The 248,109-nt window shown below is 52.8% G+C and overlaps 13 protein-coding genes and 1 long non-coding RNA gene across 74 annotated transcripts; 8 read left to right on the top strand and 6 right to left on the bottom strand.

Annotated features, from left to right (window-relative positions):
• Positions 1–12,361: 12,361 nt before the first annotated feature.
• ARAP1 (ArfGAP with RhoGAP domain, ankyrin repeat and PH domain 1) lies at positions 12,362–48,786 on the bottom strand. 17 transcript variants are annotated; one of them, XR_014957079.1, is made up of 35 exons: positions 44,598–44,732; positions 40,759–41,504; positions 34,138–34,283; positions 32,611–32,756; positions 31,643–31,746; positions 30,571–30,741; positions 29,007–29,076; positions 28,608–28,728; positions 28,287–28,492; positions 27,807–27,913; positions 27,525–27,724; positions 27,354–27,439; positions 26,084–26,266; positions 24,929–25,103; positions 23,396–23,530; positions 23,034–23,169; positions 22,447–22,549; positions 22,164–22,359; positions 21,792–21,837; positions 21,421–21,584; positions 20,910–21,122; positions 19,899–20,004; positions 19,528–19,675; positions 19,233–19,316; positions 19,006–19,074; positions 18,730–18,847; positions 17,768–17,881; positions 17,234–17,376; positions 16,323–16,355; positions 15,397–15,479; positions 14,889–14,939; positions 14,441–14,504; positions 14,109–14,264; positions 13,188–13,292; positions 12,362–13,006 (listed from the first exon to the last, which is right to left on the bottom strand). XR_014957079.1 is itself a non-coding variant. In XM_085586437.1 (35 exons), exons 2-34 carry the CDS (start codon positions 41,424–41,426, stop codon positions 13,208–13,210), a joined length of 4,563 nt encoding a protein of 1,520 aa, XP_085442563.1. In that variant the 5' UTR covers positions 41,427–41,504; positions 44,598–44,732; the 3' UTR covers positions 12,362–13,006; positions 13,188–13,207. The 17 variants fall into 17 exon arrangements, 16 of the variants coding, with proteins under 16 accessions (XP_085442563.1, XP_085442656.1, XP_085442820.1 ...); XM_085586437.1 differs by having other exon boundaries at positions 13,188–13,225; XM_085586530.1 differs by having other exon boundaries at positions 14,197–14,264.
• A 1,815-nt stretch (positions 48,787–50,601) lies between these two features.
• Positions 50,602–57,743, bottom strand: STARD10 (StAR related lipid transfer domain containing 10). 8 transcript variants are annotated; one of them, XM_085587486.1, is made up of 6 exons: positions 57,412–57,743; positions 53,431–53,578; positions 53,111–53,214; positions 52,813–52,930; positions 52,048–52,100; positions 50,602–51,973 (listed from the first exon to the last, which is right to left on the bottom strand). In XM_085587486.1, the coding sequence occupies exons 2-6, from the start codon at positions 53,570–53,572 to the stop codon at positions 51,746–51,748; spliced, it is 645 nt and encodes a 214-aa protein (XP_085443612.1). In that variant the 5' UTR covers positions 53,573–53,578; positions 57,412–57,743; the 3' UTR covers positions 50,602–51,745. The 8 variants fall into 8 exon arrangements, with proteins under 8 accessions (XP_085443612.1, XP_021388139.1, XP_021388141.1 ...); XM_021532464.4 differs by having other exon boundaries at positions 53,431–53,573; XM_021532466.4 differs by having other exon boundaries at positions 57,486–57,743.
• Positions 57,744–61,390: 3,647 nt separating this feature from the next.
• On the top strand, positions 61,391–132,705 carry CLPB (ClpB family mitochondrial disaggregase). Of its 7 annotated transcripts, XM_085584412.1 has the most exons (17): positions 61,391–62,075; positions 62,935–62,986; positions 76,628–76,714; positions 88,654–88,757; positions 92,898–93,026; positions 104,384–104,481; positions 110,265–110,379; positions 111,288–111,353; positions 117,153–117,230; positions 119,498–119,553; positions 122,719–122,763; positions 124,700–124,861; positions 126,528–126,684; positions 130,054–130,127; positions 130,611–130,730; positions 131,160–131,264; positions 132,040–132,705. In XM_085584412.1, exons 1-17 carry the CDS (start codon positions 61,424–61,426, stop codon positions 132,289–132,291), a joined length of 2,352 nt encoding a protein of 783 aa, XP_085440538.1. In that variant the 5' UTR covers positions 61,391–61,423; the 3' UTR covers positions 132,292–132,705. The 7 variants fall into 7 exon arrangements, with proteins under 7 accessions (XP_085440538.1, XP_021391028.4, XP_085440734.1 ...); XM_021535353.4 differs by lacking the exon at positions 111,288–111,353; XM_085584608.1 differs by lacking the exon at positions 124,700–124,861.
• A 3,274-nt stretch (positions 132,706–135,979) lies between these two features.
• Positions 135,980–139,843, top strand: PHOX2A (paired like homeobox 2A). Its single transcript, XM_021535396.2, has 3 exons — positions 135,980–136,258; positions 137,943–138,130; positions 139,111–139,843. Exons 1-3 carry the CDS (start codon positions 136,051–136,053, stop codon positions 139,537–139,539), a joined length of 825 nt encoding a protein of 274 aa, XP_021391071.1. The 5' UTR covers positions 135,980–136,050; the 3' UTR covers positions 139,540–139,843.
• Positions 139,844–140,565: 722 nt separating this feature from the next.
• On the bottom strand, positions 140,566–156,083 carry INPPL1 (inositol polyphosphate phosphatase like 1). Of its 2 annotated transcripts, XM_077790939.2 has the most exons (28): positions 155,858–156,082; positions 151,731–151,794; positions 150,914–151,064; positions 150,704–150,824; positions 150,479–150,616; positions 150,306–150,396; positions 149,995–150,084; positions 149,566–149,664; positions 149,229–149,379; positions 148,909–149,015; positions 148,556–148,658; positions 148,282–148,478; positions 147,781–147,898; positions 147,160–147,256; positions 146,930–147,068; positions 146,741–146,840; positions 146,570–146,658; positions 146,409–146,490; positions 146,224–146,313; positions 145,999–146,112; positions 145,798–145,886; positions 145,614–145,701; positions 145,376–145,531; positions 145,221–145,305; positions 144,678–144,827; positions 143,845–144,604; positions 143,636–143,754; positions 140,566–143,143 (listed from the first exon to the last, which is right to left on the bottom strand). In XM_077790939.2, exons 1-28 carry the CDS (start codon positions 156,028–156,030, stop codon positions 143,053–143,055), a joined length of 3,852 nt encoding a protein of 1,283 aa, XP_077647065.2. In that variant the 5' UTR covers positions 156,031–156,082; the 3' UTR covers positions 140,566–143,052. The 2 variants fall into 2 exon arrangements, with proteins under 2 accessions (XP_077647065.2, XP_077647064.2); XM_077790938.2 differs by having other exon boundaries at positions 143,636–144,604; positions 155,858–156,083.
• A 4,513-nt stretch (positions 156,084–160,596) lies between these two features.
• Positions 160,597–162,413, bottom strand: LOC110473113 (folate receptor gamma). Its single transcript, XM_021535397.4, has 5 exons — positions 162,299–162,413; positions 161,980–162,127; positions 161,574–161,762; positions 161,364–161,499; positions 160,597–161,008 (listed from the first exon to the last, which is right to left on the bottom strand). Exons 1-5 carry the CDS (start codon positions 162,343–162,345, stop codon positions 160,734–160,736), a joined length of 795 nt encoding a protein of 264 aa, XP_021391072.2. The 5' UTR covers positions 162,346–162,413; the 3' UTR covers positions 160,597–160,733.
• Positions 162,414–164,032: 1,619 nt separating this feature from the next.
• On the top strand, positions 164,033–165,776 carry ANAPC15 (anaphase promoting complex subunit 15). Its single transcript, XM_021535398.4, has 4 exons — positions 164,033–164,210; positions 165,090–165,149; positions 165,232–165,369; positions 165,509–165,776. Exons 1-4 carry the CDS (start codon positions 164,091–164,093, stop codon positions 165,554–165,556), a joined length of 366 nt encoding a protein of 121 aa, XP_021391073.1. The 5' UTR covers positions 164,033–164,090; the 3' UTR covers positions 165,557–165,776.
• LOC110473115 (transmembrane O-methyltransferase homolog) lies at positions 165,639–168,898 on the bottom strand. Its single transcript, XM_021535400.3, has 3 exons — positions 167,160–168,898; positions 166,583–166,795; positions 165,639–166,357 (listed from the first exon to the last, which is right to left on the bottom strand). Exons 1-3 carry the CDS (start codon positions 167,403–167,405, stop codon positions 166,037–166,039), a joined length of 780 nt encoding a protein of 259 aa, XP_021391075.2. The 5' UTR covers positions 167,406–168,898; the 3' UTR covers positions 165,639–166,036.
• Positions 168,899–172,789: 3,891 nt separating this feature from the next.
• LAMTOR1 (late endosomal/lysosomal adaptor, MAPK and MTOR activator 1) lies at positions 172,790–177,156 on the top strand. The gene is made up of 5 exons (XM_077790937.2): positions 172,790–172,936; positions 174,503–174,648; positions 175,601–175,678; positions 176,135–176,261; positions 176,551–177,156. The coding sequence occupies exons 1-5, from the start codon at positions 172,895–172,897 to the stop codon at positions 176,641–176,643; spliced, it is 486 nt and encodes a 161-aa protein (XP_077647063.1). The 5' UTR covers positions 172,790–172,894; the 3' UTR covers positions 176,644–177,156.
• A 217-nt stretch (positions 177,157–177,373) lies between these two features.
• LOC110473097 (uncharacterized) lies at positions 177,374–199,959 on the bottom strand. Its single transcript, XR_014956988.1, has 2 exons — positions 199,682–199,959; positions 177,374–198,980 (listed from the first exon to the last, which is right to left on the bottom strand). It is a non-coding gene; the product is annotated as an uncharacterized LOC110473097 (long non-coding RNA).
• Positions 178,888–197,964, top strand: NUMA1 (nuclear mitotic apparatus protein 1). 17 transcript variants are annotated; one of them, XM_085583597.1, is made up of 26 exons: positions 178,888–179,105; positions 181,674–181,746; positions 182,653–182,741; positions 184,411–184,490; positions 185,199–185,281; positions 185,370–185,450; positions 185,693–185,777; positions 186,181–186,310; positions 186,843–186,997; positions 187,340–187,457; positions 188,862–188,979; positions 189,319–189,459; positions 189,781–189,903; positions 190,206–192,302; positions 192,964–193,005; positions 193,915–193,983; positions 194,086–194,196; positions 194,277–194,495; positions 194,597–194,733; positions 194,829–195,045; positions 195,760–196,027; positions 196,135–196,271; positions 196,384–196,572; positions 196,906–196,977; positions 197,104–197,265; positions 197,472–197,964. In XM_085583597.1, exons 2-26 carry the CDS (start codon positions 181,705–181,707, stop codon positions 197,505–197,507), a joined length of 5,001 nt encoding a protein of 1,666 aa, XP_085439723.1. In that variant the 5' UTR covers positions 178,888–179,105; positions 181,674–181,704; the 3' UTR covers positions 197,508–197,964. The 17 variants fall into 17 exon arrangements, with proteins under 17 accessions (XP_085439723.1, XP_085439509.1, XP_085439573.1 ...); XM_085583383.1 differs by having other exon boundaries at positions 196,906–197,016; XM_085583447.1 differs by having other exon boundaries at positions 195,760–196,042.
• On the top strand, positions 199,495–214,776 carry RNF121 (ring finger protein 121). 9 transcript variants are annotated; one of them, XM_077790936.2, is made up of 9 exons: positions 199,495–199,781; positions 204,680–204,717; positions 206,514–206,655; positions 208,007–208,161; positions 208,682–208,789; positions 209,228–209,348; positions 211,323–211,456; positions 213,031–213,132; positions 213,448–214,776. In XM_077790936.2, exons 1-9 carry the CDS (start codon positions 199,689–199,691, stop codon positions 213,566–213,568), a joined length of 1,014 nt encoding a protein of 337 aa, XP_077647062.1. In that variant the 5' UTR covers positions 199,495–199,688; the 3' UTR covers positions 213,569–214,776. The 9 variants fall into 9 exon arrangements, with proteins under 9 accessions (XP_077647062.1, XP_085441291.1, XP_085441386.1 ...); XM_085585165.1 differs by having other exon boundaries at positions 199,709–199,781; positions 208,007–208,199; XM_085585260.1 differs by lacking the exon at positions 199,495–199,781 and adding an exon at positions 199,828–199,907 and having other exon boundaries at positions 213,031–213,129; positions 213,434–214,776.
• A 150-nt stretch (positions 214,777–214,926) lies between these two features.
• Positions 214,927–221,934, top strand: IL18BP (interleukin 18 binding protein). Of its 6 annotated transcripts, none has more exons than XR_014956867.1 (6): positions 214,927–215,800; positions 216,248–216,310; positions 216,508–216,573; positions 216,809–216,938; positions 220,143–221,230; positions 221,524–221,934. XR_014956867.1 is itself a non-coding variant. In XM_085585767.1 (6 exons), exons 1-5 carry the CDS (start codon positions 215,647–215,649, stop codon positions 220,156–220,158), a joined length of 429 nt encoding a protein of 142 aa, XP_085441893.1. In that variant the 5' UTR covers positions 214,927–215,646; the 3' UTR covers positions 220,159–220,207; positions 221,524–221,934. The 6 variants fall into 6 exon arrangements, 5 of the variants coding, with proteins under 5 accessions (XP_085441893.1, XP_085441765.1, XP_085441807.1 ...); XM_085585767.1 differs by having other exon boundaries at positions 220,143–220,207; XM_085585639.1 differs by lacking the exon at positions 220,143–221,230.
• Positions 221,935–224,954: 3,020 nt separating this feature from the next.
• On the top strand, positions 224,955–247,561 carry PAXBP1 (PAX3 and PAX7 binding protein 1). 2 transcript variants are annotated; one of them, XM_085582516.1, is made up of 18 exons: positions 224,955–225,472; positions 226,169–226,297; positions 227,864–228,040; positions 229,140–229,235; positions 229,923–230,026; positions 230,382–230,602; positions 231,533–231,722; positions 235,663–235,786; positions 237,791–237,890; positions 238,334–238,449; positions 240,807–241,006; positions 242,489–242,633; positions 242,829–242,950; positions 243,520–243,596; positions 243,861–243,927; positions 245,399–245,545; positions 245,923–246,077; positions 247,277–247,561. In XM_085582516.1, exons 1-18 carry the CDS (start codon positions 225,040–225,042, stop codon positions 247,392–247,394), a joined length of 2,721 nt encoding a protein of 906 aa, XP_085438642.1. In that variant the 5' UTR covers positions 224,955–225,039; the 3' UTR covers positions 247,395–247,561. The 2 variants fall into 2 exon arrangements, with proteins under 2 accessions (XP_085438642.1, XP_021391038.1); XM_021535363.4 differs by having other exon boundaries at positions 224,957–225,472; positions 229,140–229,361.
• Positions 247,562–248,109: the final 548 nt, after the last annotated feature.

The following is a 248,109-nucleotide window of genomic DNA, read 5'->3' as shown; positions in this document are numbered from 1 at the left end:
AACCTTGGAATGGTTTAGGTTGGAAGGGACATTTGAAGATCCTCCAGTTCCACTCCACTGCCATGGGCAGGGACATTTTTCACTAGACCAGGTTTCTGCAAGCCCCATCCAGTCTGGCTTTGCATGCTTCCAGGGATAGGGCAGACACTGCTTTTCTGGGCAGCCTGTGCCAGGGTCTCACCACCTCACAGCCAAGAATTTTTTCCCAGTATCCTATCTGTCCCTGCTGTCTGTCAGACTAAAGGCATTCCCCATTGTTCTGTCATGCCAGACCATTGTCCAATGTCCCTCTTCAGCCCTCTTGGAGCTCCTTTAGGCAGTGGAAGGGGCTCTAATATTTCCTCAGAGCCTTTTCTTCAGGCTTAGAACTGCCAACTCTCTCAGCCATAGGAGGGATGCCCACAGCAGATGTTTTTCAGTCCTCAGAGCATCTCCACAGCATCCTCTGGACTCACTCCATCAGCTTCATGTCCTTCTGATGCTGGGGCCCCAGAGCTGGAAGCAGCACTGCAGGAGAGCTCTTACCAGAGCAGAGCAGAACAGAACAGAACAGAACAGAAGAATCCCTTCCTTACCTGATGCCCACACTCCTGGGGACCATCTCAGGACACAGGGGATATCTGGGCTGTCAGTGAACATGGCCAGGGCATCCTGATCTTTTCATCTGTCAAGTGTTTCTCCCCAGGGCTGCTCTCAATCCATTCTCCACCCATTCTGTGTTTGTGCTTGGGAATACTCCAACCCATGTGCAAGGCCTTGCACTTAACCTTGTTGAATTTCATGAGGCTGGCACAGTACCCCTTCTTCAGCCTGTCCCGGTCCCCCTCAATTCCATCCCTTCCCTACAGCATGGTGATGACACCACAGAGCTTGGTGTTGCCATAAACATGCCAGTGGTACCCTGAACCCCACTGCCTGTGGCACTACCAAAGATGTGTGTCTTTGCTCTGCTCTTTCCCTCGCCCTCAGCATCTCAGGGCCACTGGCAACACGGAGCCATGGACCTTTGTTCTCACACAGGTGAATCCAGGAGTGTGTCTGGGGTCTGCAGGATCCATTGCATCCCTCTGCAGGTACTTGCATCCTCTGCACTCTCTCCCTATGCTGTGTGCTGCACCACAGGCCCAACTCACACTCTCAAACTGGGAATTTGGCTTAGTGTATTGAGATTTTGCACCGAAAAGAGCCTATTTAGGTTGTTCTTCACTAGCCTTGCAGACCTTCATCTCTCCAGAGTCATTTACTTGTGGGGGGAAGGGAGGAATGTGCTTTAAAGTCTTTGTGGATGGGCTGCTGCTTCCCTACTCCATTGTGAATCCACCAGCTGGGACGTTAGAGCAGCCATAGATATTAAGGGATTAGCACTCAAATCACATCAGTTCCTGTCAAATTCACCAGGATTAATATCCCCATGGTCTACAGATATAGGCAGTGGATTGTATCAGTTACACAAGATCCTCTGACTTTGTTATCCGCAAGGGGAAACTGAGGCCCAGACCTGCAATTACTTGCCCAAATTTTTCCCTAAGAGCTGAGAGTAGAGTCAGGACTAATTTGAGATTATTTTAAGGACCATCACTTTAATCTAACCCCTATTTCCACCCTGAGTCTCAGACATAATGACTTAGGTTTTCATCATCTGGCTGAGCTCATATCCTGCACTCCTTTGTGGGGGGAACCCGCTGTGGGGCACCATGGGATGCCCTGAGGACTCGGAGCCATTCCAGCACTCATTCATCTTCTTCCACCAACGTGGCTGGTGGCCAAGTTGGTCCCAACACTCTGCAGTGGCAGTGATGGATGGTGAGAGTATGGTGGCTGCCATGGATGGGCCATCCCACACCCTGCCAACCCCCATCATCTTGCAATCTACAAGGAGTCCCCTCCTTTCCTGAAAAGCTGGTTCCCATGCTTGTTTATCCCAGCCTCTCTTATTCCCCAAGAGGTTTTTTTTGTCTTGCAGTGGTCCCCAGACAGAAGCAGCTGAGAAGATCGGAGCAGATTTGGGTGCCAAGACCACCAGAAGGAACCATCCATCTCCAGATGCCAGGCAAGGACCATCATGTCTGCATATTACCATGGAATCATGGAATTTGTGTAGGATAAGCCCTTTGAGACCATCAAGTCCAACCATTCCCCCACCACTGACAAGTGCTCCACTTCACTTTGGACCCAAGTGCCACATCCCCACCATCCCAATGCTCCAAATCCCCTGGGACTCCTTCCAAGTGGCCAGTGCGATGGCCTAGTCTCTCCCTTCTTATTCCCCTCTCCAAATGTCATTCCTGGTATTTAAGAGACATGTTTTTCTTGCCTCCACATCTATCTGTACTATTTTCTACTCAAGAGAAAACTCCACCCCATATCCAAGAAGCTTAAGAGTCCTTCTGCAAGTGGCAGCACAGTGTGTGAAGTCCCAAGAGTGTCACAGAAGCTAAGAATAGGAAAAACCCTCCTGGAATGTTTTGGTGTGTTTAATTAAAAATGCTCAGTTTGAGGTTGATTTTGGTGGTGGGTTTTATATATATATATATAAAAATGCCTGCTAATTCTTGCTTGGAAGCAAATGAGGCATTTCGGGGTGGGCATTGCTGGGTGGACATTGCTGGGTGGGCATTGCTATAGAGCACGGACATGCCTGGTCCAATGTCCTGCTACAAAGCTGATCAAAACATTGATCAATCTCATAGGAGTAAAGCCCCAGTGATGGCCAGTGAGATCCACTAAGAAACTTCCTCCAGGTGCACCTGAGAGGGGCACTTAGCCTCACCTCCTGGCCGGAGGGAGAGGATCCTGGGAGACATGGCAACAGTCCGAAGTCCTGACACAATGTCTCCTACAAATCTCTCTTTTCTCTTTGCTGGAGCTGCTGGGGATCCTGCACTGGGCACCAGCAGGGGCTGTGTGTCTTTATTTACTGCTGGGAAAGCAAAGTGATGCCAGCGTTCCGTAGGCAGCGTTCCATCTCCATGGCCTCATGCCGGTATCTGCGGCGTGAATACGAAACGAGCCTTGCTTTGCTTGCTGCTGATACTCCTCAGCAACAGGATTGAATTCTCTGAATAGGCAGGCTTTGTCCTCGAGCACGTATTGTGCAGGATACCAATTCCAGCGCTAATGGAGATGTATTTGCTGATACAAAGCAATTTCCTCCTTGAATACTTTCCCTACAAATGGGCTCTGCATCACACGCAGAGCTGTGAGCTCTCTCGCTGTGCATGCAAGAGAGGCACAAGTCTTCCTCTGGAGAGACCCAGTCAAGCTTCCTGGGATGCTCTGAGCCATGGGACACTTTCCTGCTTTGAATCATGGGATCACAGAATCATTAAGGTTTGAAAAGCCCTCAAAGACCACCAAGTCCAACAGTTCTACGCCACCACCAAGCCCACTGTTTGAACTCAAAATGTCTCTCAGACATTCTTAGAGGTTCCAGGCCTTGGTCAGAAGCATTTTAGACCCTGGCAGGCAGCTGGAAACAGCTGTGATTTTGAGTTTGAGCCATGGAATGAGTTACCAACTTTGAAGGTGGAACAAGCAGTCACAAAGGGTTAGATAGTATAGTAAAAGTAGTTACAAAACAGAGGGGAATTTTTTTTAGTATTGTACAGGGGGGTTTTAGCACCTGTACAGGGGGGTTTTTACTTTGTCCATGGGGGTCAGAAGTTCTAAGATGGAGGAAAATGGGCTGATCCTGTTCTTCCTCCTTCTTCTTCCTTGCCTCCATGTTCTTGGTGATGTTGGCACTCACAGATTGGTTTAGAGTAGAAAAACACCTTGTAATATAGGTGGTAGGTGTTGGGGAAAACTGTAAACATGTAACACGTAATGTACCATATAAAAGATAGAAAAGCACCATTTAATATAGGTAATAGGAATTGGGGAAAACTGTAACCATGTAACACGTAATGTACCATATAAAAGACAGCAGCAGCCCTGGGCGGGGAGAGAAGAAGCAGTCGGGGTCAGAGAGGATGTCAGGGTGTGTGTGTGCCTCTGCCTGAGCTCTGAGCAAACCACAGCAGCCCCAGAAGAAAATCTTTTAGATAACTTGCAATAAACTGCCTTGAGACCGAACAGCAAGAGGCTGTGGAGTTTTTCTTTGGAAGCACGGGTTGGAGGAGAAATTTCACCACCACATGGGACCCCAGACCAAACCCGGGGGTCTCACAGCCCACCACTAAAATTCATCCACAAGTGCCACATCTACGTCGCTGTTTAATTCCTCCTGGTCCTGCCACGTACAAAGACATATCCATGACGAGGTTCCATTTCAGCAAGTTTTGGGGATTTTTCTTCCCTTTCTGATTTTTTCCACCATTTTCCCTCATAAACCTGAAGAGTCTTTCAGGGAGGGAAGAAAATAGCAAAACAGAGAAAAGCTTTTCTATTTCCATTGACATTTATCCTGGGAACAGATAAAGAACAGGAAAAAACACACAGAGGAACCTCAAGCCTTGTTTTTATTGCAACGTTGGTACAAGATGTTCTCAATGAAACAAAAATAAATAAATAAATAAATAAATAAAAAAAAAGGGATAAATTCACAGTGAACCAGAAAATTATTGCCTGTGTCCACAGGTCCAACAGCTCACCTGTGACTGGGGCAGAACAGGGAGAAACACCTCACATGGATTTTGGGGTGGGGGTGGGTGTTCCAGGGAGCTGTTTGGGGCCTGCTGGGGTGCAACATATCCAATACATCCCATAGTGGGACAATGCTGTCACCAGGGCCAGCCCAGGCCATGCTGGAGCCACCCAGGTTTGGTGCTACTGGCTAGGAAGGTGCTGGAGCTGGGATGGAGCTTCTGAACGTCACAGGAAGGAGCTACTCCTAGCCTGAGGAGGCAAGGGCTTTCTTTGGCTTTGGAAATGGGATTTGGAGAGGAAAAGGGAAAGAAGAGGAAAAGGAAGGATGATGAAGGGAAAAGAAGGGAAAGGGGAAGGAAAAAGTGGAAAGGGGGAGAAAGAAGGGGGAAAAGGGGCAAAGAAGGGGAAAGAAGGTGACAGGGAGAGGGGGAAGGGAAAAGGAAAGAGGAAGAGGAAATAAAAGAGGAAGGGGAAGGGAAAAGGGAAGGGAAAAGGGAAGGGAAAAGGGAGGAGGAAGAGGAAGAGAGCTGAGTCTTCTCCAGGGTTGTTTCACACCATCATAAGCTGCTCTCAGCAGCCCCCCCACAGCTCCCTCAGCCTGCAGGTCCCTGGGATCGACAGGGCAGCAGGAGAGTGGCTGGTGCCAGCTCCTGCAGCCCTGTCCAGCACTTGCCACTGAAGCTGTCCCCCAGCCTCTGCCAGTGTCTCCTGCCTGGTCACATCTGCCAGCGGGGTGCAGGAAGGGACAGGGACCCGCTGGCTCTGTCGCACTCAGGACATCATGCAGGTGACCTTCCCCAGTGCTGAGCCAGGAGAATGAGGTGCTCATGGACACTCAGGGGCATGAGGGGACACTCTGCCCCCACTTTCCAATCTCTCTTTTCGTTGCACCTCACATTTTTCTGTCCTCACATAGTATGATGTGTCCCTGAGCCCAAAGTATGGGAAAATATCCCTGTGGTGCCATTCTCCAGGTGCCAGGCGGGACACTCAGCACACAGGCAGTGGGAAACAAGGATTTAAGCAGGGTGGCAGGATCAGACCCTGCTCCTGAGAACTGACAGGAGTCATAAGGATGCTCCCAGGGCTCTACCAGGTACCACAGCCCAAACACCATCCCTGTAGTCCTTCCCCATACCATGGACCCAGACCTGACCCCCTCCACTGATTCCTCATTCCAAATATGCTCAAGGTTTTGGAGATCCTTGTTGCCTCCCCTGAACCCTTCCCAGCCCTCACATTGCTGCCTGTGGAAGAGGGCATGGGGGCACCAAGGCATCCAGTCCCAGGGTGGCACTGGGGTGCAGACTGAGCCCAGAAGTCCCAAATCTCCTCTTCCCCCCTCCAGTCACCTAGAGGCAGGAGTCCATCCCTGCTTTGGAGATGACAGAAGAAGCGGAGGGGCTTTTCCTTTGCACCCAACACTGCCATGCCCCCAGGGTGGGTGGCAGATGAGGTGGGAGACAGGGGACAGGACAGGAACCAGGCAGCCTGGGTGACACAGGAAGAGCAGGATTGAGCTCCTTGTTCCTGAGGTGTCCCAGTGTTCTCCCTTCCAGCAGTGCTGGGGCAGATGAGAAGTTTCCCTGCACCTTCAGTAGGGGTCATGGCCAATCAGAGTCTCCTTGTCATGGCCCAGGGGTGCACCCAGAAGGGGAAGTGGGGGACCCATGGAGAGAGGCTGCCTTGGAGATGGTCCTTCAGGGTCATGGAAGGGATCCATGCGAGCACTCACCATCATGGGAACTCTCTAGCTCCTGCACATTAGCCTTCCAAATCCAGCAGCATCATCCCCAAGGGACAGCACGAGGCTTCAAAAGACTCTTCCCAAAGGTTTCCCAGCCACCTGCCTCAAACCATGGCTGGTGAGCAGGAAGGAGAGAGCTCAGCTCCTCCAGGTGGTGACTTTGTGTCCTCTGGATGACAGCCTCACTCCCCACCATGCTCCAGGGCTTCTTGGGGTGGGGAGAAGCAGTGATGAGGTTCCAAGCATAAAGGGGGAACTCAGTGCTCTTCTGGGGAGCAGAAATGCCTTGAGGCATCCCTCCCTCCCTCCCAGATGGGGGTTCAGCTCTGCTCCCAGCCTGCACCGGTGGTTCTGCAAGGATTGTTCCCACCATGCCTCCAGTGCCAGCCTCTGGTCCCTGGAGCATCCCACCAGGTGGGTGCCAATCCTCAGGTCTGGCCTTCTCGGGCAGCACCTGGTTGTTGCTATCATGCTGGCATGGTAGTGTGGAGGAAGGCTTTTAGAAAGGCCTTGGGAATGGGAAACTGAGGAAAAGATACATTTCTGTATGCCCCATTGCTTCGGGAAAGTTTCACTTCAGCATTTCTCTGTGAACCCCCTTCTCCCCACCCCTGAGCAGTTCCATTGGACCTGACCCCTGGGGTGGTTCTGAAGTGCCCGGGCTGGACACTGTCTCTATTGTTTAGACCTTATCTCTTAATTTTGCTGTATAAAACTGTATCTGGGCAGTATCCCAGGCTCTTTGGTCCCCACAACCGTTCAGGCAATACAATCTCTCTGGACAGCATACCACTGACCTCTCTTCATCTCTTTATCCCGAATCCTTGCGTGCCAACCCAGCCCTGCCTGCTGAGCCCAGAGCAGCAGGACCACGGCAAACCCCGGTCCCAGAGGGGACAGCCAGCCAGAGGGGTCCCGGGGGGCCGGGGAGGGACGGGGGACAGCAGCAAGGGACCCCCAAAAGCCGCACCTGGTGGCGGGGCTGGGGCGATGGTGCTCGCTGCACGCCCGCAGCAGCATCGCCACCAGCGCAGCACAAGGGTTGGTGGCCAGGGGACCGCGGGGACACGCTGGGAGGCACACGGGGCTGGCACGCTGCCGCCCCGGCTGCTGGCTGCCAGGTAGCCATGGAAACCTCCCAGCGGGATGCTGCACGGATAAATAGCCAATTTGAAGTGATTCTCCTCAAAGAGATTTTTTTTCCCCTGTATTTTTTTTTTAATATATAAAGTCTCAGGGATTTTTATAGGTTTACCTTTGCTTATTTTATTGTTTCCATTTATTCTACTATTTTTCTTTATTTTGTCATTTGTTTTGGTTTTGGGGTTTTTTTTGTTGTTGTTGTTACTTTTTCTTTATTATTTTTTTCCTTTGATTCAAGACCTGGTCTCCACAAACACTCAAGACAGAGGTTTGCCATCTCCCTTGTCTTCAATAAGCCAAAGCTCATTGTGATTTCAGTGGCAGCCCACTGGAAAGTTGAAGTGGGGTGACATCATTCAGGGCCACATGTCCATGGAGTTGCTGCTCACCTGGGTACATATTTATGTGGGATATATACGTGGGATAAATACACATGTGCACCTGAGCATATATGCATATGTTTGGATGAATGGTCATGCATAGAATTGCAGATCCAGGCTCGCCATGTCAGTAAAAGCACATGGCATGCTCATACACACATCTGGAGTCACAGCCCAAAAGGCTCCTTGGGAATCTCCCACCAGGTGGAACAAGGGCAATGTGAGATTTTGGAGTCCTGGTGAACCAGACAGGTGTCATGCATGAGTGCATGACACGCATGAGTGCAGAGCTGTGCCCACTCCTCTGCAGCCGCACCCATGTCTGCTGCATCCGGGTGCAGGGCTGGGTAGGGGATGGGTGCCCAGCCTGCAGGACATGTGGCACATCCATGTCACTGCTTGGAGCACTGTGGTCATTAGCCATGGGGCTCCAAAAGATTGATTCCATGGGGATTTCCCTGCCTTAACCTGCAGAACCTGCTGGGGTGTTGTCTGTAGCTCAGGGAGCAGCTCTGAGCCTCCACCTGGGGAAGGATGCCCCAGGAAGGCTCCAGGAATGCTTCAGGTCCCTTCTGTGACCCTTCTACGGTCCACAGGGACACTGAGTCCCCCCAACATCCCTGAAAAACTCATCCCTGTTTCTCCCCACCCCTAGAGGTCTTGGAGCATAGAGGGGAGCAGGGTTGTCACCCAGGGGACACGCAGCAGTGAGGATGCTGAACACTCAGCAATTATATGTATTTGCCTGTCCCACGTTGCACACATTCCCCTGGGGATCCTGGCTCCAGGGGATGGATCCTAGCTGGGCTCTGTGCCCAGCCCTGGACAGGAACACATCAGGAATATCTCTGGGCTGACAACCCAGAAGCATTGCTGCACCGATGTTAATAAAGAGATTGAAAGCTCTGTTATTTTTAAATAAATGCAAATTAACATCTACTTAATGGAGAAAGACAAACCCAGATCCTCATCAGAGCCAATGCTGTGACAGTGATGGATAAACAGCCATCAACAAGACTGTCCTTGTTCAGGTGCCAGCCCCACATGCTCCAATGGCACCACTGGCCTCTGCTGGGAGGAAGGTTGCCAGCTGGTTGTGATCACTGGTCCCTGTGCCCACTGGGAAGTTCCCCCTGACAGGGAAAATCCCAGTCTGGCTCTCATCTCTGCCACCCATCACCATCTTGCTTTAGTCATGTCTCCTTGACCAGCTCTGGCCATGCAAAGCCAAGGGCAAACATCCCTTCCTAAACACCTTCTCCATTCTCTCAAGACATCGAGCTCCCAAAATCTTTCACCAGCAATGTGGCACTGAGTCCCTGGCACTGCCAGCACTCCACTGGAGTTGGGAGAGGCAGATCCCCCATCCCATGGGACCCTCCTAGGCACAACCCACCTCTGCAGCCTTTCCTCCCCCCATACCAGTCCAACATTTATCTAGCTATTTACATTTCCTTCATTTTTCTTATTAAGCTACTGGCGAGTAGAAGGTGGCCAGGGAGGAAGTTGGGAGTGGACAGAGCAGGGGGAGGGAGGAGAGCTCTGTGAAGGATAAAAAGCTTCAGCAGCTGGGCCTTTCCTCTGCCCCGTCACCTTCTGCTTTTAAAACCCTCTCATGGGCTCTTCTCTCCCTTCCCCAACACCCAGAGACCATTTCCATCGCTGGGCCAGCTGAAAGTGGAATGGAGCAGGGGAGGGGGGTTCCTCTGTCAGTTTGGGGAGTGGTAGATTTCTTCAAGTCCTTCCCTAGCCTGATCCCATTTTCTGGGTGGGTAAACTTGATAGCTGAGGGATGAGGTGAGCCCCTTGGGAGCATCCTGAATGTGCTGGCAGCCACATGCTCTGATAAAAAAAGCATAGATGGAGAAAAGGCAGGAGGCAAGGAAAAGGGAAAAATTATGGGGGGGAAAGGCTGGAAAAAGCCAGTGACAGTTTAATGGAGCTGTTGATGAAATAATGACTAGTTTAACGTCTGTTGGAGTGTGGCTGCTCTCTAATAACCCAGGACCTGATAATCTGCTGAGTTCATTATTGAGGAGGGAGGGGGAGTGCAGGGGTAGAAGCCATTCAGTGGGACACAGCTGCTGTGGATGTGGGATGCAGGGGAGAACCCCTGGAGACAATCTGTACTGGTGCCACGGGGTGATTGTGGCATCATGCTGGGCTGTCCAGTCACCACCTGGCTCCTCCTCAGGACACCTGAGATGAGGAAGGCGAATGTGGGGTGTCCCCACCACAAGACACAACACACAGGAATGGCAGCACGCAGGGCAGGCAGCACCTCAGGAATGGCAGCATCGTCCTTGGTGGCACCACGACCATGACTCAAGCCTGGCATTCAGCTAATCTTTGTGTGTGGCACACAAGGTCACTGGTGCTACCACCACCACCAGACCACGGGCAAGGACAGGGACAGTGCCGAGGGCTCCGGCACTCCAGGAAGAAGCTGTGGGTCTCAGCCAGGTCCCAGCTGAGTCCCAGCTGTGCTTATGGAGAAGCCAGAAGACACCCTCACATGCCCAACCCCCACCGATGTCAGTTTATTAAGTTGTTTGTAAATGTCTCTGCAATTAATCACTTTGCCGACGTGCGGTGTCACATGGCGCTCGCCTCCGCAGCTCTATGAATAGCGGGAGCTGGAGAGAGGCCTGATCCATCCCGCTCTGCGGTGACGGGCTTCTGGATGGATCCATCTCTCCACAGGCCAACGCTGCGCCAGCTCAGCGCAGCAGCGCTGCTGCAGCGTCCTGGCCCCTCCTGCCTTCGCCGCGCTCGAGGACATCAGGGCAGGAGGTCCCCGTTTATCATCACTGCGTGCTGGCTGCCTTCAGATGGGCTGCCCATCTCTTCCTCCAGAAAACAGCATGAAGGTGAGGAGAACCCCAAACCTCATGCTTATGGGATCCACCACTGCATAATACCTCCTGCCCACTCCCAGTTTCCCTCAAGCGGGCCACCAGCAGCTCCCTATTGATCCCTTCCCCAAAAAAGTGTTGTTAGAGATGAAGGGAACCCCAAATCTCATGTTCATGGGATCCAGAAGGGTCCCCAGCAAGCCCCTGCTGCCCCCACACTCTGTCCGTGGTCCATTGAGGGTGCAGACCCAAGCTTGGCTGGAGGCTTGGCTGGTTGGGAGCAGCAAAGAGTTTGTTCAGCTCCTGGAGCAGGGCAAGGTGAAGGGGTTGGATGTCCTAGTGGTGAAAGAGTGGGAATGAGGGTAAGAGGGACAAGTTGCATGGGCAGTGAGGCTGCTGAAGGAGGGAGCGGATTGAGGGATTGAGGGAATGCTGGTGGTGCAGGGGAGAGATAGAGGTGTGGAAGGAGGTAGGGAGAAAAGGATGGAAGAAGGGAGGGAGGGATGGATGGATGGATGGATGGGAAGCCCCATGGGGCAACCTGGCACAGCAGAATGAGAGAGAGGCCATTAACCCAGGAGTGATGAAGGCTCTCCTGCTCTTCCCAACACCCGGGTCCTCACTCTGCCACAACAATGAGGGGCCTGAGTACACACTGGTATAACTGAGGCTTGCGGCGTGCTGTTTTCGGGGGGAGGTGGGGACACGGGTGCCTTCCCTCTGTCTCCCTCTTAGCGGCCCCTCCACCCCTTGCAGCACTGCAGGTGACACTGCCAGCACCGCTGCCACCCTCCTGCACGCCGGCAGTGCCTGCAGGTGACTGACAGCCCTCCTGCTCCCACGGGTGACTCACCCACAGCCCCTGTGGTGGCTCAGCGTGAGGAGGGGGCGGCGGGACACCCCCACTCAGGGCTGCCACAGACAACTCAGCAGGCAGCCATGCTCCCAGCCCTGCACTTACACCCAGCTCCCTGCATCCCTCCATCCCTGGGGACCAGCATCCCTGCCTCCCATCAGCCCTGCACCCCAACATCTGTGGGGACTGGTATCCCCACATCCCTGGAAACCAGGAAAAGCAGAGTTCCAGCTACCTTCTGCCACTCAGGCTGAGCTCCAGTGATGCTCCCCACCACCATGGCTGTGAGATGAAGCTCAAAAGGTTTCTATGACAAGTTCCAAGGTCACAAACACTGGCAGGCTGAAGCAGCACACACGATCAGCCATGGGCTGTCGGGAGGAGTTCCTATGGCTGCCATGATCCAAAGAGACAGCTCTCAACCTCTGGCTTTGAAATGCCCATTGTGCGTCACACTGCAAGGGCCAAGGCCCTGAAGCACACCTGCACACGAGTTTCTTGGTAGCTCCCACCCACTCCTGGTGACCTACAGTGGCAGTCCAGCACAGACACCAACTCTGGCACTGGCACAGAATTCTGGCTGCACTGGCAAGGCTCAGCAATCACATCAGAGGATTGTTGGACTGGGGTGCCACTGCTGTCCCCAGAAGGGCAGCTCACTGCCTTCTCCATGGCACCCATTCTCTGGCAACCACCCAGAAGGTGCATCCAGGACCATCCCTCTGCACTTCCAGGTTGCCAGCTCTTGGTGACCCCTGCCCTTTGTTGCTGGCAGAGACCTGAACACTCCCGCTTCATTTCTTAAGACCTTTAATATCGTCAAGAGGTGGCAGTGGGACACAGAGGCTGCTCCTGCCATCTCCACCCTGATGGATGGAGGACAGAGACCAGGGCACCCCCTACCCAGTGCTGGGTGAGTACTGAGGCTCTTGTCATCCTGGCCTACCCAGCATAGAGGGGACCCTCCCCCAGGAGTGATGGGAGTATGACGATGGCAGTGCCTGGGGCCAGGCGTGCATCCCATGAGAAGGGCTAGTGTGGCACCCCACAGGAAGGGCAGCTCCCACCTGCCTTATCATTTTAGAGGAGGAAGACTTAAAAATAGGGGATGGAAGAGGAAACGTAAATGCCCTCAACTGCAGCTCCCAGCTAGGCTCTGCTTCTCCTCCAGGAGCTGGGAAAAGAAGCGGTGGCCAAAGGCAGCTGGGGCACAGAGTCAGGGCTGACATCCTGTGGGCTGTCTGGCAATGGCTCCCAAGCCCAGCTCTGCAGGGGTGGGGAGGTGGCCTCGCTGCCATCTCCCCTCCTGGCTGCCTGTGGTCCCCACAGTGGAAGGTGAGAGGGCCCAGTGGAGGCTCTGGAGGCAACAGGACCCTGGCAGGTGCCGGAGTGTGGGGCTGGCACAAGACCCCGAGGGCTGCCCCACTCGGAGATGAACCTGTGGCACAAGTGGAGAGCAAAGTGTCAGCAAATGGGACAGAGCAGGCACTTCCAACCCCTTTTCACCTCAGCGGACATGTGCCATGTCCTCAAGTCCGAATGGCAACAGGACAGACAGAGCCATTGGCTCCCACTGTCATCAGATCAGGACAGGGTGTGCAAGCAGGGGGGAAACTCACTGGCATGTCAGTTTTCCAGCTCAGACGTTCCGCAGAAGCTGGGGACAAAGGGCAGACAGATCACCTTTCATCCTCAGCCTCCTCCTCCTCCGTGTCTGCGCATCACTGGCAGCATGGCACCCAGGGGGACACAGGGAAAATGCCCAGCAAGAGAAACCATAGTCGCCCCAGGGTCACTGCAGTCCCAGAACCTCTTCCCACGCTGGCCCCGTGGCGGGGGACACTCACCCACTGTCCCCTGGGAGCCCTGGTGTGCTGGTCCCCTGTACCAGACCACACCACCACAAGCACACTGTGAAGCACAGCCCACAGCAAAGCCCCTGGAGGCTTCCCCACTGCCCTGTGTCATAAACCTGAGCCTGTGCAGGCATTCCAGGGCAGCAAAGATGCTGCTCTATGCACTTGGGGCATCCCTGAGCACTCACTGGGTGATGCCCAATTGATGCTGGAGGGGATTCCCCTGGCACAGGCCTGTCCCCTGGTTTATAAGAGCAATGAGGGCCCAAGTGATTGGTGGTGGGAGGCGGTGGGATCATCTCTGTCCCACCACCAGCCCTGTGGTGAGGGACACTTGATGGGTGACAGCCCCCAGGCAGGACAGCTGTTGCAGACAGACAAGACAGCTGGATGGGGAGGTGATCTGTGACCAGGACAGAAAACCCAACCCTGTTAGAGGAAAAATCAGGAGCATGGCAGCATCCCTTCTTTTTGCATCACATGATTTGGGACCCCCTGGATGCAGAAGACTCCACCAGCCCCCAGAGGATCATCTAGCTCCCTCAGATCCATCACTGGAGATGATGCAGTACGTAAGTAATGGGAGCCATGATATCTCCCACCCGAGTTTGGAGCCCAGGACCCACCCATCATGTGATGCAGGGGGGATGCAGCCCTGCCATCCAGTGCCCCCAGATGACTCACAGTTAGGGGGTCAGTAGCAAAAGCAGCCACACTGTTCCGCATCTCGCTCTCATTGCCCCGCAGCGGGATGAGGGAGATGTTACCCAACCTGGCATCCTGCTGCGGCCGTGCCACCCGCATCTTGGGACGCTCCGAGGGCCACAGGGCACCCCCGTTCTGCAGACAGAGGGGACAGTGATGGAGACCGGAGACTCAGCCACCCCAGGACCTCTCTTTTGCCCTGGTGCTGGTGTTTAGGGATGCCTGGATGCCCCAAAGGGTTTCTGCTGGCCAAGCATCCCTCTGGGACTGTCCCCCACGGGGGTGCCCCACTTTTACAGGGAGTGATCTACCTGCACCTGAAGGAAGGTGGCAAACCACTCCCGCAGATCGGCCTGGGTGTCACAGCACAGGTACCTGTGGGAACAGTGTCAGCAGCCAGAGGAGGTGGTGGAAGCAAGTGGAGTGTCCCCTCTGCCCACTCCAGGGACACCTGCCTGCTCCAGAGACCTCAGCTGCTGCTCTGCATGAGACCCCAGGGGACTGAAGGGGACAGCCACAGGCCTCAGGGGGACCTGCGTGGGGCCATGAGTGCTCAGCCAGGCTGTCTCCACACATACAATGCCCCTGCCAATGTCAGGAGGGTGCAACTGGATGATTTTCAAGGTCATTTCCCATCCAAATAGTTTAATGATGTCTACGATTCCCCATCTCCCCCTGCCATGGCAAAGGCTCCAGAGAACTGCCATATGTCTGTCTGTCCCAGAGAGAAGTTTAGTATCCCATGTCACCTTCCCTCACCATTGCTGCTTCTCGTGCTTCTCGTTTTCGTAGAATACTGTAAAACCCCAGCTGGAAGAGAGGAGAAAGCATGAATCCCAACAGCCCACGAAGCTGTCCCTCTGCTGGCCAAGTACCTCAGCAAACCCCCTCTCATCCCTGCCACCGCCCATCCCTGCAAACCCCCCGTCCCTGCAACTGCCCCACAAACCCTCCCCCAGTTCTGCAAATCCCCTCAGCCCCACAAACACCCCCGGGGACAGTGCCAGGAACAGGGCTCGGGAGAAAGACAGGGCAGGGACAGCGCCAAATACAGGGCTGGGGACAGGGCTGGGGACAGGGCTGGGGACAGGGCTGGGGACAGCCCAATCCCTGTGGTTCACTCGGGCTGCAGAAGCGTGCTACAGGGCTGCTCTGACACCTGGTGGCAGGAGGCCTGGCCAGCAGTGGATGGGTCTAGCAGTCAAAACTGTCCCTGTCCTTTTCCCTGTCCCCAGCTCCACTCCAGTCCTCATCCTTTGCTGCTCACCACGTCGGCGGTCGAAGCTTCTTTTTAACACCCAGATAGACCTTCAGGTTTCGGACAGGCCACTCCTTCTCTGGCTTGTGACTCTGGGGGAACAGGGAACCGACACTGGGTTGGTGGCTGCCAGACCTATCCCCACTCACCACTGTCCCCACCGTTGCTGGGATGGGGTCTGCCCCCCAGCAGGGAGGAAAGGCTGCAGTGATGTGGTGACAGGGAGGAGGGTGAAGCCCAGCATAGAGTAGAGCATGTGTATGTCACCCATGGCAAGGGCCACAGGCTGCAGGAAAGGGACATAGGTGGCCTGTCCCCCCTAGACAGTGCCAGTTGCCTTCTGAGCTGGGACCAGCATTTGCACATCGTGACAGGGTCTCCAGAGCCTGGCACTAGACATTCCCCATGGGATCCCACCTCGTACCCCTCCTCAGCATCATGGCCACAGCCATGGCAGTGGTGGACCCAGAGCCACTCTGCCCAGAGCACATTCCTAAACTTCCCACTGCCATGGTGGCACAGCATGAGGACCCTTCCAGTGCTGGCTGTGCCTTGCCATGACCCAGAAACAGGTGCCACACTGGGGACCCTCCATCCACGTTCACATGCAAGCAGTATTGACTTACAAGAGCCCGATCCAATGCCTGCGGGATGGGGAAACAGCTCAGCCCATCCCTATCCTCTCTGCTCCCTTCCCCAGATCCAGCTCTGGCTGCCTGGAGTGAAGGACAGCAGGAGCCACAAGCCAGAGGGACCAAATGGGGAGAGCTGGTAGCACCAGGGACAGTTGCAGTGATTGGCACATGTGTGCTGCAGGATTGGATTTGAGACTGACCCTGGATTGGATCTGAGGTCAACCCTGGGCACACTTGTAAGGGCAGAGGGCATGGGAGCCCCTGCACCCCAGCTAAGCCCCCATTCCCCTCCCTACTCACGCTCTCCAAGGGGGGGCTCCGCTGCCTCAGGCTCTGTTCAACAGAGGAGAAGGGTTAACACAGAGGTGGGGGACCCCTCCTGCACCCCCCTGTGCCCACGGGCAGGGCACAGGGATGGAGTGGTTATGTGCCAGTGTGCAGTGTCACATCAGGGCAAACAGGAACTGGGCATGGAGTGGCTGTCACTGCACAGCCAGTATGCCAGCATGTCCTCCCCTCAGCCCTGGCACTGACCAGGAGCTCTGGGATCTGCTCCAGTCTGGGTGACAGCACTTCAGGGGCCAGCTCTGGCACTGCTCACGGCTGCCTGCACTGCCTGTGCCATGGCAACCCCACTGCTGCCTGCACTGCCTGAGCAATGTCAGCACACACGGGTCCCGTGTCCTCAGGGAATCCCAACAGAGTCACAGTGGGCCAGGGCAGGGTGGGGAAAGGCCAGGGAAGGAAAGGCAGGGGAAGGGGAAGGAGGAGAAGGAGAAGGAGAAGGAGAAGGAGAAGGAGAAGGAGAAGGAGAAGGAGAAGGAGAAGGAGAAGGAGAAGGAGAAGGAGAAGGAGAAGGAGAAGGAGAAGGAGAAGGAGAAGGAGAAGGAGAAGGAGAAGGAGAAGGAGAAGGAGAAGGAGAAGGAGAAGGAGAAGGAGAAGGAGAAGGAGAAGGAGAAGGAGAAGGAGAAGGAGAAGGAGAAGGAGAAGGAGAAGGAGAAGGAGAAGGAGAAGGAGAAGGAGAAGGAGAAGGAGAAGGAGAAGGAGAAGGAGAAGGAGAAGGAGAAGGAGAAGGAGAAGGAGAAGGAGAAGGAGAAGGAGAAGGAGAAGGAGAAGGAGAAGGAGAAGGAGAAGGAGAAGGAGAAGGAGAAGAAGGAGAAGGAGAAGGAGAAGGAGAAGGAGAAGGAGAAGGAGAAGGAGGAAGGGCTCACCCGCACTTCTTTGTAGAGGCGCAGCCAGGAGTGGTTGAGGATAAAGTAGCGATCATGGAAGCCAGTGCTCAGCCCAAGCCCCAGTAGGTTCCTCTCCTCCCGGAATTTCATCAGGCCATGCTTGCAGTCACCCACTCTGCTAGCTGGAGGCACATGCCTGAGTGGCTCTGGCCCCCCAGGGCCATCAGGCCCCCCAAGAAGGGCACAGCCAGACCCTCACCCCCTGTAACAGCAGCTCTCCAGCTGCTGCAGAGTCCTGGCATTGCCCCTCAACTCCCAGACCAGGCAGGGCAGGCAGGACCAGCTTCCCTGTTGCTATGGGCACAGCATTTGGCCATGACACAATATCAGGGAACTCCAAGCCACATGCTAACTGAGCTGGTGCCTACCTGGATCCCATACCACCCTCTTTCCCATTCCCAACCCCTTCTCCATCCCCTCCCCTCCACTCTGCATCCCCATCAGTGTTCAATGCTCACCCCATCCCATCCCCTTCCTTCTCTCCCTGCCCAGACTATGGTCCCTGCCTCTCACCAAGGTAGATGAGCATGTTCTCCATGGACATCTGCTTCTTCACCACCAGGTAACTCTCTGTCCCCAGGCAGTGCAGGATGGGCAGAACTTTCTCCGAGTAATGCAAGGGCCGCTCTGTAAGTCAGGGGACAGGCAGGTCTCAGAAAGTGCACCCAGGGCCAGCTCCCATCCAGAGAGCGTCACACTTGTGTCCTGAGGGTCCGACATGGTCGTGTCACTAAACTATGTCCCCAGGTGCCACCGCTACAGGTCTTGGCTATTTCTCCAGGGACATTCCACCATTGCCCGGGGCAGCCTGTGCCAGGGCTGGCTGACAGCTCTTTAGTTGAAGGCATTTTCTCACATATCCAGCCTAAACCTCCCCTGGCATAAGTTGAGGCCATTTCCTCTTGTCTTGTCCCTTGCTACCTAGAAAAGACTGACCTCTACCCACTGGCAGCAGGAGCTTAAGGCACCAGAAGGTAGGAACAGGCTCTCATCCTGTTTCTGTTGATCTCTCCCTTGCTGCTGCCTATGGCCAACATGGCTGCTCATTTTGGTGGCCAGAGAACCTGGACACCTCTCCCCATCAAAGCTTCAAAGACACTTGAACTCCTAAGGATACAGACAGATGCCCTGGCCCAAAGTTCAGCCCATCTGCAGTACCTGGCCATGTGTAAGCTGGATAAGGTATGCAACTGTCCTCCTCTGAGCACCTGGAGCCCATTCCAGATTGCTCCATGGTGCAATCACAAGGGGAGATTTTTCATACCCATCCCTACATCCATTCCCATCTCCATCTGCATCTCTATCCCCATGCCAATCCTTACTCCATCTGCATCACCATGTCCATCATCTTTTCTATCCTCATCCCCATTTCATTTCCATCTCTAACTTCATCCCCATCTCCACCTCTAACATCATCCCCACCTCCATCTCCATCTCTCTACTCCTCATCACCACCCTCATGCTCCTGCACCAACCTGCCTCTTCCTTCTCATTCACTTCGAAGCAGCTCCAGTAGTCCTTCTCCTTCATGACAATTTTCCGCCGGTCCAGGATCTCAAAGGTGAGCTCCTCAGCCGTCATCGTGGCTGGGATCTGAGAGGGAGGGGGCAAGTGTCCATCAGTCAGTGTCCAGGCCCCTTCCATCCTCACTCCACAGATGTACAGCCCAGTGTGAGTCCCCATGCCACCACAGAGGCTTGGGCATACAAGGGGACCCCTGTCCGCTCTTCACCCTCTGCCCAACTACTCACCTTGACATGCTGCTCTGTCTCTGTCTTCTTCTCCTCCAGGTAGACAGTACAGATGAAGTCCCCAGCTTGCTGGAGGGCAACAGTAAAGTGCTTCAATCTGCAGCTTCCCAAGTGTGGGTGAAATCCTCACCACCAGTGTGGACATCCCTTGCCCACGGCATGACCAAGAGATGCCACAGTAGACACTGAGGGCCCCAGGAGAAAATGTCCCCATGTCCAGGACCCACCTGTGTTCCACTGGATGATGCCTCCCGCATCTTCATGATGGCTGTGATTTCATCCTGCTGCTTCTTCATCTCTTGGTCATTGACCTACCAGAGAAGAGAAGCCATCAGGGCCGACCAGACCATTCTGGCTCCAGGCTTCTGGTTTCCAAGGTTTGAAAATACATAGTCCTCTCTCCCCTTCTCTCCAAAGCAAGATGTCTACAGACATCTAAGACAGAGCAGACCTGACTTCTCTTCCTTCCACCTCTCCATTCCCTATGAATGTCCTCACACTGGGACCCAGGGGTGAACCTACGTTAAAGATCTCCACATAGTGACTGATGAGGTCCTCCACCACACGTCCTGCCTTGTAGTCCTTCCCATCCGTCTGGAAAAGTGTGGGCCCGAAGACAATGGCCAGGTTGTGCGTGTTCATCTGATTCTCCGCAGAGAAGCACTGGACCCTGTGGGAAACTCTGTCAAGATTCCTGCCCCAGAGCCCTCCCCAGACCCCTCCCTTCAACCCCCATGCAGGACATGATGCTTGGCATCAGGCACAGCTTGACCCCAAACTCATCTCCTTTCCTTGCTGGGAACATGAGCAAAAGGAAAAGGGATTTCCCACACCCCAGAGCCAACAAGGACCCCACAGTGGAGAGGTTCATGCCCAAGGGGTCGATGCCATACCGGAAGAGGTGATTGATGAGCGCCTTCAGTGTGGCCCGGTTCACTGGAGGGAGGGCAGCCAAGAGCTGCCGGTACTCGCCAACCTTTGCCTCCTCATCCTCCAGCGCTGCCAGAAGGAGAGAATGAACATGGAGGAGCACATTAAGATTCAGGGCCACACATCCCCTCTACATGCTCCACTTCCCCTCTCCCGTTCCAACGCGGGGATGGAGCATCCTAAATCCATGAGGCCAGAGAACATCCCAGGTCTGCAGAGCCAGAGCATGCCAAAGCTGAAGCATCCCTGAATCAGGGGACCAGAGTAACCCAGCATCATGGGGCTGGAGCACTCCAGTTCCATGTGGCCAGACTGTCCCAGTTCCATGGGGGTGGAGCACCCTAGCTGAATGAGGAAGGAGCATTTCAGCTCCATGGGGCTGGAACCTGCCAGTTCCAAGGTGCCAGAGCATCCCAGGCTTGGAGAATCCCAGGTCCACGGGGTGATAGCACACCTGCTTTATGGGGCTGAATCCTCCCAGACCTGTGAGGCCAGGGCACCCCAGCTCCATGGAGCCACAGCATCCCAGCTCTGCAGGGCTAGATCACTCCAGATTCATGGGAACAGAGTATCTCAGCACAATGGGGCCGGAGCATCCCAGCATCATGGGGCCAGAGCATCCCAGCTGGAGCATAACAAAGCTGGAGCATCTCAGCTCTTTGAAGCCAGAGCATCCCAGCCCCATGGGGCCATAGCTTGTGTCTGTCTACTAGGGGCATCTATCCCAAGTGTTTAGTGAGCAAGGGGGTCCTGGATGTCTCCCCTGGTCAGCCCCACCCTTTCCAGAGCATGAGTTTGTACAGGGGCAGCACGAACACACTCCACTCCCCACCCACCACTTGAGACCCCAGCACAGGGGAACATGTTGAGCCCAGACATGTTTCTCCAACCCATGAAGGGGACAAATTGGCTGCACAGAACCAGGTAGCCCAAGCCCCTCCTCCTGCAACCCCCAAGCAGCCCCCAGGGCTCACCCGTTGCCCACAGCCAGTCCGGGGCCCACCGCCGAGTGAAGAGCCCATCCCCAAGGTCACGGAAGAAGCGTTTGAGGGTGTTGGCAACATCATCCACCTGGTGCTCGCCCTCTTTCAGGCAGACGCAGCGTGCATCCCGCTGCAGCACCTCTAGAAGGCTGGTGGTCTTGGAGTTCTGCCCGCTCTTGCGGTAGATTCCCTCAGACGTCAGCCCTGTGATGGAGCCAGTGGGAATGAGAGCCCCTCTGCAGGAGACAGACCTGGCCCACCAGCTCCCCATCAAACACTGCCAGGTGCCACACAGTATCCCATCCCACAGGTGTTCCTGTGACTGGAAACAAAGCCCTGCCAGAGATGGAGCCCTCCCACATCTGCGTTGAAGCAGATGTTCAGGGAGAGAGGGGACCATGTATCACAAGCATACGGGACTCTCAGCTGCCCCACCACACCAGTGGATTGACCTGAAGGCCAAGCTCTGGTCCCTGCCAGCATCCCAGGACTTGGCCCATACCACACTGAGTGATGTAGTCAATGCAGCGGTCCACCAGCAGTGGGACATCCGAGTCCGTCAGCTGCTGCTCCGACAAGGTGTCTCCCGAGCTGCTCGCAGCCTTCTGGATGGCATGGACCCAGCCCAGGAAATCCAGCTTCCGCTCCCCTTGGATGTACAGCGTCCTGCCAGCATGCCTAGGCTCAGTTCTCTTGTTCCCCCTAGACCCCACTGCGTGTCTGCAACCCCCAGGAAGGCTCGTCCTGGGGTCCTGCAGGCGATCCCAACTCAATTTTAGGGGTCTATAGTCATGGCAGGGAGGGTAAAGACACTCCAGAACTAGGAGGGGTATTTGGCTGGGGAGGGGGGGGCCTTCTCCCCCACCTTCTTACCTCCGCCTCTCCACCAACACCAGAACCTCATGGTCCCCCTGGATGGCTGGAAAGGAAGGCAGGGAGCCCATCACCTACGGGAACATAGGGTGCCACAGCTCCCCTAGACCCACGTGCTGTGGGAGCCTCTGCCAACAGGTCCAGCTCCAGTCCAGATGGGACAAGCAGAGATAGGGAAGAGGATGGAGAGGGGGAAGAGGATGGAGAAGAAAAAGAGCAGCCGCATTCCCTCTTTCAAGGGATACCTGAGCTCCACAGGAGTGATATCTACCAGACTCCCACCAAAAGCTAGGTGTACCCTGGAGCAGGATTTGGGGGACACATCCTCCCACCCCGGCCAGGGGGTGCTGCCAGCAGGACAGAGGTACTCACAGAGCTCCTGCAGTTTGCGCAGCTGGAGAGGCTCCTGCTGACGACCATCCTCAGAGCAGATATGGAGCGTGGAGCCGACCAGGGCAAACCAGCCCTCCTGGGCACGCTCCAGGGTGAGACCCCCTTTGTAATGCAGTCGCCCAAGCCGCTCAAAGTCTAGTGCCAGCAGCTCCTCGGCACAGGGGTGGACAAAGGACTGAGCCAGGGAGGAGAGGAATCCATCAGCACCACTGCATCCAATTGCAACCAGCACCCAGGGCTGCCCCAGGCCCCTGCATCCCACCTTGGCAATAGACTTGAGCCATTCTCGAGCAGAGTCAGGGCTCTCCAGCCCGAAGAGGTAGAGTCGATCTGCCTCGGTGTACACCTCAAACGTGCTCTCAATCCTTCAGGAGGGAGGAAAAGGGGAGCCTGGGTACCCACAGGGGTGAGATAGAGCTCGGTGGGCGATAGGGGTGTTCCAGGGGTGGGAGCATCCTGCTGCTGATGATGGCTCTGACAATGGCTGATCTAATGTGGGATCCCTCCCCATGGCCCCAGGCACTACAGCATCTCTGTGCTGCCAGACTGTTCGAACAGGAGACATAGGGACTGCACAGGGGCCACAAAATGGTTTCAAAGGAGTTGGATCGGGGTTCCAGAGGGATTACAAAGAGGTCACAAAGGTGTTATAAAAGTATTGGAAAGATGCTCCAAAGGGGCTGCAAACTATTTACACAGAATCCTCGCAAAGCCATCCGATCAGGAGCCATTGGTGGGGTTGGGGACTGCAGTCCCCTCGTGCCACCCCTCCTGGGGGCCACTGCAGCTGTGCCAGGCCCTGCAGGAATGGAGGGGCTGTTGGGGTGCTTCAGGGGAGTGCAGCCTTACCCATGGGCATGGAGTGGGTTGTTCACCAGGCAGACAATTTCTTCCACCCTGATCTCACCGTTGGGCACAGTGTTACGGTCGTTCTCATAGTAGCTGAGCACCCCATCCTGCAGGGTGCACCACCGCCGGCTGAACTCTGTACAGCACAGGACAGCACTGAGCAGCCTCCCTGAGCTCTGGCCCACCCCATGGCACCCTCCAAACCAGCCTGAGCACTCCAGCAGCGCCCATCTGATGTGACCACCCATCAAACCAAGTTACCAAGTAATGCTGCACTTCCCCACCACCTTTTCAAAGGCTGAGAGAGCAGAGGAAATTGCTATCAATCTCCCAGCTCCCTTTTCCCTGTCTCACAAATGTACCTTCTGGGCCCTTCCGCTCACTGATGGGCTTGACCATGGAGGGGGTCTTGTAGAGGAAGCCATTGTGGGTAATAGAGGGCAGGTGTACAGAGTAGGGCTTCTCCTCACTGCACATCACCTCCAGGCGTGGCGGCTCTGCAAGCAGGGAGATCAGACTGTCATGGGGAGCTGGCCTCCTCCCCCAGCCCCACAAGGCAGCTAGGTTTCCCCCATCCCAGCACAAGAAGCATCTCACAGGCTGCACCCCAAGCTCCCACCACAGCACAGCTGGGGTGCAAGGAACAGTGCTGGTATCCAGGGCTGCCTGGGGGTCACTCCACATCCTGAGTCCTCCCCAAAGCCCCTCCCTAAGCATTGAGCTGGGACTGGATGTGGGAAGGTGGGGTGCAGGCTCCCCCACCACTGAGTCCCTCCCAGGCTGTTCCAGGACCCTGCTGCTCTGCAGGAGGTGCAGGGCAGAGCATCACAGTCCTGCAGCTGAAATAACAGCCCAGGGCTCTGTCACTCCCTTCTCATCTGATCACAGTCATGTCTCCTGCCTCGATTTCCCTACCTTGCCAGCAAGATGCAACCCCCACTTCCTCCAGGATGAAGAAGAGATAGGATGCAGGTACACCCCTAAATCACACCCAGGTCTGGGTGTAGGGTACCTGGAGCTCTAGAAGTGGGGAATCCAGGATGAGGCTCTCCCTGCTCTCCCAGTCCAGCCCTGCTTCACACAGTGCTGGGCTCACCCACCCCAGCAATCCCAGCAATATGAGCCCAAGCTTTGGATTTCTCTGGCTCACTGGGGTGGCCTGGGAGGCCTCACAGCTCTCCCAGATGCCTTTAGTGCTGACACGTCAGGAAAAGCTGGGCCAGCCCCTGACCTGGGCAAATTCCAACTTCCGCAAGACAGACTTGGCTGCCAAGGCAAGGAGGGAGGTGACAGCTCTGGCAGGTGCTGGCCAGCCCCCCACACCTCTGTTCCACCTGCCCAAGCGTTCCTGCCCACTTGCCCAACACCTATATTAGGGTGCAGATCCCATGGGAGCCATCAGCCCTCCTGGAGCCAAGTTCAGGGGCCAGGGTGCACATCCAGCAGAATGGGACTGGTCATTAGGGGGTCAGCCCTCCTCCCTCAGGGACATGGTGGAGGTGGGGCCTGCCCATCTGACAGAGGAATGTCCCTTGAAGCTGCTCGGAATGCCCACAGCATGCCAGGATGGTGTGGGAATACTCTCTCCTATCCCTTCCAGTACCTGCAACACTCGCCTGCATCCCCAGCTGGGCTTCAGACCTGTGTTCCCAGCTGGGATTGAGCCCCCAGGGCTGCAGGGGTTCCCCAGAGCCTCTCTTCCCTCTTGTGGGGTACACAGACCCTCGACAGTGCCAGCAGATGGAGAGCCTCCTGCCAGGGAGCTGCCGGCAGGACACAGAGCTGGGACCAGCTCAAAATATACCTGTGTCCCCCAGAACACCCCAGGAGCAACTCCGGGAATGTTGCCAGTGGGTGTGAGCTCAGGGTGGAGCTTCAAGGGGATCAGCCCTTACCTGAGGTTTTGTTGTGGAGCAGGAACTCCATCTGCAGCCGCTGCCCACTCCTCTCAGCCAGGGCCAGGGGCGTTGGGCACTGGGGGTCCCCGGTGTCACAGGTCACTGACGCCCCACAGAAGAGCAGAGCCTGCGTCTCTGCCAGGTCACTGGTGGTGACGGCCGCACACAGAGCCTGCAGCAGAAGCAGTGGTGAAGCTGATGGCTCTCACCGAGGAGGAGGAGGACGAGGAGGAGGAGGAGGAAACCCAAGCAAAAAGAGCCGGGGCCAGTGACCTGGAGCCAGCGAGCTGCCGGACCCCCGGCCGCCTCCCAGCCGCCTCCCAGCCACCTGGTCAGAACAAAGGAGGCTCAAACTGGGAGAAAAAGTTTGGAGCCGGCAGTGAATCCCTCCCTTAAGGAGCCGGGGTGAAGTCATACGGCAGCGGGGCGGGCCGGCCAAGCCAGAGTAGGAAAACAAACAAGCCCACATGCGAATTCCCTTGGCTGACTGGGCCCCCCATGTACTCCCACCGCTTGTAAAAACACTGCAGAAGCCACGGCAGGGGCAAAGCCATGGCAGAGGAGGAGGCGAGCAGCCAGAGTGACAGGATGGCATTCCCTGTGGGATATTCCTTGTGTGACCATTCTAGTCTGGCACCCTGCAAACAGCCAGCACCGGGAATGGGTGCCATGGGTGGTGATTAGGAGTGCTGGCCAGGTACTTCTAATTGGTACAAGCTGCCAAGCTGCCTCAACTGGGGTGTACGTCCAGCACCAGCTCACGTAAGCCCCATCCAGACCAGAGCTTGAACCCAAAACAATTTCCAAGCCAAGGAGACATAAACCCTAGGGCTGCCTGGCTGTGGTAGGGAGAGCCCATCTCGGACAAGGCTCCCCAGCCTGGACATGAAGCTGGTTACACCCCACAGCAGAGATGTTACCCTGTCCCCACAGCTGGTCATCCTTCCTGGAGTCCCCAGACTTTGGTTTTGGGTGCACAGTGAGGATACAGGGTGTGTAATGGGGGCTGGGGAGATACAGGCAGGGAGGGATGGTGGGCGGTCTGCTTAGACACAGATTTCATTCCCAAATGAGCCTCAGGACCCCAGCTCAGCACCACTTTGCACCCAGGCAGAACCCCCACGCGGGTGCCCATCCCTGCAGGCTACTGACCCTGTCAAGCTCCTCCTGGTTGCCGAAGAGTGGGTGGTAGTGGCGGTACTTTCCCTCTCGGTATTTGGCGATGAGGAAGCGCCTCCTCTCCTGGCTGCCGCTGGTGGGGCTGATGGCCTCACTGGGAGGCACATTTGCAGCCCAAAACTGGTTGGCCATTACGTTGCCAAACTGCTGGAAGAGCTGTGAAAACAGTGACAAGGAGATGCCAACGTGACCATACTGCTGGGGCATGTGGGGGGGCTTTGCTGGGGGCAGGGGGCTGCCCCGGAAGAAAAGTGAGATGCAGCAAGAGCATGGGTGGTGTAGGGGAGTGGGGATGGGAGTGGGCAGGGTGCAGGTGCACCCACCCACCCACCCACTGCAGGCATGCAGCATCTGACAGCCCCCACAGCCGCCAGCTCCCCTTCCTGCCCCAGAAAACCACATCTGGAAAGCAGAACGCAGCTGTGGGAGGTGGGGTGGTGCTCGGTAGCCATGGGGACAGATTCAAAGTGCTTTTGGTGGCTCCTCGCCATCCCGCTACCCACAGCTGAGCAATGCCATTACGAGATTTATCAGGAAGACCCACATCACCTCAATACCCGCGGGACACTGCCAGCACCCCGTAGTTGTTAGGGATGGAATGGGTGCATCCGAGAGCCGAGAAGGAGCGGTGCGATGGGGGCCCTGGGGATGCTGGGGTGGTTTCAGGCAGGGTTCCAGGGAGGGGAGGGGGAAGGCAGCAGCCGCAGGCAGCAGCTGGAAGCGGTGGGGAGCTCGGGGAGCAGGCAGGGCTGGAGGCGGGGGCTGCGCGGGTGGGACGCCTAGCAGGAATGCAGGATCCGAGCAGGATGGATGGGAAGAACGGAGCCAGCCGAGCCCTGCCGGCGGGAAATGGCTGCCAGGCTCGGTCTTGAAACGAATCCCAGCTGCCGCCGCCCACCCATCCCCGGCCCTGCCTGCGCCGACACATTCCTCCGCTCCGGCGGCCGGACCGCTCCGGGAATTGCTCTGCCCTCGGCCCTGCTCCAGCCCCACGGCCACGCACCCACGCACGGAGACACCGTCCGGCTGTGGCACATCAAGCCGCGTGTCCTTACCATGCTGAACTGGCTGCCAGGGGTGCACAGGGACAGGATAAAAGGCTGCTGGGCGTCCTCTCCCCAGCCAAGCCACACCACGGTGTCCCCCCCAAAGGACCAGCAGCCCACAGCGAGCAGCTCCATAATGCAGAAAGAACAGGGTGTCACCCCCAAAAGGACTTTTTGGGACTGGTCTGTGCCACTACCTCAATCAGCTCCTCAGTCCACACCTTCCTGTCCATCTTCAAGCTCCGGACTTTGGTGATGCCAGGGCCCAATCCCCGGTGTTCCCCTGCCAGCGAGATGAGCCGTAAGGGACCCATTTTGGGGTGGGAAGGGGCCGGGATCCCCATTAGTGCCCCTCTGGTTATGGGTACCTGCACATCTCTTGCAGATGACAACACAGAGGTTGATGGAGGCCCAGTCAGGTTTGGGGGAGCCGCAGTCGGCACAGAAGCGGTTGGACTCCACCGCCCAGATCCTCTCGGCCACCTCCGAGTTGGAGAGTGCCTCAGTGATGGACTGCTGCATGGCCTCCACCCATTCCTCCTTCTCCTGCTCGGAGTCAGCAGAGAAGCTGCCAGGAGGAATGGGGGTGAGCTATACCATGGCTCAGGGTGGGCAGCACCCTCAGCACCCCCTCCCCACCCTGGGCTCACCTGAAGATCCTGTATGGTGTGGTGAGGTCAAAGCCTCGGCGATCCACCTCCTTGACGTTCCCCACATTCATCTCAATGTAGGTGATGCCAATCCCCAGCCGATAGTCCTGGTGGGGGAGGGTGGGCAAGGGATGAGGGGGGGATGGATGATGGGATCCAAGTGCCTGGGAGCTGGGGTAACTGTCCCTTCACTGCCCAGCTGTCATCCTGGGTATACCTGGGGCACCACAGACTGTGAAAGCAGCTACAGTGGGTGTCATGCTCCTGGGATATCCCAAGGCTCAGAGCCAGCAGAGAGGGAGGGCTCACGGGGCAGCACCCTGTGGCTTCTGTGCTGTCCCCATTTGAGTGGTGGTGGCAGGCCTGAGTGCCCTGGCTCACTCCTGCTCTGCTCAGGCTGGGAGTGCAAAGGGAAGGGGTCCCCCCTTGAAATGGCATCAGGGTCCCCCATAGTGCCACACACCCCCCCAAGCAACCCACCTCCGCATTCTTGTAAAGGAATACTTTGTCCCCAGCCACCACCACAAAGAGCTTGTGCTTAAAGCCCCGCAGCTCCAGGAAGCCACTCTTATCAGCTAGCTCAGTGGCACTATCAGAGGCTAAGGACATCGATGTCCTCGCTGCAGCTTTGCTCTTCTGCTCCTCTGCAATCTGCTGCAGGGTCCATATCCACTCATTGCGGTCTGCTGCGGGGCCAAAGGCAAGGCAGGTCAGGAACAGCCTGAGCCCAGGAGCCAATGGGACTCATCCCTTGGGCTGGGAAGGGAGAGGAGCTGGGGAACAGGGACCCCTGTCACTCACCATCATTCTCAGCCCGGAACACGAAGTTGCGGTTGTTGGTGACAACCTCAAATTTCTGGTCCCCAACACTGGAGACGCGGGAGATGGAGGAGACGGGAATGAGCCGCTTGGAGTAGGTATCCTGGGTCAGGGAGGGGGAGACACGCTGCTCATGTCTGTGGCCTCAGGGAAATGGGGCAGTTAGTGCCCCAGGTTCCCAGTGCTCCAGCTCCAATGCCCAGGAGGCTCTGAGCCTCCTACATCTCATCCCCAGCACCCAGCCGTGGCTGCTCCCTGGGATACTGGCCCTTGGTACAGCCACGTCTCCGAGTTGGGACGCCCAGAGGGAGGTGGCCCTGCTGGGGAAGCTCCTCTGCCACCTTCTCATCCCAAACCCCCAGATCCATCTTCTCCACCCACCTTTTCACTGTCAAAATAGCGGAGGTAGTCAGTGTCAAGCTTCACCCAGCGCTTCTGGTAGATGTAGGACCTGGGAGGGGACCGGAGGGACTCATTGGAGAGGATGCCCTTGAACTCAGGATGCTTCTGCTTGTGTATTCACGCCCCAGTTGCCAAAAGCCTGGGGCCACCTCATCATTGATCCTGCCCTGTGTCCCCAGCCCTCAATGTCCCCACCCTTCCATCATGTGCCATGTCCCCAGCCCTCCATTCTGCCCTGTGTCTCCAACCCTTAATCTAGTGCTCTATCCCCAGTCCTCCATCCATGGGGACTTCATGCTTTCCTCCAGCACCAATTCAAACACGGAGCTCAGAACAAGGGCTGCCCCTAAAAGCCAAGCTGGATTCAAGCCAGGAGACACATTCCAGGAGGGGTCAGTAGCACCAGAGCAGAGGAAGAAGCTGTGCATCTCTATCAGGATGGGCATACAGATGAGGCAGGATCCTCTGGGGGCTGGAAGACCCCACCAGAGACCCCTTTGCCCTCCCCAGCTGGGAGTGCAAACCAGCCACTGGAAAAGGCAGAAGACTCTTCTGCCCATACCTTTAGCATAGGGCTGCAGGAGGAGCCAAGCCCTTTCCAGCACAGCTCCAAGAAGCCCTGCAGTGCAGCCCCCTACCAGCACTGAACACCCAGGTCCCTCCTGCTGGTGGGGTTGGGGGCTAGTGTGGCAGCAGGGACACGGTTGCTTAAGGGTTTGTTTACTCAGGAAAGGTTTGCTGGAGCAGTTTCCCAGGGACCTTCCAGCTGCTCTCACTTCCCCAGCAGCACGGCTGCTCTGCTGCAAACAGCTAAGTTTCCTCCTCCTCAGTGCAACTGCTGCCTTGGGGCTTAATTAGAGCCCAGATTAAGAAGCTCCCAAGTATCCCTCACACTCCTGTTTGATTGTTGCCTCCCAGCTAGCGCGGGGGCTCTTTGAGTGGGCTCCCTGTGCACACTGTGCTGGTTGTGCTCACTGGGTTCACTGAACTCTCTAGGGGATCACTGGCTCCTCACGCACCCTGGAGCACACAGACACAAGCCCAGCACTTCCCCTCTTTTACTGTTGTACCACTCTGACTACCCACCATGAGTCTAGGATTTGGGGCTACTATCCCATGGGATAGGGGCTATCACCACCTCCTCCTGCAGCAAAGCCAGCAATGCCAAATGCACAGCTCAGCCCAAACACTCCACATCCTCCCTGACAGCTTCTGTTGTGGTCACTGCTATTCCAGGGCTCCCCCAGAGGAAAAGCAGCTCTTTTCCCAGTGATGCAGGGTCTGAGAGGAAGGTCGAGTTCCAGCCTCCCTTTCTCAGCAAAGTCAGTACAACAACTGGTGGCATCTGCTCTGAGAAAGGTTCTTTCACAAAAAAATGGGTGTTTCTAGCCTAAATCACAGGTTAGAAGGGAACAGAAGGAGCCCCAAGAAATGGATTTTCACCAAAGCAAAAGTACACCCCCATGAGCAGGAATGACAGATGAGAAAAGGAGGGGACAAGTAACCTTCTATGTCACACAGGGACCCCCAGATCATCACTCACCCCTGTGGCGGGTTCTTGTCCAGCCACCCTGCTTTGATGGTGGGTGACAGCAGGCTGGTGGCACTGGTGCCCTCCATGCTGTCACTCAGCGTGCCGGGGCTGCTGCCAGCAAAGGCGTCGGGCGCAGGCGGGTGCAGGCTGGGGTCCCTGTCACTCCAACTGCTGCCACCACTGGGGATGAGGAGCCGAGGGAGGGGGTTAAGAGCTGGCAGGTCTCGGGAGGGGCTGAGGCTCCCCGGCATGCTTCAGCCTCCCTGTGACCTTCCCTGAGGCGCAGGCAATGCAGGCCAGCTGTATGCAAGCAGGGACACTGGGGACAGTCCCCTCGGTGGGGTCCTGGCATGTCCCCCTGTTACAGTGAGCTCATGGGCACTCTGTTTCCCCTTCCCTGGGATCCTGTGACTCTGATCAGATAACCCTGGACCCTCCTTCCTGCCCCAACGGGGTTGGGGGAGAGCCAGGGAAGCCCACCCTGTCCAAAGTCTATATAGACCCCTGACATTTCCTGTTCGTCCTCTTTTGCCCCGCTCTCCACATGGACAGCACAGAATAAAGAGAGCTGAACCAACATATATTGGGGTAAGAGCCTCTTTTGGAAATATTTGCCATCTCCTGATATTCCTCCCCTCACAGCCTGCTTACCTCTGAGCTAGCCCAGGATATTTAGGGGGCTGTGCAAGGGGGGAAATGTCATCCCCCCATCCCAGCGACAGCCCAGGCCTGAGTCCCAGCTCTGGGAGGGGGGACAGGGGCACCCCCAAGACTGCAGCCCCAACGCAGCGATATGCAGAACTGCTCTCTGCTCACACACACTCACACGTGCTCCCACGCACAGGTGCTGCACGTGTCCACGCGTGTGCACACTGTGCATCCACAAGAAGCCCTGAGCTGTGCACTCACCTGCCCTGCCATGCACAAGAGCTCTCTGCCCGTGCTCACACCCCCCCACAGAAACAAAAACACCCCCTGGTTGGTACATGCACACATACCCCTTGCCTGTACACACACACAGCACGTCGCCAGCATCACATGCACATGTGCCCTGCATGCAGCACGGCAGCCACGCTCATACCTGGCAGGGGATGCACTGGGCTGGTCCTCACCAAACTCATCTTCACTGAAGAGGCTGTTGAAACGCATGGACCGTGGTCGCCCCATCCCAGGCTCAGCATCCTCCTGCAGAGACACACACTGGTGACACCTGGGGTCTCTTTGGTGCTGCCGCTGCACCACGAGGGCGCAGGGTGGATGGAAGTGGAAGGGACACTATGCCATGTCACCAGCCCATCCCCAGCTCAACGGGTGCCCACGGTGTCAAGGTGCCCAGGAAGAGGCATGCTGAGGCTCACAGAGAGAGGAAAGTGTAGCCAAGGGAGGAGCTGAACACCAGGATTGTTATTTATAGCAGCTAAAAATGTCTGAGCTTCATGAGAAATCTCACATTGCCTCCTTGGCCTGGTGTTCCCAAGCCAAGCCAGATGGGGGCTTCAAGTGTTCAGGGAGCTCTGCAACTTCTGGGACTCCTCAAATCCATCTGTTCCCACCCCAGAGAGCGAGGGAGGCAGATAGAAATTCTCAATCCAGGGGTTACATTCAAGATGCAGTGCTGGAGATGTCTACTAGCACACACCCTGGGCATGTGAGTGTGGTGGGGTGCTGCACAGCTGTGGGTGCTCCCCGGAGACCCCAGAGGACCCAGTGAGTGCTTCTGGGGACACTTGGTGAGACCTGGTGGGTGCTCCCCAGGGACCCTCAAGTCCCAGCACCACTGAAAGACCTGACAGATACTTCCCAAGGACATTGAAGAACCAAGTTCCATCTCTGGGGTTTCAACCCCAATGGGAGACCCAGGGGGTACTCCCTAGGAACCTACGGGAGACCCAGTGGGTGCTCAGTGAGGCAGAACCCCTCTCTAGCCACTGCCAACATGCTCCTCCAGCCCTAACCAGTATCTCTGGAGCATCCCAAGGCTGGTACCTGTCCTTAGGGCCAGCCACCCTGCAAGCTCCTGCCCACCTCCAGCCCCACGGTGGGACCAACCTTGGCCATCTCTCCCGTTGGTCTGGCTATTTCCGACTCCCACGCCGAGTCCTCGTAGTCTGAGTCATCTGACAAAGGAGAGGGAAGATGCTGGGAATCAGCTGGGGTGGAGCAAGGGGTCCCAGTTCCCTCTGCTACCCTGGAGCCTGTGGGGACGATGATGCAGGCATGGCTGGCTTCCCCGTGTTTACCCTTGGCAAATAACCATCCCATTCTTGTGACAACAAGGGTTTTATCAAGGAGTTTGGGGAAGAGCTGGGAAAGGGCAAAGTCCCACTAGTGGCACCTCCCAGCAGTGTCACAACACTCCTGGCCTCACCAGAAGGGGACTTGGTGACAGCAGCCCCAGAACTATGGCTCCATGCAGGCTCTTGTGTTTCTGCCTGGGAGCTCCTGCTGCTGGGGGCTCCCAGGGGCTTTTTCCACAGCTTGTTTTCCAGGGTAGATTCCCCTCCCTCCTCTCCTATTCCTTATCAGCTCCCGAGCTTGTGCACCGTGGAAATGAGATCCCAGATCAGCAGGAATCCTGGTCAGGATTGGAACCCCACAGGGAATAAGTGGCCCCAGACAGCCTGGCCCTGGCAGACACCCAGTCCCAAATCCCACTGAGAATCTGGACCAGATTCCTCCCAAAACCCCAACCCAGATGATGGTGTTTGGGCCCTGGCAGCAGGCAAGGATGCTGTCAGGCTGCAGGGGGTTGAGAGGTGCAGGTAAATGCTCACCTTGGCACCACAGAAACCCCCTGAAAACTCTGCATCCCACACCCATCAGGGTGGGAGCAGCTTTCCTCCCTGCACCCCCCAACAGATAAGCTCTGTCCTGATAACCTGTCCACAGCTTCTCCCAGCTTCTGAAACACACCCCAGCTCCCAGCTAAACCAGTGCTGCTGCCTGCAGGGCTGCTGGCTTTGAGAAGCACCCAGCACCCCATACAACTCAGCCCTTTCTCCTCCTTCCAGCAGAGCTATTCCAGCTGAAGTATAGTCCAACCAGGGCCGCACCCTGAGACCAAACCTTCACCTCTCCATGGGGATCCCCAGCTCAGCATTGCTCCCTGCAGTTGGCTGAGCCCCAGGGACACCCTGAGGATGAGGCTGGGGGATGCAAAGGCACAGTCCTGGGACCCCAGAACCAGGGATATCTGCATTTCAGCCTCCTGATAGGTTCACTTTTCCTCTGTGAGTGAGTGAAAGCTTTGCTCTGCCCCAGGAGAGGCTGTACCCAAACTCCCAGTTCACATCTCACATCCCCTGAAACTCCCAACCCAGGTCTTACACCCCTTCCCTGAAGCCCCCAGCTCACACCTCACACACCCTAAATCCCCCAGCCCAGGTCTTGCACCCCTGACCCCCCCAGCTCAGAAGCCAAGAAAGGGGATACAGAAGAAAGGGACCACAGCAGGGGCAGAGGAACAAACTGACAAGAAGGAAGGCACAGCGCCCATGGGATGGATGCTGATGGATTGGCAGCCAGATATCCCAAGGCTTGTGATGGGAAGACTGGAGAGGCCCCCCTTGTACTCACCAAACTCTGGCACGAAGGGAAGGGTGGCCTTGGAGGGCAGCGCTGGTGGGGTTGGTGGCACCTGGGTGCGAGGCAGGGGAAGCAGGGAGGACACGGTGACACCAGGTGCTCTTTCAGTGATGGGGACCTCCTCTTTGGCAGGGATGCTGTGGGAGAGAGGAGCAAGCACTGCCTTATGCCAGCCCCTGCCTCACTTCCCAACCCTGATACACCTGCAGGGGTGGGGTCACAGAGGACCCCCAAAAGGGACCAAACTCCAGCAGAACCAGACCCACAAACCAATTCCTACGACCCCACGGTAATGCCTTTCCTGTGTTTGGGTTATACGACTACTTTTCTAGCCTGGAAATGTTTTCCTGGCATCCAACCTCACTCCCCTGTGTGTCCTTCACAGCTCAGGATCCTTATCTGACTCTGGGAAACCTAAGCCACCCACAGCCTTGAAGCGACATCCCAGAGGAGGTTGTTTTCTTTCCTCCAGTCTAAACAATGGCAGAGTTGCTTCCTTAGCTCGTTTGCAAGTGGCCACAGGGTTCCTTGAGCAGGATGGGGGTCCTAGGGATGCTCTGTGCCACCAGCTTCCTTATGGTGGAGTGGACACTGGAGATCTAGGGTGGCTGCTATGGCAGCAAGAAATCCTGGAAATGGAGCTTCTCCCAGCTCGGTGACCAATGCTCCCAGCCCCAAAACCTTGACCAGCGGGGAGAGGGACCATGAGACCTCCTCTCCACAGAGCCCAAGCAGCTGGGCTCAGCTACTCCTACCTCCTGTTCCTTGCTTCCTGCCTTCCTGAGACTGAAAGGTGACAGACAATCAGTAGAAACCTCTGGGGTAATAGTGTTTTCAAGGGCAGGAAATTAAGAAGTTTCTCCAGGGTATAAAAATACAAAGTACCTTTGAAGCATCCCTGAATCCAGGGAGAGGGAAGAGGCAGTGGGCAGAATTTCTACCCCAAGCCCCAGGCTGGTGAGACCCATGGGACCTGCATGCTAGCACCATCCCCATCCTTGCCCAGCTACCTCCCACTGCAGCCATAAAAAGGAACAGCTGGTTCTGGATATTGGGAAGAAGTTCTTCCCACTGGGGGTGGTGAGGCCCTGGCACAGGTTGCCCAGAGATGCTGTGACTGCCCCATGCCTGCAAATGTTCAAGTCCAGGTGGGACAGGGCTTGGAGCAACCTGGTCTAGTGGGAAATGTCCCTGCCCTTGGCAAGGGCTTTAAGGTCCCATCCAATCCAAACCATTCTGTGATCCCACGATTCCGTGGCCAAGGATGCCATCAGCACGCCATGGTTTCTGGGATGTGCCTCCCAGCACATGGCTTGTGCTCAACAGCTTTCCCTTAGCTTGGGGTGAGCTGGAGAAGAAACTTCTCCCTGACTGGAGCAGTAAGCAGGCAAGGCAAGGACGGGAGTGCTGGCTCACCCTGGGTCAGCCTGACCTCATTTCTCAGCAGCTATTTCCATGGGAACCAGCCACAACCATCCATACATTAGGGAATGCTGGCAGGGAAGGAGGGGAGCATGGGCAGGGGAGTGTGGGCAGTGGAACAGCACTGCTCCCAACACCACCAGGCAGGAGCTGCTGGAGCACCCAGCTGTGCAGGGACCCAGAGACATGGAGGTGGCAGTGCACAAGCCACAGAGCCTCCAGCAAGAGCCTGGCTGGGGTCTGCACCTGTGCAGCCACCCAGGATGGTGTTTGTCCCCTGGGGTGTGGTTTGAGGGGCTGCAACACAAGCCCCAGGGCCAGCAGTGAGATGACAAGCCTCAGGCCAGGACAACCCCAATTTCCTGGATGAGGACTTCTCAGGAGGGTTTCTGGCTCAGCCCCAGTCCTGTCCAGCCTCTAGCCCCACCAACCCAGGGACTAGCAGGATGGGCACCCGCAGAGCTCAGGCACAAATAATACCCCAGTTTCCCAAAACACCCTCTGTCTGCCTGCTCCACCTGTCATCATCTGCTGCTGTAGCATCCCTGGGCTTCATGTCCCCCCCATGGCTCCATGGAGTAGCGTGGGTGCCCTGCACTTCCTGGACCCCCATGCAGCCATGCCCAAAGGATGCCAGTCCTGCTCCAGGCAGGGTCTGGCTGATGCCACCTCTGCCATTAGAGAAGTGGCAAACCAGTGCCTTATGTGCCACCCCTTATCAGAGCAGCACCTTAAATGCTATCCTTTATCTAAGCCTCTCTTCTAAGGGGGCAGAGAGGGCTGCTCTCCCACAGCCACCACCCCAAAGCCAAACCTCTGCCCAGGCCATCCCCCCTGCCCTGCTCACCCAGCCCTCTGAAAATGAGTCTTCTGTCATCACGTCCTTAGACATCACTTTCAACAACCCCCTCACCTCACCAGCTGCTCAGTGGTCTGCTCTAACCCTAGACCATCTCCTGGACATGGAGAGGGGGTGCCCCCCCTCACTGACAGCCTCATCCCACAGTCAGGATGCAGACATTCTCATGGGGTCCTCTGTGGGGTGTCCAGATCTGAGCCATCAGTGGCCAAAACTGGGGCTCACAGCCCCGCTGCTGGCATTGGGAGGGTGGCTTCAAATCCAGAACTGGTGAGAGAGCTCCCAGTGTTGAACACAGTTGCTGCCATCAACCCGTGGGAGGTAGCATCTCAGACATCCCACACGCAGCAGGGCTGGGGTGATCCTGTCACCTCCTGGCACAGAAATGGTCGGGGTAGCCCAGGGTTTGGGGGGATGGTGAGAACTCGGAGGTGAACACGGCCTGGAGGAAACCACAGTGTGGCTCTGCAAGCAGCTAGGAGGAAGCCAGGGACCACAGCAGCACAGCCGGAAGTGAGGGGAGATGGTTGGGTGGCGTCACCCCAGAAATGCCCAGGTCACTTGCTCTGCTCCCAGGCTGTTTGCACATGCAGGGCTGCTCCAGCTCTTCCTCAGCCCTCATGCTCAGAGCTCCCTCCCCTGTGGGCACTTCCACCTCCACAAGGGATTGATGGTGGGCTCTCATTCCCACCCAGACACAGGACCAGGCCAATGCAGCTGCCTCACAGCTGCTGTCAGAGCCCTGGTCCCAGCCTGGATGCAGTGAGCATCACCCTGACGTGGGCAAGTACCATCCAGACCTGGGCAAACATTACCCTGATGTGGGCATCAGCTCAGCACGAGCAAGGATCACCCAGACATGAGCAACCATCAGCCCCAACACGGGCAAGCATCCCCCACTGTTGTTGGTCCCTGAGAAGCCCAGCATTATCCCCAGGCCTTTCATGTTCACTGGCTGCAGGTGCCCAGGTCAGGTCCCCCCAGGGGGCAGGAGATGGGTTTGGGGCCAACAGCAGCACCCTAGGGCTGTGGAGCTCCCTTGGACCCAGCACAGGGCACTTTGGCCAGTCACCCATCACTGCAGGGAGATCCAGTGTGGACAGCTTCCCAAGCTCCCAGCAGATGCTGCCCCACACGTAGAGCCAGGTCCCAGCACCCACCACAGGATGCCTCGCTGTCCTCACCACAGCACCTCCTCCACCCACAGGCATGGCCAAGCACCAGCACTGGCCAAAGTCATAGAATTATGGAATGGTTTGGTTGGGAAAAGACTTCAAAGCTTATCTCATGCCATAGGCAGGGACGCCTACAACCCCAGGTTACTCCAAGCTCCACCCACCCCAGCTTTGAACACCTCCAGGGATAGGGAAGCCACAACTTCTCAGGGCAGCCTATGCCAGGGCCTCACCACCCTCAGAGGGAAGAATTTCTTAGGAAACGATAGCTCCTTATTTTTAAAATGTTCTCAAAACAAGAACCCACCTATAGCCAATATATTCCTGGTCATACAATTAAAGTGACTTTTAAAATCAAGAGTTTTGGGGTTCAGCTGGTTAGTTCTGAACTCCCCAATATATCCATAATGCATAAATTTGGATGCACAAATATACTCCTGTATATATTCACTACAGAAATATACATACATACATCTCTACAGACATACACCCATACAAGCACAACACATGTAATTTATATGTTATGAGTGCATAATAGCACACCAAGTGGCTCTGCCACGGTGACCCCAGAGTCCCCCACGTCACTGGAGTACCCATGTGTCCAGGGGTGCTGTTCAGCCACCCCATCCTGAGTCTCATGGTCCTGCATGCAGCTCCCTTATGCACCCCCAGCTCCCGCGGGGCAGCTCCAGCGGGGAATCCCAGCCCCGAGTGGCACAGCCAGGATGGGCAGCGCCCGTCCCCGGGGCACCGTGCCCATCCCGGGGCACCGTGCCCGTCCCCGGGGCACCGACAGTGCTCGTCCCCGGGGCACCGACAGTGCCCGTCCCCGGGGCACCGTGCCCGTCCCGGGGCACCGACAGTGCCCGTCCCCGGGGCACCGACAGTGCCCGTCCCCGGGGCACCGTGCCCGTCCCGGGGCACCGACAGTGCTCGTCCCCGGGGCACCGTGCCCGTCCCCGGGGCACCGACAGTGTCCGTCCCCGGGGCACCGACAGTGCCCGTGAGCAAACGGGGCAGGAAACACCCGCTGGAGCCGGCAGGGCGAAAGGCGCATCCGGTAGCGTCGGCAGCGTTCGATCCCATCCCCAAAAATCCCTCCGCCCCGGGCCCCGCCGGCTGCTCCTGGCACGGTACAGCCGTGCCCCCCTACCTGGGCAGTGAGAGGAACCGCGGTGGGAGCGAGCGGCACCGCGGGGAGGGACGGGGGGAGCCCGGCAGGGAGCGGAGCTTCTCGCCCCGGCACTTCCTGCACTGCCCGAACTGCAAAACTTCCTGAGCTGGCCGGAGCAGCGGCATGTCCTGCATAGCAAATCCTCACCATGGCCACTGAGAACCACGGCATGGCCACTGCCAGAGCGCTGGCACAGCTGGCACAAAACACCCAGCACGGATGGCACTAAACCCAGGCACAGCTGGCACCAAGCACCCAGCACGGACAGCACTAAACACTGGCACAGCTGGCACCAAACACCCAGCACGGATGGCACTAAACACTGGCACAGCTGGCACCAAACACCCACCACAGACAGCACTAAACGCTGGCACAGCTGGCACCAAACACCCAGCACGGACGGCACTAAACACTGGCACAGCTGGCATCAAACACACAGCATGGACAGCACTAAACCCAGGCACAGCTGGCATCAAACACCCAGCACGGATGGCACTAAACCCAGGCACAGCTGGCACCAAACACCCAGCACAGACGGCACTAAACCCAGGCACAGCTGGCACCAAACACCCAGCATGGACGGCACTAAACACTGGCACAGCTGGCACCAAACCAGCATGGCAAGTACCAAACTGATGGCACGTCCAGCACCAAACCAGCACAGCTTGCACCAAAGTGGCAGCTATAGGCCTTATGGTGCCCGGGCAGCTTTCTGGCCAGGGCAGGATGGAGAGTGGCTTCAGGAGGATTTGGGTGACTATCTTGGTGCAGAAATGCAGTGATGGGAACAGTTCCCAACAGGGGTGCCAGGATGGACACTGTTGATCCAGAGCCCAAGGAGCACCAGGGACAGCTGCTGCCCACCCCATGGCATGCCAGCACCCCACAGCAGCTGCCTGAGCCCCCTCCCCAGCTCAGCATTCCAGCCCACTTTCTGCAGATTAGGGTCAGAGCATGGGCAGAGGGATCACTTCCACCCACCCTACCACAAAAAGCCATTGGGACACAGGGATGGGAAGCTAGAGGGGGAACCCAGCCACCAGCCCTCCCATTCTCACCCTGACTGCACACATCCAGCACCATCCGTCCAGCTGGATGGTCCCATCCAGCACCATCAGTCAGGACAAACCCAGCCTCACTCCCAGGACCCCCCTCAGGGGACCAGCTAGACACCCCAGCTCCAGGAACATATCCCTTAGAGTCTGTGGGTCCTGGGGAGGTTGTGGGGAAGGACTCCCAAGGTGGAGGGGGCACACAAGCTTGGTGACATTCCCTCACCTGACCCTGGGAGGGTGCTGGCATCCAGGAGCTTGTCTACCCCCTCCAAACTGCACTCCCAGTCCTCATTCCACATCTGCTTGTGCTCTGCAGGATTTGGGAGTGCAGTGGGTGACTGGGACACCGAAGGGCTGGCTGCAAGCACTGCTGTCCTGAAATTCCAGCCTGCTCCCATGTCATCTGGCCACTGCAGCTGGCAGTAGCTTTGTTCCATGTTCCCTGTGCGCAGCGGTTCACTGCTTGCACCCACTGGTGTCAAGAGTTCCTTAGGCTTCAGCACTGCCCACATTGCAGGTGGGGGGAAGGCAGGGCTCTACACTGTTGTGGGGATTGCACCCCAGCCCATGCCAGGCTGGAGTGACCTGGGTGACTGGGATGATCAGGGTGGATACATCCAGCTAAGCCAAAATAAATATTTCAGCATCCCCTGCCCTGGTGCTGGTACCCTGGAGAAATGTGCTGTGGCCTGGGGCAGGGATACTCCCCGGGGTGATGCTGGGGCTGGGGGAAGGGTTAGTACCCCCACGGGACATGCTGGTGCTGGGGGTACCCTCAGGAGATGTGCTAAGGTCTGGGGTGGGCATAGGTACCCCAGGCAACCCGTGTCATGACCCTGAGGGTCCCACCCACATCACAGTAGCCCCCCACACAGACCCTGCTGCCTTGGGGCATCCCCAAGCCCATGCCCCTGCCTCCCCCCTTACCTCCTCTGTGCCCTGGGCGGCAGCACAGGGGGACGGTCAGGCAGTGGAGGGCCCTTCAGGTTCTGGCACTTGGTTTCCAGTTGGTGTCGCTTGGCTGGCAGTGGTGGCAATGGGGGTCTCGCCCTGCTGTCAGCAAGGGGCTTCTCCCCAAGGGCTGGCGGAGAGGGGTCCTCCAGGACTGGGAGATGGCTGCAGGACGCAGGGTGGGGCTCGGGGCTGTCCCCCAGTAGAGACAGTGAGAATTTGAGGGGGGGCCGGCAGCCCACCCTGGGTGGGATGGGTGGGGGCAGCTGGGTGAAGCTTGCCCCCCTCTCTGGCTCCAGCAGTGGGGTCCCACCTGGCCCTGGCAGGCCCCGGGGCTCCGGCTGCTCGGGCCCTGCCGCAGCGCTCGGGCGGAAGATGTGGCGTTTCATGGGGACAGGTTTGGTGGCAGGGGGCTGCTGAGCCCCAGCGGGGAGCGGGGCCTCAGCGAAGGCTTTCTGCAAGCCCAGCAGGATGCGGCGGCGGTGGCCGGGCAGCAGCACCCCAAGGCGGGTGAGCCCCTCGTCTGTCAGAGCCCGGCAGTCCCACACTGACCACAGCTCACTTTGCTGGAAGCTTTCCACATACTGGTCGAGGTGGAGGGCAGACAGCCAGGCAGCCACTGGCAGAGATCCCTCCTCCTCCATGGCAGGGGGCTGGCCACAAAAACCTGCACTGCTCAGTGCATCTTCTGTTGCCAGCGAGGCTCAGGATGACATCAGGACCTGGGAATGGAGACAACAGGATCAGGATCAGTCCCAAAACACACACCAGGTGAAGCCTAGGGTCCCAAAACCAGTGAAGCAACCTGGTTTTACTATGGCCTCCGACCATGCTGTGTCCCCTGGATCACCCAGTCCTGAACTGGTGTGGAAATACTAGAGGGTCCCAGTTTAGGCATTGAAACATAGAGGCAATCCCTTTAGAAGTGAAGGCACCATGGAGCCCCAGCTTGGGCCCAGGGGTGACATTTGGGCTGTGGGACAGAGCAGTAGTAGGGGATTATCCACATTGTGAATAATCAGGGAATATGTCCTAATATGCCCGATTCTAGGGCAAGGCAGCTGTTGGCTGCACCTCAGGGCAGTCACCCTCCAGGATGCAGCTCCCCTGGTTTACAGCAGCAAGCCAGAATGGAGTTGCATGGACAGTTGGATCCAGAAGGCTGTCCCCTCTCCTGGGCTGTCCCTGTCACAGCCAGTGGCAGGGTGCTGTCACTGGAGCCCCCAACCCAAACCACATCAAACCCCTCCTCACAGACCATATGCCCACCATGGCATTACTCCCAGCTCCAGAGTCCTGTCTGTCCCTGGCATTGCTCTAGCATGGCACCACACCCTGCAGTGCTGGCAGAGCACCTGTGCAGCACCCCTGGTGCACACACCTAGCAGAGCGCCTTGTGGCATGCAGAGCTTGGGACATGGGGCTCACTTGGTGTCTCAGCTCCTGCAGCAGAACATCCATCCCACACCATAGCTGTTGGCAGGGCAAATCCCTGTTATCCCAACAAGCAGCAGATGGGATTCCCTGCCCTTCCCACCCACCAGCATCACGGTCTCGGCAGGCTCCAGGCAGGAGGCAGATCCCATCACGCCGGCACACACACAGCACTGCTAGCGAGCCCAGCACCACCTTATTTTGTGTTTGCTGGAGGTTTTTCTAGACCTGCTAAAGAAGGAGCCAGAGGATTTCCTGGGGCTGTAAATAGGCCGGTCTGATCTGCCGTCAGAGTCACATTTGCTGTGACTCAGGCAGGTCCCTCAGCAGCACTTGCGGTTTCGGTGCAAAGTGCACAGCCGAGCAAGGCTCGTCCTCAACCCGGCACTGACCGGACACTGCCGAGCCCGAGGCATCACGGGGTTCCCACTGCACCTCGAGACAGCAGCATCTCAGTGCTGCTGCTGGGATGTGGCCACAGTGCCACTTCCCTGGCACTTCCTGGTACAGTTTGGCTTTGCTTCAGGCTCCAAGGACCAAGTGCTTGGAGCCTGAAGCCTTTGCTTCCTTCTCCAAGGAAGAAGCAAGAGGGACACAGAGCTGGCTGACCCCTGTGGCTCCTTGCTGGCAGCACCAGACAAATCAGCAGCACCCAGGACCTTCCCGCTGGTCCCAGCAATCCCAATCAGCACCCCAAAAATCCCTGAATCAGAATAAAATTATCTCTCTCCCACCTCCACACCTAGAAAGCCCTCATCTATTACTGCAAATGGATAAGTAATGGTGCCGGGTGACGTTGCTGTCACCACATCCCAGTGAACACCAGCACAGGCAGGCTCAACCCCAACTGGGCACTGGCTCTGGAGGAGCAGGGGGAAATACAGTGACAACAGTATGGGGCTCCCACAAATCTCCCCCTGTCCTGGCTAGAGCCAGGAGTCACCACCACTGTCACCCACTGACACCAGTGCCAACATCCCCGGTGCTGTGCCAGGACATCGCTGCAGCGGTGGGACAGACCTATCAAGAAGGGACAGCTGCACCAGCACTCACCACTGGCACTGCCCCAGCATTATCTGGGCTGGCTGAGGGCCCTCCTTGCTGCTGACCGGGGACAGGGATGAGGACAAAACTCCAACGAGGGAAGTGTGGGGTCCCCGGTGTGCCAGGCTGGCAGGTCCCCGTTGCTGTCGAGCCCTTTGCCCTCAGCAAGTAAATCATTCATCAGGCCTTTTCTAGGTTCCCTCCTTCTGTCATTAATCATTTAACCTCTGTGCTAAACAAGATGAGGATATTCCAGAAGTAAAACCAAGACAGGGAGACGCTGTAACCCAGCTAGCTGCTGGGAATTGGGGGGTAACCCTGGCTGTGGCCCCTGCCAAACACAAATCCTCCCAGTGCTGACCCACTGCATTCCTCCCTGGGATTAGGCAACACCACAGGGGCTGTTTTGTAAGAGACTTAAAGCTGGACAAATGGTGTGAGGAGGGAGTGGCAAGGGCTGCCAGCACTCTGGCACCGTGGCTGGTGCTCAGGGGGGATAAATCAGGATGCCAAAATACATGAGGACTGCACCCCCCAGCCCCATCCCAAACCCACACAGCCCTGACTCTCCCAGTGCTGGGGATGAAGGATCTGGGGGTGCTTGGTGCTGGTCCCCTTTATCTGGACCAAGAGGCTCAGCAAACCACTCTATACCCAAATTTGGGTGTTAGCTGCTTTCCTGGGAGCTCCTGCAGCTACCCCAGCCCACCTCAGATGCCCTCAACTCAACAGAGTATTTGGAATGTGCCTCATTCCCCAGCAGAGCTGAGCATCCTAACTCAGGGAGGAGCCCCCCATGATGCACAAGTGTGCCCACCCTTCTCCCACTGCATCCCACCACTCTCTCAGGGCCATGGGATTCCCAGCCCTCAGGTAGGGGACTAATGAGGGCTGGGCTTGTTTAATTAAGGAGCTGTGTATGCCATGGAAATGAAGGGCTCTGACTGGAAGTGACAGGCAAGCATTCTCCTTTCAGAGGCTCCAGCTTCCCCTGGGTAATCAATGTTACCCCTAACGACATGCCAGGGATCGAGTAATGTGACCAGGGTCATCAGTGTGTCACTGACAGAGCTGCACTCGGCACCCAAGCATATAAATATATGGTAATAAAGTGGTGGCCATCCCACAGCTCTCCCCTGCGTGTCCCTTCGATGGCACCCAGAATAGCGGCCACGAGCCAGGAAAATCCAGCCCAGGAGCACTGCTGGGTGTCTGGTACCCACTCGATTGATCTCGTTCCCATTGCAATTCCTCCTCCAATGTAGGCAAACCCTACCTGCACCCCACGTTCCCCTTCCCCAGGTCTGTGGGCTCATTAATCAAGGAAAGCCAATTACCAGCACACGGTCCCTCGGCTCAGCAGAAGGAGGTGGCCAGCCTCAGGCTGCCGTGGTTCAGCTGGCGCAGCGCAGGTTTGCCAAGGGGTCTCTGCCTGCCCCAGCACTTCCTCAAACGCCACCTCAGCAAGGGGAACTTTCCGGAGAGCCGAGCAGAGCTCGGAGCGAGGATGTGCAATCGCCACCCCAGGCCCCGCCAGAACCGGGAGGCCTCAGCGTGGTTGAGCGCTGACCACAGCCACCATGAGGGACGGGGAGGCCGGCTCCGGAGGCGGTGTGAGAGCCCTGGGTGACAGGAGGACGGGGCAGGGCTTTCAGCAGGAGAGGAAGGAAGAGCCAGGCAGGGCGAGCTCTGGGAAGCGAGAGCTCAGCAGTCCTGCTGCAGGAACCAGGTACCAAGGACAGGGCACAGCGGGGCAGCAGGACAAGCCGAGCTCTGGTCACTGGACAGAAGAGGACAAGCAGGCAGGTGGCTGCCATGCCCCACCAGCCCAGGACCTCTGTGGATTCCCAGAGAGGGCAGTAAGCTGTTACCCACCAGGATTCCTGTGGGCACAGGGGACAAAGCCGAGTGTGGAAGGACCTGTGGGAACACGGGGTTCTTCAGCCACCAAGCTCCAGCAGCATTGAGCAACCAGTTTCACATCACAGCAATTTTTACCCTTTCCTGCCTAAATTAAGGAGAGATCTTCAGACAAGGTGACACGGCCAACCAGAATGAGGCCAATGTCACCAGTGTCCCTGCTGGATCCAGAGGGTCAGTGTGATGTCTCCAACAGACCTCCTTGAGCTAGCACAGATTCTCCATCCAGCTGGGAATTGGAAGCACTACATCCTCACCCCAAAACTGCCCAAACAGGATCCTCAGCAAGCAGTGATCACCCCAAAGCAAACAAAAGGTTCCGGGACAGCACCCAGAACTCCACAGACCCCTTCCCACCCAAACCTTCCATGCTCCACCTCAGTGAGTGCCCATCTGCTCAGCAGCACCCAAGGTCTTTCCTGGGAGGGTGAAGCTTTTTCATTTTCAAGATCTTCTCAGCCAAATAAATTGCAAATGATATTCAAACCCCTCAGGTGCGGTTCAGGGATCAAGTTCAAGCTTGCGGAATCACAATCCAGAGGTGGAATTGCTTCTCTGGAGCCTCCTCCCTCTGCCATGAGTTGCCATTTCCAGGTGGTTCATGTGAAGAAGCCAGAGGGTGCCCAGCCCCCTGCTTGGGGGCCTGAGGGCTCACACACACACACCAGGGTGTGTTCCTACATGAGAACTGCTCCAAGCCAGCTCTGTGTGCAGATGGAGGGTGTGCACAGAGGTGGGAGGTGGGCAGTGGTGAGGTGGGTGAGAAGTTAGGGACAAAGGGGCAGGAAAACTGAGAGTTCATCACTTCCCCAAGGTACCACCTGCATTCCCTTTCCCCCATGGGGAAGGTAAAACATGTCCCAGGCTGTGGCACCAACAAACAGATGAGTTTTATCAACAAACAGCATTCCCTTCCAGAGTGTTGCTGCCTGCTTCACAAATCTAGACAGAAAAGGGGCAAATACAGCCAGAAACGAGCAAATCCAGTAAAAAAAAAAAAGGTAAATCCAACCAGAAGTGGGGAAATCCAGACAGAAAAGGGGTAAATACATCTGGCAATGCTGTCGCTACCCACTGAGTTCCACTGGAATGCTCTCAGCTCCTGACACACTTTATGGAAGCTGCCAGCAAACTAGGTCAGGAAGCCAAACCCCACGTGCACAGCCACCCCAGAGGAGGCCCAGTGTCCCAGGGTCTGGTGATGCTGGGGGGTGAGGGGCAGGGGGGGCACTGTGCCAACAGCCTGGCTGCAGAGGATGAGTCCCTGATGGGTCCCCTGGAAAGAATGGCACCTCTTTCCCCCGTGAGAAATCAGCCCCATCACCCAACATCCAGCACTAAAACCATGCAGGGCCCTGTTTCACTTTCTCGTAAGTGGGAAGTGAGAGCGTCATGAGGAAGGGGTGACCCCTCCAGCTGTGGATGGGGTGTACCCTTTTCCAGCCCTGCTGCCCTCCCACCTCCTCTTCATGCTCACTGGGGTGCAACTCCAGCCCATGCACAGGCCCTGTCCCCAGCAGCAGGGTCACACCATAGCAGGGCCACCCCGTGGATCCCCCTGGCCACCACAGCCCTGCAGATAAGCCAAGCCAGGGGATGCTGCATCAGGGACAGAAGTACAGGGACCACCAACCATGTGCACCCACCCCCACTTTGCTAAAGACTTTCTACACAGCCAGGCTCTCCCTCACCTGCAGATTTGAGGGAATCATCTGCAAAGCATCCTCAAGCATCAAACCCCCCACGGCCACAGAGTCCTGCCACAGGAGCTGCATCATTCTCTGCATGGGGGAGCATAACTCCCTGCTTCCCACAAGATACCTGCAAAATCTCAAGGGCTCACCTTGCTCTGAGGCTAAGTTCTGGCAGAAAACACATCCTCAGTATTACTCTAAATATCCCTATCCCTGATGCCCTGGCTGTGGTCCATAATAAAGCATCCCCAGTAGCTGCTGGAGCACCCCCAGAAAACCACCATAAGCTCTTGGAGGAGTTTTCCTTACTGCCTTTCTCCCAGCACCCCAGAATAGCCACCAACCCCTAGCACTCAGCTCTTGTGACAAAAAATTGGCTTTTGGGGCTGAACCCACAAATTAAAATTGCTTTCCCTGCGATGGTGCTAGACTTAGGAACCCCCCCGTGCAGCTGCAGCCCATGGGCACCCCAAACACCAACCCAATAGCCCCAGCAGTGTGAAGGTGTCCCATGGAACCAGGTTGCCATTACTGGAGGACAAAGCAACGACCATCCCAGTTCCAGCTGCACAGCCCTGGGAAATCTCTAGGCTTCACCAGGCAGACTGGGAAGCAGTGAGGAAGGAGACAGCAAGGGAAGCCCACTACCAGCATCACCTGGCATCTGGGTGCTGTTGGTGGTGGTTAGTGTGACACAGGCACTGCTGGCAGGGGGCCTGGCACGGCCGCAGCTGACGCTATTTTTTGGCCACAAACAGGGACGTGCCAGATCCCCAGCAGAAAACAAATCTGCCAGCTGGGCCCTCAGGGTCCCTTTACCCAGCTTCACCCCTGGCATCAGCAGCACAACCATGCAGTATCCCCCAGCATGTCACTCACCCCAGCCAGGCAATAGGACCCCTGCAGTGGCACAGGATTGAGGGCTATCAGCAGCTCCAGGGCTCCCTGGAGACTGGGACTGAGCTTGGTCATACCAGGGTTGAGCTGGGCTCTGCTTAGGGGAGCTGTGATATACTGGAAGTAAACTGGGAAGGCTGGGATTAAACTGGGGTTAAGCTGAAATGTGCTGGTATTGAGCTGGGAAGTGTTGGGGTGAATTGGAATATGCTGGGGAATACTGGGATTGAACTGGGATGAACTGGGTTTGAGCTGGGGTGCGCCGAGGTAAACTGGGGTACACTGAGATTCAGTGGGGTGCGCTGGGAATGAGTTGGGGTCTGTTTGGGACAGCTGGGGGGCACCCGGGGAGTACCAGGGTTCAACTGGAGTGTGCTGGGGTTGAGCTGGGATTGAACTCCAGTGTGCTGGAGGTAAACTGGAGCCTGCCGGGAGTGAACTGGGGTCTACTGGAAAGAAGCTGGAGTGTACTGGAATTGAGCCAGGCTTGAGCTGGGATATACTGGGATTGCAGTGGGGTGAACTGGAGCGTATTGCAGTCGAGCTAAGGTGTGCTGAGAGCGAGCTGGGGCGTACTAGCTCGGGAGTACCGGGGCAGAGCTGGGGTATACCGGGGTTCATCTGCGGCATGAGTACTCCAATCGGGGTGGGGGGAGCACACCACTGTGGCAGCAGAACAATCCATAATCCCCCCCCACCGCCCCAGCAAATCCCAGTATCCTCAGTGCCCCCCCACACCACTGTGTGCCCAGGGACCCACAGAAACACGTGGAAAGAAACACGACCTCCCCCAGGAGAGACTAGCCGCCCTGGGGAGGCAGAGTGGCCCCGTTCCCCGAGCTGGGGTGCCCCTCCAGCCCCCCGGAGCACCCGGTACCTCTGTCTGCGGCGGCGGCGGCTCCCGGAGGATGCCGGAGCGCTTCCCGGGGCGGGGGCACTCAGCGCCCCCCTCGCCAGGCCCGGGCTTGTTCCCGGCACGGAGCTTTGGCTGCCTCATGGAAACGGGATTCAAGGGGAAGACTGCCAGGACTTCCCCCCCACCCCCCCAAAAAAAAAAAAAAATAAATTGGTTGCGTGGGAGGGGGGTTCTTGCCTCCCCACGCAATTCCCAAGGTCTTAGCTGGGGGTCAGAAGGAGAGTGGGAGGGCTTGGGGACGCAGAGGGGATGTGGGGTGCCCATGGCCAGCCCTCACGGCTGCCCAGCCTGGGACAATGGTCCTTTCATGCCGGCGCTCAGGGACCGGGACACGCTGGCTGCCTGCTCCGGGGGTGGGAAGGCTCCCCCTGCTCGGCCCCTCGCCCACGCGAGGCCAGGGCAGGAGGGGCCACGGCTCAGCCCCACAGTCAGGGTATGGTGCTCAGTGGGGCTCAGCCAGGGGACCAGCGTGAAATATCCTAAAAAAGCTTCTTTGCTGCTTGCATCCCCCCTACTCCTGGAATTCCCACTCCCACATCCCTCCGCTCCTTACCCCGCTCCCCAGAGCCATCACATCCCCCACGTTATCCCATTCTGCTCCCCAGAATCATCACATGCCCCTGCTGTCCTATCCTGGATGCTCAGATCAATCTGGGGGTGGGGGGGAATACCCTCCCAGAGAGCCTTTGGCAGAGGATGAGGGTGCCATGGCCTTACCCACTTTGGGGGTGTCACAAAACAAAGTGCTGTCTGAGACCCCAAGGGTCAGCAGCAATGCCCAAGCCCGATCCCTGAAGAGCTGAAGCCTTGTAGTCCTTCCCAGCACATTTCAGGGATGACCCATGTCAGTACCTGAGAACGTCCCCAGCACAGCCCTTAGATCACTACTCCCCTCCATGTATCGTACCTGCACCCCAATTCTTCTCAACCCCTCCAGCAGCAGGCATGTGCCAGAGCATATTCCACTTGCCTTTGGAGCCATCTTCTCTCTCTGGAGCTTCAACTCTGGGTCTCCAGCTGTACCTCCCCAGAGCTGAAAAACCTAAACCCTCCCCACAAGGGGCTTTACCCCGTCACCTGCCCTGCTCCGTGTCCCCCTGGCTCCAGAGCCGCTGCAGGGTGTCCCGTATCCAGTTCAGCTCCATTTCCAACCTGCCAGGCAGGTGGTGGCCAAGTTCCTTTTTAATTGAGTTCTATTTTTAGTTGGGATCAGTGTAGGAGGGTGGGAAGGGGTGGAGGGTGTGGGGGGGTGGAAATTAAGAGGAGAAATGGGAAGCAAGTCCCTAGTGCCCGCCCCGGTCCCACAGGTGACAGAGATACAGGCACAGAGAATGGCACATGCTGGACAATGCCACCCACCAAGACCCTGCTAGGGCACAGAGAAAGGCTGGGGCCTGCTGAGGTTTTGGGGTGCCACAGCAGTAGGAGAAGTGGGGTGCACAAGCAGCCTTGCCCCTGGGTGCACCCCAGGAGGAGACAAGAGTCCCAGGGCTCCACAAAAGGACCACAACCCCTGGGAGTGTCAGCTCTGTTCCCCAGTATTCTCCTCCTAGAGAAGCCAGGATGTATCCCCCCAGAGTGCCCAAAAATTCAGTCTCCTCTCCCAGAGGTTTTGGGGAAAATGTACTGGTGATACTGGCTTGGCTGGGGCTGTGGGAAAAACAACTACAGGGGCATGTATGTAGCCTCATGCCTAATTAGTTAGTGCCCACTGCAAATTCATTTTAGGGCTTTCTCTGTCACCCTCTGGTGGCATCACCACCACCCAGAGCACCCCTGGAGATGACAGTCCCACAACCCCTGAGGGTCCCACCAGCACCCACCATGAGCAGGGACCCCCTGCCTGAGTGCACTATGGGGACAGGGATGGCTCTCAAAAGACCAAGGTGGGACAGAGGTTGAGTCCCTCCCATGCCAGATTTAATTATTTTATTCCTAAATAATCAGCTCTGGTACAAGGTACAAAATCTCCCATGCCCCTGTGCACCCCCAGAAAAGAAGGGGGCAGGAGCACGGCCAAAAACCAGCTCCCAAACCCCCAGTCAAGGCCTCAAATTCCAGTGGAGGAAGGGTTCAGGCACCCAGCTTGGAAAGGGTCCCCATCCTAGAAAGGCAGGGGAGGGGACAGGAGCCTTCAGAGACCCACAGAACACCTGGAGGTGCCAGGAGCCCCCCCCCCCCCCCCCTCCACCCCAAGTCCTCTCAACGTGCCTGAAGATGCTGGGAGCCCCCAGAGACACTGGGCACACCTGGAGGTGTGAGCTTATCCCAAAGCCTCCCCCAAACAAACCTGAAGATGCTGAGAGCCCGTAAGACCCCCCCCAACATGAATGGAGATCCCAGGAGCCCCCAAAACATCCACCACAGCACATCTGGAGGTGCCATGAGCCCCTCAACAAATCCCACATGCCTGAAGGTAAGACCCCAGCATTCCCTCCAACATGCTGGAGGTGCCAGGAGCCTAGAAGCTTCCCCTCTACATGCTTGGAGATGCCAAAAATCCCCAAAGGCCCTCCTTCCCAGCATGCCAGGAGGTGCCAGAAGCCCCCCAAGAATCCCTCTGTATGCCCAGAGGTGCAGGCAGGTGCCCAAGCACCCCCTGCTGGGGGTGGGGATCCCATGGGATGAAGGCAGTTCTGTTGGACCATAACAGAGATGGGGAGCAAGGATGGGGGGCAGAGGGGGAGCTCAGTGGAAGGGTCTCCAGGGCTGAGGAGCAGACACAGGGCCCCCCCTTTTCCTCTGCCCCCGCAAAAGCTGAAGGTCACTTTGGGTTTGCCACCTATAGGGAAAGCACTGGTGTCCCACAAGGGCTGAGTGACCAGACAACCCCAAACTTCTCACCCTGGGGGACCCACTATGTCCCTGCTGTCCCCAGACAGGGGTACAACAATGGGAGGGTCCCCCTGAACCCAAAGTGGGGGTGCATGTGTACAGGTGTGTGAGATAGAGACACAAACCATGTTGGAAGTGGGGGGATAGGGAGAGGAGCCCCCAGTGGGGGTGTCGTGTCAGGCTGTCCCAGCCAGGGGAACAAGGAGAGGAGCTCCCAGGGGAATCAGGTCAGGCTGTCCTCATCACTGCCCTCGCCACGGTCCTCCTTGCTCTCAGCCAGGGAGCTCTCATCAATGTTTTCCAGGGAATCCGCATGCTGGAGGGAGAGCTCAGAGAGTGCCAGGGCTGGGAGTCGGCTCTGCTCCGGGAACAGCCAGGGCTTGAAGTGAGGGTCATGCTTCTGCTTCCACTCAGGGTACTTGAGGCATGCCTTGTACATCTTCTTCATCGCCTGGGAGGAAGAGTGAGATGGGCACAGAGACCCCTTACCCCCACACCAGCCCCACCCCCGTGCTGCAAACTCACCTTGGGGGCCAGGAACTGGGAGGATTTGTTCACCACCCACTTCGGTAAAGAACCTGGAGAGAAGGGAGGGGTGGCTGGGAGTGGGACCCCCAGCATCCCCCCAGGTGCCTAAAAGCCAGGACCCCCACAGCACTCTCAGTGGGCACATGTGGCTAGAGAGAGGGAACAGGGTTCAATCCACACTGCTCTCTGCTCTTGCAGAGGTCAAAAATAGTGACTTGAGCATTTTGGGTCCCTCTTCAAGCCCCAAAAATGAAAGATTTCAAGAGAACACATCTGTTTCCTCCTGACATTGCTCCATGCTCCAGGTCTGGCTCTGGCTACATCCCAAGATGTTCCTGCTGATGAGCTCTTCCAAGCCCAACCTTGAGCATATCCACAGGTCCTCCTGAACCCATCCTGAGTCCCCCTGAGCTCAACCTGAGACTTCTTGAAGCCCTACTGACCCTGCCCTGAAATCCCAGAGCCCAAAAAGAATCCCCACTGAGCCACCTCCAGCTCAACCTGAGCTCTCATTAAGTGAGTGCCTATTCAGCCTTCCCCTAGCCCACCCTGAGACCACAAGCTACTCTTGAGTCCTCACTGAGCCCAAAGCCCCCATTAAGCCCAGAGGCCACCCTGAACTCCCAGTGAGCCTACACTGAGAACCCATGAGACCCCCACTAAGCCCCCCTGAGTTCCAAAAGGACCCCACTGGGCCCCCCAAGCACACACTGACATGAGGGAAGGACTTGAGGGTGCTGAGCTGGGGGGTCCCTCTCTCACCTTTGGGGTCCACCTGTGCCAGGTAGGTGATGGTGCAGCTCTTGGCTCCTGTCCCCTCGATCAGGTAGCCTGTCTGAATGGAGACAGCCCGCACCATGTCCTTGCGGGGGGGGTACTTCTGTGGTGGGGAACAAGGAGGGAACGCGAGTCAGTGGCAGGGCAGGTGGGGTACAGCAGGTACCAGCCACAAGCAGGGCTGTCATGACCCCCTCAACTCTCCAGCCTATCTCCCCAAGCTCTGAGTGAGCCCCAGCCCCAGCCCAGCACCACAGGACCCCTGGTGCCCCACTAAACTCACAGGATGCTTGACAGAGTAGTTCATGATGATGTAGTCAGAGCCCATGGGCAGCCAGGAGCGGAGTGTGACCACGTCCCGGTTCTTCAGGGGCTTGGGACACCTCCCTAGGGACAGCACCAGGTGGGATGTTCCAGAGTGAGACACCCACCTTCAAGAATGGGGTCCCCTTCTCCAAATCCCCCCAAACTGGTATACAGGCTCCTCCCTTCAGAGCCAGACACCATAGATCCCCCGGACGCCAAACCCAGGGGCGGAGTGGTAGCAGCCCTGGGATTCAGCCCTCCCCCAGGACCGCCCAGATCCCCTCGGCCCCTCCTCACAGGCGTAGTAGCCCACATCGGAGTTGGCCGTCAGCCTCCCGATGTCAAAGGTCTCGATGACGTTGGTGTCCCACTTCTTGCGGTACTCGATGTCGTGGAGCACGTCGTACAGCGTCTCCGCCGGCACGTCCCTGCACTCCATCCTGCACTGCAAGGCAGGGGGCATGAGAGACCTGCCAGGGGCCCCCAGCGTGGGAGAGTGCCCTTGGGGACCCTGCACAGGAGGTCAGCTGTGGGGATCCCCAATAGGATGGCAGCAGGGACCTCGTGGTGGGAGGATGACCATTGGGACCCCCAGGTGGGAAGGTGGCTGTGGAACTCATAAGAAGACAGCACTGGGGATGTCAGGCAGAAGGGGGGCAGTGGGGATCCCAAAGTGTGAGAGTGGCTGTGAGGACCCCTGGGAGAGAAGGAAGCCATGGGGACCCCCAAGTGGGAAGGCAGCTGTGGGAAGCCCCAGCAAGTGGGGTGGAGCTGTCTCCTCTCAGATGTTTATAAAAGAACAATCAATGCATCCTCCTCCAAGAAGGCCTGGATCCCAAAGAGCAGCTCAGTTTGCTACCCATAGCACAGGCATGCAGGGCCTCAAGGCAGTGTGGAGCTGAATCCTTGGTTAGGGGACCCTGCTTCCCACCTGTTCCCCCATCACCGTGGATGTGCTCCCTGCAAAGTGGCATCCCTGCACAGGGGAGCCAAGAGGAGCCAGCATGCAGGGCTGTGCCTGGTGCCTTGGGGCAACATGGAACACACAGAAGGCATTGGAGGGGTGCAGAGTGGGGAGCTGCTCCGTAACTACGACAGCCAAATCCAGGGAAGGCAAAAACACAAGGAGAACAAAGAAGGTGAGGGCAGCTACCCCTGTAGCAGGGATGCCATCTGCCAAGGTCAAGGAGCCAAGCGTGGGGCAGGGAGACCAGGCAGCAGCCTGTCCCTGGGAATGCCACCGGCTCCTGTTCATCCCCAGGGATGGCATCAGCTCCTCCGGACCCCAGACCCTGCAGTTCAGGATTTAGGACTGGCCCTGTCACCCCAGCACGTGGTACTAGAGACCCTCCCAGCCCTGGGAAGGAGCACAAAAGCACCCAGCAATGGGGCACAGCCTCACATGCCCCTTGGTGCAACACAGCCATTGAACCTGTTCCCCCACAGCACTCATCCTCAATCCCATCTTTGCCCCACAGAGCCCAGCACCACCCCCAGAGTGCTGATCCTCAACCCCACAGATCCATCCCTGCCCCATGGAGTCTGCCCTCAACCCCACAGTGCCTATCCTCAATCTCAGAGACCCATCCCTGTTCCACAGAGTCCATCTCCAGCTCCTCCACTAACCCGAAAACTTGTCTGGGAACACCCACCGCTGCAGGGCAGTTTTGGGAAGAGCCTTCCTGGATGATTTTCTTGAAGAATCCCTGCTCCCACCTGCACCCAGGCCAGCCCAGCACCATGCTCAGGTGGATTATTCCCAGAGCAGCAAGGCTGGTCAAGCCAGTAGTGCAGGACCTGCCCTGCAGGTGACTCACATCCTGGGGGAGTGCCAAGGGGGGGTCGCAGCAGGAGAGGGGATGGTGCCACCTGGGAAGTGCCTGGAAATGCACACCCAACCCTGAGTCAATATTGACTAATGGGGTGAGGAGGAGGAGGAGGAAGAGGAGGTGGAGGAGAAAGAGATGAAGTCCCCAGGGCTGGGGTTATGCTGTGCCCGAGGGAACATGAAATGGGTGCCAGACTGTGGGACAGGAGCAGATCCAAAGGGGAGATCCACTACCCCTGCCTGGAGGAGTGGTGAGGGCTGCAGCCACCAAGGGGGTCCCCAAGCTCATCCTCACTGGCAGCTTCACCAACACCCCAGATCTTTCCACTGCATCCTACAGGTTGGTTCCTGGTCATCCTCTGGGAAAAGCCCATTTAGAGGGAAAACCATCATCCCTGGGAGATCTCAGATGCCCAGGTACCAACTCACTGCCCCACCGGGTAGGATGGGGTGTCCTGGCTGGATTCCCCCAACCCATAGCCAGTCCCAAGGCCCCCAAATGTCCCACTGAGAAATCAGCCATGGCACCAGCTTGTTCCCAGACTCCAGAAAACAGGTTAGACGGGAGCTGCATCCCTAATGGAGGGGGGCGGGGAGGAGGGGGCGGCAGCCTCAAAGCAGGGCGAGACCTTCAGGTTCCACTTAATTAGGCAAGGAATCCAGGAGGAATCCAGGATGAATTCAGGGGGAAACCAGCTCTTGGAAACAGCAGAGAATCCCCAGCACCCACAAAGAGACCCCCCAGCATAAGGGGCAAACCCCTGGGCCCCTTGCTGTGCCACGTCAGCAATGCCACATGCGTCCATCCTTTCAATGGAATGCTCCCAGCAGGAGCATTTCATCCTAGGTGGGATGGTGGACCTGGGTGCTGCTGGGGGCCACGAGGTGGGGACAAGGACTGTTACCCCACAGGGTCTCCAATACCCAGTGGCACACACGTGGAATCAACATATGAACACCCAGCTGGACCTTTCCAATCAGGCTTTGTCCAGGAGGGTGTGGAAACCTGGCTCAGGGACCCCCGCAGGCAAAAGACAGCTCCAGGTGCCACGGGAGCAGCTGTCCCAGGACATCCTGGAGTGGGCTGGGTCCCTGCCATGCCAACGTGGCACACTGGGATTGTGGGACAGGGAGGGGACGTACCCAGGCGCCACCTCAGTCCGGGGAATGTTTTGGGATGCAACCCCCAAGAGCAAACAGCAGGGCTAGGGGACACGAGGAGCTTGGAAAGGGGGGGGTGGGTCAGGATGCATTGTCACACAGAGCCATGCCTGGATGCCACAGTGATGGACATTCCACATCCCACCCACCATGGGTCCCCACCTCTGTGGGGATGGGGTAGGCTGCAAGTGGCACCAGTGACTCCCTACACCCCAGAGCCCACCATCCCCCCTCCCAGAGTACACTGCTGCCACCAGGGCACAACGGGGATCTGTTCCTGGCTCACAGCAGCCCAAACTCCTCCAGCATGCTACAGTGGAAGCAACCCGGTGGTTCCACGGCAGGAGCCGGGCACAGCCACTGCCAGTGCCCCAGGGATAGGTTTCCCCAGCAGTGCTGGTGCCAACTGCTTGCCTGCTGCAGAGCAGTGTGTGAGCAGGCCGCATTGTCACTGCTGCCACCACCACCACCTGGGCTCAACACCAGGGCAAGGGTGATGCCACCCACTATACCAGGAGAGCATCATGGAGGTGCCAGCAGGGACAGGGACACCAGCCAGAGACTCCAGTGTAACCCCATCTGTACACTGCTCCTGTCTCAAGTTGTCTCTTGGAATCCCGGTGTCCCCACTTTGCAAGAGGGAAGAGCCAGGATAAGCGTGCACCTGCCTGTGCCAGCACACTGGCACCAAGAGAGAAGGGACCCACAGGGAAATGCAGTGGGGACATAGGGAGCTCTGGGCAAGGGGGACAGCCCCAATGATAGCAGGCCAGTGGCTGCAGGCTCCAAAAAGTCCCCAAGCCTACTCCTGGTGTGCAGCAAGCATGGGAGGTGCATTCCCAATGGGTGAAGTGGGGAGGACCCATGGCCCCACATGCCCTAGGGGTTCCTGTTTGTCCCTGGCTGAGCCCCTAGTCCCTCCTGCACAGCCCTCAGGGTTGCCTGGCTTGGCCCTGGAGTTGTGTTTGTCCTGGGGTCCCCAGACTGCCCATTTGTCCTGGTGTGCCAGTTAACCCCACATGTCCTGCGGTCCCTACTGGCCAAGTCCCCACTCGCCCCAAGGTGCTGCATCACCTGAGGGACCCCGCTATTCCCTGAGATTCCCACTCACCCCTGGGTGGTGGTTAAACCCCGAGCTCCCACTCACAGTGGGGTCCTCACTCCCTCCCCCCAAGCCCAAGGCGCAGCATCGCCCTGGTGCAGGGTCCCTCCTGCTTCCACCCGTCCCCGCGCCCCATCCTTGCCGCTGGGTACCCCAGTCCCAGGGGGATGCCGGGGCGGGGTCTCACCGTGGATTGGGGGTGCCCGGGATGGATGGGGACGTCTCACCGCGTAGCAGGGTGTGCCGGGCGGGAGGTCTCACCTTGATCTTGTGGAGGGCGCGCTCGGGCTCCAGCAGCTGCACCCAGACCCCCACCCCGCCCTTGCTGTAGGTGAGGCTCCAGCCGCGCTCCGACTCGCACTGCGCCCGGAACGCCCCGAAGTCCCGGTCGTCGGGGATCTGCACGCTGTCGCGACTCGACATGCCGCCGTCGTGACCCGACATGGCCCCGGAACGCCCCCGCCCCGCCGCGCCGGTGCCGCGGGAGCCGCCGGCCCCTAGGGCGGCATTGCGGGGCGCGGGGCGCGATGGGACCGGGGGGCGGGACCGGGGCGGGACCGGGGCGGGACCGGGGCGGGGAGCACCGCGGGGCGGAGCGGGGGGAGACCTGGGGATGGGCTGGGGGGACCAGGGCGGAGGAATTGGGGGGATCTCGGTGGCGGGGAGGAGAAACCGGGAAGACCAGGCGGGAGCCGGCAGCACTGGGTGGAAGGGCAGTCCATGGGAGAGGGAAGCAGTCCAGGCTGGAGGGATGCCAGGAGCAGCTGGAGAGTTGAGCCACTTGCAGGGACACCTGCACTGTTTTGGTTGCATACCGGAAAATTTCTTCACCGAAAGGATTGTCCAGCCCCGGCACTGGTGGAGTCCCCGTCTCCGGAGGGGTTTAAAGAAACACGTGAGGACATGGGTTAGTAGTGGCCGTGGCAGTACAGGGGGAGTGGTTGGACTCAATGGTCCCAGCGAGCTTTACCAACCCAAATGATTCCATTATTCCAGTTGGGGTAGGAGGGGACACAAGTGCAAGACAGAGACCCACGGCCTCTCTCAAGGCTGCAGGTCACCCTGATGTGACCCTGTCAGCTGTGGGCCCATGCCCTGTACCCGTGCAGCACATAAGCATTATCCATCCTTAGTGCCAGTGCTGGGCCTTGCCATGGCATCCCCATGGTACTGTGGCCAGGAGCAGGTGGGCATGCTGCCATTGGCAGTGCTGACTAGGATGTTATTTTTGGAAAAGCTCAGGCTCTGGCTCCTATCCAGCTCTGAAAATGCTGCCGACTCAGGATTTCTCTCTTTCCGTTTGGGAGCACCAAGGAACCCTCTTCCAGCTCCCATGAATAACTGTGTAAATGATGACAGAGCATGTACCTGTCTCAGCAGCAGGGATGTGGGACCAAGTTCCTTATCCAGGATGAGACCCTTCTAGGGGTACAATAGCAGGAGGGATAGGAGAGCACAGGGATGTCCCCATGCTCAGCACCTGTGAGGAGACAGGGGCCTGGCATCACAGGGCTCACCATGCCACACCACTGCTCACAGCATCCTCACCTGGGAAAAGGAGCCAAGGGAATCTCTGGCATCCTATCCCACTGGAAGTGGACATCCGCGGTGGGATAGGATGCTGTGGCTGGTGCAGGGGGACCCTCACCCTCATCCTTCTCTCCCCGCCCTTTCTGGCAGCTCTGCTGTGAAAGCCTGGGCTGTTCCCACCCTGTGTCCAGATGAAAGCCATCACACTACAGCCCTTTCCAGCCCCCAGCACTCCTGGTGCTGGAAGAAGGAGCATCCACATTCCCAGCCAGTCCAGCCATGTGGCACCACATGCCATTCCTAATCTGGAACACAGATGGCATGGGAGTCATGAGCTAGGGAGGACAGGCTGGGGGAATGGGGTATCTGGGCTGGGGAGCTGGGGAAGCTGTGCTGGGGAACTGAGGGAGCTGGGCTGTTGCAGCAGAGGGAAGTGGAGGAGCTGGACTGGAGAAGCTGTTGAGCTGCGCTGTAGACACTGGTGGGAGGAGCTGCAGAGCTGGACAGACTGGGCTGGGTATCTGGAGGAACTGGGCTGTTCGAGCTGGAAGAACTGGACTGAGCAAGGGGTGCAAGCAGTCAGTCTGGGGAAGCTGGGCTGGGGAACTGGGAGCACTGCGCTGATCTCAAGCTGGAAGAATGAGGCTGGGGAGCTACAAGCATTGAGCTAATGGAATTGGGAAACTGGGAGCACTGAGCTGATGAAGCTGGGCGAGCTGGGCTGGGGAAGTGGGAGCACTGAGCTGATAGAGCTAGGGGAAGTGGACTGGGGAACTGGGAGCACTGGGCTTTCTGTAACAACTCCCAGTCCTGCTGGCCCCAGCCTGGGTGCAGAAATGCCCATTTCTGACACCTTCCCCCACATTTCTGGTTCTTTCCCAGCTCCCCAGGTCCCAGTCCTTATTCCTGCTCCACCATCCCACATCTGCCAGCACTGTGCAGAGCTAAATCCAGAAATCAGTCATTCAGGCAATAAAACCAAGTCTTCTTAATTTTCTTTTTAATCAAATCCCTAAAATGCATCTTCTTAGCAGCTCTGTTTAATCCAGGAGTTTGTGGGACCCTGTGGAAGTGCTGGAGTAATGGTGGGATGGCAAACTGGGCAAACAGCTGCTGGGATAATGGGGGGAAACGGAGGGAATTGGGGTGAAACAGGAGGAAATGGGTGGAATGAGAATCGCTGGTGGCAAATCTGGGGTGGGAAAGGGCTATGGGCAGCTTTGGGGGACAGCATGCATGCACACCTGCACTCACACACACACACATGCTCGTGCACGTGCCCACAGAGGCATCTACTCAGAGGCCAGCCTGCAGCAGATGCCCAGGATTCCTCCAACCACATGTGCAGCCCTGCCTGGGGGTACAGGTGCTGCACAGGTGTGTGCACAGCTGCACGGGAGGTGTGTGCACAGGAGAGCGTGCGTGTGTGCAGGCGTGCATAAGTTCCTGTGTGCACGTGTACATACATGTAGAAGTACCCGTGTGCGGGAATGCATGCGTTTGTGTGCACCCCTGTGCATAAATAAAGGTGTGTGCGCGTGAGTACATGTGTGTGCTCATGTGTGTCCATGCATGTGTGAGTGCAGAGGTGTCCATGTGTGCGGGGTCTGTGCAGCATGTGTGTGGTGTTTGGTGTGTGTGTGTGCGGTGTTTGGTGTGTGCGGGGGGTGTGTGTGGTGTTTGATGTGTGTGTGGGGTGAGTGTGGTGTTTGGGGTGTGTTTGATGTGTGTTAGGTGTGTTTGATGTGTGTGTTTGGTGTGTGTGGTGTGTTTGGTGTGTTTGGTATTAGGGGTGTGTTTGATGTGTGTGTGTTTGGGGTGTGTGTGTTTGGGGTGTATTTGATGTGTGTTTGGTGTGTGTGGTGTGTTTGATGTGTGTGGGGTGTGTTTGGGGTGTTTGATGTGTGTTTGGTGTGTGTTTGGTGTGTGTGTGTGGGGTGTGTTTGATGTGTGTTTGGTGTGTTTGGTGTGTTTGGTGTGTGTGTGTGGTGTGTTTGATATGTGGGGGCTGTGTTTGGTGTGTGTGTTTGGTGTTTGGTGTGTGTGTTTGGGGTGTGTGTGGTGTGTGTGGTGTGTTTGGGGTGTGTGTTTGATGTGTGTTTGGTGTTTTTGGTGTGTTTGGTGTGTGTGTTCGGTGTTTGGTGTGTGTTTGGTGTGTGGGGGGTGTGTGTGGTGTGTGTGGGGTGTGTTTGATGTGTTTGATGTGTTTGATGTGTTTGATGTGTGTTTTTGGTGTGTTTGATGTGTGTGCGGTGTGCGGGGTCTGGGCGCGGCGCTCGGTGCGCGTGCACGCGCGCGTCCGTCCGTGCGCGGCCGCGCGCGCGACCCCTCAGCGCGACGCGCGCGCGCCCCCTCAGCGCGACGCGCGCGCGCCCCGCCCCGCCGTCGGTGCAGCGCCCCCTGCCGGAGCCCGCCAGCCGCTTCCCTGCATATCCCGCAGCCGACGCCGGTTTCCCGGCATGTCCCGGGAAAGCCGCGCCGCGGCGCCTTCTGGGGGTTGTAGTCCGCCGCGGCGGAAAAGCGCGCCGCGGGGCGCGGTGGGGACTATATCTCCCGATATGCCTTGCGCGCACCTCCATCAAGCTCCGGCAGCCGCCATCTTGGTCTACCGGCTTCAGCGACGGGGGGGGGTAAGGTGCGGGCGGCGCAGCGGGAGGAGCGAGGGGATCATGCTGGCGTCTCTGGCGTTCTGCCCGCTGCCACAGGGGCTGGCGCGGCTCCTCCGAGCGCCGCCACGGTGGTCGCCGTCACGTGCGACCCACGGGACTGCGGCGGCGGCCGTGGCTGAGGGGGCCGGGGCCGCCCGGCCGCGGCTGCTCCTGGTGTCGGCCGCCGGGGGGCGCGGTGGGCTCGCGCCGGCGCCGCGCGCGAGGCTGTCATGGCGGCCCGCCGCCGGCAGGGAGCGCCCGAGGGGCCCGGGCGGGGAGGCCCTGGCGGCGGGGCCGCTCCCCGGGGACCCCGCTCCAGCGATGGGGCCGGCCCCGGGGGGCTCTCCCCTGGTTAACGGGCCAGGCCTAACGGGCACCTCCACAGCCGACAGGCCAGGCATGCCTGCTCCACGCCTGGCCCCACTGCAGCCCCCCCGGCCGCTTGCCACCGGCCTGGCCAGCACTGGCTGCCTTGTGCCAGCGACATCGTCCAGCCTTATGGCATCCCTCAGAGAGCCGACGGCACGGCCCTCAGGTGTAGAGCAGCGCTGCTGTCATGCGGGAGACCCCGGCAGGCGTCAGAGTGGAGCTGGGAGCTGCTCCCCGGGAGCAGGGCTGCCTGCCCTCATCGCTGCGCTGGCTTACTGCTACCTGCGGGACCGCCTGTCCAAGGGTGACTATCGCTGCTGGGGCCGGCCCCAGGGCGGGAGGCGTGGGATGCAGGACAGACAGTCTTGTGCCCTTTGGGAGGGGATGGATGTGGGGTCCCTCCTTGGGGATGGAACGTGCCTGCTGGCTGTAACCTGGGAAGCTGTCCAGGGAAGGAGTTGTCCTTAACGCTTTAGTGCATAAAGCGCTTCAGGAGAGCTAGAGAGAGACTTTGGACATGGGTCTGCAGAAACAGGGTAAGAGGCAATGGTTTCCCACTGAGTGGCTTCTTCTAACCCTGAGGGCAGGCTTACATGGAATACTGGGAAGAAATTCTCGCCTGGTAGGTTTGGTGACGGCCCAACACAGGCTCCCCAGAGAAACTGTGGCTGCCCTGTGCCTTGGAAGTGTTCATGGACGAGGCTGGGAGCAATGTGGTCTGGTAGAAAGAGTCCCTTCTCATGGCAGAGAGGTGGAATGAGATAAGCTTTTAGGTCCCTCCCAACCCAACCCGTTGCTTATCCCATCTCCCAGAGCTGGGTACTGCTCTTCCCTTCTGTAGCCAGGGGGTGTCATTCTGACTCTGTGGTAGGAACACTTCTGTGGTGTCTAGAAACCTCTAGCTGAGGCTGACACCTTGGGGTGACAGTGTCCACTGCCTTGGGATGCCTGCTGCATCCTGCAGCACCCAGGGTGTGTGATGGGGACTGGAGTCAGCCACCAAGACATGGAGCAGATTTTAGGTAACCTGTTCACAGGAATAGGCTCTTGATCACTGGGGTGGGTAGTGAGAGCTGTTGAGCAGGAGCAGCCCCTGCACATTCCAGGTTAGGATGTCCATGTGTGTTCTCCATGCTAACTCTCTCCTCCTTTCTGCATTTCAGAGGATGCTCTTCTGGAAGCTGCAAGGATTAACAACGTTTCAGAAGTCAACAGGTGAGCAGGCTTCTGAGACGTGAGAGCAGTGTGCCAAGGGCTGGGAGGGCAGGAAAACCCTGTCAGCACATGGGGAAGGAAGGGGCTGGCTGCTCCCAGCCCCCATGTGGTGCTCCCCTCACCCTCTCAGATCCAGAGTGGGTGGGGAGGGATGAGGAGCACCCTTAGTTGAGCAGAAGGTGGATCACAGATCCTTGTGCTGAGAGAGGACAGTGTGAGGCCATACCATGCAGATGTGAATCTGTGAGCAGCCCACCGCAGAGGCTCATCTCTTGGGGTCTGTCTCTGAACAAACAGCCCTTGTGGGTTCCTCAGCCTGAGCCAGGAGTTCTCCAGGGGCCTTTGGCCCCCAAGGAGCAGAGGACAGAGCTCCACCCAGCCAAGGAAGTCAGGGAAGTGAGTGGTTGCATGACCAAAGATATAGCTGTTAGGGAGTGGAGCATCTCAGAGCTCCTGTCCCATGGCAGCAGGCTTTTTGTCACAGTTGGCTGTGCCCACCTCGTTGGGGTGGTGCCATGGCACCTTTAAGGTGTACCTGGCAGCATTACATTCCCTAAGGTGGTAACAAAGGGCCAGTTTCTCAGGCTCAGCATGTGACTACTCCCCAGGAGACATGTTCTTCTGCAGCCAAACCTCCAGAGAGGGACTCAGAGGTTCCCAGGATGGTTTGTGAGCAGCGGTGCCATGTAACTGACCAATTGCTCCACCCAGTGCTGGGGACAAGCTCTGGGACTGAAAGCAAGTCTCCCATAAAGTGGGAAGAGAAGTATGAGAACCTTGGAGCTGCTTCTTGAACAGATCCTGGCACACCTACCTGGTCTGTCTCATAATGCCAGAGGTCTCCCAGGTCAAGTGCTGCGCCCCAGTCAGTATAGAATTCAGACATTTTGGCAGCCTGGCACCTTGTGTAGAATGGGAAGAGACATTGCTGCTCTCCTGTGTACACCACACATGTGTTTCTGCCTCTGGCTGAGATGCCCCACCCAGCACAGGCACCTGGGGAGGTAGGAACTGCCACCTCTGTGTAGAAGCAAAGGGAAGAGAAGGATGGATGAAGAAGAGCAGAGGGAGGGGAGAGCCCTGTTGGCCTGCAGCCAGGGGATGTTCCAGTTTCCAGGATCTTGGATGAAGCACCTGGCTCTGCTGCACCCCAGGGCTGAGATCTGGCCTAGATCAAGGGCCAAAGAGGATATTGGTGTGCAGCTAATTGGCACATGTGTTCTGCTGCTTGTAATTGCAGGAAGCTGCTGTTTAGGGATGTCTGAGTGATTTGTGAGCCTGGTCATGCAGATCAGCAAGAGGGATGCTCTGTGTTCCAGCTAGTCAGGATAGGGCTGGTGGCTGTGCACCATCCTGCTGGGCTGCACGTCTGCAGCTTCTCCCTTTGTTTCCATGCTCTGTTAGCTCTGTCACAGAATCATTTGGTTTGGAAAAGCCCTCTGAGATCATTGAGTCCAACCATTCCCCCAGCACTGCCAAACTCACCACTAAACTGTGTCTCCAAGTGCCACATCTACATGTCTGTTAAATCCTTCCAGGGACAGTGGCTCCACCACTGCCCTGAGCAGCCTGCACCAGGGCTTGATGACACCCACACAATTTGAGGCTGTTTCCTCTCATAAAGTCATCTTTTACCTGTGAGAATAGCCTGACCCCCACCTGGCTACACCCTCCTTTCAGAGAGAGTTGTACAGAATGAGAAGGTTCGCCCAAGCCTCTTTTTCTCCAGGCTGTCCCCCAGCTCCCTGAGCCACTCCTCATCAGCCCCTTTGGTCCAGACCCTTCAGCAGCTTCACTGTCCTTCTCTGGACCTACTCTAGCACCTCAAAAGTCTTTCTGGTCATGAGGAGCCTAGCACTGCACACAGGATTTGAAGTACCTAATCCATGTCCAGTGCAAGGGAACAAGGATCTGCCTTAGGCTTGCTGGCCACACTGTAGCTGGTATGATTCAGGGTACCATTTGCATTTTTGCCCACTTGAGCAGACCTGGCTTATGTTCAGCTGCTGTCAGTCAGCACCCCCAGGGCCTTTCCTGCTGTGCACTTTTCAGCTACTCTGCTCTCAGCTTAGATATCTGCACAGGGTTGTGGTGACCCAGGTGCAGGACCCAGCACTTGACCTTATTGAACCTCATACAGTGGCTTCAACCCATCAAGCCAGCCTGTCCAGATCCCTCTGCAAAGACTCTCCAGGGCCTTCCTTCCCATCTTGTTCCCTGTGGGGCTGGCATCCCTCTCACTGTTTGAAACTTTGTGCCTAACTCTGCTTGGCACATGTTTTTTGCTTGTGCAAAAAGCTTAAATCGTGAAAACTACTGACTCGCCCTGTTGCAGGCAGTTTCAGCCTCAAACATGATGAAGAGACTGGGGCATCCCTCTTACAAGGAAAGGCTGAGGGAGATGGGGCTGTTCAGCCTCAAGAATTGACTACTCGAGGGGGGAACACATCTTTGTCTGTCAGTGCCTGCAGGGAGGTTGTCAGGTTCTGCTCAATAGGTCCCAGCAATGGGACAAGAGGCATCAGGAAAAACTGGTGCACAGGAAGTTCTGTCTCAATATGAGAAAGAACTTTGTACTGTGAGTGTGACAGACCACTGGAATCTTCTTCCTCGGGGATATTCAAACCAGCTTGGACACAATCCTTTGCAGCCTGCTCTGGGTGAATCTGCTTAAGGAGAAGGTAGGACAAGGTGATCTCCAGAAGTTGCTTCCCACCTCAACCACTCTGATTCCATGAATCTCTTTACAACAAGCTTCCACAGCCTGAGATTACCAGACCTACTGCAGAGCTGACAGAGGAGACACAGACAGTCTTGCCTTCAATGCTCTCTCCACCTGCAAGGGGTAAAGTCCAAATTGAGCTTTGATGGGGCGGGAGTGTGACAATCCAACTGGGCAACCATCCATGGAACATTACCTGTCCTCCTGCCACACTGCTGTCCCCTGCCTGCACTGTCCCCTGGGGTGTCAGGAGAGGGGAGGCTGTGCTGCTATTTCTTGTACAGCTTCCATCTTGTTTGAAGTGGGGTGCTGACCTTTCCCAAGTGCCTTCAGCTGAGAGCTGGTCATGGCCCTCTGCACGTGAAAACACCAGAATACAGTTACCAGGAAATAAAATCTTAGTCTAAAGTTTAGAAAATGGCTGTGTGAGAGAGAGTGGGAGGTACCAAGAAGATAATGAGACCCCACCTAAGGTACTGATTCTACCTCTGGGGCCCTCATCATGTGGAGTGAGCCCAGAGGAAGCCATGGAGGTGCTCCAAGGATTGGAGCCCCTCTGTTCTGGAGACAGGCAGGGAGAGCTGGGGTGTTCACCTGAATAAGAGAAGGCTCCTGAGAGACCTTGAAGCCCTGCCAGTGCCTAAAGGGGCTCCATGACAGCTGAAGAGGGACTCCAAGGGCATGGAGTGACAGGGCAAGGGGGGATGGCTTCAAACTGATGGAGGGCAAAGTTAGATGAGATATGGGGAAAAAATTCTTCCCCATGAGGTTTGGGAGTCCCTGGCACAGGCTGGCCAGAGAAACTGGCTGCCCCATCCCTGGAAGTGATCAAGGCCAGGTTGGACGGGTCTTGGAGCAACCAGGTCAAGTGGAAGGTGTCCCTTCCCATGGCAGAGGAGGTTAGAACTAGTGGAACTTTAAGGTTTCTCCCAGCCCTTCAATGATTCTGTGATTATTCCAAGCAGTGATTTTTAACTCTGAAAAGGAACAGGCCTTTCAGGCATAGCAGACAGACTTCACTGGAATACATGTTTGTATTGCTGCGGGAAGAATGCATATCCACAGGCTGAATCCAGCTCCTCTGCTGTAGGCTTTCCTCTGCCATCTCTGGCTCCTCTGAGCTTCCAGCCAAGATTTCTCATCTCTGACCACTTTTTGAATGCAGGGAACCAGGCTGAATTCTTCACTGAGCTGAAAGAATGTGCTAACTTCTGAGAGTATCCCCTTTGGAGCATGTGACAAACTAGCTCTTCCCTCCAAGCCCTTCATGCTGTTAGCCAGCACAAAATGTAATACCCAATTGATGTAGATAGTTTAATTTCCTTCAGCCTCAGTTGTTCTGTGCATCTGAAGGGAAAGCAAGAAGCAAAGGCATAAAAAATGCCCACTTCATTCCCACTTGTGTTGATATTCAGTATTAATATTGATTCTTTGTGTTCCAACTTTGTTTCTTAGTAAGCCACCCCAAAAGCACAGGCCTTCAGCAGTTTTCTCACCAGATAACCATGATGGAGCAGTGTTTTCCTCAGCCCTGTGCAGCTGTGACTCATGGAGACACAGAGCATGTGTCAGATGGCTGTTATCATCCTCATTCCTAACAGCAGGCTGCTACTCAAATCTGTGTGGTAATGAGATCTGGAGCTGACCAGGTGCTCTCCTGCTCTCACAGGGATCCAGACAGATGTGGCAGTAGGGCAGGAGGCTCCATGTCAGTTGCTTCAGCTGAGTCTGCTCTCTCCAAGCTGATTTTGAAGTGGAGGAGATGCAGAAACAGCTAAGTCAGGCTTGATTGCCCCAAACGGTGATCTCTCAATTTTCAAGCAGCACCATTCATCTTGATTCTGATTCACACAGTTCTGCCTCCTCCAGATTGTATTTGTCTCTTCTCTATGGTTTGTAAGCAGCACAGCTCACTGAGCAAAATTTCCCCCATCCCTGTCCCTGGAAGTGTTCAAGTCCAGGTTGGACAGGGCTTGGAGCAGCTGGTCTAGTGGAAGGTGTTCCTGCCCATTGGAGGGAGTAGGAACAAGATGAGCTTTAAGGTCTCTCCTGGCTCTAACTCTTTCAATTCTTTCCAGTTTGTGGGGTGGACTGGGGGTACAGTCCCCCAGTCTTTTGTTTGCTTCCTGGCTCAAGTATTCATTACAAGAATTCAGAACTGCATTTGAATTCAGAGACTGGGTAAAAAATCCCTCTGCAGTGTGTCAGGCTTTGCTTACCTGGAACATCAGATCACTGTGTGGAGGAGATGGGCTTTTATGGGAGCCAATATCCCATGTTGTACCTGTTGAAGAATCTTCTCTCACAGAATAGTTGTGAGTGTCATGACTGAGGCTCAAGGGATGTCTGAATGCTTTGTAGGGTGGGCAGAAGAGTCATATCATTGGCTTCTGGCTGCCTTATCTGAGTCCTGAACAGCTGTGACACATCTTCAGCAGTAATAGTGAGAGCAGGTTGGAGACAGGATTGGGAGATGATTTATAATTATATTTATTTCCATTGCTTCATGTTTATATGATGTTGAGTCTGCATTTGTCTGTGTGTATCTGAGTTACAAACACCTAGGGTTTTTAGGATAAAAAGATGTTTATCATGTAGATGTTCCCTTTAATATTTTCTCCTAAATGACCAAACTTTCCAGGACTGTGTTTCAGTGAAAGTTTTGTTACTGGTTATTGAGTTTGAATTGACCTGTGGCTGTGGGAATTCAGAGCAGATACAATAGCCCAGATTTCTTCATGTTGGCAATGAAGTATTGGGGGAGACTTATGTGTGCTGTGCTTTCCTGTTCTAGATAGCTGGAAACTGCCCTTTTTGATCTGCTTCTTGGTGTATTTCGGCCTCCAAGGATTGTTTGGGTTTGCACACTGAGTCACGGAGCAGTGTCTCTGCAGTCCGCACCAAGCCAACCAAGGGCGACAGGAAATCTCATGCTTTTTTCCAAAACAGCTTTAAAGCCCATAAATCCCTGATCCCTCTATCTGGAAGCAGACACCAACACACCTGGGTGCGTGGAAGCTTCTGTATGTCTGGAATATGCCTGGGAACCATCACAGGGTTAATTCGAGTTAGTTTATGTTTGTCAGCAGGGCTGAGTGCAGGAAAGCCTCCTGAGCAGCTCTGGGTTTGGAGGAGAAGCTGTCCATCAGCATGGACGTGGCCTGTACAACCAGGGGAGCAATTATTCCACTTTCCTCACAGCTCAGGAGTAAAGGGACACCTTGGAAGGTGTCAGGTAGCAGGTCAAAAACATGTTGAGTGCTTGCTTATGCAGCTTATAAATTGTGAATGTTGGTGGATGTGAGGGAGTCTGAAACTTGAGTTCAGACCTGCACAGAATCAGTCGAGCAGGTAACGCATGGCACCTCCAGTAGAAATGGATTGTCAGAAGTTAGTGTATTATGCTCAAATTCCTCTGCAAATAATGATGACTCATTTCCCACTTACACTGCTGGCCTCTGCCAGAGCGGGCTGCCAGGCTGGTAGGGTATTTTTCTGGCACACAGCTCGACTGTTGCATTGGGGTGACTGAATTTGGGCTACTTCATGTAAGGTTTCACATTCTCTTCCAAACCTAGTGATGCCAACTGTCAAATCACAGAAGGATTTGGGTTGGAAGAGACTTTGAAGCTCATCCAGTTCCACTCCCCTGCCCTGGACAGGGACATCCTCCACTAATGCAAGTGGCTCCAAGCCCTGTCCAACCTGGTTTTGAACACTTGCAAGCATGGGGCTGCTACAGCTACTCACATGTCTGTATTAGCCTTTTCATGCTTGGGTTGTACCTTTTTGACTTTTCCCACTCCATGTTCTTCACCCATGGTGGTTTTGCCCACCCTCTGTGCCCCCAGACTTGCTCTCCTCTTGGAGTTTGCTTTACCTCCTGAAACTTGTATTTATAAGAGCTTCCCTTTGATTTTGAAAATTTATTTCCAGGAGTTTTTCCTTGGCCACTGGCCTCTCATCATAGCCTGTTTGTGCTGTCAGGGCTAGGGTTACCAGGATTCTTCCAGGATCCTCCATGTGCTGGGAGCAGCTTTCCTGCCTTGAGAGCTGCTGAGAAATGCTGTTCTCCCTTCCCTTCCCTTCCCTTCCCTTCCCTTCCCTTCCCTTCCCTTCCCCCTCCCTTTCCCCAAAATGTGCTGGTCTATATGTTTTCATGGAGCATCACGGTGTGTTACTGGCCCCGCAAAGATGGTCAGGGGTGAGAGACAGCAGTGAGCACTCTACAAAAATACAGCAGCCACATCAAAGAGTTTCAAGCAGCTCTCTGTGTCCTCCTGTCCAAGCAGATCGTTTCCCTGGCAGGAAAATCTAGCAGGAATTGTGCTTTCATGTTCCAAGATATTGTTCAGTTGGGATGTTTTCCTTCCCCCCTTCTTCTGCAAAGCAGAGGGCAGTTCCCAAGAGGGTGAGCACATCTGAGGGTGTCCCACACTCTGCAGTTAAACAGTGACATATTGGGACAGGGCTGGGGGAAATGTCTAAGAGGCTGACAGAAACAGAAGCTATTGTTGTTGCAAAAGTTCAAGTTTCCAGCTTCCTCTTCCTCCACCTGTCAGGATGGAGTGCTGGGCATGCTCCCGGCACTGAGCACAAACTCAAACATGCCCTCTGGGCTCAGCAGTGTCACCGAGTCAGTCACCCAGAACCCCAGTGACGGGGTGAATAGAAGGCACATCTGTCCGGGGGCAGTGGGGGGAGAAGGCTCATTGCTGCCGATGTGGGCTCTTTATCTCTTCTGCGGGGATCAAAGTGCTAACGCCTTGGGAGCTGCTGTCTTGAGGTAAAATAGGGCATATGCACAAAGCAGTAGGTGCTGCTCTGCCCAGATTCCTGCAGCAAATTCCAGAGCAGACAGTGATGTTCATAGAATCAGGGAATCACAGAGTGGTTTCGGTTGGAAAACCTTAAAGCTCACCCAGTTCCAACCCTCTGCCATGGACAGCGACACCTTCCACTAGACCAGGTTGCTTCAAGCCCCATCCAGCTTGTCCTTGAACACTTACAGGGATGAGGCAGACACGGCTTCCCTGGGCCAGGGCCTTACCACCCTCATAGGGAAAAAATTCTCCCTAGTACTCAATCTAACCCTGCCGTCTGTCAGCTTTCTGCCCTAAAACCATTACCAAAAAAAAAAAAGTTTTATTGAAATCCCTTAAATATGAGTACTTCCCCAGTCAGAAACAGCACCAGCTCTGGCTTGTGGTTCTTCTCCTGACTGGGTCTTGAATCACAGAATCCCAGAAGAGTTTATGTTGGAAGAGACATTTAAAGGTCGTCTAGTCCAACTCCTGGCAGGGGAGGGACATCTTGGTGGCACCACTGCAGTCAAAGGACAGTTTGTCATTTAAAAGCACTGGGAATGGCGCTAATAGAGCTGTATCCATGTGAGAAACTCCTTAGGAGGGGAGTGTCTTGGATCTTACTTGGTTAAAATGTGGATAAACATCCTAAACATTGATCAGAGGATTTTATTTAATTAAAATAAAATACTCCTGCTGGTAAATACATTTGGCTGTCTGGGATCTGAGCAGTGGTCTTGGCTTTATCGATTGTCATATCATTAAATCAGGCGGAGAAAAAATAAATGGTGGGCCTGAAGACCCTGAACATAAAGTTCAGTTGTCTGAAAATCTGTTAAGTTGCTGAGCATCTTGCAATGATTTAGCAAAAAAAAAAAAAAAAAAAAGCAATCCAGCTCCTAAATGAAATGTCAATGCATATTATGGTAGATGATATGATACAAGTAATTCCCTCACTGGGCTCAGTGATGTGGCATTCCAGATGCTTATGATGATCTAGATTCCTGAACGAGAAACTACTTGACTGATCCTAATACCTTTGCTCCAAGCCTGTAAACTAATCCCACAGGAGAGACTCCAGCATCCTTCCTGTTGGATGCACAACGATTAAACAGGTTTGACTGCCGGACTAGGATCTTTTTCATTATTGTTTTTTAAAGAATGAAGATAATTCATTATTCAGTATATCTTTCCAGTGTGTCTGTAGAGAAAAAAGCCTTTCAGTACTCATAGGTATTTTTCAGTGGCTCCAAAGTGCTTTGAGACTTCTAAAATCACAGGATGATCAAATAGCTTTGGTTGGAAGGGACCTTAAGGATCATCTAGTCCCAACCCCTTTGCCATGGACAAGGACACCTCCCACTAGACCAGGTTGCTCAAAGCCCTGTTTGACCTGGCCGTGGGCACTTCCAGGGATGGGGCAGCCACAGCTTTCCTGGGCTACCTATGCCAGGCCCTCACCAACTTCACGGGGAAGAACTTCTTCCCAATATCTAATGTAAATCTCTCATCTTTTAATTTAAAACATCATCTTTTTATTTTAAATAAGGGCTGATCTCCTGTCCTTTATCTCAAAGGGAGATACTGAAGAGTTACACTGCAGGTCCCATTTATGAGAAAACAAATGTAACAGGAGAAGGGGTTGACTTCACACTGACATAATGCAGGGTTAGATTGTATATTGGGAAGAAATATCCATTCACATGGCTACCCCATCCCTGGAAGTGTTCAAGAACAGGTTGGTTGGGGCTTGGACCAAACTGGACTAGGGGAAGATGTCCCTGGCTGTGACAGTGGGGTTGGAACTGGATGATCTTCAAGGTCATTTCTAGTCCAGACCCTCTCATGAAATGTTAAAACTCATGACAGGTGAAATTAAGACTGACTCTTTGCAGAAGAGCAACCCAGTGGCTGGCAGAAAGTGACCAGGACAGTCTCTCTGCCCCTTTAATGTAGAATAATGCAAATTCCATAGTCAAGTGCAAATGGGCCCGATACTTTGCAAAATTGCATCAATTAAACTCTACTCAGGATGTTAATCAGTGGTTGGTGTTGGGCTTCAAGGCTTTTATTGCCAGGCAAAAGTTCCCAGCCTGAAGGGGTTGTGTGCCTCAATCCTGGCATAGCTGATGCCTTCTTACCTGCAGTTTTGGTGTTGGGGTTACCTTGCCCCTTATGGGTTCTTTTTTCAGGATCCCTCTCCCTTGTCATCACGATGCCTTTATTTCCTATATTTTCTGTGGCTATTAGGCTGTCACAGTGGCATGCTGTAGAAAGAGGGTGATATGAATGTTACTGCTTTCAAATGACTTTCAAATGGCCAAGTAAATACAATGAAATTCAGAAATAACTCGGACATGTTGGTCCACACCACTTTAAGAGACAAGTGGAAGGGGATGGGGCATCACAATGTCTGGGAAAGGATTTTTGGAAGCAGTTAGGGTGAGTCAGGGGGAGACAGTAAGATCTGCCATTGCAGCATCCTGACCAGCATCCTGAGCCCTGGTGCTTGTGGGAATGGCTCCTTAGGGTCTGGGAGAGCTGGATGTGGAGTTTGTTCCTGCAGTGGCAGCGAGCAAGCAGTTTTCCAACTGAGGGAGCAACTCCCTGTGCCTGCACAGAGGACACAGCACACATGGTGGCACAGATGGAGCTGTGGTGTGGATTTCTGCTGCAGGCAGTGTCCTTCCAGCTGGAGCAGGTGATGGTGTGACCAGCAGTGGCCACAGGTCTGAGTTAGGCTACCTTATCTCTGTTGTGGGTGCAAACACCTCTGTAAGCGGAGCTGCAAAGGGAGCTGATCTGTGCAGATAGCAATCTGCTATCCCCTGTGTGTCTGGGCCTCACCAGGACAGAAAGCTTTGTGGCTGCACAGGGATATTTCTCCTTTCAGCATTCTGAGTGCTCTTCAGGCAGCAGAACTGGCAGCACACTCTTGACATTCACTTGCAGGGATGTGGTGCTGGCAGAAGGAGAAAGCATAAAGATATTTCACAAATTCATCATAGAAAGTGTTGTCCAGCCCTGGCACAGGCTGCCCAGGGCAGTGGTGGAATCCCCATCCCTGGAGGGATTTAATAGATGTGTGGATGCAGCACTTGGGGACGTGGGTTAGTGGTGAGCTTGACAGTATTGGAAATGGTTGGACTCAATGGTCTCAGAGGGACTTTTCCAACCTAAATGACTCCATAATTCTATGCCTTACCCTGTGGGGGGCCAAGGCTGCTCTTGTGCAACTCTCCAGATGAGTTTACTGGGCTACTGGATAATGCAGGAGCTGCAGCTTGACCAGTGTTAGCCATAATGTAGGGCTCTGTAGCTCCAAACCCCCATAAGGCTGTAGGTGAACCATCCCTGCTCTCCATCACACTGCTGGGTGGTTCTTCAGGTATTAAACCACATAGAAAAAGGAAATAAAAATTGTATCTGAGTGGATTCTGTGAAAATTTGTTCTTCAAGTATCAGACTTCTTCGGATCAAGGTCCTGTTGTTGACCTGACAGATAGTTCATTACCATTGAACTTTAACTTGTAACCCTGGTAAAGAGAGCATAAAGCTTCTGTTGGTGTTATGATCATTTACAGTGGTCACAGCCTCCTGAATCACAGTTGGGAGCTACAAATTAAGACTGCCAGTTATGATTCTAGTATTTCAGCTATTAGGTTTCTGTCCAAGTGCATAATGAACAGTTCAGAGCATCCAGAACCACAGCACTAGTGCTGGCCACTCATTCTGTCAAAAAAGGGTGGTCAAATTGTCCACCCAAACCCGTTATGTGTATCATAACACTACTCAAGTCAGAAGAGTTCACCAACATGCTTCTGTGTAGAGCTTGGCTGAAGCCATCTGCTGTTGGCTCTCAATCCCTAGTCTCTGTCAAATAAGTTCAACTGGAGAGGAATGCAGGCTTTTTATTCAGATGATGTTTATCTGGCTGGTTTGTCTAGTCAGTGGGGTGAACTGCGTTCAGCTGTGTTCAAGATACCGGCCAAAGTTCACGCATTGCTGTTTGGAAATAACTTTAGGATTATCATACCATATATCATATCACTGAAGGGTTTGGTTGGGAGGAAGCTTCAAGAGTATCTAGTTCCAACTCTTCTGTCACGGGCAGGGACATCTTCCACTATACCAGGGTGCCAGAAGCCCTGTCCAGCCTGGTATTGGACACTCCCAGGGATAAGACAGCCACAGCTTCTTTGGGCAACCTGTGCCAGAGCCTCATCACCCTCACATCCAAAAATTTCTTCCTGATATCCCATCTAACCCTGCCCTCTGTCAATGGGAAGCCATTCCCTCTTGTCCTGTCACTTCAGGCCTTTGTCCAAAGTCCTCTCCAGGTCTTTTGGAGCCCCTTTAGGCACTGGCAGAGGGTCTAAGTTCCCCCTGGAGCCTTCTCTTATTCAGGTTGAACACACCAGGTGTCCCAGTATATAAGTGTATTTGTTCCTTGGGTAAGTTCCTAGTGGAGCTACTGTGAAAGTTTCCAGTGAGGTGGAGGAATGTTGGCAGGACACCCTGGGTATATCTGTGAGTGTTCCCTGGACCAGCATTCCTGCTTTCCTGGGGTTTTTTTCCCAACTGTAAGAAGAGAAATATGGTTCATTTGCCTCCTTTTCACTCATTCTGTCCCAGCACTCTTAACCAGTGAGAACACTGCCACTAAAGCAGGCCAAGAGTGAGGAATTTGGAATGACTGAGTGTCGGATGTGTACCTCTCTGTGTCCTTAAAGAAGTGATATGACTTGTTCAGTGCATGCAAGCAGTCACACCCAACCACTTCCTTAGGCAGAATTTTAAGACTTCAAGTGGTGCTTGCACAGGTGGAACATGGCTGCTGTGTTCACTTGTGTCTCTCCCAGCAGGGAGTTTAATGACAGCTCTTCCCTGTTATACCTCTGTGGAGGATGCACTGTGCAGGACAGCCTCACCAGAAAGGAAGATGGAAAAGCCTTAATTTGTGAAAAGGGAGAAGGATAAACCAAGGGGAGAGAACTGCTGACTCCTGTATTGTCCATTCTGCTTTCTAAAGCCTGACCCATGGCTTCCCTGTCTTGGTACAGGCAGCACATTACTCCTGCAAGAAAAATGGGTTCGTAATCATGGATTTGGTTGTGTAAAGGGATCTTTTACACAGGCAGAAAGTGGCAGGACATGGGCTTCAAACTCACAGAGGGGAGAACCAGATTAGATACGGTGAAGAAGTTCTTCCTTGAGAGGGTGGTGAAGCCCTGGCACAGGTTGCCCAGAGGAGCTGTGGCAGGCCCCTCCCTGGAAATGTCCAAGGCCAGGCTGGACAGGTCTTGGAGCAACCTGGTATAGTAGAAGGTGTCCATGCCTATGGACACCTTCTAAGAAGTGATGGAACAAGATGGTCTTCAAGGTCCCTTCTAGCACAAACCCTTCTGTGATTCTATGACTTGAACATGCAGGGTTTAGAGTTTATCTCATTTAACTTGAGCACTGTAAAATTTGTGCCTCGATTCTAAACTTCCTTTCTTCCTTGTGGTGTGCAGAGAGAACTATCATTTCATACTGTCTGGGCTCAGCACATGTTTTAGGTTGAGCTAAAGTACCTGCTGCAAAAACCTGTCACTTGCCATTATCTTGCAAAAGCTAAGAAAATTTTGGAGACATGAGGATAGTTTGGTTCCTAGTATTTTTGGGTGTTGTCCTATTTGTTCTTATGCTGTACAAGAAAACTGTGAAGTATCTGCAGGTGGCATGGGCTTCAGAGGTTCACTGAGCTGCTTCTGAAGCCTAATGGGTGCTTTGCAGCCAAAGGATTCAAATGTCATTGGAATTTGGGTTTGTCAGGTACTGATTGGTCCTTCAGAAATTAGACTGAACAGAATAAATAAATAAACAAGCAATACAGAAAGCAAGATGTTGGCATTGCACCCTTTGAAAGGAGTGAGATTGCCATCACCTGTATGTTTGTTTAAGTTGGGTCACCTTTGAGAACTGTATTGAATCAACTTCGTATCGGGTCTTCTGGGCTGTGCTGGAGCAGGTGCCTGCACAGTAAAACATTCCACTTTCCCTCATTAGCTCCAGGATGCTTGAGGTGCTCTCTTTATATCTATTTCCTGACCATATCTCTCCTCTTTCCAGGTTGTTGGAAGAAGGTGCAGATGTGAACGCAAGGCACAAGCTTGGCTGGACGGCTCTCATGGTGGCAGCCATCAGCAGGAACTCCAGGTATGTGCATCTCACATCATAGTGACTCACTTCAACCTTTTCCTAAAGTCATACTAAGCTCTGTAGAGGATTTCCATAAAGCTTGGGATGTGTTGTGAAGCTTAACCCAAGGGAGCTTGTCACTCTCCTTATGCCCAGTATGTGGTGTGACAAATCAGGGCAGGCTGCTCCTCAGTCCCACAGATGTGACAGCTGAATTGATGGTGCCATCCACAGCAGCTCTCAGGTTTTGGCCATGGATGAGCCCATACCTGTGGGATGTCACTGTGGTGGGTACGCCACCAGCCAAAGTCGCTCCTGTAAGAGCTGTCCCATCCCTTTTCAGTGGTGAGGCTGTCACTGGGGCTGAATGCTGTGCCCTTGCTCCACAGTTCCCATGATGATCACTCTGGCTTCTTGTAACCTTTTAAAGACACTCCTAAATATATTCAGTCTACAACTAAATTCAATTAGCTTTTTTTATTTAAGGGAAAAAAAGGAGAAAAAGAAATCCAATTTCGAAAAATGTGGGACAGACGGGAGAATGAGCTTTGATGTTACAACCTCTCAGGGATGCTTTACTTAGTCACAAGTTCATAAGCAAAAAAGCTTAATTACTTGGGAAAACACAGGATTAAAGCAGTGCACAAAGGCTGAATATCCGCTCTCGGGTGACACTATCCCAATCCATGTGCTGAGTTCGTGTGTGGTGCAAACTTTGATGTGTGCTATGACAAGCTGAAAGTCGTGACCTCCTCAGGGAGCTCCTTAAAACAGGCCCAGAGGTGGGGGCTTGTGAATGTTTGTTTAACTTTGATGTCCGAGCAGCAACAGGCTCTGTTATTTGCCTGTCCATGAAGGGATGGACTTGGGAGCCTCCCACCTTTCCCAGTGGACAATGGTCAGCAGCAGAGTGTGACGACTGTTGACCATTCCGAGTGACTGGTGAAGCAGAACGGGACTTCCCGAGTTGCAAAGTCTAAGGGGAGACAGGGAGAAAGGCTGTTCATGGAACAATAATTACCTAAAATCAGGCCTAAAATCAAGTCAAAATGCTAATGAAAACATCTTGACAGTAAAAAGTGTGTGGACTCCAGACTAGTCCCTTCTGAAAGGGCACAGTCATCACCATGTCTGTCTTTGTTGTGTACCTGGCCAAAAGAAAAAGGGTTTGGCTGTGTTGGGCAAATTCTTTTTATTTTTCCCACATTTTAGATGAATACTGATTTAAAGTGAAAATTAAGAAGACCTTGAATACCTGAAGCTCAGTATAACTTTTTTCCAGGTAGCAGAAGAGTAATTAGATACTGTTGGAGTTGGTGAACTTAAAGGTCTTTTCCCACCTTTGTGATTCTGATTCTATCCTTTCTGGAGGCAAGCCAGACTTATTCCCTATGTAACAGCTCTGTCATTGTGCCAGACAAGGTTTTGGCCCTTGGTCCTGTTTCTAGACTTGTAATGTCCACAGTGCAGAGTGGGAAATGCATTGAGCTGGAACATGACCCACAGAGAGCTTGAAATTACTTACAGAGTTTTCTAATGGACCTAGTCCACAGGGTGGACTGTGTAACTGAAACTAGATGTTGTGGCTGGGGTGTAATGGGGAAGGGAGGAGTCAGAGGCACAAGGATGCAGGATGGTTTTGTTTGTAGAGTGTGGTCCCGCTGTAAAAGATTATGCTCCAAATCTGCTTTCTCCAGCCACAGCAACTGATCTTAGAATCAGAATCACAGGTTGGAAGGGACCTTGAAGATCATCCACTTCCACCCTTCTGTTGTGAGCAGGAGCACCTTCCACTAGACCATGTTGCTCCAAGCCCAGTCCAGCCTGGTCTTGAATGCTTTCAGGGATGGGGCTACCACAGCTTCTCTGGTCAACCTGTGCCTGAGCCTCACCACTCTCTCAAGGTAGAATTGCTTCCCTGTATCTAACGCCGTCCTCTGGCAGTGTGAAGCCATCTCCCTTGTCTAATTGCCTGTGCAATGCACCTGATGTGATGGATTTGAAGTTGTTATGACTTTTGGTCCTTCGCCTCTCAGGCCAGCAGTCTCTGGGAATGTGAGCTGGGCTGTCCCTGGCTCAGAGATGGCTGAGGTGCAGCCAGCTGAACAGGACCTACAGATACTATTTGACTGCAAAAAGATCAAGGTCATTCCAATGTGTAACTTACTGGTTCTTTCACCACTTCCTTTTTTATGGCTGCTGATACCTCCACAGGTTCCTCAGCATGGTTTTGAAGGGCTGGGATGCTGGGAACTGAGATGATTGTTTTCATCTAACAAAAAGGAAACCTTTATCCTCAACACCTTTCTAAAGGTGTTTTTCAGAGAAGACCGATGTTTTCAGTCTCCACTGTGCACTGGAGGTTTCAGTGACCTGTCCTTTAGCTTTGTCATGTTTCCCAATTTCCACAGCCCTCACTCTTCCAATTAGACAGCCCCAGTCCATCTGTTTAATTTAATTCCAGAGGCACTGCTTTAATGATTTCTGTCAGTTGCCATCAGCTACAAGATGAAATCCAGTGTGCTGGAAGGCAAGTTTGGGGTCCGTCTTTTCTTTTTACAGCAAAACAATTATCATCTTCTTCTTTTTAGAGATGTCTTGTATCCAAAATGTGGGGAAGCATTAAGAAGCATTCTGCTATATTCCCATGGAGAGGTCTCCAGGAGGAGACTGGTGTCTGCCTGGGTGGGGAGATAAAATAGTGGATCTAGTGGAGACAATTATTTAGGGTTGCTTTTTAACATGAGACAGAGTCAAATCCAAATTCTTTGGCTCCATGATGATACATGTTGTAACTGGGTCGTGGGCTAAAGATACATCCAGCTGTGACCATGTTTACAGCAGCAAAAGAAGGTTTTATGCTGTAATTCCCATTGCTGCAGGAATTACCATAGCACTGTCATATTTTTAGTATTTAAGTTTTAATTAAATGCATACTCAGAGCTCTGTGGTGTTTGTGTATTTGTTAATATAAGCAATAAAGCTATCATAAATGAAACCCCAAAGGAGGTAGGACTTTAGCTGTATGTCTGTATTCTGTAGACTAGTGACCTTTTCTATATCTGGTTATCAGCTATTCCGGTTTTTATCATTTCCACAAAAATAAAGTGACAGTGAAATATCAAGTCATCTTAGCATCCTCTGAGGCAGAGAACTACTTGTGTGGTAGGGGAAACTAAGGCACAGAGCAGCATGGAAAGTCTGAGTCCCAGTGGGATAAGTTTGAGTAGTTCTAAAAAACACTGAAACCTGCTTCTGCTACCATTCAACAGTATTGGCACAACCCCTGGGCAGCAATTCTGAAGAAGGGGGCTGAAGCATGAGCATACCTCTGATAAAGAGTGGCTGAAGGAGCTGGGGGCCTCAGCCTGGAGAAAGAGAGGCTCAGGAGTGACCTTCTCGCTCTGTAAAACTCCCTGACAGGTGGGTGGAGTCAGATGGAGGTCACTCTCTTCTTCCATGTAACAAGGGACAGAGAAAGAAGGAAACAGCCTCAAAATGTGCCATGGGAGCTTGAGGTTGACTATTAGGGGAAATTCAAAGCTTGAAAATATTGTCAAGCCCTGGAAGAGACTGCCCACTGCAGTGGTGGGGTCACCATCCCTGGAGGGATTTAAAAGTCATATGGAAGTGGTACTTGGGGACAAAGTTTAGTGGTGGCCTTGGTAGTGCTGGAGGAAGTTGGACTCAATGATCTCAAAGGGGTTTTCCAACCTAAATAGTTCTGTGGTTCTGTGATTTTAGTGCTTCCAAAGTTTCCTGCATGGCTCAGGTAGTGGGGAGGAGCACCTCAGTGCACTCACAGGGATTTCCTTCTCAGAATCCAGTTCAAGTGCAGTTCAAGCCTGTGCAAGGCTCCATAAAAGCTTTCACAGTAGCAGCAGCAGCAATGCCCAGGTTTTAATTGAACAGAAGTGCTCCAGCCCTCAGAGCATCATTTTGTCCCCCTTTGGACTCACTACAGCAGTTTCACATCCTTCTGATTTTGAGTGGCCCAGAGATGAAGGCAGCACTGCATGTGGGGTCTCACCTGAGAGGAGCAGAGGGTCAGAATTATCCCCTCCTTTGCTGTCCATGCTGTGGGATCTGCCCAGGGCATGGGTTTCTGACAGCACGTCAGGACATGTTGATCTTTGTCTTCCTGTTTCATTGAGGGCTTTAGCCTTCAAATTCCTCTTGACTCCTCCCCGCATCATCTACTCATCTTAATTTTCTTTTAGCAAGTTTTACTTCCTCCACATCCTTTCTTCTTCTGCCTTCCTCTTCAGGTCTGGATCTCTTTGCATTTCTTCACCTTTGCTTCTCAACACCTTTCTTCTGGGAATGACCAATGTCAAGTGACTCCTTCCTGAGCTTTGGCTCTCCTTTTCCTTCTCTGCCTTTCTGTGCAGATCAAAGGAGCTGTGGGTCAAAGGTTTTCCCATGGAACCAGAACCAGCAGACTGTGGCCCAGTGTGACCTCGTCCCGTTCCTTACCTTCCTGCAACCCTCCTTAGAGAGAGGGGTCAGGAAGTTCCTTGCCTCAGTGTACATTGCTGGGAGCTGTGCCCCATCCACATGTGCATTGAAGATGCTGTGTGGCTGTTTTATATTGGTAATGACAATTCCTTATGCATTGTGATATTCTAGTGGGTTTGTTCTGCGATTGGTGAAGGGTGACTGACTTGGAGCTGTTCTCTGTCTACAGGCAGTGACATGATGAACCAGTGCAGTCTTGTTATCTATATTAGGTACATCTGTTCCATGGGGGTTTTTTCACTCCTTTCACTTTAGGCAGGTCATTCAGACCTGTCTGCACTGGAGCTAGAGAAATATCCGAGTACCTTTGGAAGAAGATAGGGCCCCACAATGTGTCACCTGTCAGAGAGCTGAGGAGTTGGGTATGGGTTTCAGCTGTGATGACAAAACATTTGGAGGGCCTGATATCCTAGAAACTGGGACATTGACTTTCAACCACTTGCTTTTTGGGTGTTTCTGATGAACAGTGACCACTTGGCTGTTCCTGCAGCTGTTACTCACACGTCTGCCTTGGCAGTGCCCCCATCTCAGACCCTGGGCATGAGCATCCCTGTTTTCCGGGATGAACACTATCTGATATCTTGCAATTCAAGCACAATGTGATGCTGTCAGTTTAGCAGGTTCCTGCACCTCTCCAAGCCACAAAAATGGCTTCTCTTCACATTTTCTTACTGCTCCAGTCAGGGAGCAGGGCTTCTGTGCCTTCACCATGCCTCTGAAAGATGATTCACCCATGTCACACTCTTAAAGAAAACTGAAGAATATAACAATTACCACCCTTCAAGATTTTTTTTCCCTTTTTTTGGATCCCATAGTCCCTTTTTATCCCTTTATGAGGAATCAGTCATTTTCATCTGGGTTAATAATAGCACACCACAGCGCAAGGTATTGCTGCAGCTGCCTGGCTTTTTGTGCCATAGGTAGATGTAAACTGGTCCTGGCAAGGCACACATTCACATTTAGCTTTATCTGAGCAACAGTTCCTCCCAGCCCTCCTGCTGTGCTGAGTGTTACACAGTTAAGATATAACCAGGCAAGGGTCTTCTTTGTGTCCAGGCAGGACATGTGGCTCCTGCCAGAGCTCAGGGCAGCCGCATATCAAAACCCGGCCAGGCACTTGCATTGTGCAGATAACACGTGGTCATGGGGATCACCAGGCTTCTTGGTTCACCAACCCCAGCTGCCGGCGATGGTCCAGGCATAACATCTCTCTTGACGCAGCCCCAGGCACCTCCCACCATCTCGCCATTGATTTCTCCACCCCCTGTATTGTATATATGTATTTATTTATTGAACAATATGTTAGTCCAGCCATTACAAGCAGAAAGCACTTTCCCCAATCGATTGAACTGCCCAGCCAGCTCTAGCTCAGCATTGCCCTCTGAGTCATCACCAGGGTCAATTTAGATTTATATTCATGCTGATGAATAGGCTCTGCCTCTAATCCAATCAAAACTTGATCAGCAAATTAAAACTCAGCTTGTTGAGGCTGTTGAGCATAGGTGAGTTATGAAGGGAAGCTGAAACAGCCAAGCTGGACAGTAGCATCCCACTCCTGCTAGGATCTGGTGTAGGGTGTTGTTCTGCCCCAGTGCCTCATAGCAAGAGGAAGAACACAAAAAGTGTATGGGCCAGAGAATCCCTCATTTTAAACTCACTCATTGTGGGTGGCTTGGGTTTGGAAGGGCCTTAAAGCTCATCTCATTCCAATTTCCCTGCCTTGGCAGGGACACCTTCTACTAGACCTGGTTGCTTCAAGGTCCATCCAGCCAGGCCTTGAACACTTCTAGGGATGGGGCAGTCACAGCTTTTGTAGGCAGCCTGTGTCAGGGCCTTGCTACCCTTGCAGGGAAGAATTTCTTCATAGGAATGGAAGAATATCCCATCTAACCCTGCCCTCTGTTACTTTGAAGTCATTCCCTCTTGTCCTGTCACTCCAGGCCCTTGTCCAAAGTCTCTCTTCAGCTCCCTTGGAGCCTCTTTCATCACCTGATTTTGCAAGTCCCTTCCTTTTTTCCAGGAACATGCACATGCTTTGCATCACTGAGTACAGTTCCTTTGTGTTTTCATGGCACTGTTACCTTTCCTACAGGGTAGTTTGCTTGAATGTCCCATTATGTGTGAATTGGATAGGTGCAATTGATAGCTGTGATTCCAGGAGTCTAGCTGATGGACAAGTGTCCTGGAGGCATTGGCACATCCCAAAAGCAGGAGATGTGATTGAAAGATGATTGGAAAAGAAGGCTGGATGTGTGATGTGTTGTTATTAGACTAGTGTCAGTATTTTAGCATAGCAGATTTTGCCAGGAAGTGATGATACCAGTGTTTATTATTAAACTTGAGCCTCCCAGCAATCATAAGAGCTATGGGAATGCTTCTTACAACAGGGAATATGGTGCAGAGGGTAATTCACAGGAGAGCTGAGCAGTTCTGCCACCATCACCTACTACACCACTCTCAGACCACTTTACATCTAGCAGTTGTGGTCCTCTGCTCAACTTTTCACAGATGGTCACTTCCCAGAGAAGAATGCTGAACATGTAGGCAGTGGATAGAAAGGACAGGGCTTCCTCAGAATCCGAGAGCACATGGAGGTAGTATCTGATGGAGTGCCTGGGAAGAACACTTATTTCAGTGTAGTCACTGAGGGCATGAAGGCAGATGGATGGAGTTATCAAGAAAATAACAAATCCTGTTTTACCATATGACTCGCTCAGTACCTGTAGCTCACCCATGGGTTACAATGTTGTGGATTAAGATCCCACACTGAGACTTGGGATCATTTCCCTAAAAATGAGCCAGATACAGTGACCTGAAGGTATATCATAGCCTGTGAGCTAAAATTGAAGTAGAATGGCCTCTTTGGTGGTAGTAGCCATGAGAATGGGGTCCAAGAAGGGTGGTTTGACCATATCAGAACCTTGATCACTTGAGTGATCCGTGAAGTTTAGCTGCCTGGTGGGGATGCTGGAAACCTGATTGCAAGAATCACAATAAGTCAGCTACTAGGGCAAGATCATCAAAGGCATAATTGAAGCACATAATTTCTTGCCTGAAGGAGTCACCAGTCCTGTCACTGCCAGGGCAGTGGCTGCCCAGGGCAGTGGTGAAGTCCCCATCCCTGGACAGATTTAAAAGCCATGATTCCATGGTTCTGTGATGTTTTCTGTTCAGTAGGTAGATGTCCATCTCTAGTAGCATGGAAATTGTCAATACAGGTCCCATAAAATAACAGGACATAACCTGCCCTGCCATCTTCCATCCTGCACCTCCTGCTTTCATGGGGACCTCCTCTTCAAGGTCTTTGATGCAGTTCACTTGATGACTGGGTTGACCACAGTAGCACCAAGTACTGGAGATGCAGGATGTTTCTAGAGGAATCCAGCACTGGATTTCCAGAAGAACTTCATACAGATCAGTGACCTGTGCTTGTCCTTTTCCAACTAGAAAGACTGGATGTGGTGTATCTCCCTCTGTTCCAGTCTTTGACAGATGACACAGTGCCAGACAGAGGCTAAGGGTAGGTCTGTCCTACCTAATGACCAGAGGTGGGAGACCCTGGGTGGGTGGCCTGTGGCTACATCTATTCTGGATGTCCAAGGCCACACACTTGGCCTCACAGGGCTTTTCTTGCAGCCAGACCACTTCCTTGCTTTGAATTTTGCTGCATAGAGGGCAGTGGTAAAGGCCCAGGGTCTGAAACAGAGGTGAGAGTGGAGCTAGGCATGCTGAGCAGCCCTTCCTAGAGCTGCTGTAGGGATTTCAGGATACATTTTGTGCCCTGTGCCCCTTATCAATGGTCCTAAGGTAGTCCAGAAGGATCTATAGGCTTGTTGTGTCACTCCTACATGGGATGTCCTCACTGATACAGCCTTAAGGAGCAGTCTGGCAAGATAGTGTAGACATGGAGCAGATATTTGGATCAGTGTCTTTTCCCTGGCATCACATTGTCTCTTCCAGATCATAGTGTGGCCTGGGGGCAGGGCAGGGGATGCACTGTCATAAAGGCCTGAGGATGACAGAGTGAAGTTGTCTCCTTGGAACTGTACTGAAGATTGTGGGTCACACACTGACCCTTCAAACAAAATCCAAACTACTTAGTGAACTGAGAGAAAACTCAGGCTCATTGAAGAGATTTGTGTGGTAGAGAGGACATCTGTGATGAGAGGCTGCTCTGGGCTTTATGGCTTCCACTGCTGATGTCTGAAAGTAGGTAAGGTGATTCACCGCCAAGAAAGATGTCAACCTGTTGGAGCAAGTACACAGGAGGCCATGGAGGTGCTCCAGGGGCTGGAGAGAGGCTGAGAGAGGTGGGGCTGTTCAGAAGAGAAGGCTCCAGGGAGAACTCAGACCCCCTGCCAGTGTCTAAAGAGACTCCAAGAGACCTGGAGAGGGACTTTGGACAGGGGCCTGGAGTGACAGGACGACGGGGAGTAGCTTCCCATTGACAGAGAGCAGGGTTAGATGGGATATTGGGAAGAAATTAATCCTTGTGAGTATGGTAAGGCCCCAGCACAGGTTGTCCAGAGAAGCTAAGACTGCCCCACTCCTGGAAGTGTTCCAGGCTTAATTGGATGGAGCTTGGAGCAACCAGGTCTAGTGAAAGGTGTCTCTGCCCATGGGAAAGGGTTGAAATTAGATGAGCTTTAAGGTCCCTATCTAACCCAAAGCATTCCATCCTTAGTGCCTGTTCTAAGCCATCAGGTATCTAACATGATCAAGGCTGTGCAACTCGATCCATTCAAGAACCTGTGCATTGCAGCATGCTTCTGATGACTGAAAAGGGGAAAGGTCATAATTGGAAATTACTGTTTGAAGAACCTCTCAACCTAAATATTATAGAACAGACGATGTTGTCAAAATATGGATATAAATGGATTACAGATGTAAATGAGCTCTGTATGCTCACAAGGGTTGCCTGAAAGGAGAGTGGAGCCAGGTTGGGGTCAGTCTCTTCTCCCAGTGACAGGACAAGAGGAAACAGCCTCAAGTTGCACCAAGGGAAGTTTAGGTTGGATTTTGGAAAAATTTCTTCCCCAAAAGGGTTGTCCAGCTCTGGTACAGTCTGTCCTGGGGCGTGGTGGAGTTCCCATTCCTGAAGGGTTTAAAAACATTTGGATGTTTGACATGGGGATGTAGTTTAGGGGGGAATGATGCCTAAGATTTTTAGCTTTTTATCTATTTTATACATTTGTAGCTTTGTAGATTGCTAAAGCATAGCTGTAGCGTCTACTATTTTTCCTATCTTTCCTCCCTACATTTAGGAGCACTAAGCTAATCTTATAAACACATTCCTAAGTACCGTTTAGTCTTATTCCAAGAGGAGAACCAGCTACAAGGACATTCTCTTTTCCAGTAAGAATCTGGACCAGACATAACAGAAGTGGGGCAGAAGAAACCTCTGGACTGCTTCCAGTGGAGCAAGACACCAGGAATTATTGCCTAACCAACTAACCTTTTAATTGGACAGTATATGATAAGCACACTAATCAACTAACCTTATAAAAACTGTAGAATTACTATACCACATGCAGTTTTCACCACATTGTGTACCTGAAAGCTTTGCTTTTATATTCACTTTAACATTGTTGGAAAGATCTGTTATATTTTCCAGGTATCAGTGAGCTTGACAGTGTTGGGGAAACAGTTGGACTCAATGGTCTTAGAGGGCTTTTCCAACTTAAACAATTCCATGATTCTGTATCCTGCCCCCAGTCCTGGTGCTGTGCTCACTAGAGGTGACTTTATACATGGTGAGGGATGCACCAGTGCTAGTAAAGAGCTGGCCTCTACTATACCATGCTCTAATAATAAGATAACCACCTTTGATTCTGATAATGCATTTATTGGGTAAATGGGAGAGGAGCTTAAGTTAAATTCCAGATGTGACTTGACAAGCCACAGCCTGCAGGTACATGTCAGGCTGTGGCGCACATTGCTCTCAGCCTGTGAGCCGTGTCACTGGCGATGAATGCTAACAAATGAGTTACTGTCTAGTTGTCATGGGAAGCCTGCATGCTGGAAAAAAAAATTAAGAATTACCTGGCTTCAAGCTGCTTTCTGAGGGAGTGAGAAATTTAATTCTGGCCTGATGACTGTTTGGATTCAAAAGCAGAGAGTGAGAACTTCCACACCAAAATGGCCTGGGCAGTGCGTCCTGTGTCCCACTGCAGCATGTTCATAATGTGTAACATTTGCTGGCAGCTCAAAATCCAGTCCTGGACTGATCCCCAGTGCCATTGGCAGCAGGGCAAGGGAGAAGCTTCTGACCCTCTGCTCCATTCCAATGAAGCCCCACCTGCAGAGCTGCATCTGGCTCTGGGGTCCAACCTCAGAAGTATGGGAAGTTGCTGGAGTGACAAGGTGAAGTGGAGTGAAACTGTTTGGATACACCAAGGAAATGCTTCAAGGTCTGGAGCACCTCTGCTCTGGAGGCAGACTGGGAGAGCTGGGATTGTTCAGCCTGGAGAAGGGAAGGCTTTAGGGACACCTTAGGGCCTCTTCCAGTGTCTAAAAGGGCTGTAAAGTTCAAGTCATAGAATCACAGGATTGTTTGGGCTGAATGGGTCTTAAAGCTCATGTCATTCCACCCTCTGCCATGGGCAGAGACACCTGCCACTAGATCAGTTTGCTCCAAGCCTCAGTCTGGCCTGGAACACTCTCAGCGATGGAACAACCGTGACATCTCTGGGCAACTTGTGCCAGAGCATCACCATCCTCACAGACAAGAATTTCTTCCTGATATCCAGTCTGTGCTCTGTCAGTGGGAAGCCAATCCTGTTGTGCTGTCACTCCAGGCCCCTGTCCAAAGTCTCTAGGACTTTTGGAGCCACTTTAGGTCCTAAGGGGCTCTAAGGTCTCCCCGAAGCCTTCTCTTCTCCAGGCTGAACATCCCCAACCATCTCAGCCTGTCTTCTAAAGCAGAGGTGCTCCAGCGCTCTGATTATCTTCAGAGCCTCCTCTGAACTGCTTGCTGTGGAAGTTTGTACTTCTTGTAGTAGGATGGCACCTTTAGTATCAGGGGTGCAGGTGCTATACTATTGCCTCCCAAAACCAATGTAGTTTTGCTTCCCTTAATCTGCAGACTGTTACAATAATCTTCCTTTTTGCAGGGATGGAGGTGGCATTGGAGCCAAGGTCTGTGTCTAGGAATATGCCTTGTGCCAGAAGCATGTTCTGTGCATGTCTCCTCAGAAGGATTGCATATCTCTATAGTGTCACCCCTTCCTCCAGTGCCTCCCCCATCTCATTCATTTTACTATATGCTGGTGGAGCTCTATGTGATAAAATGTTCAGTTACAGTTATGGGTTAACTTCCCAGGAATATTAACATTCCCAGGAATATTTGAAGAGGGCTTTCTTGAGCACTTCTCAGTGTCTGAAGGACTTCAATTCCTCACCTACTACTTCTGCCTTACTTTCCTTCTGTTTTGTGACAGTGTGGTAAAGGCTCTGCTCACAGCTAATGCAGATCCAAACCTTGGGGATGATTTCAGCAGTGTGTATGAAATTGCCAAAGAAAAAGGCCTCCATTCCTTGGAAGGTAAGATGGTTTGTGTGCAGCTGCCGACATTTGCTTTTCAGGTCCGAAAATTTTGTTTCCTGATCTGACCTCATGGGGTTTTTTTAAAGCTTGTTTCATCTTCTTCCATTTAAATGCAAAGTAATTGATAGTACTTGGGTGAATATGTGTCTGAAGAGGAAAAAAACATTATGTAGATATTATATAGAAGCAATCCTTCAATTTACCAGAGATAAACTGGTTTTATAAAGCCGGAGCTAAATACAAAGTCATAGATATGAACGCCATTCCATTGACTTACATGCAGCTACATTGTGGGGAAGGGGAAGGGGTTCAGGGCAGTGTATTCCACCAGCAGCTTTAATCCAGATCTTATCAGGAGCTGTGAAATGAAGACAAACTTGGCCAATTGAAATAAAGCTGAATGATGCAAGTGGTTGCAGTGCTTACAGTTGGGTTTGGGCAAGCATCAGTATCAGCTCTCAGCCATAAATGACTTTCCTTGAAAACCAAGGTCATTTTCTGCAGTCATGTCATCTCATTATAGATATTCTTGGCAGATCTCCATTTCCATGCTTACCCCTTCATTATCCTCATCACTGGGATGTTGGATGCAGACTCAGAATCATAGAATCATGAGCTGGTTTGGGTGGGAAGGGACCTTTAAAACCCATCCAGTCCAATCCCCTACAATGGCATGGATACCTTCCACTAGGCGAGGTTTTTCAGACACCTGTTTTGTTTATTCAGACCTATTTAAATTTCCCAGATGGTTTCCACTTTTTATGACAATAAATGGTGGTAAAATTTTCTTGGTTTTATGATTATCAGGATATGTTTGGATTCTACATGCCCAGCTATTCTTTGGAGCAGCCAGCTGCATGTTCAGAGATTCTTCTGTTCCTCATGCTGGCAGGAATGATAGTAGGACTCAACCCCCGAAAATGTCCCTGTCTTTCCTTCCCCATTCCTGAAGCCTTTTCTCTATCCAAGCACTGTGCTGGCCTGACAACCTCACCTCTGAGCTGGCAGACCATGGGATGTTTCCCAGAAATCCCCCTTGCCCTGCCAAAGCTCAGCCAGCCACTGGGACTTGGATTCTCAGGTACAGCTGCTGCCACAGTGGCTGCTTTTGTGTTCTCTGACTTGTTTGAAAGTTAAACCTTGTTCCAGCTGCTCTGGGTAGAAAATGGGAGGAAGTCACACACTTTGTCCAGACCATCAGTCTGCACAGCATGGTTTGCAGAGCCTGAGTCATAGAGTCATAGAATAGAATCATGGAATTATTTTGGTTGGAAAAGCCCTTCCAGACCATAGAGTCAAACCATTTTCCCAGCACTGCTGAGGCCACCACTAAATCATGTCTCCAAATGCCACATCCACATGACTTTTAAAGCCCAGGGATGGGCAGATGGTGCCAGGGCTTAACAATCCTTCCCATGAAGAAATTCTTCCCAATATCCGTCTTGAACCTCCGCTGGCACAGCTTGAGGACATTTCCTCTTGTCCTGTCCCTTGTTCCTTGAGAGAAGAGCCTGACCCCCACCTGGCTCTACTCCTGTCAGGGAGTTGAGGAGAGAGAGAAAGTCCCCCCTGAGCCTCCTTTTCTCCAGGCTGAGCCTCCTCAGCTCCCTCAGCCACTCCTCACCAAATTCCCACAGCTCTATTGCCCTTCTCTGGACATGCTCCAGTGCCTCCATGTCGTTGGAGTGAGGGACCCAGAGCTGACCCCAGATGTGGCCTCAGCACAGGGTCACTTCCCTCATCATGCAGCCACACCATGGGTGCTGCTGGAGCACAGTGACATTATCCATGGGCCTGTCTGTGCTTTTGACTCAGTGCTAACAGGAGAAAAACTCTGTGGAAGCCTAATGAAGGTGTAATATTTGAACCTTTCATAAAGCACAGGTTGAGTTAAGAAGATGGAACAGTGAGACGACAGCTTTGACAGGGCATTATTCTGTATTTTTAAAAGCTCCCTGCTCTCATCCCTCACTGTGACCCACCCGTGCAGCAGACCTACTTCTTGATGGGAGAGAGAGTATGCATAGATCATATCCCTATAGCAGGGAATGTAAAATGTATGAAACTACATTAAAAAATGAGCAATAGAATGCCAATACATAATGCATGTACATAGACTTTATTTAAGATAAAGTGTATCAACCAAGAAAGTTAATTGTTTTTGTCTGCATTCATCCCTCTCTAATGTTATATATTTTGGGGTGAAGAAAAGATAAGGCCACTCTATGAGAAGTTGCATTAATTCTTTGCTTGACATGTTTTATTAAAAAGAATAAATTCAGTTGCGTTTTTAAAAAGAGAGAGAGAAACTGCCTTTGTTTTTTCTTTTTTTTTTAGACATTTACATATTTCGTGTATAAATATTTTTTCATAAAAACATCCAAATCGAGAGGGTGTGCTCCACAACCACTGCACAAAATATATTACAGACATTTATATGGATGGCAGGAAGGGAGACAGAGAGCTGAAAATTTCCAGGCACCCAGTGATGGATGGTGGATGAGGCTTCCCCTGACGCTTTATTGAGTTTCCGATGATTATCTTTCTCAGAGACATTTTTTACAGATGACGGCCGAGCTGTCACAACGGACCATGGGGGAAAAAAACCAACAATAATAACACTTTAATCTCTTTACTGCGCTGCTCCCTAGTATCTCAGATTCATCTTCCCTGACGCACGCAGTTCATTATCCTGCTCCTCCCTGGGTAGGAAATGACGACAAATAAATATACATACTCACCCTGTGTGCTTGGAGAAAGGACCCAGGGAAGGAAGGGAGCCAGGGCATTAATTGATCTTCCTGGAGGGACTGTGGTTCATTAGTGGAGATGCTGGGCTCGGACAGCATCAGGTATTCATCACAGTGTTTCTCTCTTCTGAACTTTTTGAATCTCCTAGAAATCTTTTGATGGCTCTTAGGAGGGACCATGAAGTCCCTGCAGCCCATCCGCTTTCCAGCTCTGCTTGCTTTGCCATAGCACAATACAAGGTGCTCAGAGCACTTGGAAGCTCTCCCTGCCACTGGATCTGGGTCTAATGAGTTTTAGGGACACACCCTTTCACGAAGGAGCTGGACACACCTCCAGGAGCAGAATTTGGCCCACCAGGTGGATGGTGTTCATTTGAATGGAGACAGCATACACCAATTCCACCATCACTCATGCTCCATGGTGGGACAGGCTATTTGTGGGGCTTCCTCTGGGCAACCTGTGCCAGCCATTGTCTCACCACCCTCACAGGGAAGAATTTCTTCCCAGTACTCAATCTTACCCTGCCCACTGTCAGTTTGAAGACATTCCTACTTGTCCTGTCATTATCTGCCCCTGTAAAAAGTCACTCTCTCTTTTTTTTTTTTTTTTTTTTTTCTGATGACTAAAGCAAAGAGTTTAAAATCCAGGTTTTCTAAAGCCTGATCCTTAGACCAGCTACAGGACAGCGGGGGTGCTGCAGACCCTTCCTTCAGAGCCATGCCCTGCTGAGACACATGAACTTATGTGCTGGAGACCCCAAAATCAGGAATTTTCTTGAAGATCAAGCCATAGTGGGGCAGCATTCATTCGTGTCACAGCTTCCCTTCTGTTTGCTAAAATCGTTATTTAGATTAGATATTGGGAAGACATTATGCCCTGTGAGGGTGCCAAGGCCCTGGCACAGGTTGCCCAGAGAAGCTGTGGCTGCCCCATCCCTGGAAGTGTTCAAGACCAGACTGCACAGGGCTTGGAGCAACCTGGTCTAGTGGAAGGTGTCCCTGCCTATGGCAGTGGGGTAGAACCAGATGAGCTTTAAGGTCCCTTCCAAGTCAAGCCATCCTGTTAGCCTACAATAAATGGTTGGAAAAAGGCTGAGGTCTTCGCTCAGGTGTTCTCCACCCACCTCTTCCCATGCTTGGGCACTGTCTAGGCAGTCACTGGGATACATGGGAACTATGTTGTCCTTATCTCTACTGCTGCTCAGTGGAGTGGGGGCAATGGCCACCAGAAATCCCCTCTGGGGTCCTGGTGGTCGCAGAAAAGGTCACAAAGCCCTTAAGAAGCTTCTTGCCTGGTGAGGGGTGGTGGGTCCTGCTGCTGCACATGCAGATGAGCAGTTCTGTAGTTATCTCAGTGAGCTGAGCTTTCACTCTTTGTCCCCTGCAGTCCTTGTCACCCGGGAGGATGACTTCAACAACCGTCTCAACATCCGAGCCAACTTCAAGGGCTGCACAGCTCTACACTACGCAGTTCTGGCTGATGACTACCTGACAGTCAAACTGCTGCTGGATGCAGGTGAGTTTTGTAGTTCCACCCAGCTCATGGGTCAGGAGCACTTCTGACTTAGCCCATCCTACAAACCTGTCAGGTTCAGACAGAGGCCACACTCTGTCACTGTCACAATTTAATGTGATTTGCTGTTTGCTTTCTTCCCTTTACTTCTTCGTTTCTGTGTTCCCATTCATTCCCAGTGTTTTTTTTCCTATGTGCTTTCAGTGGTTCTTCTCACCTTAGTCATTAAGTTTTCCCTTTCCTCCTGCAGTTCAACAGCCAGGGAATCATAGAATCTTGGAATGGTTTGGGTTGGAAGGAACCTCAAAGATCATCCAGTTCTAACCCTCTGCCATGGGCCACCTTTCACTAGACCTGGTTGTGCCAAGCTGCATCCAACCTGGTCTTGAACACTTCCAGGGCTGGGGCAACCACAGCTTCTCTGGGCAACCTGTGCCAGGGCCTTGCCAGCCCCACAGGGAACAATTCCTTCTCAATATCCCACCTAACCCTGCCCTCTGTCAATGGGAAGCCACTCCCCCTTGTCCTGTCACTCCAGGCTCTTGGAGCACTCTCCAGCTCCCTTGGAGCCTCTTTAGGCAGTGGTAGGTGCTCTGAGGTCTCCCTGGAGCCTCCCCTTTTCCAGGCTGAACATCCCCCACTCTCTCAGCCTCTCTCCAGAGCAGAGGGACTTCAGCCCTTGGAGAGCTTCTGTGACCTCCTCTGACCTCACTCCAGCAACTCCACACCCTGGGAGCTCCATAGCTGGACTGGGTGCCCCACATGCCCCCACTGGTCTCTGCTTAGTATTTTTTCATTTCCCAACTGCAGTATTTACTCAGGCCTTCTGTCATATCCCTGATGTCCCTTTGTGGAATGGAAGGGTCCCTGCTATACCAGGAACAGATCTGCTCTATGGACAAGGCACAGGCTAGATGATGATAGATGCTGGTACCCAGAGGAAATGGTGGACACTCGAGTACTGTTGGCACTGGGACAATGCAGCTCTTGTGAGAGTTAGTCAGAATTAGCTTATGCAGTTACTGGTCCTCCTGGTTAAATCACAGGGCCCTTCTCCTCATGGAGCCTGCTTCACTGTCATCTCATGTGTACTCACCTGGGCAACCTGTTCAGTGCTCAACTGCCTTCATGGGGAAAAAGCTTATCAGCACTAGTGGAGTAGAATGAGAAGATGCTTTTAACCAGCAGAATAAGAATGTGGTGCCAACAGTTTCTATATGTACCCTCCTGCTGTTCGCTCTGGGATGATATTTGTGACTCTTGTGCTGTTCTCCAGAGCTGGCATCTGCTTAGTGTGTACCTGCACATGCACAGTGCATCAGACCACCAAGCTGGTCCATAATTCTGCCTTCCTCCAGATGTGATGTCCTCTGTCCCCAGCATTCCTTCTCCTCCAGAAATTTCAACAGCTCTCCTCCTGCAATGTCCCCAAGGTCACCTGAACATGGTGGCTGGGAAGTCTTCAGATAAAAATACTGCCCCCCACCAAGTGGGGTCCATTTTTCTGACATAGAAGCCCCCCTCCGTGTTCACAGCATGTGTGGGCATTGCATGAACAGAGAACCTGGTATAGTCCCAGGGCATATGGCTTACTGCATGTCTGTTGCCTGGCCCAAGCAGCACCTGCTCAGCAGTCACTTGGCCACGGGCACTGATGGTCAGAAGGTTTCCAGCAAGACTTCTGGGATCCCACAGTTGTGGGCAGAGATGCCCACAGGAGGAGCAGAGTGGAGCAGGCTTTACCTGCTTGAGCAGCGGGTTGCACAGACAAGGGCATTGCAGGAGAGTGCAAGGGCCTCTGGAGTGTTACAGAGGGTGGCAGTGGGGTGGAAGGACTGGAAAAATCCTTGTCTCAGCAGTATTTGGAACAGATCTGTGCAGATAGTCTGTACTGGAGGCTGGAGAGTGACATATGTCATGGTGTGAATCATAGAATCACAGAATGGTTTGGACTGACCACTCCCAGCTCTCCCAGCCTGTCTCTGGAGCAGAGGGGCTCAGCCCTCAAAGCACCTCTGTGATCTTCTCTGGACTCCAGCATTTTTAGATTCTTCTGTTGTTGTACCCCAGAGCTGGAGGCAGCACTGCAGGTGAGGTCTCACTTTCTCACCTGGGGAGAGGGGTAGAATCACCTGGAATAGCATTTTCTACAAAGTACCTGGTTCTCAGTTCTGCCTTGGAAAGCCTCCTTGCATGACACATATTATCAGTTGATTGAAAGTACCAGGGCAGCTCCTTGGTTACCCTAAGTACAGATAAAAGATAGGTGCAAATAAATGAAGTTGGCACTAAAGAATTTTTCTGTCCTGAATAAATCATTGTAAAGGAGTAAGTCCACCTTATTTCTCCAGTTGTGCCCTGCTTAGAGATCTGAGTACTCTTCCAATCCAGGCCTCACTGCACAGAGGCAACTGTTCTTTTTTTCTTTTTGTTCCAGAGATATTTCTGTGTCTGTCATGGAGCCACTGCCATCCCTGTGAATGGCCCTTTCTCTGCCTGGTGCCCACAGAGAGTTCTTTGTTTGTAGCAAAGTGTCTCAGCTTGAAAGAACTCACTTGGAACTCAGAAAAAAAAGCATTTAACAGTCTGTGGGACTGTGTTTGTTTGAGTACAAATGGAAGGATTGTGTGAAATCAAAGTGAAAATTCAGAACTTAGCCAGAAGATGTGATGGTCACTCATCACTGTTTTGTTCTTAGTCCAGCCCCACAGAAATCCTTCTGGATCCTGCTCAAGAGCCTCAGACTTCATTTCCAAGCGGAAATCCTTGTCTTGTAGAGCATGTCCCAGTGCTCAGATCCTGGAGAGAGCAACCCACCAGTGGGATGGCAATGGTGTGAAATTCCCATTGGAGACCCTCCCAAGGTTGAGTTCACAGTGTTCCTCAGATTAATCCCTGTTCACTGTCCACAATACCCACTTACCCTTTGCAGTCATGGTTTAGGATACAGATCTGTGAGGATTATTTGCTAAGTGCAATAAACTTTACCTTTCTGTCAGGTGGACTCTGAGCTGCTGAGGTGACAGCAGACCCCTCCCTGCTCTTCCAGCAAGTTTTGGGTGCTGGAATTGGATTTCTTGATCATCTTATGTAGGAGGACTTCGGGGCATTCACTGGAGGCGTTCCCCTCCTCCCGGTTCCATGCGATAACAAAGCAGGGATCCCTGCCTCCTCGTCAGTGTGATCTGGGATGAATACATGGCCAAGGGTCTTCGTGTGAAGATCGAACACCGTTCAGCCCTTTGTGAGGGTAATTCCCCTGTGCTGCCATTGACATCACACACAGGGTGGCTCCTGGTTGCTGACGTGGAACAGGCTCCCCTTCATCTCTCACTACACCTGCCTTTTACTAACTCTCCATTTACTCTCCCTCTAACTTCTGGTGCTAACTTGCTGGTGCTCTGCCCTCAGGCCAAAGCCATTAACTGTCCAGCCCCTCTCTGCTCCAACCACTTCCCAACCCCCCTGTTGTTTTTTAAGGGAAGCCCCCTGCACTTGCCCCTCACCCCACATCCCTAGCCTTTTGTGGCCCATTCAGTGACTCGCTTGACCCCTCCAGGACCTTATAGCCCTTTGGTCAGCATGTGTGTGCCCAGCAGACCGCGAGATGAAGTGGCAGCTCTGTTGTCCTTTCGGGCAGTTGTTGGTGACATTTCACAGTCCCCTGACCTGAGGCAACACCATAAATATTGGTGTTTGGGGAAGGGGTGGGTGAGCACTCACATCCACAGAGTGCACCAGTTGCTACTGCAGGCACAATTGATTCCAGGGACTTTTGTGTTTGGCTCAGAGGAAGGCAGGCAAGGTCACTAGCTTGCTGGAGACAGAAGTTTACTTGTTTTAGAGGGAGATTTTATTATGTCAGTATTTAATTGAAATAGCCAGTATTAAAGGTGCAGCATTCTGGCAATGGCGTAACCCTGCCATGGAGCATAGCCAACATCAACCTCCCTTCTACAAACGGTTCTGCTCCATAATCTATTGCTGAAATGCAGGGAGGTACTGATTCATGTGTCCAGAGTCATGGAGATTGTTCAAGGGCTGGAGCCACTCTGCTCTGGAGACAGGCTGGGAGAGCTGGAGTTGTTCACCTTGGAGAACAGAAGGCTCCAGCAAGACCTTAGAGCACCTGCCACTGCCTAAAAAAACTCCAAGATAGCTGGAGAGGACTCTGAATAAGTACGTGCATGTAGTCAGAAGACAAGTCAGGGCTCCCCACTGTCAGAGGGCAGGAATAGATTGGATATTGGGAAGAAATTCTTCCCTTGGGGATGGTTAGGCCCTGCCACAGGTTGGCCAGAACAGCTGTGGCTGCCCCATCCCTGGGAGTGTTCCAGGCCAGATTGGATAGGTCTTGGAGCAGCCAGGTTTTGTGGAAGGTGTCCCTGCCCATGGCAGGGGAATGAGGTGGGCCTTAAGGTCTGTTCAGCCCAAACAATCTTGTGATTGTGTGATTCAGAGCTAGGAACAGCACTGCTGCTGCTCAGGGATTTGCCCTGCAGGTAAATGACCCTTCTCCCATCATGAGAAACTGTTCCCTTTTCACAGCCTTGGACTGGGAAGACTTGTCATAGGTGTGGTTACCTTTCTGTAAATTAAAGTTACACTAGAGAGAGCACAGAAGAAGATGCTGCTGGAACTGTCTTAGGTTGGAGCAAAATCAGAATATTGTGAGCACTTGCTTATGTATACACCTGAGAAACTAGGCACAGGATGAAGCGTAGGAGCAAAATTTCCCTCATGTGTAGCAGCTCAGTTGCCATTTTTCGAGGATCTCAAAATTCATTTCCAAGTGCTTTTTCAAGGTGTGTTTGGTGGGTGTGTGTGTGTCCATGTAGCAAGGGGCTGTCTGAACTGTTGTCTGCTGACATGTGGAAGTGTGGTTTCTACACAGTTGTGTGACAGTGCAGTACTCTGCTGCTGCACATAGGTGGGTAGGGACTCATATTTCCTACCCTTGCCTAAAAATAGAGCAGTTCCTTCCTTCAGAGATTGACCTATGCTAGTTCATGGGACCTCCCCTCTCTCTGTCCCACTGCAGAAACCAACACCTGCCCTCCTGCCAAACCTGAGCAGGCTCCATATGTCCCCCATTCTCCTCAGTGCTCTCCTCATCCCCGACTGCCCTGCTTTCTATTTCCCATCTTCAGAAATCATCCCCTCTGCTCCCAGCTCCTCCTAGAACCCGCAGGCAGGCTGACCAGGCTGTTACAGCATTGGAAATGCCTCCTGCAGTACATCTGTAGGGGGAATCACGTTATCACAAAATGGTTCAGGTTGTAAGGGACCTTAAAGGTCTTCTCATTCCACCCCACTGCCATGGGCAGGGACACCTTCCATTAATTTAGATTGCTCCAACCCCATCCAACCTCGCCTTGAACATTTCCAGGAATGGGGCAGCCACAGCTTCTCTGGGCAACCTGTGCCAGGGCCTCACCAACCTCACATGGAACAAATTCTTCCTAATACCCAATCTAACCCTGCCCTCTGTCAATGGGAGGCCATTCCCCCTTGTCCTGTCACTCCTTGCCCTTGTCCAAAGGTCCTCTTCAGCAATCTTGGAATCTCTCATCTCTAATTAGATGTGAAAGAGAGAGAGAGGAAGACATGAACATACATTTGTGAAAACATTTTAGCTGAAGCTGCAATAACCTGGTCTGCTGAACTCGATTTGCTAGTAAATTTAGCCCAGTGCATTTGTTCGTAATGTTGTGCACTCACCTCCTCAGTCCAGTGTAATTGCAGATCTTGTGAGTAGGGTGAGTGATGGGTAAACAGATTATGTAGCCAGCAAGAGATGGGCTTTGGACATCAGAAAGCAAAAAGTGCTTATGGTATTCTCTGGAAAAATCAGGTTCTAATTAATTGGGTTTTTCTAACACAATTAATTTCTTATTAACTACTGCATAATATGTCTTGGAGTGTTTTCTGTTGCATCCCAGATTAAAAAGGTCCATTCTTCCAGAGGGAGAGTAAAGGATGTCCCTAGAGAGTAGGCTCGCAGGTCCCCAGCAGCCACTGCCAGAGAAGAGATAGCTTTGGTTTTAACACATCCAGAGAAAGTAACATTGAGGTTTTGCTGCAGTCAGCAGTTACCACAGTAAAAGAGAGCTCAGGGCTGAACTCCTCCCTCTCTGCAACTCCCTGAAAGGAGGGTGAAGCTAGGTGCAGGTCAGGCTCTTCTCCCAGGTAACAAGCAACAGGATTAGAGGAAACTGCCTCGAGTTGTGTTGGATATGTGGAAGATTTCTTCCCCAAAAGGGTTCTTCAGACTTGGTACAGGCTGCCCAGGTCAGTGTTGGAGTCTTCATCCATGGAGGGATTTAAAAGCCTTGTGGGCACTTGGGGACATGGGTTAGTGCTGAGGGAGTGGTTGGACTTGGTGGTCTGGCGAGGCTTTTCCAACCCAGAAAATTCCATGAAACTATTCTATGACAGGCTCTGTAAACCACGCTGTGCAGAGTAAGGCTCTGCACAGCCTGTGTGGCTTCCTCACGTTTTTCCTTTAGAGTGGCTGGGACAAGGTTCAGCTTACAAGCAGGTCAGAGCATACAAATGCAGCCACTGTGGATGCAGCTGTCCCCAGGAAAGCAAGTCCCAGCGGTTGGCTGGACCCTTTTTGGTGAGTCACAGGCATGGTAGCTGTCCTGGGTGGTCTGTTGTGGAGGTTTGCTCCCCAGGCCAGCTGTCATGCCAGAGTGCCTGACATCCTCTCTCCCTCTCCATGCTCATATTTACAAAGGAATGGGCTAAATTCTGTATTGATTCCTTCTGTTGCACTGTAAATTTTGCAAAAGATGATTAAATAGTGCAATAGCATCTGCGAGTGCCGAGGCTCAATATGTTCTGGGCCGGCGTATCGATCCTTTGTCTGACCGCAGCCAGTTCCACTCCCCACCATGCCAGACCAGTAATTAAAATCCTATGAAACTGGGATTTAGAAACCAATCATATCCCAGCATTGAGGCATCCAGCATCCCACCGTGGTGAGAGCAATAAGAGTCCAAAGTGCCAGCACATTTCTGTCAGTGTTGAAACACTTAGGAATAGTTTTCCCTTAGGGCAGGGGAGTAAATAGATCTGTCTTGAAGTGTTTTTGGGGACAAACTTGACAGTGATAGAATGTTTGGTATGATCTTAAGAGCTCTGCACACATGGGTATATGGAGAAAGGGTGACAGATATACAGAAAGAGTATGTTTTGTAGTTTCTCTTACCTTAAAAATCAAGAGTCAGGAGTCAGGTGAATTGTTTTCACATGCAGTTGTCAAGTAGGCATAGATCAACTTACACTCAGGTTCCAATAAAGCAAGAGTGAAAGGTGCACACATTTAAGACATTCATTCATTCTTTCCCTATTTCTTCTATTGCAACTTTCCCATTTGCTGTAGAATCAGAGAACAGTTTTGGATTGGAAACGACCTTCAGGCTCATCTTCTTACAAACCCTCACCTTGGACAGGACATCTCTCAATAGATCAGGTTGCTCCAAGTGCTGTCCAGCCTGGCCTTGATCTTTATCACTTATGGAAACTCACCATCTCAGGCTGACTTCCAGCTTCTAATAAGGCTCAGAGGTCCTATCTTTCATTCCTAAAGAGGGGGCTTCTTTTAAATCCTTTTGTGTGTGTGGGTTTTTTACATTTAATTTGCCAGAGCAAACACTTCATTGGATTTTCTTCATCTCCCCTGGGTTTGGAAGGATGATGGTGTAGTTTTTCCCTTTAGAAGAAGGTCCTAACTCTTAATAAATAGCATGGATTTCTTCAGTCTTTACATCCATGTTTCTGACAGTTACCTGCTGGTGGGCTGCTGCTTTCTTTCTAGCAAGATCCATGTTTTCCCCTTGTGGTACAAAGCTCCTTGGCCATGAATTCTTTGCTGGATTTTCTGGTGAGGAAGTTTGGCATGACTATGTGTCCCATTGCAGTGTGGTACTTAGGAGCTGAGGTTTGGAGAAAGCCTTTTGGCTTGTCCAAGACTGAATTAAGGCTTGCATCTTGTCTTGGAAGGTTTCTGACTGCCAGAACTCTTACTCTCTGGTTTCCACCAGTTTAACAATTTGTTGGTGTTGTGCTCTTTACCGTTGCAGTCCCTGGGCTAGTTTTCTGTGTGTTGCTGTGGCCTTCAGTCTCTCAGAGGAGTCACCTTTATGCTGTATTTAACCTGTTTGGTCAGGGCATTTCATTCTGTACTAAGCCTGTGTTACTGGCTCGTACAATTGCCTTTCTTACCTTCATTTTGTTTCCAGTCTTTAATAGCTGACCTCACCACTCTACCAGTGGGGCTCAGTCCTTTCCTGCAGTCTAGTTTACATGCTGCTTTGACCAGTGTCCTCCTTTTCCTCTGTTCCAGCTTATGCATCCTTGTCCTGAGACTGCTGTGTCTGTCCAAGTATGTAAAGATTTGTGTTCAGTCTGGTTCACAAGGTTTGGGAGCACTTCCACTATATTGTACCTTCTTGACACCAAAGAAGGAAGATAGGACACATTGAACATTTTGGCATCTTGTCTTTCTGTAACACAGGTCAGCACAGGCCACTGCTGCTGCCCAGCTCATTTGCAGGCAGGATCTCTGAGTGGCATCAGACAGGGACTGTCTCATGCTAGTTCTCTGTCCCCACACCCACTGCTGGGAACAGCTCAGGACCCAAACACTCAGCCAGAGGCTACCTGTGGGTATGCCTAGGAGCAGGAGGTTTCACACCATCTGGCTGGGCTGTGAAACAAGGTCTTCAAGAGTCCTTGCCTTGTCCCAGTACTCAGGGCTTTCTCAAGCTGTGATCTGTCCACTCTTCAGAGCAATGTCATTTTCTGGTTGTCCATATGAGCTTCCAATGCCACAGTGTGCTCTGTCCTGTCTGTTAGAAGTGTGAACCTTGATCTGGCTGCAGCAGGCTCAGATCTGCTAATCTTCTGCCCTGACAGGATGTAGTGACAACAGCAGGATCTTGGGGCTGCTGAAGACACAGGGACCATGACTGGGATGTACCTTCAGGTTCTGTCTGTGCCCTTTGGCATTTTCCTTTTCCTCCTGCCATCTCTCCCTCCTCTTACCATCCCCATCTCTATCCTGACAGCAGTGGGGGACCTAAGTACCAGTATCTGCTGTGTTGCCAGCTCTATTGACAGTTATCCAGAATCTGAAGGAATTCAAGACAAATTGTTAAGAGGATGGAGTTAATAAAATTTGAAAAATTGAGGCCTGTCACTCCACTAAACTTTTTTTCGATCCCACTGACAGAAACATATTTCCCCAATGAGTGACCTTCTGCAGCTGCTGCAGCGCCACAAAGCTGGGCGGGTGCAGGGAGAGAACCCCCACGCTATTTATCAAATATTATCAGCCGGGGCCTTCTAATATGAGCATGGAGGGTGGGAGGAGGCCACAGGCTCATACAGCCTGAGGTGCTGCCCAGGTGTCCATCTCCAGCTACAGACAGCGAGTGGGAGGTGACAAATTGCCTTCTATTAAGTCGTGGAGGGTTGACGTCCCCTTGGATACTGCTGCAGCCTGTGGCACAGGGTGGGAGAGGGCAGGAGAGGAGGTGGGGATGTGGAGTGGGGTCAGCCAGGGCGCCGACAGACCAGTGGCCACTTTTACCTTCTATTAGCAAGCCAAGTGATACTGTTATTTATGGCAGCATAATATTTTATTGCTGCCGGTACTCGAGGTTCGAATCGACCAGTTATAGGAGTCGGGTTCTATCAATTATTGCAGCAATTAGTCAAGTCGTCAAAGCCATTAACAGGGGGATTAGACCAATATTGGAGAGCCATTATTGATAGATTCAGGGCAAAGCCAAACAAACCGTCCATCAGAAATGAGAGCAGGCCTAGCCTCAAGGATGTCATCATTTGGAGAAGTCAGGAACGTGCCCCACTGGTCACTGCACAGACCCAGGTGGTTTTTGGTGGGGGGGGATCATGGGAGCACTGTCTCTTTAACATATATGGAGCAGCCAGCCCCGGCAGTGTGTAATCTCACCTGTCTTGATCATGGTTTTTATTTGTGAAGACAAGGCTTGCCATAGAAATTAGTCCGTGTCGAATGTTTATGGAGCACATTTTTCATTCTGTAAGCAAATATAGTTCCTTGATGTCAATGCCTAGGAATGGCTAATCTCTCCGGCTCCGCTCCCACAGACTCTCCTTACTTCATTCATCTGTTCTGATTGCTGCTTGCTGTTACTGAGCACTTCTGGTGCTTTGCGCTGTCTCAAGGCACAGAAGCAGCTTGGTCTGCCTCTGCCAAGGTACTTGTATCACTCCCATGTTTCCAGCAGGGTCACAGAATGATTCAGGCTGGAAGGGACAGGGACACCAGTGGAGTCATCTGGACCAACTCCCCTGCTCAGGCAGGAGCACATTGCACAGAATTGCAGTGGAAGGCTTGGGATAGAAGACATCCCAGACTGCTGAGTACACTTATGAGGTCTTCCTCCACCAGACTGCTTTCCAAGGCTTGATAACTGGTGGGATGGTCAGTTTCAGCACCAGTTTGGGGAGTTTGGGACCAATTTGAAGGTTCATTCTCATAAACTCTTACAGTTAGGAGCTGCAGTGGGGTCATGGAGTGCACCAGTGTTAGTGACAAGTCTCTGCCTTAGAGACATCTCCTGAGATACTGAGAGTCAGAGAGGAATCCTGAGACTTGTTTGCCCCTCTGGCTAGTGCCCATTACCCCAGTCTCCTGATATCACCGAGTTTCCCTCCATATGCTTCCCATCACTGTGACTGGACCAGTTTGACATGGAATGCGCTTCTGCAATCCAGTGTATCTAGGAGGGAAGCTCTGTCCATGTGTGTGTGTTTCTGTGGGATGCCCATCCAACTCAGTCCAGCTCAGTCTTTGGGATTTGTTGGTTTGGGTTTTTTTAATTATACTGCAAGGAAGGGTGTGATTTTCCCACAGAAGTGCTCCAGGGGCTCAGTGGAGCAGCTGGTCCACAGGCAACAGCCAGCTTCAGCTTCATCTCCAGCTTCAGCTCCAGCTGGCACAGGCACCTGTATCCAGCTGGCACAGGCAGCAGTATCCAGTTGAAGCTGTAATGGTCCCATGTGGCTGCCACAGGACTGAGAGTGGGTGCTTTTGCGAGACTGTATTTCCTTCTGGTGACCATGTACTCTCATCCCTCCTCAGCAGCTCTTCACTGACAAGCCAGCTGTTAGCAGTGACAATCCCTTTTCTTCGTCCCTGGAGATCCATGCTTGTAACTGCTGGTTGTACATTCTCTCTTTCTGATCCAGACACCCTCCAGAGCAAAGGTTAGGAAGGGACACAGAGAGGATGTGCTTCCTGCTCCTTCTGCCCCAAGAGTGAACTCTGAGCTCCTGGTCTTATTCATTTCTTGTGCTGTCAGGTGCCAACCCCCTGCAGAAGAATGAAATGGGACACACACCCCTGGATTACGCCCGTGAAGGGGAGGTCATGAACCTTCTGAGAGCATCGGAGGCAAAGGTGAGCCTGAGATTCTGGCCGGTTCGGGTTTCCTTTCCTACTACAAGAACAATTTTAAAAATGTCGTCTAGATGTGGCGCATGGGGACATGGGTTAGTAGTGGCCTCGGCAGTGCTGGGTGAGCAGCTGGACTCGATGATTTGAAAGCTCTTTTCCAGCCCAGAACATTCTATGACTATGATTTTAGGGTGCAAGTGATGGAAGGCCAGCTTAGCACCCCTACAGCTCCATCCTTTTCCAAAAGAAGTCTGTAAAAATAAAAAATGTGATGCAGAAGGAAAAACACTCGCTTCTATAGTATTTTATCTGTGGCTGTGCCCACCTCTTCCAAGTTACTGTTTCTCACTCAGGACCAGGTGGGATCCAGGTGTTTGTGTGCACTCATCTTAAGGTAAAAGACACCCATTTCCGTGGTGGGTTCTCATCCCTTCAGCCTCTATGTCCCATTTGCTTTAAAGAAGGAAAGAAAACATATTTGCCATCATGGTTCCAATAAAAATGCCAGGAATTAGTACATTTGTGGAGCAGTTGGCTACTAGACAATGAGTGATCTGCAGCTAGATCTCAGGGATTTAAAATTCCTGGGCAGAGGCCTTGTTCAGTGAATTGTCAATGGGTAGGAGAGGCCATCACAGCAGTGACAAGTGATGCCTCATCCCTGGAAGTGTTCAAGGCCAGATTGGATGGGGTTTGGAACAACCTGGTCTAGTGGAAGGTGTCTCTGCCCGTGGGAGGGATTGGAACTGGGTGAGCTTTAAGCTCACTTCCAACCCAAACCCTTCTGTGTTATTTGTGAGCATCATCTCTCCAAGCAGCACAGATCAGCTAGAGAAGGGAACTCCCAGATAAGGGGCATTCCCTCCTCACCAGACCACAAGAGCAGGAGCTGAGGCACAAGGGGACCGGGTTTGTCCCTGGCTGCAAAGTTCCTTTGATGTTGTGTACTTCAGTGTTTGTTCTATAAGTTTGGAATTTAAACTTGCATGCTATAAACCTGAGGCTAAGAACTTACCACAAGTGGAGGATGAAGGTAATTAAAACTGTGTCAATTACTGCACTTAGGAGGTATTACCATGTAATAAACCCGCCAGGTGTCAACTGCTGCACTGTCTGTGCTCACCTTGTAAAGTCAGGCAGGAGTTCAAAAACACGTTCCCCAGTGCTAAATAAACCTCTGTCCTTAGTAGTCATAGAGTGATCTTTCCTCTGAGGCTCTCCATACTCCTTCCTGGCAAAGGAAATGCTGCCATGGCTGTCCTCTGTGGTCCTGATGGCTGCTTTTGTAGCCAGTAGCACTATGCGGTCACTTTGGCAGCTCTGAAAGCAAGCTTTCATAAAATCATGAAGGAAGGAACCACATCTCATTCCACTCCATTGCCATGGGCAGGAATACCTTCCACAAAACTTGGTTGCTCTAAGCCCCATCTAATCTGGCCTTGAACACTTCCAGGCATAGGTCAGCCACAGCTTCTATAGGCAACCTGTGTCATGGCCTCACCATTCTCACAGGGAAGAATTTCTTCACAATATCCCATTTAATTCTGTCCTTCCAGGCGGAGCCATTCCCCTTGTCCTATCCCTCCATAACTTTATTCAAAGTCACTCTCCAACTCTCTTTGGGCCCTTTAGGCCCTGGCAGGCTCTCCCTGGAGCCTGCCCTTCTCTGGGTGTACACCTCTAGCTCTCAGCCTGTTTCCAGAGCAGAGGTGATCCAGTCCTTGGAGTACCTCCATGTTTATCAGCTTCATTATCCAGCATCCCTCCAGCATCCCTCCCAAGAATGGCTGCATTTAGGAGAAAACACTCCAAGGGAAGATGTTCATGAGCACAGTGCCAGCAGAACCAAACCTTGGAATAAAACCTGCAAAGAGTGACAGTGTCTTTCACCTACAGGAAAAAGAATTCTAAATACTAAAGAAAAACAGGACATAAACTGATCAGCTCAGACAATGTCAGGGACATGAGCTAAGGTTTGTGGAGGTCTGGAGAGGGGTTCTTCCACAGGAAGGGCCAAACAAATCTTGAGGTAATTCTTGTGGGTTTAAAGAAACGTTAAAATGAGCTTTCACTGCTCCAAACTCCACATAGAAGGTTGTGCCCAGATTAAGCAACAGCCAGCTTTTAAATAACCAAAACAGACATTTTTCTCGTGAAATATGTATAAATGAGCAACCTGAGAATGTTCAAGATGGAAAAAGAAGCATGTGAATCACAGCTGGAGGCTTGTTTTCTTGGAAAGGCCTATCAAAGGTGACTCACTGGGATGAAGTGGATACCAACTCCTGGTCAGGAGGTCTCACACTGCTGCTTCCAGAAGGGAAAGGGCAACTGTGTGCTCTTCCTAGCTGAAATATTCCTTAAAAATCCTTCATCAGACACTGATGGAGACAGTGGAAGTCACCAGATGCTCCTGACAGGGTGCAAAGAGGAGCTGAATGGCAAAGACAGACATGTAAGAGCCAAGCTTAGTCCAGGGGCTGCAGTCCCACCAGTGACAGAGGAAAAACACCAGTTTCAAGTGCATTTCCCTCCCTTTTAATCGTAGATACACAAGTACTTATTCAACTCAAGGGTCCCCAACACCAGGCAAGTGTTGTCTAAGCTCAGGAAAAGCACACACAGAGTTCTGGTTTGTTTTTTTTTTTTAAAGAATAAAGGAAATCAAAATAAATTAAAAATACATATGAAAACTCCTTGTTATTCTGTCACAAGGATATGTAAATAAAATCTATGGGATATGTCCATCCCATAATAGTTCTGCCTATTCATTCTCTAGCAGTGATTAAAATGAGCAATAAATTCTCAAAGACTCTCGGTGGAATGTGGCTGCTGGGGAGGATGAAACCCCGGGAGCACCAGTTTCCCCCCAGCTGAATATTCATCACAGGCTGGCTTGGCAGTCTGGTGGTTTATATACAAGTACAATCATCTTCCTCAGGAACAGCTCCAGAGATATATTTCCTTTCTCTCCTCCAACTATTACTTAAGCATAAAAACCAAGGCAAGTTTCAAACTGTTCAGGGCAGATTTCCTTATTGGCGCTGGGCTCAAGAGAGCATTTACCTAGCAGATGATTCTACCCCTCCTGCTCTTAAAGAGTTCAGTTATTTTATTTTCCACTTTTCTTCCTTAAAACAACATGTGCTGGCAGTCCAAAAGCTCCATGTGTCCTGGGCTGATCCTACAGCATGGGCAGCAGGTGAGGTGGGGATTTTGCCCCTCTGCTCCACTCAGGTGAGACCCCACCTATAGAGATGTTTTCCATCCCTGGGGCTCCCAGCATCAGAAGGACATGGAGCTTCTGGAGCAAATCCAGAGGAGGCCACAGAGATGCTCTGAGAGCTGGAGTACCTCTTCTCTAGAGACAGGCTGAGAGAGCTGGGGGTATTCAACCTGGTGAAGAGAAGGTTCCAGGGAGACCTTAGAGCCCCTGCCAGGGCCTAAAGGGGCTGCAGGAGAGCTGGAGAGGGACTTTGGACCAGGGCCTGGGGGGACAGGACAAGAGGGAATGGTTTCACACTGCCAGAGGGCAGGTTAGATAGGATATTAGGAAGAAATTCTTCCCTGTGAGCTGGTGAGGCTCTTGACACAGATTGTGCAGAGAAGGTGTGGCTGCCACATGCCTGGAAGTGTTCAAGGCCAGGTTGGATGGGGCTTGGAGCAACGAGGTCTAGTGGAAGGTATCCCTACCCTTGGCAAAGGGGTTAGAATGGGATGGTCTATAAGGTTTCTTAAGATCACCCTTCTGTGACTCCATGACTGCCATGCCCACCCCAGTGACAGGCAGACCTGCCAAAGCACAGACTGAGTTCTTCTCTTTTTAAAAATTAAGATTTCTGATGCCCAGTTGAGTGCAGAAGTCTGGTTGCCTCCAACATAAGAGCAGATCAGTGCTCTCTGCATTGGTCTCAAAGCAGGTAGCACCATTGTGCTCCACTTAAGTGCTGATGCTGAGCCAGGCAAGAGTCATCAGGACAATGGAAGGTCAGCTACCAGAGGGTGAGGACAAGATCCCCACCAACACCATTGCACACCACAAAGCGAGGAGGTGGGAACAATTGGATGTATATGGAGAGGGGAGCAGATGGGAGAGGAGTGGAAGTTTGTGTCTTATGTAAACTCCAGGTTTAGTGGGTTTTTTTCTTGGAGGTTCTATCACCAATGGATCTAAAATATGTTTTTCTTGGTGGGTATTCTTGTCCCAGTGTCCCCTGTACAGCATAAGCTAAGGCGCATGCTCAGGATGCTCCAGGCCAGCTGCATGACCCAGTTAGGAGCTGTGTTAGCACTTCTGGCCCACTGAGTAGCTGGCATGCGTGCAGGGCTCTCCAGAACAGATCCTGAGCAGAAAATTATATTTGTACACAGGACTTGTATTATGTCACTTTCCCAAGGAGGAAGGAGAGGGCACTGCAGAGGATGGGTATCCCTTCCTTCTCTTCCTGCACATCTTATCACTCTCCATAAACCCATGGGAATCATTGGGTGTCCTAACATCACTGATCACATTCCTGCATCTTCCAAAAGGCCAGAGAGGAGGGAGAGAGAAGAGATTTGTCAGGATCCTACAGACACAGAAGTATCTTATGAGGTCATCATACCCAGTGCCGGGGGGATCAGCACAGGCAGGATGTCTCTCCCAGAGCTGCTCCACTGGGATCTGCAGGGAAGTTATTGCTCTGTATGAGGATCAGAGCTGATGGCATCTCTGTTACACATGAGACTGATAGCACTGGTCAAAATTGGACTGTTTGCTATTTATTATTTTTTAACTTCTGTCAGAATCACTGCTAGCCCAGGAGATGTCAGCAGCCTGGCTTGCAGCTTTGGCACCTGCCTTCTGGCTTTGTTGGAGGGTGTTTCCCCTTAGTGAGATGGGTTCAATGACAAGGACTGTTCTGTGGGTGCAGTTACTCAGTTGGCAAACCCCATGGGCTCTTTGTGTTCTGTCTTCATCTGAATCTGGCTTTGGGTGATGAATCTTCCCAAGGCAGTGGTCTCAGCTGGGAATGCCCAAGTTCAGCTTGTGGCAGGAAGAGTGCTCAGCAGCCTTTCTAAAGATCTTAGAATCACAGGTTTTGTGTTGGAAAGGACTTTATAGCTCACCTAATTTCAACTCTGCTGTGGGCAGGGATGTCTTCCACTAGACCAAATTGATCCAAGCCCTATCAAACTTGGCCTTGGACACTGCCTGGGATGGGGCAGCCACAGGTACTCTAGGCAATCTATGCCAGGGCCTCACCACCATCACAGGGAAGAATTTCTTCCCAATATCCCATCTAACCCTCAGTGGGAAGCCATTCCCCCTTGTTCTGTCACTCCATGCCCTTGTCCAAAGTCCCTCTCCAGATCTCTTGGATGTAAGGCACAGTGATACTCTACCATCCCTGCACGATCTGCTTGGAGTCTTTGAACAGGAAACAGTTGAGGGTAGCAAGGTAAGTCTAGGTAGAATGTCATGGCTTTGTTTCCCAAAATAGATAGCGCATAATGGTTAACAGCTGTTGAGCAGTGCCATTCCTCTTTTTCACCAGTATAGAGGTAGCACAGTGTCTGGTTTCCCATCAGCAGAGCAGACTCCCTATTCCCACTCACCCCAGCTTCCATCCATGACAGATCCAGAAATTTCCTCTTGCTAGAGCTGGTGCATCCAGACCAAACTGCATTTGCCCTGGGGATGTTCTGGCTCCATGTCAGAGAGATCCCCATACAGGGCTGTGACATTATGTACTGACCCAATGCTCCATAAAGTCTCTGATCCCTGTGTTTTCTTCCCTCCACAGTTCCAGGAGGAGCTGCGCAGGAGGGAGGTGGAGGAGCGGCGGAGATTCCCACTGGAACAGCGGCTGAAAGAGCACATCATTGGTCAGGAGAATGCCATAGCCACAGTGGGGGCAGGTAGGACCCTTCACATGCTGCCAACTCTGCCCTCCCACAGGAAAATCAAGCTGTTCCCTCGAGCTTTGATCTGAGGCTGCCTCCGATTAGGTCTGCAAGGTTGCTGGGGAGTTCACAGTGGATACCCCATCCATGGAAGTGTTTAAAGCCAGGTTGGATGGAACTTGGAGCAACATGGTCTAGTGGAAGGTGTCCCTGGCCATGGCAGAGGGTTGGAATGAGATGAGCTTGAAGCTTCCTCCCAACACAAATCATTCTGTGATTCCATGTAATCAAGGCTCCAGCAATCTGGGCTGGGTTTGATTTGCCAGTCCAAAGCCCCCGGATCCTGTCAATAGTTCCTGACCCATCCGTGCATCCCAGTTAATGCCTGAAAATGGGACAGCAAAATAAGAGCTGTTGAGGCCAGGGCAGAATCACAAGGAACATGCTGTCAGAAACACAAACCCATTGCCTTTAGTTAACAAAGAGGAGCCCAGTGTGGGCTGGGAGCTGAGAAGGAGCTGGGAAGGAGCTGGGAAGGAATCTACACTCCTGCAAAAACAACAGCCACCCTGTGTGCTCAGAGAGCGGCTGTGCCTGGGGGCAGCAGCCCAGCTAATTGGGGAGCTGTGATTAATGGGCAGTGCCTGTTCCTGACACAGGTGGCGTTTCTGCGCATTAACGTCCTTGCCTTTATGGAGGTTTTTCTTATTGAATTATAGGGAATGTGCTTGATACCCCTACAGCCTCAGGATATTGGACCAAAAGGTAGTGGGAGACTCTCTGTCCCCTCCTCCCCCCCTTCCCTTTTGTCCAGTTTTTCTTTTCATTTTCTTTTCGTTTTCTGTCCAGAAGGATGAATTTTAAGACAGGACTTTCTCTCTCAAGCACTTCCTCTGTGTCTTTGCTATTTATTTTGTGCCCAGCTGGTTTTCCTGCTGCTTTGTGGACCCTGCATCCCTCCACTCTGCCCTCACCACTGCCATTTGCCGGTGAGCAGACCTGCCACACTCCACATCTTCAGATCCACTAAACCTGGCTGATATGTTTAATTTATAACTGGTGCCTTAATTGAATAATTGGATTTAATCCGTCACTTGGTGCATGATCCAAACAGTCTCCAGAGGGGCTTAACCAGGAATACAAAGGGAACGTGTGATCTGGGGTTAGAAGCACAAGATCTGGAGTGATGGGGATAGAATGGAGTCACAGAATTACGGAATAATTTAGAACAACCCTCTAAGATCATCGAGTCCATCTGTTATCCCAGCAACCCCCTGCAAGGGGATGCACTGGGAATGCTGGTAGGGAGCTCACTGCAGCCACAGCCCTGACAGCACATGGCATCACTGCCACAGAGGGAAAATCCTTCCCCATTGCCTACATAGGATATATCCAAGCCTTGCAGCACTATTTTCTGATATGTGGAGCAGGACAGGACTGGGAGAAGGTGGATGATGGTTAACGGATGGTAACTGGGCATCTCCCAGCACACAGGGTTTCTACCAGTGCCTGACTGGGTGATGGTGGGAGGCAGCTTGGCCACCCCTCTCGATGGGTGTAGATGTTCAGTTCATCTTAACAAAATCCACATTATATATTCTATCTCCTGCCATCAGAAACAGGCAGGTCATTGCTGCCATCTCAGGAACTGCTGGGATTCTCTAACTGGTACATACAAATGAGTAGCTAAAAGGCTTAGGCTAGTGTTTCCAGGCACTTCCATAAATGGTTGAGCTCTGGATATGATTAGGGCTGCTTTGCCTTTTCACTGGAAGATGAGGAGGCAGAAGGGATCAGCAACATCTCCTCTCTGAGGTTATAAGCTAAAGGAGGCATTTTCCCCAAATATATATTTGTGTATTTGTTTTTTTGGTCTAATATCCTAAATATTATGCCAGGTAAAGAATACCTTTTTTATGTGGTTATACCATGTTTTCCAGTCAGTACTCACTTAGAAGTAGTGTGGTTCAAACCTACTGCTTCTCCTTGTCAGGGAGAATAAACCTTGAAGGTTGAAGCAATCTGTTCCTGCTCTTCCAAAGCTGAATAAGGAGCAAGGAAGAAAAAGTGTTTATTTTTCAGGGATTTTGAAGAAAGGGTAGTGCAAAAAAAAAAAAAAATCTATGTTTTAATGATAGAATTCCTAATTTTGAGCAGCTATGATGTTGAAAATCAGTCAGTGTTTCAAAACTGTAGGGAAATGGATGAAGAGGACTATGATCCTGCTCTGGTCCAAAGGAAACTGGGATTATTTTGGACAATATAGGATCCTTTATGAGGGCTGTTTTTTGATGTGTGTTGCTGCCTGCAAATCAGGTGAAACTTTGCAAGGACACAGCTTTGGTCTAATTTGGGGTTCCATAACCCAGAACCACCAGCAGCAGAGCTGGGATAGATCTTCCTTGGGAATGCTGCAGACCCTGGAGCATCAATGCAGTACCTGGATGGAAGCAATGATCCCACAACGGGTTTGGCCCCAGAGCCTTCACCCTGTGGTACCCCAAACACAGACAGGCCGAGGAGCCCCACAGAATGAATTGATTTGATAAATGGACATTTATTACACTCACAAATTGGCTGAAACCAATTTCAGTCACATCAAGTGCTGATAACTGCTGGGGTATTGATTTGTGTAAAGTAATACAGTGAATTTATCAGTTCAATAGCGGGCTGAAGGGCCTCTTGGAGACACAGGGCTGCAGTCACACCGTTACAGATGGACGAAATAAAGCGAGAGCACGGCAGCAATGCCAGGAACAGCTCTGCAGAAGAAGGCCCCAGCGTCATCATCATCATGCTCTTGTTTTGGACACTGTGGCTGAATGTCATAATGAGATTTCAGCACAGCAGTGTGACCTCCCTCCTGGTATTTATTTATTTATTTATGCCAGGAGGAAGCAAGGGGGCAGCTTTCCCAGAGGCAGGGCATGTATTTCATGCTTGGGTGACAATGAAGAGCAATCAGCATGGCCAGCAGCTGCTTTGGTAGTGCAGACTTCATGGAGAAAAGTGCTTCTGTGGCTTTCCTAGCTGAGATTTTTGTCCTTGGATCTGGCACTGATATTCTGCTTTGGCCCAGGATGGGTCTTCTGTTCCTGCTGCTGAAGCTGAACACTTCACTGCCCTGGGATGGGGCTTTTGTTCCTACTGCTGAAGCTGAACACTGCACTGGACAGTCAGAGAGAGCCTGCTCCAGCCCCAGTGGCAGAACCTAGTGAGTGGTGTCCCTTCCCTAGGGACATCCAGATTTTTTAAGTTTTTCCAAACCTCAAGTGTGCTATGTGCTGGAATAGCTCATCATTTTCAAGCTGCTTGTAGAAAAGCATTTACACCATATCACTCTGTTGATCTGATTAACCTGCTGACTAGTGACCATAGAACGGTTTGGTTTAGAAAAGACCTTAAAGCCCATCTCATTCCAACCCCTTGACATGGACAGGGACACCTTCCACTAGACCAGGTTGCTCTAAGCCCAGTTCCAGCCTGGCCTTCCAGGCAAAACTTCTCTTGTCAACCTGTGCCAGTGCCTCACTAGCTTCATAGGGCAGAATTTCTTCCTAAATATGAATGCTCAGCATCTTCTGACAGAGATCACATGCTGAATCTAAGCTCTAAATTTATGATAGTTTTTTAAGGGGTGCTTTATATCCCTGGAGTTGCTTTGAGTGTTTATCCATAAACTCTGGCATCCTGCTGCAGAGGGGAGGGGAAGAAGGCAGCACTTAACCCCACTGTCTTTGGACCCTGAACATGCTTGACCCTGTGAGTGGTCACTCCATGCCCCAAAGCAGAAGTTTATTACTTTTATTACCATTATTATCTTAGCTGAGATAGCTGCAGGAATTATTGGCGGCTGTGTTACTCCCCATCAGTTTTTATGAAATTTCCCACCCCAGGTGTTGACCTCCTGTTCACTGCTGTAAAGGGTTGAGAAGGAACATGTGCAGCACTGGGAAGGACACAGGGAGGGATGCAGCACAGACCCTTCTCTGTGCTTCCCTGTCAGTGGCAAAGCATTTTCTCCTCTTCATCTGTTGTGGCTATTTCCAGGGATGACCTGGCCAGGAAGCAGCTGAAGGACAGGATGGGATTCCCACCAGTCTTTGCCCAGGATTTTGAACAGAACCAGATTGCTGGCTGCAGCCAAGCTGGTCTGTCGTGCTGATATGCCCAAGCAGGGTGAGATGGAGCCAGGCACCAGCCAGTGCTGCATCTGGCCTTGTGCCCAAGCTAATTAAGCCTTGGCAGGAATCAGGACTCATTAGCATGGCCAGGGGGACAGGTAATGGATCTGCCTGTGTCCGGGCACAGAATGGCAAGTTCTTGTGGCACTGGGGTTCAGCTCCCACTAAATGCACAATCCCAGCACTCCGTCCCATTGCTGAGGGGGTTGGAACTGATGGTCTTGAAGGTCCTTTCTAACCCACACTCTTCTACAATTGCATGATTCTACATGCCTTGGATTTAAGGTTAAATTGGGGAACGTTTTTTATGTTTGGACAGCAATGCACACCTTCATCTTTATCCTGAGTTACCAGTGCCTTTTGGGAAGCCTTCTGGCTTTCCCTGCAGACTTTTCAGGGATTAGGAATTCAGTCCCACACTCTTCCTAAGTGGCTGCAGTGGTTAATCACCTTCATTATTAAAACTGTTCTGCTTTATTTGTAGTTTGATCCTCTCACTCCAGCCCCTGGAGCACCTTAATTTTCTCTGTAGCTGAGCAAGTTCAGTGCCTTCTTGGGGAGATACTTAATGACTGTGGTCAGGTCACTCCTCACACCCCTCGTCATTAACCTCAGCTCATTGATTTGTTCTTGTAGTGATGCTTTGCTCTTGTTTTCCTAATCCTCACCAGATCTGCTGGCTCCCATGCTGTCTGGGTCTCCTGGAATACAAGCATGGACTCTGAGGAGCTCAGTTTCATGCAGGTCTTGCAGCTCCAAATTCCCATGAGACCCTTCCATGCATCTATAAACTTGAGCTGCTGCTGTTTAACAGTTTCCCAGTGTGTCCCTGCTGGCAGAGGCAGCATTTCCATGTCAGGCTGTAGGCTGTGACATTTCTATTTCTTACTATTTGCAAAATGGAAATATTGTTTAAATATTTTGATATGCAAATCTTTTTACGTGCAAAACAGCACTATTTATTTCCCATGTCAGTTTGTACTCCTGTGGAGGAAGAACTCTTGGCATGCCATGCCTAGGATGCCTTTTCTTAGGTGACTTCTATTTACCATACCCCATCAAGAAAAGGGTTTTATGCACTGACTTTGAGATTGAATTTAAGAATTCTGCAGTCTTAAACACCACTCTCTTACTCTTCTGCCAGCTCAGGGAAGAAAACAAACCCACAACCCCTCACAGAGTCAGCCAGTGCCTCATTTAAGACACAGGACTGAGGGACAAGGACAGAGACTGAGACTGAGGATAGTGGCCAGAAGAAGATGAGGGAGTTGTGTTTTGAGGGTGACAGCTGCAAAGAGAAGTGGGTTTATTCTTTCTTGGCTTTATTCCTGTTTTTGCTGTGGACACCACTGAAAGGCAGCAGAGGCCGAGCTTCGCCATGCCTGTGTGCAGCAGCATTCCAAGGGCTTTAAGCCACAGCTCTCCCAGTGTTTTCCTTCTGCTCATCCCACCTCCAGTGCTGCTGTTTTCCTCTGCTACCTTCAAATTCATTGTCAGTTACAATTTTTGGGCATCATGCCATTTTCATGCACTGCTTCCTAATGTGCCACATTTTGGGTTCGGCTGCATCTGGGTGTGCCATGTGCCAGTCATGAGACCTTGCTGAGTCTGAGGGGTCCTGAGACTGTGCAGTGCATGTTCTCTTTTACAAAACATCTTACAAGATTTACAGGCTGGATTGAAATACTGTGGATAAAGCAGAAAGGCTGGGATGTCAGTTAATCTCTCACATTGAACTAGAAGTTGGTCTGATCTAGGGAAACTACTTCTGTGTTCCAGAGACCAGATCCAGTCAGCGGAGGATGTGATTTGATCTTTTGGCCTCAAAAACAATACCTCCTCCTTCAAATAAGCCCAGTGCAATGATGTTACTGGTTTGGTGAGCACGCTCACAGAGCCTGAGGCTGCTCTGGGGGGCTGAAGAGTACCTTGGGGAACCGTGGGCACCCATGGGGGTAGGAGCTATCACCCACTCTGTACAGCAGATCCATGTCTCTCCTGAGAAAGGGCTGTGCTGGTCAGACTGGGTGTTTGGGAGGGAATCAGGGCTCTTGCCTTTTGTAAAATTTTCCACTGGTATCTCACCCAGGATGCACTTGGATGCCGCTGTCCAGAGAGGCACTGAGATAATCACCACACTTTTCCTAATTCTTGCACCAATTCAGAGCTTTTGTGACCTTCAGCCACCTCTTTCTTCCCATTCCATGCCAGAAATAACCTATAAACCTCTTCAAAACTGATGTTTTTTCCTCACAGAAAGGTTGCACTTGGGAGCTGGTGAGGCAGAGTGCCTCTCCATCCCTCTGTCCATCCATCCATCCTTGTCCCCCCCTCCGCCATCTCCCTGGCAACGCTGAGTGCGCATCCTGGAAAACTTTATCCGAAATCTGCTCTGGGCAGCTTTCCAAATCCATGCTAACCTTATTAGGTGTCTCTGGGGCCTTGGCTAGCTAATCAAATTAGAGAGCACTAATGGCAGGGAGGACTGGGAGTGGGTAGAGAGCAGTAAAACATAGTGTATACTTAGTGATAATTACACTTGCTTTGTGGCATTGATTTATATGCCTCCCCCCTCTTTTTTGTTTTCATTGTCTTCAAATGCAGCTATTCGGAGGAAGGAAAATGGCTGGTATGATGAGGAGCACCCGCTGGTGTTTCTTTTCTTGGGATCATCTGGAATAGGTAACATTTGGGTTGTGCTGAGGGGGATGGAGAGCCCTGAGGAGAGGGGGTGGAAGCTGTTGCAGGGCTGCAGGGTCTGAATAAAATACCAGTTAAACACACTGTCATCTTTCAGTGGGTCACTCATCATCCAGCAGGGTGACCACAGCTGGACACCAGCACACACAGCCACATCCAGCCTCGTGCTGACTTATCCCAGAGGACAACCCCCCTCCAAGTCTCAAAAAGGGGCAGTTTTCAGAGTAAAAGTATTTCTTTAACAACTTTCTGGTGAAAACCCCTCTATTCCAGTGGGAATGGTGGGATAATAGTAGAAATTTGCTGCCTGCAAACTGAATCTCTGCTCGTTTGCTCCTGTGGGCACAGATTGCTTTGGAATGACAGGATTTTATTGACACCAATAAGATTTGTCCTCCAGCCCAATCAAATGCCACATGACAGCTGATCAGTTCATGAAATGGTCCAAATGACTTTTAGTTGTGGAAAAAAAACCCCAACAAAACAGCTTCAAAGTAACTGATCTGTGACATTTGGAGCAACCTCAGGGCTTTTCCTACCTCCACTGCCTCCCAAAGGGCTCAACAAGGTGCTGATGCTCCAGTGCTGCAGGGGTTAAAGGGGTACAGGTGTGACTATGCTCCTGCTGTAGAACAACCATTAACTCTAAATAAGTTGCTATAAAGCTGTATAAAACCAGGCTAAAATATTTTTGATACTTCATTGCCCTGCTAGAGTATATCTAAAGACCTCAGAGATGTAAATTGCTGGCTCTTCTACTCCCATGGACTTCCATGGGGTCTTTTCTCTTTCCTTCTTTTCTTTTCTTTTCTCTTTTCTTTTCTTTTTTTTTTCTTTTCTTTTCTTTTCTTTTCTTTTCTTTTCTTTTCTTTTCTTTTCTTTTCTTTTCTTTTCTTTTCTTTTCTTTTCTTTTCTTTTCTTTTCTTTTCTTTTCTTTCTTTTCTTTTCTTTTCTTTTCTTTTCTCTTCTCTTCTCTTCTCTTCTCTTCTCTTCTCTTCTCTTCTCTTCTCTTCTCTTCTCTCTTCACTCTTCTCTCTTCTCTCTTTTTTCTCTCTTCCTTTTTTATAGGAAGCATAGTTTCTTGCATCCTTACAAATCAGGAGCTCTGATCCAGCATCATCCGAAGTCAGCAAAGCTCAAACTGAAGTCAAATGCAACATTTTGGCAGAGATTTAACAGATGGAGCAGAGCACACCCCATTAATTCCCATGTTTGTAGCCCATTTTTTGTTGATTTGCTGATCTGACCCACCAGATCTATTGTTCCTGTAATACAGTTGTGGGCAGATGTACAATATTCCAGTAAGAATGTATTTTTAACCTAATTTCCTTTTTAAAACGTGTGTTTTTCCTTCAGAATAGTTCTTTCTATTCCTGTTCATTTATTTATTCACTGTGCAAGTAAATCCCACAGGGATCCATGTGCAGTGTACTGCTGACAGGTGTGCAAGGGACAAGTGTGAACTCCCAGAACATCCATCTTCCAGAGGGGTGACTGGCTTCACCTCAGTCTTGCTGGTCACCCCTGGAGCCAAAATTGGCCCAATCCTTCCCCTGATCAACCTGACAAAGCCAGCAGTGTCATGCTGGAGGGTAGCAGCAGGGAAGAGAAGTTTTCTGGCATCCACACTTCAATAAAACTGCCTCTTCAATGAGGTTTTTCCCCAGATGGATAGGCCAGGAGAACAGGATATGGCCTGGCATGAGCTGGTGTGTTCACCCTCAATAAGTGCCTTGGGCTTCTATAAATGCCTTCCAAGGTGGATTTGCTCCATTACTGATTGTTCCTAATCCCAGAATTTTTTGACTGTCATCTTATATAAAGCAAATAAAAATACCCCATTTCCTTGAAATTCTTTATTTGGAGATTACAAGGCATTGCACCAAGATCTTGGAACATTGAAGGTAAATATAGCAAAAAACTGATCTATCCAATATAGCAAAACTCTGATCCATCAACATCTTTTTGTGGAAAAAATAAAGAGCTTTGTTCCTATCATGTGAGAGCCAGTTAAAGCTGATGGAGCCAATTCAGAGATGCCTCTATTCTAATGCATCTGTTCACCCTGTCCAGACTGGTAACCCCAGTGAATGTGATCCTGGAGATAAAACAGCAATACCCATTTCCCAGGGAAAATACATATATTGGTTCCAGGAAGTTCCAGTCCTGGTGTTAGCAGAGCTGATGAGCAGACAGAAGATGGACAGACCTGGTTTAATGCAAGTTTTTTCTTTCCCTCTCTGAAACAGGTAAAACAGAGCTGGCCAAGCAAACGGCCAAGTACATCCATAAGGACATCAAAAAGGTAATGGCTCATCCCAGCTTTGTGCTGGCAGTAAAAAGGGTGCAGGGAGGGTCATCAGGGGGTTCTGTGCTGCCCTGAGAAAGGGCTTCTTCTGCACTGAGAGGGACCTGTGAAGGTCATGGAGTCACAGACAGGTCTGGGTTGGGAGGGCCTTTTAAGCTCATCCAGTTCCACCCATCCTGTCAAATGTAGGGGTACCTTCCACTAGACCAGGTTGCTCCAAGCCACATCCAAATCAGCCTTGAACACTTCCAGGCATGGGGCAGCCACAGCTTCTCTGGGCAGTCTGTGCCAGGGCCTCACCACCCTAGCAGGGAAGAATTTCTTCAGACATACCCTGACAGTAGAAAGCTGTTGCCCCTTGTCCTGTCAGTCCATGCCCTTCTCTTGCAGACCCTTTAGGCCCTGGAAAGATCTCTAAGGTCATCTGGGAGCCATCTCTTCTCCAGACTGAGCACCCCCAGCTCTACCAGCCTATCTCCAGAGCAGAGGGGCTCCAGCTCTTGGAGCATCTCCATGGTCTCCTCTGGACTCACATCCCTTTGATGTTGGACCCCAGAGTGGAGGCAGCTCTGCAGGTGGGGCCTCACCTGAGCAGAGCAGAGGGGCAAAATCCCCACTTCACCCTGCTGCCCACACTGTGGGATCAGCCCAGGACACTGTCTATGCTTCTGTCTATGTTACCAGAATATTTGAATTTGAAAAAATTTTAATGTATGTAACATTTGTGCTTCCTGTTGAATTTTGCTCTAATTTTGAGACCCCGTGTTGTAAACATATTTTTTTGACTGCATTACTAATATCAGTGTAAATTTTTAGAAGGAGAAAGTTCCAGAAATCTGTTTTCCATGTCCCCAGCTCTACCACTTGTCATGTCCTGCCAGTATAGACTGTAGCAATGCAACATTGATTTCCTGTGGTATCTAGAAGCAATTTGAATTGTTTCATTTGTTAGCCAGTGGTTAGATTTTAGAGAAGATGGATTGGAATTATTTCATGGAGGTGGTGGTTTTGCAGGAGAACACTTCAGTGGTGTCTGGGGTTTCTGTTCTATTCTATTCTATTCTATTCTATTCTATTCTATTCTATTCTATTTATTCTATTCTCTCCTGTCCCGTCTCGTCCCATCCTGTTCCATTCCATTCCATTCCATTCCATTCCATTCCATTCCATTCATTTCTAATCTGTTCAGTTCTTTCTATTTAGTTTCTTTCCAGTCTATTCCAATGTATTCTATTCCATTCTGTCAATTCTATTCCATTACAATTATTTCAATCCATTCAATTGCAATGTATTCTACTTTGTTCTGTTTTATTCCATTCCAATATTCTATTTTATTCCAGTCAAATCTCAAATCTCTTCCATTCCATACCCATCTTCCATTCTAATCTATTCTGTTCCATTCCATACCATTCCATTCAATCACAATATCCCATTCTTTCTATTCCATTCTATTACATTCCATTCAATTCTGTTACATTCCATTCCATTCTGTTACATTACATTCTCTTCCATGTTTCATGTTTAGGCCCCTGCCTACCTGTAAGAGGTGTTAACTCTCTCCCACATGGAGACAGGGAAAAGAAGGAAAGACAAGTAGAGCTGTGCATAGATTAATCCCTCTTCCCCACATCCTCCAGCAGTGAATGGACACACAATGCAGCAGCTCTTATAGAAAGAAGACCAAACTGGAACTGACACTATAAAAACAGCTGTTCTGGTTTCTTTTCCTCAAACCTCTATAAATGACTTCCAGAAGGCATAAATTCTGGATCTCAAACATCTCCATCCCCAGTCCCTCACGTGGAACCGCTCCATGGCCAGACATCCAATGAGGAAATCAGTTAAACACTGAGTGTTGTGTTAATTTGATGGCATCAGGAATCTGGGATGTATTAGGAATGAACCAGCTCAGCCATTAGTCCCCTAATGAGGGATGAGAGGGGGTCATACCCCCACAGACTCAGATGAGGGGCAGCAATTCACAGGAACTGACAGATTAGAAAAGGAAAACCTGAAACTGCCCCCCTTTCATTTTCAAGACAGAGTCAATTTTTTCCATCTTGCTCTGCCCTGGGAAGTTTGTAGATATCTTAGTATTTTCAGGGAAATTTTTGCATGGGAATATTTTGCCCAGAGAACCTGTGGCTGTCACATCCCTGAAAGTGTTCAAAACCAGGTTCAATGAGGCTTGGAGCCACTTGGTATAGTGGAAGGTGTCCCTATCCATGGCAGGGGGGTTGGAATGGGATTGTCCTAAAGGTCCATTCCAACCAAAACCATTCTCTGATTCTATTATTTTCCCAGGTAACAAACGACAGGACTAGAGGAAACTGCCTCGAGTTGCAACAAGGGAGGTTTAGGTTGGATACTGGGGAAATTTTTTTCTGTTCAGCTCTGGAAAAGGCTGACCAGGGCAGTGGTGGAGTCCCCATTCCTGGAGAGATTTAACATGTGGATGTGTGGATGTGGTACTTGGGGACATGGGTTGGTGGTGGGCTTGGCAGTGCTGAGGGAACAGTTTGGTTCTGTTGTCTCAGAGGGCTTTCCCAGCCCAAATGGTTCAGTGATTCTGTTCTCTAATTTTGGGATCCCTGTGTGATGGTGTCCATGAGTGTGCCATGTACACATGTCCAGATGAGATGTATTCCCAGACATGTCTCCTTCTCCATCATGGACAGTGGTTATGTCTGGTTCACTATGTCCAGGATGATGCTGGGAAGTCGAGGCTTGGCTTCTTGGTCAGCTGGATGAAAGGATCACTGTAGGTCCTTTCCAATTAAAATATTCCTACTCCCTCCCCTTCCTTCTCCTTCCCTTCTTTTCCTTTCCCATCTAGGATGTGGATTACAGCTCCATGATCACAATATTCAGTACCTGCAGTGAATCATCAGCTTTTCAGTTGCAAATGGATACTTGGATGGAAGCTATAAATTCTCTAACACTACTCTCTGTTTTAGGTGATCACCCACAAGCCCAGTTCACCTCAGCTTTATGATTTTTGCTGGATTTTTGTGGTGGGGTGTTGTATTCTTCTTGTGATCGATTTCTAAAAAGCTGAACCACAAAAATATCTATTTTATTTAGAAAATTTCAGCCCTGTCAGTACTGTTCCAGCTCTGGCAGCGAGCAGATTGATCAAATCTCATCCTAAGTCTCTTGCAGGGTTTCATCAGACTGGACATGTCGGAGTTCCAGGAGAGGCATGAGGTCAGTAAATGTGCTCTGAAGGGAGCAGCTTCAAATTTAATCTAGAAAAAATGGGCATTTTGGTGTGTCGAGGTGGGAACACAGCAGAACAACAGAAGTTTTGCTCCAAGCTGTGCATTAAATTGCAAGTAAATTACCAGAAAGCAGCCTTAATTGAGTGGTTGTGGTTTAGGCATGGTGCTCCCCAATTTAGTGCTCCCATTGAGACACTCCAAACCAGGAGACACTTACTCCCTGCGTTCCCTTGTCCCTCCCCACAGCAGCGGACTGGAGAGGAGAACTGGAGGCTCAAAAGGCCATGGGTTGAGACAACAACAATTTACTGGAAACAGAAATTACACAAGAAAACAAGCAACAGTATTAAAACCAGATGTATGTAAAAGAGAGAGAGAGAGAGAGAGAGAGAGAGAGAGAGATTCCCATGCAAAATGCTCACTGACCCAAGCCGGCCAGAGCCATGCTCCCCCAGCCACGCCCTCCGGTTCAGAACCAGCTACTTCACATTATTCCACATCCTTCTGCTGCTCTGATTTGACCAGAAGGAACTTATTTTCCCCAGAAGACTCCTTTCCCTCTGCTCCTGGTAATGACATGAGGTAAGATAGAATATCCTCCAGGTCCAAGCCTTGCCCCTCAAAAAATTAACTCTGTCTTGGCTGGAACCAAGACATTGAGGCAAATTAAGAAGAGACAAAGGAGCAAGGAAAACTTCAACAATATGTGTCCAGTGCTGTGAATTCCCTTGGGGTGGGGTCAGCCCTTGGGGAGAGAGAAGAGATGGTGGAACCCAGAGGATCATCTTGAAACCCACGGCCACATGCTGTTCATCACCTAACATTGCCCAGGCAGGCACAGCTTACCCCAAACCCTTTATCCCCAAAACACTGCTGAATCCAGTGTGAGATCTTGGCCTCAGCCTACTTTCCATGTAGGAAAGGGAGAGAATCCAGCAGAACGCAGGACAATGGTGCCAAGTCCACCCCGCCCATCACAACTTCTGCCCAGTTCTGGTGCCACAGGAGGTCCAAGGTGCCGAGTTTTCTGCAATCCTTGCCAAAGTCACCCCTGGACCTGAGGGGGTCCTAAAACCATTTAGAGGGCTCTGTCTCCCCCAAAAGTAGCAAGGTCCTAGCAATGAGAGTGGTAAAACACTGGGACAGGTTGCCCAGTTAAGCTTTGACTACCCCATCCTTGGAAGTGTTCGAGGCCAGATTGAATGGGGCTTTGAAGCAACCTGGTGGAGTGGAATGTGTCCCTGTGTATGGCAGAAGGGCTGGCACTACATGGCCCCTTCCAACCCAAACTATTCCACAATTCTGTGATAACAGGCTGTGACTTTGGATGACATTCAGACATGGGTAGATAGAAGATGCACCAAGCTATGTGTCAAAAATTGTAATTTTGCCAAAACTTTGCTGATGTCAGAAATACTACTCTACATAAACTTCTAAATTTCTAAACATTTAAAAAAAACACCGTGTCAAGAAGTGATGACATAGAAGAAGTATTTTACTTATGGGTCTTCCCACAAACGCTACTTGTGGCTTTGATTCTGCACCAGAACTATGTGCCACATATAACCTTTGAATTCTTGCCTTTAAAAGGCTAAAAGGGATGAAAATAGGTCTTGGACATCTCGGACAGGTTGCTCAGACCCTGCATAGCAAAGCAGGGCTGATGCCTTCCCACCTGGCCATACCTGCTCCTTGGATTCTACTGTTTTGACCTCTGGGCAGGGAATTGCTTAATCTTTATTTTGCTTAATTTATGCTTATTAAGATGATTTTGAGATACCTGGCATGGGATAGGTGTCACAAAGAATATAGAATTTCTGTTGTCAGCAGCAAAGAGTGGTAGTGACCTGACGAGCTACCAGAAGGGCTTCATTCCCATTGTCCATGGATCAGCCTTCAACTTTCCTGTTCCTTCCTACCAGGTGGCGAAATTCATCGGCTCCCCACCCGGCTATGTGGGCCATGAGGAGGGTGGACAGCTCACCAAAAAGCTGAGGCAGTGCCCAAATGCTGTGGTACTCTTTGACGAGGTGGACAAAGCCCACCCTGATGTGCTCACCATCATGCTGCAGCTGTTTGATGAGGTAAATCCACATTGGAGGTTAGAATCAGCACAAGGGACATGCAGAAGGTGACAATGAGGGGTGAGAGGGATGACAGATGGAAGAGTTTGGGTTGGAAGCACATCTAGTCCACCCCTCCTGCCATGGGCAGGGACACCTTCCACTAGACCAGGTTACTCTAAGCTATGTCCAACCTGGTCTTGAACACTTCCAGGGATGGGGTGGCCATGGCTTCTCTGGGCAACCTGTGCCAGGGCCTTGCCACCCTCACAGGGAAGAATTTAATCCTAATATCCCATCTAACCCTGCCCTCTTGCAGTGTGAAGCCATTCCCCTGTCCTGTCACTCCAGGCCCTTGTCCAAAGTCACTCTCCAGCTGTCTGGTTCATTTTGAAGGTCCCAGTCTGTCCTCAGAGGCTACCAAATTTCAGGGCAGCATGCTGGAAGGTTTTGAAGGGTTTTTTTTTTGTTTTAAGGATTAATAACACCATTTTTCTTGCATAGATCATCACAGTAGCAGTTCAATGTGAAATCAATTCCTGTACCAGGCACTTGACAGGGCAATAACCCAAATGTTAATCTCAAGCACCCAACAAGGATTTGTGTCATTGTGCTGGATCTCTGCTGTTGGAGATGGATTGAGGAAAGAAACAGCCTGGGGAGATGCTGCTTTTTTTCTTATTTCCCTCTCTTTTTTATATTATTAATCAAGAGCACTGGTGCTTTGGAAAGGTTCGTGCATTGGTTTGTGGGGCTGAGGGTGCTGTCACTTCAGCAGTGGTGGTGCTGGGCAGCCCTGGTTTGCAAGGTGATCAGTCCCACAGAAGTGAGGAGCTTTGCTACTCAGGTCACTCTGTTACAGCCATAACGTGGTCATTTGTGGGCTCTGCCCAGCCCAAACCTCAGCCACAGGCAGGGTTAGGGATAGCATTAGCATTAGTGCTGACCTGAGCCTGGGGCTTGTGTCAGACCTAAAACCACCACAGGGAGGTAGATAGAGGGTCAAAGGCTGGGGAGTTACATATGAGCAGCCACACAGTCATGGAATCATTGAGGTCGGAAAAGCCCTCTGAGACCATCAAGTCTAACCCTTCCCTTAGCACTGCCAAACCCACCACTAAACCTAAATGCCACATCCACACGGCTTTTAAATCACTCCAGGGATGAGGTCTCCAGCACTGCCCTGGCTAGACTGTGCCAAGGCTGGACAACACTTTTCAGGGAAGAAATATTTCCTGATATCCAACCTATACCTTCCCTGCTGCTACTTAAGGCCGTTTGTTCTTCTCCTGTCCCTTGTTACCTGGGAGGAGACCGAGATCCCCATTGCAGAGCTAATTTCCTGTCAGGGAGCTGTGGAGAGCGAGAAGTGCCTCCTTCTCTCCAGGCTGAGCAAGGACATGGACTGGCCCAACCCTCCTCCTGGCAAGGCATCTGCCAGTGCTTCTGTCAATTCTCTCCTCGATGAGGCAGGCTGGGACCATGTGCAGAAGAAGTTCCTGCCATTCATGGAGAGACAAGTACTTCTCCAACCTCATCCTTGCTTCCTTCAACCTCAATCCTTGGGTATCCCTTTAAAATTAAATTCACTCTGGGGAAAAAGAGGACCCATGATTTTTTCTTGGTGTTTTGGCTATGTTCTCCAGCACCTGCTGACATGACTGGTTTCATCTTGCTGTTGTTGCAGGGCAGGCTGACAGATGGAAAGGGTAAGACCATTGACTGCAAGGATGCCATCTTCATCATGACCTCCAACGTGGCCAGTGAGGAGATTGCACAGCATGCACTGCAGCTCCGGCAAGAGGCCATGGAAATGAGCAAGAAAAGGATCGCAGAAAACTTAGGTAATGGAGGTTGAATCTTCAAATCCCTAAAGAACCTCCTTTCTTCCTAATACAACTTTGACACCAGCTCAGCCATCCCTTGGCAGGGGGTACACCCAGACCCTTCAGTCCCCTCTCCACTGGTTCCAGCTGGTCCACATGACTTGGGAATGCTCCTCTGCCAGGAAGCCATGAAATCCCAGAAGGGTTTGCGTTGGTGGGGACTTTAAAGACCATCCCATTCCAACCCCTTGCCATGGTCTGAGACACCTTCCACTAAGGCTGGTTGCTCCAAGCCCCATCCAACCTCGCCTGAAACACTTCCAGGGAAGTGAGCACAGGATGAGAAAGCCTGAGCGATTGGACAGAGTCTTAAAGATGGAGTCTTCCTCTGAAGGATACAATGTCAAATAATGAGGATTTCAGAGCAGATGGATTGAAACTGGATGGTCTTTAAGGTCCCTCTCAACCCAAACTCTTACGGGATTCCATTATTCTCTTTCATCAATTCACCCTTTTCTTTCTTTTGGAACACTTCCAAATGCTTCCTGCAAAAGACCCTGGCTGATTCAGGTGCTCATATGAAAGAGGAAAAGTTTTGTTTCCTCTCAGTCCTTCTCAGAAGGCTGAGCTTAGTGAATTTTACTTCCCCATGGAATGGGAGTCCTGGCCTCAGATATCAGGCTCCTGGAGAAAAATTTCCCAAAATGTGAATTAGGTAATAAAAGGGGAATGAGGAGAGCAAGGGCAGTCTCTGAGATTGAAAATTAACAACTTGATGCACAACGTCCAGTGCCTTTGCTGGCAACTCTGAGGATATACAGATGAATGGTGATGCTAGCACCAGGGACTGTCCCTTTTAGGCAGTGTTTGTCACACTGAGCAGAGGAAAAGCCTGTTTCCATCAGGTGCTGCTGTGCCTGTGGATAACCAGGAAGTCATGGACATGACTGCATCCCTTCTTTTCCCATCAGTTTTAAAAAACTTACTTTGGGGTTTTTAAGATCCTTTTATGATCTTAATTGTCTGGATGCCACATCTTTCTCAAGGTCTCCAGCAGCCTGTGCCCTCTCAGATACACCATATTCCTGCATCAGCTCGACAGGAACAAGAAAAAACCTTGGATTTTGGCATCAAATCTATTTTCCAGCTTCTTTCTCCTGGTCTCTTACTTTGGAGAAGTGGCTGTCGACACTGGCTTAATTCAGAACCTTTAAACTTCAATCAGGCTGGGTAAAGGACAAAACACATCGTCAGCTGAACTTTCCAGAATAACATTTGAAAATGCCAAATGTTTCCCTGCTCAATGAGGAGAGCATTGAATTTTAATTTCTGGGACAGTACAACTGCAGCAGGGGAGGAGCTGGGGAGGGCATTTGGGTGCAGCAGCTGCCCTCATTTGGGTTTCAAGGAGCTCCTGCCCGTTCTCTAAGCTCTCGGTGTGGAGATGCCATGGCAGGAAGTCTCTAAAGTGCCTGGCAGGCAAATAAATGGGAAGATAAAGGGAAGGAGCAGATTCCCCAGCGGGCTCTGCATCTACCAGTGGCAGCAGCAGATATTACATGTGGGAAGTGAGAATGCTGGTAGTAGTGCTGGTTCCTCTACCTTTCCAGCTCTCCTCTGCCAAAACACTGGGACTTATTGGCATCCTTGCCCGAGAGAGAGGGGTTGGAACTGGATCAGGTGATTCCAGAGCACCCCACACCACTTTGGGCATTAGGGGGATCCTCCTCCTCCCTACAACTGCTGGACGGAGGATGTAGGAATGTGCATCTTGCTGGTGGAGCAAATAAGTTACCTTTTGTCTCCTTAAAAAGGAAAAAAGCTTAGAAGTTTCTCTCCTCAATTTGGTTAAAAGACACTTCATAGGACTTTAGCGACTTCACTTTAAACTTAAGGATAGCTATTTGGACAGAAACCAAAAAGTCTCACTTAAGCAATTCACTAGAAAAAGAAGAGAACAAAAGAAGTCGTTGCTTTTGTGAAGTGTTTTAGCAGGAGTAAGAACTTCTTGCCTTGACTCGGTTTTTCTCTGTAAAGAGGGGTTTTTTTGACTTTTATTAAAACCTTTTGTTAAAAAAAAAAAAAAAAAAAAAAAAGATCCTGCTCAGCTACAGACAGCCTGTTCCCCATTCTTTCTTACTTACCAAATGATAGTTTTCAGGGAAGCTGTCTTCCTTAGTCTCCTCCCAAGTCTAGAAATGCAACAGTGTCTAAGCCTTAACTCAGACAATGGGGGATGTAGCCAAGGGGGCATCAGTGAATCCTTCCAGGTAACAAGTGACAGGACAAGAGGAAACAGTCTCAATTTATGCCTGGAGAGGTTTAGGTTAGATACTGGGAAAATTTACTCCCCAAAAGTGTTGTCCAGCCATGGCACAGGCTGCCCTAAGCAGCTAAGCAGTGGTGGAGTTCCCATCCCTGGAGGGACTGAAAAGATACGTAGATGTGGAACTTGGGAACATGGTTTAGTTGTGGGCTTGGCAGTGCTGGGGTAATGCTTGGACTTAATGGTCTCAGCGGGCTTTTCCAACCTAAACTACCTATCCAGTGGAGTCTGAGAACCCCTTCTGCCACTGCTGGTGAGGGGCAGCAATCTTCATCAAGGCTGCAAAGCTGAGCTAGGGTCCCAGCACCCAGCATGGGTCTGTGTCCCTGCCCTGCCCTGCCTGCCAGGATGCAATCCAGAGCACAGGCATCTATCTCCCTGTGGCACCCTGGTGTCAAACAGCACATAGAGACAAATGAGTGCAGAATGAGGGAAGCTGTGGGAAGAACTGGGATAATGAAGACAAAGAGGAAGACGACACTGGGAGGAAGAGGGTGATGCTGCAGCCGAGCATCCAGAGTGGCTGGGAGCCAGGATTTAAGAGCAGCCAGACCCTGGCTCCATCTGCAGTCAGCGGAGGGAAGTAGACTGCAGCCTGAGCAGTGCTGCAGGCACCCCGAACATGAGTTTGGTGGTTGCTGGAGAGACTGTAGGCTCTTTCAATGCTCACAGCCCCAGAGAGGCTGTGTGCTCTGTGTGTCAGGTCATCAGCTGCTCTGGAGCCCATCTGGGCACTTCAGCCTCCCAAAACCTCTGGGAGCAACTCCTGTGGGCACAGAGCAGGGAGCAGAGGTAGAGTCAGGGCTCTTAGGCCATTCAAGGGAGCCACATCAGCATAGGATGTTCCCCTGGAACACCACAGGATCCAGAACTGCTGTTCACAGTGCCAAGTGCAGGGACACCACGCTGCCAAAGCAAACTGCTGGCACATGTGGAGATCTCAGGTCCATCCTGCAGTACCCCCCAGACCTTTCCTTGCCCTCACCTCCGGCTCATCCAGATGGAGATGAAGCCGCTGTCCCACTGTCCCTACTGACATCCCCCATCCACCTCTCTTCCAGAGGATGTCCAGATGACTGACAAGATCACCATTTCCAAGCAGTTCAAGGAGAAGGTTATTCGCCCCATCTTGAAGGTATGGATGGTGTTTTCATGGCTCAGGTTTCAGATGTCCTGAGCTTTGGTCCCAGATTCCTTCCCTGTGTTTCTCTACCAGCTATGAGAGAAGGGATATAACCCCACTAAAAATGTTGGAGAGGTCAGATCCCAGAAGAAATAAATCACAGCTTCTTTACTCTTGGAGTGGAGCTACAGTGCATGGTGAGAAGGGCACACAGGGCAGGAAGTGCTGCAGTGTGATTTGGGGGTTCTCTGCTCTCCCAAGGGCAGGAAAACCTGACTGCAGTGATATCCCCATGACCTTCAGTTTCTTTAAGATGTTTCTGAAGCACCTCAGGATGCTATCCAGCTCCATGGCATGGGGTTGGATGGCTGTTGGGAGCTGTGGGAGGTGGGGTGGTCCCTGGGGAGCTCCTTCTGCAATGCCACTCTCAACTACTGCTGTTCACAGCAGGGTCACCATTCCTCTCCCTGCTGACCTCCTCCCTTGTTCTTGCAGGCTCACTTCAGACGGGATGAATTCTTGGGGAGGATCAATGAAATTGTCTATTTTCTCCCTTTTTGCCACTCGGAGCTCATCCAGCTGGTCAACAAGGAGCTCAATTTTTGGGCCAAAAAGGTAAAAAAACTCAGTGGCTTTAGAGAAGACTTCAAATAACTCTGGAAGAAATCGCTTCTGGAGCATCTGCCCTGGGGTAAGATACACAGTGATGTGTATCTTTACCATCATCATACAAGCTGTTGAACTTGGGGTGCTGGGGAGAGTTGGGACCTCTGGGAGCAGCAGAGATGATTCCTCTTATACTGCAGCAGGGATGAGCTCCAGGCTGCCTTCATAGATGTAATTTGTCTAATTGGTCTTTGCACATCTGAACTCTCTGAGGGCTAAATGAAATTTTGGGGTTCCTTTGTTGTGGAAGAACTGGCCTGGTGGAATTCAGCCCTTCTCAGCACCCCAGTGCTGCATCCTCGCTGCTCAAGGAGAAGGGTGCCAGGCTTGCTGGAGAACATCCATAATTCTTCCTTTTCCTCCCCTCCCCCTTGGCAGGCCAAGGCAAGGCACAACATCACACTGCAGTGGGACAGGGAGGTCATGGACGTGCTGGCTGATGGCTACAACCTTCACTATGGTGCCCGCTCCATCAAACACGAGGTGAAGACAAGAGGGAAGTTGGGGTGAAGTTCATGTTGTCACCTCCAGCCCCACTGTCCAGAGAGAGCCAGAATTGGAAAGGCTTCAAAAAAGAGATGGAGTCACTGGAGCAAATCCAGAGGATGTCATGGAGATGCTCTGAGGGCTGTAGCCCCTCTGCTCTGAAGACAGGCTGGGAGAGCTAGGGATGTTCATCCTGAACAAGAGAAGGCTCTGTGGAGCCTGTGGAGACCCTTCCAGTGCCTATAAGGGCTCCAAGACTGCTTGAGAAGGACTTCAGACAAGGGCTTGGAGTAATAAATGAAAGGAGAATGGTTTCACACTGTGAGAGGGCAGGGTTAGATGGGATATTGGGAAGAAGTTCTTCCCTGTGAGGGTGGTGAGGCTCTGATACAGATTGCCCAGAGAAGCTGTGGCAGCCCTATCTCTGAAGTGTTCAAGGCCAAGTTGGACATGGCTTGGAGCAACCTGGTCCAGTGGAAGGTGTCCTTGCCCATGGCAGTGGGGTATGAAATGTTAAAGAACTTTAAAAAGTCCTTTTCAACCCAAACCCTTCTGTGATGTGATGACTGTGTGGATCTGACTGTCCTCATCTCTGGGGAGATGTCTGTGGTCTTGTGGAGCAAGTGGCACACCCACACTCCAGAGACAGAGAATAAGTGGGATGAAGAAAAGGTTGCATGATTTTGCACTATCAGAGGGTGGGGAGGAGCTGACCATCTCCATGGGAGACTTTCCACAGGGTTTTCCTGACAGGATCTGGTCTGTCCCTCAGGTGGAGCGGCGTGTGGTGAACCAGCTGGCAGCTGCCTACGAGCAGGACCTGCTGCCACAAGGCTGCACCCTCAGGATCATTGTGGAGGACTCTGACAAGCAGCTGCTGAAAGCCACAGAGGGATCTTCCTCCAGCACAGAAAAATCCAAGGTGCCAACCCTGCGGCTGGAGATTGTAGAGAAGGACCGCAAGGCCCGAAAACTGGAGATCCAAGCACCGCTGAACCCCAAAAACATCACTTACTTCTTGTAGGCAGCACTGGGCGCTCACAGGGACAATAAATCACCCCAAGAGCTGGAGCGAGCAGTGTCAGCGAGGGCAGAGCCACAGCCCTGCCACCGCCAGGCACGGACACTGGTACAGGCAGGAGCTGCCCTGGGATGGGCATGCAGGGCTCTAGGGGTGCAGCTGTGGGTGACAAGGTGCCCTGGTGCCATTCAGGGAGGGGGCAGTGGATGGTCCTGGGGTTTCACAGGGTGTTGGAGTTTTTTAAGGAAGGGGAAGGTAAATTGTGGACCAGGATGAAATTGTCATACCCATGGGAGTGGGCTTGCTTGGTCAGCTGGGCTGGCAAGGTGAGGAATGGGAACTGAGAGTATAAAAGCCATCAGGCACTTGCTCTGTATTGTCCCTATTTATGGCAATAAACATGCTACGTGCGTGCAACCCTTTGTGTCCTCAGAAGGAGCAGCTGTTGAAACCACCACTCTCACCCCAGGGCACTCCTGGGTCTCCTGCTCATCACCAAGAGGCAGGAATGTCACCAAGAGTGGGGAACACCACTGGGAGCTGGGACCCGCTGTCACCTCTGCCCAGCCCTGCCAGGCCACATCCTGGTGCAAACTCCTTGCTGAATCTTTTTCTCATGACCTTCTTCCAGGAAATATTTAATATCTCAAATAAAACTGAGCTGTCCATGTTGTCCCCATGGGGATACAGAGGCTGTGCCCCCTCCATGGGGGCTCCTTCAGGGAGCTGCTCATGGTGGAATAGGAGACATGGTCACTACTGGGGCCACCCCAGATGGGGTTTTGAAGAGCAGAACATTAAATACATATGGAAATCAAACCCTCCCAGGATTAATAAGCCCCAAGTCACTATCCCCTGGGATGCAGATAGGATCCCCATCCCACTGTTACCCCCTACCCTGATGTCCCCAGGAGGGTTTGGTTCTGGTGCTGGTTCCTGTCTTCCAGGGATACAAGAAGGGTTGGTGAGGGATTCCTTGAACTGCCTTCTTACCCCAGTAGCTTTTTTCCTGGCTTAATGCCAGGGGCTGGTGCAGGATCCCATCCTTGGAGGATGTACTGTCCTGCCACATCCCACCATGCCAAGCTGTGCCAACCCTGTGGATCGTAGCCCCACAGGCAGGAGCCAGGGCCACATGGGCCCTCCACAACCCCTTGAGGTGGTTGCTTCCACCACCAGGAAGAGTGCCTGGGAGCATGGGATCTGGAAGAAGAATCATCTTTGGCTGTGCCAGACACATTCAGTTCCCTGCCTCTGAACCTGATGCTGTCACCCAATCCAGTCAGGGCACAGGGTGCCAGCAGCGTGGGGGCTCAGGACACCCTGGAGCACTCCAGCTTTGTCCCCAGGAGCAGTGTGGCAGTGAACAGATGCCCCCAGCACCGCTGGGAGCAGCTGTGGGGCTGGGGGACCCACCAGGACCCCCTGACACTCAATCTGGGGGACTCCATGGGGCGATGAAGGCTGGAGAGTGGGAGATATAGCAATGATGAGGTGGGTGCTACATCCCAACCAAACTGGGGCTAGAGCTGGGGGAGTTTGGGGTGTGATCAGAGGGGATCTTGCAGAGGGGTCCCATCAGAGGGGGTTCACCCATCAGAAGGGTCCCATTGAAGGAGTCCCATTGGAAGGAGTCCCCCATCAGGTCAGTCCCTTTGGAGCTGTTCTATCATTGGAGAGGGTCACATCAGCCCCCCCGACCAGCTCTGGAGGGACCCCAATCCACCCAGGCACATGGACTTATCTCCAAGCCTCCAGGCAGCTCCCAGCACACAATTGGGATGGAGTGATGGGAGTCCCTGTCCCCATCTCCGCCACTGCTCAGCCCTCCCCACTGCCAATCCTACCTGGGAGAAGGGGGCGTCAACCTTTACCCACCCCCCCACCCCAATTCGGCAGCACCGGGGACAGCTGGGCCACTGCCAGCACCCATCTCCCCTCATCCACCACAGCCCGCGGGGATCACCCAGCTCCACATCCCGCGGGAGCCGCAGGGATACGGGTCCGCTCCCTGGCTGTACCCCCAGCTGCCCCCCATCCCACTCCCCTCCACGTTCCGCTCCCTCTGCTCTCCCCCTGCATCTCCCTCCTCCTCCTCCTCCTCGCCCTGCCGGCTCTGCCCGTCTCTGGGTAGCACCAGCAGCTCCTTGCGTGGCAGATTGCTGCCTAATTAGTTTAGAGGGAAAACTTAATTGAATTAACTTTTCACAGCTCCAGCAGCCCGACAGTGGGGCCTCGCTCCGCGCCAGCCCCACGCCCTGATCGAATTAACTTGTTTAGCAACCTGCCCGCTTCGGCCGCGCAGCTGGGGTGGGCGCGGGGGGGCACCGCCGGCACCCACCGGGGACCGGGGGCTCGGCCGGGGGAGCGGAGACAGAGATGAGCAGCCGGGGGAAGGGGGGCTGCTCCCAGGGAACGGAGCCCAAGAGGGAGAAGGACCCTTTGTGGCTTGAGATGTGGGGCAGAATGCGGGACGGGCACGGGGCAGGGCATAGGCCGGGACAGATGGGAGGCAATGGGCCAAGGGACAGGGCGGGAGATGGGGCAAAACGTGAGGCAGGACACGAGAGCAGATATGGGGCAAAACACAGAGCAAGACACGGGGCAGGATGCGCGGCAGGAAATGGGGAAGGACACAGGTTAGGACAGGAGAGGGAACAAGAATATAGGGGAGAAGGTGGGACGGGATGCGGGGCTGGGTACAGGGCAGGACAATGGGCCAGGACCGATTCGAACCGATCCCACAGGACCCATCCGGAGTCCGTTCTTCCCCCATCCCCCTGGTCCCCTGGGGGACCCAAAGCCCTTCACTAGGCACAATTAGACTTTTAAATCCTCTTTAGTGAAAGTGTTTGTCTTGAAAATGTCCCAAATCCCGCCAAATCCTCCTGCATCCCCCCCTCCTCACATGCCCCTCTGGTGCCGCTGAAAGGGGCAAAAGCCTTTGCCTTGGTCCCTGCAGGGGGCTGGGGGGATGGGGGGCTTTGAAATTCATCCGGGCTGAAAGGTGGGGAGGGAGATTGCAAAGGCCAGAGCCCCCCGAGGAGAGAGAGGTTGGACTGACTACCCCGCCAAAGCCGCCGCTTCCCCCGTGCGCCCAGGGATAGGGCGTGGTGGCGTTGTTCGCCCCTCTGTCCCTGAGATGCTCAGCCCCAGAGGTATGGCATGGCATGGCATGGCATGGCATGGCATGGCATGGCATGGCATGGCATGGCATGGCATGGCATGGCATGGCATGGCGACAGGGAGGGAGATGGGAATCAGGATGGAGATGCACACTGGATAGGACAGAGATGGGGACAGGACCGAGGACCGGGATGGGATGGCACGGGATGGCGATGGCGATGGGACAGGGATGATAGAAAGGGATGGGGACACGGGGGGAAGGTCCAAGCGCTGGTCCCAGAGCAGGCCCGGCGAGTGCTGCTCCGGGGGGTGCCCAGGGGCCGCTGTGCCCCCAGCCCCAGCCCCGAAGCAGCGGCTGCCGGAGTCGGTCCGAGGCAGGGGGTGCGTGCGCCCACGAAGGGTTAAGGGGGGCGGGGGGCTGAGGGGAGGGGGGTGTCGGCTCCGCCCGCTCCCGCCGTCCCCGGGAGATATTGTCATGCAAAAGCCCCCGGCGAGCGCAGCCTTTGTCCGCGCTCCCCCCGCCGGTATATTAACGGGCCGGGGCGGCGGCGGTGGCGGGGGCGGGCGGGGGCCCGGCGGGCAGGAGGCGGCGGGGACGGGCGGGCGGGCGGCAGCCGGGGCCGCACCGGGCTCGCCATGGACTACTCCTACCTCAACTCCTACGAGTCCTGCGTGGCCGCCATGGAGGCGAGCTACGAGTTCAGCCCCTGCAGCCAGGCGGGCTCCTTCCAGTACAGCCCCATGCGGGGGGGCTTCGGGCCTGCGCCCGCCTGCGCCCCCCTTGCCTCCGCCAGCTGCGCCCTGGGTGCCCTCCGCGACCACCAGCCCTCGCCCTACTCGGCAGGTAAGGGAGAGGGACCCCGGCCCGCCGGGAGCCGCCAGGGGCAGCCCCTGCACGGGCGTGAGGGAGCGGCCGCGCCGTCGGGGCTGGCCGGGATGGGAGCTGGCGGGGGACCGAGGCCACCGGAGCTCGGGACCGGCAGCTGCCGGGGATGTCAGGGCTCGGTGCCATCGGTTGCCGGAGCCGTCGGTCTCTTGTACCGTCAGTGCTCGATGCCGTCGGTGCCCGGTACTGTGGGTTCCCGGAGCCGCCGCTGCCCTGTACTGTCAGAACTCGATGGCGACGGTGCCCATTGCTGAGGGCTCCCGGTGCCGCCGTGCCCGATCCCACCAATTCCCGGCACCGTTGCTGTCCAGTACCGTAAACGCTCGGTGCTGTCGGCGCCCATACCATCGGTTCCCGGTGCCCCGTTATTGCCGCTTCCCGGTGCCGCTGGTGCCCGGCATTGTCAGGATTCGTAACTATCGGTTTCGGGTGCCGCTGGCGACCGATATTATCGGTTCCCAGTGACCCCAGTGCCCAACACCGTTAGTGCTCGATGCCGCCGGCTCCGGGAGCCGTCTGTTCCCGGTGCCGCCAGCGCTCGTTCCTGCAAGTTCCCGGTACTGTCGGTTCTCGGTACCGCCAGTGCACGCTGCCACTAGTGCCCGGTGCTGCCCGTCCCCGTTGCCGCCGGTGCTCGGCATTTCACGCTCGGTGCCGTCGGTAACGGCTGCTGTCGGTCCTCGGTGCCGTCAGTTCCCCGTGACATCCATTCCCGGTGCTATCGATTCCTGGCACTATTGGTGCTAGGTCCCACCGGTTCCCGGTGCTGCCGGTGCTCGAAACCCAGGCTGGCCCTGCCTGGCTCGGTCCCTACCGCCCCTCGTCCCGGGTCTCCCCGTTCGCCCCCGCCGGTGGGGATGAACCCTCCCCAGCACGGCCGCGGATCCCCAAGGATCCCTGGAGCTGCGGCGGCCCCAGAACGGGGCTGGGGAAGGTCCTGGCCGCTGGAAACCCACTCCCCGGTCCGCATTCGTTGCCACCGCGGAGGGGCTGCATGTGCTTGCGCCGACAACGAAGGAGCTGCCGATCGGTACCGGCCGCCCCATCCGCACCGGCACCGGCACCGCATTGCCCCAGCCCAGCTCCCGCCCCGAGGTCCCGCGTCCCGCCGAACGAACGAACGAACGGGGCCGGGGGCGCAGCGGGGGCAGCGATCCAGTCCTGCCCTCGTTCTGCCCGCGCTGCCCGCGGAGTCCTGCCTTGTTCGTTGTGCGCGGTCCATCCCTTCTCGGTTCACCCCAGCCCAGTTTGTCCTTCCCGGTTCCTTTGCCGATTCCTCTGCCCAGTGCATCCCCCTGCCCGTTTATGTATCGCCCGTCTATTTCTTCCTATGCGATCCTTGCCCAATCCTTCCCTGCCCCTTCCTTCCCTTCCCGGTTCACCCCTACCCAGTTCATCGTTCTCGGTTCATTTATCCCTGACCGGTGTCCCCTGCCCAGTCCATCCCTTCCCGTCCATTCCCGCCCGATCCCTCCCTGCCTCGTGTCTCATGCCTGGTCCATCCCTTCTCGTTCCATCCCTTCTCGTTCCATCCCTTCTCGGTCCATCCCTGCCCGATGCCCCCTGCCCAGGTGTCCTCCAGTGTCCACCACCACATCCCTCCCGCTGTGCCGGCTGTCTTGACTCCCCGTTTCCCTCCCAGTTCCGTACAAATTCTTCTCGGACCCGTCGGGGATCAACGAAAAGCGGAAGCAGCGGCGGATCCGGACCACGTTCACCAGCTCCCAGCTGAAGGAGCTGGAGAGGGTCTTTGCCGAGACCCACTACCCCGACATCTACACCCGCGAGGAGCTGGCCCTCAAGATCGACCTCACCGAGGCACGGGTGCAGGTCAGCTCCGGGGGGAGGAGGGGGCTGGGGAGCTGGGGATGGGGGTGGAAGGCTCTAATCCCGCTGGAGCAGGGACCCTGACCGTGGGATGCTGCTGCTCTGCTCCCTGCATTGGCAGATGTGCCAGGAAGGGACTTGGCCTTGGCGCTACCGCGGTCAGGGGACACGCTGCTGTCACAGCCTTGCTCTGCTGGGAGCTTTGGGGAGGCAGCCTGACTCCCAGCAGAGTGCAGGAATTAGTTCGTGCCACAGCCCCATCACTGTCATCCATGTTTTAGTCCAGTCCCGAACACCCTGAGGTAGGTTAGAGTCCAAGAAGGACAGAGAGTGGCCCTTTGAGGGTGCAGCTGTCCCCTGTGTCGGTGCAGATTTCTCCTGGGGGAGTCAAGACAGACACAAACCCCTCGTATGGGCGCAGATCCTCCTTTGGGAGTGCAGGCACCTGGTGTCAATGCAGAACCGTCTTTGTGGGGTCTTTCTGTGCGGGATCTCCCCTGTGTCAGTGAACACCCCCCTTAATGGCTTCAGAACCCCCTCAGTGAGTGCAGACACCCCCTTTGTGAGAACTTCTGTCCCCATAGGAGTGTAGGGACCCCCATGGGTGGGGGTCCTGGCCCCCTCCCTCCCAGGGGGGATGGTGAGTGAAGCGTGGACCCCACTGCTGGCACCGTGGGGAGCTGGGGGGGTGCAGGCTGTGGGGTGGGCTCTGGCCTCACACGGTGCAGGCATGGGTGATGTCCCCTCCCCATTTCCCTCCCGTGCCAACACCGGAGCACACGTCAGTGCACGGCGTCAGCTTCACAAATCTACATTATTGTGGATTCATGGATCCCTCTGGTGATGAGGAAGACATTCCCCCCGAGGGAATGGAGGGTTGTGAAGCCCACCCCGGAGCTTGGGAAGGCTTCCTGCACCCACAGGCTCCCCGAAGCCCCAGGGACTGTAGCAAGGGGTGCTCCCACCCTCTCCATCCCCTCCAGGTGTGGTTCCAGAACCGTCGAGCCAAATTCCGCAAGCAGGAGCGCGCAGCCAATGCCAAGGGTGCCAGCGGCACCGGCAGCACCGGGAAGAAGTCGGAGCCACGCTCCTCCTCAGAAGACGACGAATCCAAGGAATCCAACTGCAGCCCGACCCCAGACAGCACGGCCTCCCTGCCTGCTGCCGCCATCGGCAGCCCCGGCGGCAGCTTGAGCCCCAGCCCTGGCGCGGGGGCACCCCTGGGACCCGGCCATGCCCCCCAGCCCCTCAAGGCACCCCTCTGGGCAGGGGTGGGGGGCGGCAGCGGTGCCCCCAACACGGCCGAGCTGCTGAAGGCCTGGCAGCCCACCGAGGCTGTGCCGGGACCCTTCTCCGGCGTCCTCTCCTCCTTCCATCGGAAACCAAACGGCATCAAGACAAACCTCTTCTGATCGCTGCATCACCGGATCCGGCTGCCCCCCAAACCCCCCTCGGCCCCCACCCTGCACCCTCCACCCACCGCCCCCACCGCGGACCCAGCCACGACGCTCCAGCAGACCGGGAGAGGGAGCAGGGGCCGCCCCCCGCCACCTCCCGCACCCTGCGCTGATGGGGCGGACCCGGCGTGGGGGCAGCTCCCACCGACACCCGTGGGTGCTGTGGGACCTCGGGGGTGCAAGGCAGGGGACGCCACCCCCCATGCTCAGCCGGCGTGCCCCTGGCAGAGCCTTTGGGTCTGGGGGCTCCCGGGGCGCTCCAGGGGTGGGGGCAGATGTGGGGCTCCCCACAGCACCGCGGGTGCTCCAGCATCGCCCCAGGAGACGCCCCCCTCCATGGTCTGTGCCGCTGGGCTGGGGGCGAGGAAGCACTTTATGGGGGAGCCTCTGGGGTCCACTGGGCGGGCAGTGCCGGGGAGTCCGGGATGGAGACGCCCCTTGGTGTGGGGAGGGGTGGATTTCCCCCAGATCCGACCTGCTACCATGGATCCCCCCCAGCAGCACCCCTGCAGGAAGGAGACACACACACCCCCCACACACACCCCAAAAATTGGGGAATTCATGCAGGGCTGGGAGGTTCGGGCTCGCCGGCGCTGCTGCAGGAGCCGCCGATGGGAACAGGGCAGCGAGGTGGCCCCTGGAGGGGGGTGACGTGGGATGGACCCCCTGGCACAGCCGGTGGGATGTCTCGGAGCAGCCAGGACCCCTGGCCAGCAGCAGGTTGGGTGCTCCCACTGAGGATGCCACGGGTGCAGTGCTGGTGGTGCCCCTCGTGCCCAGCTGCCCACCACACCAGCGCTGCCGTGCTGGTGGGTTTCGTGGCACAGTGAGGATGCTGGCAGCCCATCCATAGATCCCTGTTTCCCCTGTAACCCTCCCAGCTCCCCCGAGGTGGGTTCCCCACTTTTCTTTTGGTTTTGTTTCTGTTTTTTTTTTTTAACCATTCTGTAATTTATTACCCATGTTTGCAAATGCCACTAATCCAAATTAAACTTAATTTATTGACACTGGCTGCTGGCCCTCAGCCCTTGTTGCACCCCACACCCACCATGGGTTGCACGGGTGGGGGGGCTGCATAGTCCCCACCCCCGGACCCTTTGAGACCCACCAGAACCCCCCAGATGATGCCACAGACCCCCAGCACCTTAGGGATTATTTTGGGTGCCCCCCACTCAAAGACCCCAAGCAGCTATAGGAAGCTGAAGGGACACCCCATGGGAAGCCCCCTCAAGTGGGGTGAGGAGAGGGGTGCCCCACACAGCCCCCCTGGCCTCTAGGGGCCCTCTGGGGGGTGATGATGAAGAAGGCCTTGAGGGCATTGGGATGGTGGCAAGGAGCATGACAGGCTATTGGGGGAGTGGTCTGAGGTACCCAAGGTGGGCAAGAAGGGGACAAGGGACCTGGTCCCCGCCTTGCTGGGACCAGTACAGCCAGCTTGGAGGGGTCACAGATTATGCTGGGACCCCAGTTCTTCCCCTGGGTTCCCCATCTTGCCCCCCTCAGACTATTCCACAGCCATTGCATGAACATGATAAAAATCACTCCAGGTTTACCAAACACCTCCAAATACAGGAGCTGGGGGTTTAGTGAGGGGAAGTTCACACCAAACACCCCAGTAACAGAGGGGGGATGCTGGGGGATGCCAGGGGCACCTGGCCCATCCTTCATCTCAGCCGGAGTGAGGTTTTGGGGGGGGGGGGGTAGCATCACCCCCATCCCCCCTGAGGACAGCATGGAGGGAGCATCCCAGTGGGGAAGGCACAGTGGGGGGGCCCTTGTCCTGGGGACCCCCACCCTGGGGACCCTCCTGGAAGGACACTTGGCAAGGCTGGGGCTGAGCACCCACAAGGAGACCCGGCTGCCAGCCCCGCTGTCCCCAAGGGCAGCCCAAACCCCCGCGGGGCAGGCAGACACAGCAAGTACCTAATGGGCAAACTGGGAGGGAGTGGGGGACACGCCCCGGAGGCACTGGTGGTGTGGGGTGGGCTCTGGGGGAAGGCACTCATCTGGCTCTGCTGTGACAGGATTCCCAGGCTGGGGATGGGGCTCCCAGCGTGGGGACAGGCACTCCCAGAGTGGGGACAGGGACCCTGCCATGTGGGAATGGGACACCCATGGTGGGGAACGGGACCCCGGGGGTAGGGACGGAATCCCCAGTATAGGGATGACAGGACCCCGGGGATGGACCCTCAGGGTGGGGGTGGGACCCCTAGGAATGAAGGCAGCACCCCCAGGATGGGAACAGGGACCATCATGGTGGGGATGGAAGCCCCAGGGATGGTGACAGGGATTCCTGGGGGGGAGATGGAACCTCTGGAGATGGGAACAGGAACTCCCAGGGGTGGTGACAGCACACCCAGGGCAGGGATGGGGATCATCAGAGTGGGGGTAGAAGCCCTGCTGTGCAGATATGAAGTCCAGGGTGGGGACAGGATTCCCTGGAGCTGAGACAGGGACCTACAGCAAGGGGATGGGACACCCAGTGATGGCGACAGGCACAACCTGGGTGGGGATGGGGATCTTCCAGGGTGGGAGTGGGACATCCATCTTGATGACAGGGACCCTCAGGGGAACAGTGCCCTGGGGTGGGGACAGGAACCCTCACAGTGGGGGTGGGACCATCAGGATGGGGACAGAATCATTAGAGCTGGGGATGGGGACCCTGAGCTGTGCCTAGTGTTGTCTATGGGGGCTGGCTGAGCTATCCCGTCCCGTCCCATCCCGTCCCATCCCAGGCATCATGAAGGCACTTGGGTCGAGACATGACTTTGCTCAGAGCCTCCTCCTAGCTGTGAGGGGGTCATGGGGGGAGCCAGGATCCCAATGGTTACCCCCCAACCACCTCTTCCCCCATCCCTTCTCCCAATAAATAAAAAAATAACTTAAATGTGAGGGCCCCCCGTAGGGATCCTCATGTGAAATTATCTGACCAGGACCCAGCACCCCCTGTCTCCCCACTGCCCCTTCCCACCCCATTACCCTGCATCCAGGGGTGGGGGGCGGGCTGTGGAGGTCGTGGGGTTCCCACTTGCTGCTGGTGATGTGGGATGAACGGATGCAGGATGTGGGACTTTGGGATGAGGATCCTCAGCTGCAGGATGCACGGCTGCAGGATCTGGGACGTGCATCCACGGGACCCAGGATATGTGGCCACGGGATGCTGGGCTGTGGACACACAGCCAAAGGAGCTGGGAGGTCTGGGGTGCATGGCCACAGGATCTGGGGTGCTCAGCTGCAGGATGCAGGGCCACACGGTCCAGATGTGTGGCAGCAGGATGCAGAATGCACAGCCGTGGGATCCGGGACGTGCATCTGCGGGATGCAGGATGCTGGGCTGCAGGACACACAGCTGCAAGGTCTGAGACGCAGGGCTGCAGGATTTGGCATGCTGGGCCGCAGGATGCAGGATGTGCAGCTGCAGGATCTGGGATGCTGGGCCACGGGAGGCACGGGGTGCTGGATGTGCAGCTACTTGCGGAGCTGGAGGCTCTCCAGAAGGACGCGCTTGTGGCCAGGCTCCAGCACTCCAGCTTCCTCCAGGTCTTCCTCTGTGATGTCACTGGGAAGGAGGCACAAATATGGGGCTCTCTGACCCTGAGGGGCACCCCAGACTCGGCTGGGGTCCCCACCTGGGGGTGCTAGGGCCCCCACTCAGGTTGCTGGGTGCACACCCAGGCTTCATCCTGTCCCTGCTGTGGGGTTTTGTGACCCTCAGGGGGCAGGGGGGATCCCGAGAGGCAAAGGGCAGTGGGGACACCCAGGGGCTGCAGGGACCCCTGAAGCAATGCCCACCCCAGGGCAGCACAGAACCTCTGGGGGGAAATGGGGCCCTGAAGGGGTAGGGGGGGCTCCCAGGGGAAGTGGAGACCCGCAGTAGCAGTGGGGAACCCCTGGGAACAGTGGGGACTACCAAGGGCAGCACCCCAACAGACCTCCCCAGAACCCAGTCATCACTGGGACCCCCTGGGGAAGACATGGACCCATGGGGCTGGCCAGGCTGGTGGTGGGAGTGGGTGGGGGTCCCTCCCCACCGTTCTGGGGGGCTGCTCACCTGAGGAACTCCAGGTCATCCCAGCCATTGCGCACCAGCCCCTCCTCGTACCGCTCCAGCCCCAGCGCCCGCAGCCACTCGCCCACACCGGGCACGGCGCCCGCACCACGGCCCTGCGCCTGCGCCCCGACAGCCTCAGCACCATGGGGCACCCCAAAGGGAGCCCCAACTGAGGTGCTGAGGACCCCCACCCATCCTGTATCACCCACCTCCTCAGCCAGGTCCTCCTGGATGCTCTCCTGGATGGAGTGGGGAGGGAAGGCAAGGGGGCGGCCATAGTCAGGGTGCAGGGAGCGAGGGGCCAGTGACCCCTTGGCCAGCAGTGGTGGTGGGGGGGCCACCCTCCCCTTCCCACCCCCGTAGTCCACCTCACTCAGTGTCTTGGCCATCTGCAGCACCGAGCAGGAGCGGTCATCCAGCAGCCCTCCCGGCAGCCCCCCAGGAGTGGGCAGCCCCCCGACTGCAGGCAGCCCCCCAGGAGTGGGCAGCCCCCCAACTGCAGGCAGCCCCCCAGTAGCAGGCGTCCCTCCAGCCCCCTCCATCCCAAATCCAGCCCTGGCGGCTGGGGGTGGCCGGGGGTGCAGCTTGGGCACGGGAGCCTCTCCGAAGGCAGCAGGGTGGGATTTGGGGTCCTCACACCCGCCGGGTACCAGCAGCTCCTTGGGGGTGCCAAAGAAGGCGTTTGGGGGGAGCTCCAGCTCCCGCGGCAGCGGTGGCGGGGGAAAATCCGGCGGTGGCAGGTTGAGGGTGCCCATGTCCTCTTCCTCATCGCTCTCGCCACCACAGCACGCCGAGGGGCACTGGCAGCGCTCCGGCACTGCCAGCTGCACCTTGGCCTTGGGGGGCTTGCCGGGGTCCCCTTGCACCAGCAGCTGGTGGGGGACCCCCTCCAGCACGTAGTATGCTGGGTTGTTGAAGCTGTTCTTCAGGGGAGCCCCCGACAGCTCTGGCATTGCCTCCGCCTTGGACCTACGGGGACAGGGTTGAGCGTGGCACCCCCAGACCAATCCCCCCCTCCCTGGCCCTGCCCATTCTCCCTCACCGGCCCGAGGTGGCCTCGTCCCTGGGGGTGCTGCGGTGTGTGGCAGGGGGACGCGGCGCTGCTGCGGTGCTGCTCTTCTCGGGCTCTTCTGGGAGCTTGGCCAGGATGGTGGTGGGGGGCTCAGCACCCGTGGGCTTCCGCCCCACAGACCTGGCAACAGGAGGTGTTGGGTGCCCCATGGGGTTTGAGTGTCTGCAATGAAGTTCAGACCCCCAGGCCAGGGCTCAGATCACCCAAGACAAGGTTCAGACCCTGTGGGATGGGTCTCAGCAGCCCAGATCAAGGCTCAGATCCCCGGGGTGGAGCTCTGCCCTCTAGGACAGGGTTCAGCCACCAAAACACAGCCAGAGCCACATTCGGAGGCTCAGAGCCCCGCCCCTGCCCCGTGTGCCACAAAACTGGCATCAGTACTGTCCCAAGTCACATCCCACACACCAGCCTAGGGGGACACTCTGAGCAATACCTGTGCCCAGCTAAATCCCTCAGGCCTCCCGACCCCCAGGAGCCAGTGCCCCCCACCCTGCCAAGCCCTGTCCCCCATACTTGGCATTGTCCTGGGTGGCCCTGGCACCTAGCAGCACCTTCCCTTTGCTGGCTGTCGTCTCATCCTTATCGACGCTGATCCACTCTGCCAGGGAACAGGGGCTCAGTGATGGAGCCCTCTCTCCACCATCCCCCCTGGGGTGGGGGCTCCTCACCATAGAGCCTCTCGCGGGTGCCCAGGCGCTCCGTGGGCACCCGGACCTTCATGGAGCCACGGATGTTGCCGGTCTCCTCACCACGGTGGGACAGGTAGGTGAGGAACTGCTGCGCTGTGCTGCCAATCATCGACTTCAGGGCAATGACACACTCCCCTGGGGGTGACAGTGGGGGAGGTTGGGGGTCTACACCCCACGGACCCCCTGGTGCTGGCAGGGCGTGGGAGTGGACACTCACCGTAGGATTCGTAACCATCGAGGGATTTGACAGTGAGCAAAAGGTGCTGGTCCTGCAGGTACTCAATCTCAGAGAGGATGGGCTTCAGCTGTGGCCAAGGGAATGGGGTGTGGCACTGAGTGGGGGTCTCCCTGTCTTCAGCTTCTCCCAGCACCCACCCTGTCAGCCCCTAGCCCCTCCTCACCGTGGGCAGCTGCCGGGATGACCACTGCACCTTGAGGAAGTTGATGTTGTCACTGCTCTGGCTGTCGTTCTCAAAGCTCTTCTTGAACTCTGTGGTGGTAGCAGGACATGGCATCAATCCTTGAGCCTTCCAGGACACCATGAGCTTCCTGGAACCCCCCTCAAGCCCTCTGGGACTCCCCACTGCCATTCCAGTCCTCACCTTCCAGGCAGGTAGAATAGAACTCGATGAAAAACTTGGTGCGACTGGAAGTCTTCACGATGGCTTCTATGCTCTCAAACTCGATGTACGCCTGCTCTGAGGACTTAGAGAGCCCTCCACGGAAAGGCGAGGCATTGGAATCCCCCTGGAACCTCTCCATTTAGATGGAGAGGTTGGACCATGGAGGGGCAGGGGACAGCGAGGTATCCCCTTGGGCATAGGCACCTTTTTTGGAAACGAACTGGGATGTCACTCCCACTTCAAAGGAGCCGAAGACGGGTGAGTGGTCACTGGTGACGATGTCATCTGTGCACCCTGCAGCCAGAGGGAATGGGGAAGAAGTCAGGACAGAGGGGGGGGGATTGTCCCCAGAACATGATGAGAGTGCTGGGGGTGGGTACACTGCTCACCATAAGCGTTGCAGTTGACGTGAGTCTCGGGGTAGGACTTCCAGAGGATGCGGTCACACCAGGACGGCACGTTGGTACGCACCTGGCAGGGGTGGGGAGCAGTGGGGGTTTAGATTGTGGTGTCCTCCCCTCCCCTGACTCCCTCTAACCCCAGCACCTACCCCTGTGGGCTTCTGCTTGTGCCAGACGTAGGTGTCCCGGGAGCCCCGCTCATAGCGGTAGGTTGGGGGGAAGGTGATCTCCTCCTCACCTGCAGGGACAGCAGTGGGTCAGGACAATCCCCAGAGGAGGGCCTGCAGCACCAGACCCTCTCGGAGCCCCCCAGTCCTCACCAAAGCGCAGGAACACCTTGTGCTTCTCCTTCTCCAGATTGAGCTGATCCACCTTCAGCAGCGGCTCCAGCTCCTTGCGGCTGATGTAGTTGAGGATCTCCTGCGGGGACAAAGGTGTTGGCACTGGGCTGGGAGGGGGACCCCGACACTCCCACCTGCCTTCCCACCCCACCCACCCCTTCCCCTGACCTGGATGTCCATGTCTAGGCGGTAATTGAGGTCCCCGAACCAGAAGAGGTGGGTGAAGCGAAGAGAGATGTCAAAGGAGCTCAGCTGCTTGTCCCCCAGTGAGAGCAGGCGCAGGATGTCCAGGTAGTTCTGGTTCCTCCTGAAGTAGGGGACACAGGGACAGGGAGTTACAGATATGAGGACAGCAGTGACAGCCCTGTCCTGGCCCAGCCCAGGGTGGGGGTGCTCACCGTGCCGTCTTCTCATTGCCAGAGGTGAGGTGGCAATTGACAAAGCCAAAGGAGGTGCCATTGAACATGAAGGAGACACCCACAGCGCCCTTGTTCCCTGTGAGGAAATGGGGACATGGGATGGGATCAGGCAACCCCTGATTCTACCTCGGGGACAGACACCCGGCCAGCCCCACGTCACGATGACAGGGCACAGTCCCCACCTGGCCAGCCAGCACAGCATGTGCAGCCTGGCACACGCTGAGAGGCCTCCTCATGAAAAACACCCCCCAGATCCCCCTCGTGCAAAGCACCCTTATCCAGGGCCTGATCGTGCAACTCACATTCCCAGACCCTTCCCTGTGCGCTGCACACGAAGCCCACCCCGTGAAACACCCGTGCTCTGGGACCCCTCCACGTGCAACACGTATTGGGACACCTCCTTGTGCAACCTGCACGCTGGGACCCCTCCCCGTGCAATGCCCACACACCAGGACTCCTCCCCATGCAAGGTACGCGTGCTGAGACTCCTCCTCATGCAACACATGCAACAAAAGAACCCCCCCAATGGTGCAGACAGCCCAGGACTCCCCCCAGTGCAGCACACGCCCCACGTCCCTCTATACCCTGCTGTGGCCCTACCCAGGGTGTTGGCGATCCCTGTCTTGACGCTGGAGGTGCTGACGTGGCTGATGCGGTTCTCGTGCTCTGGCTTCACCAGCACCACCACCTTGATGTTCCACAGGGACTGCATGGCCACCTGTGGGTGCCAGCACCCTCAGCCCCCTGCCAGCATGTGCTGGGGCCCCCTGGGGCCATGGGGGCCCCTCTGGTGTGTCCACAGGGGATGCTCATTACTGCGTCAGCCCAGCCTCTCCCACCAAGGGCTGTTCCCCGTGGAATCCCACCACCATCAATCAGTGTCCACAGCTATCCAGCACAGGGAGACCACCCCAAAATGCTTTGTGTCGGCAGACTCGGAGCACCCACAGCCACCCAGCACCATGAGAGCGCCCCAGAACAGCTGGGGTCACAGAGCCAGAGCACAGCCACCCCTGGCACACTGAGCATCACACACCTCCACCACCCACCAGTGCCTGCACCCCACAGCCCCCAAGGTGCCCTGGAGCCCCTGGCTCTTACCGGGCGGTACTCCACCTCTGTGAAGTCTTTGAGCACCGTGCGCAGAAAATCCACCCACTCCTTGTCTCCCAGAGAATTCTCCTGGGTGCCGAAGACGTAGATGTCGTGTGGTATGGCCATCGTCACCTCATCCAGGGTCTTGCCCAGCCCCTTGGAGGTGATCCACGAAGTGATGTTTTTTGGGGGGGGAACGCCGCCTGCAGGAGGGACAGCACAGTCAGGGGGACCCCGGGGCTTTGACATCCCACCGAGGGCTGCCCCCCGCCCTGCTCACCCATGTTCCAGGTGCCAATGAAGACAGAGATCATGTCAGGCTCATCCTGGTGGGAATGCTTGTTCTTCATCAGCTGCAAGAGCTGACAGAAGGCCTCACGTTTCTGCAGAAGGGGGAAGTGAGGGGGGGTAGAGGGGCTCCCTACAACCCTATCCCGCCCCCTGCTTTGGCTGAGCCAAAACTGGCACCTTCTGGGCATGGGGGACCGCCCCAGGGACATCACACAGCCATCAGGCACCGGTACCCAGCGCCTGTCCCTGAGCCCTGCCAGGGCCCAGGGGTCAAATCCTGCCCACCCCATCCCTACGAGGGACCCCTTGTCCCCTGCCCGTCTCCAGCTGAGCATTACCCACCCGAGCACTGACAAAAACAAAGTCTTTCCGTTGCGTTTTATCCTTTTCCTTCTCGAAGACGATGCCCAGCTTGTTCTGCACCCGCTGTGACTTGATCAGCTGCCGGACTGAGGAGGAGTGGCAAGAACTGAGAGGGTGCTGGGTGCTAGCCAAGTGCTGGAACCCCCCAGGCCATGCTTTGGGGGACCCCCAAGATGGGGACACCCCCAGCATGAGGAAATCCCCCAGCTTCCAGCTCACCACTGAGCCTCACAGGGATGCTCCCCAGTGCAAAGGGAGTCCCACGGATGCTGGGGCCCCCCAGACACCTCCCCACTCACTCTTGTCATGGGTGAAGGTGTTCCAGTCCTCCTGGGAGTCCTTCTGCTTCTTCAGTACCACTAGTTTGCCCCCCTCCACATCCACGCTCAGCGTGTACTTCTGTGACTTCCCAATCTTGGTCAGGTCCCCCAGGGTGATATCCAGCTTCACCTGCCGGGGGACACTGGGATGAGGGAGGACACAGGGGACTCCCCCAGCAGCCTGTCTGGCATCTGGCCTCCCCCAGAAACACCTGGGGGTCTGTGCCCTCCGTGTCACACCGGAGGTTCCCAGCTGATGCTGAAATCCCCACAAAACTCCAAAACTCAGTAGGACAGGGGGTAGGGCAGGGCTCACCTCGAAGGTCTGCACTGGGATGCTCTTGGCCTTGCGGGAGAGGGGTTGAAGGGGGGTGGCAGGGGTGGCTGAGCTCATCTCCTGCAGGGCCTTCAATGCCTGCCAGAGCCCCAGCAGAGTCAGATGAGAGCCCACCAGTCCCCCAGCTCCATCAACCCCTCCAGTCCCACCAATCTTCCAAGCCCCACCAGACCTCACAGTCCACAAGGCCCCACCAGCCCCCTCAGCCCTACCAGTGTCAGCTCCACTGGCCCTCCCGAGTCCCACTGGTGCCTCAATCCCACAAGCTCATCCCCAGTCCCCCAGCTCCACCAGCCCAACAATCTCTGCCAGTCCTGCCAGCGCCCTCAGCCCCACAGTCTCTCCAGTTCATTCAGACCCCTCAGAACACCCCCATCAGACCATCCATCCCTGCATCTCCAGCCTTACCTTCTTCTCGATGGAGGACAGGAAATCTTTCAGCACGGAGAGTTTCAGCACCAGGTTCTCCAGCTCCTGCTCTCCACTCTGCCCTGCTGTCTGGAACCCCCAGCAGGATACCCCAGCACTGGGATGTGAACCCCAGACCCACACCAGAGCCTCCCCCCACCCCAAGTGGCAGAGCCCACTGGCAATCTGGGATGGGGTAGGATGGTGTTTCTCCAGTTTTCCCCACCACCTATGGATGGTACCATGGTGGGGTCTGTGGGTGCAGTCCATGGTGGGGGATTGCCACTGCTATGTCCCCATATTCCCTTTACCTGTTGCAGAATCTTGGAGACCATGGGGGAGCTCTGCTGGTCAAACACCTTGGAGAGGATCTCCAGCCCTGCCAGCACCTTGTCCACCTCGCTGGAGAGGCAAGAGGAGCCGGCTCACTGGGTGGCACAGACATCCTTCCATCTTTTCACCTGTCCCAGTGCCCGGCATTCACCTGTGCAGCCGTTTGCAGGAGGTGACAAGAGTCTTGTTGAGGTGGGGGAGGCTGTTGGCCCCTCCCTTCACTGCCTCCAGATCCAGGCTGTAGCTGCCCTTCAGGTACTCGTGAGAGATGCTGCTGATCCCATTGGTGCTACAGAGAGAGCACCCAGGGGGTGAGAGGCAGCAGGGAGGAGCAGGGGACAGACAGGGCACAGGCAGGAGACAGACAGACCCTCACCTCTCCACTGGCCCCTCTGGCACAGATGGTCCCAGGCCAGTGGGGCTGAGCCCCGCTGAGGTGCCAGAGAAACTGGTGGAGCCGGAGCGTGGTGGCAACGGCGGCTTCTCATCTTCTCCATCTGCAATGGGGCAATGAGGGGGCAAGTTACTACCACCCCAGGGGTCTCAGGACCCTATTAACCCACCCCCCCATGTCACCCTGCCATACCCGAGTAGTCCCTGTCCTCCACGGTCTCCTTTTCTTTCTCCCTCTCGACAGGGAAGAGCAGGGTGCAGACCAGCCCCTGGTTGGGCTGCAGGTACAGGGCGATCAGCTCGCTGAGTGTCTTGAAGCGCCGCACCTGCACCCCCTGTGACGTCTGCGGGGACACGGGGACACCGTGACCATCAGCACCTGCAGCCAACATCCCCAGACTCCCCCGGGTGGAGACACCACCAAGCAGGGAACCCACCATGCAGGGATGCCACCATGCAAAGATGCCCACAAATAGGAATCTCCCCAGGCAGGGATACCACCATGCAGGGACCCCCCCCCATGCAGGGATAATACCATGCAAGGATCCCCTCACGCAGAGCTGCCACCATGCAGGGATGTTCCCATGAAGGGACCCCCATGCAGGAACCCCTCCATGCAGGGACCTCCACGCAGGATGGGGGGCTGACCCCACGGTGGGGACCAGGGCCTATTGCAGGGGGCCTGCAGGGCTGGTAGGTGGGCTGACAGGGTGCAGGCAGCAGCAATCCCTTGGCCTCCTCCCTCCCAAGGGCAGCTTTTCCTGCCTGCCTGGCCAGCACAAAGAGGGTTCTGTTGCTCTAAAAATACCCAGTGCCACAGCCGGCCAAGACAGGCACGGCCAAGCCATCCGGCACAGCCGGGCATGCACGTGGCATCGGGCCAGGGCTGAGCCCAGCACAGCCAGAGAGACAGGTAAACTCGCAGCACAAAGGCAGCACTGAGTACTGCTGAGCTGGAGACCCCCCCACTGCCCACGAGCCTGAGGGTGCCCCGTGCCCGCGCTGCCCACCTGCACGGCCAGGAAATCCTCCTCGTCCGGCAGGATGCGGTAGGTGTGCACGTGTTTCTGGAACCTGTGGCAGCAGGGAGGGCATCAGGGTGCTGGGGGTTGGGTAGTGTCCCCCCCAGCTGGCTGCACAGCCCCTGCCAGCCCCAAAGGGATGCTCAAGATTCATCCAGTCAGAGCCCTACTTCACCAGCACCAACAGTGAGGAGCTCCAATACCACTATACCCCATAAAATGCAGTGAGCTGACAGGAAACCCATGGAAAAATCATGGGAAGACGCTTGCAGAATGGGTGCTGGGAGTCCGAGAGTGACTCCCCTGCTTGCTCCGACCCCACAATTGACACCACTACGTCCTTGGCAGTGCTGCTGCCCCTGCTGCACTGCCTGTCTGTGCCAGAGGCACTGTCCCCAGCCCACAGCACAGGCAGGAGCTGGCAGGAGCAAGCAGGAGCTGGCAGCCAGGACACCAGGAAACAATTTATTTTCCTGTGGAAGCTGACAGGAACCAAGGACATGATCCCGGGGCAGGGGGTGACGGGCAGCGCTAAGAGATGGGGTGACAGCAACAGTGGGTGCAAGGAGCAGGATTGGAAGCCCTCCCCATTTCAGGGACTCCAAGAGACAGGGAGCCTCAGCACTGCCAGACCTCCCCCCTCCAGGGCTGTCAGCAGGGACTGTGCCTCCTTGGCTGGCCTCTGGCCACAGAGGTCACCATAAGCATTGAGGCTGCTGTCACCACCAGGGCCACTGAGATGCTGTGTTCCCTGCCCCAGCTCAACACAGGGCTGGGGGACTGGGACAGGGCAGAATCCATCCCCCCATGCTGTGCTGTGTCTCTGGACAGGGTGCTGTGCCCCTGGACAGGGTGCTGTGCCCCCAAATCTTACCCCCTGCAGTCAGGTCCCCTGGTGCCACCCTACACTTCTGGTTACCTTGCCACCACCCCACACCACCAGGTCCCCTGGTGCCACCACACTCCCTGCAGTGCCAGGTACCCCATTTCTCTGTTTCCTCTGGAGGTATGACCTATCCCAGCATCATTGGGGTCTTCCCAGGTGCCCTAATACCCAGTCAGGGGTCATTGTGAGAATGTGGGGCCATGGAGAACTCCCCAAGTTGTAGCAGGGGGCTGAATGGGAATCCACTATGGGGAGGATGTGTGGAAAACCCCGCTAGAGTAGGTGAAGGGATCAGGGGTTCCCAGACTCAAAGGAGTCTGTGGGAGAATCCCAGCTGGTAGGATGGGGGAGGGCACAAAGAGACACCCCCAAATGAAGGCAGCTTAAGGGGTCTCTGTGGGAAGTCCTAATACACAATTGGGGTCTCCATAGCAGGAACACCAGTGGAGGTGTGATGTGGGTACGAGAGGAACCCCAGCATAGCACTAATATGTGGATTGGAGGGGCAAGGAGCAGGATCCTTAGGAGGAACCTCAGCTGTGGGGGACATCGAGGAGTTCTCTGTGGATAACTGGCAGGGGGCTGGAGGGACACCCAGCACAGGGGTTGCTACTGTGGAAGGGCCCCCTGGCTGCCCAGTCCCACACTGCTGTCGCTGCTATTTTGGTATTTTGGTGAGCAGTGACGGGGAGGGGGGGCCAGAGAGCACCGGGCTTGGGCACAAAGAGCCTTTATGCAGGAGCAACGGGACTCCCCTGTCGGCTCTGACGCACAGCACCCTGCCACGGCCCCGCTAGCTCAGCGGGCACCCCGTATCCCCACTGCTCTGTGGCACCTACCACCCCGCTCCACCAAGAGCAGGATGTGGGCACCCTGGCAAGGGGGATACCGTGCGCCCACCGGCACCACCTTGGCACTGGTGTCCCCCATGAACTGGCGCTGAGCCAGGATGGAAGCTCCAAGCCCCCACGCTCCTGTGGGACACTACAGCAGGACTGTCCCCACTAGCACTGCTCACCAGCCAGTGATGTCAGCACACCCAGCACACACACTGCCATATGCTAACCCTGTGGGCTCCAGTGATGCCCCAATATGCAACAGCGAGGCCACAAGTGTGGCACCCTGGCGTGCCATGGTGAGACACCCAAGTGTGCCACGGCAAGAGCACAGTGAGATGTCCTGGTGTGCCACATCCGTCCCAGTGAGTCCATGGTGCACCAGTGGGAGGGTTAAAGGAAGCCGACGCTGCCGGGATCCCGCTGCAGTTCCCTTTCCTCCTCCTGATTCTGCAGCTATTTTTAGGGCCCCAGGAATAGCTGAGGCCAGTGGCTCCATAGCCTTGTCCACCCACTCATTGGCAATGGGGGTGCCTGGTGAGATCACAGCACCAGGGACGCCCAATAGCTCTTGCTGGAGTGCAGCTTGCCAACCTGGCATCCCCACGTTGGGCTTTGCCATGCTGCATGGTCCCAGTGCCACAGGCCAGCCTCGTGGTACCCACGGCCTCCTCACTGAGCAGTGAGAGGCATCAGTGACAGACACACCTTACCCAGGCACCCGTACCACAATGCTGTCTGTAGCCCCCTATCACCCACACTGGTGCCACAATGCCCTCCAGCCACATGGCACCATTAGGTGCTGGAATTACATGCTCTCCCAGGGCTGTGCTAGTGCTGCTTGCTAGCCCAGCTCTGTGGTGGGGAGCCAGTGCCCAGAGCCACGCTGTGCCCATTTGGCTGGGAAACTGCATTTGCCACGGTCCAGGGGGAAGGACATCTATGCCACCATGGAGGCTGCATGCCTGGCAACTGCGTGTGGCACCAGCACACAGTACCCCAGGCCAGGGCAGGCCAGCTCACAGTACACTCCCAATTCTCCCACAGGCTCTCAGGGCACAGAAAAGCTTTAAGTGCCCTCATCACCACCTCACAACCACATCAAGGTCCAGGTGCTGGCACAGGTAGCCAGCCTTGAGCAGAGCCGGCGGCACGCCCCAGGAGCATCCCAGCACAACGAGGTGCCAGAGGCCCCAGGTATGGTGGGGGTGCTGGGGTGCACCACTGGGCAAAGGCACTTCAGGACCCCCAGGGCTGTCAGCACTCACCTGTGACCTGGCACAAGCTGGGAGCCATGGAGTTCCATGGCACAACTCAAGGGCATAGAGCTGTCCCCCCTTCCCAGACTGGGGACCCCCAGTGCCATGGGTAGGCTCAGGGACCCCAAGAGTGTGGGGTAGGGTAACAAAGCACCCCTGGAGCCAGCCCAATATCCCCCCAATGTCCAGAGATTGCCAGCCCCTCCGGAGTCTGTTGGTTTCTGGGCTCCTGGGAAACCCGGGCCACAGCTGGTGCCATTCTCCTAGTGCCCTGTGTCCCAGAAGTGCCAGTGTCCCTCTGAACCCCCAGGTCTCCCCATGTCTGTGCCCCCACAGCACCCACCAACCAGAGCTGTCCCAGCCTTCTTGTGCCCAAATTCCTAGCAAGCCCCACAGTACTGGTGACCCCCATGTTCACTGTATCCCTCAGGTGGCTTTCCCTCTCTGTCTGTTGCCCTCTTGATGTTTCGCCCACCCCCCAATGCTCCCTGCGTGTTCCCCTGGATCCCTTCCAGTGATCTCCACTGCTTCCTCTGCCCGTGCTTCCTTGGCACCCCCCCGTCCCGACCTCGGTGGCTCTCCCACTGTTCTTCCCAGTTCTCTGCCAGTGCTTCCCTGGACACCTGCCCTGTGTCTCCTGAACCTCCTGGGTCTCCTGAATCCCTGCAATGACCCCACCATGACGCCCCAGTGCTCTCCCTGGGACCTCGCTGGCGCTCCCCCAAACCCTCCCCTCTGCTCGTCCAGAACCCACCCCCGGCTGCCCTCCAGACCTCCTGCTCTCCTCGGACCATCCCCGAGGCCCCTCTGGTGCCGCCCTGAACACTCCACTCCTACGCCCGAATCTCCCCCGGTACCCCCGCCCCGTTTCTCCCGGGATTCCCCCCCCCGCAAAGCTCCGGCGGTATCTAGCCGGTGCCCCCCTCGAGCAGAACCCGCTGTTCTCCCAGGGTCGCCCCCGGTCCTCCCCCCGACACCCTGCCCGTGCCTCCGCAGCTCCCCCGTCCCCCACCTTTCCCCGCCCCGGTGCCCCCCCTCCGGTCACCCCCGGTGGCCGCTCCCGGATCTCCCGCCGTGCTCCGCCGGTACCGCGTGGGTCTCGGCCCGGCATCCCCCCGCCCGTACCCCACTCACAGCAGGCAGAGCGCGTAGGCCCCCGCCACGCTTTCGCTGTCCCGCACCAGGAAGCTGCCGTCCCGCCCGGCCCGCGCCAGCTGCTCCTCGGCCGCCGCCCGGCTCAGGTCCCGGTGGTACCAGGGGGGCACCGGCACCGGGGCCGCTCCTCCCGCGCCCCCCGCGCCCGCCATGCTCCGCCGCCGGGGCCGCGCCGCGGGGCCGCGCTCCGAGGGGGAGGGAGGCCGAGGGGCGGGCACCGGGGCGGGGAAAGGTGGGGGACGGGGACATCCCGGGGACAGGCGGGGTCTCCGGGGCTTGGGGGCACCGGGGGCCCCTGGGTACCTCATCGGTGTCCCCCGGAGAGATCCGGGGGTGGCCGCCGGGAAGGGCGATCGAGGGAGGTCGAGAGGGGTACCGGGGGGGACCCACGGGGGATCCTGGGGGAGCAGCAGCGGGGAGCCTGGGGGAGCACCGGTGAGGTAACGGGGGAGCATTGGTGGGGTCCTGGGGGGCGCACCTGAGAGGCACCGGGGCAGATCAGGGGCCATGAGTAGGATGTTCAGGGGGAATCGGGGGTTCTGATCGAGGGGCAGCGGCACCGAGGGGGGGAGAGCAGCACCGGGTAGCGGGCAGCAGCAGTGGGGAGCACGGGGAGGATGGAGAGCACCGGGGCGGGGAGCACCTGGGAGGGGGAAAGCACTTGGAGAGATAGGGACACTAGGGGAGCCTGGGAGGGGGAAAGCACTTGGAGAGATAAGGACACTAGGGGAGCACCCAGGGGCACATCGAAGGGAAGAGCAGGGGCACGGTGGTATGAAGGCATCGGCGGTGTGAAGGTACCGGGGAGCCGGGCACTGGGAAAAGGGGGACCGCGGTGGGGCAGGGCTGGGGTCGGGGGCTGAAGAAGTGGGGGGCGCCACCCGGTTTCGCCACCAAAACCGGGGACTTCTCCACGGTCCAGGGATCGGAACGGTGCCACCCCACAGCTGGGAACACGGAGCGTGTGGGGGGCAAAGGGACACCAGGGGTGGGCTCCGGGCCAGCGGAACTCCCTTGACATGCTCCCACCTCAGAGTCCCCATGATGTCCTCTCCTTTTCCCCCATAGTTTTCCCAGTCTCATCCTGTGCACCCCAGGGTGGCAGTGACGCCCGGGGCCCTGGAGCCGTATCAGGTGCTAGGACACATTCAGCGACCCCATCCTCCTGGGCCCCAGAGGCAGGCAGCCTGTGCCTTCTGCTTTGCCCAGCACAGTGGTTTTGGGGAAGGCAGTGCTGGGTAGAAATGAATAGAAGTGATGTCTGCTTATTGGGGAAGATGAAGTGCCCAACGTGGAAGTGCCACACCCTTCAACTTTTCCACCAGTGCAACAGTTTTCTATGGTCGGTAACTAAATGACCAGTTGTAGCCCTCAAATAGGTGTCGTGAGCGCGGCATTTCGCTGCTGGCCAGCGTGAAAGCTGATGCTCAAAAAATTTGCCGAGGCAATCGTCGAGCACGTGGAGCCGTTATTAAGTAGCGAGCACCTGGAGCTCTCGGAGGACTTTGCCTGGCTGTCCTGGAGCACAGGGGCCGCTGCTAGCCGGCGGCTGCCTGGAGCTCTCTGAGAACCCTTGCCGTGGCATCCCTCGAGCACGGAGACGCTGCGGAACAGCGCCGACCGGAGCCCTCCGGAGGGACACTGCCCCGAGCACAGGCGAGTGCTGCTCTGCACCGCCCGCACTGGGGCTCGGAGCGAGTGGAGTCCGGGGGTCCCGAGCACGGAAAGCTGGTGCCAAGCGACGCCTGAAACCGGAGCTCTGAGGGGATGAACGCGGATTGGAATGCCCGGCCAGGCTCCCACGCCCGAGTTCTGAGTGAGGACCCTGCTCTGCGACACCAAGGTGGGCTACACTTGTGTAACAACGGGACAATCCCACTCTGCCCACGACCGAGATCTCTATAAGCAACTAAAGCATTTTTTAAAGACGCAGCAACATCACATTACCTAAGCAAGAGCTAGAAAACCTTTCAGGATGGACTTTAGTTAACTTCCCAATACTGAACGTCTTTACCAGAGACTTTTGGGACGCAGTTGGAAATAGACTGTTTAATAACATCTCCCGCCGGGACACGACTGCCGGTGAGCTCGTCCCGGCGTGCAGGGCGTTGGTCGAGCTGTTTGCTGCACAGACCACGCCCGCAGCAGCCCGTCCGTGTTGTTGCTGAGATTCCGCTCCATTCCTCCGCGAGTCTCCAACGCGGCTCCGCCGACCCCTACGGACCCCGCCGCCCCTCCCGCCATCCCCGCGCCCGCACTCCCGTTCAAGCAGCCCTGCTGTCCCGGTTGCCGCAGCTCTTCCAGCCGCCCCTGCGAGCCCGCCCACAGCGTCACCGCGGCGACAGCTCCCGCTGCCGGCATCGCGGCAGCCCCGGCCCCGCCTTCCCCCGCAGGCGCAGCTGCTGCGGCCCCCGGCCCATCCGTGACCCCCGGCGCTGGCCCGTTCAGCCGGGACACCGCTCCTGGCATCGGCCGTGCGCAACTCCGGCACCCCGCACCGCTCCGCCACGGCTTTGATGCGGCCTCCCGGTTCCCACCCGCTGCATGCCGCAGTCCACCCCCGCCGACATCCTTGTGGCCCCAGTTCCAGCCGCAGGACGCCAGCCGGCCCTGCCAGCGCTTCCGTGTTCCCCGAGTGTCCAAGCGGACCCATCCACGCCGCCAGCCCAGCCCCATCACAAATAGCTCCCCCTGCAGCGCCTCCCGCACACCTTCTGGAACCCCCAACACTACAGCGGCCAGCAGTTCCTCAGCCCTCAGCTGCTCTTCACCTGCCTCCACCGCCAACACGGACCAGCGTGTCACCTGTATCCTGCCGCAGCTCCCGACTCTGCTCCTGTGCCTCCACTGACAGCTTCCCTGCCCCCTGCTTCCCTGCCTCCGCCGCCGCATCCTGCGCCTCACCCAAGCGGGACGGGACCACAGCCAGGCACACAAGCCGTGCAAGAAGGGAACGTGACACCCGCTTTAGCAGGACAGACAGAGAACTACTTTGCTCCTCCAAATGCTAACCCTTTGAACCCAATGCAAAGAAAGTCCGAAAAAGAACTAACCCTGTTCCCGAACAGCTCTAAAGTTTCTCCAGAGTTTGGCACAGATTTGGCAACCCAAAATAAAACAGTAGACCCTGACAATTCACCACCATCAACCTCAAATTTAGAAAATTCCCAGGGAGGTTTTGATAACCTTCAACTAACTGACTGGCATGAAGTCAGACGCGAAATTTGCAAAGAGGAAAGTTTAAATTCTTTGGCAATGCCTGTGATATTCAGCCAGCAAGCCAGTGGTCCTAGAAATGGACAGCCATCCCATCTCATGAGATGAAAGAATTACAAAAAACGATAAAGGACAGTGGTATTTTCTCTTCATATTTTAAGCAACTGCTGAAAAGTACCCTGGAAGGTACATACACTCACACCAACTGACTGTAAAAATCTTGCTCATATAATTCTTACAGATTGACAATATATGCCATGGGAACTCAAATGGAAGAGACTGCTTGCAGGGGTCCTAGCCACTTATAGACAATGCACTGATGCAGACTTTCGTGTCCTCACCTTGTCTAAGCTAACAGGTGACCCTCCTGATGATAAAAATGATAATCAAGTGAATTTACCCAGAATGGCGTTAGATGACATCAGAAAGATGGCTCTCAGAGCCCTTTTGCAAATTTAGCCTGCAGGAACTTTTGAAAAAGCTGACAATCTAATTAGCCAAGAGTCATCCGAACCATTTACCACATTTGTAGATCGAGTAATCCGAGCAGCAGAAAGGCAATGCAGTGATGATATAGCTCACCCAATAATGATATGGGACATTATTGAAAATAATGCCAATGCAGAATGCAAAAGAATTATCAAAGCCTTGGGAAAAGAAAAACCTACAGTGCTTGAAATGATTGAGGCCTGCAACAAAATTGGAAGTCCACAGCAAGCAGCGACGATTCAAGCAAATGAACTTGGAAAAACTCTAGGAGAACAAATTCAAAAGGCTCTCACAGCACAGGCAACACAAGCAGAAGCACGAGACAAAAAACTTACTGAAATCCTAGCTGCCTTGCATCTCACCTCCCAGCAACAAGGCAACGCTATGGCTGTTAGGCAAACTGCTGTAACTTCAGGACCTTGCTACTTCTGCAAAAAAACCTGGCCATATCATGAAGAATTGCCCAAACGGCTAAAGGAGCTCTGTAAAGTAGGCTTGATTATGTTAATAGTGATAGTTTCGTTTCATTTGTAGTACCCTGCATACTTCAGTGTGTGCAAAATTGATGAGGAAGAGAGTATCTAACATCTTAGTTGTTCATCAGAACGGGGGAGATATTGGGGAAGATGAAATGGGAAAGTCTTATAAATATGTTTGCTTAGCAAAGGATTTGGAAAATACAGAGACTGAGTGAAACTGAGATGAGAACAAACTTTGAGATTTCGGACCTTGGTTGCTAAGCAGCTGGTGGACAGTAGTGTAGCTAGTAGAAGGTAACTCCCTTTTTTGACCCACAGACAGATCCAAGGGTCATCCCTCAAAAATGTGTAGTTTATCCTAACACCTGACTTCAGAGATCTCTTGTCTCTGTCCGTCCCGACCATCCAGGACCAGCCCTCACCACAGTCTGCTTCATCTCCCCCCCAGAAGCAGGATGAGACAAACAGACACCCCCTAGGTCCCTCAACCATCCTACTGCCACCCCAACCATCCCACAACACCCCAAGACCAAGCAGGGCAGGAGCATTTATTCATGAAGCACGTGCCTTGGTGGGGGACACAGCTTGGGAACATTTCATGGGGAGACACAAGGCAGCCTGGTGACCTCCCTGACCACCTACTGCCTGCTCCTGCCTGCAGCCCCTCCTGCTCAGAGCAGGGCCAGAAGGGCGAGGGGCAGCAGGGACAGCAGGATAGAGAGCGGGGAGTTTGGGGGAGCATCGCCATGGGCGTAGTATTGGGCGACGACAACGTTGGGGTTCCCCTGCGTGGGATCAAACCACATCTGGATGCAGCGACCGCTGCCACGGTGGTGGGATGTGTAGCGGTAGGAGCCAGACCAGATCTGCTCGCAGAGTGCAGCCGCCGTGGGGAACACAAACTTGAACTTCTGGCACATGGCACCCTTGGGACACTGGTTGGTGCCTGGGGGTGGGCAAGGGGTGAAGTGGGTGAAGGGCTTGGGGAAATGGGTGTTGTTCGCCTGTGCATGGGGTGCAGATGGGTCCCACTGGCATTGCTGGGGAAGAGAGAGTTGACCTCAAGGTGGCACAGGGTCTACCCCACATGCCATGAGGACCCTGACCCACTCACATGCACAGGGGACTCTCACCTGGCTGCCACTCCCACCCCATGGGCACCCCCACATCCCTGGACCCACTCACACCCACCAGGGAGGGTGGATACAACTCCCTTGCTCCCCTGCAGCAAGATGGACACTGACTGGAGACCTACAGGAGAGTTGAGGCATGATGGGGGCTGCCCTGCAACCCCCACTCACCTGTAGTCCAGTTCCAGCCCTTGTGCCAGTTGACCTTGCAGGTGACAGCATCCTGGCAATCCTCCCACCACTGCTCACAGTCCTCCCAGCACAGTGGGACATCCCGGATCCGCTCCTTCCTCCAGCTGGTGTCTGCCTGCAGGGCCCCCAGTTTTCTCCAGTTCACCCCAGGGATCCTGGTGGGTGGGTGAGGGTGGGGTCTTCACCTACCTGGTCGATCCATGGCCCCAGGTTAGGGGAACACTCATAGAGACACAAGTCCTGGATGAAGTGGCGCTTGCATTTCTCTGGCATGGCCCCACAGTGGTCCCAGTTGAAGTTGTACAGGTAGGACTGGTCCTGGTGAGCTTCCAAACTCGTGTTGGCAGTGCAGCAGGCATTGTCCTTCCAGAGGATACACTGCACCAGGGCAGCTGGGGCTCAGCTGGGACCCACCAGGACCCACCAGGGCTCAGCTGGGACCTGCTGCAGGTCCAGGGGAAGCACCAGTGCCCGTGGGTGGGTGACACTGGATGATGGAATTCATGTTGGGGCACAGAGCCCTCCAGCCTCCATCCTGGTGACCCCACAGCAAGTGACACCAGTGGAGCTATAGTGCAGTGCATGAGGACCGTACCTGCCCATAGAGCTGCCCCTCAGGGCCAGGCTCTGTTTTATGGTGCTTGGCATCCATGCAGACGTTGAGCAGCGAGTCCTGTGTCACTGTCACTGCTGAAATGGCAGCTGGCCAGGCCAGCAGCAGAGCCAACACCGCTGCCATTGCTCTGCCAGGGCAACAGCAGGTCAGGACAGCAGCACCGAGAGACGCAGTTACAGCAGGGACAAAGTCCCCCGCTGTGCCCGTGGAAGCGCGGCAGCACACGGTCACCGCCCACGCCCACCCACAGTGGGGTCAGGGGTCTTACCTGGGCATGCCAGGGGATCAAGACTCTCACCTGGGGGGCAGCTGGGCTCCAGGTGCTGTGGGACGAGCACAGCTCATCTCAAAGGTCGTGGTGCAGCACAACCCGTGGCCACTGGTCACGGGATGTGGGAATGCAGCGGATTGGGCAGCACTGAGGACACGGAAGAGACAGTGCATCCCACCCTGGCACCCCACTGTGTCCTGGATTGACACTCATGCCTATCCTGGCCCCACGTGCAGCTGGGATTCATCCTCCTGGCGCCAGGCTGGGGCCAGCACCAGCCAAAATCTACTTAGGGCTATTTTTCCTTCCCTCCCGTGGGAGGTGGCCTGATTCCTTGACACCAGCACAAGGGGCAGGACGTGGCCCCCCAGTACCACAGGGTCCCTGTGAATCACTGTGAGGCGGGGAACACCACAGTGGGTAAGAGATGTTGCTGGCAGGGACAGGTACCCCCTGTGGGGTCACAGATGGCCACAGCGTAGAGGCAAGTACCCCTCATGGAATTACAGGCACTCCAGGGAATCACAGATGCCCCGTGAAGGGGGGAGCAGATAGCCTGCAGGAGAGCAGTCCCTGTGGATCGGGAGGGACAGAAATGCTCCAGGGTGAGACATTCCTGGGGCGATCACGGAGGTAAGATACCCTGCAAGGGGCACACACTTCCAAGGTCACACATGATGGGGGACGAGACATGCCCCAGGGATCACAGATGCCCTGAGTAGTGGGGAGGATACCCCTCACAGATGACAGATAATCCTCAAAGGAGCAGATACCCCATCATCATCACAGATACCGCCTCACTGGGGTCACTGGTACCTGTGGGGGGGTCACAAACCCACCATTAGTCACAAATACCCCAACGAGGGGCACAGATATTCCGTGGGGATCACCCCCTGAGGAGAGTCACAATGCTTCCCATCGGGGTCACACATCCCCAGGGGGTAACAGATGTTATGTGTAGTAGATATAATTTGTGGCATTTCTAGGATGATATACGTGATATTAAATATTTGTTGGAGTATACATGTTTGTATTAGGAGTCCCCCCCACCCTCGCAGGCGAAACCTGGTGCGTGTTGAAACCTGATTTACACGTAAAAGGATGTGGCTTGGCCAGGAGGGATAAGGGGATACCCAGGCACTGATCATTGCGTGAATTACCCGAGATGGATATTATAGAAATATTATAGAAATCCTCGGGCAGATACAGGTGAATGCAGGATTCCTGTAAATTTCATCAAGGGATTCAACAACTCTGGACACGGAATTGTTCTTCCTCATCACCAAAAATAAAAAGAAAATCTCATTAACCTACGGATTCTGAATGGAAGAAAAGGCTGACTGCCGAAATCTTGGCCTCAGGCGGAATTTTCCCTATAAAACCCGCCTGTGCCAGGATGGAGGTGTGTGGGCACAGAGGAAAACCTCTGCTGAGGCTGACTCCTTGTTGCGCACGCAGCGCGGGGCTCAGCACTGTTCTTTCCTTGTGGCTGGCTAGATAGAATCTGATCGCAAAATAAATATTTGCTTTTTTTCATTTTAATTCGGCTGGACAAACTCTCACTTATAACACAGACAGCTCCGGGGCGGGTCACGTTCGCCCGGCCCTCACAGCGGCCCCACACAGGACGCGCGGGGGGGGGGGGGGAACATCCACCTGTCAATCAAGCGACGCCCCGCCCCCAGGCGAGGCCACGCCCCAGCCGGGCTCCCCCTGGCGGCCGCGGTCCGCCGCTCTGCGCATGCTCGGTGCGCGGTAACCGGTTCCGGGTTGCGCTCGCTGCTGGCTGGGCGGCCGGCGCCGGGCGGGCGGCCGCGCCATGTCCACGCTGTTCCCCTCGCTCCTGCCCCGCCTCACCGAGCCCCTCTGGTTCAACCTCGACCGCCCGTGCGTCGACGAGACCGAGCTGCAGCAGCAGGAGCAGCAGCACCAGGCCTGGGTGGGCACGGCGGTGGGGGCCGCGGGCCGGGTGTCAGGGGGCCGGGGAGCGGGCCCGGCTCCCTCAGCGGGTACGGGCCCGGGGCGGTGCCCGGGCTGGGGGCTGCTCCGCTGGTCACCGCCTGTGCCCGTGTTTCAGCTTTTGTGCCGCTGTCGCCGGCTCGGGCACCGCTGCTCCCGTGTCCCTCATCCGTCACTATTACCGGAGCTCCCCGTTTTATTGTGAGGGGTTAATTAATAAGATGCTGCTGGAGCTACGCGAGCTCTCTATGAATTAATTAACTAATCTCCCCAGGCAGGCAAAGAGCGATTTGTGATCCTGGTGGCTGATAAGTGTTGGCGATGTGAGCGTGGTTTTGTGCTGCAGTGCCCCTGAGTGTGGGGGGAAGAACATCTATTTGATTAAAGTTAAAAAAAAAAAATCAGTAATTAAGTTTTTATAATTAAATAATAAAGTTTAAATCAATTAAAACTTCAGGACGTAGAAGAGGTTCCAAATCCCTCTGGGTGGGAGGTGCTGACGTATTTTAATTGAGCTTTAATTATCTGCTGTGGTTGTGTTCATCTGGCTGATCAGATTTGTCCCAGATTTGTTTATTTTTTGATAAAGAAATACATAAGCTTTGTGTTAGGGCTTCTGATGCCGCACATGGGGATACCAGTGTCATTGGGACCAGCCTGCTTGGTGCCAGGGTGTTCAGGCAGGTGTCTGGAGCTGCTCTTCCCTGCTTGGCCAGGAGATGCCAGGGAGGCAGCAGGACTGGGCTGGAAACAGGCGTGATCAGCGAGCACCACAAGCCAGCAGCTGAGCCGACAGGGCCTGTTTGCTGGCGTGTCATGGAGCTGTTGGGGTGCTCACCTGCCTCTCTCCTTTCCCCAGCTCCAGAGCATTGCTGAGAAGGACAACAACTTGGTGCCCATAGGAAAGCCAGCATCCGAGGTGGGTGTGTGGGCAGGGAAGAGGGGGGGTTGCCACAGGGCTTGAAGGGCAGATGGGGTTGCTGGAGCTGTTGTGTCCACAGCACTATGATGAGGAGGAGGAGGAGGATGATGAAGATGATGAAGACAGTGAAGAGGACTCGGAAGATGATGAGGACATGCAGGATATGGATGAGATGAACGATTATAATGAGTCTCCTGATGATGGGGAGATCAATGAGGTAATGGTGCGAGACCCCAAAGCAGGGGATGTGAAGTGTGTGGGACCCTGAGCATGAGCTCCAGGAGCTGTCTTCTCTCCTTCACACCCTCAATTAAGTTCTTGCTCTGGAGGAGATCTTAAACTTCTTTCTTCCCTAGGTGGACATGGAGGGGACAGAGCAGGATCAGGACCAGTGGATGATCTGATTCTGCCACAACCACACCAAACCAGAGGCTGGGGGAGATTCTTTGCCCCCCATGGCTCTGGGGGACGGTTCAGTGAAGCTCCTCCTTCCATGGGTGCTGCGTGGGGCAGCAGATTCAGAGGGAAGCCCCACAGGGGAGCCAGAGGGGAGACTGCCACCTGGCATACTGGGACTGACACATCGTTTCTAATAAACTCAGTTTTCAAGAAAACAACCCCAAATCTGGTGTCTGAGGCCACCAGGGAGTCAGGGGGTACCACCCAGGCAAATGCAGGGCTGCTCCCCACCATTGACTGGTGCGCCTGGCAGATCTCCCTGTGCAGTGCAGGCAGGAACACTGCAGGGAGTGAGCCCACTCATTGCCCGCTGCGCCCCACCACAGACCACAGAGCCACTGCCTTTTCTCCAGAGCCCTTGTTGAAGCCGGGGCAGGGGTTGGGGAGTAGCTGCGGCCATCACGAGGCAGGGGCTCGCCGCCCGCTCAGTGGGTGCCGGTGTAGCGGAGCTCGGCGATACCGTCAGGAATGGCGCGGAAGTACTCCAGGCTAGCGCGGTGCACCTTGCAGTGGTATTTGCCGCAGGTCTTGGCGTACTGCAGGAAGTGAGGTGCCCCAGGGAAGAGGACGTTATCAGCCAGGATGGTGGCCCCCTCAGCCAGCAGCTGGTGGCTTTCCAGCAGCCGTAGATCCCGCAGGTAGCAGCGTTTCCAGTGATCCATGAAGACCAAGTTGGCATTCACCAGGCCATGCTTCTCCCACAGGCGCGGTATCACCTCCTCCGAGGGGCCCACGATCAGCTCCACCTGTGCTGCATCACCCTCGGTCACTGGGGCAGGGTGGCAGGGTGCCCACCCACCACCCTGCTTTACAGGGTGGCGAGAGGTCCACATGGGACAGGATCTTCCTCTTCCCACCCACACTGCCCAGCAGGTGCCGCAGTCCCTGCCACAGCAGCAAAGGACACCCACCCATCTCCTCCCCGGTTTCATGTGCAGAGCTGGGCTTTATCCCAGTGCCTGGGTGCTCACCGTCTGCTCGCTGAAGCCGGCCAGGCGGATGACCTTCTCGGCCACGGCGGCGTGTCGGGGGTCCCCCTCGATGGTGTAGAGGCGGGCACCTGGGGGCAGCCCCTGTGCCAGCAGGACGGTGCCATAGCCACAGTACGTGCCCAGCTCCAGCACCCGCAGCGGTGCCCGCTCCAACAGCACCCGCTCCACGATCCGCCCTGACATGGCATGTGCCTCTCAGCAATCCCACCAGTCTGTGCCACCCCAGCCCTGGGCAGGGCAAAGGTGCCAAGCAGTGCCCAGAGGGATGGAGGAGAGCCATGCCAAAAATGCCACAGCCAGGTGAATGATGCCATAGCCATACCAACAGTGCCATGGCTGTGCTGGCAGTGCGATGGCCACGTCACTGGTGCCACAATCATGCCAACAATACTATGGCTGTATCAACAATGCCAATGGTGGTGTGATCACACCAACACTGTCACAGCCACATCACTGGTGTCATCGCCATGCCAGGGGTGCCATGGCCACACTGGCAGTGTCATGCCCTGCGCGGTGTGGAAAAGCAAGGGTGGCACTCACCTTTGTCAGGCCCCACACAGCTGAGGTGCTCACAGTGGTAGCACCACTGATCGAAGGTCTGGAGGATGTGGTGGGGGTCCCCAGGGATGGCATGGGCCAGCAGGTACTGGAAGGCGCGCTGCTCCCGTGAGGTGCCTGTGAGCCGGTCCCGCAGCCAGGCCAGCAGCACCGCCCGGTACAGCAGCACCAGGTAGTGCCGGTACCGGATCAGCAGGGTGACAATGAAGGGGAGGAAGGCCAGGGCAATCGCCGGAGACACCATCACGAGCAGGCGAGGCTGTGCTTTTTTGCACAGTTGCTGAGTTGACTTTGTTAGTTTTGTACTTATCTTGGGAGTTCTTCCAAATGGGAAGTTCTGCACCCTTTGTGTCCACTATCAGTAGCGTAACCTTGGGCCCAGGCTTTGAAAATCTCCCTGTGCAGATATCATTGAAGCATTGTGAGCCCTTTAACCGTAACAAGGCCAATCTCTTTCCTCACAGGGGATGCTGTGGTAGAATGTCCTTCCAGGGTGCCAGCCTCACATCTCCCAGTTATGCCACAAGTTGGCTGTGCTGTGCACCCCCTGGAAGTACCTCTCTCTGGGCTCCAATGCTGCTGGGCCTGTAGGGCTGGGGCACCCCAGGATGCTGTAGACACCCCTGTGCCAGGGCTGGGGAGTGCTGGGGACCCATCTGCCAGGATCCAGATATTGGGGTTGGCAGGGCTGGCATCCCAGGAAATTGTGCTGCTGTGAGGGGCCTTGTTCAGCACAACCCCTTGCACGGCCCTTGGTCCTGCTTTGCTGCTCCCATCCCCCATAATCTGCACCTCACACCCTATTCCCCACACCCTGCTCCCCACACCCTGAGCTGTTGGGGGTGCCCAGCCACAGCGACAGGATAGGGTAATGGGGGTGGCACCTACCTGTCCCCACACTCCAGGCAGGCAGAGGCAGGCAGTCCTGTGTGGAGTCCTGCTGCCACTCAATTATTGATGGTGTCACTGCAGCTGCAGCTGCTCCTGGAGCTCCGGTTACCAGCTCAGTGGGGCTGGCCATGGAGACGGGGCCAGGCTGGGGCTGGGAGGTGGTCCTGGGCTGCACAAGGGGGCCTGGGACTGGGGTACTGATACTGGAGCTGGGGTGCTGATACTGGGGCCTGGAGTATACCAGTAGCGTGGCTGGGGTCCCAATATTGGTGTGTAGTGCTAGGAGCTGTGGTCCTGATACTGGAGCTGGAGTCCTGTCACTGTGCACTGAGAATACTGGAAACACTGAGCAACAGGAGCACGGGGAGCCAGAAGCACTGGGCACTGGGAGCACTGGGAGGCCTTATCAGTGGATACTGGTAACACTGTGGGCCTGGGTACCATGGGAGCATTGGGAGCACTGGGGGTGAGGAGCCTCGGAGCACTAGGATCTGTTGTGGATTAGGAATGGTTCTCCCCTGTTCAGTGCCTCCACCGAGACCCTCCAAACCATGCCCATTCTCTCGCTTCCCTGCTTTCCTCTCCCCCTTCCCACAGCAGCAGGATGGAGAGGAGGCACAAAAGGTAAAGATCGCAGGTTGAGATAAGAACAATTTAATGGCTGTAAGAAACTTAATAGTAACAGCAACAATATTAATGACAAGTGGTACAAGAAAAGAAAAGATTCACATAGAAGACCCCCTTCCGACAACAGACAATACCAGACAGCTCCCTCTGCCAATTTACCTGACAGTGAGTTGGTGTATGACAATGTTGTTCTCTTTTGTCCTTGTGGCATACAGTCCTTGTGCCACAAGGACTGTGTACACCGGACATTTGGCCCTAAAGGGGACTTTGTTATTTGAATTCCTATAGTTGACTCAACCACCAGCACCACTATTTCTCTCCAAGATACTGGGTACCTTGCTCCATGGTGTTCCACATGCCTCAATGCACTACTCAATCATCCTTGAGAGAATGCCTTTTCCTCACGCTTGACAGGAACTGCCTTCAGAGCCTGAGAGTTTTTGTCCTCTTCCCGCTGCCCTTGTCAATGTTCACATCCCAGGACAAGGATCCCAGTTGCTTGGCTTCACTACCATCCCATTCCATATCGTGGGCCAGGATATCCCAGCACTGGAGTAGCCAGGTCGCCAGGGGCTCACCTAAGTGGCAGCTGGAACCTTTTCCCACATCTTACAGCTCACCTGGGGCCATGGACCAGGGGATTTTCCCTGGCCCTGCCTCCTCCTCCTGTTCTGAGGGCCCTGCTTCGCCAGCCCTCACTAACTGAACTGATTTTGTCTTGGATTCCTTCTTCTGTGCAGGGTGTCTGCCCCCAGCACGGGCTGTTCCCTGGTTCAGCTGCAGCTGCCGTGGCCATGGCTCCTGTTGCTGCTCCCTCCTCCTCCCCTGAGGGTGCTGTCCACTGTCCTCTGGAGCTGACACAGCATCCTCCTTGCAAATCTTCTGTCACTTTATCAGACTCCTGTTCAGGGGTGAACTCCCAAACCACTGGAGCAGAGAATTTCCCAAAAGATTGGCCAGTTTTCTCACACATTCCATGCCACTCATGACCATTCCCCCTCGGGACAGGTGTCTGATTTGCCTTCTTGGAAATCCCTGTTCTGCCTCCAAACGTGACTAAACAGAGTGTGGACTGCACTGAGGCATAGCAGACATAGCAACAGGAACGTGCTTTCCTTACCATCCAAAGGGAATTCAAAATTCTCAGAAGCTGTTGTAACAAGCCTGAAGGAGGAAAAGGGGGGAAAGGGAGAAAATCATCCTTCCCCCGTTCCCCCCACAGAGTGGGTATGGTTATTAATTGACTTCCAAAGGTAGTGCTGAAGTAAGGGCAGGAGAGCAGCACTGAATACACATCCCACAGTACCCTCATTGCCCTTGGTATCATCATGTCATAAACTCACATCCCACAGCACAGCAACAAAGAAATGCTGATCCTCATCCCCGCTCCATGAAAAGTCACCCTGAGGAGCACATACAGGAATATATGAACAGAGCCAGGGTTAGCCATGCCCACATGAACAGCCCAAGCACCACTGTGGCCAGTAGCTCTGGACCTAATACAGCAAATGCTGAGATCACATTTGTTTCCAGCCTACTATTTTGTTACCTCAACCCTTAGTGCCCCTATATGCTGGGTAACAAACAAGGACAGTCGTGGTTTAATCCCAGCCAGCAATCAAGCCCAACACATCAGCTTGTCCACTCCCCCGTCAGAAAGATCAGAGAGAGAATTGGAACGGTAAAAGCTGGAAATCTCGTGGGTTGAGGGAAAGCAAAGACCACACAGACAAGCAAAGCAAAACAAGGAATTGCCCACTTCGCATGGGCAAGCAGGTGTTCAGCTATTCCAGGAGAGCAGGGCCCCATCACATTTCAGTTATTTGTGACAACAGACACCATCACTCCAGACATCCCTCTCTTCCTCCTTGCCTGTTATAAATGAAAATTTGTCCAGCCAAATTAAAATGAAAAAATAAAGTATTTATTTTGCAATCAAATTCTATCTAGCCAGCCACAAGGAAAGAACAGTGCTGAGCCCTGCGCTGGGTGTGCAACAAGGAGTCAGCCTCAGCAGAGGTTTTCCTCTGTGCCCACACACCTCCATCCTGGCACAAGCGGTTTTTATAGGAAAAATTCCACCTGAGGCCAGGATTTCGGCAATCAGTCCTTTCTTCTATTCACAGTCCCATAGTTTGATGAGATTTCTTTTCTTGGCAAGGAGGTAGAACAATTCGATGTCCGAGTTGGTGAATCCCTTGATGAAATTTAGGGGAACCCTGCATTCACATGTATCTGTCCGGAGGATGTCCATGATATCCATCTCGGGTCGTTCACACGATAATTAGCGCCTGGACGCCCAAGGTGGGCGGGACCCCTAATACAAACGTGTATACTCCAACAAATATTCAATATCACGTATATCATACTAGAAACGGCATGAATTATATCTACTGCACATAACATTGCCCCCCGTTTATATTCCGAGCACCGGAAGGGAACCTGGGGGCGCTGAGAACACCAGGACCCCTCAGAGCTCCCTGCAGGAGTGCGCAGAGCATCATTCCCTGTGTCCGGGTGTCCCTGTGTGTCCCTGTGTCCGCGTGTCCCTGTGTCCATGTCTCCCCGTGTCCGTGTGCCCGTGTGTGTGTCCCTGTCTCCGTGTGTCCATGTGACCCTGTGATCCGTGTGTCCATGTGTCCCTGTATCCCCGTGTCCCTGTATCCCTGTGTCCATGTGTCCGTGTGTCCCCGTGTCTGTGTGTCCATGTGTCCCTGTGTCTGTGTGTCCCCGTGTCCCTGTATCCCTGTGCCCGTGTGTCAGTGTGTCCATGTATCCCCATGCCCGTGTGTCGGTGCGTCCCCATGTCCCCATGTCCGTGTGTCCCCGTGTCCCCATGTCCCTGTGTCCCCATGTCCCTGTGTCCCCGTGTCCCTGTATCCCCATGTCCGTGTATCTCCGTGTCCGTGTGTCGGTATGTCCCTGTGTCCCCATGTCCCTGTATCCCCATGTCCCTGTGTCCCCATGTCCCTGTGTCCCCGTGTCCCTGTATCCCCATGTCCGTGTATCTCCGTGTCCGTGTGTCGGTGCGTCCCTGTATCCCCGTGTCCGTGTGTCCCCGTGTCTGTGTGTCCCCGTATCCATGTGTCGGTGTGTCCCGGTGTCCCCGTGTCCCTGTATCCCCATGTCCATGTGTCCCCGTGTCCGTGTGTCCCGGTGTCCCCATGTCCCTGTATCCCCATGTCCGTGTGTCCCCGTGTCCGTGTGTCGGTGCGTCCCTGTATCCCCGTGTCCGTGTGTCCCCGTGTCCATGTGTCGGTGCGTCCCTGTATCCCCATGTCCGTCTGTCCCCGTGTCCGTGTGTCCCCGTGTCCATGTGTCGGTGCGTCCCTGTGTCCCTGTATCCCCGTGTCCGTGTGTCCCCGTGTCCCCGTGTCCATGTGTCGGTGTGTCCCTGTATCCCCATGTCTGTGTGTCCCCGTGTCCGTGTGTTGGTGTGTCCCTGTATCCCCATGTCCGTGTGTCCCCGTGTCCGTGTGTCCCCGTATCCATGTGTCGGTGCATCCCTGTGTCCCTGTATCCCTGTATCCCCGTGTCCGTGTGTCCCCGTGTCCGTGTATCCCCGTGTCCGTGTGTCCCTGTATCCCCGTGTCCGTGTGTCCCCGTATCCATGTGTCGGTGCATCCCTGTATCCCCGTGTCCGTGTGTCCCCGTGTCCGTGTATCCCCGTGTCCGTGTCCCCGTGTCGGTGTGTCCCTGTATCCCCGTGTCCGTCTGTTCCCGTGTCCGTGTGTCGGTGTGTCCCCGTGTCCCTGTATCCCCGTGTCCGTGTGTCCCCGTGTCCCTGTATCCCCGTGTCCCTGTATCCCCGTGTCCGTGTGTCCCCGTGTCCGTGTATCCCCGTGTCCGTGTGTCCCCGTATCCATGTGTCGGTGCATCCCTGTGTCCCTGTATCCCTGTATCCCCGTGTCCGTGTGTCCTTGTATCCCTGTATCCCCGTGTCCGTGTGTCCCCGTGTCCGTGTGTCGGTGTGTCCCCGTGTCCCTGTATCCCTGTGTCCCTGTATCCCTGTATCCCCGTGTCCGTGTGTCCCCGTGTCCGTGTGTCGGCGCGCCCCGCTGTCCCCGCGTCCCCCCGCCGCTCATGTGACCGCCGTGACTCGGCGCTCACGTGGCCGCGCGGCGGGGCCGTGCCGAGCCGGGGCCGTGCCGAGCCGGGGCCGTGCCGAGCCGCGCCGAGCCGAGCCGAGCCGCGCCGAGCCGGGCCGCGCTCGCCATGGGCTGCTGCTACAGCAGCGAGGCCGAGGCCTCCGACCAGGTGGGCGCGGCGCGGGGGGACGCTCGGCCCCACTCCCGGGCTTCCCGGTGGCGGGGCAGGCGGCGCGGTTCCCGGCGGGGCTGGGCCCTTCCCCGCTCCCGGCGGTCTCGGAGCGCCGCTCCCGCCGCTCGCGGGGCGCTCGCCCCTCGCGTGTACCGCCCCGCGTCCCGCGGGGCCGCAGGCGGGGCTGGGGTCGTGCCGGCCGCTCCCGCCGCAGGTGTAAGCCCGAGGCCTCAAACGGGAGCGGCGCCGGCTCTTGCTGCTCGGGACAGCTCGGGGGTCGGGACGGAACTGGGGCCGTCACCCGTCCCGCCAAACTTAATCCCGGCTGCGGGGAGAGCACGGCTGTGACAGCCCGTCCCCTTCCACTGGTGTCGTGAGAAAGGCAGAAGGGCCTGGGCGAGAGAATCGCGGCAGCGTTTCCCAGCAGGAAGAAGGGGAGAGGAAGCTTCTGGCCGGGGAGGAGCTGCAGATGCCACTGACTGCGTGTGTGGAGAAGTGGTTGCACTCCCAGCTCACCATGGGTCCCAGGCTGAGCATCCTTTCAGGACAAGACAGACATGGAAGGGCTTGAGCATGTCCAGAGAAGGGAACGGCGCTGGAGGAGGGGCTGGAGCACAAGGAGTGGCTGAAGGAGCTAAGGGGGGCTCAGCCTGCAAGGAGGCTCAGGGATTACCTTCTCACTCTCCACAATTCCCTGACAGGAGGGTGGAGCCAGGTGGGAGCCTGCCTCTGCTTCCAGGGAACAAGCAACAGGACAGGAGGAAAGGGCCTCTGTTCGTGCTGTGGAAGGTTTAGGTTAGATATTTGGGAAAATTTCCCTAGAAGTGTTGTACAGCTGTGACACAGGCTGCCCAAAAGAGTGTTGGAGTCCCCAGACCTGGTGGGATTTAAAAGTGGTGTAGACTTGGCACCTGGGGGCATGGTTGGATGGTGGTCTCGGCAGTGCTGGGAGAACAGTTGGGCTCAGAGGGCTTTTCCAATTTTACTGATTCTGTGATCTTGTTCTCATGGGTGTTTGTGCCCATGATTTCCCTACTGGGCTCTTCTCACAGCCCCTGCAGCACCATTGAGCCAAGCCAGAGGATCAAGGGCTGGGCTGCAGCTCTGCACCTCTTGGAGTGGAGGAACATGCCCTGGGACTCTGGGACTCTCCCACCCCACACAGTCCCTGGGCTTTGGCAGGTGGGATTCACCTGGCTCGGGTGAGCCCCCTGCTATGCCCGGGTGGGCTCTCTGTGGTGCCCAGTCAGGGGTGGGGCCACAGCAGGTCCTCATTAGCTGCAGGGTTTGATGCTGACTGCAGACTCCTGCCTGCAGCATTGGCCACTCCAAATGTGCTGCCTGATTTCAGCCTTTGTGGCTGGGGGGGGGGCTTCATCTGGGAAAAAGCAAAAGAATTGGGCAAGGAGGTGCCTGGGAGAGCTGAGGCTGTTCTGCGTTACACTGGGATGCACAGGAAGCCCTCCTGGCTGGTGAGGAAAGGGTGAGACTTGCCTGATCCTGTGGGGTTAGCGCTGCTGGTGTGGGGAAGCCAGGGCTGATTTTCCTCTGCCTTTCACTCAGGAGGAAGAGACAAAGCGGCTGCTGGAGCCGGCAGCCAGCCCACCCAACAAGGTGCTGAACGGAGCGGAGCAGAGCTACCACAACCTCCCGTCGGCACGCACGGATGAGCAGGCCATGCTGTCCTCCATCCTCGCCAAAACAGCCATGTAAGCCTCGGGCCGTGCCCGTGGGGCAGGCAGCACGCCTCGGGGACAGCGGTAACCCTGGATGTGGCACGCAGCTGGGGCTGCCCGGCTGTGGGCCCCGGGGATCAGCCATCTGTGCTGAGGGGAAGGGAGGAGCTGTGGCAGAGCTCCCCATGTCCCTCTGCCCTCAGACAGCCCTGTCCCTCAGCTTTGGGCCCCACAGGGACACAGAGAGAAGACCCTAGATGTGAGGTAACCCCTCAGCTGCTGGGCTGGCAATAGGGGCAGGGTTTGGATAAGAGTGAGCCCGTGGGGATGCGGAGAGGGTGGCTGGAGAGGCAGCAGCATTGTATCCCCTTCTGAGGAGGCTTTTCCTCAAATGCACCAGGGCAACGTGGGGAGAGGGCTGTGTCCAACCTGGCTGGGAGGGCTTTGGGAGGCTCTTAGGCCCTCTGCCTGACATTGGAGAGCTAGTGGCCACTGGTGTGTGTCAGCATGCAGGGCCACAGCAGCTCTGAGTACTGCTCTGCTGTGGGGTGCACACAATGGGGCTGTGGCAGGGCCCTGGGCAGGAGCCCAGGTCCTCTGTGAGCCTAGGGCTCAGTACCAGGGCTATCAGGACATCTGCAAAGGACACTGTCCTCCCAGTGGTTCCTTTTTCCTCCAGGTGGCTGCATGCCAAGCTCCCCAGAGCCCAGACCAGCCCCCAGCTTCCTGCAGCATCTGCTTGCCTCCCTCTGCCCCAGGGCAGCTGCGGGCAAACAGTCCCTGGCATTCCTTCCTGGTGAACAGCCACTCCAGCCTGGCACACTTGTAGCCAGCTGGCAGCATTAATTGGGCGAGTTTGGCCTTGAGATGTTTGTTTTGGGGTGCTGTTGGGTGCTGGACTTTGTCTGCCCTGGTCAGAGGATGCTCTGAGATGGGGAGGGAACTCAGGGAGAGCAATGGGAGCCACTGTCTCGTGTCTCTGCAGCAACATCATCGATGTGTCGGCAGCGGATTCCCAGGGCATGGAGCAGCACGAGTACATGGACAGAGCCAGGCAGTACAGGTGGGACCTGCACTTCTCCGCTGGGGTGCCTGCAGTCCTTCACAGCTGTGTGTGTCCCTGGGCAGGTCCCAGGGGTTTTGGCCTGGGGGAGTGAACTCAGCGTGTAGAAAGTCTGTCTTATCTCTGAGAGCAGGGTGCAGCCTGCTCAGGGAAGGCTGATGGCAGTGCAGGCAGCAGAGCCCAGGACAAAGGGCTCCTGTGTTCACCCAGCCCTTGGGGCAGATGTTTGGGGGCTGGATGTGATGGCTTCTGCTTGAAAGGTGCCTGTGTGGGAGAGCTGGAAGCTCGCTCATCCTCCTGCTGCGGGGAGTGCAGAGGGCTGGATGCTGGGAGTGCAGCTCTGCTGCTCTCCCTCTCTCCCCCTGGGGGTTCCAGGTGCTTGGGGGTGCAGCACCCATCTTCTGGATGTCCCCACGTCTCGGCAGGGCACTGATGTTCGCTGCTCTCCCCTCGCAGCACACGCCTGGCCATGCTCAGCAACAACCTGACGCACTGGAAGAAGCTGCCCCTGCTGCCATCTCTGACCAACCAACCACACCAAGTGCTCGCCAGCGACCCTGTCCCCTTCGCAGACCTGCAGCAGGTGAGCCGGGCTGGGGTGAGCCCCGAGCCCCTGCGGTGCTCCCCAGAGACACATCCTCGTCCTGGAGGAGCAGTGATGCCCTCCTGCTTGCCCAGAGCTCTGACACAACTTGTTACAGCTGAAGGCAAAGCCTAGGTCAGGTTTAAAGCCTTGTTAGAGGTGGAGGCAAAGCCCAGGACAGGCTTAGGGACTCTTTTGGGCTGGAGGTTAACCTCCTGCAGCAGTTTCTTTGGGATAACGGGGAGTTTCAGCAGCCACCAGTGACACAGCCATGTCTTCGTGCCTGCAGGTGTCCCGGATAGCTGCCTATGCCTTCAGTGCGCTCTCACAGATCCGTGTCGACGCCAAAGAAGAACTGGTTGTACAGTTTGGCATCCCCTGAACCTGCCCCCACCACTGCTGCTTCAGCGCTTTGGGTTGTTTTTGGTTTATTTCCTGATTGTTTTTTTTCCTCTTTATATCCCTTCCCTCCCCATGCTGCTGCCACAGAACTTGGACAGATATCCTGTTTCCTACTAAATGCCAAGGCGCACATCATTGGCACATTGAGCCCACCTACATTGCTTGAGGCTTTCTCCTCCTCGTGGGTGGGTAGGTGGGTGTGCGTGGGGAGCAGGCTGTGTCAGCTGGACGCTGCCTTGCACAGGGACAAGCACAAAGGGAACAGCTGCTGCAAGGAGGCCCTGGTGTGGGTCAGCACCACGTGCCAGGTTACCAGGACGGGTGGGCTGGAGCCAGGCAGATGTGATGCTCTGCATGGGGCCTGGTGGCTCCAACACCATCCCTTCTCCTTTCTACATGTTTAGACCTTTGTTTTGGCTGTTTGGTTTTTGGTTTTGTTGGGTTTTTTTAATTATTATTTTTTGCCACAGTCAATAAAGCCACGTTCATCCAGTGCCTGTCTCCACTGTTCTCTGCTGGACACAGAATGGACATGGTGGGGGAGCCATACCCTGGTGTATGGTGCACATCTGTCTGACCCCTGTCCATCATGTGCCACAGGGCCAAGAGGACGAGGGGACAGGGAATGTATGATGACCCACCTTTAAGGGGAAGGAGGCACCTGAGATTCCTAAATGCTCGTGGTCCAAAGGAATGTCAAAAGTCAGGGCTGGCAAATAATCAGAAAGTTTTATTAGTAAATTACACACTTGGCATGGAAATTGCAGGGTACCTTTTTTTATGGGTAGGTTTCCCCAGCCTGAAGACGGAGTTCTCATTTTCTATGCAAATTAGTTATCATGCACAGTCTGTTCTTTCAGGTCTTCCTGGAAATGGGTCAGAGGGGTTTAGGGGTCTTTGGTCACCTTAATCCTACCCATAGTCCGTGCCCACTTCCTGCCACTCATTCCTATGCTGTACTGTCTTGTGCTTATCAGCAGGAACTAGAACAAGGATGTTTTTCCTACAACAAGGATGTTTTTCCAGTGCTGCTCTATCTCACCTTGCCTCTCTTCTTTAGCCATACCTTGTTATGGCGTGTTAAGATCAGCAGGCCTTGTTTATTACCAACAGTCCTTGCTAGACGCCACAACCATCCAGTTATCTATGTTTGAGACATACACATTAGCTCTCCTATGTTCTGGGAATAGAATTTTCAGTGAGATTTATTTTGGACTGTGGTTTATGGGGTCATTAGAGAGTGGGCTTCAGTATGCATTATTAGCCCTTTATAATTGAGAACTCAAAGGGTCTCACTTTGGATTGCTGTCTAGAAGGTTGCAAGAGAGTGGGCTTTAGTCATAGTAGTTTTCCATCTTGGCCACAATTTAATTTGGTTGAAGGTTCAACAACAAAAATACTGTTCCACATTGGTTGTTACTCAGGCAAGAAAAAGAAGTTTCCAAGTCTGTTCATTAAAAAACAGATGCTCGATAAACATCTGTTACTTCCTTGGAACAGATTATATCCAATAAGCTCAAGAGGGGCTTAGTCTGGGTGCTCTTTGTGAAGGCCAAAGCCTAACAAGCATTTCTCAGGTCTTGGTGGGGCCTGAGCAGTGGTGGGGACATTCGCCACCACAATCCAGTTCGTGACTAAACCTCTGTGGGCCTCTACAGGGTGAAATAGGGCTGTGGCCACGGGGACAAGCACAGGACCCCCCAAGTGAGACGAGGCCCCGGTAGCAGGTCAGGACAGGTTTGGGGGCTGATGAGGACCCCTGCCTAGCTGGCACTGCAGGGCAGAGTGGGGTGTCTGTGTGTGACACACCGCCAGAGTCCCCCACGTGTCCCCTGACACACTGTGGCCTTCCAGTACTCCGTGTGGCCCCGCACAACCCCCTCCACGTGTCACACAACCTCCCCTCATGTGTCCTCACCTCCCACTGCGGGCTTCAGACCCACATCCCCCACACCCCCGTGGTCCCACCTGTCTTACTGTTACCTTTCACGAGTGGCCCCAAGCAGCCCTGTAACCCACTCCCGACACCAGGGCTTCCGTCGCTTGGACTGTTGCATCTTGCATGTGTCCCCCAAGTAGCCCGCGAGGGTCCCGGTGGCCGGCAGAGCGCTGTCCCCCGCAGCCCAGCGCGAGTGCGGGACCCCGCGGTCCGCCCGCCGTGTGCCGCCCCCCGCCCGCCGGTGCCCAATGGGCAGCAGCGGGGGCGGGCGCTGCCGTTCGAATAAGAGCGGCCGCGGCACGGGCCCCGGCAGCTTCCAGAGCACCGCCAATATTGCTGGAGCCCCCAGGGCATCGTCAGTACTGCTGGAGCCTCCAGAGCATCGTCAGTACTGCTGGAGCCTCCAGAGCATCGTCAGTACTGCTGGAGCCTCCAGAGCATCGTCCGTACTGCTGGAGCCCCGGCGACGCCGGAGACGGACCAAATTCGCAGCCACGGTCACGGTACGGGGAAAGCTGAGGTCAATCGCCGGGCGGGCCCCGGTGGTTGCTCGGCGGGGGTGAATTCAGGGCCGCAGAGCGAGGCTGTGCCAGAGGCGGGCAAAGCGCGGAACCCTCGGGCGAGCGGGGCACGTCTGTGGCACAGCCTCCGTCTCGGGCCAAGCTCGGCGGCGTCCCCGTCCCTAAAGGCATTCGGCGACCGCGTTCCTCGCAAGTTCCTCTGCTGCCCCCAGCACCGGTTCCGAAGAGCCTTCTCCTTGTGCCCTTCCTGGGCCGTGCTCGGGGCAGCCCCATCCCGCGGCCCTGAGCCTCCGCAGGCAGCCCAGGCACTGCGGCGATGACTTCCGAGAGTCTCCGGAACAGCAGCGTCCCTTCCTCGCCCGACTCCTCCCTCGTCTAGCTGGTGGCCCGTGGGGTCCGGTTCCCGTCGAATCCGCGCCCGCGGGGGTGTGTGCGTATCGGGGGGAGTTTTCCAGGGGTCAGCTGGGATGTGAGTCCGGCCAGGTTAGAGGGAGACGCAGCATCGGGGGCCATTCTCTGCCGAGCCGCGGCTTTCCCGAGCCGCGCTGGGGCCGGGAGCGGGTCAGAGCCGGCCGCAGCGGCACAGCTCTCCGCCGCTGGCCGGGGCAGGGTGGCGGCAGCGAGCGCGGCCGGGGTCGGGCGCTCCCCCTCCGCACGGCGCGGCGCCGGAGGTTTCGGTGCCGTGCGCCTTTAACGAGCGCGGCCCGGCGCGGTGACGTGGGGTGGCGCAGGGCCAGGAAGGGGAACCGCCGCCTGCCAGCCCCGCCGAGAGAAGCTCAACAACTTTTCTTTTGTGCGTGGCCGCTGGCTCCCCGGCCCTTCCTGGCCTGCCAGCGCTCATGGCGGATTAACCCCAGCGCGCCGACGACGGCCGCGCGGCCCCGGTAAGGCCCCAACAAAGACTTTCTGCCTCTTCCTCGTTTTGTTTTCCACGGGGCTGGGGGGGAGCGAGGCGGGGGCGGCGAAGCTCAGCTCGCCCAGCTCCGCCGCCTCGCCGCAGCGTGCGGCTCCCGGCCCGGCGCCTCGGAGCCCCGAGGTGCGGGTCCGGCCGCGTCGGGCTCGCCAACATCCGGGCGCTCGGGTCGGCGGCTGCTCTCCCCCGCCGCCCGCGCCGGCTGCGGGCCCGTCCGTGCCGGGGGCTGCCGTGGGTCGCTCACTCTGCCCGGGTGCTCCCCGCAGCCGGACCCCGGCCTGGGACGGCCCGCGGGCGCGTCCCCCGGAGCGCTGGCACGTCGGGAGCTCCGGAGCGCGGGCTTGCGTAACGCCGTGTTGTGACCGGAGCGGCGCGGGGGAAGGGGGGAAGGACAATGCCGCCGCCGCCGCCGCCGCCTCCGGGGCTCGTTCCCCGGTCCCCGCCGCCCCCCTGCAGCTGCTCTCCTCGGGGATGCGGCTGGGAGGCGCTCACGGCCGCTGGCGGGCTCCCCGACCGCTTCCCGCCTGCCATCGCCAATGGCGCGTCCTCACCGAGGGTCATGGCGTTGTCTCAGATGCTCAGGGTGGCCAGTGTCACCAGGGACAAGCCAGGCTGTGACCGCGGCAGGAGCGGGTAGCCCTGCCCGCTGTGCAGATCTCACACCAGGAACCAGTGTGTTTGCAGGCTGGTTCTGGTAAAACCCAGCTCGACGCTGGTGGGACACAGTTTTTTCCGAGGGTCTGCATCCAGTGCTGCTCGAGTGCTGTGCCCTGTGCCTTTGGGTAGATTTTTAGGGAGAAGTTTTGTCTGTGCCACCGAGGGGAGGGACAGTAGTTGTTGAGTGACCCAGCCATGACACAGGGAGCTGGATTTTAGCCAGATTGGAGGGAGGACCTGTCCTGCTGAGGATCCCAGCTTCCCAGCTGGACCGACAGCAGTGGGAGCTCTGTACTCCCTAAAGCCACCGTGGCTGGTTGGCTGTGCTGTGCTGAGCAGCTGCAGATCCCGAGCAGTGTTCAGGTGCAATACCGGGTGAGGAGCTCCCTCCTCATCTAGGCGACTTTTTGGCTCCCAGCAGTTCCCTCCCCTGGAAGACTACCAGGGGACAGCCAGCGTGGAGGCAAAGGTCGCTGTGAAGGGGACCTGGCAGTGATCCCAGATCCTGTCAGGGCAGCTCATCCCTGCTCCCACCCAATGCAGTGATGCCCAGAGAGCTCCCTGTACCTCAGCAGGTGGTTTTTTCACTGGTAGCTGTGGGAAGTGGAGCTGGCAGTGCTTCAATGGCTCGGCCACTGCCTTGCTGGGCAAGAAATGTTAGTGACACTTGGAGGTGAGAGGGAGGGAAGAAGGCACAGCAGGAGAATGAGGAGCCCGAGCAGCAGTTTTCCACTGACCCCATGTCAGGATCCTAATCTGTGGGAGTAGACCTGGCTGCTGCTCAGCATTGCTTCCCACTCTGTGCCTGTGGGGAAGCAGGAGGATGCTGGCTGCTCCTGCACAGCTGGGATGTCCCAGATGCAGGGACACATCCTCCCTTGGTGGGTACAAATGCCTGATGCTGGGTGAAAGTAATTTAGTAACATAATTACTCTACCTTTTTTATTCCCCTCCCCCCACCCCTCTGTTGGTGTTTTTAGGTCTGGACAGGGACCTGATAGGCTGGCCACAATGTCTCTTCACGGTGCAAGAGTTGCTGCTCTCCTTGCTTGGGTAAGTCCCCCCTCCCCTGCATGCTGCTGCCAGCCCTGGCAGCTTTGAGGCTCGATGCTGAGGCTTGTCACAGGAGGGATTGTGGCTGGGGCAGGTCCTAGGGTAGTCCAGTTCCTGCCATTCCTGGGCAGGTGGGTGTTTGCAGGAGAAGCCTTGCTCACCCTTCCTGTTGAGCAACCAGAAATGCTGGAATGGCTTGGTCTGGTCATGGAAACAGCCTGGGAGATGGAGCTGAGCCTGAAGCAGGTAGCAGCTGTACTGTAAAGGGGTTGTTGGATCTGTCTCACAAAGCACTGCTGTGTCCAAGTGAAAACTCACAGAATAGTTTGGGTTAGAAGAGGCTTTTAAGCTCATTTAACTGGAATGCCCTGCCATGGTCAGGGAGACCTCCCACTAGACCAGCTTGCTCCAAACAACATCCAACCGAGCCTTGAACACTTCCAGGGATAGGGCAGCCACGGCTTTTATGGACAACCCTTACATGGAAGAATTTCTTCCCAATATCCCATCTAACCCCGTCTCTGTTAGTGGGAAGCCATTCCCTCTTGTCCTGTCACTCCAGGCCTTTGTCCAAAGTCCCTTTCCAGCTCTTTTGAAGTTCCTTTAGGCACTGGCAGGAACTCTAAGGTCTCCCTGGAGCTTTCTCTTCTTCAGGCTGAACACCCTCAGGTCTCTCAGCCTCTCCAGGGAAGAGGGGTCCAGCAGTGTGATAAATGGGACTTGTGCCAGACTCTCAGGTGTGGGGCTGTGGGAATCATGTTCATCTGTTCCCTGGGAAGGAGTGGTTTAAAGGGGTAGATTTACTTTCACCCCCAGACCAGTCTTGCTGTCCCCTGCCAGGACTTGAGTGGCACTGCATAGTTTTGTCTTGGTTTCTGCCTTCTGACTGTCCCACCCCATTTCTAGGTGAACAGCACAAAGGTTTGTCCTGATCCTCTCAATGATCTGTCCCAGCTCCAGGACTGTAGCGTCTTCATCAGAATTATCCACAAAATGTAAGTATGGGGAGCTGTGTACACATTTCAAACCACACAGCTGGGTCTGCACTGTCCCTGGAGCCATGGCCTCAGCCCCCAGGAGCTAAGGGGCTCCTGTCTTGGGCAGGGTGGGAGTGGGGGTCTTGGGGTATTTACTCCTCCTTGGCATATGAGATGCTGGGATCTCCATCTCCTCTGTGCCATTGCTCTGCCTGCAGAGCTGTTGGGTCCCACAGAGCTGCCCAGGAACTGCTTTGGTCAGAGTTCCTGTAATTTGAGACTTGTTGTCACATCTGGCACTTAATATCTGGGTTTGCTCCTGGCATTGAAGAAAAGACCTGAGTGCTGCTGCCAGTGGCACAGGGGTTCCTGCAGCTACACAGGTGATTATTCATTTCTGTTGATGTCCCTCTGGTGAGGGAACAGCCCAGCAAGTTTTCCTGAGTGGCATCCTTGGGATCCTGAGGAAGCCTTGTATCTGGAAAGCAGTGTAAAGAAGGACAGTTTCTGCCTCATGAAGTGCTTCTGTTACCAGGGGATGTCAGGCTGCTGCTGAGTAGAGTGTGGTCAGGATGGAGCCTGTGTGCTCTGTCCTGGGACCTGAGGTGGCTGGGCAGGGGTGGGAGGAGTCCCTCCTTCAGGAATTGTGTTTGTTCCCTGGGATCAAGGGGCAACTAACATTTACAGGCCATTATGGGCATCAGAGGTGGGACGAAGCCTGGTGGTTAAGGAGCTGACAAAACACATTGAGAGGGTGTGAGGCTGCCATGCATTGCTTTCAAACCCTTCCGGAGGGAGGCTCACTGGGAGCCTGTCAGCTATAATTACCTCCTGTGCAGGGCAAGGAGAGCCTGCCTGGAGCAGGGATCTGCCTGCAGTGGGTGGGGAGGAAGGAGCTGCACCGCAGATATATTTAGTCAGACCTGGTTAATCTCCTGGGTCTGTGCTCCAGCTCGGATTAGTGGGATCCTGGTGGCGTGTGCTCTCTAAAGAGGCCTGGCCATGGCTTGATGCAGTGGGGTGGCAGCAGGGCAGCTGCCACAGCAGCTGGCTGATCTGAGGAGCTCCCGGTGGCACGAGGGGAAGTCTGTGAGGAGGAGCAAATCCTCGTGGCAGCCCCTGTCCCAGGCCAGGTTCCTGGTTTTGGCACTTTGGGAGTAAGTGACAGTACTGAAACAGTGCTGGTCAAGCATGATTGGTGTGGTTTTTGGGCATGCCATTTCTGAGCTGCACTTGGGTTCAATGACCCTTGTGGGTCCTTTCCAACTCAGGATATTCCATGAACTGGTGGCTGCTCAGGAGGAGTGTAGTCACAAATAAGAGCAAGAGGAAGCTTTGGCCTCCCCAAAATCCAGCAAGAAAAGCCCCAGGGTCCACGCATGGACTGCCCCTGTGGTACTTCCTGGCCAGAGGGGCCACCACAAGCTCCCTGTGCTATGCTGGATGGGCTGGCAGGCAGAATAGGAAGCAGTGCAGGGGGGTGTTGGCAGCCCAGCTCCAGCTGCTCTCCCAGCAGGGAGATGCCAGGGTATTCCTGTTGGTTCTGGCTCTGCTGGCCCTGGTGTGGGGGCAGAAGGAAGAGCAGTGCCCCAGAGCCAGCCCCTGGCTCAGCAAACCCTGCTGCACAAAACGCAGTGTTGGTCTAATCCCTGCAGAAGGAGTTAATACAAACCTTGCACTCTTCCAGCCACAGGAGCAAGGAGGGGGAGTCTGTGCTGGAGCAGCCGCTGCCAGAGAGGATCTCCTTCATCCATGGTTTCCTAAAGAGTAAGACCCTCAACTGGTGCTGGGGAAAGTGACTGCCCCTGCTCGGTGCCCCTGACCTCTGAGGGAGTCTGGTCTGCTGTCTGCAGCTTCCCCCTTCACAAAGTGACCCCCTCACCCCACATCAACAGCTTTGCGAGGTGCCAGCAGCTTTCCTGCAGCAGCCTGTGGAAGGGGAAACTTCCAGATGGAAATCCTTGTCAGAGCCTGGGTTCAGAGCAAAGGAGGTCCTGGGTGTGAAGGGCAGGGTGCCAGTGGCTGCTCTGGTGATGCTGCCTTGGAGCAGTTTTCCTAGTTGGGTACCTGGAGTCAAGCTCTTCAAATCCCAGTTGAAAACCTTTACCCAAGCAGAAATCCTGTGAGGGGAAATGGGAAGTATCTCACATTCTTTTCTCAGCCTTTCCTTGTGGGAAGACACCACATCCCACCTCATATCCCACCCAGAGATGGAGCTCTTTGTGCTGATGTTGAAGGGGAGATGCCAAGGTGGGGAGGTTGGGATTTAGGGTGGAATTCCAGGGAGGGGAATCAAAGTCGGTCAGAGTAAATGGCCAAGGCTGACCACTGGGATAACAGCTCTGGAGCCCATCCTGCCTCCTGTCCCTTCTCCTTGGGGATGCATTACAAGTGCCCTCCTGGCCATGACTGTCACCTCAGGGGAGGCAGTGTGCCCAGTGGCTCCTGTATGACTGAATTCTGCTTCACGTACAGAGCACTGCCGGCACAAATTGGCTGCAGAAAACCTTGTCTCTGCACAGAAACTCCTGGATGGAGAGGAGCTGGAGCTGGCCAAGGTAACTGTGTGGCATGTTTTAGTCCCTGATGGTACCAATGTGCTTGTGACTTGCCTGGGGTTAGTCATGCTTTTCCTGCCTTGCCCAGGTGGCCGTGCTGCTCCTGTATCACACCTCCATGAGTTCCAAGAACTCTGGGGACTGGAATGAATTTGACTACAAGACCCAGGTAATCCCTTTGGGCTTCCTCCTCTGGATCTGGGGTGCAGAGGAAACAGCAGTTCCTTTGGGGGAAGGTGCTCTGAGACTTGCCCTCCTGGGTCTTGTTGAAAGATGGTGTGCAGTGGGCACTGTGGTGCTCACTGGTGGGCAAGTGTGGGCAGGCAGGTAGCTGCCCACCGCCCCACGCCTGCTGTGGTGCTGCTTGTGACCTGCAGCAGAGCCCCTAACTCTGCAGTTCCTCCAACACAGGTTGAACTGGCATCAATTGTCAAATTTGTGCTGGATAATGAGGAGTGCCTAAATGAGAACTTGGAGCCATTTCTGCAGAGGAAAGGTAAGTGCTGGGCCCTGGCTTTTCCTCCTATTGGTGCTGCTGTAGCTGCCCAGCTGTAAAGGCAGCTGTACAACCCAGACGCGCTCAGCTACAAAACAGTCCCCTGTAAACTCCAAGAATATGGCTACCTTAGACCTGCTGGCTCTTCCTACTCAGCAGTACCTCAGCCTTTCCGTGGAGGAAAGGAGCAGGTGGGGTGCTGACAGTCTTGTGGGAGCAGAGTTGATGGGAGAGGCCTGTGTAGCAGGAGGGATGGGGATGTAGGGCAGGTTTATGGCTTTCTCCGTTGGCTCCCTCAGCTCTATCCCTACTGGAATTTGTGGTTCTCGTGCCCCTGAGATTTCAGCTGCTCAGCCTTTTAGATATTAAAGATCACAGCCTTCATCTCCCTTTTTATTTTCAGCAGAGCTGTCCTTGTCCAGTGTGTTCAGCAGCAGCAGCTCTGAGGAACATTCCCCAGTGTACTCTCTCCCGCACAAGCGAGAGGTGCGTTTCCTGGAGCTGCAGAGGATCGCCTCCTTCCCCAGCACCAAGTATGTGCCCTGCCTCCGGCCTGCCACGGGAAATGAGGGAAGGGAGGAGTGGGTAGGGTGGCTTTTGGGAGCTGCAGATGGAGCCAGGCTGCACACTGACTCCCCGGAATGCCTTGTTGCTGTCCTGCTGCACATTGCTTGGGCATGATGTGGGGATGGATGATGGAGGTGAGCTTGGGCTCTAGCTCCTTTTAGAATTATGGAGTCATTCAGGTTGGAAAAGCCCTCTGAGACCATCGAGTCCAACTGTGCCCTTGGTACTGCCAAGGCCACCAGTAAACCATGTCTCCAAGTGGAGGCATTTTTCCATATTTGCCCCTGGAGGCCTCCAACGAAAGACCAGCTTTTATATTACCTCCTTTATTGAAATTGTTTTGTATGTGTGTTGTTTTGTCCTAGATTTTTAAGGCAGCAGTTCCTTGGGGATCCAGGCAGGAGAACCTGCCCCAGAGATGGGGGTAGCAGAGTGAGTCTGGCTGCGTGGGGCCTGTGCTGGCTCAGGATAATCCAGATTGTGTGTGTCTCCTTGCAGCCTGCCCAGTATTCCATCTTCGCCCATGGGGGACATCATGCAGACCCCCCAGTTTCAGCTGCGGCGGCTGAAGGAGCAGCTGGCTTTTGAGAGAAAGAAACAGGAAGAGCTGGAGGTGGAGGTGGCGGAGAATCACAGGCTCATCATGGAGAAGGGTCAGTCCAGGATGTCCTGGGGTGCAGGGAGGGGTCTGTGGGGCAGAGATTTCCTCTTGTTTCTCTGACTTTTCTGTTGTGACCCCATCACAGCTTGGCTCATGCATGGTCCATCCTGCCATGCCACAAGTGAGACTCCAGGTTCCTTCTTCCATCTTGTATTCCCTTATATATCCTGGGCAACAAAAGCCGTGACTGAAGCAACAGCTATGCTGAGCAGCAGCACTTGTAGCCTTGCTCTTTGATCTCCTGCTGCAGAGGGTTTCCATGCAGAAATGCTGTTGTGGGGCTTCAGGTGACATGAAAAGTTGGTAACGGGCCCTTTCTTGCCCCCTTCCCCAGATGCTCAGATCACTACGATGCAGCAGCGGATTGATCACTTGGTAAAGCTCAATGAGAAGCAAGCAGAAGACCAACTGGAGCCCAAAGAAATGGAGGAGTTGAGGGAGAAGAATGAGAGGTAACTCTTCAAGAACATCCACTCCTTCCTCCTAGGTGGGACCTCGTCACTCCCACATCCCCAGATTCTATGTTGTCTGTCTCTTCCCTAGCAGTGCATGAAACAGGGGAGAAAGTAAACCTCGTTCTTGTTCCTCTGCTGCTGGGGAGAAGACAGCAGACACAGAATCAAAAAAGGGCCTGGGTTGGAATGTGCCTGCCATGGGCAGGGACACCTTCCAGTACACCAGTTTGCTCCAAGCCCCATCCTACCTGGCCTTGAATACTTCCAGGGATGGGACAGCCACAGCTTCTGTAGACAACCTGTGCCAGGGCCTCACCACCCTCTCAAGGAAGAATTTCTGCCCAATAGCTGATCTAACCCTGTCCTCTGTCAGTGGGAGACCATTCTCTATTGTCCTGTCGCTCCAGATTCTTGTCCAAAGTCCTTCTCCGGCTGTCTTGGAGCCCCTTTAGGTGCTGGAAAGTGCTCTGAGGTGTCCCTGGAGCCTTCTCAACTCCAGGCTGAACATCCCCAGGTCTCCCAGTCTGTCTCCAGAGCAGAGGGGCTCCAGCAGGCCTTGGAGAATCTCCTCTGGACTTGCCCCAGCAGCTCCACATCCTTGTGATACTGGGGACCCCAGAGCGGGAGGCTGCTCTGCAGGTGGGGTCCCACCAGAGAGGAGTAGAATCCCCTCCTCCCTTGTTGCCCACACTGTGGGATCAGCCCATGACACAGCTGTGCTACCATCACACTGCCTCCCCTCAGGGCAGTTATGCTCTGCAGCCCATTTTTATTGCAGTGGACATGGATCCAGTCCCAAACCATGCAGCCTGTTCTAACAACTCTTAACCCAAACTCTGCAAGGGAGCAGCTATTCCTGTTATGTGAAAAAAGTGTGCTGCCCTTATGGGTCTCACCTGCCCTGGAAAAGGTGAAGCTTTCAGGATGATCCCACTGGAAATAGGCTGGGCCTATTTCCTAGGCCTTCAGTTTGATCCCATGTACTGGACTTCATCACACACTTGAAATCACTTGTCAAACTTCATCCTGGCCTTTGCTCTGTCCTTGTGCTATTGTTTACTCAGGAAGTCTGCTCAACCTCCACTGAAAGTGCCATGTCTTTTTTTGTCCTTTCCTCACTTACTTCCCTTTGCAGGGGAGTGGCTGGAGTCCCACAGTGGCCTCTGCTCTGAGTTTGGAGCAGTATGGCTTCTGCAAAGCACAAACATTGCTTATCTCTAGTCTGCTTTGCCACCTGTTGGGACCCAGTTTTAGAGCTGGGTTGATGGAAGAATCACAGCAAAGCATGGAATCCCTTGGTACCTTTAGTTTCTGTGGCAATATCCAGCAGCACCGATCCCTGGTGATATCCTTGCCTGCTGCCAGCACGCACCACCTCCTTAACCACCTCCTTTCCTGCAGCCTGGTGGGGCGCCTGCATGAGGCCTTCAGGCAGTGCCACAACCTAAAGACTGAAAAATCCCAGATGGACCGAAAAATCAACCAGCTCTCGGAGGAGAATGGGGATCTTTCCTTCAAGGTATGGGGTGCAGTGTCCTTTCCATGTCCCCACAGCCCAGTTAGTTGTGATGAAACCCAGGGGGGTGGATTTGATGGCAGTGCCAGATGCTGGGATGTTTATGGTTCTGCTAATGTGATCTTTGATCCAGTGACCAAGCCTGCTTTAGGCTCTGGATCCTGATCCAAATAGGAACTCTGGTGGGGGAATTGGGGCTGAGTGGAGCTGCCTGCATGTGGTGAACACCCAGAACCCAGCTCGTATGTGCTGCAGCTCTTGGGAATGGGGAGTAGGCAGAGCCCTGAACAGCAAAGGCACACTCTGCCTCTCTTCTGGACTCAGTGGATTTTCACTTGGCAGCTGCGGGAGATCGCCAGCAATATGGTCCAACTACAACGAGCCCTGAATGAGCTCTTGGAGGAACACACCACTGCCATGGGACAGTCGCAGGAAAAGCAGCAACAGCTGGAGAAGGAGTTGCAGGCAGCCCTGCAGGACAAGGTCAGGGGGCCTGGGGAGTGGTGGGTGCATCCCCTGTAGCTCCCCCATAGCCCCCCCACCAGCTGGGGGACATGCCAACTGCAAGCAGGGTGCAGCAGCCAGGAGCCTCCTGCCCATTTGTGCAGCACACAGGGAGAAGCTGTGTAACTGTTAGCTCCTGTGGGAAGCCTCTCCCTGGTGGGACTGGCTGCTGTCGTTGCAGTGGGGAGAGACAAAGCTGCTGGAAAAGCATGGTGTCAGTACTGGGTGGGTGACTGTGCCTCTCCTTGGTTAGCTGGCTCTTCTGTCTTGCACCATGCTCAGTGCCATTTCTGTCCCCAGAAATACTCAGAAGAGAAAATCGAGATTCTACAGGGGAAGATTTCTGTGCTGGAGGACCAGTTGGCCAAGCTGGAGGAGTGCAGCACCCAGCAGAAGGGAGAAGTCATGGGGGACATTTTGAAGGTACATTGGGGCTCCTGCAGCAAGGGCTTTGAATGGTAAACTACTCCAGTTGGAGAGAGCAGCAGGTGCCAGGAGATGCATGGCAAAGCCATGTAGGGCAGAGCCGCTCTCTGCTGCTGGATAAGGGGATGTGGGGCTGAGCTGTCTCTGGGAGAGCTCCTTTTGGGCTGAATTTGCAAATACTGCTGCCAGGGAGCTGGCAAGGGGTTGATGACACACCAGTGTTTTGGGTACTGCTGAGCAGCACTATCTCTCTGTCTCAGTCAGACCCAATACAGTCTCCCTGCTTTTCTCTTTGCCAGCTGGAGGAGCTGAAGAAGGAAGTGTCCAGCCTCACGGCCAAAGGACTGCAGCTGGAGGAGCAGAATAAGCAGCTGGACAGCCTTGTCACCAGCCTCCAGAGCTCCCTCTCTGAGAGCCACCAGGCCCGAGAGAAACTCAAGCAAGACCTGCAGGCACAGGCTGCTGAGAGCCAGGCTGAACAGCTGGCTGCCCTCAGTGTCCAGCATGAGCAGACCCTGCGGGAAAGGGACTCTGTCGTGCAGCAGCTCCAGCAGGCCAACGCATCCCTGAGCAGCCAGCTACAGGCCATGGATGAGGAGAAGACAGCACTGAGCCACAAGGTCGGTGAACTGGAAGCCCAGATCCTGGAGCTGGATGCCCAGCGACAGCAGGGAGTGGCAGCAGAGGCCCTGAAAGCACAGCTGCAGGAGCTGGAGGGCAGGCTAAAGGAGAGCCAGCAGAGGCTGGCTGAGAAGGAGAAGCTGGCCCGGGAGAACAGCCGCCTGCAGGAGCAGCTGCTGTTCCTGGAGGAATCCCTGCGGAACACTGAGGGAATATTGGAGGACGAGAAGAGAAGAGCAACTGAGTGCCTGGAGGGCAACCTTGCCAGGATTGCTGAGCTGGAGGCAGAGAGACAGCAGCTGGTTCAGGGCAGGGAGCAAGCTCTGCGGGAGCAGGGTGAGGAGCTGGCCGCACGCCAGGTGATAGAGGAGAGCCAGGAGCAGTCCATGGGAGCCTCTTCTGCTGCCCAAGGGGAGGACAAAGAGTACAGGCAGCTGAAGGAGGAAATACAGGTGCTGAGCCAGGAGCACAGCCGGACTTGTCAGCAGCTGCAGGCTGAGCAGGAGAAGGTGGCTGCGCTGGAGGCCCAGGCAGAACGGCTGGCTGGCCTCCAGGCTGACTTGTCCAGGACTCAGTCATGGGCAAAGGAGAAGGAGAACGAGGAGAAGAAGCTGAGGGCCGAGATTTCATCGCTGCAGGAGAAGATGGCTGTGGCAGAGCAAACAGCAGCCCAGCGTGTGGCCAAGCTGGAGGCGGATGCCCAGAGAGCTGCTGAGGCACTGGAGGGAGTCTCCCAGCAGCTGTCCCAGGAGAAGCTCAAATCCAAGGAGTTGGAAGGCACCATGGATAAACTGCGGATTGCAGAGAAGGAGCTGGTGTCCCTCCGCTCTGCCGTGCAGGAGAAGGAGAGCTGGAAGGAACAAGTGTCCCAGTGTGTCCAGGAGATGGAGAGGAAGAACAGCCTGATCAGCAGCCTGGAGCATGAGGTCTCCATCCTCCATCACCAGGTGGAGGAAGGGGAAGGGGAGAGCAAGGAGCTAAAACGCCTCATCCTGGCTGAGTCAGAGAAGAGCAAGAAGCTGGAGGAGAGGCTGCGGGTGCTGCAGACAGAGATGGCCACCGCAGCCTCCCGTGCAGCTGAGAGGTGCTCATTGATGAAGGTAGAGGTGCAGCGGTGCCAGGAAGAGATTGAGAAACAGCAGATGACCATTGAGGCCCTGAAAAGGGACCGCCATTGCCAGAGTAAGCGGGAAGATGAGCTGCGGCAGGAGGCAAAGGTCTGCCAGGACAAGTGCCTACAGAAGGAGCAGCTCCTGGCTGCTTTGCAGCAGGAGCTCGACAGCGCTCGGGCCGAGCATGCCTCCCTGGAAAGCCAGCACCACCAGGACCTGGAGCAGAGAGCAAAAGCTGTGTCCACGCTGCAAGCTGAGCTAGCGCAGGCCAAGCTGAAGGTGGCTGAGGTGCCGTCACTGCGGGAGCAGTTGGCGGAAAAGGAGCGGGCCGTGCAGCGGCTGCAGGCTGACGCAGCAGAGGCAGGGGCACAGCTGGCAGGGCTGCAACAGGCCAACGCTCGGCTAGCCGAGGAACTCAGGAAGAGCCACAGCCAAGGGCAGCGGCAGCTCGAGGTGGAACTGGGCCAGGCCAGGGAGCGGCACCTGCAGGAGCTGGAGCAGCTGCGGGCAGCATCGGAGAAGCTGGTGGCCAGCAGCAGGCAGGAGGCTAAGGAGGCAGCACAGAAGCTGGAGGACCTGAGTAAGGAATATGAGAGCAGCAAAGCAGCAGCCTCAGAAGAGAGGAAGAAACTCCTGGAAGAGAAGCAGAGACTGACAACTCAGGTAGGGGTTCCACTCCCAGCAGGAGGGATGTGGATGGGGGACCCCTCCCAGAAAAGGGGTGTGTTCAGCTTTCTGTATACCCCTAAACCCACGTCCTGCTCAGCACAAGGACTAGGGGTGTGGGACACATTTCTAGGTGTAAAAGGGACTGTCACATTGACATGCTGCTGGAGTGTTTCCTGAAAAGGGCAGCAATGCTGGGGGATGATCTGGAGCACCAGTCTGATGAGCAGCAGCTAAGGGAGTTGGGGGGCGGGGCTAAGCCTGGAGAAAAGGAGGCTAGGGGGAAACAGTCTCTCCCCTGAAAGGGTGAAACAGCTCCCTGAAAAGAGGGTGCAGCCAGATGGGGGTCTCCCAGGTAACTTGTTCTCCCAGTTAGCAAGTGGCATGACAATAGGAAATAGTTTCAAATTGTGCCTGGGGAGGCTTAGGTTGGATATTAGGAAAATATCCCTTCCCTGAAAGGGTTGTCCAGCCAAGTCACAGTCTGCCCAAGGCAGTGGTAGAGTCCTTATCCCTGGAGGGATTTAACAGACATGTGGACATGGATTAGTGGTAGTCTTGGCAATGCACTCAATCTCAGAGGGCTTTTCCAACACAAATGACTCCATGATTCTATGAAAAACAGCCTATGCCTCACCTCTGCCTTTTGTGCTTGCAGGTGGAGCAGTTGGAGATAATCCAGAAGGACCAAACTAAGCAGGTAACACACACCAAGATCTGGCTGATCAGTGACAGTGCACAGCCCTCCTTGATTGTGACTTCTTGCTGAAGCCACCCTCTCCTCTTGTGAACTGTTCACAGTATGGACCCAGCCATGGAGCACATGGCTCCAAGTCCCTGGGCACCTTCACCTCCAGTGGGTAGCAATTAGGGTCCCATCCTGCTACCTGCTCCTTTACATTGATGCCTGCAACTTGGCATGGCAGCACATGCAGCAAGTGGCTGCCAGGAGCATCCAGGGCTCCTCAGTGTAGGACTGTCAGTGCTGTGATGGCTTCTCCCCCCACCTTTAATCAAGACACAGCTCTTGGTACAACTGGTAGGAACAGCTGCACTCAGTATGGTCCAGATGTGGCTAGAGCAGCATTGATCTCGGATGTGATAGGAGTTAGCACTTGGGAAACAATGCTGGGAAAGCCACATTTCCCTGTCCAGTCCCAGTCAGAGCAGCCCAGGACTCTGCAGAGGCCTTGTGGCTTTGACCAGGGGGCTCCTCAAGCATCCCCTGGAGCAGGGAGACCATGGCCAGGCCAGAAGTTGCAGCAGCCAGCTACCTGTGTCAAGAGTGCTGGATTACTTCTGGCACTCCAGGTTGCAAGCTCTGGGGCACTGGGAACTTAACACAGGCTTTGCTTCCAGCACATGGCTGCTCCTTATGCTTGTGTAGTTCCAACCAGTCTTGCTGTAAGGATTAACATGGGGTGACTGTCACCTTGCCATGTCCTGGGATCTTCCTTGGTGGTGTGTGGTGCTGCATGGTTGCCCTGTGGCAGGAAATTTCTTCATTGTGCCTTAGAGCTGGCTAGAGAGGAGGGGCTGTGCTTGCCCACAGGAAGATTTTAGTTTTGTGCCTGGTGCAGATCTCACCAAGCCATGTTCTTTCTTCCAGGTGGAGGAGCTGAATAAAAAGCTGACTCAGCATGAGAAGGCCACCAGAACCCAGCAGCAGAGAGTTAAAGTAAAGAGGGACTAAAAACCTGGGGGCTGACCCCTGCAGCTGTTGGTGCTGCTAGGGGGCTCACCTGGGTTGCCTCTAAGCCAGTCTCTTCCCTACCCACAGGCACTTGAAGGGGAGCTGCAGGCAGCAGTCACCAGCCATCAGGAGAAGGTGGCAGAGCTGCAGGTGCAGCTCACCCAGAAGGAGCAGGCAGCTGAGCACTACAAAGGGCAGGTATGCTGGGAGCTAGTATGGCCCTGCTGTCCTTGACACTGCTGAGAAGGTGGACATGATCCTTCTGCTTTATATCCTAGATGGAGAAGGCAAAAAGTCATTATGATGCCAAGAAGCAGCAGAACCAGGAGCTATCAGAGAAGCTGAAGGCCATGGAGCACCTGCAGAAAGAGAACACAGAGCTTCAGAGCAAATCGGAGAGACTGGCCAAGGAGCTACAGCAGAACATCCTGCAGGCCAAGGAGTCTGAGATGAGCTGCAAGAATCTTACCAGTCAGATCCACAGCCTGGAAGCTCAGGTAAGTATAGCATAGATGAGCTTCAACCTCCTTGTCTTTGTTTTCATCACCACCTCACTTGGAGGACAGATCCATGCATTCCTCCCTGCTTCCCGTTCCAGGTGGAGGTTGCCAAACGACAGGTGCAGGAACTCAGCAAGATGACTGCCACAGTAAAGGGACAGGAGACTTCCTGCCAGAGTGTGGCTGACCAGAGCACTGACAGCCTTGATGAGACAGAGCTGCTCAGCTCTCCCAGGTACCAGATCAATCTGCTTCCAGCACCCCAAAAATCCACTGTTCCTGCTGGCCTGGTAAGCCTGCTGGTGCTACCCTCATCCTCTGTCTCTGCAGGAAGGCTACCAGCTCTCAGTTGGGAGTCTCAGTGTTGCCATCAGACAGTGAAGACTCACTGCTGTCTCAGCAGCTGCCCCAGAGACTGGAGAGTCTCTGCTTTACTCCCATCCTCTCTGAGACGCGCGCCAACTTCCCGGGTGACTTCTCGCTCGACTCGGGGCGCAAGACCCGTTCCGCCCACCGCCGCACGACCATCAACATCACCATGACAGATGTGAGCAGGGGGCCCTGCTGGGGAATGCAGGGATCAGGAGCAGCACTGTAGAGGGACCCAGCATTCTGGGAATTGAAAAGCTGAACATGTCAATATGCACTGGCAGCCTAAAGTCCAGCCATGTCCTCAGCTTATCCCCAGCACCGTAGGAAGCAGTGCAATGTGGGGATTCTGCCCCTCTGCTCCACTCTGGTGAGATGCCACCTGCAGAGCTGCTTCCAGCTCTGGGACCTGCAACATCAGAATGACATGGAGTTGCTGGAGTGAGGACAGAGGAGGTCACAGAAGCTCTCCCTAGGGCTGAAGTTCCTCTGCTCTGGAGAGAGACAGAGAGTGGGGGGGGTGTTCAGCCTGGAGAAGAAGGTTCCAGAGAGACCTTAGAGCATCTGCCAGTGTCTAAAGAGGCTCCAAGAGACCTGGAGAGGGACTTTGGACAGGGGCCTGGAGCGACAGGACAAGGGGGAGTGGCTTCCCATTGACAGAGGGCAGGGTTAAATGAGATATTGGGAAGAAATTCTTCCTGTGAGGGTGGCAAGGGCCCTAGCACAGGTTGCCCAGAGAAGCTGTGACTGCCTTATACCTGGAAGTGTTCAAGGCCAGGTTGGATGCAGCTTAGAGCAACCTGGTGTCCCCAGACAAGGGAAGCGGGAATGGAAGGAGATGAGCTTTAAGTTCCATTCAACCAAAACCCATCTGTGGATTTTTCTCTCCCAGAAACAGGCAAAGTCTGACGAACTGGTCTGCATCAAGAACATCCCATTGGCTCAGTCCACAAAAACGTCTTCCCCTGCTAAGGGCCGTCTCCGCTCAGGTGCCTCCACTCGTTCCCTCACCAGCCTCCCCTCCCAGGAAACTCTTGCAAAGCTGGAAGCCTCTTCCCCAGAGAAGACCCCTGGCAAGTCAGCACTGTTGGGCCTCCCTGGGTACCGGCCAGTCACCCGTAGCTCCCTGCGCTTGCAGCAGACCAGCAGCTCCAGCCTCGGTGTGTGTGGGCAGGGTAGGCACTGCTGGTTGCGTGGTTCTGCCCTGGCTTGGGGGAGTCAGGTCTTACATGGAACCCCCTCTCATCCTTCCTTGCTTTGGATTTAGGCCGGAGCACCATGAAGCTGGGCACATGCCAGGATGAGCCGGAGCAGCTGGACGACTGGAACCGCATTGCAGAGCTGCAGCGGCGGAACCAGGCCCGCCCCCCTCACCTGAAGACCAGCTACCCCCTAGAGAGCATGGTAAGGGGCGAGAGGGAGAGGTTAGGCAGCCCTTTGTCCATAACTGGGGTTTGGGAGGGTGTCTGGGAACGGACAGTGCCCCTCGGCAAACATCCCCACATCTCCTCCCCAGCCCTCCACTTCCTTGGGAGCCATCACAGATGAGGATGTGAAGATGGGGGACCCAGAAGAGACGCTGCGACGTGGCAGCATGCAGGCCTCCCAGATCATCGCCACCAGCAGCCAGGCCAGCAGCATCACTACCCGGCAGCAGAGGAAGCGCCTCTCGGAGGAGACCCACCAGGGCCCTGACACCCCCCCGGTGAGCTCAGCCCAGTTCCCCATCACAGCACCCTGCTGGGAACAAGAGGCATTCCAGGTTTTGAGGGAGCTTCTGTGGCCCTGTGGATAACATCCCCATTCGCCACATGTTCCCACTGTTCCCAGCATCCAGTGCTATACCTAGTACTGGTGGTGCTCCCAGTGCTGGCAGGGAGGCCATTCCAGAGGCGAAGGGCTGAGCCTTCTGCCTTCCCTGGGCACTGCTACCCTCAATTACATCCCCTCCCTGTGCCCCCTCAGTGCCCTCATTGCTGCCAGCCCCACAGCAGGCTGAGCCCTAGATGGCAGTACTAGCTGGTCCCCTGTTTTCCAGTCAAAGAAGCCAACCAGCTGCTTCCCACGGCCACAGACCACCCAGGACCGCAGTGAGCAGAGTGGTTCCCAGGTCAGTCAACACAGCGAGCAGCCTGCCCCAGCCACGCAAGTAAGCTTCAGAGGGAAAAAGAGGGATCAGGAGGGATCCCTCTGTCTTGTCCCACCCTGAGCTGATGGTCCTGCCCCTTTTTTACAGGCTCAGAGGCACCAGTCGATGGCGTTCAGCATCCTCAACACCCCCAGGGAGCTGGGGAGGCGCCTGCTGCGCCGGGCAGTCGCCCAGAGGAGCACTCCCACATCCTCCAGCGGCACGCGCCGTTCATCCCGCATCGCCACCGCCAAGTCCCCAAAGGGCAGGGTAGGTACTGCCTGACCCCCAGGGCACACTTCTGGGCTTATGCTCACCCCAGTGCCCCCAGGCCCTGCCTTGGGTTCATACAGGCCGTGGGGGAAAGGGGGACAGTCCCTGCTGTCTCTGGGGTGCTATGGCAACGGCAGGTCCCTGCATGAGGCTCGGCCATGTTCGTGGTCCCTAACCTCCCGTCTTCGCTCTGTCCTTTCCAGGTCAGTCGCCAGTTGCGCAAGGACAAGCGATCCTGATCCAGAATCCAGTCCCTGGCTCTGCCCTGGCCCCCCACCTGCACTCCCTCACCTCCTCCTGTCCCCCCAGGGCCCAGGAGCACTGAGGGTGAACAGGTGGGGCCACCCACAGACTGCCTTGCATATCCCACTGACAACTGTGGGCGTGCCCTGGGCATGGCAAGGCCCCCTTGCCCTTCCTGTACCCACTGTCACCCTAAACCCTTCTGGGACCGAAGGCAAGGGGATGCACAGAGGTTGAGGGCTAGAAACACACAGGGGTGCAGGGGCTGGCACCAGGCTGCAGCTGGAGGGACTGAGCTCTCCCCAGGGATATCCTGCAGCCCCAGTTACAGGGACAGAGGTGAAACTTAGCATCCCTAGGGCCACAACCCTTGCTCCCTGTGTGTGGGACCCCCCCCGCCCCCACCTGCCCAGTCCTGTTTCTACTTGTAAATAAAGTGTATTTTTCACCTGATCTGAGGGGTCTTGGCTTCCTTCTCCTACAGTTCCATGCACTGGAACCCTTATCAGGGCTTGAGGGGAGGAAAAGCATGACCTCCTCCCTGCCCTATCACTGAACTATGCAGGGTGTCCTGAGGCAGGATGCTCACCCAGGGAACTTGCTGTACTACCAAGCAGTCATAGTGCAGATTTCTGTCTTCTTTTTCTCCTTTAACTTACTCTTTTCCAGTAGCAACCCCTGCCATTACAGTGCTTCAAACCCCACCAAACCTGGCTATAGGGCTGGAAGCACCTTCTCCATCCTGACACCAGCCTTGCCACAAATGTCTGGGGGCTGCAGTGTCTCTGCCCCTTGTAGTACTGCACGTTCAACCCTCAAGGTGGTGACAGAGGTTTTGTCCCCATCTCTGCTGTCCTGCTGCAGGCACTGAGGTGAGGACGGGGCCCCTGGTATCTCCCTGCAGTTGCTGCCATGCTGGTTCCTGCATGGGAATGGGGAACAGGAAAGTATCAATGTCAGTGTAGCCAATGGGACTGGCTCTCTCTAGTCACAGCTCCACACTCAGCTGCCTGCTGTGATCCTTGGGGCAGCCAAGCCAGGGCTGTATGCTATCCTCACTCAGCAGGTTCTCTGCCAGGTCCTTGGGGTCCTGCACACACAGCAGGGACACAGCATCATGTACCAACCCCTCCCCTCCAGTCTAGCTTGTTCTGGACATAGGAAGAAGCACGGAATTCTCTGTAACCTACAGGAACGACATCCCACTTTGAGAGAGTAAGAATTACATGAATAATTTCTCTTCAGCTTAACAAGGAGAGGTAGTACTGCACCCTGTTGTGCCTTGACCCACCTCTTCTGAGACCCTAGCAGCTCAGAGGGATCACCTCCGCATGCAGCCCCCCAGAGGAAATCCCCAGGTACCTGGGAGGAGAAGGACACTACATAGCTGATTTTAACCAGAAGCATTCAGGATCTTTTGGAGACAACACTCTGCCAGAGTGTAACTTCTCTTTGGATGCCTCCGGTGCCTGGTGGGGAGAGAGGAGAATCTGATGACCTTGGGCATCTCCTGGCTTTGGAACCATTCAGCCCCCCAGCCCCATCTCACCACCTCGGTGCCTCCCAAACCTGCCCCACCCATCAGGTTACCGTCCCAGCAGTAACCCCCATATCTGACTCACAATCCCCCAGCTCACCCCACAACGCCCACATTTCTGCCCCCCAGGTACCACCCCCATCCAGCCCTCCAGTGCCCTCAAATCCTTATCTGCAACTCCCTTCAGCCCTACGGCCCGTGCTCCCAGACCCGCAAACGCCTCAGAGCTGTAGTCGCTCCCCACTTTCCCAGCCCTATTAAAACCCTGGCTCCGCCCCACAGCCTCTCCACGCCATTCGCCAACCCAGTGCTTCACCCCACAGCTCCAGCTCACGCCCCAACCGCACCGCTCCCGAACCGCCCGACCCCCTCACCGCTCCCTCACCGCCCGCCCCGCCGCTCCCGGCTCGGCCGCGGGGCCCGACGGGACTCGCGGGCACCGCCGCGCACAGCCCCGCGGGCGGAGGTCGGCAGCCGCCTGCGCCCTCCCGGAGCAGCGCGAGGCGGGGGCAGCACGGACACTGCCGGTACCGCGGTGCGAGGCGGCCGGTATTGCCGGCGCTGCCCAGCGGGGCTCCGCGTCCCGCTGCGGGCCGGGAGAGCGGGAGCCAGCCCCCGTCCGTGACAGCTCACCGCTCTTATGCGCCCCGAGTGCCGCGTCTGGCAGCCCTTCCACTCCTTCCCTCTCCTGATTGGCCGCCGGGACAGCGCCGCGTCCGGTGATTGGCCCAAGGTGCGGCAGCTTGCCCGGTGATTGGTGGGCGGCGGCGGAGGAGGCTGGCCGCTAGGGGGGCGGGGCAAGATGGCGGCGGTGCTGGAGGTGGAGGTTGGCGGCCCCGTTGAGCGTGAGGCGGAGGAGGTGCGGGGCACGGGGCTGCCGGGGGGCGGCTTAGGTGGAACCGGGTAGGGCGGGGGAGTGCAGGCGCGGATGAGCTGCTTCAGCGCTGTGGGCTGCTTTGGGAAAGGGAGCCGCAGCGGACGTGGGGCCTGGGCGACGCGAGCTCCGGGTGAAGGGTGTAGGGATGTGCGCTGAGGAGCTCGGAGGGTCCCTGGAACGGGACGGCGGCGACTCTAATCGCTTTGAGCTTGTAGAGCTTTGGGGAAAGTAGCTGTGGGGAGTGTTAGGGTGGGGGAGATCCCATTGAGGGTCCCGGGGCAGGGTGGTCCTGGGAGCTTCGGAGGGCCCATGGGGCAGGGGACAGTGGGGGTAGGAGGGCAGGGATGGAGGCTCAGCTGTTGTTCCCATGCTGGCTTTTAAATGCTCCTGGGGATGAAAAGTTGCAAAACTGGAAAGAAAAAATTTGTCCGGAAAGTTGGAATTGGAAGCAGGGTGGGTGCATCTGTCACAGTGCAAGTGCCACTGTCCGGCGCTGCTGGCCCGGGCTTTGCAGTGGCTCTTCACCGTGCCCTGTGCTTCATGCTTGGGAGTTTTTCTTTCACTTGTAGAGAACCAGGAGTACTTGGTTCCATCCTGTCTGCACTGTGGGAGTGGCTGCACAGGGGTCATAAGTCACTTAGCTGGTACAGTCAGGTAATTTTTTTGTGCCTTTCCTCAAGAACTGGTGGTGTGGCTTTAAAATCGTCAGATGCTGACGGTTGTTTTGGAGAAGATTCCTGGCAGGGCCCAGTTGTGGAGATTCCCTACTGCGTGGCTGAGCTGTGGAAGCTTGTACCTCCACCCTGTGCCTTGTGGTGCACTGGGGTGATGGGAGGATTAAACCCCAGATTGGTCACTCTTGAGTTGCAACTGGTTATATTTTAAGATATTCGTTGGTGACTTTGTATGTAAAAATGTGGAAGATCCAAATCTCTGATCCTCAGAAATGAAATTACCACTTTTCATTCCATCAGGAGCTGGCAGAGAGGGTGTCACAAGGAGGCAGTAAATGAGGAGGTGCATTTAAGACTGTGCTTATCCCTGTGATTCCACAAATTGTTGATGCTAAAACCTATCTGCCTGTGCTATCCTGAGATCTTTGGGCAGAGCAGTTTGCTGATGAGGCACTCGTTGTGGGGACCTGAAAGCAGTTTGACATTCCACCAGAATAAAGCCAAGTGTCCCGTGGCCCTGGCTCTGCCTGTGCAGAGGCAAAGGTTTAATTTCCAGTTATCCAAATGTTTGATCAGTTGGGGGATTTCCACTCCCTGCTCCTTGTTCCCATGTCTTGTGAGTGGAAAAAATGCAGAATTGAGATTCCAGAATTTCTTCAGACTTTCACTAAAGAATATTCCTTGTCCCAATTTGTCTTGGTTGGACTTACAGCACTGTAGAGATTTATCTTCCCCTTATTTTAGATGATTCCTGGTAGGTGCTGAAAGACAAAGAGTGAAGTTGGGGCAATGGGAAAAGTGAAATCAGGGCTGTTGGTTGCTCAGGAGCTTTGAACTGAAATCAGCAGCTGCTCATTCTCCATCCTCAAGGCATTCTTCTTGCCTCCTTTGGAGATTTAGAGCATAAGTGGATTACAGTCAGCTCACAGCTGTGTGTGTGTTTGCCCAGAGATCCTCCCAGCTCCCTGGGCTGTGAGGAACACGGGCTCCAGCTTTACCCATGACCTTTTGGGGTGTCCCTGTCCCTTTTGGGGTGTCCCTGTCCTTTTAGGATCAAAACTATGTAGAAGTATTAAGTTTGATACTAAGCACTATCAAAGTCTTATCCATATCAACAGCCTTTGTGTTTTTCTAGGGGGGGTTATTCTGTGACTGTCCCAGTGGTGAGGATCACGGGTTTGTGGAGGCTTTGGGGCATCAGCTCCTGCAGAAAACCAGAGAGTGGCACAAGATTCTTCCAAAGGCCATGATACCACGTCCAAGGGAAGGATTAAGCTTTAGTCTTAGATATCCAGTTTCTCCTAGTCATCACCCAGAAGAGGCTGTGGTTTTTGAGAGGATCATGAGTTACAGAGGAGATAAGAGAGCAGAAGAATTGTTCTTAATTCCTTTTCTTCAAAACAAAAAGTTTGTCTAAGAGCTGTAGTTGGTAGCACACTGGGTCCTGTATTGGTGTGGCAGCTGAAGGATGCTGAAACAGGGGTAGGGTGGAGTTGAACACTTGGTGGAGCTGATCTTCAGCTGCTTCAGTCACCCGAAATGTTCTTGTCAAACCCCTCTTGGTAAAGGGAGATTTAGGAGTAAAGGTTCTTCTACCTAGCTATTTGGCTTAGAAAGAGACCTAAAAGACTGCATGTTAAAATCAAACAACCCCAAACTAGAAGTGGAATAAATGCTTGCTGGCAAGAGCAGGTGCTTCCTTCATCATTGCTGTGCATTTTTAGCTCTAACCCAGAACTTCTGTGCTAAGAGAGTGTGCAGGTCAAAGAGGAGTTAACTGGAAGGTCTGACTCAGGGTGGCTGCTCTGCTATGTCCTGTCTGACAGTCATCAGATCCCTCCCAACATCTCTTCTGTCATGTCCTGCCCCCTGCTTAATAAAGTTATTTCAGGAGCTTTGAGCTCTGGGGAATCTGGTGAAGCTCAGTCCTTGTACTTGAGAGAAAATTGTGTTCAGGGCCACGGATCCCTGATTGTCTTGGGAGCACAGCTCAGAAGAAGACTGTTCTGAGCAACACCAGCAGTGTTTCCACAGGGTTTGGAGCTGAGGCATCTCGAATGCATTTGCTGGAAGAATTTGGAGATTCAGGGAAGATGCCAAAGGAAAGAGGCTGGTAAATATCCCAGTCTCTGTAGAGTGGCTGCTGGTGTGGTACAAAGGAGTGAGCTGAGCCACTGTATAGGAATGAAAATTATTGCTGTGGTTGGAAGGTGCTTGTCAAATGTCTTCATCCAGCACGGGTGGGGACAGAGCCTGGGAGGAGTGGGGGTCTCATGGTGGGAGGCAGTGGGAGCACCCAGGTGGCTCTCAGGGCTTGTAGAGTGGTTGACCTGTGCTGGAGCCAACAAGCACTAGGGATTTCTTAGTGTCTCCTGCGTGCAGTGACCAGCAAACATTTTAAAATCTCCTGTTTTCTTGTTTGTTTGGAGCAGTTCTTGCTCCAAATTACATTGCAACTTCTGAACTGATGCATTTGGACGTGGCTGCTTTAGGAACAGAGGTCCTCAGGGAATTTGGTCAGTACAAACACCATTCTTGGTGTCAGGTTGTCACCACCTTCCCTTGGCTTCTGACACGGGCCAGCAAACTCCAACGAGGATTTTCTTAGCTTTAGATTTTGCATCTAAGTCCTGAAGTATTTCTTCAGGACTTGATTCTCAAGGGCTGAAATTCTTGCAGGTGTTGCTGTGGAGTGAAGCTCAGCAGATGCTCCACATCAGGCAGATGGGTTGCTGCGGTGTGTTTTTTCCCTACCTCCTCACCCTGGGGTAAAATTAGGTGCCACAGAGGAAATGAGGCAGCTGTGCATCCTCAGCTGAGCCTGGCTGTGATCAGAGCTGCTGCTTGGGAGACGTGTGTGTGCTGGTGATGGTGACCAGGCGGGTCACCAGCCTGTGGAGAACCCCAGCACAAAGGCTGGATCCAAGCCTGTGGCCCTGTATCCAGTGGGGTGAGGTGGAGCTCGTTCCTGTGTACACATCTCTGGTGTGTGCAGGAAAGAGTGATAACAGTCTGTGCTATGGCTTGTTTCCAACCTTCATCCCCAATGCCTCAGCAATACTGGAGTGTCTCCAGCACTGTGAGGATTTGTAAACCCCACATGTATGTTCCCAGCCCAGTTGAGCTGCTCTTGATTTAATCTTTGTGTCTCACCAAGAAAATATGATGGGAAGAGCTGTGGGATTCCCTCCCCGGTTCTGTGGGTCAGGGTGTGCTGCCTGGTCAGTGACCCTGTGTGGGGACATGACCAGTGCTGGAGGCTTGTCAGCAGTTAGGTGAAGATATTGAGGGAAACAGAAGCTCCATCCCTGGAGGTGTTCCAGAGCAGGTTGGATGGTGCTTGGAGCAGCCTGGTCTAGAGGAGGTGTCCCCATGGGAGAAGGGTTGGAGTGAAACGAGCTTTAAGGTCTCTCCAACTCAAAGCATTCTGTGGTTCTATGATTCTATATAAAGCTCCAGGTGAAAGCAGAACTGCAGTGTTGAAGCTCCCCTTACTCCTCCCCTTTCCAAAAAGGAGAGTATTCGTGCTTTTTGTGAATCTTACTGGAGAAGATGGGATACAAGTATCTATTGTCAATCATCACTAATAACAGCAGCTCCTCTTGCTCTCAGTAGCTCCTGCCTGTGATATTTAGGAGGATTTTTCAATTATCTCAGCAAAGCAAGGCCTAAGTCTTTCTTTTACTGTGAGTTTCAAATCTTTTTGGCATTGATTTATTTCTGATGTGTGACATACTGTCCCCCATCCTGCAGCCTAGTCTCCTACCACTGGTGGGAGCATTGGCTTCACTGGGATCACCACTCAGTGCCCTGAGACACCTGGCTGTATTGTGAATGTGGGATTTAAGCCAGTTCTTTTGTTCTGGTCACATGGGATGTTGGACAGATCCTCGGCTCCAATAAAATGTGGGAGTGTAAGTAAGGTGGAGGAGCAGGGAGAGTCTCTGCTCTTCCTGGGAAGATGAAGGACAGCTCTGGGCTATGCTGGCACTGTGGGCATGTGGATCTTTCTTATTTAAAGTATTTGAATCCAGAGTTTCCCAGCAGCTGATTTCATGGGTGTTTTTTTTTTCTCCCTAGATCGATCTTTCACACTTGTCCCCAGAGGAGAGATGGAGGTGAGTTTTGGGAGCTGATTGGCAGCATACAGCTCAACTGATCTCCTGCTACTGAACCGAGCAAGTAGCAATACAGCCTGTGATCACAGTGGAGCAGGAAAGGATCACAATTTTTTGATAAGGAGAAGTATGAACTGTCTTAAAAGGCAATAGTTTTTTTCTTTTAAACTGCTGCTAAATATAGAATCACAGAATAGTTAAGGTTGCAAAAGCCCTCTGAGATCAGAGTCCAGCCATTCCTCCAGCACTGCTGAGGTCCCCACTAAACCATGTGTTCAGGTGCTATATCTACATGTCTGTTAAATCCCTCCAGGGATGGGGACTCCACCGCTGCCCTGGGCAGCCTGTGCCTGGGCTGGACAGCCCTTTCTGTGTAGAAATTTCCTCAATATCCATCTTAAACCTCCCCTGACACAACCTGAAGCCATTTTCTCTTATCCCATCACTTGTTACCTGGAAGGAGAGTCCAACCCCCACCTAGGCCCACCCTCCTGTCAGGGCCTTGTAGGGAGCAAGAAGATCCCCCCTGCCTGAGCCTCCTTTGTCCAGCCTGAGCACCCCCAGCTCCCTCAGCCATTCCTCACCAAACATGTGCTCTTAACCCTTCTCAAGCTCTTTTACCCTTGTCTGGACACCCTCCAGCCCTTCAATGTCTGCCTTATAGTAAGGGGCCTGAAAAATTCCTCTTTTTTTCCTTAGCCAAACCAATTTAATCCAGATGCTTATTGAAAATCAGTCAGACTGGGCTCTCAGTATTGCAGCAGCACAGGCTGGAGCAGCTCTATGGAGAAGGACCTGGGGGTCCTGGTGGAGAACAAACTGTCCCTGAGCCAGCAGTGCCTTATGGGCCAAGGAGGCAAAATGGATCCTGGCATGCATTGGGAATAGCATTGCCACCAAGTCAAAGGAGGTGATCTTGCCCCTCTCCTCAGCCCTGGTGAGACACCTCTGGAGTGCTCTGTCCAGTTCTGAGCTCCTCAGGACAAGAGAGACAGAGCCTGGAGTGGGTCCTGTGGAGGCTGCAGAGATGGTGAAGGGACTGGAGCATCTCTCTTATGGGGAAAGGCTGAGGGAGCTGGAGCTGTTTAGCCTCAAGAGGAGATGACTGACAGGGGACCTCATCAATATCTGTCAGCTCTTAATTCCTCCTTGTTTTTTGGTCAAACAGCACAAGCTGGGCAAAGAAACCCCAGGTGTTTGGCAAGTATTAGGCTGGAAATCACTTGTTCCAGAATGCTTAGGCAATTTGCTGGGTTTTGGGGGGTTTTGCCAGATATCAGCTGTTCTCCCCAGTCTCCACCCTGACCCTTCCAGCATTTCCCTTGTTGGACTAGTGGGAGAACAGTGTTAGTGGTTCCAAAACTGGGCTGAGGGTTTGGTATTGAGAATTAACATACACTGTGGGTCAAACAGTTGGAGTGTGCTTTATGAAGACTCTGCTTGATCAGGAAGGTTGAGAGAGATGACCCCACTGGTGGTCCGTTCTAACCTTGCCCATTCTGGGATTGCAAGTTATGCTGACTGTGCACTCCACGTTCATTAGTTCAGGTATGTCAGTGGGAGTTCTCCACCTCTTTCACGCTCAGATGGGCAAAGTGGTATTCTTGGCTTTCACAGCGTAAAAATGAGCTGGTCTCAGAGCAGCCTTTTGTCCCTTCCCCTCTGGATTGTTCACAAACACAATTCTTCATAGTGCTGTTTTTCCATCTGGTCTTCCTGGCTCTCCCGAGGTGTTCATACCCCAGCATGCAGTCTGTGCCAGTGTGCCTTCAGCCACCTTTTCCTGCTTGTTGCAGGGTGGAGCATGTACGGATGCATGCCAAGCACCGTGGGCACGAGGCGATGCATGCCGAGATGGTTCTCATCCTCATTGCCACACTGGTGGTGGCACAGCTCCTCCTGGTTCAGTGGAAGCAGCGGCACCCTCGCTCCTACAACGTAAGTTACCCCCCAGCCGTTCTGCCTCTGTGCTGGATGGGAGTGCTGAGCAATGCCCTCCTTTTGCTGATGAGAGAAGCGTTCCTGGGTTTCCCATTGTCTGGTGTTGATTCCCTTGTTTTCCCAGCATTCCTTGTTTCTCTCAGCACATCGGGGATTCTAGCTAGGGATGAGGGTGGATGAATCTGAAGGCCTCAGGTTTCTGTTGGAAGTGATGCAGATAACTCTGTGTGACATAGTGCTTTCAATCAGGGATGGACAAGCAGATCCTGGGGGTTGTCCTGAGAGAAGCTGCATTTTGTGTGTGCTTCCTTGGAAGCAATGGGGGCTTCTTGCTGCTGGCAGCTGGGTTTGATGGTTCCTGCAGCACTCTGCTGAGCAGACCTGCCTCTTGCTGATGCCACCAGCTTGTCTGGGTCTGGTTGTTACCTGAAGCAACTTCACTCTGACTTCCTTGTCATAATAATAATATTGATTTAATGTTTCCAGGTAGTACCTCTGTGAACTTTAAACCAAACCTGTTTGCCTGTTTCCCTTCAGCAGCACTATGGGAGCTCAGCTGCACAGCTGTAGATCCTTTTGGGAATAGGCTGTAGTGCAGAGGCAAGCCAAAACCTTCTTGCCTTGTGTAAAACCTGTCTGAGGTGTTTGTAGTTGCAGTGTTGGGATCCTGGCAAGAACTAGTTATGTGGATCATCTCCCATACATTCCTCTGGAGATGATTCCTGTATTCTCCTGCCAGCTGTACCCTTTGCTACCAGAAATCACGTGGCTGCTGCCTCTGACTCCCTCATAAAATCACATAACTCTTTAGGTTGGAAAAGCCCTCTGAGATCATTGAGTCCAACTCCTGCACTGCCAAGCCCTGAACTAAACCTTGTCCCCAAGTGGCACATCCACACAGCTGTTAAATTCCTCCAGAGATGGTGACTTCATCGCTGTCACAGGCAGCATGTGCCAGGGTTTCACCACCCTTTCTGGGAAGAAATTTTCTCAATATGCAACCTTAAACTTCTCTAGCAAAACTTGAGGCCTTTTCCAAGTCCTTGTTTCCTGGGAGCACAGACCGAGCCCCACTTGGCTATAACCTCTTTTCAGGTAGATGCAGAGAGCAGGAACGTCCTCCCTGAGCTTCCTTTCCTCCAGGCAGAGCCTCCCCAGCTCCCTCAGTTGCTCTTGTGCTGAGCTTTGAGCTCTTCTGTAGGTGTCACAAGTCAAACCTCCCCAGGTTCCTGGTGCAATTCAGAGCCATTTGATGCAGGCAGGAGAATGGCTGCCACGGCTGACAGTGTGTTTCTGATGTCTGAAGAGCAGAGAACCAGCTCCAAATGCCTTTCCTCTGTTCCTGCAGATGGTGACCCTCTTCCAGATGTGGGTAGTGCCTCTGTATTTCACTATCAAGCTGAACTGGTGGCGGTTCCTGGTGATCTGGGTGCTCTTCTCAGCAGTCACAGCTTTTGTCACCTTCAGGGCAACTCGAAAGCCTCTGGTACAGACAACACCCAGGTTCGTCTGCTGTTCCTGGGAAACTCCTCAGCCCCAGGGTAACCATTACAAGGATCTCTTTCCAGTTTCCCTGATGTGTGTTAAGCTTTGCACCTTACAGATCCTTACACATCCTTACAGATGTGTGTTAAACTTTGCACCCTGGGAGTGTGAAAGCCCTGCACGTGTGAAAGGGTGTGAGGCACTTACCTAGCAGCTGGCAAGCCAGCCCATTATTCCTGGTACCTGGGTGGGGGATGGAAAGGTGGATTTCATGTGGTCTGGTGTCCTCACCCAAGTTATTCCCAGCATGCTTCCTTATGGCCTTTGGAGTTCATGAGGTTTCTAGTTTGGAAATCAAGACTGCAAGCAGCCTGTGACAGGTTGAATTAGGAATGTAAAACTCTTGCCCATGTATAGGGGTAGGTGAAGTGTCTGCAAAAACACAATAGGTGTGAAAAATAAAACTCTTCAGATGATTGGCACACTTTCATTCAAGAAAAAATGAAGTAATTAAATTATTTGTTTTAATTTTCTACAGATTGGTTTATAAATGGTTTCTACTAATATACAAGATCAGCTATGCTACTGGGATTGTGGGGTACATGGCTGTCATGTTTACGCTTTTTGGACTTAACCTATTATTCAGGTGAGTGAATCTTTCAGCTCCCACTCCTGGGGTGATAGGGTGGAACACACCTTTGGCTATTACTCTGGAAAATCAATTTACTTGACAATCTGATTTATGGGGCCAAAGAGACTTGGAGTGTCCTTTCACTCCTGGGAGGATGACAGGTGAGGTGCTGGTACCTGAACTGGTCTGGGTTGCTGGAGAGCCCTTCTTCCAGCTCACTTGTTGGAACCTCCCCTAGCTCTGTGATGTTCAGCCTGGGGGCAGCAGTGGCTTTTTTTTTTACTGCTATACTGAAGAAGCAGCCAGTCCATGGGTGGTGACAGAAGACTCTAGCCCAAACCAGCTTCATCATTAGAGAGTTCAAGTACTTCTCTGGAATAATACATTCTCTAGAATATGATTAGAGTGGCTTTGCCCTCAAAAAAAGCCCTGTTGATGGTTTTCCTGTTGTAGAATCAAACCAGAAGATGCGATGGACTTTGGCATCTCCCTCCTCTTCTATGGTCTTTACTACGGAGTGCTGGAACGGGACTTTGCTGAGATGTGTGCGGATTACATGGCCTCAACCATCGGGGTGAGTTCACGATGGACTGTCCCCCAAGCCAGAGTTGTGCCCCCTATCAGGAGGCCTGAAACATGCTGGTCTCAGCAGCAGCTTTGGCTTCCCTCAAATGGGAATTTCCCTCACCAAGGAAGAGTCCCTGGGTCTAATGTAATAAGAGTTGCTCTGAGATCCTTCCTGAAGAGCGCAGCCTCTGCAGGGTTCCATCTCCAGGACAAGAAGTTCTTTCCTCTGAAGGTGGTGAGACACTGGCACAGATTCCCTAGAGAAGCTGTGGTTGCCCCATCCCCTGGAAGTGTTCCAGGCCAGATTGGATGGAGTTTGTAACAGCCTGGCTTAGTGGAATGTGTCCCTACCCATGGAAGGTGGTTGAATTGGGTGACCTTCAAGGTCCCTTCCAACCCAAGCCATTTTCTGATTCTGTGGAGAAGTGGAATGATCTGTTTAGCCCTGCTAAACTGACAAATATTTCTTTTCCTGGGCATTTAAAATCTCCAGTGCCAATGAACACTCCCATTTCTGACACCCATGTGCTTGTATTGTGACCTGCAGCCACCAGGGAAGGATTCAGACTGTGGACTTCCTTCCTTGTACCTGCTCAACTTTAGCTGCCCCTGTGGACAGAGGATGCAGTGGCCTAAAATCTGTAGCCCACTCATCTGGTATCAAAATAACCCACTCCACTAAAAATACATGACCTAGGATACCAATGAAGAAGGTCATGTTTCTTCTTTTCAGCAGCTGTTTAGGGGTTTGGACTTTGTGTTTCCATCTTCCTGAGCTTGCTGCTGCTGCTCCTTGAGGTTCAGCTCCAAGCCCTGGCCTGCCACTAGTACACCATGACACAGCTCAGATCTCTCTTAGATTCTCAGGGCTCTGTTAGATGCTCAGAGCAAAGCTGTGCCAGGGCTCGCCAGAGGCATGTTTTGCTGATGGTACTAAACCAGGAGGAGCTGTGACCTCCTTGGAGAGGGAGCTGGGCAAGCACCAGCTGTGTGAAATTTAACAGGGGCAAGTGCCAGATTCCCCATCTGGGCTGGTGTAATCTTGGTTATAGGTACAAATTTGGGGACAAGAATCCAGAGAGAGTTCTATGGAAAGGGATTAGGGAGTTAGGGTTGACAGCAACTTGAATGTGAGTCAGTAGTGTGTCGTGACAGCTAAAAGGGGCCAGGTGTGTGCTGGGGTGCATCAGGCACAGCATCAATGTGTGGCCAGGGGAGGTGGTTGTCCAGCCATGAGGAAAGGGAGTGAAGCTGAATCAGGGGAAGTGCAGGTTGGACATGGGGTAAAGGTTATTTACTCAGAGGAAAAAGGCTCCCCAGGGACATGATCATGTCATCAAGTCTGCCAGAGTTCAGAGTCCCTTAGTCATATGGTTTCGTTTTAGGTAGTGTGGTAGAGCAGGGAGTTTGACTCAATGATCCTGAGGGGTCCCTTGCAGCTGGAGTGTGTAGGACCTGGTTTTGTGACCATACTTTCCATGTTGTGTCAGGCCTATGCTGAGCCATGAGGCTTGGAAATGGAGAGGGGTGGCTGCTCTGTGCTTTGCTGAATGAATGCCAGGGACCTGCAGGGCTGGAGGTGGGGCTGTGTCTGACTGGCAGTCCAAGGTTGTCATTTTGGGTCAAAGCTGTGACCTCCAGCTTGTCCTGCTCTCTCCCCCAGTCTCTGCCCTGGGTGCACGTCCCTGGCAGGCAGCTGAAAACGCACCTGCCTGTTGGGGAACAAAGAGGGCTGGCCCCTTGACATGGGGAGGGGGTGCATGGGGCTGGGGTGAGATGGGCCACTGCATCACTGAGCAGCTGTCCTGTTGTAGTTGTTTCCTGCAGCCAAACCTGTAACAAGGTTTTAAGCCCCAAAGGCCAAAGCTGGACTGCTGGGGCCCTGACCCCAGCCCTCCTTAGAGCTTAGCTCTGCCACCATGGGTGTGGGACACGTGCCCTGCCACTGTCACTGCTCTCCCTCTGTTCTGCCCTTGCTCAGTTCTACAGCGCCTCAGGGATGCCCACCAAGCACCTCTCTGACAGCGTCTGTGCTGTCTGTGGCCAGCAGATCTTCGTGGATGTCAATGAGGAAGGGATCATCGAGAACACCTACCGCCTCTCCTGCAACCACGTGTATCCTTCTCTGCAGGTGCCAGCCCCCTGCCTCACTAGCCCTATGCTGGGGTGGCCAGCAGGGAGCTCCTGCCCCATGGCTTCTCCCGCACTGGGTGAAGAAATTCCTGTTCTGGGACTTGGGGCTGTCTGGCTGAATTTGCATGTGATCTGTGCCTGTGTCATCGCTGACTTGGCATGGGAAGAGGTGTTGCTGAAATTACTTTGATGACACTCACAAGTGGTTGTTTCCTCTTCCTTCTCATCCCCAGCTCCCTCTGCTGAGTCATGGAGCTGCACAGATTTGTCAAAAGCAGTTTTTACCTGCTCTTGACAAATCTGCTGCGACCCATCTGGCTGGCAGTGCCTCCAGCAGATATTCTGGTGGAAGTGATGGTGTGAGGTCAGGACATGAGGCATTCCTGCTCCATGCCACACTGGGTGTGTCCTGAGTGTCTGTAAGGAAGAACCGTGGGGAAACACTGCTGGCCCCCTCTGAAAACAGCCCCCTGGTCCAGCACTGCTGGTTGCTACCTGCTCTGGTTTCAGCCCAGCAGCTTCTTCCTTCTCTAGAACTCCTCCAGGGTTTCCAGCACGCTGGAGTCACTCAGCCCTTTGTGTCAGCTGATTGATGGGAAGTGGGTTTTAAAACTGGAAGTCCTGGTTGGTGCTCAGTCCTGGCTGGGGCAGCAAGTCAGGGTTTTTTCCCCGTGGTGATTCAGTGTAGAGATGGGATGTCCTCTGGCACTGTGTGTGTTACTGCTTGCGAGGTGGTTTCCAAACTGGGCCTGAGCAAAGGTCATGCTGGCAAAACAGGAGCCTAAATTTAACTCTTGGGAGCTGTTGGTGAGATTTATGGCTGACACTGTGCAAGGGCCTGGGACTGCAACAGCTTGGGGTGGTGTGGCTGCCAGAGGAGCTGGTTGGTGCTCCTGGTGGTCCTCAGGGGTCACTGCTGACTGGGCACTCCTGCATCTATGGCGCCAGGGCTGACAAGGAAGTGACTCCTGTTCCTGCTGCCTGGCATTCTTCCATGGTTTGAGTGGCAGAGATATTCTGGGGAAGGTCTATTTGCTCTGTGACACCTCTGTGTGTGGCAGAGTCAGCTACAGCCACCTCATGTTTTCCTGTAACTTTGCCAGGCTGTGCTCAGGTTGTGCAAATCCTTGTGACAGAGCATAGTAAGCACCTGTAAGTCAGACCCTTACTTACAGGGAAATTCTTTAAATGTTAATCTCCAGGAAGCCTTTGAAGAAGGCTTCCAAAATGCATGCAGTTCACAGATCTCTCCCAGTCTATTCAAACCTTCTCAGTGCTTGGGCACCATCACTGAAGAGTTTCAATTTCTGTTTCAGTGAAGGTCAGGGCCTTCACGCTGCCACCCTGGCTCTGTTCTGCTGCCCCGTGAGCTCCTTCCGCTGTCCTTGGAAGCTGCTGCTGCACCTTATAGGAATTGTGATTGTGCAATGCACCATCCTCTCATGGGGGGATGTTTCCATGGCTCTGGGGGGACTTCCTTGGCCTTGGTGGTTTCCTCCACGCTGAGCCATGTATCCCCCTCTTCTTCCAGTTCCCCTTAACATGCCACTCCCCAGGTTTCACGAGTTCTGCATCCGGGGCTGGTGCATTGTCGGGAAGAAGCAGACGTGTCCATACTGCAAAGAGAAGGTGGATCTCAAGAGGATGTTCAGTAATCCGTATCCTTTCTTCCACTGGTAGCCAGCACTTTGGGAAGGGAAGCTGTGGGTAGAGCACACAAGGGGTGAGAAGCTTGCCTGGTACCCTGAGTAAGTTGCTGCAGCGTGTGGCTGTGGCAGAGACCCTGCAAAACCCAAGTGAAGCCTGGCTACAGCCTGTGAGGACTCATGTCTGTCCTTCCCTGGGTGCTTGTCTGTCCCTCCCTGGGCACCTGTGTTCTCTGTCCCTGCTTTGGGGCACCTTTGGGTGGCTTCTGGGTGGGCCATGCTCCTCTCATCCATTTCTCCATGACTCTTTAACTCCTTCCTGCCCAGCTGGGAGAGGCCGCATGTCATGTACGGGCAGCTGCTGGACTGGCTGCGCTACTTGGTGGCCTGGCAGCCGGTGATCATTGGACTGGTCCAGGGAATCAACTACATCCTCGGGCTGGAGTAAGGGCAGGTGGTAGGGAGCCACGGAACCACGAGAGGACATTGCCACCAGAGGTGCTGGCTTTGCTCCGTCACCTCTCAGGACCTTGACCACCACCAAGGACAGCAACGTCGGGGCCCCTCCTGCTGGGGCTAGGGGAGGATTTTTTTAAAAAGCAATTATTTTAATGAGCATATTTAAAACTTTCTATTGCAGCCAAAAAGAGATGCTTGTCCCCTTTCCCTGTCCCTGTCCAGCCCTTTGCAGCGCCCTGCTGGGCTGAGCTTTGGGCTGAGGGCTGTTCTCCAGCTCCTTCCTGCCACTCTGTCGGGGGAGGCCATGGCGAGAAGGGCCAAGGCTTCGTCAGCTCCCAGTGCCAGCACCCTGGAGCAGCCTTGCTGGCAGCGAGGATGGGACATGGGGGCTGCAGAGGAGAGGCTGGAGCCCAGTGCCCTGAAAAAGAGGATGGAAGGTCACCTGGCTATCCCCAGCTGCCAGGTCTGCTCTGGGCACCATGAGTATGCCAGCAGGAACCAGGCTGCTTTCCAGCATGGTGATGGTGGGCTCTGCCTTGGGGAACCCTTTTATATGCTCCCAAATTTTCTGTGTTCCTCCCTAGAGTCCAGCGGTGTCCCCTGACTGCTCGGGGGGGTCAGCCAAGGCATGGAGTGGGGCCAGTGCTGTTCCTCTCTGTGCCCTTTAGGGTGACAGCAATGGTACATCACGAGCAGCCAAGAGCGGGTGCCCCTGGCCCAGGGCGCAGGTCCGCCCTCACTGCGTAAATCCGCCCTCACTTGGCACTGGAATAAAAGGGATGGAGTGAAGGTTGGGCTGGTGCTGGTGTTTCCCTGCCCCAGCATTACTCCATGACATCCTCCTGACTTTGCGGGTAGAGGAGCCATGCCAAAGTCCTGCTGGGGCAAGTGGTCTTGGGCTCAAGTTTTGGTAGTGGGTGGGGGCAAAGTCCCCAATCCCAGGGCCAGTGGTGGTATTTTGGCATGTGGAGACTTGAGTCATATTCCCTGAGGGCACTGGGGTCTGGTGGAGGGCTACAAGGCAGCTTCTGGCTCAGGATTTGGGAAGTGGCCACAGTGGTGGTATGGCTGTGGGTGCTGTGTGGGCTGTGTTCCCCCTGGGGAGCCCCAGCACTGTGTTGCATCCTCAGTTTTCTTTTGGGTGAAACCACATTGCAGTGTTGTGCCAAACACCAAAATAAGAGCCCTGGAAATGGAGATGTGGCCCTGGGTTTTTCTTGATCGTCTTCCTTGCTGCAGGGCATGGAAAGTTTCTCTTTTCATTGCTCCTAGGGGAAGGCTATTGGGTGGATGATGACTAAGCAGCCATCTGCATTCCCTGTCCACCTCTTTCACCCAGTAGTATCCAGAGCTAAACTGATTGGTATTGGTGGGAGCAAGAAGGTGGCAGAGGAGCTGGGTGCTGCCCTGGGAGCTGCCTGTGTTGACAGACGGGGTTGCTGTGAGGAGGACGCAGCCACTGCTGGGAAGTATTGCACTTGCCAGGTCTCCAAGATAGCACTCCTGTTCCTGCCATCTTCCTTCTCTGCTGGGAGTGTATCACAAAACTCACTGGGAGTTTAGGGACTTTTTTCCAAGACTTGTCAGGGCCTGTGACTCAGGTGGCTACTTCTGCCCTATTGCTGTACCTGCACTGGCTCCCAGCCTTGACGCTAGTGGGGTGTGGGGCCTCGCCCCTGGTTTTGTAACCAGTGGGTTGTCGAAACCATATCTGCTGTCAAGGGGCTGGCTCTGGGGGTGGGGGGTCTGCTGTGGGACACAGGAGACGGCTTCTTGCAGCCAAGAACTAAAGTTCTGGGGATTTTTATCTGAACAGTTGTTGTCCTCCACCAGCTGGGACACCCAGGGGCCAACACCCAGGCTCCCCCAGCCACTGTTGTACTCAGACTCCTGGGGGCTTCACCCACTTTCCTCCTGTGCACTCCCTGCCTTGTCCCTGATCCCAAAGCATTGTGGAGCAAACCAGCATGTTCAGAATCCTGTGCTAGACACTGGGGGCCCAGCTGGGCTCCATTTCTCCATCCCTGTCGAGCCCACGGATGCTCCCCAGGGGTCGGGGGGGGTGTCATGGGATGCCGATCATGGGAGTGCCTGAGGAATGCGTATCCCCAGGTGCAGGCGACACAGAGCGCAGGGGGCATGGAGTGCTGGGGACACAAGGCATGTTCGGAGGGCTCGGGACATGTCGGGACAGGACCCATCGACACACATCAGCGTCCAGGTGGGGGTCCCCGTGCAGTGGCGCCGCGCCGCGTCGCCGGGGCCGAGGGCGGCTCCCGGTGAGTCACAGCGCTGCCTCCCGCCCCGCCCCGCCCCGGGCCGCCGCATAAAGCGCCGCGGTCCCGAGCGCCGCCGCCCCGTGCCTGAGCCACGGGCTCTCCGTATGTACCGGAGCGGTGGGCGGACAGCCTTGGGGGGCGCCAGCCGCGACTTGAGTGACCGCGGGAGGAGGATGCTGGGGGGTACGGGGTATCCCAGACTCGGGGGGTGCTGGGCGGATACGAGGGTACGGGATCATCGACTTGGGCAGTCCTGGGGGTACCATGGCCAGCTGGGAGGATGCTGAAAGGACGGGACCATCGCAGATACAGGAATGCTGGGGGAACCATCCCAAGCTCATGGGGAGCATCCCTGTGTGCCCAGCACTGAGCTCCATTTTTGTCTGCAGAGCCCCTGAGAAGCCCTGCATGGACCCTCCTGCTCTGCTGGGGCCTGGCTGCTTGCTGCACAGGTAAATGGGGGTTACTGGGGGGCCGGGGAGCCTAAGGTCAAGCCTGGGCTCTATGCCCCTCAAAAGTCCTGTTCAGGGGTCTGGGGATGAGCAGTGCTTCTGTCTCTTTGTGGGACCCTGCCTCCTCATCCACTTAAAAATTGTGTGATCTCAGGGTCACTCTCGATCTCTCACCTCACCCCTCTCTGCTCCCCCAGGTGCCATGGCCTTGCAGCCGCCCAGCATCACCATGCTGCGGATGCCAGCAGAGCTTCCTCGCCCAGGTGAGAGACCCTCAGGGCCATGGCAGGGCCTAAGGGTGAGGAGGCTGCAGTGGGGGTCAGCTGCTGTGCCAGCCTCCAGCACACACAAGGTGAATCCTCCACCCACAGCCAAGATTTTGGGGTGCTGATGAGGTGGGGGAATGTTCCCCTTAGTTAGAAGAGGGGCTGTGTCTGTGCCTGGGGAGCACTGGAGACCCTTGCAGCCCCCCGACTTTCACACCCCCTGCGGCTGCAGGTGAGAGTGTGACTGTGTCATGTGAAGCGTCGAGTGAGCTCCCAGAGTTGACGCTGCTCTACTGGCTGGAGAATGGCTCCTTCGTGGAGAGCCTGCACCCGGACGGGGCTGTGCGTGAGGGGACAGTGCAGTGAGTATGGGGACAGGGGGGCAGTGACAGCAGGGCAGCCCTGGCTGGGCCAGGGGTCTGCCCATCTGGAGTGGGCGCTGACCGGTCCCCGCTGGGTCCACAGAGAGGAACGGCAGGGCTCGGGCTTGGCCCTGCGCCGTGACCTGCACTTCAGCTCCTTCGACAACCAGCACCTGCACACCAACTTCACCTGCGTGGTGCTCAGTCCCCTTGGTGTCGACACCAGGGAGGTGCGATGGCCGTCCCAAGCACTGGCCCCTGTCACTGGGAAGAGTGGGGGCTTGGGCTGAGATGGGGGAACAACTGCTGTGCTGGGTGCAGCTCCCTGCTCTGACAGCCCCACACCACTGCATGTACATGTGATACCTCCCGGGAGGCTCGTCTCTGTGACCTGCTTTGGGAACTGCATGGCCCTGTGCTGGCCTTACTGGGGCTCCTGGTGTCCCAAGTTGAGTCAGGAGCACTGCTGGGCTGGAACCAGCTCTTCCCATAGCTGGATCTGGGACCCTAGAGTTTATTAAAGTACATCAAGGCTGCCCAGTGTCACCTGCATGCTGGGGATGGTGCTGCCCAGGGGTGTAGAGGGCACCTGTGGGATGAGGAGGGAGGGAAAGGAGGTAGCCCCGGTGCCCGTGAAGGGCAGGATCCATTCCTCACCCCCTTCCTGCCTGGTGAAGGGCTAGAGAGCTACAGTCAGTCTCAGTTCTGCCCAGGGAATACCTGGCACAATGGCTATGCCCTGCCCTGGATGAGAGGGTGGGTGGAGAAGCCCTGGGGTGCAGGCACCATGGAAGATGGGGCCATCACATCTCTCTCTGCACCTGGGGGGATTGGGGCTGTTCCTCAGCATGGCATTGCTGAGTCCCATCTGCTGCTCCATGAGGCAGCCACCGTAACCATCCTGTGCTGGCAGGGCTCCTGCTCTTGTGTCCCAGTCCCCTTCTGGCTCCCACAAGTGCTTGTGGGGGCTGCAACCCCCCTGGGCTGTGGGACAGGCTGGGGAACAGATCCCAAACCCCTCTGGGCTATGGGCATCACACTTCAGGATGCCCAGTATGTGGGAGGGATAAGGATGGGGGAGATGGAGAAGCCCGCAGATGCAACTGCCCTGAGCCAGGGAGCCACAGGAGCCCCCGGGGACACCCCAGTCCCACAGTGACTCTTAGGAGCCAGGAGAAGGCAAGTAGTGGAGCAGCTACCTGGGCGGGGACCCGGCCAAGGCAGCCATGCAGCATCCCCTAGCCTGGTTAATTCCAGCCTCCATCCCTGGGAGAGCCTCTCACAGACCCCACACACAGCTTCATCCTGACACCACAGCTGCCACTCAGCAAAAGCTGAGCCAATGTCCAGGGGAAGTGTCTGTTGGTGTCCAGAAGCCAGGTGTCTCTTTGGATGAAATAGGAATGCCTTGTCCTGCTGTGATGGAGATTGTGGGAACTCAAAATGTCTCTCAGACATTTTTAGAGGTTCCAGGCCTTGGTCAGAAGCATTCTAGACCCTGGCAGACAGCTGAAAAACAGCTGTGATTTTGAGTTTGAGCCATGGAATGAATTACCAACTTTGGAAGTGGAGCAAGCAGTCACAAAAGGTTAGATAGTATAGTAAAAGTAGTTACAAAGTAGAGGGGAAATTTTTTAGTACTGTACAGGGGGGTTTTAACACATGTACAGGGGGGTTTTCACTTTGTACATGGGGGTCAGAAGTTCTAAGATGGAGGAAAATGGGCTGAACCCATCCTTCTTCCTTCTTCTTCCTTACCTCCATGTTCTTGGTGATGTTGGCACTCACAGATTGGTTTAGAGTAGAAAAACACTTGGCAACGTAGGTAGTAGATATTGGGGAATAATTATAAACATGTTATACGTAATATATCTTATAAAAGATAGCAGCAACCCTGGGCGGGGGGGAGAGACGAAGAAGACAGCAGATAGAGAGGATGTCAGGGTGTGTGTGTGCCTCTGCCCAGGCCGCTGATCAAATAGCTGCAGTCCAAGAACATAATCTGTTAGATAACTAACAATAAACTGCCTTGAGACCGAACAGCTAAGCCTGTGGAGTTTTTCTTTGGAAGCACAGGTTAGAGGAGGAATTTCACCACCACATGTGGCCCCAAAACAAGGCTGAGGTTCTCACAGGAGATTACATTCGCGTTGCTGCCCTCCTGTGATGCAGGAAATTGTTATTGTTGTTGTTGTTGATCCTCCATGGCTTGAGTGCTGATGTCCTGTCCAATGTATGTTGTGCCTTGGCTTGACGTGTCCATTTTTCGTGGAATGATGACTATTGCAACCGGCTGGACGTGCCCTTGTGCTGTCTTTTTTTGAGGGTGGCAGCCGAAGGCATTGCCACGAGCACCTTGGGCGCCTGTGACACCTCCCAGAGTTGGCACCGGGGTGGGGAAAGTGGAACGGAAAGGCCCCTCCAACCCCCCTTCTCCCACCTCAGGGATATACAGAGATGTAAGAAATTCATAAAAAGACGTGTCCTCTTCATCATCTTTACCAATAAGTAATTTTAAACGAGGAAGCCGCTGTCTTTCGGGGTCCTCCAGAGACACATTTCCATTATTTTCTCCTTCCCCTTCCCGTCTCCTCTCCCGCTTCGCCCTCCCTCTCGGATGTATCTCCACCCTCCCCAATGTAAATTTTTCCCGAGCCTTGGTAGGGTGGCGAGTTTCAGGGGACTTCTCCAGAAATCCACTTTCTGGGACAGCAGGCTCCTGCTCTTCTTCCCCCGGGGAAAAACTCTCAGGTGTCTGAGGATTATTTTTTTGTGATATGTAGCAGTTTGCAAATATTTTGCATCATATGTAACTTGATAGAGCGCTCTAGAAGCCGCAAACAACGCTGCTGCATTTGGATCGTGGGCTACCACGTCCTCATATAGCTTGGTATCATCTGCCCAAAACCAGGGTTGAAAGAAATCTTTCTCTTGAAGAGATGGGTAGTTTTCCTTTGCCCAAAGCAATAAATTTTCCAAATCCTTTTTGTCCACTTTTAATTTGTGCTGTTTCACTAGGGATTCTAATTTTTGGAGTGTGTCCAAATCACTTTTGGCAAGATTCCCTCCCATTTTTGTTGCCTTCACCAAATTTGGAGTTCAGCTCTTGACATTCATCCAGCAGAGCATGGGATGTGACTCCTGTGGCCACCAGGAACCGAGATGTTGAATGGCTGAGTCTTTTCACCTCTGGCTCTCTTTCAGGGACTTCGTGGGGTGATCTCTGAAGAGCTGAAGAACTAGATTTTCCTCACACTGGGGCATCAGCTGTGAGTTTGTAGGCCCCACATCAGCCAATTCCCTGGGGGCTCCCCTGGCAGGGGGAAACTCTCCTGAAGCAGGAAAAGCAGACCCACAGGACTTTTTCGGTCTTCAAGTTCTTGTTTTACTGTTATCTTATCATGACTTCAGCACATTGTCTACACCCAGACCTTGTATGCGTGAAAATAGCACAAAAGTGGCTAACAAACTCCTTCTGTAAGGTCTTTTAAAGTCTAATCAAAAACTAAACTACCCAATTAAGAAGGGACACCTAGATTATTACCTTTTCTAACCCAATAACTGACCCCTAAAGACCCGCAATGCGGATTTTTCTGCCCAAACAAGATGTCACCCAAACCCAAGAAGAAGGAAGAAGAAGGAAGAAGAAAGGAACTTAAGACAACACCCTGTACCCTCCATCTTGTGCCTATCTACAGTATGTTAAAAATCCTAAAATCTAATTTCTCACCCATGTGACATACTAAACTATTCTCTACAATTTCTACAATCTATTTCACACTTTTGTGGTCTCTAGTTTACTTTGAGGCTTAGGAGGCCTTCTCCATAAATGAGGGTTAAAGTCAGTGTTTTCCTGGGAGTCAGAGCACCCCAGGGCAGACAAGGGGATATTCCCCCTGCCCTGGGTTCCCACGGTAACATTTGGAAGAAGGGGCAGCAAGTCAGGAAACCAACAAGGATCTAATGAGGCAGAGAGAAAATGAGAAGAATGGAAGCCCATCTGGCCACTGCTGTAAAATACAATAAAACAAATGTTTCTATAAGTACATTAACCACAAAACAAGGGCTAAAGAGAATCTCCTTTATTGTATATCTGGGCAAATCTAGAGACAAAGAATGAGGAAAAGTCTCAGGTACCTCGAAAGGTGATGGAGCAAATAGAGCAAACCATCCTGAGTGCCATAATGTGGCATGTGCAGATCAACCAGGGATCAGGCCCAGCCAACATGGGTGTGTGAAAGACAAGTCCTGCTTGAGCAACCTGGCTTCTGTGACAACGACCTGCTTGGTGGGTGAGTGAAAGGCTGTGGATGTTGTCTACCTGGGGTTTAGTAAAGCCATTGACATAATTTCCCACAGTTTTCTCAAGGAAAAGCTTTTAGGTCATGACTTGGACAGGTGTGCTGTTTGCTAGGAAAAAAAACCTGGATGTCCAGGCTTTTTTCCATGTATGAGCCTTAGCCTTCCCTTCTCCAGGCTGAGCATGGATAGTTCCCTCGCACTTCTCTCACAGTCACATGTGCCAGCCCCTGCTTGTCTTGGTGACTCTCCACTGGATCACTTCATCTGATCCATATTTTTTCAGGGAAAGGCTGCCACCTGCATGATGGATGTACTGTCATCTGCAATTTCCCCAAATGGACGGAGCTTCAACATCTGTGACAATGGCAAATTGCTCATGTTCTCCCATATGAGAGAGAAGAAATACTCCATGAAATGACTCTCATCTGACAAGGGAGGTGAGGCTTTGGGCAGATAATTTTCAGATGTGTGGCATGAGAAAGGTTGTCATCCCCTAAAAAACCTACACCAGGACTATTAAAATAGCCCAAAGTCTGCTCCTTGCCCATGTCTGCAGGTTTGAATTCTGTGAGATATGACTAAGGCTGGATCCATTCACACAGTACAATAAAGGCTTTGAAATAAGAGCCTTGCACTGGCAGCAGTGGATTACATGAAACTGAGATAAAATATAAGAAAACTTCTGTCCAGAGAAGCTGTGTCTGCTCCATCCCTGTGAGTGTCCAAGGCCAGGCTGGGTGAAGCTTTGAGCAGCCTGGTCCAGTGGAAGGTGTCCTTGCCCATGGCAGGGGGGATGGAACTGGGTTGTCTTTAAGGGCCCTTCCAACCCAAACCAGTCTGGGGTTCCATGATTCTCTGTGCACTTAAGGGAATGGCTATCAAGATTCTGAGGAACCAGAGGAACTCTGAGGAAGTGAAGCTGCTGCAGTTTTAAAGAAAGACTATTTCTATTTTAAATAGTCATATTGATACAACTGTAATCAATGATGGAGCAGTTTTGCTAGAAAGCAAAAGTTAATTTTTCAGAAGACTTAAATACATTCCCACCCCCCATTACTGTGACCTTTCCCACTGAAATCAGCAATGTGCTAATGATGGAATTAATGGGGTCTATTTGCAATTGCAAATAGATTTAAGCACACTGGTTAATGAAAGCTGGGTACCGAACTCCATTTAACTCAGCCAGAGAACAATTGAATCAGCTGTTGTAAAGACATTGTTCCCTTTGTCAGCCCCTTGGCAACAAACCATAAGCCTTTTTCTCCAAATTACAAATATTTCCAGTGATACCTCTCATGACTGTCTATTACAGACACAGGCAAATGTGCTGAAATCACAGTAATTCCCCACTACCATGACAGCGGTGTCCAAAAATTCACACATGCAGCAGTAGCTGAGGATGTATGTATTCTGGCCTTGTTGGGAAAAAATGAAGTTAATAAATCCATGGGCTTTCTAACAGAGCAAATTAAATTTCTAGTTACTTTTGCCACTGTAGTGTTCTGAATAAGGCTGGTGCAAAAAGACATTTTATTCCAGTGCCCAAGTAAGCACTGCAGTTTGCTGTTTCCAGGAAAAAATTCTCAACTACAGAAATCCACAGCTCAGATATTGTGGTGAGTTTCCCAGCAGCCCCGTTCTGGCCCAGCAGATACCAAAAACCTGCTACCAATTCTATTTTATAGGGCTTTGCGCTACAGAAGTATTGCATTAGAAGCTCACAGAATTTTTCCAGAGTGTGAAAAACGCCCATCACTTGGTTTTTAAAATTTTAAAAGTTTAATAAGAATAAAATGGTTATAAAAATAGTATTACAATTAATGAAGTTTACAGTTAAGACAATTATAAGACAATAAAAAGCAAAGAATTACGGATGTCCAGATGCTCTCGGACACTAAGTCATGAAGAGCATTCCTTGTGAACAAAGGAATAACCTTAAAACAATATACTTGTTGCATATTCATATATCTCATACATGATGCATAAATTCCTTGCAAATTAAGAACTTTTCTGGTTTTTATCAATTTCTTCTTCTTAATCTTGGTGGTTCCAAAAAGATGGAGAGAAGGTAGAAGAATGTTTGTCTTTCCTGATAAGGAGGCAGTAACTTTCTATGGGCCCCCTTTGCTGACATCTCTGTGTGAAGAGTTTCTTGATTATCTCATCTTCTCACTTGAACTTGTAACAAATCCTATATTGCAGAATTTCTATTTTAACATTATGTTGTAACCTCAAACTACGTTTATCACACTGCTTAAGAGAATTAATACAGCATGACATTCTAACATTACACATATAATATTCATTGTAACATTTGCAAAAAGCCAATAATAAAATATGCATTTTTTCACACTTATATTAAAGAAAAGGTTCATCATGTGAGATGAGTGTGTTGTATAAAATTTATTATACCAGACGTAGATGCATTTTGGAGATGTTGCTCTTGTGAAAATATGCATTTTTCACACTTATATTAAAGAAAAGGTTCATCATGCGAGATGAGTGTGTTGTATAAAATTTGTTTTATTATACCAGACGTAGATGCATTTTGGAGACGTTGCTCTTGTGAAAAAATGCATTTTTCACACTTATATTAAAGAAAAGGTTCATCATGCGAGATGAGTGTGTTGTATAAAATTTATTATACCAGACGTAGATGCATTTTGGAGATGTTGCTCTTGTGAAAAAATGCATTTTTCACACTTATATTAAAGAAAAGGTTCATCATGCGAGATGAGTGTGTTGTATAAAATTTGTTTTATTATACCAGACGTAGATGCATTTTGGAGACGTTGCTCTTGTGAAAAAATGCATTTTTCACACTTATATTAAAGAAAAGGTTCATCATGCGAGATGAGTGTGTTGTATAAAATTTATTATACCAGACGTAGATGCATTTTGGAGATGTTGCTCTTGTGAAAAAATGCATATTTTATTATTGGCTTTTCGCAAATGTTACAATGAATTTTATATGTGTAATGTTAGAATGTTATGCTGTATTAATTCTCTTAAGCAGTGTGATAAACGTAGTTTGAGGTTACAACATAATGTTAAAATAGAGACAATGTATGTTGGGGGAGTTTGTTTTTTTTTTTTTTTTTTTTTTTTCTGAATGAGATACTCGCTTTGAGGAACACTTAAATCTTTCCAAGAAAAGGAATTTATGGTTTTCTTATCAGAAGAAGCGCATTTCTTCAGGCCTTGCTCAGACTCGAAAACGCCTTGGGGATTAAAGGAAACAGTGGACATACAACAGAGTTCTTGTTTTGAATAGAATGTATGCATAACCATGAAGGATATATGAATATGCATCAGGCTATTGTTTTTAAGGTTATTCCTTTGTTCACAAGGAATGCTTTTTGTGGCTTAGTGTCCGAGAGCATCCGGATGTCCGTAATTCTTTGCTGTTTATTGTCTTGTAATTGTCTTAACTGTAAACTTTATTACTCTAATTGTATTACTATTTTTATAACCATTTTATTATTATTAAACTTTTAATATTTTAAAAACCAAGTGGTTGTCGTTTGTCACGTAAGCCACCTCACGCTCCCGTCGCCCTCCCCCCGCCCCGCTGCCGGCACAAGATGGCGCCGGCCGTGAGGGGAGGCAGCGGGGGCGGGCCGGGCGCGCTGCCGCCGCGCAGGCGCCGTGCCGCTCCCCGGCCCGCCGCTGGCGGAGCGGGCGGCAGGGGGCGCTGCGGGCGGCGCGGCCATGCTGGCGGGGCCGGGCCTGGGCCGGGGCCGCAGCGCGGGGCGGGCGGCGCCGGGGCCTGGCGGGGCGGCCGGGGGGTGCTGGCGGCATGTTCCGCAAGGCGCGGAGGGTGAATGTGCGCAAGCGGAACGACTCGGAGGAGGAGGATGAGGAGCGCGACGAGGAGCCGCCTCAGGAGCCGGCGGCCGCGGCGGCGGGGGAAGGGCCCAGCGAGGCCTCCGCGCCGCCGGGCGCCGGGCTCCTGCCGCTGCCCGCCGGCTGCGTGCCCCTCGCCCTGCCCGGCAGCCCCGCGGCTTTCGCCTGCGCCGCCAGCTACGGGGCGGCTCTCGGCTTGGGGCTGGGCTTGATGGGAGGCGACCGAGCGGGGCTGGGGGCTCTGGCGGCGCCCGCTGCCCTGCGCCCGCCGCCGCAGCAGGGCAATGGGCTGCCGGCTGCCGGGCGCCCCAAGGAGAAGAAGCGCTCGCGGGAGAACAAAGAGGTGCCGAGGGCCAGCCTGCTCAGCTTCCAGGACGAGGAGGAGGGTGAGGCAGAGATGGTTGCCTGGCTTTTTGGTCGTGAAAGAGAAGCGGAGCTGCCCAGCCTGCGCTGGGCCTCTCCAGGCCTTCCGAGCGAGCAGGATCCGTATTTGTTTTTTAGGGCAGTCAGGGTTCGCCCCGTCTTATGTGATCCCACATCGCCCCAGGCCGCCCAGGGGACTGAGAGCACGGGCCTCCCCCGTCCCCTGCGGGGCCAGCATGCTTCCAGCGGGGTTAGCTGTGGTGGAGGGGTTCAGATGTTGCTGGTGCATCGCTTGTGCTGCGTTTGCTGCGCCTGGGATGCCCCAGGTTCGTGCAGCCTGTAGCCTCCCCCTGGAGCCACCGGTGTTAGCTGAGGAGCATCGGTGCCGTGGCTTTCTGTCGAGGTGGTTTTAATCTGGCTGGTGTTCACATGTCACCTCAGACTCGCTGCCTGTTGTACGAACAGTTCACAGTTTTGAGTTGTCTTAGAAGGAATTCTCTTGAAATCACTGAAACTTGGTTTCTAAGAGTTGTGATTTGAAATCTTTATAGAAGGTGTAAAATTAGACTTTCACTAGAGACTGTGAAAGAACCCTACAATGGCATCCATTAATGGTTTTTTAATGGCATTTGTGAGGTTCCAGGTACAAAATTTAAAGATTAAATAAATAAGTATGCTTGACAGATCTCATGTAATGTTATCCAATTTCTCTTTTAAAGAAACGGAAGAAGTTTTCAAAGTGAAGAAATCAAGTTACAGCAAAAAGATTGTAAAACAGTTGAAGAAGGAATACAAAGAAGATCTTGAAAAATCAAAAGTTAGAACAGAGGTCAATTCTCCAACAGATGGTAATTGCAAAACTAATAGTAACTTCTGTAGTGGAAAAGATCAAGTACTGTAATTTAATTTATTGTTTTCAAAATGAATTGTTAGTCTTTTAGAGAATTTCACATTTAGAGCTGAAGTAAGGCACAGATGAAAGGTGTTACTTGAGCCTTAGGAATGCTGTTCTACATTGGTAGGAAGTTCTTTGGTTCTCATGTAGAAGTTAACATAGAAGGATGGAACTTCTCAGCTCTGTTAGATGGTTGTCAGTAGACATCAGTATTCTGAATTGCAGCTGTGTTTATGACAGATGAATTGCTTATTGAATTGGGAAGGAATTCCATTCATTTGAAAATGGTGCTTGTCTGACAAGATGTGTCCTTATAATGCATTTTCTTCAAAAAGGAAGATTTTTGGGGCGAGCAGAGTGATGGTCTTTGTTTTTAAGTTAATTGTTAAACAGCTACCTGTTTCAGGGCTTGGACCTTTGAGTATACTTGATTAAGATGATAGACTCAAAGTGTTGGAGCAAAAGGATCTGTTTACAATGTACAGTCCTTGAGAGGTTGAAATAGAGCCCGGGACTTCAATTTCATTTTACTGTTGGTTTTTGGGAAGCTCATTGGTAAAGTGTAGTGCTTCCTTTTCCACTTAAGTTTTTACAGAAATTATTTAATGATATGAGCATGAGCTGGGAGGCTTATGATCTAAAGATTGCAATGATCTAGAGAAGCACTTGGGTGTTGAACATGGTCCCATGCAGGAAATACCCTTTTTAAATTGAATTAATTATTTTTAAATATTTTGTTTGCATTTAGAAAACCCACATATTCTTTCTTATTAGAATCTTTAAATTGCCTATGCAGTGGTGTGGGACATGAGCAAAACCAGAAATTATCATTTCTATGGCTAGTATTCAGGTCATCTGTGAAAACCTGGATTCTTGCTTCTGTCACAATGATGCTTAAAATACTACAATTTGCACGTGTCTGTGTGGGCCATGTTTGTTTCGCTCTCCCTAATTCATGTGGCTATAGTTCAAAGACTTAAAGACTGCTACTGAAAGAGCAGCCTGGATTCTCTAAACAAGTGCTTGAGTCTGAAACCTCAGATATGTGCAGCTTGGTTTGGGTTGCTGGGTTAACGTGCATTTTTTTACACATTATTATACTTGCTGCATGTATCTGTATGTTACCCACCTAATGTAGGGTGTAGCCCAAGAGGAAAATGAATGGTTCTTTTGAAATCAGTCATTTCTTGTGGAAATACTTGGTGTAACACAGGTAGTGCTTTCTCATTGAAAGAGATTTTGACAAGGTTGCACAAGCTTGAGTTCCCCCACTTTCTTAATAATTGACAATATGAAGAATGTTTAGTGGTTGGTGGGGTCTGCCTTGTCACATTTTATTTTGAGAAGATGTCAGTGATTTAATCACAATTAAGAAAGTGTATTTTCCTAGATCTCAAACAATAAAATTATTATTTAACATTTTCATTTGATTTTCACTTTTGGTTGTTATATCTTTAAAAAAATACTTCTGAGTGATCTTTATAAAAGGAGTAAAACATGGACTTTGCTGTCTTATCAGTTGAAGCACCACTAGAAAAGATAGGACAGAATAAGGATATAGGCCAAGAAGATGGGACTGCAAACAGTGAGCATGGTGAAGAAGAAATGGAAGTTGAAAGTGAGAAGGAAGAAGAAAAACCAAAAGCTGGTGGTGCTTTTTCAAGTGCTCTGTCATCACTGAATGTTCTCCGCCCAGGTTGGTTTTTGTAGTATGTCTGATAACTTAACAAGTGCTTTAGCTGATGTTTATAGCAGACTAATGTGTGTGAGAGATTCGGAAATAGTTTCCATCAATTTAAAATCTGAAAGTTCAGGCAATTGCTATTTTCTGAATGTGTTCAGTTTTACAAATCTTACGGGAGAAAATGTTTTGCTACGGAATGCTTAATCCTGACGTTAGAAGCAGGAATTCATCTCTCAGGTAGATGACAAATTGCAGGAAAATCTAGATTTGGAATAGGTGACTTCACATGAGATTTAACTGCTTTCAGTTAAAATTTCTTCTTTAATTGGAATATTTCAGTTATGGGTCTGCAAGGTATCTGAAATGTTTTCCTATCCTGTTTTGTATACTGAGGTTCTAGTCAGGCCCTGAGTCCAGAGAAATCACTCTGAGAAAATATTTTTGAAACTAGTTTGCTAATTATGGTAGTTTGCTCTTCAAATACCAGATGGGTGTCCTGGGTCCACAGTTGGTTTATATTTTGTATGTAAGTTGCGTTAAGTTTTGTGCTGTAGATTGTAGAGTTTTCAATTAGGTCTGATGTTTTTTCATGTTTCCCCTTGATTATACAATTTTTTGTACATTAACTGTGTCTGATTTTGTGTCCTATTAATCTCTGACTGATTATTGTCTATTGAAATGGTTGATGCTTTTTATTCCCCCAAAATAAGAAGAGCTGGGAGCAATATTGGGATGGGAAATGACACAGTAATTCTTTTCCTCCCTTTGCAATGGTCAGCTCCTGTTCAAGGACTTCCTCTTCTTTAGGAATATTTAACATAAGAGCACTAGGCTTCTGATCTTATGACATGAGCTGCTGGAAGTAGAACCAGACTATCTGTGACAATCCTGACTTTGAGGGTTTCTGGTCAGAAAGTTGACATGTTTAGCATCTAAGTTGTTTGCAAATGTTTTCTGTGAATATGGATTTGCTTCCTCTCCTGCTTTTTTTTTTTTTTTTTTGTCCTGTGCGCAGAGGTGATTTGATACAGCGACAGAGATGAGCAGTAAGAAATTGTAACACCTGTTTTGGTTGCAGTGGTTGTTTAACTGTGCACATATTTGTCTCTAGGAGAAATTCCAGATGCTGCTTTTATTCATGCCGCTAGGAAAAAGCGTCAAATGGCTCGTGAACTTGGAGACTTTACCCCCGTTGACTCTGAACCAGGTAAAAGCCGCCTTGTTCGAGAAGATGAAAATGATGCCAGTGATGATGAAGATGATGACGAGAAGAGGAGGATAGTTTTTACAGTGAAGGAAAAATCCCAAAGGCAAAAGATTGCTGAGGAAATAGGTAAACCCTTTTTTGGAAGGTCAGCTGATAAATGTTCACACTGTTTTCACTGCAAATACTCCCATTCAGCATTTTTAAACAACATGTTTTTCAAACAATCTGGAGTTGCATAACATTTCTGAGGAAAATTACTACATAATGGTATATGCTTGTAAAATTTTGAGCACAAAACTATGTTCCTGTGCACACTGCTGACTGTAATAGAAACTTAAACTAGGATCAATTCTTGTTTTTCCTGTACTCTGTTTTTAGGGAGTATACAATTGTGAAAAGAAAAACATTTGATATAGAAACCTTCTTGCTGGCTAGCAGGTAAAATAACCTTTTGGAAAATGAGTTAGAAATTAGAGGATTTCACCAGCAGTGAATTGCAAAATTTCCCATTGGATCTTTCAAGTGGAACCCCTGTGCTAATAATTCACAGGCCAGTGTCCTTAATTCCTCATGAAGAGTTAAGGAAGATACTCTGAGATGTTCTCACTGAGGCATGGTTTCAGGTTTTTGAATCTGTGGCCCTTACAATTATGAACGCATTATCTTCTTTTTCTTACTTGTATGAAGGTATTGAGGGAAGCGATGATGAAGCACTAGTGGCAGGGGAGCAAGATGAAGAACTCAGTAGGTGGGAGCAAGAGCAGATACGAAAAGGAATCAACATACCCCAGGCATGTTTATAATTGTGCACTCTTTTTTGATTTGTTTCTGCAAGTATTGCCTAAATCCTTTACAAACCTGAGTAGTTTACAGAAGGCTGTTTCATTTGAGAAATTAAGTCTGTAAATTCTGATGTTTTTTAAAAAGAAATAGTATAAGTATTTAGAATGGTAATGATACTAAGAATTTGTCCGTTTACCTTCTTGAGGGTATTTGTTTCTTAGATATTGGATGCTTAAATCCCCTTGATAATTACATTTTCTAACTGTATCTGCTTACATTTTTCACTTTGATTTGAAATGTGTGAAAAAGTTTCCCCTTTCTTTAAAGCCTGATATAGTACAATTGCATTTCCTCTGCCACTAGGTTCAACCAAGTCAGCCTGCAGAAGTGAATAATGTTTACTACCAGAACACTTACCAGACACTGTCTTATGGTTCATCATATGGCATTCCATACACCTATGCTGCGTATGGATCATCGGAAACCAAGTCTCAAAAAACAGATAATACAGTTCCTTTCAAAACTCCCAGTAATGAGATGACTCCTGTTACTATTGATTTGGTAAAGAAACAGCTTAAAGACAGGTAGGACAGACCATCTTTTTAGACTTAAAGACCTGTCCCCTAGGTTTCTGTTCCTCAGGTGTCTTTTAGTCTCGGTGAGCAAACACAGAGTTTCATCGCTGGAAACTGACTGGTACATCCATTAAAAAAAAAAGGCAAACAAAAAGGCTCAAAGTGAAGATGACATTGACACTTTGTTCGAAAATCTCCTTGGATTGCTTCTCTGGAAGTGAAACTTTAAATATGAGGCCATTAATCTTGTTGAAGAGAGGTCTGAGTTCCATCTTCTGGACACTGCACAGTCTTATAGTGAAGAAATGAAAGGCCAGTGAGGTGTTTAGCTTATCAAGCTGCTTTCCTTTAAACTGTGAATCAGAGATTTCCCCTTCAGTAGATAAAGAATTTAATTTTTAGTGTATACAGGGATTTACAGTGTATACTGTAATCTGCTTGTCAGGTATGCAGAAGGTATGGAATGAGCAACACAATTGCAGTGAGAAATCGTATGTAATGGACAGCTTGCACTTTACGTGTCTTCGAAATTGGTTTGTATGCCCCTTGTAGTGTTGCAGCCTTTGACAGTGAATCAAGTTAGTAGAGTTAAAAAAATGCTTTGTATAAGCTGTAGTTCGTGTCCACCCCCAACCTGTTCTGCCAGCTTTTCATTAGGGGCAGCCTTGCACTATTCTGTGTGCTGTCAGCTCCTGTAGAAGTTTGTAGGAGTGGCCAGTGCCATGCATTACAGCACAGTCTAGCAAATGAGTGTTGATCCTTAGCCTTGTGGTTCACGAAGAGAGGGGAGAAGGTGACAAATCAACAGTCAAGAATTTCTTTGCAAAATTTCCTGTATGTAGGCTCAGTACTTGCACTGTACTGTCTGTTTGATGTCTCAATGGTCTGAAATAGACAGACTTTTGGATGTAAATTTACTATTTATCCATTGCCCTTCAGGTTGGACTCTATGAAAGAAATGCACAAAGCTAATCGGCAGCAATATGAGAAACACCAGCAAAGCCAAGAGGACTCTACCAAGGCAATTGAAAGATTAGAAGGGTCTTCTGGGGGTATTGGTGAACGGTATAAGTTTTTGCAAGAAATGCGAGGGTATGTCCAAGACTTGCTTGAGTGTTTCAGTGAAAAGGTAAGGATGCAAAAACATTTGTCTCTTTACCAAAAAAAAAAAAAAAAAAAAAAGGTCTCGTATTACATGCCAAGCAGCACATCTCCCTCTGTTTTTGAAAAAAATCCTTTGAGAGCCTATTCTTCTAAAGGTTTGGTTGTTTGAGGGTTGAAAAGAGCTTTATATCATGCTAAGCTCGTTATCAGAAATCTCTCCTCCCAGCTCACCGACTTTAGATTGTCTAAAAATGTACAGATTTTATGTCTTCAGGATTTTCGTAGATACTTTGGTGTTTCCACTTTACTCAGAACTCCTTTTTACTTGTGTTTGACATCAGGTTAGCAAAAATAAGGGCTGAATTACAACACTGCTACTTTCTGAAGTGCTTGATGTACACAATAACAGAGGCTTGTATTTTCTGTGTTATTATAAACTTCCTCCTGACAGATGTTTCTTGGTATTGCTCTGGAGTCTGAAGGAGAGAAGTTTTAAAACTAGCATAGCTGTTCAAAGACACCCACACTTAAAAATATATTTCTTTCGTGTAGTGTGATACTTTTATGTATCTCTAAGTCAAAAACTTAGTCTTTTCTCTTAGGTTATGCACTGTGCTTTGATTGCTTACTTTGTTGTAAATATAATAGGAACTCTTGAATATATAGCTATATATATACACATGTAGTAGGCACACACAGAAGCTGTAGAATTCAGTTAGTAGTATATTGGCTATTTCTTCATTGTCTTCCGACTTGAATACAATTGTATAATAATTTCTTAATATCTTGTCAGAATAATTGAGTAGTTTTAAGCTACTGCTTGCCTAGCCTGTTAGGCATGAGAGAGGAATGGAGAAGCATTTTGGGTGCTGATGGGTTAGTTATTAATTCTCTTCTGTTAGTGGAACTGGGAGAGTCCAGTCTTCATCCTGTAAAAGTGAAGAGTAACTGTTTCATGAGCAAACCCAGGAAGTGTGGGACAATCGGTTCACCCAGCTGATTGATTAGTGTAACTAACTAGTTGCAATTGATTGTTCACTTAAGAAGCCATGTTCCTGAGTTGGTGTTAGCATTAGCTGTTGAAGATTAATAAAGGTACTTTCATAAGCAGCGCTGGCAGTGCTGGTTCCCCAGATGGCTGATTTCCTATTCAAGAAAAGATTTTACATTTTTACTCTGAGATAAATTTGTATTTCAGAAATCAAGTTGAATATCTGTGTCTCTATTCAGTGTTTGGTTTCTAAATACCTTTTGGTAAATTTTGTGATGACTGTAAACCATGTCTGGAGGTTCTCCTTTTTAGCATAAGCTGTCTTTTTCAAATATTTTTAGATGTGATTTTTATCATCTCAGGCTTCTTAGAGGCATTCACAGAGTTTTGCTGGTTTCAGGTGGAGGCTGCTGCTGTACTTGTATGTTAAGTGAGCTGCAAAAGCAGCAGGTGATGTGGTCAGTGTAACAGGAGCATTTAATTTATTTTGATGTTGTTTGGCCAAGTAATGTGGTTTGGAATTCAGTGCTTTCAGCATGGCAAAAGTACCAGCAAATTCAGAACCAGTAGCCCAAAGGATACTGAAAAGTTTTCTAAAAAGGAGGTGTTGAAAGGGGACAAAGTCAAATAATAAAATCAGTATCAGCTTTTATTTAAATGAAATGCAGTAGGATGGTAAATTGTTTTAATCTTTTGAGTGTAGAGATAAATTACCTTCAGCTTTTCTGTAGAACCAGTGGCCCTGAGTGCTTTTATTTAAAGTGTTGCTATTATTTATAATAATATATGTGGTTATTATAATATACATGAGGACATGTATATGTATAATAATAATACTCTATGTGTATATACATACACATACATACATATATATATGAAAACATATACTGAAATACGATATTTTGAAGATATTCTTAATGTTAGGATCACTTTGCCCAGTCTTAAGGCTCAGCAGAGTATGAGAAGACAGCTATTACACAGATTTTAGAAACAAGTACTAGAGAGGTCAAATCCTGTGTAATACCTTTTTTCCCCAATAAATAAGAAAAACAATAGAATGGAAGATGGTTGCATAACTTCCTTCAGAAATAATTACTGTCAAAATTATGCTTTTTGAGAAGGCTGGCGAATCACAATGGCATCTTTACATTTTGAATATAGGAAAGTACAGTGGATATAGAAAGATTGAATTGTTCTGGGCATGCCTTTAACAGGAGAAGTAGATGAACTGTTACTTTACCTGAAAAAGTGAATTACCAAAACATGCTCTGTGTATCAGAATTATCCTTGTGATCTAAATGTTTAGAGAACTTTCTGCTTTTCCTCTTCCACTGTTTACAAGGAAAGTGAATAAAAAATCCCCTTAAACACTGAATTTAAGGTACTGACTAAACAAAACTGGGAATGAGGCCTATAACTTCATAGTAGTCAATAAAATTGTCAGCCACTCATTAACCACAGTATTGATTAGAGAAGAATTAGGCCTTCCAAGTATCTTGTATTCTGAATGGGAAATATTTTGAGTGGATTCATATATCTGAATACATCACTAGGTTTCTTTTTTAATCCTGAGAAAATTACAGAAAGAACCACTAGGGATGTGTTGAAAATTTTTCATTTAACTTTTCAATCTTAGAATTTCCTCTACATGCTTAAGAGAAGAAGCATGGTGAACTGCAGTAAAGCTAGTATTTTTAACTATTATTTCTGTTTTCAAACCTGTCTTAAATTCCAGCTTCCAGCTCTTGGAAGATTATTCCCTCCTTGTCTTTCTCTCTACTCTTTTCTCCATAAGAAAGGTGTGCATATTTTGAGTTGGTACAGAGCTGCTTTCATTTTAATCCCTGGAGCCCTGTTTATCCTACAAAGCTAAAACCTTTTTCTTCTCTGATGTGTATATCAGTCTCAGTGAGCTGAAATGGCTCTGTAGCTATGAACTTGGAATTTTACATTTTACTGAAGGAGGTTCTTTAATAGTTGCTGAGTCACATTCTAAAATACTTCAGGAAACAATTTCTGATTTTATCTTTTGTTTTGAAAAAAACAAAAACATAATCCTGGATGGTAGGCAGCAATGAAATATAAAAGGCTGGAAGACTGTGGAGTAAGCATACGTCTCAGAGGTAAGGAGGACATGGCTTAAGTGTTCATACCAAAAGGACTTGCCTTTCCAAATTAAGAGATTGTGAAAACTTCTGGTCTGCTATTTAATGTCAGGAAATTCCTGGCTGTCATAATATCATCTATTTTTATTAGAGATGCTACCAAAATAATTCATTAAAGAAAAAAAAAAAGTGGCAGGTCTGACGTGACGTACCTGATTAATTCAAGGTAATACTTAATGCATAACTTGCACAAATTGTACTATTTTAATTTTAGTGATAAACTAGAGGAGTGTTTGACTTATTTGAATTACCTGTTGGCATAACACCCTTATGCAGGGTTTTTCATTTCAGTAATAATATTTCAGCATATGTTATTAAGAGTTAGAGGACACAAAACAATAGCTGCTGGCTTCAGTAGATTGGATTGATGGGTGTGTTTTTCACTGCATACAGTCAGGTGATTTTCTCACTGAAGTGTAAAATACTTCTGCATTCTTGTTTAGAGATAGAGAGGAAACATTTGACATCTGAGAATTGCAGACCTTTACATAACATGTAACACACTTGGCAGGGAAAGCAAGAATACGGGAAAAAATATTTCACACTCTTTAATAGGATGTCTAGCTCTGTAGACTCATTCAAGCCATGGAAGTTGCTTTCAGAATGCTTTTGTTCTGATTGAAAGCTGCCAGTGTTAAATGTATGCATTTTCCACACTATTGAACTATTTCCTGGTGCAAATGATACAGATGAGTCAAAGGCAGGACTTTGTGCTGCTGGGAGCACACGTTTTGCTCCGGAATAGACTGGGACCCCAGAATTGAGCAGCTCAGGATCCGGGTATTACGTGGTGTGTTGTATTTTTACAGGTGCCTCTGATTAATGAACTTGAATCTGCAATGCACCAGCTGTACAAACAGCGAGCTTCCCGCCTTGTCCAAAGACGACAAGATGATATTAAAGATGAATCTTCGGAGTTTTCAAGCCATTCAAGTCAGTCCATCTTGAAGGTTTTTATTATTCATTAAACAACCTTGTTTACTTAATATGACTTAATTGAAATGTAAATGTTTAATGTATGACTGTCCTATTAAAGTTTATTCTTACTCTTGAGATGAGTAGAAGCAAGTTTAGATGAAAGTTCTCTAATCTGTTTTGTTTTAAACTTGAAACCACTATAACTCTGACTTTATCTCTTCTTTCTGTTTCTCTTAACTATATTTTCTCCTTCCTAGCACTAAAAATGTGTGCATAGTGGCTGTGAGAGTAGTGGTAGCATGTGACTCCCCATTTTCTTATATCAGGACTTTTAAAAAATTTCTTTTAACCTTCCTGAATCTATGTCATTTAACATGTACAGTTAACTGTATAAAGCCACGAAGCACTGGGCTAGACTTCTGTCTAATGTTCTGTTTTGTAGCCAGTATAAGCATTTGATTTCAGAAACCTAACTGGTAAATTAAAGACCTGGAAGACTAATCAGACTAATACAGTGACCTTGTATGAAATACAGTCTAAGAAAAGCCAGTTAAAATGCCTGCTTACTGTGAATTTGTGGATGGGGGATTCTCACTAAGGAGGTTTCTTAGGGTGATTACTCTTCAGTATGTAAAACTCTACAAAAGCGTAAATGTTAATTTGGATGGAAATACATGTTTCTTGGATGAGGTTTTATTCAGCGTATTAAATCATTGGATGAAATACCCTATTAATAGGAGTCTTCTTTATGCTTCAGAGAGCTTCCCATTTTTAAAAATGGCTTTCTGTCCTGTTGTTGATGTAAAATTCTATAATTAATGCCATTTCCCTGTTCTACTGCAGTTGTCAGAGGTGAAATCTTGTTAGTACCATTAGCTAGAATTTACCAAGATGATGAAATGTTAGGATTCAGAGTTGGTCATTCCTTTATAGAGTGGTTAGCATACATATTCTTTTTAGGACTATTATGTGGAGTTCCAGGCATCACATGGCCTTGCAGTTTTATAATGAAAATGCTGTTTTGAGAACTAGAAACCTATTTTCTAAAAGAAGCTTAGAATGGATTTTTTTATAATGTTGTTTAATAATAGAATGGGAATAGTTCTCATTGCTGAGGTTGGGTTTTACAGAGAGATCTGACTTAGTATCTGGAAGTTTAGACAAGGCTCTTAGTTCAGGTATTAAATTGGAATATTGACATAGATTGGCATTAATACTTTAAACAATGAATTTGTAAATAGACTTTTGTCAGAACATATAAATTTATTCTTGGACTTTGGATAGGGTGTTGTTTAAATGGTAATGTTTATACTTTAATGGATGGACTTGAGCAGTGGCTTGCATTCAGTCTACTGTTGAAATGTACCTGGAAGGGAGGAACTGGAAACACTCCTGCCTGCTGTCTGCTGTTCTAGCTGTGTTGTTGTCTATAGCCAGGAACATAGATAAGCAGAGCTTTTAAAAATGAGGGAAGATGGTTTATCTTTCTGTAGATTTTCATGTGTTTTAAACTTTAGGTAATCTAAAGCATATGAACTTAGAATCACTGTGACTAGAACTCTGAAATAACATCTATTCTTACCCCAGTCACTCTTGTCTGCCTTTTTTTTTTTTTTTTTTTTTTGCTAATTTTCTTCTTAAAAATTATGTGGTGATTGTGTTTATGTAAGGAGCACTTTTTTCTTGGACATTTCATTTAAGCTATTTCTGTTAAAACTGTTGACTTCTGTGTAGTTCGGCAGTGTTGTGAGAGGGATAAGAGTGAAGTACAGTGAAAACTACTTGGCATTTAGGTGGAAATTTTCCCAAAGTCCACTGCTTTCCGTTTTAACCTCTACACGTCGTGAATTCAGGCTTCTGGGGGGCATTGTGGTTTTTTTTTTCTTTTTTGATACTTTGACTTTCTATTTCAAATTACACTTAGTTTAAAAGTGGGTAAAAGGCTCTTATGAAACTGCCTATAGCACATTTATAGAATCATAAATAAGCATTTTAATTTTCATTGATGTAATTTTACAGATAAAGCACTGATGGCTCCAAATCTTGATTCCTTTGGGCGAGACAGAGTGATCTATCAAGAGCAAGTCAAGCGTCGGACTGCAGAAAGAGAGGCTAGAAGGTAGAGAATGAGATTTCTTTTCTCCTCTAGGAGTCTTTGCCTGCCTGCAGGATATAACTGTGTGATGTACTACAATGAGTGGCAATATTTGCTTCTTCCTTGCAAAGGGAAGAAAACACTTCAGCTGGTATGCTGGGCAGGGATATTCTTATATATCCCAGCTTATTGTGCAAATATACGAAACATTCCATGATCCTGATTTAAAATCACTAAAAGAAAGCGTAGTAGATACATTCCATATCTATATGGTCTCTGCTGGTTTTGTTTCTTTCCATTGTTTGAGGCAGCAACAATGAGGTCATGGCATAGTAGAAGTTCTTTTCTGCTTGGCTTCCCTAGAACTAAAACGACAAGCCTAAGTGGGCATATGCATTGTATAGGTGGGGAAAACAGCTGGTTTCTCTTGCTTCACTATAGCTGCTTTGTACTGCTGCTCCTTTCAGAGCTCGCCGCAGACAAGCCAGAGAGCAAACTGGGAAGATGGCAGATCACCTTGAAGGCCTTTCCAGCGATGACGAGGAAACTTCAACAGATATCACAAACTTCAACTTGGAGAGAGGTTAGAAAAGCTACCCAAGCTTTATCACAGAGTCACAGCATGGGCTGGGTTGGAAGGGACTTTAAATCACAGCCAGTTCCACTCCCCTGCTATGGTCAGAAACACCTTTCACTAGATGAGATTGCTGCAAGCCCCATCCAAGCTGGCCTGGAACACTTCCAGGCATGGAGCAGTCATAGCTTCTCTGGGCATGTGCTAGGGCCTTACTGCCCTCACAGGGGAAGAAATTTTTCCCAGTATCCTATCTAACCCTGCCCTTTGTCAGTGGGAAGCCATTCTCCCTTGTCCTGTCACTCCAGGCCCTTGTAAATAGTCCCTCTCCATCCTGCAGACTCCCTTCAGGTACTCTAAGGCCACAGGTAAGTTACTCTGAAGCCTATTCTCCAGGCTGAACAATCCCAATCCTCTTATGTAACAACATACCAAATACTTGACAGGATCCAGTTGCAGCCCTGTTTATATATTTCACCACATTTTGGAAGGACTTCAGGAATTTTTGATTTCTGGATCATCAATGTTACCAGAATAGTCTCTGTTAGACACCTGTTGTGTGTCTTGCAGCTGACTGAATAAACCTATCCTTAGTGAGGTTCTTTTTATTTAATTCTAATATGCTTTTGCAGGCAGTAAGCTTTTGGACTGTCAGTAAGACTTCCAATTTGTAAAATATTGTTTATCATTATTGAAATACGTGTTTGTCATACTTGGGAAATTCTGAAAACATCAGTGCTTTAGAAGTCTTTTTTTTTTGGTTCATGGCAAGTATTTAGTGGAGTTGTGAATAAGCTTCTAGAAATGCAATGATAAAAGTTTTGTATAGTCTTATTGCAGCCTGGCGAAGTTTGCAAATTACAGAAAACAATATTGTATGCAAACACTGCAGAAAAATCTTGTGGTACAATTAGCATTTGCTCTGATTAAAAGAGAATCAAGTTAGAAGTGAAGAGGGAGGAGACCAGGATTGCATACACAGAATTACTCGTGTTGCATTTGAGGAGAGATTGAATGGTTTTGGTCTCTCCAAGTAGAACAATATCAACTTTTCACATATGATAGCTGGGGACCATGAAATCAAGTGATAGGGTGGGAAAGAGGTTATTTCCCACAGAGAAAGTAATAGCAAAGTCATTGATGTAGGTGGTTGTGGAGACCCAAAGTATGAACATATTAGAAAAGCAATTAGATGAACTGTCTGTCTGTTGGGTCCTTTGGAAGTGCAGACAGTTTCCACATCTTTAGTTGCTAGCTAATTTGCTGCAATTTTATGATTGCATTGATTTTCTGTGTACAGGGAGGGGTCTTGGATAAACAGAACAGCTGTTCAGGGTTGTTAGGTGCTGTAATGAACTTTGTTAAATTAAATTATCTAGATTCAATGGGGCTGAATTGCACTTGGTAGCTTGGCAATTTATATGTGTAAAAGCCTTTTGTAGAAATTTCTTCAGTTTCTGAATAGGCAGAAAGAATGTTTGTAAAGCTTTTTTACTATTGTTTGAAGCTCTCATGTTAGTCCAGAAACAGCAGTAGAACAGGGGAGTGAACTTTGGACCTAATAACTTTATATATAGTGGTTTTTTTTAATCACAGTATGAAAAGTGTGGTTATATGACATAATCTCCTGTTCTCTCAGCCCTGTCTCTGCCTGCTGCGTGTACTAGTGGTGTTCATTGTGTACAGGTTACTACTGTAACCAGACATTTACAAGTGTGGCTGCAGTAAATATGGCTGATTAAAATGAAACTAACCCTGAGAAGTAGAAAACATGAAGGGAAAATAATATATAGAGAAAAGGTCTGGACTGCATAGAATACTGGTACTATCAATACCAAAAAAAAAAAAAAAAAAAAAAAAAGGTGCATGTTCTGGGCAGTATTTTAGCATGGTGTCTGCCAGGACCCACCCTGTCTGAACTGCCAGTTCAGTTGGCTTATCTGAAATGCCTTCCTATATTTGCATTTGGATTATCAAAGATGTGGAATAATGTGGGTTGGAAGGGGCCTGGAGATGAGCTGTTTGAAACTGCCGTGCAAAGCAAGGCCAGCTTTGAAGTTCGATCCACTCTGAATACAGTCCAGTACATTACCAATCCTAATTCCATCTGGTAACTGAAAATCCTTCCATGGAATGTTTAAAGTAAGACCTGTGATAAGCCAGACTATTGGACAGTACTCATGCTCCTGTTTTTATGGCTTTGTGTGCTTGAGGCAGGAGTAACAGAGCTTCTGAAGGTGATGGGGGTTTTTTGTTTGGTTTTGTTTGTGGGAGTTAGCTTATGCCAGTGAGCATCAAAGAATGTCTTGAAAGAGGCATTACAGGGAGTAGGTGATTAACTTTTTGTTCCTTTTCTCCCCTGCTAGATCGTATATTGAAAGAATCCAGCAAAGTTTTTGAAGATGTTTTGGAAAGTTTTTACTCGATTGATTGCATTAAGTCACAGTTTGAAGCTTGGCGCTCCAAGTACTTTGCTTCTTATAAGGATGCTTATATTGGCCTGTGTTTACCAAAGCTGTTTAACCCTTTAATCAGACTTCAGCTGCTTACCTGGACTCCTTTGGAGGTAAGCTCTTCTGCAAGCAGCTTCTGTCTTAGCTGCTACAGGGTGGTTCTTTCACACTTGAGCAGAGCAAAGTAAATTGCACCTTTGTGTGTGCTTCTCCTGAAGGTGTGTTCTAGGGATGAAGTTTCAGATGGGCACCTGTCTTGGCAAAGCTTTTCAGGGGAGTGCCTGGACTAATTGATACTTTATGTTCCCAGCAAGCCAGAGTTAAATTTTAGCACATTACCAGATCCTTCTCAGGAAGTGGTATAGACCAAAAAATCTGCAACTGCCCATGGTAGTGGGTTGGAACTAGGTGATCTTTAAGGTCCCTTCCAACACAAACCATTGTATGGTTCTGTGCAAATACATTTAGTCTTTAAAATACTTCAGAGAAAACTGTGCCTCTAGATAATGCTGTTTCATCAGAAGTGGAACTAAGAAGTTTGTTCTTACGTGGAATTACAACCTGCGTCTCTAGGTTATGTATCTGTCTCTCACCTACACCTCCATACCCTGTAGAATTCTGGCTGGCAATTTCCAAGTCTTTCTCATAGTACTCACTGCCCAGTTATTATGTAGGGAACATGGGAGAAGCAGGACAGCACTGTGGCAGCCCAGTATCCCTGGCACACATTCGTTGTCCAGCCTGGATATGTATTTCAGGAGATGCCACCAGGACAAACAGCTCAGGTAGCTTTTGACTCCCTCTCTGTTCCTCCTTTGTTCTTTTTTAGAAGTGTTGTTTTTTTTTTTTTTTCCCTTAACCTACCAAGAGAATATCTGCAGAAGGGATTTTTTTATCACCTCTTCTCCAAGTGCAGAGGAGGGGGAGGCATGACTTCCTTTCAGGGGAAGTTCAGAGTGTTAATAATAATTAATATAATAATTTAAATAATTTTGTAATATTAAATAGTTTTATTAATTTGATGTCTGACTTCATTAATCAAGCAAGGAAAAATCTAAGAAAGATTCCATCATTAAATTTAAAACATTTTCTGTGCATTCTCTCTTCCCCCATGCTATTTTTCTGAGTTTTCAGGTTGACAAAACAAAGCTGATGTTAATTGGAGACATGGTAGAGAATTATAAAGTCTTAACTGTATTCACTACTCTCTGCTACTGATCCTAGTAAGCATTTTGTTGAGGTAGAAAAATTGCAAGGTGCTCATAAAAAGGGGTTTGAAATCCAGAAGGCATAATTTTAAAATGCAGCACAGCTGAGCTGTAGTTCCAACTTGTACTCTAATCTGTAGGCTTTTGTTTGGTTTAGGTGTAAGTAGGAGTTAAAATCTGTGGGGCAACAACTGCTAAAAAATCAGTCTTGCTTCAGCCATTTTCTCTTTCCATTACATCTAGTGGCTATGCTGGTAGAATGAATTGGTTCATTTGGCAGAGTGTTTTTAAGCTGTTTTTGTATCATACTTGCATGCATAATACTTCTTCTATGTGTTGACTTCAAATCTTTGTTTAGGAATCTAACCCCAGTTCTTTTTTTCTTAGGGCAAGTGTCGAGATTTTGAGACAATGTTGTGGTTTGAGTCATTGCTGTTTTATGGCTGTGAAGAGCAGGAGCAGGTGAAGGATGATGCTGATATTTCACTGTTGCCTACCATTGTAGAGAGAGTTGTTCTTCCTAAATTAACAGGTACAGGTTTAAAAAATGGGAGGGAGGGGGTCGTGGAGTCTGATGCTTGTTTGTGCTTTCAGATTTTACTGTTTTGTAAATAACTGTATGAATTTGAGTATATAATACTGTATTTGAGTATATAATACTGTATTTGTATAATAACTACTGTATTTGAATATATGTAAAGTGGACCAATTCTTTAATCTCTTACAGTAATTTCTGAAAATATCTGGGATCCCTTTTCTACCACACAGACATCAAGAATGGTAGCAATTGTACAGAAACTAATAGATGGATATCCCTCAGTGGTGAATGCAGAAAACAAAAACACACAAGTAAGTTATTGGATTTTTTTCTTAAATATGTTGCATAAGTTAAGGAATTTGAATACATTTTTAATACCTTATATTGGGAAATACAGCAAGAAAAATAATTTTGAAATTATTTGGTGCTCTGCAGCCTTATTGTGGGGAGTAAAGTATGGTGATAAATTAAAAGAAACTCAGTGAAGCCTCCCTAGAATAGGTAGTAGAGATAAAAAGATACACCAGATGAAGTAAGACTTGCTGGTCTCCAGTTTTGCTGTAAGGGTTGGCTACAAATACTTGGACTTTTCTTTTTTAGATCTTTGCAGCCTTTTCAAATGTATTGCCTGGAAATTGGTTTGTTTTACTTGCCTCTGTGGATGCAGGAAGTGGTAATAGGAGTTCAAGTTGTAATTGAAAGTGTAAAATTTCTGCTTTGTTAATTATTACAGACTTCTTTAAGACTATTTATTTGTGTGCTCAAGTATGTATGTATGCTTACTGTTATGATTACAAGTGTTCTTTGTTGCTTTAAAAATCAGAGTGTTTAACTTCTAAGCAGTGTATTGGACATTTAAAAAAAAAATTACTTGTTTCAGATGCTTTTAAAGGCCCTGTTGCTAAGAATGAGGAGAACACTAGATGATGATGTATTCATGCCCTTGTACCCAAAAAAGTAAGTTTACTTTCCACTATGGTGTTAGACCTTTCTTAGCAAGTCACTGTGTTCTGTCCATAGTTAAGAGGGGTTTTTCCCAGTGTGGTTCAGTGCCTGGGTACAGGAGATCTTTTGTCATCCTTCTGGGAGCATTTAGCAGAGACAAGAAGGATGAAAGGGAGTATTTGTGGAAATGAACTGTGTCTTGGAAGGAAGAAGCCAGCAAATTCAAGACAGAGGTGTGGTCTTGGTTGCTCATTAAAGAAATGTCTTACTTTCCAGCATCTTAGAAAACAAGAACTCTGGTCCATACTTGTTTTTCCAACGTCAGTTTTGGTCCTCTGTTAAGGTAAGTCAGTAAATATGTTGGGTAAATCCTTGGTCTAAGACAGTGTAGCAATAAAATCCTTCTCAAATTTGTAGAAAATGGTAGATGGAAACTGCTTCAACTTCACTTGCAGAAACTCCAACTCCGTGTTCTTAGTCTTTGGTAACGCACTGTGCCCTCTTCATGGTGTGTCCAGTCACTAGTGGTGTCCCCCAGGGCTCACTTTTGGGCCCAGTCCTGTTTTATATCCTTATTGATGATCTGGATGAGGGGGATCAAGTGCACCCTCAGTAAATTTGTGGACTACACCAAGTTGTATTTGTTGATCTGCTGGAGGGCAGGAAGGCTCTGTAGAGGGACCTGGATTGATGAGGGCAGTGGGATGAGGGTCAGCAAGGCGAAGTGCTGGGTCCCTATTTTGTCCACAGTTACCCCAGAACTGGGGCCTGAGTGGCTGGAAAGGCCCCCTGGGGGTGCAGCTGAAGCGAGCCAGGTGTGCCCAGGTGAGCAAGAAGGTCAAGGACAGCAGTGGTGAGACCTGAAGGACCAGGGCAGTGATTGTCCCTCTGTGCTGGGCACTGCTGGGGCTGCACCTTGAATGCTGTGTCCAGCTCTGGGCCTCTCAATTCAGGAAGGACATTGAGGGGCTGGAGCACGTCCAGAGAAGGGAACAGAGCTGGGAAGGTTCTCGAGGGGAAGTCTTGTGAGGAGCAGCTGAGGGAGCTGGGAAAGAGGAGGTGGAGAAGGGGGGAGACAGGACAGGGACCCCTTATTGCTGCCTGACAGTGGAGTGTGGCCAAGGGGGTCTGGCTCTGCTCACAGGCAGCAACAGGATGAGAGGAAATGTCCTCCAGCTCTGCCAGGAGAGCTTCAGGATGGACATCGAGAAGAATTTTGTCACAGAAAGGATAATTAACCATGGGGATGGACTACCTGGCAAGGTGTTGGTGTCACATCCCTGGAAGTGTTTTTGAAGATGGACATGGCACTCCATATTCTGGTCAGGTTGACAAGGTGGTATTTGGTCTAAGAGTGGACTTCATCTCAGAGGTCTTTTCCAACCTAATTGGTTTGGTAGTTGAAAAGGTTGTCAAGAGGAAGCACCATCATTTCAACTCGAATGTTGCGAGGTCACTTAGCTTACTCACCCCAGGTTTTTTATATCCTTGTGCTTGTCAGAATAAAATATACTACTTTTGGGGAATGTGGGAGCACAAAGCTGTGGCTGTCATAGTTTATTTCCAGTAAAAGACTGTGAAAAAAATTAACTCCCAGCAAAACAGAAAGTAGAGGCTGATGTTGATTGAAAAACTGCTCTCCGTGATCACATAAACAGGAATCTTCTCTGGAATTTTCTGTTCAAATGGCAGCAGCAAGGGAGACTGTATTCTGAATAGGTTTGCAAAACATTTAAAATATTTTAAAATGTTTGATGAACTCTCTGATTTCAGTACATTTTGGAATAGTTATTTTCTCTGTGTTGTATTTTTAGTTATTGGGAAACTTTCTCCAGTGGTATGGAATCCTTTCAAACAAAACTCTACAGGAGCTGTCCATAGATGGGTTGCTAAATAGATACATTCTTATGGCTTTTCAAAACTCAGAGTATGGAGAGGACAGCATTAAGAAAGCTCAAAGTGTAAGTAAAATCAAGCAATGTTTAAAGTAATGGATTTAAACTGAAAGGAATATGTAGTTAAAACTTGACGTTGCCTATGGAATCTTGGCTTTGATACCTCAAAAGCTGTAATCTGTGAAAAATAGATTTTTTTTCTTTTTAGTATACATACTAAAGAAAGAACCTTCTCTGGCTACCTGGATTAGGCATACTGTGGGTTTCAGTGCTTTACTGCTTGGACTTTAGTGTGGGGTTTTTTGGTAGTTTTCTAATTTTTTCACTCTGTTGAGCCTTATTCCTGCAGTCTCACTAGGCAGACTTCTCAAGTTATACATGTTACCTAGCTTTTAAAAATTTTGTTATGTTGTGTTTAATTTCCTTTTTCCCATTTTTCATAGGTAATTGCTTGCTTCCCTAAGCAGTGGTTCACTAATCTAACGGGAGACAAGACTATTTCTCAGCTAGAAAACTTCTGTAGATACCTTGTTCACCTGGCTGATACAATTTACAGAAACAGCATTGGTTGCTCTGATGTAGAGAAGAGAAATGCAAGGTAACTTACTTTGGGTGAAAACAGTTGCAGTTCTTGTGATTTGATTTATTTTGCCAATGCATGCGAACATGGGTAACTCTCTCCATCCTGCTGTGTGTCTCTGGAAACTTCTTTGAATTCACACATTAGAAATGGATATTTTTAAGGTGTCTGAAAATAGCAACTGCTGGAAATACTTGAACGCTGATAATATATTTTGGACTACTGCTTAGTGTCCTGGATTCTTTATAAAAAGCAGGGAGAAGCACTTTTTATATGAGCAGATATACTCATATAAAATCAGGACAAGGGGGAGTGGCTTGAAACCTGAAGGAGGAGATGCTTGTGTTAGACATGGGGAGGAATCTTGGCTGTGAAGGTGGTGAGGCCCTGGCACGTGTTGCCCAGAGAAGCTTCTTGTCCCTGCAAATACTCAGTGCCAGGTTGGATGGAGCTCTAAGCAGCCTGGTCTGCTGGAATGTGTCCCTGTCCATGGCAGAGAGTTGGACTGTGATGAGCCTTAAGATACCATCCTACCCAAAGCATTCTATGATTCTGCCAAATTTTGTAGTACCATGTTTGGGCTGTTTCACCTTGCGAGCCTGTTGCTGATTGCTGCATAGTGGCTTCTAAATTGCAAAATGTCTTTTGTAAACAGTTCAAAAGTTCTTGCTATTTACACAACCAACTAGATGAACCTGTTTCACCTGAGATCCAAGAGTAATTTTATTTGAATCCAATGATCAGCTTAATTAAAAGCTTGCATTAGACACGTTCCTGCTGGCCAAGTAAGCTGACATGCTATGGGAGCAGCAACAACACAGGAATGAACAATCTTCCAGTCTTGGTACAGTCCTGTGTTTCAGTGTAACAGTTTGGGATTGAAGTTTATTTAAGTTTTTGAACTCTCTTGTTTGCTGGTATGTTTCTAAATTTGAAAGAGCCTTCTTCACCAGGTAAAATGATAACTTGGTAGACATTTTTATTGGAAGAGAAACATCCAATTAACCTGTTTTTATAGCAGGTTCTAATTTGATTTCTATCTTCTGTCTTGTTTTTTCCCAGCATTTAACAAATCTGTTGCCATTACTCATTAAGCAAGTATAATAAATCTGCAACAGGAATATGAAATATATGGCTCCACAATGCAGTCATCTGTTGGAAAATTAATGTCATTGATTGTTCTGTTTCTATATTGTCTTCTGCTGCTTCTTTTTTAGGGAGCACATCAAGCAGATTGTGAAGCTTCTAGCAAGTATCCGAGCTCTGGATCATGCTGTTACTGTTGCAAATGATCACAATGTAAAAGAGTTCAAGATTCTAATAGAAGGAAAATAGACTTTTCCCACCATTCATTTTGAGCTTTAAAACCATTCCTGATGTGTAATTTATGTACATATGTAAAGTTTCTTAAACTGTAAAGTATTGATCTTTGTTTTAATACAAAGTGCATTCTTATATACATCCTTAAAAATAAAAATCATTGACTTCACTGAAAACAAAAATGGAATCCCAAGGTTGTCATCTTTCCAGAAACAAGATTTTTCCTCAAATTTCTCAAAATCTTGTTCACAAAAATACTTTGTGCCCATAATCAGTGGTCATCTACACCTGTTAATTGTTCCATGGTTAACTGGAATGTGTATAATAGATTCTGTGTAATACAATGATGCATATATTTATACCACCATGTTGCTTTCACACTGGATATACAGATGTTGTACTGTCGCAATAAGCTTTTCATTTGCTAAAAATAGTTATTTTGAAAATAAAATGATCGTATTATTGGTCAAAAGGGCTGGTAAAACATTCAAATATGTGAATATTTGATGGGCACATTGAAGTGGACCCTGACCTTTAAAAGGCAGCTGTGCACTCCAAGTGGAGTAACTAAAAAGTGATTTGCATTCAGAATATGGAAGTCTTGCCACTGTCCTTCAAAAGGAAGATCTGGATAAATGGTGAAATATTTTTTTTTTAATATACAGGCAGACACTGAGAATTTATGATTATTATGCATGTGTAGATGGTGGCACTTCTTTCATTTTGTAGG

This window comes from Lonchura striata, chromosome 1, assembly GCF_050655825.1.
Source record: "Lonchura striata isolate lonStrDom1 chromosome 1, ASM5065582v1, whole genome shotgun sequence".
In the NCBI taxonomy this organism is placed as follows: Eukaryota; Metazoa; Chordata; class Aves; order Passeriformes; family Estrildidae; genus Lonchura; species Lonchura striata.
This window is presented reverse-complemented; position numbering and strand designations above follow the sequence as displayed.

Bases quoted from the DNA above. Each gene is read 5' to 3' on its own strand.
- ARAP1 (XM_085586198.1), bottom strand. From the start codon at position 41,426: ATGGAGGAGGAGGGATCTCTGCCAGTGGCTGCCTGGCTGTCTGCCCTC. The intron at 34,284-40,758 runs GTAAGGGGGGAG...TCTCTCCCACAG, and splicing joins CCGCCCAGGGCACAGAGGAG to CATCCCTGCCAAAGAGGAGG. The intron at 21,838-22,163 runs GTGAGTACCTCT...CTTCCTTTCCAG, and splicing joins GCGCAAACTGCAGGAGCTCT to CCATCCAGGGGGACCATGAG.
- STARD10 (XM_021532464.4), bottom strand. From the start codon at position 57,668: ATGTCGGGTCACGACGGCGGCATGTCGAGTCGCGACAGCGTGCAGATC. The intron at 53,215-53,430 runs GTGAGGAGGGGC...TGCTGTCCCTAG, and splicing joins CGATGTGGGCTACTACGCCT to GGAGGTGTCCCAAGCCCCTG. The intron at 51,974-52,047 runs GTGAGTTTGCAG...TCTTCCTCCCAG, and splicing joins CCCAGTTCCTGGCCCCCAAG to GCGATGAAGAAGATGTACAA.
- CLPB (XM_085584412.1), top strand. From the start codon at position 61,424: ATGCTGGCGTCTCTGGCGTTCTGCCCGCTGCCACAGGGGCTGGCGCGG. The intron at 88,758-92,897 runs GTAAGATGGTTT...TGTCCCCTGCAG, and splicing joins AGGCCTCCATTCCTTGGAAG to TCCTTGTCACCCGGGAGGAT. The intron at 93,027-104,383 runs GTGAGTTTTGTA...TTGTGCTGTCAG, and splicing joins CAAACTGCTGCTGGATGCAG to GTGCCAACCCCCTGCAGAAG.
- PHOX2A (XM_021535396.2), top strand. From the start codon at position 136,051: ATGGACTACTCCTACCTCAACTCCTACGAGTCCTGCGTGGCCGCCATG. The intron at 136,259-137,942 runs GTAAGGGAGAGG...TTTCCCTCCCAG, and splicing joins GCCCTCGCCCTACTCGGCAG to TTCCGTACAAATTCTTCTCG. The intron at 138,131-139,110 runs GTCAGCTCCGGG...CATCCCCTCCAG, and splicing joins TCACCGAGGCACGGGTGCAG to GTGTGGTTCCAGAACCGTCG.
- INPPL1 (XM_077790938.2), bottom strand. From the start codon at position 156,030: ATGGCGGGCGCGGGGGGCGCGGGAGGAGCGGCCCCGGTGCCGGTGCCC. The intron at 149,665-149,994 runs GTAAGGCTGGAG...GGGCTCTGGCAG, and splicing joins TGTCCTCCATCGAGAAGAAG to GCATTGAAGGCCCTGCAGGA. The intron at 149,016-149,228 runs GTGAGTGGGGAG...ACTCCTCCTCAG, and splicing joins CACCTTCACCCATGACAAGA to TCCGGCAGCTGATCAAGTCA.
- LOC110473113 (XM_021535397.4), bottom strand. From the start codon at position 162,345: ATGAGCTGTGCTCGTCCCACAGCACCTGGAGCCCAGCTGCCCCCCAG. The intron at 162,128-162,298 runs GTGAGAGTCTTG...TTGCCCTGGCAG, and splicing joins GGAGCCCAGCTGCCCCCCAG to AGCAATGGCAGCGGTGTTGG. The intron at 161,763-161,979 runs GTACGGTCCTCA...GCCCTGGTGCAG, and splicing joins AGGGGCAGCTCTATGGGCAG to TGTATCCTCTGGAAGGACAA.
- ANAPC15 (XM_021535398.4), top strand. From the start codon at position 164,091: ATGTCCACGCTGTTCCCCTCGCTCCTGCCCCGCCTCACCGAGCCCCTC. The intron at 164,211-165,089 runs GTGGGCACGGCG...TCCTTTCCCCAG, and splicing joins AGCAGCAGCACCAGGCCTGG to CTCCAGAGCATTGCTGAGAA. The intron at 165,150-165,231 runs GTGGGTGTGTGG...TTGTGTCCACAG, and splicing joins TAGGAAAGCCAGCATCCGAG to CACTATGATGAGGAGGAGGA.
- LOC110473115 (XM_021535400.3), bottom strand. From the start codon at position 167,405: ATGGTGTCTCCGGCGATTGCCCTGGCCTTCCTCCCCTTCATTGTCACC. The intron at 166,796-167,159 runs GTGGGGCCTGAC...GATTGCTGAGAG, and splicing joins ACTGTGAGCACCTCAGCTGT to GCACATGCCATGTCAGGGCG. The intron at 166,358-166,582 runs GTGAGCACCCAG...GATGCAGCACAG, and splicing joins CCGGCTTCAGCGAGCAGACG to GTGGAGCTGATCGTGGGCCC.
- LAMTOR1 (XM_077790937.2), top strand. From the start codon at position 172,895: ATGGGCTGCTGCTACAGCAGCGAGGCCGAGGCCTCCGACCAG. The intron at 175,679-176,134 runs GTGGGACCTGCA...CTCCCCTCGCAG, and splicing joins GACAGAGCCAGGCAGTACAG to CACACGCCTGGCCATGCTCA. The intron at 176,262-176,550 runs GTGAGCCGGGCT...TCGTGCCTGCAG, and splicing joins CCTTCGCAGACCTGCAGCAG to GTGTCCCGGATAGCTGCCTA.
- NUMA1 (XM_021535357.4), top strand. From the start codon at position 181,705: ATGTCTCTTCACGGTGCAAGAGTTGCTGCTCTCCTTGCTTGG. The intron at 188,980-189,318 runs GTATGGGGTGCA...TTCACTTGGCAG, and splicing joins ATGGGGATCTTTCCTTCAAG to CTGCGGGAGATCGCCAGCAA. The intron at 189,904-190,205 runs GTACATTGGGGC...TCTCTTTGCCAG, and splicing joins TCATGGGGGACATTTTGAAG to CTGGAGGAGCTGAAGAAGGA.
- RNF121 (XM_085584861.1), top strand. From the start codon at position 200,307: ATGCTCCTGGGGATGAAAAGTTGCAAAACTGGAAAGAAAAAATTTGTC. The intron at 204,718-206,513 runs GTGAGTTTTGGG...TGCTTGTTGCAG, and splicing joins TCCCCAGAGGAGAGATGGAG to GGTGGAGCATGTACGGATGC. The intron at 209,349-211,322 runs GTGAGTTCACGA...GCCCTTGCTCAG, and splicing joins ACATGGCCTCAACCATCGGG to TTCTACAGCGCCTCAGGGAT.
- IL18BP (XM_085585514.1), top strand. From the start codon at position 215,647: ATGGGATGCCGATCATGGGAGTGCCTGAGGAATGCGTATCCCCAGGTG. The intron at 215,801-216,247 runs GTGGGGGTCCCC...TTTTGTCTGCAG, and splicing joins CGACACACATCAGCGTCCAG to AGCCCCTGAGAAGCCCTGCA. The intron at 216,574-216,808 runs GTGAGAGACCCT...CTGCGGCTGCAG, and splicing joins AGCAGAGCTTCCTCGCCCAG to GTGAGAGTGTGACTGTGTCA.
- PAXBP1 (XM_021535363.4), top strand. From the start codon at position 225,040: ATGTTCCGCAAGGCGCGGAGGGTGAATGTGCGCAAGCGGAACGACTCG. The intron at 242,951-243,519 runs GTAAGTTATTGG...TACTTGTTTCAG, and splicing joins CAGAAAACAAAAACACACAA to ATGCTTTTAAAGGCCCTGTT. The intron at 245,546-245,922 runs GTAAGTAAAATC...CATTTTTCATAG, and splicing joins GCATTAAGAAAGCTCAAAGT to GTAATTGCTTGCTTCCCTAA.